At 49.0% G+C, this 288,358-nt stretch overlaps 1 protein-coding gene across 1 annotated transcript; it reads right to left on the minus strand.

Annotated features, from left to right (window-relative positions):
• Positions 1 to 4,927: 4,927 nt before the first annotated feature.
• LOC121274778 (serine/arginine repetitive matrix protein 1-like) lies at positions 4,928 to 213,977 on the minus strand. The gene is made up of 18 exons (XM_041182116.1): positions 213,797 to 213,977; positions 213,201 to 213,248; positions 172,354 to 172,498; positions 168,919 to 168,995; positions 168,661 to 168,825; positions 166,637 to 166,732; positions 25,543 to 25,644; positions 24,529 to 24,624; positions 21,326 to 21,427; positions 20,314 to 20,409; positions 17,366 to 17,467; positions 16,354 to 16,449; positions 13,521 to 13,622; positions 12,509 to 12,604; positions 9,561 to 9,662; positions 8,549 to 8,644; positions 6,744 to 6,829; positions 4,928 to 6,052 (listed from the first exon to the last, which is right to left on the minus strand). Exons 1-18 carry the CDS (start codon positions 213,975 to 213,977, stop codon positions 5,975 to 5,977), a joined length of 1,866 nt encoding a protein of 621 aa, XP_041038050.1. The 3' UTR covers positions 4,928 to 5,974.
• Positions 213,978 to 288,358: the final 74,381 nt, after the last annotated feature.

Here is a 288,358-nt window from a genome sequence, read left to right on the forward strand (position 1 = left end):
GCCTTGCAGTACCAAAGTATGTCTTCAAACTGTTGTGCCCATGACTTCACTTCTCTCTGGAAAAATATGTTGCTTTTAAATACTTTCAGCTACACAATGTTTATTAATATTCGCGATGCAGTAACCCACCAGCACAAGTTGTACTTCAAAAAGAATGTGTCAAAAGTACATTAATATTGCAGGAACACAAACAGCGGATTCCAATTCCATTGGAATAAGTAAACCAACCCTCAATCAACAGCTCAGATTAACGCTCTGCATTTCTGCAATATCTAATGTTGAACCATTTATAAAAAAAAAATAAAGTGTCCAGAACAAAGGCTCGACAAACATTCACATATTCAATATTTATCAAATTCCCATTTGCAATGCATCGTTAAATCAGACAGCTCGACATTAGTGGACGGTGCATTACAAATAAACCCTTGCTCTTTCTGCCAATCACATTATATCTATGCAATCCGTTTATAACACCTTCAGACAATAGGAATAAAAGATGCATCTTTATTCAATTCCTCTGAACTGGTCACAATGTTGAACCCCTCAATTAAATCTCCTTAACTTTCTCTGCTCATAATTCTGACCTGGGAGCAGAAGCAGAGTGACCTCTATGTGGATGTACATGAATCTGTCAGTGTGGCTGCATGGGTTGCGACAGTGGTGCATTCACCTTCCTGCAACCTGGGCTTTATGAGGAAGGGCAAAAAGTACGAAAGTAAGATAGAGATGTTAAACCTCCATGAGATGGTGTTGCGACCTCAGCTGCAGTCTCCTCTGATTCTACGGTTCAAGAAAATACCCCAGATGCTCCAACCTATCCACATTACTGTAATCACTTACCCGCAGTGCCATTTTAGCCTGTTTCCTCTGTACCCTCCACACATTCTTCACATTCTTCCTAAAGTACGTGGTGCATTATTCAGAACAATACTATACGTATGGCCAAACTGGTGTTTTGAATGGGTGCGGCATAACTTACTGAAGTTTGCCTCCATCCATCAAAGTGGTGATTCTGTCTATTTTGTGAACAGCTTTTGTTAACCCCGCCTGCCCCCTTGAATTATTGGCCATTGGCAGCTAAGTTCGCTGTGTTCCTCTAACTCCAATAAATTTGTGTTCAATAATCGCAGTATGGTAATTTCATCATTTGTTCTGTCCAGCCATACAACATAATACAGATCCACAATTGGTTATTTAAGGTAAAATAAATTGAATGTATCAATGGTTATAGTGACACCTTTGAAAATGGCAATAAGTTATCAACAAAACTTCTCTGCCTGCCTGATTTGTCCTTTTCCTGTTTATTTTCCTTCCTCGCAATTATATCAGTGACGACTGTGATCATTAATCGTGGAACCTGTGGTCTCTCCAAATGCGTAATTCACTTCCTGGTGGCTATGGCAACGGCGGATCTGCTGGTCATTATACTAACCTGATATTGAGGCATATTCCAACTGTTTATCGGGAACAGTTTCATTTCATCCTGTTCCTTCGTATCTTTTCGATCCATGCTCTCAGGCATTATACAGCCTTCGATTGTTAAGTCTGTTTCGCTGCCACATTCACATTTGACCGAGTTGCTATATTATAATTTTAATGATCTAAAAGGTGTACCTAGCTATATTTAATGAATTGTTTATATCCACCCCAGTTTTTGTACTGAACAGCTCCAAAACATGCCTGATGTTCCACTTCTGCATCCCCTCTTTACGCTAATCCGTCACTCTAAATCTGTCATATATCCCAGCTGGAACAGATAAATCGACTAATTGAGAGCGATGCAAGAATAATTGGATTGAAAGGGTTAACTGAATCTGTTTGTTCAGTGCCTGGAATTAATCTCAGCCTCCATGGATCCTTCCTGAAACTGTTCAGAAGGGAGTTGCCTCAATGTGTTAGCTCTATACCGTGAGTGCAAGCTTCACCCCTTACTAACAGGGATGTGCTGTTCCAAGAGAGGGGGAGACTACATCACAATCCTGAGAACAATAGGTTGGAATGTTCCTACAATGGATCAGGATGTGAAAACAATAGATTGAAATGTTACAACAATGGATCAGAATTTAAGAACAATTGATTGGAATGTTACAATAATGAGCAGGAATTTATTGGTGGTGCTTTAATAACTTTATACATATAATTGGATGGCACTGGAAAGTTGGACCTATTGCGCACTCTCGGTTATTCAGGCGGGTTACTATCTCAAACTCGCTATTATTGTTGTCCCTGCCTCAGTCTCACTGTAAATGACTATTAATTCTATGAACCATATTTAACTACCTTACTCCCCTCCATCAACATTAGAAGAGTTTCGAGTCTGCAAATAGTTTCATCCAATAAAGGTAAGCAAAGACTACAGGGTGATGAGTGTCATCGAATTCCACAATTTCAGTATGATATTTCATCTATTCTCTCTTCCAACATATAAAAGGCATTTCACTTTATTAGTCCATTTACAGCACTTGCAATAGGTCACATGATGCATCAACATCGTGGAACTTTTCAGCACCTTCAGGCAAACAATTTTTTAAAAAATTAATCCTCTTGCATAATTCCACTGTTTTCTCTGTTCTTTGCAGTAAACCTATTGACGATTGTGATCTTAACTCGGAGACATTGTGGCCTCTCCAAATGTGTCAGTCGCTACCTTGTGTCCATGGCAGCAGCAGATCTACTGGTCATTATTTTGGACCTGATATTGAGACACATTCCGATAGGTTATTGGGAATATTTTAATTTCCTGTGGGCCATGCGTGTTTGTAATATCCATGCCGTCCTCCTTTATGCAGCCATTGGCTGTTCTGTCTGGTACATCGTCTCTTTCACCTTTGATCGGTTTGTGGCCATTTGTTGCCAGAAGCTGGAAAGTAAATATTGCAGCGAGAAAACGGCGGCTGGAGTCCCGGGAACCGTGACTGTACTGAGCTTTTTAAATAATGTTTTCTGGTATTTTATGTTATCAGACTGGTATTTGCTGATGAACAGACCCTGGTTTTGTATTGTGACATTAGAGGTTCAGCTCTCTAAGGCCTGGGTAACTATAGAATTCCTCCATCACATTCTTATACCTTGTGTTCCATTTATCCTCATTCTGATGCTCAACGTTCTCACAGTCAGACACATTTTAGTGAAGAGCAGAGCCCGCAGGAGAGTCCGGACTCACAGAAGAGTGGAGAGTCCCAGAGACCCAGAGATGGGAAGTTGGAGGAAATGCATCATTTTGCTGTTTGCTATCTCGGCCAATTTCATCCTGTTGTGGGCGATGTTAATGGTGTATTGTATGTGGAGGAGGATTTTTTATATGATACCCTGTTCCCTATGGATGGATGACTATGTGCGGGAATTGGGCTTCATGGTGCAGCTCCTGAGTTGCTGCACAAACACTTGCATTTACGCCATGGCCCAGACAAAGTTCAGGGAGCATTTGAAGAATGTGCTGAAATATCCCTGTACTCCAATTTTTCGATGATTTCGATGATTTGAAGAAATAAATCACTGAGAGTTTCCACTACTTTACCATTTGATTTCTTTCCTCCAGCAGGGATGTGAGCTGCCTCTGTTGTTACAGAATGGGGATTGGTCCGGTCCCCAGGCTGTTGCCTAATGCTCTGGTCACAGAGGGGGCGCTGGAGCCTTTGACTATGGTTAAAGAGTTGGGGGGGGGGGGGGGTGCTCTGCTACGACAGGGAAAGTGAGGCTGGTGCTTTTGCTATGGTAACAGAGGAGGAATGGGGCCTGTCAATGTAGTGTCAGTGAGAGGTAGGGCCTGTCGCTGTGGAGGTAGAGCAGGACATTCCCTCTGGCTTGGTTGGCAGAGGGGCGAGCGGATTCTATGACTCTGGTAAAACAGTGGGGAGGGCGATCTGTCACTGGGGAAAGGGTCAAGCTAATATCCGTCTGCATGGCCACTGGAGGGGCCATGGCCTAATCTCAATCCTTGAGTCTGCTGTCTCACTCCATAGCTCTCTTATATTGGGGCCTAGATGCGGAGAAGGTGGTAAAATGCCACTGTCAGCCTGCAGGGAAATTAGGAACAGTAATAGGGAAAGCCATGCCAGGTAGATTGGGTGAGGCTGATTCTACTACAGGTTCCATGGGGAAGATTGAGTAAACCAGGGACATTGTGGGATGGGATGTGATACCATGTTCAACACTGGAGTGTTCTTATAAAAGTAAAGGTAACAATAATGTTTGTCCCATTCTCTGTTTGTGTTTTCAATATATTTTCTATTGACGAATACTCTGAGAGACAATGAGAAAATTATCTTGAAGACGTATTTAATGAAAATGTTTAACAAGATCCAATGTGTCGGTCAAACATTGCCAATGTGTTGCACAGGAATTACAGAGTACAGCAACGTTTATCTACTTCCATTCTGTACTGGATTAGAGCCTGATAACTGAAGCAAATGTGCACCTTGCTGTCTGAAATAATACCCAACTACCATCTCAAGACAATATCTCCAATGGAGAATGAGGAGAAAGTTCGTGCAAAGGGTCAGGTGGTCAACTAACAAATGCACCACCCGAGTGAACTTTCCATCCCTCTGCAAACTTCAATGCCTTTCAACATTGTTCAATATTCACACTTCATTGATATGTTTCCAGAGGCAGCCATGCAACAACTGAACCTCTCCAGGACAGGCTAAGAGCAGGGCCTGTAGAGGCAGGGGGGCGTCCAGCAGAGGTTGGGTTGTATCACTTTAATCACGAGACAGTGAAAGGATTTTAAGAAGAGGCTTTGACTCTGGGAGCTGGGAATGTGGAACCAACTCATCCCTCACACTCCCATGCCTTCCTGACACTGACACTCTCCACTCAGTGAGCAGCCCTCAAATAGAAATGGAGAGAAGAAAGGTGTCAGGTGATCCAACCATTCCAGTAAAAGATGAAAGAGCTTCCTAAAAGGTTCAGGTTAAGCGTTCAGAAATTTATTGTGCACACAACTCAAGCAACAGCAATTACACACAAAGTTTAAAATCAAACAGATTTCACATCAGACTGCTGTTATCAGTGATGTAAGCATGTTCTAGTTGTAAAATCAGTGTTCAGCCATTCAAACCCTTGTAATTGGAACACTGTTTGCAATCTTCCACTTTATTGATGCCTTTCGAGCTGAGATATTTCCTTGTCTGATTACCCATTAATTGAAGCCCAGCTTGCTGACCTGTGCAGTTTGTTTGGATTACCCTGTAGGGTCAATGAGTCATTTCGCAACATTTCTATTGATGGTCGTCAGTGAAAAATGTAAAAAAAAGAAATTCTTACTTTTCACTTCCTCATGAATATAATTCCGTGTAAGGAATCCACCTAGCATCAGTCTCTTATCTTAATTCAGCTGCTCCCCTAACATTTTCTTTCTGTCACACCAACATCATCGCAAATTTATACAGCAGACTAACCCAGCTATTGCCAAACGAAATTATCCTTAAATTCAATATAATCTTGACTTGTGAGCATATTTTTGGTTCTGCAAAGCCCAGCACCAAATTATTCCCCCATTCTACAGAAGCATTGATTAAATAGAGCATATCTTCCCAGTGGCTGTCCTGTAACAAGCATCTACCTGTGGTCCATGTGCCCATTCTCAGTGTTGACAGCTCCATGAAACTTTAGGGCTTTTACACATCTGGAGATCTTTAATCGAAAACCTTCATTAAACAGGAGATCACTTCCAGCCTGAAACGGGCCGGAACTGGTGGGCCAATCTGGCTTCAGGCTGGCCAGAGGTCACTGATCTAAAAGAGGGGCCGCATTCTATATTTAACTAAGCTTGAAGAACTCCCCCACTCTTGCAGTGTGGAGCTGAAGCAATAGGCGTATCAGAATCACACATGCCTAGTTGTGGACGATCACTTTGCTGACAGATTCATTGCATTAAAGACGCTGAAGGTAAAGCAGAGTAGTCATCGAGCGAGTTTGAAATGCACAAGGAGCTGGGATCACGGCGGCTCGGTGACACTCTCCATCTCTTTCACGGTTCTGGATGGTCCACACCTGAGCACTGAATGTCCTCGCGCTTCAACCCAATTAGACATTGATCCTTCTGGAGCTGCCGCAAACAGAAGAAATGATGGGTGAGTGACGCAATCAAGGGAGGGATTGGGCAAGATGACTGAATGTGAGAGCAGTGGATTGATCTTGAGAAATAGCTCACTTTTAAAAATTCATTCGTGGGATGTAGGCTTCCAGGTGGCTGTGTTCCCGTGTGTCTACTGCCCTTGTCCTTCCAGATGGTAGCGGCCGTGGGTTTGGAAAATGCTGTCTAAGGACCCTCGGTGAATTCATGCAGTGCATCATGTAGATTGTATGTACACTGCTGCTGTGTGTCAGTCGTGGAGGGAGTGAATGATTGTGGCTGGCGGGGTTGGGGGGCTATCAAAAGGGGCTGCTTTGTCCTGAACGGTGTCAAGCTTCTTGAGTGTTGTGGGAACTGCACTCACCTAGGCAAATGGGGAGAATTCCCTCACACTCCAGACAGATGCATTGTACATGGTGGACAGGCTTAGGGGTGGTCAGGAGGCATGTTGCTCGCCGCACGATTCCCAGCCTCTGAACTACTATTGTAGCTACAGTATTTCTTGGCGAGTCCAGTTTAGTTTCTGATCACTAGACGGTAGAATAACCAGAGTGGAAATTGGAACTGTTATCTGAGGAGGATGCTCCCGATCAGTGAATGAAGAGTTTGAAAGGGAGGATCTGTTTTTTGTCATGTTTGGCCTGAATGCAGTGCAGTCTCTCACCCGATCCATAATGATGTCCCTCGCTCTCTCTTCATTGAGCCCTCGTACTGAGGTGACCTTCACGCGAATCGTCTTGAAATCAGAATCTAACAGAACAGTCACAACATCAGCAGGTTAAACCTACCCTGAATTTCACAAAGGACCGATTGTGTGTTTAGAAAAATCACTTCCGTTTAAGATCAGCTTCCTCTAATCCAACTTATCATCCCCTCTCCTTTTTCCCTCTCCATATATCTCTTCATCTCACTCCATCTTATCACAATTCTCCGCTTTCCATATTAACATTTGGTATACTTACTCTTCAATGTCAGCCCCTTGTTACCTCTTCTTATATCATTTTCATCCCACGTTTACGTCTTGTCAGAGAGAATAAGAAAGGGACAGAGAGGGAGAGGCAGACAGAGAGATGAAGCCACAAGTGATACAGAGACTGAGATAGAAGCTCAGGAAATATTTACAAAGCTGCAGGCCGTGTCTCGAGTGATTTCACACAAAGCGAATACACTGTTTTGTTCTGTTTTAATTTGTTATGTGTCTGCATCGCGGGCAAGACCCGCATTTACGATCTACCCATAACAAACCTTGAGAAGCTGTTGGGCAGGCGCCTTCTTGAACCGCTGCAGTTCCTGTGCTGTCTCTTTTCTGTAGCGGCCATTACAACTGAATGGCTGCCTGGGCCATTTCGGAGGACAATTAGGAGTCCGGCACATTGCTCTGGAACTGGAGTCACATAGCATCCAGAGCTGGGAATGACGGCAGATTTCCTTCCCTAAAGGGATATTCCGGAAAGACAGGGGTTTGACAGCGATTCAAAATGATTAATCGGTGGAAGGAAGAGCTTTCTAAAAATATTTCTAATCCTGACATAGACAAAGTTTTGGTGTCTCAATAAATCAATGAATATGGGGAGCGGGCTGGAAAGTTCAGGTAAATCCCAAGATAAGCCACGATCGTAATGAATGGTGGATCAGGCTCCACGGGTCGAATGGTTTAGTTCTGCTCATATTACTTCTGATCTTTTATTCTGGACATCCTCACTTCCTATGTAACCTGATACCACTGCTTCACCACAGCGAATCATTCAGGACCATTACTCACCAAGGGATTCTCAGAAATCCTCAGCTGCAGAATCATCTACATTTCAACAGAGAAATAAATTTGCCGGGCCAAAACTGTCCAAATTCTGAGAGAAACAAGCAAAACAAAACCTTCAGCATGGAGCGGCGAACAGGAGTGAAAGAACAAGCGACAGACAACTGAAGTGAGCGATGAGAGACTGAAACACGTGTGAGAGTGAAGAGATGTGACTGGCAAATGGAGGAAGAGAGGAAGAGAGAAAAGGGGCTGGATTAGGCTAATTATAGAAAATACCCTCAATCACTAAATCCCAATGTGTTCACTCACTGCGTCCAACTCCCCTTATTTAATGCATCCCACTCCACACCCTGACTACATCCAACACCCCTCAGTCACTATATCCCACTCACCTCACTCATTGCGCCCCACTCCTCTCAGTCACTGCAACCCATTCCCTAAAGTCACTGCATCTAACGCCGCTCAGCCCATGTCCTACTCACATCAGCTACTACATACTTCACCCGCAGTCAACGCATCCAATTACTCACACTGACTACATCCCACTTCCCTCAGTCAATAAGTCCCACTTCCCCGCTGATTACATGCCGTTTCACTTTGTCACAGCACCCTACTCCCCTCAGTCAGCACACCCCAGACTCTTCAGTATCAGTTTGCAGCCATCACATTGTGTGAAAATTTTAAGTAGAATCTCCTCTCCAGACTGATACCTGATACTTCACATCCTTTTGGACTGGATGATTCAGGGAGAGAGGATTTTCGAGTCGACTGTCCCTCAGATTCCGGAGTTGGTGTTTTCCCTGGATCTGAAATGAGGAACGGAGACAAGGGAGATTGGAGAGCGCGTATCAGCTCAAGAGATCATGCAACTGGTAGCAAAGTTTAGAAAACGTTTCAATTCATAATTATATAATTTGGAACACGCAAATGTTAGTTTGCTCTGTCACTCCTGATTGTACCCCAGTCACTAACTCCCAGTCCCCTCAGTCACTGCGCCCCACTGACCCTACTCACTATATCCCTCTCCCTCCACTCATTACAGCCTTCTCTCCTCACTTGCTCTAACCAACTCCATTCAGTCATGACAACCCTCTCCCTTCAGTCACTAAATCTTAATCCACTCACTGACTACTTCCCACTCGCCTCACGGATTACTTTCCTCTCTCCTCACTCATTCCATCTCACTCCTCGCAGTCATTGCATCCCGCCTCTCAGTAATACCAACCCACAGCCCCCACTGAGTGCATCCCAACCCCGGAATCATTGCATCACGCTCCCCTCGGTCACTGCATCCCTTTCCTCTCCTTCACTACATAACTAATCCTGTCTCTCATTGCATGCCACTCCTCTAACTCACTACATCTCACTCCACTAATTCAATACATCTCAATCCGCTAAGTCACGAAATCACACTGCCCTCAGTCACTACATCTCACTCCCTTTAAGCACTAATTAGTACTCCCCTCAGTCACCACACTCCACTCTGCTAAGATATTAAACATCACTCCCTCAGTCAATGCAGTCTAGTTTAATGGAATATTACGTATATTTTTTCTCTGGCAATCTTTCAATCCAGTTTGCAAGAGATTGAATAATGTATTTGATTGAGAATGATTCCTGCCTTCACATTTACATGATCTGGCTCATTAATTGCCCTGATATATATATGAAAATCAAATTAAGTGAAGAAACCATTTTGAAACAACACCACTGTGCAGATACCTGAGTTTGAAGACTTTGATGATACAGAGGGAGAAATATCAATGGACTCTTTTATTTTCGATTGTTCCCTTGGTTCTGGAGTTAGGAACGTCCCTGGATCTGCTATAAAGGAGGAGGGAGAGGTGGGAGGGAGGAGTAGAGGGGGAAAAAGGAAAATTTCAACTGTTTGACATGAACTTCAGTAAATGTCACACAGCAAATATATTGAGGTTTAGGCTTGCTTAGCATTTCTGTACTTTTGTGATAAGAGAGTTCAACATGAATTTTGGTTTCAGTTTAAAAAGGTACTGGCATTTCTAATGAGCGTTTACAAATTATTAAATAAGCAATCACAAGATTAGTATAAAATAGTGCTATTGCCGTGCAACAGAGTGCCAGGCAGGCACCTATCTCTCACAGGCACACACGAAGGAATAAAGACAGCAGCTTGTGTGAGAAGCTGTGGAGCTCTGCTGGCTTTCAAGAATGTTGCCAAATGAATAGTGACTGATAGCTAGTCCCAAGCTAAAATTGGTTGAAAGTATCTGCCAGAGAGATTGGAACAAAGGCGACAGATAACCAGCCCCAAACTGAAGAAAATAGCACAAAATCTACAGGTGTGAAGCAGGAGAAAGTCTCAAGCAGGTCATCTTAATTAAGGTAAGAGTGAGAGGAAGAGAGACATGCAACATGCTTTAGATTTAAAGAGTCAAAACTTGCATAAAGCACATTTAAAGAGAGAGCCGATTGCAAGTGGCAAGCATGTGATATAAAGATGGGAAAATTCCAAATTAGGATTCCAGCGCTCAATCACTACATCCCACTCACTCAGTCGCTACATCCCATTCCCCTAAGTCCTTGCATCCTACTCCCCTCATTCACTACATCGCGCTCCCTTCACACAATAAATCCCACTCCTCTAACTCACTACATCCCACACTGCTCAGTGACAACATCCCAATCTGCTCAGTCACAAAACCCCACTCGTCTCAGTCACAACCTCATTCATTACATCTAACTTTCCTCAGGCAGTACAACCCAATCACCTCATTCATTACATCCCACTCATCTCAGTCAAAACATCCCACCCTTCTCAGTCACTAATTTCCACTCTCCTCAGTCAACATCCCACTCCCCTCAGTAATAACATCCCACACCCCTCAGTTACTATATCCCACACCCCTCAGTTACAACATCCCACTCCCCTCAGTTACAGCATCCCACTCCCCTCAGTTACAACATCCCACTCCCCTCAGTTACAACATCCCACTCCTCTCAGTTACAACATCCCACTCCCCTCAGTTACAACATCCCACTCCCATCAGTTACAACATCCTACTCCCCTCAGTTACAACATCCCACTCCCCTCAGTTACAATATCCCACACCCCTCAGTTACAAAATCCCATTCCCCTCAGTTACAACATCCCACACCCCTCAGTTACAACATCCCACTCCCCTCAGTTACAACATCCCACTCCCCTCAGTCATAACATCCCACTCCCCTCAGTCACAACATCCCACTCCCCTCAGTTACAACATCCCACACCCCTCAGTTACAGCATTCCACTCCTCTCAGATACAACATCCCACTCCCCTCAGTCATAACATCCCACTCATTTCAATCAAAACATCCCATCCTTCTCAGTCACTAATTTCCACTCTCCTCAGTCAACATCCCACTCCCCTTAGTCATAACATCACACTCCCCTCAGTTACAATATCCCACACCCCTCAGTTACAACATCCCACTCCCCTCAGTTACAACATCCCACTCCACTCAATTACAACATCCCACTCCCCTCAGTTACAATATCCCACTCCCCTCAGTTACAACATCCCACTCCACTCAGTTACAACATCCCACTCATCTCAGCTACAACATCCCACTCCCCTCAGTTACAACATCCCACTCCCCTCAGTTACAACTTCCCACTCCCCTCAGTTACTACATCCCACTCCCCTCAGTTACAATATCCCACTCCCCTCAGTTACAAAATCCCATTCCCCTCAGTTACAACATCCCACACCCCTCAGTTACAACATCCCACTCCCCTCAGTTACAACATCCCACTCCCCTCAGTTACAACATCCCACTCCCCTCAGTCACAACATCCCACTCCTCTCAGTTACAACATCCCACTCCTCTCAGTTATAACATCCCACACCCCTCAGTTACAACATCCCACACCCCTCAGTTACAACATTCCACTCCTCTCAGTTACAACATCCCACTCCCCTCAGTCATAACATCCCACTCCCCTCTGTCACAACATCCCACTCCCCTCAGTTACAACATTCCACACCCCTCACTTAAAACATCCCACACCCCTCTTTTACAACATCCCACTCCTCTCAGTTACAACATCCTACTCCCCTCAGTCATAACATCCCACTGCCCTCAGTTACAATATCCCACACCCCTCAGTTACAACATCCCACTCCCCTCAGTTACAACATCCCACTCCCCTCAGTTACAACATCCCACTCCCCTCAGTTACAACATCCCACTCCCCTCAGTTACAACATCCCACTCCCCTCAGTTACAATATGCCACACCCCTCAGTTACAACATCCCACTCCATCAGTTACAACATCCCACACCCCTCATTTACAATATCCCACTCCTCTCAGTTACAACATCCCACTCCCCTCATTCATTGTGCCCCACTCCTCTCAGTCACTGCAACCTGTTCCCTAAAGTCACTGCATCTAACGCCGCTCAGCCCATGTCCTACTCACATCAGCCACTACGTACTTCACCCGCAGTCAACGCATCCAATTACTCACACTGACTACATCCCACTTCCCTCAGTCAATAAGTCCCACTTCCCTGCTGATTACATGCCGTTTCACTTTGTCACAGCACCCTACTCCCCTCAGTCAGCACACCCCAGACTCTTCAGTATCAGTTTGCAGCCATCACATTGTGTGAAGATTTTAAGTAGAATCTCCTCTCCAGACTGATACCTGATACTTCACATCCTTTTGGACTGGATGATTCAGGGAGAGAGGATTTTCGAGTCGACTGTCCCTCAGATTCCGGAGTTGGTGTTTTCCCTGGATCTGAAAGAAGGAACGGAGACAAGGGAGATTGGAGAGCGGGTATCAGCCCAAGAGATCATGCAAATGGTAGCAAAGTTTAGAAAACGTTTCTATTCATAATTATATAATTTGGAACACGCAAATGTTAGTTTGCTCTGTCACTCCTGATTGTACCCCAGTCACTAACTCCCAGTCCCCTCAGTCACTGCGCCCCACTGACCCTACTCACTATATCCCTCTCCCTCCACTCATTACAGCCTTCTCTCCTCACTTGCTCTAACCAACGCCATTCAGTCATGACAACCCTCTCCCTTCAGTCACTAAATCTTAATCCACTCACTGACTACTTCCCACTCGCCTCACGGATTACTTTCCTCTCTCCTCACTCATTCCATCTCACTCCTCGCAGTCATTGCATCCCGCCTCTCAGTAATTCCAACCCACAGCCCCCACTGAGTGCATCCCAACCCCGGAATCATTGCATCACGCTCCCCTCGGTCACTGCATCCCACTCCTCTCCTTCACTACATAACTAATCCTGTCTCTCATTGCATGCCACTCCTCTAACTCACTACATCTCACTCCACTAATTCAATACATCTCAATCCGCTAAGTCACGAAATCACACTGCCCTCAGTCACTACATCTCACTCCCTTTAAGCACTAATTAGTACTCCCCTCAGTCACCACACTCCACTCTGCTAAGATATTCAACATCACTCCCTCAGTCAATGCAGTCTAGTTTAATGGAATATTACGTATATTTTTTCTCTGGCAATCTTTCAATCCAGTTTGCAAGAGATTGAATAATGTATTTGATTGAGAATGATTCCTGCCTTCACATTTACATGATCTGGCTCATTAATTGACCTGATATATATATGAAAATCAAATTAAGTGAAGAAACCATTTTGAAACAACACCACTGTGCAGATACCTGAGTTTGAAGACTTTGATAATACAGAGGGAGAAATATCAATGGACTCTTTTATTTTCGATTGTTCCCTTGGTTCTGGAGTTAGGAACGTCCCTGGATCTGCTATAAAGGAGGAGGGAGAGGTGGGAGGGAGGAGTAGAGGGGGAAAAAGGAAAATTTCAACTGTTTGACATGAACTTCAGTAAATGTCACACAGCAAATATATTGAGGTTTAGGCTTGCTTAGCATTTCTGTACTTTTGTGATAAGAGAGTTCAACATGAATTTTGGTTTCAGTTTAAAAAGGTACTGGCATTTCTAATGAGCATTTACAAATTATTAAATAAGCAATCACAAGATTAGTATAAAATAGTGCTATTGCCGTGCAACAGAGTGCCAGGCAGGCACCTATCTCTCACAGGCACACACGAAGGAATAAAGACAGCAGCTTGTGTGAGAAGCTGTGGAGCTCTGCTGGCTTTCAAGAATGTTGCCAAATGAATAGTGACAGATAGCTAGTCCCAAGCTAAAATTGGTTGAAAGTATCTGCCAGAGAGATTGGAACAAAGGCGACAGATAACCAGCCCCAAACTGAAGAAAATAGCACAAAATCTACAGGTTTGAAGCAGGAGAAAGTCTCAAGCAGGTCATCTTAATTAAGGTAAGAGTGAGAGGAAGAGAGACATGCAACATGCTTTAGATTTAAAGAGTCAAAACTTGCATAAAGCACATTTAAAGAGAGAGCCGATTGCAAGTGGCAAGCATGTGATATAAAGATGGGAAAATTCCAAATAAGGATTCCAGCGCTCAATCACTACATCCCACTCACTCAGTCGCTACATCCCATTCCCCTAAGTCCTTGCATCCTACTCCCCTCATTCACTACATCGCGCTCCCTTCACACAATAAATCCCACTCCTCTAACTCACTACATCCCACACCGCTCAGTGACAACATCCCAATCTGCTCAGTCACAAAACCCCACTCGTCTCAGTCACAACCTCATTCATTACATCTAACTTTCCTCAGGCAGTACAACCCAATCACCTCATTCATTACATCCCACTCATCTCAGTCAAAACATCCCACCCTTCTCAGTCACTAATTTCCACTCTCCTCAGTCAACATCCCACTCCCCTCAGTAATAACATCCCACACCCCTCAGTTACTATATCCCACACCCCTCAGTTACAACATCCCACTCCCCTCAGTTACAGCATCCCACTCCCCTCAGTTACAACATCCCACTCCCCTCAGTTACAACATCCCACTCCTCTCAGTTACAACATCCCACTCCCCTCAGTTACAACATCCCACTCCCATCAGTTACAACATCCTACTCCCCTCAGTTACAACATCCCACTCCCCTCAGTTACAATATCCCACACCCCTCAGTTACAAAATCCCATTCCCCTCAGTTACAACATCCCACACCCCTCAGTTACAACATCCCACTCCCCTCAGTTACAACATCCCACTCCCCTCAGTCATAACATCCCACTCCCCTCAGTCACAACATCCCACTCCCCTCAGTTACAACATCCCACACCCCTCAGTTACAGCATTCCACTCCTCTCAGATACAACATCCCACTCCCCTCAGTCATAACATCCCACTCATTTCAATCAAAACATCCCATCCTTCTCAGTCACTAATTTCCACTCTCCTCAGTCAACATCCCACTCCCCTTAGTCATAACATCACACTCCCCTCAGTTACAATATCCCACACCCCTCAGTTACAACATCCCACTCCCCTCAGTTACAACATCCCACTCCTCTCAATTACAACATCCCACTCCCCTCAGTTACAATATCCCACTCCCCTCAGTTACAACATCCCACTCCACTCAGTTACAACATCCCACTCACCTCAGCTACAACATCCCACTCCCCTCAGTTACAACATCCCACTCCCCTCAGTTACAACTTCCCACTCCCCTCAGTTACTACATCCCACTCCCCTCAGTTACAATATCCCACTCCCCTCAGTTACAAAATCCCATTCCCCTCAGTTACAACATCCCACACCCCTCAGTTACAACATCCCACTCCCCTCAGTTACAACATCCCACTCCCCTCAGTTACAACATCCCACTCCCCTCAGTCACAACATCCCACTCCTCTCAGTTACAACATCCCACTTCTCTCAGTTATAACATCCCACACCCCTCAGTTACAACATCCCACACCCCTCAGTTACAACATTCCACTCCTCTCAGTTAGAACATCCCACTCCCCTCAGTCATAACATCCCACTCCCCTCTGTCACAACATCCCACTCCCCTCTGTTACAACATTCCACACCCCTCACTTAAAACATCCCACACCCCTCAGTTACAACATCCCACTCCCCTCAGTTACAACATCCCACTCCCCTCAGTTACAACATCCCACTCCCCTCAGTTACAACATCCCACTCCCCTCAGTTACAATATGCCACACCCCTCAGTTACAACATCCCACTCCATCAGTTACAACATCCCACACCCCTCATTTACAATATCCCACTCCCCTCAGTTACAACATCCCACTCCCCTCATTCATTGTGCCCCACTCCTCTCAGTCACTGCAACCTGTTCCCTAAAGTCACTGCATCTAATGCCGCTCAGCCCATGTCCTACTCACATCAGCCACTACGTACTTCACCCGCAGTCAACGCATCCAATTACTCACACTGACTACATCCCACTTCCCTCAGTCAATAAGTCGCACTTCCCCGCTGATTACATGCCGTTTCACTTTGTCACAGCACCCTACTCCCCTCAGTCAGCACACCCCAGACTCTTCAGTATCAGTTTGCAGCCATCACATTGTGTGAAGATTTTAAGTAGAATCTCCTCTCCAGACTGATACCTGATACTTCACATCCTTTTGGACTGGATGATTCAGGGAGAGAGGATTTTCGAGTCGACTGTCCCTCAGATTCCGGAGTTGGTGTTTTCCCTGGATCTGAAATGAGGAAAGGAGACAAGGGAGATTGGAGAGCGGGTATCAGCCCAAGAGATCAGGCAAATGGTAGCAAAGTTTAGAAAATGTTTCTATTCATAATTATATAATTTGGAACACGCAAATGTTAGTTTGCTCTGTCACTCCTGATTGTACCCCAGTCACTAACTCCCAGTCCCCTCAGTCACTGCGCCCCACTGACCTTACTCACTATATCCCTCTCCCTTTACTCATTACAGCCTACTCTCCTCACTTGCTCTAACCAACGCCATTCAGTCATGACAACCCTCTCCCTTCAGTCACTAAATCTTAATCCACTCACTGACTACTTCCCACTCGCCTCACGGATTACTTTCCTCTCTCCTCACTCATTCCATCTCACTCCTCGCAGTCATTGCATCCCGCCTCTCAGTAATTCCAACCCACAGCCCCCACTGAGTGCATCCCAACCCCGGAATCATTGCATCACGCTCCCCTCGGTCACTGCATCCCACTCCTCTCCTTCACTACATAACTAATCCTGTCTCTCATTGCATGCCACTCCTCTAACTCACTACATCTCACTCCACTAATTCAATACATCTCAATCCGCTAAGTCACGAAATCACACTGCCCTCAGTCACTACATCTCACTCCCTTTAAGCACTAATTAGTACTCCCCTCAGTCACCACACTCCACTCTGCTAAGATATTAAACATCACTCCCTCAGTCAATGCAGTCTAGTTTAATGGAATATTACGTATATTTTTTCTCTGGCAATCTTTCAATCCAGTTTGCAAGAGATTGAATAATGTATTTGATTGAGAATGATTCCTGCCTTCACATTTACATGATCTGGCTCATTAATTGACCTGATATATATATGAAAATCAAATTAAGTGAAGAAACCATTTTGAAACAACACCACTGTGCAGATACCTGAGTTTGAAGACTTTGATGATACAGAGGGAGAAATATCAATGGACTCTTTTATTTTCGATTGTTCCCTTGGTTCTGGAGTTAGGAACGTCCCTGGATCTGCTATAAAGGAGGAGGGAGAGGTGGGAGGGAGGAGTAGAGGGGGAAAAAGGAAAATTTCAACTGTTTGACATGAACTTCAGTAAATGTCACACAGCAAATATATTGAGGTTTAGGCTTGCTTAGCATTTCTGTACTTTTGTGATAAGAGAGTTCAACATGAATTTTGGTTTCAGTTTAAAAAGGTACTGGCATTTCTAATGAGCGTTTACAAATTATTAAATAAGCAATCACAAGATTAGTATAAAATAGTGCTATTGCCGTGCAACAGAGTGCCAGGCAGGCACCTATCTCTCACAGGCACACACGAAGGAATAAAGACAGCAACTTGTGTGAGAAGCTGTGGAGCTCTGCTGGCTTTCAAGAATGTTGCCAAATGAATAGTCACAGATAGCTAGTCCCAAGCTAAAATTGGTTGAAAGTATCTGCCAGAGAGATTGGAACAAAGGCGACAGATAACCAGCCCCAAACTGAAGAAAATAGCACAAAATCTACAGGTTTGAAGCAGGAGAAAGTCTCAAGCAGGTCATCTTAATTAAGGTAAGAGTGAGAGGAAGAGAGACATGCAACATGCTTTAGATTTAAAGAGTCAAAACTTGCATAAAGCACATTTAAAGAGAGAGCCGATTGCAAGTGGCAAGCATGTGATATAAAGATGGGAAAATTCCAAATAAGGATTCCAGCGCTCAATCACTACATCCCACTCACTCAGTCGCTACATCCCATTCCCCTAAGTCCTTGCATCCTACTCCCCTCATTCACTACATCGCGCTCCCTTCACACAATAAATCCCACTCCTCTAACTCACTACATCCCACACCGCTCAGTGACAACATCCCAATCTGCTCAGTCACAAAACCCCACTCGTCTCAGTCACAACCTCATTCATTACATCTAACTTTCCTCAGGCAGTACAACCCAATCACCTCATTCATTACATCCCACTCATCTCAGTCAAAACATCCCACCCTTCTCAGTCACTAATTTCCACTCTCCTCAGTCAACATCCCACTCCCCTCAGTAATAACATCCCACACCCCTCAGTTACTATATCCCACACCCCTCAGTTACAACATCCCACTCCCCTCAGTTACAGCATCCCACTCCCCTCAGTTACAACATCCCACTCCCCTCAGTTACAACATCCCACTCCTCTCAGTTACAACATCCCACTCCCCTCAGTTACAACATCCCACTCCCATCAGTTACAACATCCTACTCCCCTCAGTTACAACATCCCACTCCCCTCAGTTACAATATCCCACACCCCTCAGTTACAAAATCCCATTCCCCTCAGTTACAACATCCCACACCCCTCAGTTACAACATCCCACTCCCCTCAGTTACAACATCCCACTCCCCTCAGTCATAACATCCCACTCCCCTCAGTCACAACATCCCACTCCCCTCAGTTACAACATCCCACACCCCTCAGTTACAGCATTCCACTCCTCTCAGATACAACATCCCACTCCCCTCAGTCATAACATCCCACTCATTTCAATCAAAACATCCCATCCTTCTCAGTCACTAATTTCCACTCTCCTCAGTCAACATCCCACTCCCCTTAGTCATAACATCACACTCCCCTCAGTTACAATATCCCACACCCCTCAGTTACAACATCCCACTCCCCTCAGTTACAACATCCCACTCCTCTCAATTACAACATCCCACTCCCCTCAGTTACAATATCCCACTCCCCTCAGTTACAACATCCCACTCCACTCAGTTACAACATCCCACTCATCTCAGCTACAACATCCCACTCCCCTCAGTTACAACATCCCACTCCCCTCAGTTACAACTTCCCACTCCCCTCAGTTACTACATCCCACTCCCCTCAGTTACAATATCCCACTCCCCTCAGTTACAAAATCCCATTCCCCTCAGTTACAACATCCCACACCCCTCAGTTACAACATCCCACTCCCCTCAGTTACAACATCCCACTCCCCTCAGTTACAACATGCCACTCCCCTCAGTCACAACATCCCACTCCTCTCAGTTACAACATCCCACTCCTCTCAGTTATAACATCCCACACCCCTCAGTTACAACATCCCACACCCCTCAGTTACAACATTCCACTCCTCTCAGTTACAACATCCCACTCCCCTCAGTCATAACATCCCACTCCCCTCTGTCACAACATCCCACTCCCCTCAGTTACAACATTCCACACCCCTCACTTAAAACATCCCACACCCCTCTTTTACAACATCCCACTCCTCTCAGTTACAACATCCCACTCCCCTCAGTCATAACATCCCACTGCCCTCAGTTACATTATCCCACACCCCTCAGTTACAACATCCCACTCCCCTCAGTTACAACATCCCACTCCCCTCAGTTACAACATCCCACTCCCCTCAGTTACAACATCCCACTCCCCTCAGTTACAACATCCCACTCCCCTCAGTTACAATATGCCACACCCCTCAGTTACAACATCCCACTCCATCAGTTACAACATCCCACACCCCTCATTTACAATATCCCACTCCCCTCAGTTACAACATCCCACTCCCCTCATTCATTGTGCCCCACTCCTCTCAGTCACTGCAACCTGTTCCCTAAAGTCACTGCATCTAACGCCGCTCAGCCCATGTCCTACTCACATCAGCCACTACGTACTTCACCCGCAGTCAACGCATCCAATTACTCACACTGACTACATCCCACTTCCCTCAGTCAATAAGTCGCACTTCCCCGCTGATTACATGCCGTTTCACTTTGTCACAGCACCCTACTCCCCTCAGTCAGCACACCCCAGACTCTTCAGTATCAGTTTGCAGCCATCACATTGTGTGAAGATTTTAAGTAGAATCTCCTCTCCAGACTGATACCTGATACTTCACATCCTTTTGGACTGGATGATTCAGGGAGAGAGGATTTTCGAGTCGACTGTCCCTCAGATTCCGGAGTTGGTGTTTTCCCTGGATCTGAAATGAGGAACGGAGACAAGGGAGATTGGAGAGCGGGTATCAGCTCAAGAGATCATGCAACTGGTAGCAAAGTTTAGAAAATGTTTCTATTCATAATTATATAATTTGGAACACGCAAATGTTAGTTTGCTCTGTCACTCCTGATTGTACCCCAGTCACTAACTCCCAGTCCCCTCAGTCACTGCGCCCCACTGACCTTACTCACTATATCCCTCTCCCTTTACTCATTACAGCCTTCTCTCCTCACTTGCTCTAACCAACTCCATTCAGTCATGACAACCCTCTCCCTTCAGTCACTAAATCTTAATCCACTCACTGACTACTTCCCACTCGCCTCACGGATTACTTTCCTCTCTCCTCACTCATTCCATCTCACTCCTCACAGTCATTGCATCCCGCCTCTCAGTAATTCCAACCCACAGCCCCCACTGAGTGCATCCCAACCCCGGAATCATTGCATCAAGCTCCCCTCGGTCACTGCATCCCTCTCCTCTCCTTCACTACATAACTAATCCTGTCTCTCATTGCATGCCACTCCTCTAACTCACTACATCTCACTCCACTAATTCAATACATCTCAATCCGCTAAGTCACGAAATCACACTGCCCTCAGTCACTACATCTCACTCCCTTTAAACACTAATTACTACTCCCCTCAGTCACCACACTCCACTCTGCTAAGATATTCAACATCACTCCCTCAGTCAATGCAGTCTAGTTTAATGGAATATTACGTATATTTTTTCTCTGGAAATCTTTCAATCCAGTTTGCAAGAGATTGAATAATGTATTTGATTGAGAATGATTCCTGCCTTCACATTTACATGATCTGGCTCATTAATTGCCCTGATATATATATGAAAATCAAATTAAGTGAAGAAACCATTTTGAAACAACACCACTGTGCAGATACCTGAGTTTGAAGACTTTGATGATACAGAGGGAGAAATATCAATGGACTCTTTTATTTTCGATTGTTCCCTTGGTTCTGGAGTTAGGAACGTCCCTGGATCTGCTATAAAGGAGGAGGGAGAGGTGGGAGGGAGGAGTAGAGGGGGAAAAAGGAAAATTTCAACTGTTTGACATGAACTTCAGTAAATGTCACACAGCAAATATATTGAGGTTTAGGCTTGCTTAGCATTTCTGTACTTTTGTGATAAGAGAGTTCAACATGAATTTTGGTTTCAGTTTAAAAAGGTACTGGCATTTCTAATGAGCGTTTACAAATTATTAAATAAGCAATCACAAGATTAGTATAAAATAGTGCTATTGCCGTGCAACAGAGTGCCAGGCAGGCACCTATCTCTCACAGGCACACACGAAGGAATAAAGACAGCAGCTTGTGTGAGAAGCTGTGGAGCTCTGCTGGCTTTCAAGAATGTTGCCAAATGAATAGTGACAGATAGCTAGTCCCAAGCTAAAATTGGTTGAAAGTATCCGCCAGAGAGATTGGAACAAAGGCGACAGATAACCAGCCCCAAACTGAAGAAAATAGCACAAAAATCTACAGGTATCAAGCAGGAGAAAGTCTCAAGCAGGTCATCTTAACTAAGGTAAGAGTGAGAGGAAGAGAGACATGCAACATGCTTTAGATTTAAAGAGTCAAAACCTGCATAAAGCACATTTAAAGAGAGAGCCGATTGCAAGTGGCAAGCATGTGATATAAAGATGGGAAAATTCCAAATTAGGATTCCAGCGCTCAATCACTACATCCCACTCACTCAGTCGCTACATCCCATACCCCTAAGTCCTTGCATCCTACTCCCCTCACTCACTACATCGCACTCCCTTCACACAATAAATCCCACTCCTCTAACTCACTACATCCCACACCACTCAGTGACAACATCCCAATCTGCTCAGTCACAAAACCCCACTCGCATCTGTCACTACCTCATTCATTACATCTATCTTTCCTCAGGCAGTACAACCCACTCACCTCATTCATTACATCCCACTCATCTCAGTCAAAACATCCCACCCTGCTCAGTCACTAATTTCCAATCTCCTCAGTCAACATCCCACTCCCCTCAGTCATAACATCCCACTCCCCTCAGTTACAATATCCCACACCCTTCAGTTACAACATCCCACTCCCTTCAGTTACAACATCCCACTCCTCTCAGTTACAACATCCCACGCCTCTCACTTACAACATCCCACTCCCCGCAGTTACAACATCCTACTCCCCTCAGTTACAACATCCCACTCCCCTCAGTCACAACATCCCACTCCCTTCAGTCACAAAATCCCACTCCTCTCAGTAACAATATCCCACTCCCCTCAGTTACAACACACCACTCCCCTCAGTTACAACATCCCACACCCCGCAGTTACAACATCCCAGACACCTCAGTTACAACATTCCACTCCTCTCAGTCACAACATCCCACTCCCCTCAGTTACAACATCCCACACCCCTCAGTTTCAACATCCCACTCCTCTCAGTTACAACATCCCACTCCCCTCAGTTACAACATCCCATTCCCCTCAGTTACAAGATCCCACTCCCCTCAGTTACAATATCCCACACCCCTCTGTTACAACATCCCACTCCCCTCAGTTACAACATCCCACTCCTCTCAGTTACAACATCCCAATCCCCGCAGTTACAACATCCCACTCCGCTCAGTTACAACATCCCACTTCCCTCAGTCACAACATCCCACTCCCCTCAGTCACAACATCCCACTCCTCTCAGTTACAACATCCCGCTCCCCTCAGTTACAACATCCCAATCCCCTCAGTCACAACATCCAACACCTCTCAGTTACAAAATCCCACTCCCCTCAATTTCAACATCCCACTCCCCTCAGTTACAACATCCCTAACCCCTCAGTCACAACATCCCTCTACTCTCTGTTACAACATCCCACACCCCTCAGTTACAACATCCCACACCACTCAGTTACAACATACCAGTCCTCTCAGTTACAAAATCCCACTCCCCTCAATTACAACATCCTATTCCACTCAGTTACAACATCCCTAACCCCTCAGTCACAACATCCCTCTCCTCTCAGTTACAACATCCCACTCCCCTCAGTTACAACATCCCACTCCTCTCAGTTACAACATCCCAATCCCCTCAGTTACCATTTCCCACTCCCCTCAGTCACAACATCCCACTCCCCTCAGTCACAACATCCCACTTTTCTCAGTTGCAACATCCCACTCCCCTCAGTTACAATATCCCACTCCCCTCGGTCACAACATCCCACTCCCTCAGTCATAACATCCCACTCCTCTCAGTTACAACATCCCACTCCCCTCAGTTACAACATCCCACTCCCCTCACTCACAACATCCCACTCCACTCAGTTACAACACACCACTCCCCTCAGTTACAACATCCCACACCCCTCAGTTACAACATCCCGCACACCTAAGCTTCAACAACCCACTCCCCTCAGTCATAACATCCCACTCCCCTCAATTACAACATCCCACTCCTCTCAGTTACAACATCCCACTCCCCTCAGTTACAACATCCCACTCCCCTCAGTTACAACATCCCACTCCCCTCAGTTACAACATCCCACTCCCCTCAGTTATTACATCCCACTCCCCTCAGTTACAATATGCCACTCCCCTCAGTTACAACATCCCACACCCCTCAGTTACAACATCCCGCACACCTAAGTTTCAACAACCCACTCCCCTCAGTCATAACATCCCACTCCCCTCAATTACAACATCCCACTCCCCTCAGTTACAACATCCCACTCCATCAGTTACAACATCCCACACCCCTCATTTACAATATCCCACTCCCCTCAGTTACAACATCCCACTCCCCTCATTCATTGTGCCCCACTCCTCTCAGTCACTGCAACCTGTTCCCTAAAGTCACTGCATCTAACGCCGCTCAGCCCATGTCCTACTCACATCAGCCACTACGTACTTCACCCGCAGTCAACGCATCCAATTACTCACACTGACTACATCCCACTTCCCTCAGTCAATAAGTCCCACTTCCCCGCTGATTACATGCCGTTTCACTTTGTCACAGCACCCTACTCCCCTCAGTCAGCACACCCCAGACTCTTCAGTATCAGTTTGCAGCCATCACATTGTGTGAAGATTTTAAGTAGAATCTCCTCTCCAGACTGATACCTGATACTTCACATCCTTTTGGACTGGATGATTCAGGGAGAGAGGATTTTCGAGTCGACTGTCCCTCAGATTCCGGAGTTGGTGTTTTCCCTGGATCTGAAATGAGGAACGGAGACAAGGGAGATTGGAGAGCGGGTATCAGCTCAAGAGATCAGGCAAATGGTAGCAAAGTTTAGAAAACGTTTCTATTCATAATTATATAATTTGGAACACGCAAATGTTAGTTTGCTCTGTCACTCCTGATTGTACCCCAGTCACTAACTCCCAGTCCCCTCAGTCACTGCGCCCCACTGACCTTACTCACTATATCCCTCTCCCTTTACTCATTACAGCCTACTCTCCTCACTTGCTCTAACCAACTCCATTCAGTCATGACAACCCTCTCCCTTCAGTCACTAAATCTTAATCCACTCACTGACTACTTCCCACTCGCCTCACGGATTACTTTCCTCTCTCCTCACTCATTCCATCTCACTCCTCACAGTCATTGCATCCCGCCTCTCAGTAATTCCAACCCACAGCCCCCACTGAGTGCATCCCAACCCCGGAATCATTGCATCAAGCTCCCCTCGGTCACTGCATCCCACTCCTCTCCTTCACTACATAACTAATCCTGTCTCTCATTGCATGCCACTCCTCTAACTCACTACATCTCACTCCACTAATTCAATACATCTCAATCCGCTAAGTCACGAAATCACACTGCCCTCAGTCACTACATCTCACTCCCTTTAAACACTAATTACTACTCCCCTCAGTCACCACACTCCACTCTGTTAAGATATTCAACATCACTCCCTCAGTCAATGCAGTCTAGTTTAATGGAATATTACGTATATTTTTTCTCTGGAAATCTTTCAATCCAGTTTGCAAGAGATTGAATAATGTATTTGATTGAGAATGATTCCTGCCTTCACATTTACATGATCTGGCTCATTAATTGCCCTGATATATATATATGAAAATCAAATTAAGTGAAGAAACCATTTTGAAACAACACCACTGTGCAGATACCTGAGTTTGAAGACTTTGATGATACAGAGGGAGAAATATCAATGGACTCTTTTATTTTCGATTGTTCCCTTGGTTCTGGAGTTAGGAACGTCCCTGGATCTGCTATAAAGGAGGAGGGAGAGGTGGGAGGGAGGAGTAGAGGGGGAAAAAGGAAAATTTCAACTGTTTGACATGAACTTCAGTAAATGTCACACAGCAAATATATTGAGGTTTAGGCTTGCTTAGCATTTCTGTACTTTTGTGATAAGAGAGTTCAACATGAATTTTGGTTTCAGTTTAAAAAGGTACTGGCATTTCTAATGAGCGTTTACAAATTATTAAATAAGCAATCACAAGATTAGTATAAAATAGTGCTATTGCCGTGCAACAGAGTGCCAGGCAGGCACCTATCTCTCACAGGCACACACGAAGGAATAAAGACAGCAGCTTGTGTGAGAAGCTGTGGAGCTCTGCTGGCTTTCAAGAATGTTGCCAAATGAATAGTGACAGATAGCTAGTCCCAAGCTAAAATTGGTTGAAAGTATCCGCCAGAGAGATTGGAACAAAGGCGACAGATAACCAGCCCCAAACTGAAGAAAATAGCACAAAAATCTACAGGTATCAAGCAGGAGAAAGTCTCAAGCAGGTCATCTTAACTAAGGTAAGAGTGAGAGGAAGAGAGACATGCAACATGCTTTAGATTTAAAGAGTCAAAACCTGCATAAAGCACATTTAAAGAGAGAGCCGATTGCAAGTGGCAAGCATGTGATATAAAGATGGGAAAATTCCAAATTAGGATTCCAGCGCTCAATCACTACATCCCACTCACTCAGTCGCTACATCCCATACCCCTAAGTCCTTGCATCCTACTCCCCTCACTCACTACATCGCACTCCCTTCACACAATAAATCCCACTCCTCTAACTCACTACATCCCACACCACTCAGTGACAACATCCCAATCTGCTCAGTCACAAAACCCCACTCGCATCTGTCACTACCTCATTCATTACATCTATCTTTCCTCAGGCAGTACAACCCACTCACCTCATTCATTACATCCCACTCATCTCAGTCAAAACATCCCACCCTGCTCAGTCACTAATTTCCAATCTCCTCAGTCAACATCCCACTCCCCTCAGTCATAACATCCCACTCCCTTCAGTTACAATATCCCACACCCTTCAGTTACAACATCCCACTCCCTTCAGTTACAACATCCCACTCCTCTCAGTTACAACATCCCACGCCTCTCACTTACAACATCCCACTCCCCGCAGTTACAACATCCTACTCCCCTCAGTTACAACATCCCACTCCCCTCAGTCACAACATCCCACTCCCTTCAGTCACAAAATCCCACTCCTCTCAGTAACAATATCCCACTCCCCTCAGTTACAACACACCACTCCCCTCAGTTACAACATCCCACACCCCTCAGTTACAACATCCCACACCCCGCAGTTACAACATCCCAGACACCTCAGTTACAACATTCCACTCCTCTCAGTCACAACATCCCACTCCCCTCAGTTACAACATCCCACACCCCTCAGTTTCAACATCCCACTCCTCTCAGTTACAACATCCCACTCCCCTCAGTTACAACATCCCATTCCCCTCAGTTACAAGATCCCACTCCCCTCAGTTACAATATCCCACACCCCTCTGTTACAACATCCCACTCCCCTCAGTTACAAGATCCCACTCCCCTCAGTTACAACATCCCACTCCTCTCAGTTACAACATCCCGCTCCCCTCAGTTACAACATCCCAATCCCCTCAGTCACAACATCCAACACCTCTCAGTTACAAAATCCCACTCCCCTCAATTTCAACATCCCACTCCCCTCAGTTACAACATCCCTAACCCCTCAGTCACAACATCCCTCTACTCTCTGTTACAACATCCCACACCCCTCAGTTACAACATCCCACACCACTCAGTTACAACATACCAGTCCACTCAGTTACAAAATCCCACTCCCCTCAGTTACAACATCCCACTCCCCTCAGTTACAACATCCCACTCCCCTCAGTTACAACATCCCACTCCCCTCAGTTACAATATCCCACACCCCTCTGTTACAACATCCCACTCCCCTCAGTTACAACATCCCACTCCTCTCAGTTACAACATCCCACTCCCCGCAGTTACAACATCCTACTCCCCTCAGTTACAACATCCCACTCCCCTCAGTCACAACATCCCACTCCCCTCAGTCACAAAATCCCACTCCTCTCAGTTACAACATCCCACTCCCCTCAGTTACAACACACGACTCCCCTCAGTTACAACATCCCACTCCTCTCAGTTACAACATCCCACTCCCCTCAGTTACAGCATCCCACTCCCCTCAGTTACAACACACCAATCCCCTCAGTTACAACATCCCACACCCCTCAGTTACAACATCCCACACCCCGCAGTTACAACATCCCACACCCCTCAGTTACAACATTCCACTCCTCTCAGTTACAACATCCCACTCCCCTCAGTCATAACATCCCACTCCCCTCAGTCACAACATCCCAGTCCCCTCAGTTACAACATCCCACACCCCTCAATTAAAACATCCCACTCCCCTCTGTCACAAAATCCCACTCCTCTCAGTTACAAAATCCCACTCCCCTCAGTTACAACACCCCACTCCCCTCAGTTACAACATCCCACACCCCTCAGTTAAAACGTCCCACACCCCTCAGTTACAACATACCACTCCTCTCAGTTACAACATCCCACACCCCTCAGTTACAACATCCCGCACACCTTGTTTCAACATCCCACTCCTCTCAGTTACAACATCCCAATCCCCTCAGTTACAACATCCCACTCCCGTCAGTCATAACATCCCACTCCCCTCAGTCACAACATCCCTCTCCCCTCAGTTACAACATCCCACTCCGCTCAGTTACAACATCCCACTTCTCTCAGTTACAACATCCCACTCCCCTCAATTACAACATCCCACTCCCCTCAGTTACAACATCCCACTCCCCTCAGATAAAACATCCCACTCCCCTCAGTCACAACAACCCACTCCTCTCAGTTATAACATCCCACTCCCCTCAGTTACAACATCCCACTCCTCTCAGTTACAACATCCCACTCACCTTAGTCATAACATCCCACTGCCCTCAGTTACAATATCCCACACCCCTCAGTTACAACATCCCACTCCTTTCAGTTACAACATCCCACTCCCCACAGTTACAACATCCCACTCCTCTCAGTTACAACATCCCACTCCCCTCACTCATAACATTCCACTCCCCTCAGTTACAATATCCCACACCCCTCAGTTACAACATCCCACTCCCCTCAGTCATAACATCACACTCACCTCAGTTATAACATCCCACTCCCCTCAGTTTCAACATCCCACTCCTCTCAGTTACAACATCCCACACCCCTCAGTTAAAACATCCCACTCCCATCTGTCACAAAATCCCACTCCTCTCAGTTACAACATCCCACTCCCCTCAGTTACAACACCCCACTCCCCTCAGTTACAACATCCCACACCCCTCAGTTAAAAAGTCCCACACCCCTCAGTTACAACATACCACTCCTCTCAGTTACAACATCCCACTGCCCTCAGTTACAGCAAAACCAATCCTTTCAGTTACAACATCCCACTCCCTTCAGTTACAACATCCCACTCCGCTCAGTTACAACATCCCACTTCCCTCAGTCACAACATCCCACTCCCCTCAGTCACAACATCCCACTCCTCTCAGTTACAACATCCCGCTCCCCTCAGTTACAACATCCCAATCCCCTCAGTCACAACATCCCACACCTCTCAGTTACAAAATCCCACTCCCCTCAATTTCAACATCCCACTCCCCTCAGTTACAACATCCCTAACCCCTCAGTCACAACATCCCTCTACTCTCTGTTACAACATCCCACACCCCTCAGTTACAACATCCCACACCACTCAGTTTGAACATACCAGTCCTCTCAGTTACAAAATCCCACTCCCCTCAATTACAACATCCTATTCCACTCAGTTACAACATCCCTAACCCCTCAGTCACAACATCCCTCTCCTCTCAGTTACAACATCCCACTCCCCTCAGTTACAACATCCCACTCCTCTCAGTTACAACATCCCAATCCCCTCAGTTACCATTTCCCACTCCCCTCCGTCACAACATCCCACTCCCCTCAGTCACAAAATCCCACTTTTCTCAGTTGCAACATCCCACTCGCCTCAGTTACAATATCCCACTCCCCTCGGTCACAACATCCCACTCCCTCAGTCATAACATCCCACTCCTCTCAGTTACAACATCCCACTCCCCTCAGTTACAACATCCCACTCCCCTCACTCACAACATCCCACTCCACTCAGTTATAAATTCCCACTCCCCTCAATTACAACATCGCACTGTTCTCAGTTACAACATCCCACTCCCCTCAGACACAGCATCCCACTCCTCTCAGTTACAACATCCCAATCCACTCAGTTACAACATCCCACTCCCCTCAATCACAACATCCCACTCCCCTCAGTCACAATATCCCACTTTTCTCAGTTACAACATCCCACTGGCCTCAGTTACAACATCCCACTTCCCTAAGTTACAATATCCCAGACCCCTATGTTAAAACATCCCACACCACTCTGTTACAACATCCCACTCCTCTAAGTTACAACATCCCACTCCCCTCAGTCATAACATCCCACTCCCCTCAGTTACAATATCCCACACCCCTAAGTTACAACTTCACACTTCTCTCAGTTATAACATCCCAAACCCCTCAGTTTTAACATCCCACTCCCCTCAGTTACAACATCCCACTCTCCTCAGTCACAACACCCCACTCCCCTCAGTCACAACATCCCACTCCTCTCAGTGACAACATCCCACTCCACTCAGTTACAAAACCCCACTCCCCTCAGTTATAACATCCCACACCCCTCAGTTAAAACATCCCACACCCCTCAGATACAACAGCCCACTCCTCTCAGTTACAGCATCCCACACGAGTCATATACAACAACCCACACCCCTCAGTTACAACATCCCACTCCTCTCAGTCACAACATCCCACTCCCCTCAGTCACAACATCCCGCTCCCCTCAGTCACAACATCCCACGCCTCTCAGTTACAACATCCCAATCCCCTCAGTTACAACATGCCACACCCCTCAGTTAAAACACCCCACACCCCTAAGTTACAACATCCCACACCACTCAGTTACAACATCCCACTCCCCTCAGTTACAACATCCCACTCCTCTCAGTTAAAACATCCCACTCCCCTCAGTTACAACATCCTACTCCTCTCAGTTACAACATCCCAAACCCCTCAGTAACAACATCGCACTCGCCTCAGTTACAACATCCCACTCCCCCAGTTACAACATCCCACTCCCCTCAGTTACAACATCCCACTCCCCTCAGTTACAATATCCCACACCCCTCAGTTACAAAATCCCACTGCCGTCAGTTACAACATCCCACACCACTCAGTTTCAACATCCCACTCCCCTCAGTTACAACATCCCACTCCCCTCAGTTACAACATCCCACTCCCCTCTGTCACAACATCCCACTCCTCTCAGTTACAACATCCCACTCCCCTCAGTTACAATATCCCACACCCCTCTGTTACAACATCCCACTCCCCTCAGTTACAACATCCCACGCCTCTCAGTTACAACATCCCAATCCCCTCAGTTACAACATGCCACACCCCTCAGTTAAAACACCCCACACCCCTAAGTTACAACATCCCACACCACTCAGTTACAACATCCCACTCCCCTCAGTTACAAGATCCCACTCCTCTCAGTTAAAACATCCCACTCCCCTCAGTTACAACATCCTACTCCTCTCAGTTACAACATCCCAAACCCCTCAGTAACAACATCGCACTCCCCTCAGTTACAACATCCCACTCCCCCAGTTACAACATCCCACTCCCCTCAGTTACAACATCCCACTCCCCTCAGTTACAATATCCCACACCCCTCAGTTACAAAATCCCACTGCCGTCAGTTACAACATCCCACACCACTCAGTTTCAACATCCCACTCCCCTCAGTTACAACATCCCACTCCCCTCAGTTACAACATCCCACTCCCCTCTGTCACAACATCCCACTCCTCTCAGTTACAACATCCCACTCCCCTCAGTTACAGCATCCCAATCCGATCAGTTACAACATCCCACTCCCCTCAGTTACAGCATCCCACTCCCCTCAGTTGCAACACCCCACGACCCTCAGTCACAACATCCCACTCCCCTCTGTCACAAAATGCCACTCCTCTCAGTTACAACATCCCACTCCCCTCAGTTACAACACCCCACTCCCCTCAGTTACAACATCCCACACCCCTCAGTTAAAACATCCCACACCCCTCAGTTACAACATACCACTCCCCTCAGTTACAACATCCCACACCCCTCAGTCACAACATCCCTCTCCTCTCAGTTACAACATCCCACTGCCCTCAGTTAGAACATCCCACACCCCTCAGTTACAACGTCCCACTCCTCTCAGTCACAACATCCCACACCTCTCAGTTACAAAATCCCACTCCCCTCAATTACAACATCGCACTCCCCTCAATTACAACATCCCTAACCCCTCAGTCACAACATCCCTCTCCTCTCAGTTACAACATCCCACTGCCCTCAGTTAGAACATCCCACACCCCTCAGTTACAACATCCCACTCCTCTCAGTTACAACATCCAAAACCCCTCATATACAACAACCCACAACCCTCAGTTACAACATCCCACTCCTCTCAGTCGCAAAAACCCACTCCCCTCAGTCACAACATCCCACTCCCCTCAGTCAGAACATCCCACACCTCTCAGTTATAACATCCCACTCCCCTCAGTTACAACATGCCACACCGCTCAGTTAAAACACCCCACACCCCTAAGTTACAACATCCCACACCACTCAGTTACGGCATCCCACTCCCCTCAGTTACAACATCCCACTCCTCCCAGTTAAAACATCCCACTCCCCACAGTTACAACATCCTACTCCTCTCAGTTACAACATCACACACCCCTCAGTAACAACATCCCACTCCCCTCAGTTACGACATGCCACACCCCATAGTCATAACATCCCACTGCCCTCAGTTACAATATCCCACACCCCTCAGTTACAACATCCCACTCCCCTCAGTTACAACATCCCACTCCTCTCAGTTACAACATCCCACTCCCCACAGTTACAACATCCCACTCCTATCAGTTACAACATCCCACTCCCCTCAGTTACAACATCCCACACCCCTCAGTTAATACATCGCAGTCCTCTCAGTTACAAAATCCAACTCCACTCAGTTACAACATCCAACTCCCCTCAGTTACAACATCCCACTCCTCTCAGTTACAACATCCCACTCCCCTCAGTCATAACATCCCACTCCCCTCAGTTACAATATCCCACACCCCTCAGTTACAACATCCCACTCCCCTCAGTCATAACATCACACTCACCTCAGTTATAACATCCCACTCCCCTCAGTCACAACATCCCAATCCTCTCAGTTACAACATCCCACTCCCCTCAGTTACAACAAAACCAATACTCTCAGTTACAACATCCCACTCCCCTCAGTTACAACATCCCACTCCGCTCAGTTACAACATCCCACTTCCCTCAGTCACAACATCCCACTCCCCTCAGTCACAACATACCACTCCTCTCAGTTACAACATCCCGCTCCCCTCAGTTTCAACATCCCACTCCCCTCAGTCACAACATCCCACACCTCTCAGTTACAAAATCCCTCTCCCCTCAATTAAAACATCCCACTCCCCTCAATTACAACATCCCTAACCCCTCAGTCACAACATCCCTCTCCTCTCAGTTACAACATCCCACTGCCCTCAGTTACAACATCCCACACCCCTCAGTTACAACAACCCACACCCCTCAGTTACAACATCCCACTCCTCTCAGTCGCAACATCCCACTCCCCTCAGTCAGAACATCCCACGGCTCTCATTTACAACATCCCACTCCCCTCAGTTACAACATGCCACACCCCTCAGTTAAAATACCCCACACCCCTAAGTTACAACATCCCACACCACTCAGTTACGACATCCCACTACCCTCAGTTACAACATCCCACTCATCTCAGTTAAAACATCCCACTCCCCTCAGTTACAACATCCTACTCCTCTCAGTTACAACCTCCCACACACCTCAGTAACAACATCCCACTCCCCTCAGTTACAACATGCCACACCCCTCAGTTAAAACACCCCACACCCCTAAGGTACAACATCCCACACCACTCAGTTACAACATCCCACTCCCCTCAGTTACAACATCCCACTCCCCTCAGTTAAAACATCCCACACCCCTCAGATACAACATCCCACTCCTCTCAGTTACAGCATCCCACACCCCTCATATAGAACAACTCACACCCCTCAGTTACAACATCCCACTCCTCTCAGTCACAACATCCCACTCCCCTCAGTCACAACATCCCACTCCCCTCAGTCAGAACATCCCACGCCTCTCAGTTACAACATCCCACTCCCCTCAGTTACAACATTCCACACCCCTCAGTTAAAACACCCCACACCCCTAAGTTACAACATCCCACACCACTCAGTTGCAACATCCCACTCCCCTCAGATACAACATCCCACTACGCTCAGTTAAAACATCCCACTCCACTCAGTTACAACATCCCACTCCCCTCAGTTACAACATCCCACTCCCCTCTGTCACAACATCCCACTCCTCTCAGTTACAACATCCCACTCCCCTCAGTTACAACATCCCACTCCTCTCAGTTACAACATCCCACTCCCCTCAGTTACAACATCCCACACCCCTCAGTTACAACATCCCGCACACCTAAGTTTCAACATCCCACTCCTCTCAGTTACAACATCCGAATCCCCTCAGTCACAACATCCCACTCCCCTCAGTTACAACATCCCACACCCCTCGGTTTCAACATCCCACACCCCTCAGTTTCAACATCCCACTCCTCTCAGTTACAACATCCCAATCCCCTCAGTTACAACATTCCACTCCCCTCATTTAGAACATCCCACTCCCCTCAGTTAAAACATCCCACTCCTCTCAGTCACAACATCCCAATCCTCTCAGTTACAACATCCCACTCCCTTCAGTTACAACATCCCACTCCCCTCAGTCACAACATGCCACTCCTCTCAGTTACAAAATCCCACTCCCCTCAGTTACAACAAAACCAATCCTCTCAGTTACAACATGGCACTCCCCACAGTTACAACATCCCACTCCGCTCAGATACAAGAACCCACTTCCCTCAGTCACAACATCCCACTCCCCTCAGTCACAACATACCACTCCTCTCAGTTACAACATCCCGCTCCCCTCAGTTTCAACATCCCACTCCCCTCAGTCACAACATCCCACACCTCTCAGTTACAAAATCCCACTCCCCTCAATTACAACATCCCACTCCCCTCAGTTACAACATTCCTAACCCCTCAGTTACAACATCCCTCTCCTCTCAGTTACAACATCCCACTCCCCTCAGTTACAACATCCCACTCCGATCAGTTACAACATCCCACTCACCTCAGTTACAACATCCCACTCCCCTCAGTTGCAACATCCCACGACCCTCAGTCACAACATCCCACTCGCCTCTGTCACAAAATCCCACTCCTCTCAGTTACAACATCTCACTCCCCTCAGTTACAACACCCCACTCCCCTCAGTTACAACATCCCACACCCCTCAGTTAAAACATCCCACACCCCTCAGTTATAACATACCACTCCCCTCAGTTACAACATCCCACACCCCTCAGTTACAAAATCCCGCACACCTAAGTTTCAGCATCCCACACCTCTCAGTTACAACATCCCAATCCCCTCAGTTACAACATCCCACTCCCCTCAGTCATAACATCCCACTCCCCACAGTCACAACATCCCACTCCCCTCAGTTACAACATCCCACACCCCTCAGTTTCAACATCCCACTCCTCTCAGTTACAACATCCCAATCCCCTCAGTTACAACATGCCACTCCCCTTAGTCATAACATCCCGCTGCCCTCAGTTACAATATCCCACACCCCTCAGTTACAACATTCCACTCCCCTCAGTTAAAACATCCCACTCCTCTCAGTTACAACATCCCAATCCCCTCACTTACAACATCCCACTCCCCTCATTTAGAACATCCCACTCCCCTCAGTTAAAACATCCCACTCCTCTCAGTCACAACATCCCAATCCTCTCAGTTACAACATCCCACTCCCCTCAGTTACAACATCCCACTCCTCTCCGTTACAACATCCCACTCCCCTTAGTCATAACATCCCACTGCCCTCAGTTACAATATCCCACACCCCTCAGTTACAACATCCCACTCCTCTCAGTTACAACATCCCACTCCTCTCAGTTACAACATCCCACTCCCCACAGTTACAACATCCCACTCCTCTCAGTTACAACATCCCACTCCCCTCAGTTACAACATCCCACACCCCTCAGTTACTACATCGCAGTCCTCTCAGTTACAACATCCCACTCCACTCAGTTACAACATCCAACTCCCCTCAGTTACAACATCCCACTCCTCTCAGTTACAACATCCCACTCCCCTCAGTCATAACATCAAACTCCCCTCAGTTACAATATCCCACACCCCTCAGTTACAACATCCCGCTCCCCTCAGTCATAACATCCCACTCCCCTCAGTTACAACATCCCACACCCCTCAGTTACTACATCGCAGTCCTCTCAGTTACAACATCCCACACCCCTCAGTCATAACATCCCACTCCCCTCAGTTACAATATCCCACACCCCTCAGTTACAACATCCCACTCCCCTCAGTCATAACATCACACTCACCTCAGTTATAACATCCCACTCCCCTCAGTCACAACATGCCACTCCTCTCAGTTACAAAATCCCACTCCCCTCAGTTACAACAAAACCAATCCTCTCAATTACAACATGGCACTCCCCTCAGTTACAACATCCCACTCCGCTCAGATACAAGAACCCACTTCCCTCAGTCACAACATCCCACTCCCCTCAGTCACAAAATACCACTCCTCTCAGTTACAACATCCGGCTCCCCTCAGTCATAACATCCCACTCCCCTCAGTTACAACATCCCACACCCCTCAGTTACTACATCGCAGACCTCTCAGTTACAACATCCCACACCCCTCAGTCATAACATCCCACTCCCCTCAGTCACAATATCCCACACCCCTCAGTTACAACATCCCACTCCCCTCAGTCATAACATCACACTCACCTCAGTTATAACATCCCACTCCCCTCAGTCACAACATGCCACTCCTTTCAGTTACAAAATCCCACTCCCCTCAGTTACAACAAAACCAATCCTCTCAGTTACAACATGGCACTCCCCTCAGTTACAACATCCCACTCCGCTCAGATACAAGAACCCACTTCCCTCAGTCACAACATCCCACTCCCCTCAGTCACAAAATACCACTCCTCTCAGTTACAACATCCCGCTCCCCTCAGTTTCAACATCCCACTCCCCTCAGTCACAACATCCCACACCTCTCAGTTACAAAATCCCACTCCCCTCAATTACAACATCCCACACCCCTCAGTTTCAACATCCCACTCCTCTCAGTTACAACATCCCAATCCCCTCAGTTACAACATGCCACTCCCCTTAGTCATAACATCCCGCTGCCCTCAGTTACAATATCCCACACCCCTCAGTTACAACATTCCACTCCCCTCAGTTAAAACATCCCACTCCTCTCAGTTACAACATCCCAATCCCCTCACTTACAACATCCCACTCCCCTCAGTTACAACATCCCACTCCCCTCAGTTACAACACCCCACTCCCCTCAGTTACAACATCCCACACCCCTCAGTTAAAACATCCCACACCCCTCAGTTATAACATACCACTCCCCTCAGTTACAACATCCCACACCCCTCAGTTACAACATCCCACTCCGATCAGTTACAACATCCCACTCACCTCAGTTACAACATCCCACTCCCCTCAGTTGCAACATCCCACGACCCTCAGTCACAACATCCCACTCGCCTCTGTCACAAAATCCCACTCCTCTCAGTTACAACATCCCACGCCCCTCAGTTACAACACCCCACTCCCCTCAGTTACAACATCCCACACCCCTCAGTTAAAACATCCCACACCCCTCAGTTATAACATACCACTCCCCTCAGTTACAACATCCCACACCCCTCAGTTACAAAATCCCGCACACCTAAGTTTCAGCATCCCACTCCCCTCACTTACAACATCCCACTCCACTCAGTTAGAACATCCCACTCCCCTCAGTTAAAACATCCCACTCCCCTCAGTCACAACATCCCAATCCTCTCAGTTACAACATCCCACTCCCCTCAGTTACAACATCCCACTCCTCTCAGTTACAACATCCCACTCCCCTTAGTCATAACATCCCACTGCCCTCAGTTACAATATCCCACACCCCTCAGTTACAACATCCCACTCCTCTCAGTTACAACATCCCGCTCCCCACAGTTACAACATCCCACTCCCCTCATTTACAACATCCCACACCCCTCAGTTACTACATCGCAGTCCTCTCAGTTACAAAATCCCACACCCCTCAGTCATAACATCCCACTCCCCTCAGTTACAATATCCCACACCCCTCAGTTACAACATCCCACTCCCCTCAGTCATAACATCACACTCACCTCAGTTATAACATCCCACTCCCCTCAGTCACAACATGCCACTCCTCTCAGTTACAAAATCCCACTCCCCTCAGTTACAACAAAACCAATCCTCTCAGTTACAACATGGCACTCCCCTCAGTTACAACATCCCACTCCGCTCAGATACAAGAACCCACTTCCCTCAGTCACAACATTCCACTCCGCTCAGTCACAACATACCACTCCTCTCAGTTACAACATCCCGCTCCCCTCAGTTTCAACATCCCACTCCCCTCAGTCACAACATCCCACACCTCTCAGTTAGAAAATCCCACTCCCCTCAATTACAACATCCCACTCCCCTCAGTTACAACATTCCTAACCCTTCAGTCACAACATCCCTCTCCTCTCAGTTACAACATCCCACTCCCCTCAGTTACAACATCCCACTCCGATCAGTTACAACATCCCACTCACCTCAGTTACAACATCCCACTCCCCTCAGTTGCAACATCCCACGTCCCTCAGTCACAACATCCCACTCGCCTCTGTCACAAAATCCCACTCCTCTCAGTTACAACATCCCACTCCCCTCAGTTACAACACCCCACTCCCCTCAGTTACAACATCCCACACCCCTCAGTTAAAACATCCCACACCCCTTTGTTATAACATACCACTCCCCTCAGTTACAACATCCCACACCCCTCAGTTACAAAATCCCGCACACCTAAGTTTCAGCATCCCACTCCGCTCAGTTACAACATCCCAATCCCCTCAGTTACAACATCCCACTCCCCTCAGTCATAACATCCCACTCCCCACAGTCACAACATCCCACTCCCCTCAGTTACAACATCCCACACCCCTCAGTTTCAACATCCCACTCCTCTCAGTTACAACATCCCAATCCCCTCAGTTACAGCATGCCACTCCCCTTAGTCATAACATCCCGCTGCCCTCAGTTACAATATCCCACACCCCTCAGTTACTACATTCCACTCCCCTCAGTTACAACATCCCACTCCTCTCAGTTACAACATCCCACTCCCCTCACTTACAACATCCCACTCCCCTCATTTAGAACATCCCACTCCCCTCAGTTAAAACATCCCACTCCTCTCAGTCACAACATCCCAATCCTCTCAGTTACAACATCCCACTCCCTTCAGTTACAACATCCCACTCCCCTCAATCACAACATGCCACTCCTCTCAGTTACAAAATCCAACTCCCCTCAGTTACAACAAAACCAATCCTCTCAGTTACAACATGGCACTCCCCACAGTTACAACATCCCACTCCGCTCAGATACAAGAACCCACTTCCCTCAGTCACAACATCCCACTCCCCTCAGTCACAACATACCACTCCTCTCAGTTACAACATCCCAATCCTCTCAGTTACAACATCCCACTCCCCTCAGTTACATCATCCCACTCCTCTCAGTTACAACATCCCACTCCCCTTAGTCATAACATCCCACTGCCCTCAGTTACAATATCCCACACCCCTCAGTTACAACATCCCACTCCTCTCAGTTACAACATCCCACTCCCCACAGTTACAACATCCCACTCCCCTCATTTACAACATCCCACACCCCTCAGTTACTACATCGCAGTCCTCTCAGTTACAAAATCCCACACCCCTCAGTCATAACATCCCACTCCCCTCAGTTACAATATCCCACTCCCCTCAGTTACAACATCCCACTCCCCTCAGTCATAACATCACACTCACCTCAGTTATAACATCCCACTCCCCTCAGTCACAACATGCCACTCCTCTCAGTTACAAAATCCCACTCCCCTCAGTTACAACAAAACCAATCCTCTCAGTTACAACATGGCACTCCCCTCAGTTACAACATCCCACTCCGCTCAGATACAAGAACCCACTTCCCTCAGTCACAACATTCCACTCCGCTCAGTCACAACATACCACTCCTCTCAGTTACAACATCCCGCTCCCCTCAGTTTCAACATCCCACTCCCCTCAGTCACAACATCCCACACCTCTCAGTTAGAAAATCCCACTCCCCTCAATTACAACATCCCACTCCCCTCAGTTACAACATTCCTAACCCCTCAGTCACAACAACCCTCTCCTCTCAGTTACAACATCCCACTCCCCTCAGTTACAACATCCCACTCCGATCAGTTACAACATCCCACTCACCTCAGTTACAACATCCCACTCCCCTCAGTTGCAACATCCCACGTCCCTCAGTCACAACATCCCACTCGCCTCTGTCACAAAATCCCACTCCTCTCAGTTACAACATCCCACTCCCCTCAGTTACAACACCCCACTCCCCTCAGTTACAACATCCCACACCCCTCAGTTAAAACATCCCACACCCCTCAGTTATAACATACCGCTCCCCTCAGTTACAACATCCCACACCCCTCAGTTACAAAATCCCGCACACCTAAGTTTCAGCATCCCACTCCTCTCAGTTACAACATCCCAATCCCCTCAGTTACAACATCCCACTCCCCTCAGTCATAACATCCCACTCCCCACAGTCACAACATCCCACTCCCCTCAGTTACAACATCCCACACCCCTCAGTTTCAACATCCCACTCCTCTCAGTTACAACATCCCAATCCCCTCAGTTACAACATGCCACTACCCTTAGTCATAACATCCCGCTGCCCTCAGTTACAATATCCCACACCCCTCAGTTACTACATTCCACTCCCCTCAGTTACAACATCCCACTCCTCTCAGTTACAACATCCCACTCCCCTCACTTACAACATCCCACTCCCCTCATTTAGAACATCCCACTCCCCTCAGTTAAAACATCCCACTCCTCTCAGTCACAACATCCCAATCCTCTCAGTTTCAACATCCCACTCCCTTCAGTTACAACATCCCACTCCCCTCAGTCACAACATGCCACTCCTCTCAGTTACAAAATCCCACTCCCCTCAGTTACAACAAAACCAATCCTCTCAGTTACAACATGGCACTCCCCACAGTTACAACATCCCACTCCGCTCAGATACAAGAACCCACTTCCCTCAGTCACAACATCCCACTCCCCTCAGTCACAACATACCACTCCTCTCAGTTACAACATCCCACTCCCCTCAGTCACAACATCCCACACCTCTCAGTTACAAAATCCCACTCCCCTCAATTACAACATCCCACTCCCCTCAGTTACAACATTCCTAACCCCTCAGTTACAACATCCCTCTCCTCTCAGTTACAACATCCCACTCCCCTCAGTTACAACATCCCACTCCGATCAGTTACAACATCCCACTCACCTCAGTCACAACATGCCACTCCTCTCAGTTACAAAATCCCACTCCCCTCAGTTACAACAAAACCAATCCTCTCAGTTACAACATGGCACTCCCCTCAGTTACAACATCCCACTCCGCTCAGATACAAGAACCCACTTCCCTCAGTCACAACATTCCACTCCGCTCAGTCACAACATACCACTCCTCTCAGTTACAACATCCCGCTCCCCTCAGTTTCAACATCCCACTCCCCTCAGTCACAACATCCCACACCTCTCAGTTAGAAAATCCCACTCCCCTCAATTACAACATCCCACTCCCCTCAGTTACAACATTCCTAACCCCTCAGTCACAACAACCCTCTCCTCTCAGTTACAACATCCCACTCCCCTCAGTTACAACATCCCACTCCGATCAGTTACAACATCCCACTCACCTCAGTTACAACATCCCACTCCCCTCAGTTGCAACATCCCACGTCCCTCAGTCACAACATCCCACTCGCCTCTGTCACAAAATCCCACTGCTCTCAGTTACAACATCCCACTCCCCTCAGTTACAACACCCCACTCCCCTCAGTTACAACATCCCACACCCCTCAGTTAAAACATCCCACACCCCTCAGTTATAACATACCACTCCCCTCAGTTACAACATCCCACACCCCTCAGTTACAAAATCCCGCACACCTAAGTTTCAGCATCCCACTCCTCTCAGTTACAACATCCCAATCCCCTCAGTTACAACATCCCACTCCCCTCAGTCATAACATCCCACTCCCCACAGTCACAACATCCCACTCCCCTCAGTTACAACATCCCACACCCCTCAGTTTCAACATCCCACTCCTCTCAGTTACAACATCCCAATCCCCTCAGTTACAACATGCCACTCCCCTTAGTCATAACATCCCGCTGCCCTCAGTTACAATATCTCACACCCCTCAGTTACTACATTCCACTCCCCTCAGTTACAACATCCCACTCCTCTCAGTTACAACATCCCACTCCCCTCACTTACAACATCCCACTCCCCTCATTTAGAACATCCCACTCCCCTCAGTTAAAACATCCCACTCCTCTCAGTCACAACATCCCAATCCTCTCAGTTTCAACATCCACTCCCTTCAGTTACAACATCCCACTCCCCTCAGTCACAACATGCCACTCCTCTCAGTTACAAAATCCCACTCCCCTCAGTTACAACAAAACCAATCCTCTCAGTTACAACATGGCACTCCCCACAGTTACAACATCCCACTCCGCTCAGATACAAGAACCCACTTCCCTCAGTCACAACATCCCACTCCCCTCAGTCACAACATACCACTCCTCTCAGTTACAACATCCCACTCCCCTCAGTCACAACATCCCACACCTCTCAGTTACAAAATCCCACTCCCCTCAATTACAACATCCCACTCCCCTCAGTTACAACATTCCTAACCCCTCAGTTACAACATCCCTCTCCTCTCAGTTACAACATCCCACTCCCCTCAGTTACAACATCCCACTCCGATCAGTTACAACATCCCACTCACCTCAGTTACAACATCCCACTCCCCTCAGTTGCAACATCCCACGCCCCTCAGTCACAACATCCCACTCGCCTCTGTCACAAAATCCCACTCCTCTCAGTTACAACATTCCACTCCCCTCAGTTACAACACCCCACTCCCCTCAGTTACAACATCCCACACCCCTCAGTTAAAACATCCCACACCCCTCAGTTATAACATACCACTCCCCTCAGTTACAACATCCCACACCCCTCAGTTACAAAATACCGCACACCTAAGTTTCAGCATCCCACTCCTCTCAGTTACTTCATCCCAATCCCCTCAGTTACAACATCCCACTCCCCTCAGTCATAACATCCCACTCCCCACAGTCACAACATCCCACTCCCCTCAGTTACAACATCCCACACCCCTCAGTTTCAACATCCCACTCCTCTCAGTTACAACATCCCAATCCCCTCAGTTACAACATGCCACTCCCCTTAGTCATAACATCCCGCTGCCCTCAGTTACAATATCCCACACCCCTCAGTTACAACATTCCACTCCCCTCAGTTACAACATCCCACTCTTCTCAGTTACAACATCCCAATCCCCTCACTTACAACATCCCACTCCCCACAGTTACAACATCCCACTCCTCTCAGTTACAACATCCCACACCCCTCAGTTACAACATTCCACTCCCCTCAGTTAAAACATCCCACTCCTCTCAGTCACAACATCCCAATCCCCTTAGTCATAACATCCCACTGCCCTCAGTTACAATATCCCACACCGCTCAGTTACAACATCCCACTCCTCTCAGTTGCAACATCCCACTCCTCTCAGTTACAACATCCCACTCCCCACAGTTACAACATCCCACTCCTCTCAGTTACAACATCCCACTCCCCTCAGTTACAACATCCCACACCCCTCAGTTACTACATCGCAGTCCTCTCAGTTACAACATCCCACTCCACTCAGTTACAACATCCAACAACCCTCAGTTACAACATCCCACTCCTCTCAGTTACAACATCCCACTCCCCTCAGTCATAACATCAAACTCCCCTCAGTTACAATATCCCACACCCCTCAGTTACAACATCCCGCTCCCCTCAGTCATAACATCCCACTCCCCTCAGTTACAACATCCCACACCCCTCAGTTACTACATCGCAGTCCTCTCAGTTACAACATCCCACACCCCTCAGTCATAACATCCCACTCCCCTCAGTTACAATATCCCACACCCCTCAGTTACAACATCCCACTCCCCTCAGTCATAACATCACACTCACCTCAGTTATAACATCCCACTCCCCTCAGTCACAACATGCCACTCCTCTCAGTTACAAAATCCCACTCCCCTCAGTTACAACAAAACCAATCCTCTCAGTTACAACATGGCACTCCCCTCAGTTACAACATCCCACTCCGCTCAGATACAAGAACCCACTTTCCTCAGTCACAACATCCCACTCCCCTCAGTCACAAAATACCACTCCTCTCAGTTACAACATCCCGCTCCCCTCAGTTTCAACATCCCACTCCCCTCAGTCACAACATCCCACACCTCTCAGTTAGAAAATCCCACTCCCCTCAATTACAACATCCCACTCCCCTCAGTTACAACATTCCTAACCCCTCAGTCACAACATCCCTCTCCTCTGAGTTACAACATCCCACTCCCCTCAGTTACAACATCCCACTCCGATCAGTTACAACATCCCACTCACCTCAGTTACAACATCCCACTCCCCTCAGTTGCAACATCCCACGTCCCTCAGTCACAACATCCCACTCGCCTCTGTCACAAAATCCCACTCCTCTCAGTTACAACACCCCACTCCCCTCAGTTACAACATCCCACACCCCTCAGTTAAAACATCCCACACCCCTCAGTTATAACATCCCACACCCCTCAGTTATAACATACCACTCCCCTCAGTTACAACATCCCACACCCCTCAGTTACAAAATCCCGCACACCTAAGTTTCAGCATCCCACTCCTCTCAGTTACAACATCCCAATCCCCTCAGTTACAACATCCCACTCCCCTCAGTCATAACATCCCACTCCCCACAGTCACAACATCCCACTCCCCTCACTTACAACATCCCACACCCCTCAGTTTCAACATCCCACTCCTCTCAGTTACAACATCCCAATCCCCTCAGTTACAGCATGCCACTCCCCTTAGTCATAACATCCCGCTGCCCTCAGTTACAATATCCCACACCCCTCAGTTACTACATTCCACTCCCCTCAGTTACAACATCCCACTCCTCTCAGTTACAACATCCCACTCCCCTCACTTACAACATCCCACTCCCCTCATTTAGAACATCCCACACCCCTCAGTTTCAACATCCCACTCCTCTCAGTTACAACATCCCACTCCCTTCAGTTACAACATCCCACTCCCCTCAGTCACAACATGCCACTCCTCTCAGTTACAAAATCCAACTCCCCTCAGTTACAACAAAACCAATCCTCTCAGTTACAACATGGCACTCCCCACAGTTACAACATCCCACTCCGTTCAGATACAAGAACCCACTTCCCTCAGTCACAACATCCCACTCCCCTCAGTCACAACATACCACTCCTCTCAGTTACAACATCCCAATCCTCTCAGTTACAACATCCCACTCCCCTCAGTTACAACATCCCACTCCTCTCAGTTACAACATCCCACTCCCCTTAGTCATAACATCCCACTGCCCTCAGTTACAATATCCCACACCCCTCAGTTACAACATCCCACTCCTCTCAGTTACAACATCCCACTCCCCACAGTTACAACATCCCACTCCCCTCATTTACAACATCCCACACCCCTCAGTTACTACATCGCAGTCCTCTCAGTTACAAAATCCCACACCCCTGAGTCATAACATCCCACTCCCCTCAGTTACAATATCCCACACCCCTCAGTTACAACATCCCACTCCCCTCAGTCATAACATCACACTCACCTCAGTTATAACATCCCACTCCCCTCAGTCACAACATGCCACTCCTCTCAGTTACAAAATCCCACTCCCCTCAGTTACAACAAAACCAATCCTCTCAGTTACAACATGGCATTCCCCTCAGTTACAACATCCCACTCCGCTCAGATACAAGAACCCACTTCCCTCAGTCACAACATTCCACTCCGCTCAGTCACAACATACCACTCCTCTCAGTTACAACATCCCGCTCCCCTCAGTTTCAACATCCCACTCCCCTCAGTCACAACATCCCACACCTCTCAGTTAGAAAATCCCACTCCCCTCAATTACAACATCCCACTCCCCTCAGTTACAACATTCCTAAACCCCTCAGTCACAACATCCCTCTCCTCTCAGTTACAACATCCCACTCCCCTCAGTTACAACATCCCACTCCGATCAGTTACAACATCCCACTCACCTCAGTTACAACATCCCACACCCCTCAGTTGCAACATCCCACGTCCCTCAGTCACAACATCCCACTCGCCTCTGTCACAAAATCCCACTCCTCTCAGTTACAACATCCCACTCCCCTCAGTTACAACACCCCACTCCCCTCAGTTACAACATCCCACACCCCTCAGTTAAAACATCCCACACCCCTCAGTTATAACATACCACTCCCCACAGTCACAACATCCCACTCCCCTCAGTTACAACATCCCACACCCCTCAGTTTCAACATCCCACTCCTCTCAGTTACAACATCCCAATCCCCTCAGTTACAACATGCCACTCCCCTTAGTCATAACATCCCGCTGCCCTCAGTTACAATATCCCACACCCCTCAGTTACTACATTCCACTCCCCTCAGTTACAACATCCCACTCCTCTCAGTTACAACATCCCACTCCCCTCACTTACAACATCCCGCTCCCCTCATTTAGAACATCCCACTCCCCTCAGTTAAAACATCCCACTCCTCTCAGTCACAACATCCCAATCCTCTCAGTTTCAACATCCCACTCCCTTCAGTTACAACATCCCACTCCCCTCAGTCACAACATGCCACTCCTCTCAGTTACAAAATCCCACTCCCCTCAGTTACAACAAAACCAATCCTCTCAGTTACAACATGGCACTCCCCACAGTTACAACATCCCACTCCGCTCAGATACAAGAACCCACTTCCCTCAGTCACAACATCCCACTCCCCTCAGTCACAACATACCACTCCTCTCAGTTACAACATCCCACTCCCCTCAGTCACAACATCCCACACCTCTCAGTTAGAAAATCCCACTCCCCTCAATTACAACATCCCACTCCCCTCAGTTACAACATTCCTAACCCCTCAGTTACAACATCCCTCTCCTCTCAGTTACAACATCCCACTCCCCTCAGTTACAACATCCCACTCCGATCAGTTACAACATCCCACTCACCTCAGTTACAACATCCCACTCCCCTCAGTTGCAACATCCCACGCCCCTCAGTCACAACATCCCACTCGCCTCTGTCACAAAATCCCACTCCTCTCAGTTACAACATCCCACTCCACTCAGTTACAACACCCCACTCCCCTCAGTTACAACATCCCACACCCCTCAGTTAAAACATCCCACACCCCTCAGTTATAACATACCACTCCCCTCAGTTACAACATCCCACACCCCTCAGTTACAAAATACCGCACACCTAAGTTTCAGCATCCCACTCCTCTCAGTTACAACATCCCAATCCCCTCAGTTACAACATCCCACTCCCCTCAGTCATAACATCCCACTCCCCACAGTCACAACATCCCACTCCCCTCAGTTACAACATCCCACACCCCTCAGTTTCAACATCCCACTCCTCTCAGTTACAACATCCCAATCCCCTCAGTTACAACATGCCACTCCCCTTAGTCATAACATCCCGCTGCCCTCAGTTACAATATCCCACACCCCTCAGTTACAACATTCCACTCCCCTCAGTTACAACATCCCACTCCTCTCAGTTACAACATCCCAATCCCCTCACTTACAACATCCCACTCCCCTCATTTAGAACATTCCACTCCCCTCAGTTAAAACATCCCACTCCTCTCAGTCACAACATCCCAATCCCCTTAGTCATAACATCCCACTGCCCTCAGTTACAATATCCCACACCCCTCAGTTACAACATCCCACTCCTCTCAGTTACAACATCCCACTCCTCTCAGTTACAACATCCCACTCCCCACAGTTACAACATCCCACTCCTCTCAGTTACAACATCCCACTCCCCTCAGTTACAACATCCCACACCCCTCAGTTACTACATCGCAGTCCTCTCAGTTACAACATCCCACTCCACTCAGTTACAACATCCCACTCCCCTCAGTCACAACATGCCACTCCTCTCAGTTACAAAATCCAACTCCCCTCAGTTACAACAAAACCAATCCTCTCAGTTACAACATGGCACTCCCCACAGTTACAACATCCCACTCCGCTCAGATACAAGAACCCACTTCCCTCAGTCACAACATCCCACTCCCCTCAGTCACAACATACCACTCCTCTCAGTTACAACATCCCAATCCTCTCAGTTACAACATCCCACTCCCCTCAGTTACAACATCCCACTCCTCTCAGTTACAACATCCCACTCCCCTTAGTCATAACATCCCACTGCCCTCAGTTACAATATCCCACACCCCTCAGTTACAACATCCCACTCCTCTCAGTTACAACATCCCACTCCCCACAGTTACAACATCCCACTCCCCTCATTTACAACATCCCACACCCCTCAGTTACTACATCGCAGTCCTCTCAGTTACAAAATCCCACACCCCTCAGTCATAACATCCCACTCCCCTCAGTTACAATATCCCACACCCCTCAGTTACAACATCCCACTCCCCTCAGTCATAACATCACACTCACCTCAGTTATAACATTCCACTCCCCTCAGTTACAACATCCCACTCCTCTCAGTTACAACATCCCACTCCCCTCACTTACAACATCCCGCTCCCCTCATTTAGAACATCCCACTCCCCTCAGTTAAAACATCCCACTCCTCTCAGTCACAACATCCCAATCCTCTCAGTTTCAACATCCCACTCCCTTCAGTTACAACATCCCACTCCCCTCAGTCACAACATGCCACTCCTCTCAGTTACAAAATCCCACTCCCCTCAGTTACAACAAAACCAATCCTCTCAGTTACAACATGGCACTCCCCACAGTTACAACATCCCACTCCGCTCAGATACAAGAACCCACTTCCCTCAGTCACAACATCCCACTCCCCTCAGTCACAACATACCACTCCTCTCAGTTACAACATCCCACTCCCCTCAGTCACAACATCCCACACCTCTCAGTTAGAAAATCCCACTCCCCTCAATTACAACATCCCACTCCCCTCAGTTACAACATCCCACTCCACTCAGTTACAACATCCCACTCCCCTCAGTCACAACATGCCACTCCTCTCAGTTACAAAATCCAACTCCCCTCAGTTACAACAAAACCAATCCTCTCAGTTACAACATGGCACTCCCCACAGTTACAACATCCCACTCCGCTCAGATACAAGAACCCACTTCCCTCAGTCACAACATCCCACTCCCCTCAGTCACAACATACCACTCCTCTCAGTTACAACATCCCAATCCTCTCAGTTACAACATCCCACTCCCCTCAGTTACAACATCCCACTCCTCTCAGTTACAACATCCCACTCCCCTTAGTCATAACATCCCACTGCCCTCAGTTACAATATCCCACACCCCTCAGTTACAACATCCCACTCCTCTCAGTTACAACATCCCACTCCCCACAGTTACAACATCCCACTCCCCTCATTTACAACATCCCACACCCCTCAGTTACTACATCGCAGTCCTCTCAGTTACAAAATCCCACACCCCTCAGTCATAACATCCCACTCCCCTCAGTTACAATATCCCACACCCCTCAGTTACAACATCCCACTCCCCTCAGTCATAACATCACACTCACCTCAGTTATAACATCCCACTCCCCTCAGTCACAACATGCCACTCCTCTCAGTTACAAAATCCCACTCCCCTCAGTTACAACAAAACCAATCCTCTCAGTTACAACATGGCACTCCCCTCAGTTACAACATCCCACTCCGCTCAGATACAAGAACCCACTTCCCTCAGTCACAACATTCCACTCCGCTCAGTCACAACATACCACTCCTCTCAGTTACAACATCCCGCTCCCCTCAGTTTCAACATCCCACTCCCCTCAGTCACAACATCCCACACCTCTCAGTTAGAAAATCCCACTCCCCTCAATTACAACATCCCACTCCCCTCAGTTACAACATTCCTAACCCCTCAGTCACAACATCCCTCTCCTCTCAGTTACAACATCCCACTCCCCTCAGTTACAACATCCCACTCCGATCAGTTACAACATCCCACTCACCTCAGTTACAACATCCCACTCCCCTCAGTTGCAACATCCCACGTCCCTCAGTCACAACATCCCACTCGCCTCTGTCACAAAATCCCACTCCTCTCAGTTACAACATCCCACTCCCCTCAGTTACAACACCCCACTCCCCTCAGTTACAACATCCCACACCCCTCAGTTAAAACATCCCACACCCCTCAGTTATAACATACCACTCCCCTCAGTTACAACATCCCACACCCCTCAGTTACAAAATCCCGCACACCTAAGTTTCAGCATCCCACTCCTCTCAGTTACAACATCCCAATCCCCTCAGTTACAACATCCCACTCCCCTCAGTCATAACATCCCACTCCCCACAGTCACAACATCCCACTCCCCTCAGTTACAACATCCCACACCCCTCAGTTTCAACATCCCACTCCTCTCAGTTACAACATCCCAATCCCCTCAGTTACAACATGCCACTCCCCTTAGTCATAACATCCCGCTGCCCTCAGTTACAATATCCCACACACCTCAGTTACTACATTCCACTCCCCTCAGTTACAACATCCCACTCCTCTCAGTTACAACATCCCACTCCCCTCACTTACAACATCCCGCTCCCCTCATTTAGAACATCCCACTCCCCTCAGTTAAAACATCCCACTCCTCTCAGTCACAACATCCCAATCCTCTCAGTTTCAACATCCCACTCCCTTCAGTTACAACATCCCACTCCCCTCAGTCACAACATGCCACTCCTCTCAGTTACAAAATCCCACTCCCCTCAGTTACAACAAAACCAATCCTCTCAGTTACAACATGGCACTCCCCACAGTTACAACATCCCACTCCGCTCAGATACAAGAACCCACTTCCCTCAGTCACAACATCCCACTCCCCTCAGTCACAACATACCACTCCTCTCAGTTACAACATCCCACTCCCCTCAGTCACAACATCCCACACCTCTCAGTTACAAAATCCCACTCCCCTCAATTACAACATCCCACTCCCCTCAGTTACAACATTCCTAACCCCTCAGTTACAACATCCCTCTCCTCTCAGTTACAACATCCCACTCCCCTCAGTTACAACATCCCACTCCGATCAGTTACAACATCCCACTCACCTCAGTTACAACATCCCACTCCCCTCAGTTGCAACATCCCACGCCCCTCAGTCACAACATCCCACTCGCCTCTGTCACAAAATCCCACTCCTCTCAGTTACAACATCCCACTCCCCTCAGTTACAACACCCCACTCCCCTCAGTTACAACATCCCACACCCCTCAGTTAAAACATCCCACACCCCTCAGTTATAACATACCACTCCCCTCAGTTACAACATCCCACACCCCTCAGTTACAAAATACCGCACACCTAAGTTTCAGCATCCCACTCCTCTCAGTTACTTCATCCCAATCCCCTCAGTTACAACATCCCACTCCCCTCAGTCATAACATCCCACTCCCCACAGTCACAACATCCCACTCCCCTCAGTTACAACATCCCACACCCCTCAGTTTCAACATCCCACTCCTCTCAGTTACAACATCCCAATCCCCTCAGTTACAACATGCCACTCCCCTTAGTCATAACATCCCGCTGCCCTCAGTTACAATATCCCACACCCCTCAGTTACAACATTCCACTCCCCTCAGTTACAACATCCCACGCCTCTCAGTTACAACATCCCAATCCCCTCACTTACAACATCCCACTCCCCTCATTTAGAACATTCCACTCCCCTCAGTTAAAACATCCCACTCCTCTCAGTCACAACATCCCAATCCCCTTAGTCATAACATCCCACTGCCCTCAGTTACAATATCCCACACCCCTCAGTTACAACATCCCACTCCTCTCAGTTACAACATCCCACTCCTCTCAGTTACAACATCCCACTCCCCACAGTTACAACATCCCACTTCTCTCAGTTACAACATCCCACTCCCCTCAGTTACAACATCCCACACCCCTCAGTTACTACATCGCAGTCCTCTCAGTTACAATATCCCACACCCCTCAGTTGCAACATCCCACGTCCCTCAGTCACAACATCCCACTCGCCTCTGTCACAAAATCCCACTCCTCTCAGTTACAACATCCCACTCCCCTCAGTTACAACACCCCACTCCCCTCAGTTACAACATCCCACACCCCTCAGTTAAAACATCCCACACCCCTCAGTTATAACATACCACTCCCCTCAGTTACAACATCCCACACCCCTCAGTTACAAAATCCCGCACACCTAAGTTTCAGCATCCCACTCCTCTCAGTCACAACATCCCAATACCCTTAGTCATAACATCCCACTGCCCTCAGTTACAATATCCCACACCCCTCAGTCACAACATGCCACTCCTCTCAGTTACAAAATCCCACTCCCCTCAGTTACAACAAAACCAATCCTCTCAGTTACAACGTGGCACTCCCCACAGTTACAACATCCCACTCCGCTCAGATACAAGAACCCACTTCCCTCAGTCACAACATCCCACTCCCCTCAGTCACAACATACCACTCCCCTCAGTTACAACAAAACCAATCCTCTCAGTTACAACATGGCACTCCCCACAGTTACAACATCCCACTCCGCTCAGATACAAGAACCCACTTCCCTCAGTCACAACATCCCACTCCCCTCAGTCACAACATCCCACTCCCCTCAGTCACAACATACCACTCCTCTCAGTTACAACATCCCACTCCCCTCAGTCACAACATCCCACACCTCTCAGTTAGAAAATCCCACTCCCCTCAATTACAACATCCCACTCCCCTCAGTTACAACATTCCTAACCCCTCAGTTACAACATCCCTCTCCTCTCAGTTACAACATCCCACTCCCCTCAGTTACAACATCCCACTCCGATCAGTTACAACATCCCACTCACCTCAGTTACAACATCCCACTCCCCTCAGTTGCAACATCCCACGCCCCTCAGTCACAACATCCCACTCGCCTCTGTCACAAAATCCCACTCCTCTCAGTTACAACATCCCACTCCCCTCAGTTACAACACCCCACTCCCCTCAGTTACAACATCCCACACCCCTCAGTTAAAACATCCCACACCCCTCAGTTATAACATACCACTCCCCTCAGTTACAACATCCCACACCCCTCAGTTACAAAATACCGCACACCTAAGTTTCAGCATCCCACTCCTCTCAGTTACAACATCCCAATCCCCTCAGTTACAACATCCCACTCCCCTCAGTCATAACATCCCACTCCCCACAGTCACAACATCCCACTCCCCTCAGTTACAACATCCCACACCCCTCAGTTTCAACATCCCACTCCTCTCAGTTACAACATCCCAATCCCCTCAGTTACAACATGCCACTCCCCTTAGTCATAACATCCCGCTGCCCTCAGTTACAATATCCCACACCCCTCAGTTACAACATTCCACTCCCCTCAGTTACAACATCCCACTCCTCTCAGTTACAACATCCCAATCCCCTCACTTACAACATCCCACTCCCCTCATTTAGAACATTCCACTCCCCTCAGTTAAAACATCCCACTCCTCTCAGTCACAACATCCCAATCCCCTTAGTCATAACATCCCACTGCCCTCAGTTACAATATCCCACACCCCTCAGTTACAACATCCCACTCCTCTCAGTTACAACATCCCACTCCTCTCAGTTACAACATCCCACTCCCCACAGTTACAACATCCCACTCCTCTCAGTTACAACATCCCACTCCCCTCAGTTACAACATCCCACACCCCTCAGTTACTACATCGCAGTCCTCTCAGTTACAACATCCCACTCCACTCAGTTACAACATCCCACTCCCCTCAGTCACAACATGCCACTCCTCTCAGTTACAAAATCCAACTCCCCTCAGTTACAACAAAACCAATCCTCTCAGTTACAACATGGCACTCCCCACAGTTACAACATCCCACTCCGCTCAGATACAAGAACCCACTTCCCTCAGTCACAACATCCCACTCCCCTCAGTCACAACATACCACTCCTCTCAGTTACAACATCCCAATCCTCTCAGTTACAACATCCCACTCCCCTCAGTTACAACATCCCACTCCTCTCAGTTACAACATCCCACTCCCCTTAGTCATAACATCCCACTGCCCTCAGTTACAATATCCCACACCCCTCAGTTACAACATCCCACTCCTCTCAGTTACAACATCCCACTCCCCACAGTTACAACATCCCACTCCCCTCATTTACAACATCCCACACCCCTCAGTTACTACATCGCAGTCCTCTCAGTTACAAAATCCCACACCCCTCAGTCATAACATCCCACTCCCCTCAGTTACAATATCCCACACCCCTCAGTTACAACATCCCACTCCCCTCAGTCATAACATCACACTCACCTCAGTTATAACATTCCACTCCCCTCAGTTACAACATCCCACTCCTCTCAGTTACAACATCCCACTCCCCTCACTTACAACATCCCGCTCCCCTCATTTAGAACATCCCACTCCCCTCAGTTAAAACATCCCACTCCTCTCAGTCACAACATCCCAATCCTCTCAGTTTCAACATCCCACTCCCTTCAGTTACAACATCCCACTCCCCTCAGTCACAACATGCCACTCCTCTCAGTTACAACATCCCACTCCCCTCAGTTACAACAAAACCAATCCTCTCAGTTACAACATGGCACTCCCCTCAGTTACAACATCCCACTCCGCTCAGATACAAGAACCCACTTCCCTCAGTCACAACATTCCACTCCGCTCAGTCACAACATACCACTCCTCTCAGTTACAACATCCCGCTCCCCTCAGTTTCAACATCCCACTCCCCTCAGTCACAACATCCCACACCTCTCAGTTAGAAAATCCCACTCCCCTCAATTACAACATCCCACTCCCCTCAGTTACAACATTCCTAACCCCTCAGTCACAACATCCCTCTCCTCTCAGTTACAACATCCCACTCCCCTCAGTTACAACATCCCACTCCGATCAGTTACAACATCCCACTCACCTCAGTTACAACATCCCACTCCCCTCAGTTGCAACATCCCACGTCCCTCAGTCACAACATCCCACTCGCCTCTGTCACAAAATCCCACTCCTCTCAGTTACAACATCCCACTCCCCTCAGTTACAACACCCCACTCCCCTCAGTTACAACATCCCACACCCCTCAGTTAAAACATCCCACACCCCTCAGTTATAACATACCACTCCCCTCAGTTACAACATCCCACACCCCTCAGTTACAAAATCCCGCACACCTAAGTTTCAGCATCCCACTCCTCTCAGTTACAACATCCCAATCCCCTCAGTTACAACATCCCACTCCCCTCAGTCATAACATCCCACTCCCCACAGTCACAACATCCCACTCCCCTCAGTTACAACATCCCACACCCCTCAGTTTCAACATCCCACTCCTCTCAGTTACAACATCCCAATCCCCTCAGTTACAACATGCCACTCCCCTTAGTCATAACATCCCGCTGCCCTCAGTTACAATATCCCACACACCTCAGTTACTACATTCCACTCCCCTCAGTTACAACATCCCACTCCTCTCAGTTACAACATCCCACTCCCCTCACTTACAACATCCCGCTCCCCTCATTTAGAACATCCCACTCCCCTCAGTTAAAACATCCCACTCCTCTCAGTCACAACATCCCAATCCTCTCAGTTTCAACATCCCACTCCCTTCAGTTACAACATCCCACTCCCCTCAGTCACAACATGCCACTCCTCTCAGTTACAAAATCCCACTCCCCTCAGTTACAACAAAACCAAGCCTCTCAGTTACAACATGGCACTCCCCACAGTTACAACATCCCACTCCGCTCAGATACAAGAACCCACTTCCCTCAGTCACAACATCCCACTCCCCTCAGTCACAACATACCACTCCTCTCAGTTACAACATCCCACTCCCCTCAGTCACAACATCCCACACCTCTCAGTTACAAAATCCCACTCCCCTCAATTACAACATCCCACTCCCCTCAGTTACAACATTCCTAACCCCTCAGTTACAACATCCCACTCCCCTCAGTTACAACATCCCACTCCGATCAGTTACAACATCCCACTCACCTCAGTTACAACATCCCACTCCCCTCAGTTGCAACATCCCACGCCCCTCAGTCACAACATCCCACTCGCCTCTGTCACAAAATCCCACTCCTCTCAGTTACAACATCCCACTCCCCTCAGTTACAACACCCCACTCCCCTCAGTTACAACATCCCACACCCCTCAGTTAAAACATCCCACACCCCTCAGTTATAACATACCACTCCCCTCAGTTACAACATCCCACACCCCTCAGTTACAAAATACCGCACACCTAAGTTTCAGCATCCCACTCCTCTCAGTTACTTCATCCCAATCCCCTCAGTTACAACATCCCACTCCCCTCAGTCATAACATCCCACTCCCCACAGTCACAACATCCCACTCCCCTCAGTTACAACATCCCACACCCCTCAGTTTCAACATCCCACTCCTCTCAGTTACAACATCCCAATCCCCTCAGTTACAACATGCCACTCCCCTTAGTCATAACATCCCGCTGCCCTCAGTTACAATATCCCACACCCCTCAGTTACAACATACCACTCCCCTCAGTTACAACATCCCACGCCTCTCAGTTACAACATCCCAATCCCCTCACTTACAACATCCCACTCCCCTCATTTAGAACATTCCACTCCCCTCAGTTAAAACATCCCACTCCTCTCAGTCACAACATCCCAATCCCCTTAGTCATAACATCCCACTGCCCTCAGTTACAATATCCCACACCCCTCAGTTACAACATCCCACTCCTCTCAGTTACAACATCCCACTCCTCTCAGTTACAACATCCCACTCCCCACAGTTACAACATCCCACTCCTCTCAGTTACAACATCCCACTCCCCTCAGTTACAACATCCCACACCCCTCAGTTACTACATCGCAGTCCTCTCAGTTACAACATCCCACTCCACTCAGTTACAACATCCCACTCCCCTCAGTCACAACATGCCACTCCTCTCAGTTACAAAATCCAACTCCCCTCAGTTACAACAAAACCAATCCTCTCAGTTACAACATGGCACTCCCCACAGTTACAACATCCCACTCCGCTCAGATACAAGAACCCACTTCCCTCAGTCACAACATCCCACTCCCCTCAGTCACAACATACCACTCCTCTCAGTTACAACATCCCAATCCTCTCAGTTACAACATCCCACTCCCCTCAGTTACAACATCCCACTCCTCTCAGTTACAACATCCCACTCCCCTTAGTCATAACATCCCACTGCCCTCAGTTACAATATCCCACACCCCTCAGTTACAACATCCCACTCCTCTCAGTTACAACATCCCACTCCCCACAGTTACAACATCCCACTCCCCTCATTTACAACATCCCACACCCCTCAGTTACTACATCGCAGTCCTCTCAGTTACAAAATCCCACACCCCTCAGTCATAACATCCCACTCCCCTCAGTTACAATATCCCACACCCCTCAGTTATAACATCCCACTCCCCTCAGTCATAACATCACACTCACCCAAGTTATAACATCCCACTCCCCTCAGTCACAACATGCCACTCCTCTCAGTTACAAAATCCCACTCCCCTCAGTTACAACAAAACCAATCCTCTCAGTTACAACATGGCACTCCCCTCAGTTACAACATCCCACTCCGCTCAGATACAAGAACCCACTTCCCTCAGTCACAACATTCCACTCCGCTCAGTCACAACATACCACTCCTCTCAGTTACAACATCCCGCTCCCCTCAGTTTCAACATCCCACTCCCCTCAGTCACAACATCCCACACCTCTCAGTTAGAAAATCCCGCTCCCCTCAATTACAACATCCCACTCCCCTCAGTTACAACATTCCTAACCCCTCAGTCACAACATCCCTCTCCTCTCAGTTACAACATCCCACTCCCCTCAGTTACAACATCCCACTCCGATCAGTTGCAACATCCCACTCACCTCAGTTACAACATCCCACTCCCCTCAGTTGCAACATCCCACGTCCCTCAGTCACAACATCCCACTCGCCTCTGTCACAAAATCCCACTCCTCTCAGTTACAACATCCCACTCCCCTCAGTTACAACACCCCACTCCCCTCAGTTACAACATCCCACACCCCTCAGTTAAAACATCCCACACCCCTCAGTTATAACATACCACTCCCCTCAGTTACAACATCCCACACCCCTCAGTTACATTTCCCGCACACCTAAGTTTCAGCATCCCACTCCTCTCAGTTACAACATCCCAATCCCCTCAGTTACAACATCCCACTCCCCTCAGTCATAACATCCCACTCCCCACAGTCACAACATCCCACTCCCCTCAGTTACAACATCCCACACCCCTCAGTTTCAACATCCCACTCCTCTCAGTTACAACATCCCAATCCCCTCAGTTACAACATGCCACTCCCCTTAGTCATAACATCCCGCTGCCCTCAGTTACAATATCCCACACCCCTCAGTTACTACATTCCACTCCCCTCAGTTACAACATCCCACTCCTCTCAGTTACAACATCCCACTCCCCTCACTTACAACATCCCGCTCCCCTCATTTAGAACATCCCACTCCCCTCAGTTAAAACATCTCACTCCTCTCAGTCACAACATCCCAATCCTCTCAGTTTCAACATCCCACTCCCTTCAGTTACAACATCCCACTCCCCTCAGTCACAACATGCCACTCCTCTCAGTTACAAAATCCCACTCCCCTCAGTTACAACAAAACCAATCCTCTCAGTTACAACATGGCACTCCCCACAGTTACAACATCCCACTCCGCTCAGATACAAGAACCCACTTCCCTCAGTCACAACATCCCACTCCCCTCAGTCACAACATACCACTCCTCTCAGTTACAACATCCCACTCCCCTCAGTCACAACATCCCACACCTCTCAGTTACAAAATCCCACTCCCCTCAATTACAACATCCCACTCCCCTCAGTTACAACATTCCTAACCCCTCAGTTACAACATCCCTCTCCTCTCAGTTACAACATCCCACTCCCCTCAGTTACAACATCCCACTCCGATCAGTTACAACATCCCACTCACCTCAGTTACAACATCCCACTCCCCTCAGTTGCAACATCCCACGCCCCTCAGTCACAACATCCCACTCGCCTCTGTCACAAAATCCCACTCCTCTCAGTTACAACATCCCACTCCCCTCAGTTACAACACCCCACTCCCCTCAGTTACAACATCCCACACCCCTCAGTTAAAACATCCCACACCCCTCAGTTATAACATACCACTCCCCTCAGTTACAACATCCCACACCCCTCAGTTACAAAATACCGCACACCTAAGTTTCAGCATCCCACTCCTCTCAGTTACTTCATCCCAATCCCCTCAGTTACAACATCCCACTCCCCTCAGTCATAACATCCCACTCCCCACAGTCACAACATCCCACTCCCCTCAGTTACAACATCCCACACCCCTCAGTTTCAACATCCCACTCCTCTCAGTTACAACATCCCAATCCCCTCAGTTACAACATGCCACTCCCCTTAGTCATAACATCCCGCTGCCCTCAGTTACAATATCCCACACCCCTCAGTTACAACATTCCACTCCCCTCAGTTACAACATCCCACGCCTCTCAGTTACAACATCCCAATCCCCTCACTTACAACATCCCACTCCCCTCATTTAGAACATTCCACTCCCCTCAGTTAAAACATCCCACTCCTCTCAGTCACAACATCCCAATCCCCTTAGTCATAACATCCCACTGCCCTCAGTTACAATATCCCACACCCCTCAGTTACAACATCCCACTCCTCTCAGTTACAACATCCCACTCCTCTCAGTTACAACATCCCACTCCCCACAGTTACAACATCCCACTCCTCTCAGTTACAACATCCCACTCCCCTCAGTTACAACATCCCACACCCCTCAGTTACTACATCGCAGTCCTCTCAGTTACAATATCCCACACCCCTCAGTCATAACATCAAACTCCCCTCAGTTACAATATCCCACACCCCTCAGTTACAACATCCCGCTCCCCTCAGTCATAACATCCCACTCCCCTCAGTTACAATATCCCACACCCCTCAGTTACAACATCCCACTCCCCTCAGTCATAACATCACACTCACCTCAGTTATAACATCCCACTCCCCTCAGTCACAACATGCCACTCCTCTCAGTTACAAAATCCAACTCCCCTCAGTTACAACAAAACCAATCCTCTCAGTTACAACATGGCACTCCCCTCAGTTACAACATCCCACTCCGCTCATATACAAGAACCCACTTTCCTCAGTCTCAACATCCCACTCCCCTCAGTCACAAAATACCACTCCTCTCAGTTACAACATCCCGCTCCCCTCAGTCATAACATCCCACTCCCCTCAGTTACAACATCCCACACCCCTCAGTTACTACATCGCAGTCCTCTCAGTTACAACGTCCCACACCTCTCAGTCATAACATCCCACTCCCCTCAGTTACAATATCCCACACCCTCAGTTACAACATCCCACTCCCCTCAGTCATAACATCACACTCTCCTCAGTTATAACATCCCACTCCCCTCAGTCACAACATGCCACTCCTCTCAGTTACAAAATCCCACTCCCCTCAGTTACAAAAAAACCAATCCTCTCAGTTACAACATGGCACTCCCCTCAGTTACAACATCCCACTCCGCTCAGATACAAGAACCCACTTCCCTCAGTCACAACATCCCACTCCCCTCAGTCACAAAATACCACTCCTCTCAGTTACAACATCCCGCTCCCCTCAGTTTCAACATCCCACTCCCCTCAGTCACAACATCCCACACCTCTCAGTTACAAAATCCCACTCCCCTCAATTACAACATCCCACTCCCCTCAGTTACAACATTCCTAACCCCTCAGTCACAACATCCCTCTCCTCTCAGTTACAACATCCCACTCCCCTCAGTTACAACATCCCACTCCGATCAGTTACAACATCCCACTCACCTCAGTTACAACATCCCACTCCCCTCAGTTGCAACATCCCACGACCCTCAGTCACAACATCCCACTCGCCTCTGTCACAAAATCCCACTCCTCTCAGTTACAACATCCCACTCCCCTCAGTTACAACACCCCACTCCCCTCAGTTACAACATCCCACACCCCTCAGTTAAAACATCCCACACCCCTCAGTTATAACATACCACTCCCCTCAGTTACAACATCCCACACCCCTCAGTTACAACATCCCACTCCGATCAGTTACAACATCCCACTCACCTCAGTTACAACATCCCACTCCCCTCAGTTGCAACATCCCACGACCCTCAGTCCCAAATCCCACTCGCCTCTGTCACAAAATCCCACTCCTCTCAGTTACAACATCCCACTCCCCTCAGTTACAACACCCCACTCCCCTCAGTTACAACATCCCACACCCCTCAGTTAAAACATCCCACACCCCTCAGTTATAACATACCACTCCTTTCAGTTACAACATCCCACACCCCTCAGTTACAAAATCCCGCACACCTAAGTTTCAGCATCCCACTCCTCTCAGTTACAACATCCCAATCCCCTCAGTTACAACATCCCACTCCCCTCAGTCATAACATCCCACTCCCCACAGTCACAACATCCCACTCCCCTCAGTTACAACATCCCACACCCCTCAGTTTCAACATCCCACTCCTCTCAGTTACAACATCCCAATCCCCTCAGTTACAACATGCCACTCCCCTTAGTCATAACATCCCGCTGCCCTCAGTTACAATATCCCACACCCCTCAGTTACAACATTCCACTCCCCTCAGTTACAACATCCCACTCCTCTCAGTTACAACATCCCACTCCCCTTAGTCATAACATCCCACTGCCCTCAGTTACAATATCCCACACCCCTCGGTTTCAACATCCCACTCTTCTCAGTTACAACATTCCACTCCCCTCAGTTACAACATCCCACTCCTCTCAGTTACAACATCCCACTCCCCTCACTTACAACATCCCACTCCACTCAGTTAGAACATCCCACTCCCCTCAGTTAAAACATCCCACTCCCCTCAGTCACAACATCCCAATCCTCTCAGTTACAACATCCCTCTCCCCTCAGTTACAACATCCCACTCCTCTCAGTTACAACATCCCACTCCCCTTAGTCATAACATCCCACTGCCCTCAGTTACAATATCCCACACCCCTCAGTTACAACATCCCACTCCTCTCAGTTACAACATCCCACTCCCCACAGTTACAACATCCCACTCCCCTCATTTACAACATCCCACACCCCTCAGTTACTACATCGCAGTCCTCTCAGTTACAAAATCCCACACCCCTCAGTCATAACATCCCACTCCTCTCAGTTACAATATCCCACACCCCTCAGTTACAACATCCCACTCCCCTCAGTCATAACATCACACTCACCTCAGTTATAACATCCCACTCCCCTCAGTCACAACATGCCACTCCTCTCAGTTACAAAATCCCACTCCCCTCAGTTACAACAAAACCAATCCTCTCAGTTACAACATGGCACTCTCCTCAGTTACAACATCCCACTCCGCTCAGATACAAGAAACCACTTCCCTCAGTCACAACATTCCACTCCGCTCAGTCACAACATACCACTCCTCTCAGTTACAACATCCCGCTCCCCTCAGTTTCAACATCCCACTCCCCTCAGTCACAACATCCCACACCTCTCAGTTAGAAAATCCCACTCCCCTCAATTACAACATCCCACTCCCCTCAGTTACAACATTCCTAACCCCTCAGTCACAACATCCCTCTCCTCTCAGTTACAACATCCCACTCCCCTCAGTTACAACATCCCACTCCGATCAGTTACAACATCCCACTCACCTCAGTTACAACATCCCACTCCCCTCAGTTGCAACATCCCACGTCCCTCAGTCACAACATCCCACTCGCCTCTGTCACAAAATCCCACTCCTCTCAGTTACAACATCCCACTCCCCTCAGTTACAACACCCCACTCCCCTCAGTTACAATATCCCACACCCCTCAGTTAAAACATCCCACACCCCTCAGTTATAACATACCACTCCCCTCAGTTACAACATCCCACACCCCTCAGTTACAAAATCCCGCACACCTAAGTTTCAGCATCCCACTCCTCTCAGTTACAACATCCCAATCACCTCAGTTACAACATCCCACTCCCCTCAGTCATAACATCCCACTCCCCACAGTCACAACATCCCACTCCCCTCAGTTACAACATCCCACACCCCTCAGTTTCAACATCCCACTCCTCTCAGTTACAACATCCCAATCCCCTCAGTTACAACATGCCACTCCCCTTAGTCATAACATCCCGCTGCCCTCAGTTACAATATCCCACACCCCTCAGTTACTACATTCCACTCCCCTCAGTTACAACATCCCACTCCTCTCAGTTACAACATCCCACTCCCCTCACTTACAACATCCCACTCCCCTCATTTAGAACATCCCACTCCCCTCAGTTAAAACATCCCACTCCTCTCAGTCACAACATCCCAATCCTCTCAGTTACAACATCCCACTCCCTTCAGTTACAACATCCCACTCCCCTCAGTCATAACATGCCACTCCTCTCAGTTACAAAATCCCACTCCCCTCAGTTACAACAAAACCAATACTCTCAGTTACAACATGGCACTCCCCACAGTTACAACATCCCACTCCGCTCAGATACAAGAACCCACTTCCCTCAGTCACAACATCCCACTCCCCTCAGTCACAACATACCACTCCTCTCAGTTACAACATCCCGCTCCCCTCAGTTTCAACATCCCACTCCCTTCAGTCACAACATCCCACACCTCTCAGTTACAAAATCCCACTCCCCTCAATTACAACATCCCACTCCCCTCAGTTACAACATTCCTAACCCCTCAGTTACAACATCCCTCTCCTCTCAGTTACAACATCCCACTCCCCTCAGTTACAACATCCCACTCCGATCAGTTACAACATCCCACTCACCTCAGTTACAACATCCCACTCCCCTCAGTTGCAACATCCCACGCCCCTCAGTCACAACATCCCACTCGCCTCTGTCACAAAATCCCACTCCTCTCAGTTACAACATCCCACTCCCCTCAGTTACAACACCCCACTCCCCTCAGTTACAACATCCCACACCCCTCAGTTAAAACATCCCACACCCCTTAGTTATAACATACCACTCCCCTCAGTTACAACATCCCACACCCCTCAGTTACAAAATCCCGCACATCTAAGTTTCAGCATCCCACTCCTCTCAGTTACAACATCCCAATCCCCTCAGTTACAACATCCCACTCCCCTCAGTCATAACATCCCACTCCCCACAGTCACAACATCCCACTCCCCTCAGTTACAACATCCCACACCCCTCAGTTTCAACATCCCACTCCTCTCAGTTACAACATCCCAATCCCCTCAGTTACAACATGCCACTCCCCTTAGTCATAACATCCCGCTGCCCTCAGTTACAATATCCCACACCCCTCAGTTACAACATTCCACTCCCCTCAGTTACAACATCCCACTCCTCTCAGTTACAACATCCCAATCCCCTCACTTACAACATCCCACTCCCCTCATTTAGAACATCCCACTCCCCTCAGTTAAAACATCCCACTCCTCTCAGTCACAACATCCCAATCCTCTCAGTTACAACATCCCACTCCCCTCAGTTACAACATCCCACTCCTCTCCGTTACAACATCCCACTCCCCTTAGTCATAACATCCCACTGCCCTCAGTTACAATATCCCACACCCTTCAGTTACAACATCCCACTCCTCTCAGGTACAACATCCCACTCCTCTCAGTTACAACATCCCACTCCCCACAGTTACAACATCCCACTCCTCTCAGTTACAACATCCCACTCCCCTCAGTTACAACATCCCACACCCCTCAGTTACTACATCGCAGTCCTCTCAGTTACAACATCCCAGTCCACTCAGTTACAACATCCAACTCCCCTCAGTTACAACATCCCACTCCTCTCAGTTACAACATCCCACTCCCCTCAGTCATAACATCAAACTCCCCTCAGTTACAATATCCCACACCCCTCAGTTACAACATCCCGCTCCCCTCAGTCATAACATCCCACTCCCCTCAGTTACAACAACCCACACCCCTCAGTTACTACATCGCAGTCCTCTCAGTTACAACATCCCACACCCCTCAGTCATAACATCCCACTCCCCTCAGTTACAATATCCCACACCCCTCAGTTACAACATCCCACTCCCCTCAGTCATAACATCACACTCACCTCAGTTATAACATCCCACTCCCCTCAGTCACAACATGCCACTCCTCTCAGTTACAAAATCCCACTCCCCTCAGTTACAACAAAACCAATCCTCTCAGTTACAACATGGCACTCCCCTCAGTTACAACATCCCACTCCGCTCAGATACAAGAACCCACTTCCCTCAGTCACAACATCCCACTCCCCTCAGTCACAAAATACCACTCCTCTCAGTTACAACATCCGGCTCCCCTCAGTCATAACATCCCACTCCCCTCAGTTACAACATCCCACACCCCTCAGTTACTACATCGCAGTCCTCTCAGTTACAACATCCCACTCCCCTCAGTCACAACATGCCACTCCTCTCAGTTACAAAATCCCACTCCCCTCAGTTACAACAAAACCAATCCTCTCAGTTACAACATGGCACTCCCCTCAGTTACAACATCCCACTCCGCTCAGATACAAGAACCCACTTCCCTCAGTCACAAAATACCACTCCTCTCAGTTACAACATCCCGCTCCCCTCAGTTTCAACATCCCACTCCCCTCAGTCACAACATCCCACACCTCTCAGTTACAAAATCCCACTCCCCTCAATTACAACATCCCACTCCCCTCAGTTACAACATTCCTAACCCCTCAGTCACAACATCCCTCTCCTCTCAGTTACAACATCCCACTCCCCTCAGTTACAACATCCCACTCCGATCAGTTACAACATCCCACTCACCTCAGTTACAACATCCCACTCCACTCAGTTGCAACATCCCACGACCCTCAGTCACAACATCCCACCCTCCTCTGTCACAAAATCCCACTCCTCTCAGTTACAACATCCCACTCCCCTCAGTTACAACACCCCACTCCCCTCAGTTACAACATCCCACACCCCTCAGTTAATACATCCCACACCCCTCAGTTATAACATACCGCTCCCCTCAGTTACAACATCCCACACTCCTCAGTTACAACATCCCACTCCGATCAGTTACAACATCCCACTCACCTCAGTTACAACATCCCACTCCCCTCAGTTGCAACATCCCACGACCCTCAGTCACAACATCCCACTCGCTTCTGTCACAAAATCCCACTCCTCTCAGTTACAACATCCCACTCCACTCAGTTACAACATCCAACAACCCTCAGTTACAACATCCCACTCCTCTCAGTTACAACATCCCACTCCCCTCAGTCATAACATCAAACTCCCCTCAGTTACAATATCCCACACCCCTCAGTTACAACATCCCGCTCCCCTCAGTCATAACATCCCACTCCCCTCAGTTACAACATCCCACACCCCTCAGTTACTACATCGCAGTCCTCTCAGTTACAACATCCCACACCCCTCAGTCATAACATCCCACTCCCCTCAGTTACAATATCCCACACCCCTCAGTTACAACATCCCACTCCCCTCAGTCATAACATCACACTCACCTCAGTTATAACATCCCACTCCCCTCAGTCACAACATGCCACTCCTCTCAGTTACAAAATCCAACTCCCCTCAGTTACAACAAAACCAATCCTCTCAGTTACAACATGGCACTCCCCTCAGTTACAACATCCCACACCGCTCAGATACAAGAACCCACTTTCCTCAGTCACAACATCCCACTCCCCTCAGTCACAAAATACCACTCCCCTCAGTTACAACATCCCACTCCGATCAGTTACAACATCCCACTCACCTCAGTTACAACATCCCACTCCCCTCAGTTGCAACATCCCACGACCCTCAGTCACAACATCCCACTCGCCTCTGTCACAAAATCCCACTCCTCTCAGTTACAACATCCCACTCCCCTCAGTTACAACACCCCACTCCCCTCAGTTACAACATCCCACACCCCTCAGTTAAAACATCCCACACCCCTCAGTTATAACATACCACTCCCCTCAGTTACAACATCCCACACCCCTCAGTTACAACATCCCACTCCGATCAGTTACAACATCCCACTCACCTCAGTTACAACATCCCACTCCCCTCAGTTGCAACATCCCACGACCCTCAGTCACAACATCCCACTCGCCTCTGTCACAAAATCCCACTCCTCTCAGTTACAACATCCCACTCCCCTCAGTTACAACACCCCACTCCCCTCAGTTACAACATCCCACACCCCTCAGTTAAAACATCCCACACCCCTCAGTTATAACATACCACTCCCCTCAGTTACAACATCCCACACCCCTCAGTTACAAAATCCCGCACACCTAAGTTTCAGCATCCCACTCCTCTCAGTTACAACATCCCAATCCCCTCAGTTACAACATCCCACTCCCCTCAGTCATAACATCCCAATCCCCACAGTCACAACATCCCACTCCCCTCAGTTACAACATCCCACACCCCTCAGTTTCAACATCCCACTCCTCTCAGTTACAACATCCCAATCCCCTCAGTCACAACATGCCACTCCCCTTAGTCATAACATCCCGCTGCCCTCTGTTACAATATCCCACACCCCTCAGTTACAACATTCCACTCCCCTCAGTTACAACATCCCGCTCCTCTCAGTTACAACATCCCAATCCCTTCATTTACAACATGCCACTCCCCTTAGTCATAACATCCCGCTGCCCTCAGTTACAATATCCCACACCCCTCAGTTACAACATCCCACTCCCCTCATTTAGAACATCCCACTCCCCTCAGTTAAAACATCCCACTCCTCTCAGTCACAACATCCCAATCCTCTCAGTTACAACATCCCACTCCCTTCAGTTACAACATCCGAATCCCCTCAGTTACAACATCCCACTCCCCTCAGTTACAACATCCCACACCCCTCAGTTACAACATCCCGCACACCTAAGTTTCAACATTCCACTCCTCTCAGTTACAACATCCGAATCCCCTCAGTCACAACATCCCACTCCCCTCAGTTACAACATCCCACACCCCTCGGTTTCAACATCCCACTCTTCTCAGTTACAACATTCCACTCCCCTCAGTTACAACATCCCACTCCTCTCAGTTACAACATCCCACTCCCCTCACTTACAACATCCCACTCCACTCAGTTAGAACATCCCACTCCCCTCAGTTAAAACATCCCACTCCCCTCAGTCACAACATCCCAATCCTCTCAGTTACAACATCCCACTCCCCTCAGTTACAACATCCCACTCCTCTCAGTTACAACATCCCACTCCCCTTAGTCATAACATCCCACTGCCCTCAGTTACAATATCCCACACCCCTCAGTTACAACATCCCACTCCTCTCAGTTACAACATCCCACTCCCCACAGTTACAACATCCCACTCCCCTCATTTACAACATCCCACTCCCCTCAATTACAACATCCCACTCCCCTCAGTTACAACATTCCTAACCCCTCAGTCACAACATCCCTCTCCTCTCAGTTACAACATCCCACTCCCCTCAGTTACAACATCCCACTCCGATCAGTTACAACATCCCACTCACCTTAGTTACAAGATCCCACTCCCCTCAGTTGCAACATCCCACGACCCTCAGTCACAACATCCCACTCGCCTCTGTCACAAAATCCCACTCCTCTCAGTTACAACATCCCACTCCCCTCAGTTACAACACCCCACTCCCCTCAGTTACAACATCCCACACCCCTCAGTTAAAACATCCCACACCCCTCAGTTATAACATACCACTCCCCTCAGTTACAACATCCCACACCCCTCAGTTACAAAATCCTGCACACCTAAGTTTCAGCATCCCACTCCTCTCTGTTACAACATCCCAATCCCCTCAGTTATAACATCCCACTCCCCTCAGTCATAACATCCCACTCCCCACAGTCACAACATCCCACTCCCCTCAGTTACAACATCCCACACCCCTCAGTTTCAACATCCCACTCCTCTCAGTTACAACATCCCAATCCCTTCATTTACAACATGCCACTCCCCTTAGTCATAACATCCCGCTGCCCTCAGTTACAATATCCCACACCCCTCAGTTACAACATTCCACTCCCCTCAGTTACAACATCCCACTCCTCTCAGTTACAACATCCCACTCCTCTCAGTTACAACATCCCACTCCTCTCAGTTACAACATCCCACTCCCCACAGTTACAACATCCCACTCCTCTCAGTTACAACATCCCACTCCCCTCAGTTACAACATCCCACACCCCTCAGTTACTACATCGCAGTCCTCTCAGTTACAACATCCCACTCCACTCAGTTACAACATCCAACTCCCCTCAGTTACAACATCCCACTCCTCTCAGTTACAACATCCCACTCGCCTCAGTCATAACATCAAACTCCCCTCAGTTACAATATCCCACACCCCTCAGTTACAACATCCCGCTCCCCTCAGTCATAACATCCCACTCCCCTCAGTTACAACATCCCACACCCCTCAGTTACTACATCGCAGTCCTCTCAGTTACAACATCCCACACCCCTCAGTCATAACATCCCACTCCCCTCAGTTACAATATCCCACACCCCTCAGTTACAACATCCCACTCCCCTCAGTCATAACATCACACTCAACTCAGTTATAACATCCCACTCCCCTCAGTCACTACATGCCACTCCTCTCAGTTACAAAATCCCACTCCCCTCAGTTACAACAAAACCAGTCCTCTCAGTTACAACATGGCACTCCCCTCAGTTACAACATCCCACTCCGCTCAGATACAAGAACCCACTTCCCTCAGTCACAACATCCCACTCCCCTCAGTCACAAAATACCACTCCTCTCAGTTACAACATCCCGCTCCCCTCAGTTTCAACATCCCACTCCCCTCAGTCACAACATCCCACACCTCTCAGTTACAAAATCCCACTCCCCTCAATTACAACATCCCACTCCCCTCAGTTACAACATTCCTAACCCCTCAGTCACAACATCCCTCTCCTCTCAGTTACAACATCCCACTCCCCTCAGTTACAACATCCCACTCCGATCAGTTACAACATCCCACTCACCTTAGTTACAAGATCCCACTCCCCTCAGTTGCAACATCCCACGACCCTCAGTCACAACATCCCACTCGCCTCTGTCACAAAATCCCACTCCTCTCAGTTACAACATCCCACTCCCCTCAGTTACAACACCCCACTCCCCTCAGTTACAACATCCCACACCCCTCAGTTAAAACATCCCACACCCCTCAGTTACAAAATCCTGCACACCTAAGTTTCAGCATCCCACTCCTCTCAGTTACAACATCCCAATCCCCTCAGTTATAACATCCCACTCCCCTCAGTCATAACATCCCACTCCCCACAGTCACAACATCCCACTCCCCTCAGTTACAACATCCCACACCCCTCAGTTTCTACATCCCACTCCTCTCAGTTACAACATCCCAATCCCTTCAGTTACAACATGCCACTCCCCTTAGTCATAACATCCCGCTGCCCTCAGTTACAATATCCCACACCCCTCAGTTACAACATTCCACTCCCCTCAGTTACAACATCCCACTCCTCTCAGTTACAACATCCCACTCCCCTCACTTACAACATCCCACTCCCCTCATTTAGAACATCCCACTCCCCTCAGTTAAAACATCCCACTCCTCTCAGTCACAACATCCCAATCCTCTCAGTTACAACATCCCACTCCCCTCAGTTACAACATCCCACTCCTCTTCGTTACAACATCCCACTCCCCTTAGTCATAACATCCCTCTGCCCTCAGTTACAATATCCCACACCCCTCAGTTACAACATCCCACTCCTCTCAGTTACAACATCCCACTCCTCTCAGTTACAACATCCCACTCCCCACAGTTACAACATCCCACTCCTCTCAGTTACAACATCCCACTCCCCTCAGTTACAACATCCCACACCCCTCAGTTACTACATCGCAGTCCTCTCAATTACAACATCCCACTCCACTCAGTTACAACATCCAACTCCCCTCAGTTACAACATCCCACTCCTCTCAGTTACAACATCCCACTCGCCTCAGTCATAACATCAAACTCCCCTCAGTTACAATATCCCACACCCCTCAGTTACAACATCCCGCTCCCCTCAGTCATAACATCCCACTCCCCTCAGTTACAACATCACACACCCCTCAGTTACTACATCGCAGTCCTCTCAGTTACAACATCCCACACCCCTCAGTCATAACATCCCACTCCCCTCAGTTACAATATCCCACACCCCTCAGTTACAACATCCCACTCCCCTCAGTCATAACATCACACTCAACTCAGTTATAACATCCCACTCCCCTCAGTCACAACATGCCACTCCTCTCAGTTACAAAATCCCACTCCCCTCAGTTACAACAAAACCAGTCCTCTCAGTTACAACATGGCACTCCCCTCAGTTACAACATCCCACTCCGCTCAGATACAAGAACCCACTTCCCTCAGTCACAACATCCCACTCCCCTCAGTCACAAAATACCACTCCTCTCAGTTACAACATCCCGCTCCCCTCAGTTTCAACATCCCACTCCCCTCAGTCACAACATCCCACACCTCTCAGTTACAAAATCCCACTCCCCTCAATTACAACATCCCACTCCCCTCAGTTACAACATTCCTAACCCCTCAGTCACAACATCCCTCTCCTCTCAGTTACAACATCCCACTCCCCTCAGTTACAACATCCCACTCCGATCAGTTACAACATCCCACTCACCTCAGTTACAACATCCCACTCCCCTCAGTTGCAACATCCCACGACCCTCAGTCACAACATCCCACTCGCCTCTGTCACAAAATCCCACTCCTCTCAGTTACAACATCCCACTCCCCTCAGTTACAACACCCCACTCCCCTCAGTTACAACATCCCACAACCCTCAGTTAAAACATCCCACACCCCTCAGTTATAACATACCTCCTCTCAGTTACAGCATCCCACTCCTGTCAGTCATAACATCCCCATCCCCTCAGTTAAAACACCCCACACCCCTAAGTTACAACATCCCACACCCCTCAGTTACAACATCCCACTCCTCTCAGTTACAACATCCCACACCCCTCCATTACAACATCCCAGTCCTCTCAGTTACAACATCCAACTCCCCTCAGTTACAATATCCCACACCGCTCAGTTACAATATCCCACTCCCATCAGTCATAACATCACACTCACCTCAGTTATAACATCCCACTCCCCTCAGTCACAACATCCCACTCCCCTCAGTTACAACATCCCACTGCCCTCAGTTACAACAAAACCAATCCTCTCAGTTACAACATCCCACTCCCCTCAGTTACAACATCCCACTCCGCTCAGTTACAACATCCCACTTCCCGCAGTCACAACATCCCACTCCCCTCAGTCACAACATCCCACTCCTCTCAGTTACAACATCCGGCTCCCCTCAGTTACAACATCCCACTCCACTCAGTCACAACATCCCACTCGTCTCAGTTACAAAATCCCACTCCCCTCAATTACAATATCCCACTCCCCTCAGTTACAACATCCCTAACCCCTCAGTCACAACATCCCTCTCCTCTCAGTTACAACATCCCACTCCCCTCAGTTACAAAATCCCTCTCCCCTAAGTTACAACCTACCAGTCCTTTCAGTTACAACATCCCAAACCCCTCAGTTACAACATCCCACACCCCTCAGTTACAACATCCCACTCCTCTCAGTCACAACATCCCACTCCCCTCAGTCACAACATCCCGCTTTTCTCAGTTACAACATCCCACTCCCCTCAGTTACAACATCCCACACCCCTCAGTTACAACATACCAGTCCTCTCAGTTATAAAATCCCCCTCCCCTCTATTACAACATCCCACTACCCTCAGTTACAACATCCCTAATCCCTCAGTCACAACATCCCTCTCCTCTCAGTTACAACATCCCACTCCCCTCAGTTACAACACCCCACTCCCCTCAGTTACAACATCCCACACCCCTCAGTTAAAACATCCCACACCCCTCAGTTATAACATACCACTCCCCTCAGTTACAACATCCCACACCCCTCAGTTACAAAATCCTGCACACCTAAGTTTCAGCATCCCACTCCTCTCAGTTACAACATCCCAATCCCCTCAGTTATAACATCCCACTCCCCTCAGTCATAACATCCCACTCCCCACAGTCACAAAATCCCACTCCCCTCAGTTACAACATCCCACACCCCTCAGTTTCAACATCCCACTCCTCTCAGTTACAACATCCCAATCCCCTCAGTTACAACATGCCACTCCCCTTAGTCATAACATCCCGCTGCCCTCAGTTACAATATCCCACACCCCTCAGTTACAACATTCCACTCCCCTCAGTTACAACATCCCACTCCTCTCAGTTACAACATCCCACTCCCCTCACTTACAACATCCCACTCCCCTCATTTAGAACATCCCACTCCCCTCAGTTAAAACATCCCACTCCTCTCAGTCACAACATCCCAATCCTCTCAGTTACAACATCCCACTCCCCTCAGTTACAACATCCCACTCCTCTCAGTTACAACATCCCACTCCCCTTAGTCATAACATCCCACTGCCCTCAGTTACAATATCCCACACCCCTCAGTTACAACATCCCACTCCTCTCATTTACAACATCCCACTCCACTCAGTTACAACATCCAACTCCCCTCAGTTACAACATCCCACTCCTCTCAGTTACAACATCCCACTCCCCTCAGTCATAACATCCCACTCCCCTCAGTTACAATATCCCACACCCCTCAGTTACAACATCCCGCTCCCCTCAGTCATAACATCAAACTCACCTCAGTTATAACATCCCACTCCCCTCAGTCACAACATCCCACTCCTCTCAGTTACAACATCCCACTCCCCTCAGTTACAACAAAACCAATCCTCTCAGTTACAACATCCCACTAACCTCAGTTACAACATCCCACTCCGCTCAGTTACAACATCCCACTTCCCTCAGTCACAACATCCCACTCCCCTCAGTCACAACATACCACTCCTCTCAGTTACAACATCCCGCTCCCCTCAGTTGCAACATCCCACTCCCCTCAGTCACAACATCCCACACCTCTCAGTTACAAAATCCCACTCCCCTCAATTACAACATCCCACACCCCTCAATTAAAACATCCCTAACCCCTCAGTCACAACATCCCTCTCCTCTCAGTTACAACATCCCACTCCTCTCAGTTACAACATCCCACTCCGCTCAGTTACAACAAAACCAATCCTCTCAGTTACAACATCCCACTCCCCTCAGTCATAACATCACACTCACCTCAGTTATAACATCCCTCTCCCCTCAGTCACAACATCCCACTCCTCTCAGTTACAACATCCCACTCCCCTCAGTTACAACAAAACCAATCCTCTCAGTTACAACATCCCACTCCCCTCAGTAACAACATCCCACTCCCCTCAATTACAACATCCCTAACCCCTCAGTCACAACATCCCTCTCCTCTCAGTTACAACATCCCACTGCCCTCAGTTACAACATCCCACTCCTCTCAGTCACAACATCCCACTCCCCTCAGTCACAACATCCCACTCCCCTCAGTCAGAACATCCCACGCCTCTCAGTTACAACATCCCACTCCCCTCAGTTACAACATGCCACACCCCTCAGTTAAAACACCCCACACCCCTAAGCTACAACATCCCACACCACTCAGTTACGACATCCAACTCCCCTCAGTTACAACATCCCACTCATCTCAGTTAAAACATCCCACTCCCCTCAGTTACAACATCCTACTCCTCTCAGTTACAACATCCCACACCCCTCAGTAACAACATCCCACTCCCCTCAGTTACAACATGCCACACCCCTCAGTTAAAACACCCCACACCCCTAAGTTACAACATCCCACACCACTCAGTTACAATTTCCCACTCCCCTCAGTTACAACATCCCACTCCCCTCAGTTAAAACATCCCACACCCCTCCGATACAACAACCCACTCCTCTCAGTTACAGCATCCCACACCCCTCATATAGAACAACCCACACCCCTCAGTTACAACATCCCACTCCTCTCAGTCACAACATCCCACTCCCCTCAGTCACAACATCCCACTCCCCTCAGTCAGAACATCCCACGCCTCTCAGTTACAACATCCCACTCCCCTCAGTTACAACATTCCACACCCCTCAGTTAAAACACCCCACACCCCTAAGTTACAACATCCCACACCACTCAGTTACAACATCCCTCTCCCCTCAGTTACAACATCCAACTCCCCTCAGTGACAACATACCACTCCTCTCAGTTACAACATCCCACTCCCCTCATTCATAACATCCCACTCCCCTCAGTTACAATATGCCAGACCCCTCAGTTACAACATCCCACTTCCCTCAGTCATAACATCCCGCTCACCTGAGTTTCAACATCCCACTCCCCTCAGTCACAACATCCCACTCCTCTCAGTTACAACATCCTACTCCCCTCAGTTACAACAAAACCAATCCTCTCATTTACAACATCCCACTCCCCTCAGTTACAACATCCCGCTTTTCTCAGTTAAAACACCCCACACACCTCAGTTACAACATCCCACACCACTCAGTTACAACATCCCACTCCCCTCAGTTACAACATCCCACTCCCCTCAGTTACAACATCCCATCACCCTCAGTTACAACATCCCACTCCCCTCAGTTACAGCATCCCACTCCCCTCAGTAACAACATCCCAGTCCTCTCAGTTACAACATCCCATTCCACTCAGTTACAACATCCAACTCCCCTCAGTGACAACATACCACTCCTCTCAGTTACAACATCCCACTCCCCTCATTTACAACATCCCACTCCCCTCAGTTACAACATCCCACTCTCCTCAGACACAGCATCCCACTCACCTCAGTCACAACATCCCACTCCCCTCAGTCACAACATCTCACTTTTCTCAGTTACAACATCCCACTGGCCTCAGTTATAACATTCCACTTCCCTCAGTTACAACATCCCAGACCCTTATGTTAAAACATCCCACACCCCTCTGTTACAACATCCCACTCCTCGCAGTTACAACATCCCACTACCCTCAGTCACAGCATCCCACTCCCCTCATTAACAACATCCCACTTTTTTCAGATTCAACATCCCACTCCTCTCAGTTACAACATCCCACACCCCTCACTTTCAACATCCCACTCCCCACTGTTACAACATGCCACACCCCTCAGTTAAAACACCCCACACACCTAAGTTACAACATCATACAAAACTCAGTTACAACATCCCAATCCCCTCAGTTACAACATCCCACTCCCCTCAGTTGCAACATCCCATACCCCTCAGTTACAACATCCCACTCCCCTCAGTTACAGCATCCCACTCCCCTCAGTTGCCACATCCCATACCCCTCAATTACAACATCCCACTCCTCTCAGTTACAACATCCCACACCCCTCAGTTACAACATCCCAGTCCTCTCAGTTACAACATCCCACTCTACTCAGTTACAACATCCAACTCCCCTCAGTTACAATATCCCACTCCTCTCAGTTACAACATCCCACTCCCCTCAGTCATAACATCCCACTCCCCTCAGTTACAATATCCCAGACCCCTCAGTTACCACATCCCACTTCCCTCAGTCATAACATCCCACTCACCTGAGTTTCAACATCCCACTCCCCTTAGTCACAACATCCCACTCCTCTCAGTTACAACATCCCACTCCCCTCAGTTACAACAAAACCAATCCTCTCAGTTACAACATCCCACTCCCCTCAGTTACAACTTCCCACTCCCCTCAGTTACAACATCCCACTTCCCTCAGTCACTACAACCCACTCCCCTCAGTCACAACATCCCACTTCTCTCAGTTACAACATCCCACTCCCCTCAGTTACAACATCCCACTCCCCTCAGTTGCCACATCCCATACCCCTCAATTACAACATCCCACTCCTCTCAGTTACAACATCCCACACCCCTCAGTTACAACATCCCAGTCCTCTCAGTTACAACATCCCACTCTACTCAGTTACAACATCCAACTCCCCTCAGTTACAATATCCCACTCCTCTCAGTTACAACATCCCACTCCCCTCAGTCATAACATCCCACTCCCCTCAGTTACAATATCCCAGACCCCTCAGTTACCACATCCCACTTCCCTCAGTCATAACATCCCACTCACCTGAGTTTCAACATCCCACTCCCCTTAGTCACAACATCCCACTCCTCTCAGTTACAACATCCCACTCCCCTCAGTTACAACAAAACCAATCCTCTCAGTTACAACATCCCACTCCCCTCAGTTACAACTTCCCACTCCCCTCAGTTACAACATCCCACTACCCTCAGTCACTACAACCCACTCCCCTCAGTCACAACATCCCACTACACTCAGTTACAACATCCCACTCCCCTCAGTTACAACATCCCACTCCCCTCAGTTACAACATCCCACTCCCCTCAGTTACAACTTCCCACTCCCCTCAGTTACAACATCCCACTTCCCTCAGTCACTACATCCCACTCCCCTCAGTCACAACATCCCACTCCTCTCAGTTTCAACATCCAACTCCACTCAGTTACAACATCCCACACCCCTCAGTTACAAAATCCCACTAATCTCAGTTAAGCATCCCACTCCCCTCAGTTACAACATCCCACTTCTCTCAGTTACAACATCCCACTCCTCTCAGTTTCAACATCCAACTCCACTCAGTTACAACATCCCACACCCCTCAGTTACAAAATCCCACTAATCTCAGTTACAGCACCCACACCCCTCAGTTACAACAACACACTCCACTAAGTTACAACATCCAACTCCCCTCAGTTACAACATCCCACTCCTCTCAGTTACAACATCCCACTCCCCTCAATAACAACATCCCACTTTTTTCAGATACAACATCCCACTCCTCTCAGTTACAACATCCGACACTCCTCAGTTACAACATCCCACTCCCCTCAGTTACAACATGCCACACCCCTCAGTTAAAACACCCCACACACCTAAGTTACAACATCCCACACCACTCAGTTACAACATCCCACTCCCCTCAGTTACAACATCCCACTCCCCTCAGTTACAACATCCCATTACCCTCAGTTACAACATCCAACTCCCCTCAGTTACAGCATCCCACCCCCCTCAGTTACCACATCCCATACCCCTCAGTTACAACATCCCACTCCTCTCAGTTACAACATCCCACACCCCTCAGTTACAACATCCCAGTCCTCTCAGTTACAACATCCCATTCCACTCAGTTACAACATCCAACTCCCCTCAGTTACAACATACCACTCCTCTCAGTTACAACATCCCACTCCCCTCATTCATAACATCCCACTCCCCTCAGTTACAACATCCCACTCCCCTCAGTTACAACTTCCCACTCCCCTCAGTTACAACATCCCACTTCCCTCAGTCACTACATCCCACTCCCCTCAGTCACAACATCACACTCCTCTCAGTTCCAACATCCAACTCCACTCAGTTACAACATCCCACACCCCTCAGTTACAAAATCCCACTAATCTCAGTTACAGCATCCCACACCCCTCAGTTACAACATCCCAGTCCTCTCAGTTACAACATCCCACTCCACTAAGTTAAACATCCAACTCCCCTCAGTTACAACATCCCACTCCTCTCGGTTACAACATCCCACTCCCCTCAGTTACAACATACCAGTCCTTTCAGTTGCAACATCCCACTCCCCTCATTAACAACATCCCACTTTTTTCAGATACAACATCCCACTCCTCTCAGTTACAACATCCCACACCCCTCAGTTACAACATCCCACTCCCCTCTGTTACAACATGCCACACCCCTCAGTTAAAACACCCCACACACCTAAGTTACAACATCCCACTCCCCTCAGTTACAACATCCCACTCCTCTCAGTTACAACATCCCACTCCCCTTAGTCACAACATCACACTCCTCTCAGTTCCAACATCCAACTCCACTCAGTTACAACATCCCACACCCCTCAGTTACAAAATCCCACTAATCTCAGTTACAGCATCCCACACCCCTCAGTTACAACATCCCAGTCCTCTCAGTTACAACATCCCACTCCACTAAGTTAAACATCCAACTCCCCTCAGTTACAACATCCCACTCCTCTCGGTTACAACATCCCACTCCCCTCAGTTACAACATACCAGTCCTTTCAGTTGCAACATCCCACTCCCCTCATTAACAACATCCCACTTTTTTCAGATACAACATCCCACTCCTCTCAGTTACAACATCCCACACCCCTCAGTTACAACATCCCACTCCCCTCTGTTACAACATGCCACACCCCTCAGTTAAAACACCCCACACACCTAAGTTACAACATCCCACTCCCCTCAGTTACAACATCCCACTCCTCTCAGTTACAACATCCCACTCCCCTTAGTCATAACTTCCCACTGCCCTCAGTTACAATATCCCACACCCCTCAGTTACAACATCCCACTCCTCTCAGTTACAACATCCCACTCCACTCAGTTACAACATCCAACTCCCCTCAGTTACAACATCCCACTCCTCTCAGTTACAACATCCCACTCCCCTCAGTCATAACATCCCACTCCCCTCAGTTACAATATCCCACACCCCTCAGTTACAACATCCCGCTCCCCTCAGTCATAACATCAAACTCACCTCAGTTATAACATCCCACTCCCCTCAGTCACAACATCCCACTCCTCTCAGTTACAACATCCCACTCCCCTCAGTTACAACAAAACCAATCCTCTCAGTTACAACATCCCACTAACCTCAGTTACAACATCCCACTCCGCTCAGTTACAACATCCCACTTCCCTCAGTCACAACATCCCACTCCCCTCAGTCACAACATACCACTCCTCTCAGTTACAACATCCCGCTCCCCTCAGTTGCAACATCCCACTCCCCTCAGTCACAACATCCCACACCTCTCAGTTACAAAATCCCACTCCCCTCAATTACAACATCCCACACCCCTCAATTAAAACATCCCTAACCCCTCAGTCACAACATCCCTCTCCTCTCAGTTACAACATCCCACTCCTCTCAGTTACAACATCCCACTCCGCTCAGTTACAACAAAACCAATCCTCTCAGTTACAACATCCCACTCCCCTCAGTCATAACATCACACTCACCTCAGTTATAACATCCCTCTCCCCTCAGTCACAACATCCCACTCCTCTCAGTTACAACATCCCACTCCCCTCAGTTACAACAAAACCAATCCTCTCAGTTACAACATCCCACTCCCCTCAGTAACAACATCCCACTCCCCTCAATTACAACATCCCTAACCCCTCAGTCACAACATCCCTCTCCTCTCAGTTACAACATCCCACTGCCCTCAGTTACAACATCCCACTCCTCTCAGTCACAACATCCCACTCCCCTCAGTCACAACATCCCACTCCCCTCAGTCAGAACATCCCACGCCTCTCAGTTACAACATCCCACTCCCCTCAGTTACAACATGCCACACCCCTCAGTTAAAACACCCCACACCCCTAAGCTACAACATCCCACACCACTCAGTTACGACATCCAACTCCCCTCAGTTACAACATCCCACTCATCTCAGTTAAAACATCCCACTCCCCTCAGTTACAACATCCTACTCCTCTCAGTTACAACATCCCACACCCTTCAGTAACAACATCCCACACCCCTCAGTAACAACATCCCACTCCCCTCAGTTACAACATGCCACACCCCTCAGTTAAAACACCCCACACCCCTAAGTTACAACATCCCACACCACTCAGTTACAATTTCCCACTCCCCTCAGTTACAACATCCCACTCCCCTCAGTTAAAACATCCCACACCCCTCCGATACAACAACCCACTCCTCTCAGTTACAGCATCCCACACCCCTCATATAGAACAACCCACACCCCTCAGTTACAACATCCCACTCCTCTCAGTCACAACATCCCACTCCCCTCAGTCACAACATCCCACTCCCCTCAGTCAGAACATCCCACGCCTCTCAGTTACAACATCCCACTCCCCTCAGTTACAACATTCCAGACCCCTCAGTTAAAACACCCCACACCCCTAAGTTACAACATCCCACACCACTCAGATACAACATCCCACTCCTCTCAGTTACAACATCCCACACCCCTCAGTTACAACATCCCACTCCCCTCTGTTACAACATGCCACACCCCTCAGTTAAAACACCCCACACACCTAAGTTACAACATCCCACACCACTCAGTTACAACATCCCACTCCCCTCAGTTACAACATCCCACTCCCCTCAGTTACAACATCCCATTACCCTCAGTTACAACATCCCACTCCCCTCAGTTACAGCATCCCACTCCCCTCAGTTACAACACCCCAGTCCTCTCAGTTACAACATCCCATTCCACTCAGTTACAATATCCAACTCCCCTCAGTGACAACATCCCACTCCCCTCATTCATAACATCCCACTCCCCTCAGTTACAATATGCCAGACCCCTCAGTTACAACATCCCACTTCCCTCAGTCATAACATCCCGCTCACCTGAGTTTCAACATCCCACTCCCCTCAGTCACAACATCCCACTCCTCTCAGTTACAACATCCTACTCCCCTCAGTTACAACAAAACCAATCCTCTCATTTACAACATCCCACTCCCCTCAGTTACAACATCGCACTCTCCTCAGACACAGCATCCCACTCCCCTCAGTCACAACATCCCACTCCCCTCAGTCACAACATCTCACTTTTCTCAGTTACAACATCCCACTGGCCTCAGTTATAACATCCCACTTCCCTCAGTTACAACATCCCAGACCCTTATGTTAAAACATCCCACACCCCTCTGTTACAACATCCCACTCCTCGCAGTTACAACATCCCACTCCCCTCAGTCATAACATCCCACTCCCCTCAGTTACAATATCCCACACCCCTAAGTTACAACATCGCACTTCTCTCAGTTATAACATCCTAAACCCCTCAGTTTTAACATCCCACTCCCCTCAGTTACAACATCACACTCCTCTCAGTTACAACATTCCAATCCCCTCAGTTACACCATCCCACTCCCCTCAGTCACAGCATCCCACTCCCCTCATTAACAACATCCCACTTTTTTCAGATTCAACATCCCACTCCTCTCAGTTACAACATCCCACACCCCTCACTTTCAACATCCCACTCCCCTCAGTTACAACATCCCACTCTCCTCAGACACAGCATCCCACTCACCTCAGTCACAACATCCCACTCCCCTCAGTCACAACATCTCACTTTTCTCAGTTACAACATCCCACTGGCCTCAGTTATAACATCCCACTTCCCTCAGTTACAACATCCCAGACCCTTATGTTAAAACATCCAACTCCACTCAGTTACAACATCCCACACCCCTCAGTTACAAAATCCCACTAATCTCAGTTAAGCATCCCACACCCCTCAGTTACAACATCCCACTTCTCTCAGTTACAACATCCCACTCCTCTCAGTTTCAACATCCAACTCCACTCAGTTACAACATCCCACACCCCTCAGTTACAAAATCCCACTAATCTCAGTTACAGCATCCCACACCCCTCAGTTACAACAACCCACTCCACTAAGTTACAACATCCAACTCCCCTCAGTTACAACATCCCACTCCTCTCAGTTACAACATCCCACTCCCCTCAATAACAACATCCCACTTTTTTCAGATACAACATCCCACTCCTCTCAGTTACAACATCCGACACTCCTCAGTTACAACATCCCACTCCCCTCAGTTACAACATGCCACACCCCTCAGTTAAAACACCCCACACACCTAAGTTACAACATCCCACACCACTCAGTTACAACATCCCACTCCCCTCAGTTACAACATCCCACTCCCCTCAGTTACAACATCCCATTACCCTCAGTTACAACATCCAACTCCCCTCAGTTACAGCATCCCACCCCCCTCAGTTACCACATCCCATACCCCTCAGTTACAACATCCCACTCCTCTCAGTTACAACATCCCACACCCCTCAGTTACAACATCCCAGTCCTCTCAGTTACAACATCCCATTCCACTCAGTTACAACATCCAACTCCCCTCAGTTACAACATACCACTCCTCTCAGTTACAACATCCCACTCCCCTCATTCATAACATCCCACTCCCCTCAGTTACAACATCCCACTCCCCTCAGTTACAACTTCCCACTCCCCTCAGTTACAACATCCCACTTCCCTCAGTCACTACATCCCACTCCCCTCAGTCACAACATCACACTCCTCTCAGTTCCAACATCCAACTCCACTCAGTTACAACATCCCACACCCCTCAGTTACAAAATCCCACTAATCTCAGTTACAGCATCCCACACCCCTCAGTTACAACATCCCAGTCCTCTCAGTTACAACATCCCACTCCACTAAGTTAAACATCCAACTCCCCTCAGTTACAACATCCCACTCCTCTCGGTTACAACATCCGACTCCCCTCAGTTACAACATACCAGTCCTTTCAGTTGCAACATCCCACTCCCCTCATTAACAACATCCCACTTTTTTCAGATACAACATCCCACTCCTCTCAGTTACAACATCCCACACCCCTCAGTTACAACATCCCACTCCCCTCTGTTACAACATGCCACACCCCTCAGTTAAAACACCCCACACACCTAAGTTACAACATCCCACACCACTCAGTTACAACATCCCACTCCCCTCAGTTACAACATCCCACTCCCCTCAGTTACAACATCCCATTACCCTCAGTTACAACATCCCACTCCCCTCACTTACAGCATCCCACTCCCCTCAGTTACAACACCCCAGTCCTCTCAGTTACAACATCCCATTCCACTCAGTTACAACATCCAACTCCCCTCAGTGACAACATACCACTCCTCTCAGTTACAACATCCCACTCCCCTCATTCATAACATCCCACTCCCCTCAGTTACAATATGCCAGACCCCTCAGTTACAACATCCCACTTCCCTCAGTCATAACATCCCGCTCACCTGAGTTTCAACATCCCACTCCCCTCAGTCACAACATCCCACTCCTCTCAGTTACAACATCCTACTCCCCTCAGTTACAACAAAAACAATCCTCTCATTTACAACATCCCACTCCCCTCAGTTACAACATCCCACTCTCCTCAGACACAGCATCCCACTCCCCTCAGTCACAACATCCCACTCCCCTCAGTCACAACATCTCACTTTTCTCAGTTACAACATCCCACTGGCCTCAGTTATAACATCCCACTTCGCTCAGTTACAACATCCCAGACCCTTATGTTAAAACATCCCACACCCCTCTGTTACAACATCCCACTCCTCGCAGTTACAACATCCCACTCCCCTCAGTCATAACATCCCACTCCCCTCAGTTACAATATCCCACACCCCTAAGTTACAACATCGCACTTCTCTCAGTTATAACATCCTAAACCCCTCAGTTTTAACATCCCACTCCCCTCAGTTACAACATCACACTCCTCTCAGTTACAACATTCCAATCCCCTCAGTTACACCATCCCACTCCCCTCAGTCACAGCATCCCACTCCCCTCATTAACAACATCCCACTTTTTTCAGATTCAACATCCCACTCCTCTCAGTTACAACATCCCACACCCCTCACTTTCAACATCCCACTCCCCTCTGTTACAACATGCCACACCCCTCAGTTAAAACACCCCACACACCTAAGTTACAACATCATACAAAACTCAGTTACAACATCCCAATCCCCTCAGTTACAACATCCCACTCCCCTCAGTTACAACATCCCATACCCCTCAGTTACAACATCCCACTCCCCTCAGTTACAGCATCCCACTCCCCTCAGTTGCCACATCCCATACCCCTCAATTACAACATCCCACTCCTCTCAGTTACAACATCCCACACCCCTCAGTTACAACATCCCAGTCCTCTCAGTTACAATATCCCACTCCTCTCAGTTACAACATCCCACTCCCCTCAGTCATAACATCCCACTCACCTGAGTTTCAACATCCCACTCCCCTTAGTCACAACATCCCACTCCTCTCAGTTACAACATCCCACTCCCCTCAGTTACAACAAAACCAATCCTCTCAGTTACAACATCCCACTCCCCTCAGTTACAACTTCCCACTCCCCTCAGTTACAACATCCCACTTCCCTCAGTCACTACAACCCACTCCCCTCAGTCACAACATCCCACTTCTCTCAGTTACAACATCCCACTCTCCTCAGTTACAACATCCCACTCCCCTCAGTTACAACATCCCACTCCCCTCAGTTACAACTTCCCACTCCCCTCAGTTACAACATCCCACTTCCCTCAGTCACTACAACCCACTCCCCTCAGTCACAACATCCCACTTCTCTCAGTTACAACATCCCACTCCCCTCAGTTACAACATCCCACTCCCCTCAGTTACAACATCCCACTCCCCTCAGTTACAACTTCCCACTCCCCTCAGTTACAACATCCCACTTCCCTCAGTCACTACATCCCACTCCCCTCAGTCACAACATCCCACTCCTCTCAGTTTCAACATCCAACTCCACTCAGTTACAACATCCCACACCCCTCAGTTACAAAATCCCACTAATCTCAGTTAAGCATCCCACACCCCTCAGTTACAACATCCCACTTCTCTCAGTTACAACATCCCACTCCTCTCAGTTTCAACATCCAACTCCACTCAGTTACAACATCCCACACCCCTCAGTTACAAAATCCCACTAATCTCAGTTACAGCACCCACACCCCTCAGTTACAACAACACACTCCACTAAGTTACAACATCCAACTCCCCTCAGTTACAACATCCCACTCCTCTCAGTTACAACATCCCACTCCCCTCAATAACAACATCCCACTTTTTTCAGATACAACATCCCACTCCTCTCAGTTACAACATCCGACACTCCTCAGTTACAACATCCCACTCCCCTCAGTTACAACATGCCACACCCCTCAGTTAAAACACCCCACACACCTAAGTTACAACATCCCACACCACTCAGTTACAACATCCCACTCCCCTCAGTTACAACATCCCACTCCCCTCAGTTACAACATCCCATTACCCTCAGTTACAACATCCAACTCCCCTCAGTTACAGCATCCCACCCCCCTCAGTTACCACATCCCATACCCCTCAGTTACAACATCCCACTCCTCTCAGTTACAACATCCCACACCCCTCAGTTACAACATCCCAGTCCTCTCAGTTACAACATCCCATTCCACTCAGTTACAACATCCAACTCCCCTCAGTTACAACATACCACTCCTCTCAGTTACAACATCCCACTCCCCTCATTCATAACATCCCACTCCCCTCAGTTACAACATCCCACTCCCCTCAGTTACAACTTCCCACTCCCCTCAGTTACAACATCCCACTTCCCTCAGTCACTACATCCCACTCCCCTCAGTCACAACATCACACTCCTCTCAGTTCCAACATCCAACTCCACTCAGTTACAACATCCCACACCCCTCAGTTACAAAATCCCACTAATCTCAGTTACAGCATCCCACACCCCTCAGTTACAACATCCCAGTCCTCTCAGTTACAACATCCCACTCCACTAAGTTAAACATCCAACTCCCCTCAGTTACAACATCCCACTCCTCTCGGTTACAACATCCCACTCCCCTCAGTTACAACATACCAGTCCTTTCAGTTGCAACATCCCACTCCCCTCATTAACAACATCCCACTTTTTTCAGATACAACATCCCACTCCTCTCAGTTACAACATCCCACACCCCTCAGTTACAACATCCCACTCCCCTCTGTTACAACATGCCACACCCCTCAGTTAAAACACCCCACACACCTAAGTTACAACATCCCACTCCCCTCAGTTACAACATCCCACTCCTCTCAGTTACAACATCCCACTCCCCTTAGTCACAACATCACACTCCTCTCAGTTCCAACATCCAACTCCACTCAGTTACAACATCCCACACCCCTCAGTTACAAAATCCCACTAATCTCAGTTACAGCATCCCACACCCCTCAGTTACAACATCCCAGTCCTCTCAGTTACAACATCCCACTCCACTAAGTTAAACATCCAACTCCCCTCAGTTACAACATCCCACTCCTCTCGGTTACAACATCCCACTCCCCTCAGTTACAACATACCAGTCCTTTCAGTTGCAACATCCCACTCCCCTCATTAACAACATCCCACTTTTTTCAGATACAACATCCCACTCCTCTCAGTTACAACATCCCACACCCCTCAGTTACAACATCCCACTCCCCTCTGTTACAACATGCCACACCCCTCAGTTAAAACACCCCACACACCTAAGTTACAACATCCCACTCCCCTCAGTTACAACATCCCACTCCTCTCAGTTACAACATCCCACTCCCCTTAGTCATAACTTCCCACTGCCCTCAGTTACAATATCCCACACCCCTCAGTTACAACATCCCACTCCTCTCAGTTACAACATCCCACTCCACTCAGTTACAACATCCAACTCCCCTCAGTTACAACATCCCACTCCTCTCAGTTACAACATCCCACTCCCCTCAGTCATAACATCCCACTCCCCTCAGTTACAATATCCCACACCCCTCAGTTACAACATCCCGCTCCCCTCAGTCATAACATCAAACTCACCTCAGTTATAACATCCCACTCCCCTCAGTCACAACATCCCACTCCTCTCAGTTACAACATCCCACTCCCCTCAGTTACAACAAAACCAATCCTCTCAGTTACAACATCCCACTAACCTCAGTTACAACATCCCACTCCGCTCAGTTACAACATCCCACTTCCCTCAGTCACAACATCCCACTCCCCTCAGTCACAACATACCACTCCTCTCAGTTACAACATCCCGCTCCCCTCAGTTGCAACATCCCACTCCCCTCAGTCACAACATCCCACACCTCTCAGTTACAAAATCCCACTCCCCTCAATTACAACATCCCACACCCCTCAATTAAAACATCCCTAACCCCTCAGTCACAACATCCCTCTCCTCTCAGTTACAACATCCCACTCCTCTCAGTTACAACATCCCACTCCGCTCAGTTACAACAAAACCAATCCTCTCAGTTACAACATCCCACTCCCCTCAGTCATAACATCACACTCACCTCAGTTATAACATCCCTCTCCCCTCAGTCACAACATCCCACTCCTCTCAGTTACAACATCCCACTCCCCTCAGTTACAACAAAACCAATCCTCTCAGTTACAACATCCCACTCCCCTCAGTAACAACATCCCACTCCCCTCAATTACAACATCCCTAACCCCTCAGTCACAACATCCCTCTCCTCTCAGTTACAACATCCCACTGCCCTCAGTTACAACATCCCACTCCTCTCAGTCACAACATCCCACTCCCCTCAGTCACAACATCCCACTCCCCTCAGTCAGAACATCCCACGCCTCTCAGTTACAACATCCCACTCCCCTCAGTTACAACATGCCACACCCCTCAGTTAAAACACCCCACACCCCTAAGCTACAACATCCCACACCACTCAGTTACGACATCCAACTCCCCTCAGTTACAACATCCCACTCATCTCAGTTAAAACATCCCACTCCCCTCAGTTACAACATCCTACTCCTCTCAGTTACAACATCCCACACCCTTCAGTAACAACATCCCACACCCCTCAGTAACAACATCCCACTCCCCTCAGTTACAACATGCCACACCCCTCAGTTAAAACACCCCACACCCCTAAGTTACAACATCCCACACCACTCAGTTACAATTTCCCACTCCCCTCAGTTACAACATCCCACTCCCCTCAGTTAAAACATCCCACACCCCTCCGATACAACAACCCACTCCTCTCAGTTACAGCATCCCACACCCCTCATATAGAACAACCCACACCCCTCAGTTACAACATCCCACTCCTCTCAGTCACAACATCCCACTCCCCTCAGTCACAACATCCCACTCCCCTCAGTCAGAACATCCCACGCCTCTCAGTTACAACATCCCACTCCCCTCAGTTACAACATTCCAGACCCCTCAGTTAAAACACCCCACACCCCTAAGTTACAACATCCCACACCACTCAGATACAACATCCCACTCCTCTCAGTTACAACATCCCACACCCCTCAGTTACAACATCCCACTCCCCTCTGTTACAACATGCCACACCCCTCAGTTAAAACACCCCACACACCTAAGTTACAACATCCCACACCACTCAGTTACAACATCCCACTCCCCTCAGTTACAACATCCCACTCCCCTCAGTTACAACATCCCATTACCCTCAGTTACAACATCCCACTCCCCTCAGTTACAGCATCCCACTCCCCTCAGTTACAACACCCCAGTCCTCTCAGTTACAACATCCCATTCCACTCAGTTACAATATCCAACTCCCCTCAGTGACAACATCCCACTCCCCTCATTCATAACATCCCACTCCCCTCAGTTACAATATGCCAGACCCCTCAGTTACAACATCCCACTTCCCTCAGTCATAACATCCCGCTCACCTGAGTTTCAACATCCCACTCCCCTCAGTCACAACATCCCACTCCTCTCAGTTACAACATCCTACTCCCCTCAGTTACAACAAAACCAATCCTCTCATTTACAACATCCCACTCCCCTCAGTTACAACATCGCACTCTCCTCAGACACAGCATCCCACTCCCCTCAGTCACAACATCCCACTCCCCTCAGTCACAACATCTCACTTTTCTCAGTTACAACATCCCACTGGCCTCAGTTATAACATCCCACTTCCCTCAGTTACAACATCCCAGACCCTTATGTTAAAACATCCCACACCCCTCTGTTACAACATCCCACTCCTCGCAGTTACAACATCCCACTCCCCTCAGTCATAACATCCCACTCCCCTCAGTTACAATATCCCACACCCCTAAGTTACAACATCGCACTTCTCTCAGTTATAACATCCTAAACCCCTCAGTTTTAACATCCCACTCCCCTCAGTTACAACATCACACTCCTCTCAGTTACAACATTCCAATCCCCTCAGTTACACCATCCCACTCCCCTCAGTCACAGCATCCCACTCCCCTCATTAACAACATCCCACTTTTTTCAGATTCAACATCCCACTCCTCTCAGTTACAACATCCCACACCCCTCACTTTCAACATCCCACTCCCCTCAGTTACAACATCCCACTCTCCTCAGACACAGCATCCCACTCACCTCAGTCACAACATCCCACTCCCCTCAGTCACAACATCTCACTTTTCTCAGTTACAACATCCCACTGGCCTCAGTTATAACATCCCACTTCCCTCAGTTACAACATCCCAGACCCTTATGTTAAAACATCCAACTCCACTCAGTTACAACATCCCACACCCCTCAGTTACAAAATCCCACTAATCTCAGTTAAGCATCCCACACCCCTCAGTTACAACATCCCACTTCTCTCAGTTACAACATCCCACTCCTCTCAGTTTCAACATCCAACTCCACTCAGTTACAACATCCCACACCCCTCAGTTACAAAATCCCACTAATCTCAGTTACAGCATCCCACACCCCTCAGTTACAACAACCCACTCCACTAAGTTACAACATCCAACTCCCCTCAGTTACAACATCCCACTCCTCTCAGTTACAACATCCCACTCCCCTCAATAACAACATCCCACTTTTTTCAGATACAACATCCCACTCCTCTCAGTTACAACATCCGACACTCCTCAGTTACAACATCCCACTCCCCTCAGTTACAACATGCCACACCCCTCAGTTAAAACACCCCACACACCTAAGTTACAACATCCCACACCACTCAGTTACAACATCCCACTCCCCTCAGTTACAACATCCCACTCCCCTCAGTTACAACATCCCATTACCCTCAGTTACAACATCCAACTCCCCTCAGTTACAGCATCCCACCCCCCTCAGTTACCACATCCCATACCCCTCAGTTACAACATCCCACTCCTCTCAGTTACAACATCCCACACCCCTCAGTTACAACATCCCAGTCCTCTCAGTTACAACATCCCATTCCACTCAGTTACAACATCCAACTCCCCTCAGTTACAACATACCACTCCTCTCAGTTACAACATCCCACTCCCCTCATTCATAACATCCCACTCCCCTCAGTTACAACATCCCACTCCCCTCAGTTACAACTTCCCACTCCCCTCAGTTACAACATCCCACTTCCCTCAGTCACTACATCCCACTCCCCTCAGTCACAACATCACACTCCTCTCAGTTCCAACATCCAACTCCACTCAGTTACAACATCCCACACCCCTCAGTTACAAAATCCCACTAATCTCAGTTACAGCATCCCACACCCCTCAGTTACAACATCCCAGTCCTCTCAGTTACAACATCCCACTCCACTAAGTTACAACATCCAACTCCCCTCAGTTACAACATCCCACTCCTCTCGGTTACAACATCCGACTCCCCTCAGTTACAACATACCAGTCCTTTCAGTTGCAACATCCCACTCCCCTCATTAACAACATCCCACTTTTTTCAGATACAACATCCCACTCCTCTCAGTTACAACATCCCACACCCCTCAGTTACAACATCCCACTCCCCTCTGTTACAACATCCCACTTTTCTCAGTTACAACATCCCACTCCCCTCAGTTACAACATCCCACTCCCCTCGGTCACAACATCCCACTCCCTCAGTCATAACATCCCACTCTTCTCAGTTTAAACATCCCACACCCCTCAGTTACAACATCCCACTACCCTTAGTCACAACATCCCACTCCACTCAGTTACGAATTCCCACTCCCCTCAATTACAAAATCCCACTGCTCTCAGTTACAACATCCCACTCTCCTCAGACACAACATCCCACTCCCCTCAGTCGCAACATCTCCCTTTTCTCAGTTACAACATCCCACTGGCGTCAGTTACAACATCCCACTTCCCTCAGTTAAACATCCCAGTGCCTTATGTTAAAACATCCCACACCCCTCTGTTACAACATACCACTCCTCTCAGTTACAACATCCCACTCCCCTCAGTCATAACATCCCACTCCCCTCAGTTACAATATCCCACACCCCTAAGTTACAACATCGCACTTCTCTCAGTTATAACATCCTAAACCCCTCAGTTTCAACATCCCACTCCCCTCAGTTACAACATCCCACTCTCCTCAGTCACAACATCCCACTCCCCTCAGTCACAACATCCCACTCCTCTCAGTGACAACATCCCACTCCACTCAGTTACAACATCCCACACCCCTCAGTTACAACATCCCACTAATCTCAGTTACAACATCCCACACCCCTCAGTTACAACATCCCACTTCCCTCAGTTAAACATCCCACTCCACTAAGTTACAACATCCCACTCCCCTCAGTTACAACATCCCTAACCGCTCAGTCACAACATCCCTCTCCACTCAGTTACAACATCCCACTCCTCTCAGTTACAACATCCCAATCCCCTCAGTTTCAACATCCAACTCCCCTCATTCATAACATCCCACTCCCCTCAGTTACAACATCCCACTCCTCTCAGTTACAACATCCTACTCCCCTCAGTTACAACAAAACCAATCCTCTCATTTACAACATCCCACTCCCCTCAGTTACAAATTCCCACTCACCTCAGTTACAACATCCCACTTCCCGCAGTCACTACAACCCACTCCCCTGAGTCACAGCATCCCACTCCTCTCAGTTACAACATCCCACTCCCCTCAGTTACAACATCCCACTCCCCTCAGTTACAACTTCCCACTCCCCTCAGTTACAACATCCCACTTCCCTCAGTCACTACATCCCACTCCCCTCAGACACAACATCCCACTCCTCTCAGTTTCAACATCCCACTCCCCTCAGTCACAACATCCCACTCCCCTCAGTCACAACATCCCACTTTTCTCAGTTACAACATCCCACTCCCCTCAGTTACAACATCCCACTCCCCTCGGTCACAACATCCCACTCCCTCAGTCATAACATCCCACTCCCCTCAGTTACAACATCCCACTCCCCTCGGTCACAACATCCCACTCCCTCAGTCATAACATCCCACTCTTCTCAGTTACAACATCCCACTCCCCTCAGTTACAACATCCCACTCCCCTCAGTCACAACATCCCACTCCACTCAGTTACGAATTCCCACTCCCCTCAATTACAAAATCCCACTGCTCTCAGTTACATCATCCCACTCTCCTCAGACACAGCATCCCAGTCCCCTCAGTCACAACATCCCACTCCCCTCAGTCACAACATCTCACTTTTCTCAGTTACAAGATCCCACTGGCCTCAGTTACAACATCCCACTCCACTCAGTTACAACATCCCACACCCCTCAGTTACAACATCCCACTAATCTCAGTTACAACATCCCACACCCCTCAGTTACAACATCCCAGTCCTGTCAGTTACAACATCCCACTCCACTAAGTTACAACATCCAGCTCCCCTCAGTTACAACATCCCACTCCTCTCAGTTACGACATCCCACTCCCCTCAGTCATAACATTCCACTCCCCTCAGTTACAATATCCCACAACCCACAGTTACAACATCCCACTCACCTCAGTTACAACATCCCTAACCCCTCAGTCACAACATCCCTCTCCACTCAGTTACAACATCCCACTCCTCTCAGTTACAACATCCCAATCCCCTCAGTTTCAACATCCAACTCCCCTCAGTCACAACATCCCACTCCCCTCATTAACCACATCCCACTTTTTTCAGATACAACATCCCACTCCTCTCAGTTACAACATCCCACAACCCTCACTTACAACATCCCACTCCCCTCTGTTACACCATGCCACACCCCTCAGTTAAAACACCCCACACACCACTCAGTTACAACATCCCACTCCTCTCAGTTACAACATCCCACTCCCCTCAGTTACAACATCCCATACTCCTCATTTACAACATCCCACTCCCCTCAGTCATAACATCCCACTCCCCTCAGTTACAACATCCCAATTCCCTCAGTCATAACATCCCACTCACCTGAGTTTCAACATCCCACTCCCCTCAGTCACAACATCCCACTCCTCTCAGACACAACATCCCACTCCCCTCAGTTACAACAAAACCAATCCGCTCAGTTACAATATCCCACTCCCCACAGTTACAACTTCCCACTTTCCTCAGTTACAACATCCCACTTCCCTCAGTCACTACATCCCACTCCCCTCAGTCACAACATCCCACTCCTCTCAGTTACAACATCCCGCTCCCCTCAGTTACAACATCCCACTCCTCTCAGTTACAACATCCCACTCCCCTCAGTTAAAACATCCCACTCCTCTCAGTCACAACATCCCACTCCTCTCAGTGACAACATACCACTCCCCTCAGTTACAACATTCAACTCCCCTCAGTCACAACATCCCACTCCTCTCAGTTAAAACATCCCAGTCCGCTCAGTTACAACACCCCACTCCCCTCAGTTACAACATCCCCCTCCTCTCAGATACAACATCCCACTCCCCTCAGTTTAACATTCCACACCCCTTAGTTACAACCTCCCACACCTCTGAGTTACAACATCCTACTCCACTCAGTTACAACATCCCACTTCATTCAGGTACAACATCCCACTCCTCGCAGTTATAACATCCCACTCCCCTCAGTTACAACACCCCACTCCCCTCAGTTGCAACATCCCCCTCCTATCAGATACAACATCCCACTCCCCTTAGTTACAACATCCCACACCCCTCAGTTACAACATCACACTCCTCTCAGTTACAACAACCCACTCCCCTCAGTCATAACATCCCTCTCCCCTCAGTTACAATGTCCCAAACCCCTCAGTTACAACATCCCACTCCCCTCAGTTACAACATCCCACTCCCCTCAGTTACAACATCCCACTCCTCTCAGTTACAACATCCCACTCTCCTCAGTCACAACATCCCACTCCCCTCAGTCACAACATCCCACTCCTCTCAGTTATAACATCCCACGCCCCTCAGTTACAACAGCCCTTTCCCCTCAGTTACATCATCCCACAAACATCAGATAAAGCAGCCCACACCCATCCGATACAACATCCCACTCCTCACAGTTACAGCATCCCTTACCCCTCATATACAACAACCCACACCCCTAAGTTACAAATCACACTCCTCACAGTCACAACATCACACTCCACTCAGTTACAACATCCCACTCCCCTCAGTTACAATATCCCACACCACTCAGTTACAACATCCCACTCCATCAGTTAAAACATCCCACACCCCTCATTATAACATCCCACTCCCCTCAGTTACAACATCCCACTCCCCTCAGTTACAACATCCCACTCCCCTCAATCACAACATCCCACTCCTCTCAGTTACAACATCCCACTCCACTTAGTTACAACATCCCAATCCCCTCAGTTACAACATCCCACTCCTCTCAGTTACAACATCCCACACCACTCAGTTACAACATCCCACTCCCCTCAGTTACAACATCCCCCTCCTCTCAGATACAACATCCCACTCCTCTCAGATACAACATCCCACACCCCTCAGTTACAACATCCCACACCCCTCAGTTACAACATCCCTCTCCTCTCAGTTAAAACATCCCACTCCACTCAGTTACAACATCCCAATCCCCTCAGTTACAACATCCCACTCCCCTCAGTTACAACATCCCACTCCTCTCAGTTCCAACATCCCTCTCCCCTCAGTTACATCATCCCACAAACATCAGTTAAAGCAGCCCACACCCTTCCGATGCAACATCCCACTCCTCTCAGTTAAAACATCCCTTACCCCTTATATACAACAACCCACACCCCTAAGTTACAAAATCCCACTCCTCACAGTCACAACATCCCACTCCCCTCAGTTACAACATCCCGCTCCTCTCAGTTACAACATCCCAATCCCCTCAGTTACAACATCACACACCTCTCAGTTACAAAATCCCACACCCCTCCGTTACAACATCCCACTCCTCTCAGTTACAACATCCCACTCGCCTCATTTACAACATCCCACTCCCCTCAGTTACAACATCCCAAACCCTCAGTTAAAACATCCCACACCCCTCAGTTACAACATCCCCCTCCTCTCAGATACAACATCCCACTCCTGTCAGTTACAGCATCCCACACCCCTCAGTTACAACATCCCACACCCCTCAGTTACAACATCCCACTCCTCTCAGTTACAATATCCCTCTCCACTCAGTTACAACATCCCACTCCCCTCAGTTTCAACATCACACTCCCCTCAGTCACAACATCCAACTCCCCTCAGTTACAAGATCCCACTCCTGTCAGTTACAACATCCCAATCCCCTCAGTCATAACTTACCACTCCCCTCAGTTACAATATCCGACACCCCTCAGTTACAACATCCCACTCCTCTCAGTTACAAGATCCCACTCCCCTCAGTCATAACATCCCATTCCCCTCATTTACATCATCCCACTCCCCTCAGTCACAACATCCAACTCCTCTCAGTTACAACATCCCACTCCCCTCAGTTACAACAAAACCACTCCTCTCAGTTACAACATCCCACTCCTCTCAGTTACAACATCCCTTTCACCTCAGTTATAACATCCCACTCCCCTCAGTCACAACATCCCACTCTCCTCAGTCACAACATCCCAATCCTCTCTGTTACAACACCCCACTCCCCTCAGTTACAACATCCCACACCCCTCAGTTGCAACATCCCACTCCCCTCAGTTACAATATCCCACTCCCCTCAGTTACAATATCCCACTCCCCTCAGTCACAACATCCCACACCCCTCAGTCACAACATCCCACTCCCCTCAGTCACAACATCCCACTCCTCTCAGTTACAACATCCCACTCCCCTAAGTTACAACATCTCACGCCCCTCAGTTACAACATCCCGCTCCTCTCAGTTACAACATCCCAATCCCCTCAGTTACAACATCAAACACCTCTCAGTTACAAAATCCCACACCCCTCCGTTACAACAACCCACTTCCCTCAGTTACAACATCCCACACCCCTCAGTCACTATATCCCTATCCTCTCAGTTACAACATCCCACTCCTATCAGTTACAAAATCCCACACCCCTCAGTTACAACATCCCACACCCCTCAGTTACAACATCCCTCTCCTCTCAGTTAAAACATCCCACTCCACTCAGTTACAACATCCCACTCCCCTCAGTTACAACATCCCACTCCCCTCAGTTACAACATCCCACTCCTCTCAGTTCCAACATCCCTCTCCCCTCAGTTACATCATCCCACAAACATCAGTTAAAGCAGCCCACATCCTTCCGATGCAACATCCCACTCCTCTCAGTTAAAACATCCCTTACCCCTTATATACAACAACCCACACCCCTAAGTTACAAAATCCCACTCCTCACAGTCACAACATCCCACTCCCCTCAGTTACAACATCCCGCTCCTCTCAGTTACAACATCGCAATCCCCTCAGTTACAACATCACACACCTCTCAGTTACAAAATCCAACACCCCTCCGTTACAACAACCCACTTCCCTCAGTTACAACATCCCACACCCCTCAGTCACTATATCCCAATCCTCTCAGTTACAACATCCCACTCCTCTCAGTTACAAAATCCCACACCCCTCAGTTACAACATCCCACACCCCTCAGTTACAACATCCCACTCCTCTCAGTTACAACATCCCACTCGCCTCATTTACAACATCCCACTCCTCTCAGTTACAAAATCCCACACCCCTCAGTTACAACATCCCACACCCCTCAGTTACAACATCCCCCTCCTCTCAGATACAACATCCCACTCCTGTCAGTTACAGCATCCCACACCCCTCAGTTACAACATCCCACACCCCTCAGTTACAACATCCCACTCCTCTCAGTTACAATATCCCTCTCCACTCAGTTACAACATCCCACTCCCCTCAGTTTCAACATCACACTCCCCTCAGTCACAACATCCAACTCCCCTCAGTTACAAGATCCCACTCCTGTCAGTTACAACATCCCAATCCCCTCAGTCATAACTTACCACTCCCCTCAGTTACAATATCCGACACCCCTCAGTTACAACATCCCACTCCTCTCAGTTACAAGATCCCACTCCCCTCAGTCACAACATCCAACTCCTCTCAGTTACAACATCCCACTCCCCTCAGTTACAACAAAACCACTTCTCTCAGTTACAACATCCCACTCCTCTCAGTTACAACATCCCATTCAGCTCAGTTATAACATCCCACTCCCCTCAGTCACAACATCCCACTCTCCTCAGTCACAACATCCCAATCCTCTCTGTTACAACACCCCACTCCCCTCAGTTACAACATCCCACACCCCTCAGTTGCAACATCCCACTCCCCTCAGTTACAATATCCCACTCCCCTCAGTTACAATATCCCACTCCCCTCAGTCACAACATCCCACACCCCTCAGTCACAACATCCCACTCCCCTCAGTCACAACATCCCACTCCTCTCAGTTACAACATCCCACTCCCCTAAGTTACAACATCTCACGCCCCTCAGTTACAACATCCCGCTCCTCTCAGTTACAACATCCCAATCCCCTCAGTTACAACATCAAACACCTCTCAGTTACAAAATCCCACACCCCTCCGTTACAACAACCCACTTCCCTCAGTTACAACATCCCACACCCCTCAGTCACTATATCCCTATCCTCTCAGTTACAACATCCCACTCCTATCAGTTACAAAATCCCACACCCCTCAGTTACAACATCCCACACCCCTCAGTTACAACATCCCACTCCTCTCAGTTACAACATCCCACTCACCTCATTTACAACATCCCACTCCCCTCAGTTACAGCATCCCAAACCCTCAGTTAAAACATCCCACACCCCTCAGTTACAACATCCCCCTCCTCTCAGATACAACATTCCACTCCTGTCAGTTACAGCATCCCACTCCTCTCAGTTACAATATCCCTCTCCACTCAGTTACAACATCCCACTCCCCTCAGTTTCAACATCACACTCCCCTCAGTCACAACATCCAACTCCCCTCAGTTACAAGATCCCACTCCTGTCAGTTACAACATCCCAATCCCCTCAGTCATAACTTACCACTCCCCTCAGTTACAATATCCGACACCCCTCAGTTACAACATCCCACCCCTCTCAGTTACAAGATCCCACTCCCCTCAGTCATAACATCCCATTCCCCTCATTTACATCATCCCACTCCCCTCAGTCACAACATCCAACTCCTCTCAGTTACAACATCCCACTCCCCTCAGTTACAACAAAACCACTTCTCTCAGTTACAACATCCCACTCCTCTCAGTTACAACATCCCATTCACCTCAGTTATAACATCCCACTCCCCTCAGTCACAACATCCCACTCCCCTCAGTCACAACATCCCACTCCTCTCAGTTACAACATCCCACTCCCCTAAGTTACAACATCTCACGCCCCTCAGTTACAACAACCCACACCCCTCAGTTAAAACGTCCCACACCCCTTAGGTATAACATCCCAATCCACTCAGTTACAACATCCCACGCCCCTCAGTCACAACATCCCACTCCCCTCAGTTACAACATCCCAATCCTCTCAGTTACAACATCCCACTCCCCTCAGTCACAACATCCCACTCCTCTCACTTACAACATCCCAATCCCCTCAGTTACAACATCCCACACCCCTCAGTTAAAACATCCCACACCCCTTAGGTACAACATCCCACTCCTCTCAGTTACAACATCCCACACCACTCAGTTACAACATCCCACTCCTCTCAGTTAAAACATCCCACTTCCCTCAGTTACAACATCCCACTCCCCTCAGTTACAACATCCCTCTCCTCTCACTTACAACATCCCACTCCCCTCATTTACAACATCCCACTCCCCTCAGTTACAACATCCCATACCCCTAAGTTAAAACATCCCACACCCCTCAGTTACAACATCCCCCTCCTCTCAGATACAGCATCCCACTCCTTCCAGTTACAACATCCCACACCCCTCAGTTACGACATCCCACACCCCTCAGGTACAACATCCCACTCCTCTCTGTTACAACATCCCACTCCTCTCAGTTCCAACATCCCACTCCTCTCAGTTACAACATCCCACTCCCCTCAGTTACAACATCCCACTCCCCTCCGTTACAACATTCCACTCTTCTCAGTTACAACATCTCACTCCCCTCAGTTGCAATATCACACACGCCTCATTTACAACATCCCACTCCCCTCAGTCATAACATCCCACTCACCTGAGTTTCAACATCCCACTCCCCTCAGTCACAACATCCCACTCCTCTCAGACACAACATCCCACTCCCCTCAGTTACAACAAAACCAATCCGCTCAGTTACAATATCCCACTCCCCTCAGTTACAACTTCCCACTTTCCTCAGTTACAATATCCCACTTCCCTCAGTCACTACATCCCACTCCCCTCAGTCACAACATCCCACTCCTCTCAGTTACAACATCCCGCTCCCCTCAGTTACAACATCCCACTCCTCTCAGTTACAACATCCCACTCCCCTCAGTTAAAACATCCCACTCCTCTCAGTCACAACATCCCACTCCTCTCAGTGACAACATACCACTCCCCTCAGTTACAACATTCAACTCCCCTCAGTAACAACATCCCACTCCTCTCAGTTAAAACATCCCAGTCCGCTCAGTTACAACACCCCACTCCCCTCAGTTACAACATCCCCCTCCTCTCAGATACAACATCCCACTCCCCTCAGTTTAACATTCCACACCCCTTAGTTACAACCTCCCACACCTCTGAGTTACAACATCCTACTCCACTCAGTTACAACATCCCACTTCATTCAGGTACAACATCCCACTCCTCGCAGTTATAACATCCCACTCCCCTCAGTTACAACACCCCACTCCCCTCAGTTGCAACATCCCCCTCCTATCAGATACAACATCCCACTCCCCTTAGTTACAACATCCCACACCCCTCAGTTACAACATCACACTCCTCTCAGTTACAACAACCCACTCCCCTCAGTCATAACATCCCTCTCCCCTCAGTTACAATGTCCCAAACCCCTCAGTTACAACATCCCACTCCCCTCAGTTACAACATCCCACTCCCCTCAGTTACAACATCCCACTCCTCTCAGTTACAACATCCCACTCTCCTCAGTCACAACATCCCACTCCCCTCAGTCACAACATCCCACTCCTCTCAGTTATAACATCCCACTCCCCTCAGTTACAACAGCCCTTTCCCCTCAGTTACATCATCCCACAAACATCAGATAAAGCAGCCCACACCCATCCGATACAACATCCCACTCCTCACAGTTACAGCATCCCTTACCCCTCATATACAACAACCCACACCCCTAAGTTACAAATCACACTCCTCACAGTCACAACATCCCAATCCTCTCTGTTACAACACCCCACTCCCCTCAGTTACAACATCCCACACCCCTCAGTTGCAACATCCCACTCCCCTCAGTTACAATATCCCACTCCCCTCAGTTACAATATCCCACTCCCCTCAGTCACAACATCCCACACCCCTCAGTCACAACATCCCACTCCCCTCAGTCACAACTTCCCACTCCTCTCAGTTACAACATGCCACTCCCCTAAGTTACAACATCTCACGCCCCTCAGTTACAACATCCCGCTCCTCTCAGTTACAACATCCCAATCCCCTCAGTTACAACATCAAACACCTCTCAGTTACAAAATCCCACACCCCTCCGTTACAACATCCCACTTCCCTCAGTTACAACATCCCACACCCCTCAGTCACTATATCCCTATCCTCTCAGTTACAACATCCCACTCCTCTCAGTTACAAAATCCCACACCCCTCAGTTACAACATCCCACACCCCTCAGTTACAACATCCCACACCCCTCAGTTGCAACATCCCACTCCCCTCAGTTACAATATCCCACTCCCCTCAGTTACAATATCCCACTCCCCTCAGTCACAACATCCCACACCCCTCAGTCACAACATCCCACTCCCCTCAGTCACAACTTCCCACTCCTCTCAGTTACAACATGCCACTCCCCTAAGTTACAACATCTCACGCCCCTCAGTTACAACATCCCGCTCCTCTCAGTTACAACATCCCAATCCCCTCAGTTACAACATCAAACACCTCTCAGTTACAAAATCCCACACCCCTCCGTTACAACAACCCACTTCCCTCAGTTACAACATCCCACACCCCTCAGTCACTATATCCCTATCCTCTCAGTTACAACATCCCACTCCTCTCAGTTACAAAATCCCACACCCCTCAGTTACAACATCCCACACCCCTCAGTTACAACATCCCACTCCTCTCAGTTACAACATCCCACTCGCCTCATTTACAACATCCCACTCCCCTCAGTTACAACATCCCAAACCCTCAGTTAAAACATCCCACACCCCTCAGTTACAACATCAACCTCCTCTCAGATACAACATCCCACTCCTGTCAGTTACAGCATCCCACTCCTCTCAGTTACAATATCCCTCTCCACTCAGTTACAACATCCCACTCCCCTCAGTTTCAACATCACACTCCCCTCAGTCACAACATCCAACTCCCCTCAGTTACAAGATCCCACTCCTGTCAGTTACAACATCCCAATCCCCTCAGTCATAACTTACCACTCCCCTCAGTTACAATATCCGACACCCCTCAGTTACAACATCCCACTCCTCTCAGTTACAAGATCCCACTCCCCTCAGTCATAACATCCCATTCCCCTCATTTACATCATCCCACTCCCCTCAGTCACAACATCCAACTCCTCTCAGTTACAACATCCCACTCCCCTCAGTTACAACAAAACCACTTCTCTCAGTTACAACATCCCACTCCTCTCAGTTACAACATCCCATTCACCTCAGTTATAACATCCCACTCCCCTCAGTCACAACATCCCACTCTCCTCAGTCACAACATCCCAATCCTCTCTGTTACAACACCCCACTCCCCTCAGTTACAACATCCCACACCCCTCAGTTGCAACATCCCACTCCCCTCAGTTACAATATCCCACTCCCCTCAGTTACAATATCCCACTCCCCTCAGTCACAACATCCCACACCCCTCAGTCACAACATCCCACTCCCCTCAGTCACAACATCCCACTCCTCTCAGTTACAACATCCCACTCCCCTAAGTTACAACATCTCACGCCCCTCAGTTACAACAACCCACACCCCTCAGTTAAAACATCCCACACCCCTTAGGTATAACATCCCACTCCACTCAGTTACAACATCCCACGCCCCTCAGTCACAACATCCCACTCCCCTCAGTTACAACATCCCAATCCTCTCAGTTACAACATCCCACTCCCCTCAGTCACAACATCCCACTCCTCTCACTTACAACATCCCAATCCCCTCAGTTACAACATCCCACACCCCTCAGTTAAAACATCCCACACCCCATAGGTACAACATCCCACTCCTCTCAGTTACGACATCCCACACCACTCAGTTACAACATCCCACTCCTCTCAGTTAAAACATCCCACTTCCCTCAGTTACAACATCCCACTCCCCTCAGTCACAACATCCCTCTCCTCTCACTTACAACATCTCACTCCCCTCATTTACAACATCCCACTCCCCTCAGTTACAACATCCCATACCCCTAAGTTAAAACATCCCACACCCCTCAGTTACAACATCCCCCTCCTCTCAGATACAGCATCCCACTCCTTCCAGTTACAACATCCCACACCCCTCAGTTACGACATCCCACACCCCTCAGGTACAACATCCCACTCCTCTCTGTTACAACATCCCACTCCTCTCAGTTCCAACATCCCACTCCTCTCAGTTACAACATCCCACTCCCCTCAGTTACAACATCCCACTCCCCTCCGTTACAACATTCCACTCTTCTCAGTTACAACATCTCACTCCCCTCAGTTGCAATATCACACACGCCTCAGTTACAAAATCCCACTCCCCTCATTTTCAACATCCCAAACCACTCAGTTACCACATCCCACACAACTCAGTTACAACATCGCACTACATCTGTTAAAACATCCCACACACCCCAGTTACAACATCCAACTCCTCTCAGTTACAACATCACAATCCACTCAGTCACAACATCCCACTCCTCTCAATTAAAACATCCCACTCGCCTCATTTACAACATCCCACTCCCCTCAGTTACAACATCCCAAACCCTCAGTTAAAACAACCCACACCCCTCAGTTACAACATCCCCCTCCTCTCAGATACAACATCCCACTTCTCTCAGTTACAGCATCCCACACCCCTCAGTTACAACATCCCACACCCCTCAGTTACAACATCCCACTCCCCTCAGTTACAATATCCCACTCCTCTCAGTTAAAACATCCCAGTCCCCTCAGTTACAACAACACACTCCCCTCAGTTACAACATTCAACTCCCCTCAGTCACAACATCCCACTCCTCTCAGTTAAAACATCCCAGTCTCCTCAGTTACAACACCCCACTCCCCTCAGTTACAACATCCCCCTCCTCTCAGATACAACATCCCACTCCCCTCAGTTTAACATCCCACACCCCTCAGTTACAACATCCCAAACCTCTGAGTTTCAACATCCCACTCCACTCAGTTACAACATCCCACTTCCTTCAGTTACAACATCCCACTCCTCGCAGTTATAACATTCCACTCCCCTCAGTTACAACACCCCACTCCCCTCAGTTACAACATCCCCCTCCTATCAGATACAACATCCCACTCCCCTCAGTTACAACATCCCACACCCCTCAGTTACAACATCACACTCCTCTCAGTTACAACAACCCACTCCCCTCAGTTACAATATCCCACTCCCCTCAGTCACAACATCCCACACCCCTCAGTCACAACATCCCACTCCCCTCAGTCACAACATCCCACTCCTCTCAGTTACAACATCCCAATCCCCTAAGTTACAACATCTCACGCCCCTCAGTTACAACAACCCACACCCCTCAATTAAAACATCCCACACCCCTTAGGTACAACATTCCACTCCTCTCAGTTACAACATCCCACTCCCCTCAGTTACAACATCCCACTCCTCTCAGTTAAAACATCCCACTCACCTCAGTTACAACATCACACTCCACTCAGTTACAACATCCCACTCCCCTCAATTATAACATCCCACTCCCCTCAGTCAATACATCCCACTCCCCACAGTCACAACATCACACTCCTCTCAGTTACAACATCCCACTCCCCTCAGTTACAACACCCCACTCCCCTCAGATACAACATCCCACACCCCTCAGTTAAAACAGCCCACACCCCTCAGTTAAAACATCCCACACCCCTTAGGTATAACATCCCACTCCACTCAGTTACAACATCCCACGCCCCTCAGTCACAACATCCCACTCCACTCAGTTACAACATCCCACTCCCCTCAGTTACAACATCCCACTCCCCTCAGTTACAACATCCCACTCCCCTCAGTTACCACATCCCACACAACTCAGTTACAACATCGCACTACATCTGTTAAAACATCCCACACCCCCCAGTTACAACATCCAACTCCTCTCAGTTACAACATCACAATCCACTCAGTTATAACATCCCACTCCCCTCAGTCACAACATCCCACTCCTCTCAGTTAAAACATCCCACTCGCCTCATTTACAACATCCCACTCCCCTCAGTTACAACATCCCAGACCCTCAGTTAAAACATCCCACTCCCCTCAGTTACAACACCCCACTCCTATCAGATACAACATCCCACTCCCCTCAGTTACAACATCCCACACCCCTCAGTTACAACATCACACTCCTCTCAGTTACAACAACCCACTCCCCTCAGTCATAACATCCCTCTCCCCTCAGTTACAATGTCCCAAACCCCTCAGTTACAACATCCCACTCCCCTCAGTTACAACATCCCACTCCCCTCAGTTACAACATCCCACTCCTCTCAGTTACAACATCCCACTCTCCTCAGTCACAACATCCCACTCCCCTCAGTCACAACATCCCACTCCTCTCAGTTATAACATCCCACTCCCCTCAGTTACAACAGCCCTTTCCCCTCATTTACATCATCCCACAAACATCAGATACAACATCCCACTCCTCACAGTTACAGCATCCCTTACCCCTCATATACGACAACCCACACCCCTAAGTTACAAATCCCACTCCTCACAGTCACAACATCCCACTCCTCTCAGTTACAACAACACACTCCCCTCAGTCATAACATCCCACTCCCCTCAGTTACAATATCCCACACCACTCAGTTACAACATCCCACTCCATCAGTTAAAACATCCCACAACCCTCATTATAACATCCCACTCCCCTCAGTTACAACATCCCACTCCCCTCAATCACAACATCCCACTCCCCTCAGTTACAACATCCCACTCCCCTCAGTTACAACATCCCACTCCTCTTAGTTACAACATCCCAATCCCCTCAGTTACAACATCCCACTCCTCTCAGTTACAACATCCCACACCACTCAGTTACAACATCCCACTCCCCTCAGTTACAACATCGCACTCCTCTCATTTAAAACATGCCACTCCCCTCAGTTACAACATTCCACTCCCATCAGATAAAACATCCCAATCCAATCAGGTACAACAGCCCACTCCCCTCACTCACAACATCCCACACCCCTCAGTTACACCAACCCACATCCCTCAGTTACAACATCCCACTCCTCTCAGTTACAACATCCCACTCCCCTCAGTCATAACATCCCACTCCCCTCAGTTACAATATCCCACTCCCCTAAGTTGCAACATCCCACACCCCTCAGTTAGAACATCCCACACCCCTTAGTTACAACATCCCACTCCTCTCAGTTACAAAATCGCAGACCACTAAGTTACAACATCCCACTCCCCTCAGTCACAACATCCCACTCCTCTCAGTTACAACATCCCTCTCGTCTCATTTACAACATCCCACTCCCCTCAGTTACAACATCCCAAACCCTCAGTTAAAACGTTCCACACCCCTCAGTTACAACATCCCCCTCCTCTCAGATACAACATCCCACTCCTCTCAGATACAACATCCCACACCCCTCAGTTACAACATCCCACACCCCTCAGTTACAACATCCCTCTCCTCTCAGTTAAAACATCCCACTCCACTCAGTTACAACATCCCACTCTCCTCAGTTACAACATCCCACTCCCCTCAGTTACAACATCCCACTCCTCTCAGTTTCAACATCCCACTCCCCTCAGTTACATCATCCCACAAACATCAGTTAAAGCAGCCCAAACCCATCCGATGCAACATCCCACTCCTCTCAGTTACAACATCCCTTACCCCTCATATACAACAACCCACACCCTTAAGTTACAAAATCCCGCTCCTCACAGTCACAACATCCCACTCAACTCAGTTACAACATCCTGCTCCTCTCAGTTACAACATCCCACTCCTCTCAGTTACAACATCCCACTCCACTCAGTTACAACCACCCACTCCCCTCAGTTACAACATCCCACTACCCTTAGTTTCAACATCCCACTCCACTCAGTTACAACATCCCACTCCCCTCAGTTACCACATCCCACACAACTCAGTTACAACATCGCACTACATCTGTTAAAACATGCCACACCCCCCAGTTACAACATCCAACTCCTCTCAGTTACAACATCACAATCCACTCAGTTATAACATCCCACTCCCCTCAGTCACAACATCCCACTCCTCTCAGTTAAAACATCCCACTCGCCTCATTTACAACATCTCACTCCCCTCAGTTACAACATCCCAAACCCTCAGTTAAAACATCCCACACCCCTCAGTTACAACATCCCCCTCCTCTCAGATACAACATCCCACTCCTCTCAGTTACAGCATCCCACACCCCTCAGTTACAACATCCCACACCCCTCAGTTACAACATCCCACTCCCCTCAGTTACAATATCCCACTCCTCTCAGTTAAAACATCCCAGTCCCCTCAGTTACAACAACCCACTCCCCTCAGTTACAACATTCAACTCCCCTCAGTCACAACATCCCACTCCTCTCAGTTAAAACATCACAGTCTCCTCAGTTACAACACCCCACTCCCCTCAGTTACAACATCCCCCTCCTCTCAGATACAACATCCCACTCCCCTCAGTTTAACATCCCACACCCCTCAGTTACAACATCCCACACCTCTGAGTTACAACATCCCACTCCACTCAGTTACAAGATCCCACTTCCTTCAGTTACAACATCCCACTCCTCGCAGTTATAACATCCCACTCCCCTCAGTTACAACACCCCACTCCCATTCAGTTACAACATCCCCCTCCTATCAGATACAACATCCCACTCCCCTCAGTTACAACATCACACACCCCTCAGTTACAACATCACACTCCTCTCAGTTACAACAACCCACTCCCCTCAGTCATAACATCCCTCTCCCCTCAGTTACAATGTCCCAAACCCCTCAGTTACAACATCCCACTCCCCTCAGTTACAACATCCCAATCCCCTCAGTCACAACATCCCACTCCTCTCAGTTATAACATCCCACTCCCCTCAGTTACAACAGCCCTTTCCCCTCAGTTACATCATCCCACAAACATCAGATAAAGCAGCCCACACCCATCCGATACAACATCCCACTCCTCACAGTTACAGCATCCCTTACCCCTCATATACAACAACCCACACCCCTAAGTTACAAATCCCACTCCTCACAGTCACAACATCCCACTCCTCTCAGTTACAACAACCCACTCCCCTCAGTCATAACATCCCACTCCCCTCAGTTATAATATCCCACACCACTCAGTTACAACATCCCACTCCATCAGTTAAAACATCCCACAACCCTCATTATAACATCCCACTCCCCTCAGTTACAACATCCCACTCCCCTCAGTTACAACATCCCACTCCCCTCAATCACAACATCCCACTCCCCTCAGTTACAACATCCCACTCCCCTCAGTTACAACATCCCACTCCTCTTAGTTACAACATCCCAATCCCCTCAGTTACAACATCCCACTCCTCTCAGTTACAACATCCCACACCACTCAGTTACAACATCCCACTCCCCTCAGTTACAACATCGCACTCCTCTCATTTAAAACATGCCACTCCCCTCAGTTACAACATTCCACTCCCATCAGATAAAACATCCCAATCCAATCAGGTACAAAAGCCCACTCCCCTCACTCACAACATCCCACACCCCTCAGTTACAACAACCCACTTCCCTCAGTTACAACATCCCACTCCTCTCAGTTACAACATCCCACTCCCCTCAGTCATAACATCCCACTCCCCTCAGTTACAATATCCCACTCCCCTAAGTTGCAACATCCCACACCCCTTAGTTACAACATCCCACTCCCCTCAGTTACAACATCCCACTCCCCTCAGTCACAACATCCCACTCCTCCCAGTTACAACATCCCTCTCGTCTCATTTACAACATCCCACTCCCCTCAGTTACAACATCCCAAACCCTCAGTTAAAACGTCCCACACCCCTCAGTTACAACATCCCCCTCCTCTCAGATACAACATCCCACTCCTCTCAGATACAACATCCCACACCCCTCAGTTACAACACCCCACACCCCTCAGTTACAACATCCCTCTCCTCTCAGTTAAAACATCCCACTCCACTCAGTTACAACATCCCACTCTCCTCAGTTACAACATCCCACTCCCCTCAGTTACAACATCCCACTCCTCTCAGTTTCAACATCCCACTCCCCTCAGTTACATCATCCCACAAACATCAGTTAAAGCAGCCCACACCCATCCGATGCAACATCCCACTCCTCTCAGTTACAACATCCCTTACCCCTCATATACAACAACCCACACCCCTAAGTTACAAAATCCCACTCCTCACAGTCACAACATCCCACTCCCCTCAGTTACAACATCCCGCTCCTCTCAGATACAACATCCCACTCCTCTCAGTTACAACATCCCACTCCCCTCAGTTACATCATCCCACAAACATCAGTTAAAGCAGCCCACACCCAAACGATACAACATCCCACTCCTCTCAGTTACAGCATCCCTTACCCCTCAGTCACAACATCCCACTCCACTCAGTTATAACATCCCACTCCCCTCAGATACAACATCCCACTCCTCTCATTTAAAACATCCCACTCCCCTCAGTTACAACTTTCCACTCCCCTCAGATAAAACATCCCAATCCAATCAGGTACAACATCCCACTCCCCTCAGTCACAACATCCCACACCCCTCAGTTACAACAACCCACTACCCTCAGTTACAACATCCCACTCCTCTCAGTTAGAACATCCCACACCCCTTAGTTACAACATCCCACTCCTCTCAGTTACAACAGCGCAGACCACTAAGTTACAACATCCCACTCCCCTCAGTTACAACATCCCACTCCTCTCAGTTAAAACATCCCACTCCCCTCAGTTACAACATCCCACTCCCCTCAGTCACAACATCCCACTCCTCTCAGTTACAACATCCCACTCGCCTCATTTACAACATCCCACTCCCCTCAGTTACAACATCCCAAACACTTCGTTAAAACATCCCACACCCCTCAGTTACAACATCCCCCTCCTCTCAGATGCAACATCCCACTCCTCTCAGTTACAACATCCCACACCCCTCAGTTACAACATCCCACACCCCTCAGTTACAACATCCCTCTCTTCTCCGTTAAAACATCCCACTCCACTCAGTTACAACATCCCACTCCCCTCAGTTACAACATCCCACTCCCCTCAGTCACAACATCCCACTCCTCTCAGTCTCAACATCCCACTCCCTTCAGTTACAACACCCCACTCCCCTCAGTTATAACATCCCACTCCTCTCAGTTACAACATCCCACACGCCTCAGTTACAACATCCCACACCCCCCAGTTACAACATCCAACTCCTCTCAGTTACAACATCACAATCGCCTCAGTTATAACTTCCCACTCCCCTCATTCACACAATCCCACTCCCCTCAGTCTCAACATCCCACTCCTCACAGTGCAACATCCCACACCCCTCAGTAAAACATCACACACACCTCAGTTACAACATCCCTCTCCTCTCTGTTACAAAATCCCACTCCCCTCAGTCATAACATCCCTCTCCCCTCAGTTACAATATCCCACACCCCTAAGTTACAACATCCCACTCCACTCAGTTAAAACATCCCTCTCCTCTCAGTTACAACATCCCACTCCCCTCAGTTACAACATCCAACTCACCTCAGTTTCAACATCCCACTCCCCTCAGTTACAACATCCCACTGCGCTCAGTTACAACATCCCACTCCTCTCAGTTACAACATCCCACTCCCGTCAGTTACAACATCCCACTCCCCTCAGTTACAACATCCCACTCCCCTCCGTCACAACATCCCACTCCCCTCTGTCACAACATCCCACTCGCCTCAGTCACAACATCCCACTCCTCTCAGTTAAAATATCCCACTCCCCTCAGTTACAACACCACACTCCCCTCAGTTACAACATCCCACACCCCTCAGTTACAACATCCCACTCCTCTCAGATACAACATCCCACACCCCTCAGTTACAACATCCCACTCCTCTCAGTTACAACATCCCACTTCACTCAGTTACAACATCACACTCCCCTCAGTCACAACATCCAACTCCCCTCAGTTACAAGATCCCACTCCTGTCAGTTACAACATCCCAATCCCCTCAGTCATAACTTACCACTCCCCTCAGTTACAATATCCGACACCCCTCAGTTACAACATCCCACGACTGTCAGTTACAACATCCCAATACCCTCAGACATAACTTCCCACTCCCCTCAGTTACAATATCCGACACCCGTCAGTTACAACGTCCCACTTCTCTCAGTTACAACATACCACTCCCCTCAGCCATAACATCCCATTCCCCTCATTTACATCATCCCACTCCCCTCAGTCACAACATCCAACTCCTCTCAGTTACAACATTCCACTCCCCTGAGTTACAACAAAACCACTCCTCTCAGTTACAACATCCCACTCCTCTCAGTTACGACATCCCACTCACCTCAGTTACAACATCCCAAACCCTCAGTTAAAACGTCCCACACCCCTCAGTTACAACATCCCCCTCCTCTCAGATACAACATCCCACTCCTCTCAGATACAACATCCCACACCCCTCAGTTACAACACCCCACACCCCTCAGTTACAACATCCCTCTCCTCTCAGTTAAAACATCCCACTCCACTCATTTACAACATCCCACTCCTCTCAGTTTCAACATCCCACTCCCCTCAGTTACAACATCCCACTCCTCTCAGTTTCAACATCCCACTCCCCTCAGTTACATCATCCCACAAACATCAGTTAAAGCAGCCCACACCCATCCGATGCAACATCCCACTCCTCTCAGTTACAACATCCCTTACCCCTCATATACAACAACCCACACCCCTAAGTTACAAAATCCCACTCCTCACAGTCACAACATCCCACTCCCCTCAGTTACAACATCCCGCTCCTCTCAGATACAACATCCCACACCCCTCAGTTACAACACCCCACACCCCTCAGTTACAACATCCCTCTCCTCTCAGTTAAAACATCCCACTCCTCTCAGTTTCAACATCCCACTCCCCTCAGTTACATCATCCCACAAACATCAGTTAAAGCAGCCCACACCCATCCGATGCAACATCCCACTCCTCTCAGTTACAACAACCCTTACCCCTCATATACAACAACCCACACCCCTAAGTTACAAAATCCCACTCCTCACAGTCACAACATCCCACTCCCCTCAGTTACAACATCCCGCTCCTCTCAGTTACAACATCCCACTCCTCTCAGTTACAACATCCCACTCCCCTCAGTTACATCATCCCACAAACATCAGTTAAAGCAGCCCACACCCAAACGATACAACATCCCACTCCTCTCAGTTACAGCATCCCTTACCCCTCAGTCACAACATCCCACTCCACTCAGTTATAACATCCCACTCCCCTCAGATACAACATCCCACTCCTCTCATTTAAAACATCCCACTCCCCTCAGTTACAACTTTCCACTCCCCTCAGATAAAACATCCCAATCCAATCAGGTACAACATCCCACTCCCCTCAGTCACAACATCCCACACCCCTCAGTTACAACAACCCACTTCCCTCAGTTACAACATCCCACTCCTCTCAGTTAGAACATCCCACACCCCTTAGTTACAACATCCCACTCCTCTCAGTTACAACAGCGCAGACCACTAAGTTACAACATCCCACTCCCCTCAGTTACAACATCCCACTCCTCTCAGTTAAAACATCCCACTCCCCTCAGTTACAACATCCCACTCCCCTCAGTCACAACATCCCACTCCTCTCAGTTACAACATCCCACTCGCCTCATTTACAACATCCCACTCCCCTCAGTTACAACATCCCAAACACTTCGTTAAAACATCCCACACCCCTCAGTTACAACATCCCCCTCCTCTCAGATGCAACATCCCACTCCTCTCAGTTACAACATCCCACACCCCTCAGTTACAACATCCCACACGCCTCAGTTACAACATCCCACACCCCCCAGTTACAACATCCAACTCCTCTCAGTTACAACATCACAATCGCCTCAGTTATAACTTCCCACTCCCCTCATTCACACAATCCCACTCCCCTCAGTCTCAACATCCCACTCCTCACAGTGCAACATCCCACACCCCTCAGTAAAACATCACACACACCTCAGTTACAACATCCCTCTCCTCTCTGTTACAAAATCCCACTCCCCTCAGTCATAACATCCCTCTCCCCTCAGTTACAATATCCCACACCCCTAAGTTACAACATCCCACTCCACTCAGTTAAAACATCCCTCTCCTCTCAGTTACAACATCCCACTCCCCTCAGTTACAACATCCAACTCACCTCAGTTTCAACATCCCACTCCCCTCAGTTACAACATCCCACTGCGCTCAGTTACAACATCCCACGACTGTCAGTTACAACATCCCAATACCCTCAGTCATAACTTCCCACTCCCCTCAGTTACAATATCCGACACCCGTCAGTTACAACGTCCCACTTCTCTCAGTTACAACATACCACTCCCCTCAGCCATAACATCCCATTCCCCTCATTTACATCATCCCACTCCCCTCAGTCACAACATCCAACTCCTCTCAGTTACAACATCCCACTCCCCTCAGTTACAACAAAACCACTCCTCTCAGTTACAACATCCCACTCCTCTCAGTTACGACATCCCACTCACCTCAGTTATTACATCCCACTCCCGTCAGTCACAACATCCCACTCCCCTCAGTCACAACATCCCAATCCTCTCTGTTACAACACCCCACTCCCCTCAGTTACAACATCCCACACCCCTCAGTTACAACATCCCACTCCCCTCAGTCACAACATCCCACAACCCTCAGTTACAACATCCCACTCCTCTCAGTCACAACATTCCACTCCTCTCAGTTACAACATCCCACACCCCTCAGTTACAACATCCCACACCCCTCAGTTACAACATCCCACTCCTCTCAGTTACAACATCCCAATTCACTCAGTTACAACATCACACTCCCCTCAGTCACAACATCCAACTCCCCTCAGTTACAACATCCCACTACTGTCAGTTACAACATCGCAATACCCTCAGTCATAACTTCCCACTCCCCTCAGTTACAATATCCGACAACCCTCAGTTACAACATCCCACTTCTCTCAGTTACAACATTCCACTCTCCTCAGTCATAACATTCCATTCCCCTCATTTACATCATCCCACTCCCCTCAGTCACAACATACAACTCCTCTCAGTTACAACATCCCACTCCCCTCAGTTACAGCAAAACCACTCCTCTCAGTTACAACATCCCACTCCTCTCAGTTACATCATCCCACTCACCTCAGTTATTACATCCCACTCCCCTCAGTCACAACATCCCACTCCCCTCAGTCACAACATCCCAATCCTCTCTGTTACAACACCCCACTCCCCTCAGTTACAACATCCCACACCCCTCAGTTACAACATCCCACTCCCCTCAGTCACAACATCCCACTTCTCTCAGTTACAACATCCCACTCCCCTCAGTTAAAACAGCACACACCCCTCAGTTAAAACATCCCACCCCCATTAGGTACAACATCCTACTCCACTCAGTTACAACATCCCACTCCGCTCAGTCACAACATCCCACTCCCCTCAGTCACAACATCCCACTCCCCTCAGTTACAACATCCCACTCCCCTCAATTACAACTGCCCACTCCCCTCAGTTACATCATCCCAAAAACATCAGTTAAAGCAGCCCACACCCATCCGATACAACATCCCACTCCTCTCAGTTACAGCATCCCTTACCGCTCATATACAACAACGCACACCCCTAAGTTACAAAATCCCACTCCTCACAGTCACAACATCCCACTCCCCTCAGTTACAACATCCCACTCCCCTCAGTTACAACATCACACTCCGATCAGTTACAACATCCCAGTTTCCTCAGTTACAATATCCCACTCCTCTTAGTTACAACATCCCAATCCCCTCAGTTACAACATCCCACTACTCTCAGTTACAACAGCGCAGACCACTAAGTTACAACATCCCACTCCCCTCAGTTACAACATCCCACTCCTCTCAGTTAAAACATCCCACTCCCCTCAGTTACAACATCCCACTCCCCTCAGTCACAACATCCCACTCCTCTCAGTTACAACATCCCACTCGCCTCATTTACAACATCCCACTGCCCTCAGTTACAACATCCCAAACCCTCAGTTAAAACATCCCACACCCCTCAGTTACAACATCCCCCTCCTCTCAGATACAACATCCCACTCCTCTCAGTTACAACATCCCACACCCCTCAGTTACAACATCCCACACCCCTCAGTTACAACATCCCACTCCTCTCAGTTACAACATCCCACTTCACTCAGTTACAACACCACACTCCACTCAGTCACAACATCCAACTCCCCTCAATTACAACATCCCACTACTGTCAGTTACAACATCCCAATATCCTCAGTCATAACTTCCCACTCCCCTCAGTTACAATATCCGACAACCCTCAGTTACAACATCCCACTTCTCTCAGTTACAACATCCCACTCCCCTCAGCCATAACATCCCATTCCCCTCATTTACATCATCCCACTCCCCTCAGTCACAACATCCAACTCCTCTCAGTTACAACATCCCACTCCCCTCAGTTACAACAAAACCACTCCTCTCAGTTACAACATCCCACTCCTCTCAGTTACAACATCCCACTCACCTCAGTTATTACATCCCACTCCCCTCAGTCACAACATCCCACTCCCCTCAGTCACAACATCCCAATCCTCTCTGTTACAACACCCCACTCCGCTCAGTCACAACATCCCACTTCTCTCAGTTACAACATCCCACTCCCCTCAGTCACAACATCCCACTTCTCTCAGTTACAACATCCCACTCCCCTCAGTTACAACACCCCACTCCGCTCAGTTACAACATCCCCCACCCCTCAGTTAAAACAGCCCACACCCCTCAGTTAAAACATCCCACCCCCGTTAGGAACAACATCCTACTCCACTCAGTTACAACATCCCACTCCCCTCAGTCACAACATCCCACTCCCCTCAGTCTCAACATCCCACTCCCCTCGGTTACAACATCCCACTCCCCTGAATTACAACAGCCAACTCCCCTCAGTTACATCATCCCACAAACATCAGTTAAAGCAGGCCACACCCATCCGATACAACATCCCACTCCTCTCAGTTACAGCATCCCTTACCCCTCATATACAACAACCCACACCCCTAAGTTACAAAATCCCACTCCTCACAGTCACAACATCTCACTCCCCTCAGTTACAACAGCCCACTCCCCTCAGTTACAACATCCCACTCCACTCAGTTACAACATCCCACTCCCCTCAGTCATAACATCCCACTCCCCTCAGTCATAACATCCCATCCCCTCAGTTACAACATCCCACTCCCCTCAGTCAGCAACATCCAACTCCTCTCAGTTACAACATCCCACTCCCCTCAGTTACAACAATCCACTCCTCTCAGTTACAACATCCCACTCCCCTCAGTTACAACATCCCACTTCTCTCAGTTAATACATCCCACTCCACTCAGTAACAACATCCCACTCCCCTCAGTCACAACATCCCACTAGTCTCAGTTACAACATCCCACACCCCTCAGTTACAACATCCCACACCCCTCAGTTACAACATCCCACTCCTCTCAGTTAAAACATCCCACTCCACTCAGTTATAACATCTCACTCCCCTCAGTTACAACATCCCACTCCGCTCAGTTACAACATCCCACTCCCGTCAGCTAAAACAGCCCACACCCCTCAGTTACAACATCCCACTCCCATTAGTACAACATCCCACTCCCCTCAGTCACAACATCCCACTCCTCACAGTCACAACATCCCACTGCCCTCAGTGACAACATCCCAAACCTCTCTGTTACAACACCCCACTCCCCTCAGTTACAACATCCCACACCCCTCAGTTACAACATCCCACTCCTCTCAGTTACAACATCCCACTCCTCTCAGTTACAACACCCCACTCCTCTCAGTTACAACATCCCACTTCACTCAGTTAAAACATCACACTCACCTCAGTCACAACATCCAACTCCCCTCAGTTACAACATCCCACTCCTGTCAGTTACAACATCCCAATCCCCTCAGTCATAACTTCCCACTCCCCTCAGTTACATTATCCGACACCCCTCAGTTACAACATCCCACTCCTCTCCGTTACAACATCCCACTCCCCTCAGTCATAACATCCCATTCCCCTCATTTACGTCATCCTACTCCCCTCAGTCACAACATCCAACTTCTCTCAGTTACAACATCCCACTCCCCTGAGTTACAACAAAACCACTCCTCTCAGTTACAGCATCCCACTCCTCTCAGTTACAACATCCCACTCACCTCAGTTATTACATCCCACTCCCCTCAGTCACAACATCCCACTCCCCTCAGTCACAACATCCCTATCCTCTCTGTTACAACACCCCACTCCCCTCAGTTACAACATCCCACACCCCTCAGTTACAACATCCCACTCCACTCATTCACAACATCCCACTTCTCTCAGTTACAACATCTCACTCCCCTCAGTAACAACACCCCACTCCGCTCAGTTACAACATCCCACACCCGTCAGTTAAAACAGCCCACACCCCTCAGTTAAAACATCCCACACCCATTAGGTACAACATCCCACACCCCTCAGTTAAAACAGCCCACACCCCTCAGTTAAAACATCCCACACCCATTAGGTACAACATCCCACTCCACTCAGTTACAACATCCCATCCCACTGAGTCACAACATCCCACACCCCTTAGGTACAACATCCCACTCCTCTCAGTTACAACATCCCACTCCACTCAGTTACAACATCCCACTCCCCTCAGGTACAACATCGCAGACCACTAAGTCACAACATCCCACTAGTCTCAGTTACAACATCCCACTCGCCTCATTTACAACATCAAACTCCCCTCAGTTACAACATCCCAAACCCTCAGTTAAAATATCCCACACCACTCAGTTACAACATCCCCCTCTTCTCAGATACAACATCCCACTCCTCTCAGTTACAACATCCCACACCCCTCAGTTACAACATCCCACACCCCTCAGTCACAACATCCCTCTCCTCTCAGTTAAAACATCCCACTCCACTCAGTTACAACATCCCACTCCCCTCAGTTACAACATCCCACTCCCCTCAGACACAACATCCCACTCCTCTCAGTTACAACATCCCACTCCCTTCAGTTACAACACCCCACTCCGCTCAGTTATAACATCCCACTCCTCTCAGTTACAACATCCCACACGCCTCAGTTACAACATCCCACACCCCCCAGTTACAACATCCAACTCCTCTCAGTTACAACATCACAATCCCCTCAGTTATAACATCCCACTCCACTCAGTCATACAATCCCACTCCCCTCACTCACAACATCCCACTCCTCACAGTTACAACATCCCACACCCCCCAGTTACAACATCCAACTCCTCTCAGTTACAACATCACAATCCCCTCAGTTATAACATCCCACTCCCCTCAGTCACACAATCCCACTCCCCTCAGTTATAACATCCCAATCCTCTCAGTTACAACATCCCACACGCCTCAGTTACAACATCCCACACCCCCGAGTTACAACATCCAACTCCTCTCAGTTACAACATCACAATCCCCTCAGTTATAACATCCCACTCCCCTCAGTCATACAATCCCACTCCCCTCACTCACAACATCCCAATCCTCACAGTTACAACATCCCACACCCCCCAGTTACAACATCCAAGTCCCAACATCCAACATCCCACTCCCCTCAGTTACAACATCCCACTCCACTCAGTTACAACATCCCACTCCCCTCAGTCATAACATCCCACTCCCCTCAGTTACAATATCACACACCCCTAAGTTACAACATCCCACACCCCTCAGTTAGAACATCCCACACCCCTTAGTTACAACATCCCACTCCTCTCAGTTACAACATCGCAGACAACTAAGTTACAACATCCCACTCCCCTCAGTTACAACATCCCACTTCTCTCAGTTAATACATCCCACTCCACTCAGTTACAACATCCCACTCCCCTCAATCACCACATCCCACTAGTCTCAGTTACAACATCCCAAACCCTCAGTTAAAATATCCCACACCACTCAGTTACAACATCCCCCTCTTCTCAGATACAACATCCCACTCCTCTCAGTTACAACATCCCACACCCCTCAGTTACAACATCCCACACCCCTCAGTTACAACATCCCTCTCCTCTCAGTTAAAACGTCCCACTCCACTCAGTTAGAACATCCCACTCCCCTCAGTTACAACATCCCACTCCCCTCAGTCACAACATCCCACTCCTCACAGTCACAACATCCCACTGCCCTCAGTGACAACATCCCAAACCTCTCTGTTACAACACCCCACTCCCCTCAGTTACAACATCCCACACCCCTCAGTTACAACATCCCACTCCTCTCAGTTACAACATCCCACTCCTCTCAGTTACAACACCCCACTCCTCTCAGTTACAACATCCCACTTCACTCAGTTACAACATCACACTCACCTCAGTCACAACATCCAACTCCCCTCAGTTACAACATCCCACTCCTGTCAGTTACAACATCCCAATCCCCTCAGTCATAACTTCCCACTCCCCTCAGTTACATTATCCGACACCCCTCAGTTACAACATCCCACTCCTCTCCGTTACAACATCCCACTCCCCTCAGTCATAACATCCCATTCCCCTCATTTACGTCATCCTACTCCCCTCAGTCACAACATCCAACTTCTCTCAGTTTCAACATCCCACTCCCCTCAGTTACAACAAAACCACTCCTCTCAGTTACAGCATCCCACTCCTCTCAGTTACAACATCCCACTCACCTCAGTTATTACATCCCACTCCCCTCAGTCACAACATCCCACTCCCCTCAGTCACAACATCCCTATCCTCTCTGTTACAACACCCCACTCCCCTCAGTTACAACATCCCACACCCCTCAGTTACAACATCCCACTCCACTCATTCACAACATCCCACTTCTCTCAGTTACAACATCTCACTCCCCTCAGTAACAACACCCCACTCCGCTCAGTTACAACATCCCACACCCGTCAGTTAAAACAGCCCACACCCCTCAGTTAAAACATCCCACACCCATTAGGTACAACATCCCACACCCCTCAGTTAAAACAGCCCACACCCCTCAGTTAAAACATCCCACACCCATTAGGTACAACATCCCACTCCACTCAGTTACAACATCCCATCCCACTGAGTCACAACATCCCACACCCCTTAGGTACAACATCCCATTCCTCTCAGTTACAACATCCCACTCCACTCAGTTACAACATCCCACTCCCCTCAGGTACAACATCGCAGACCACTAAGTCACAACATCCCACTAGTCTCAGTTACAACATCCCACTCGCCTCATTTACAACATCAAACTCCCCTCAGTTACAACATCCCAAACCCTCAGTTAAAATATCCCACACCACTCAGTTACAACATCCCCCTCTTCTCAGATACAACATCCCACTCCTCTCAGTTACAACATCCCACACCCCTCAGTTACAACATCCCACACCCCTCAGTCACAACATCCCTCTCCTCTCAGTTAAAACATCCCACTCCACTCAGTTACAACATCCCACTCCCCTCAGTTACAACATCCCACTCCCCTCAGACACAACATCCCACTCCTCTCAGTTACAACATCCCACTCCCTTCAGTTACAACACCCCACTCCGCTCAGTTATAACATCCCACTCCTCTCAGTTACAACATCCCACACGCCTCAGTTACAACATCCCACACCCCCCAGTTACAACATCCAACTCCTCTCAGTTACAACATCACAATCCCCTCAGTTATAACATCCCACTCCACTCAGTCATACAATCCCACTCCCCTCACTCACAACATCCCACTCCTCACAGTTACAACATCCCACACCCCCCAGTTACAACATCCAACTCCTCTCAGTTACAACATCACAATCCCCTCAGTTATAACATCCCACTCCCCTCAGTCACACAATCCCACTCCCCTCAGTTATAACATCCCAATCCTCTCAGTTACAACATCCCACACGCCTCAGTTACAACATCCCACACCCCCGAGTTACAACATCCAACTCCTCTCAGTTACAACATCACAATCCCCTCAGTTATAACATCCCACTCCCCTCAGTCATACAATCCCACTCCCCTCACTCACAACATCCCAATCCTCACAGTTACAACATCCCACACCCCCCAGTTACAACATCCAAGTCCCAACATCCAACATCCCACTCCCCTCAGTTACAACATCCCACTCCACTCAGTTACAACATCCCACTCCCCTCAGTCATAACATCCCACTCCCCTCAGTTACAATATCACACACCCCTAAGTTACAACATCCCACACCCCTCAGTTAGAACATCCCACACCCCTTAGTTACAACATCCCACTCCTCTCAGTTACAACATCGCAGACAACTAAGTTACAACATCCCACTCCCCTCAGTTACAACATCCCACTTCTCTCAGTTAATACATCCCACTCCACTCAGTTACAACATCCCACTCCCCTCAATCACCACATCCCACTAGTCTCAGTTACAACATCCCAAACCCTCAGTTAAAATATCCCACACCACTCAGTTACAACATCCCCCTCTTCTCAGATACAACATCCCACTCCTCTCAGTTACAACATCCCACACCCCTCAGTTACAACATCCCACACCCCTCAGTTACAACATCCCTCTCCTCTCAGTTAAAACGTCCCACTCCACTCAGTTACAACATCCCACTCCCCTCAGTTACAACATCCCACTCCCCTCAGTCACAACATCCCACTCCTCACAGTCACAACATCCCACTGCCCTCAGTGACAACATCCCAAACCTCTCTGTTACAACACCCCACTCCCCTCAGTTACAACATCCCACACCCCTCAGTTACAACATCCCACTCCTCTCAGTTACAACATCCCACTCCTCTCAGTTACAACACCCCACTCCTCTCAGTTACAACATCCCACTTCACTCAGTTACAACATCACACTCACCTCAGTCACAACATCCAACTCCCCTCAGTTACAACATCCCACTCCTGTCAGTTACAACATCCCAATCCCCTCAGTCATAACTTCCCACTCCCCTCAGTTACATTATCCGACACCCCTCAGTTACAACATCCCACTCCTCTCCGTTACAACATCCCACTCCCCTCAGTCATAACATCCCATTCCCCTCATTTACGTCATCCTACTCCCCTCAGTCACAACATCCAACTTCTCTCAGTTACAACATCCCACTCCCCTCAGTTACAACAAAACCACTCCTCTCAGTTACAGCATCCCACTCCTCTCAGTTACAACATCCCACTCACCTCAGTTATTACATCCCACTCCCCTCAGTCACAACATCCAACTCCTCTCAGTTACAACATCCCAATCCTCTCTGTTACAACATCCCACTCCCCTCAGTTACAACATCCCACACCCCTCAGTTACAACATCCCACTTCTCTCAGTTACAACATCCCACTCCTCTCAGTTACAACACCCCACTCCTCTCAGTTACAACTTCCCACTTCACTCAGTTACAACATCACACTCCCCTCAGTCACAACATCCAACTCCCCTCAGTTACAACATCCCACTCCTGTCAGTTACAAGATCCCAATCCCCTCAGTCATAACTTCCCACTCCCCTCAGTTACAATATCCGACACCCCTCAGTTACAACATCCCACTCCTCTCCGTTACAGCATCCCACTCCCCTCAGTCATAACATCCCATTCCCCTCATTTACATCATCCTACTCCCCTCAGTCACAACATCCAACTCCTCTCAGTAACAACACCCCACTCCGCTCAGTTACAACATCCCACACCCCTCAGTTAAAACAGCCCACACCCCTCAGTTAAAACATCCCACACCCATTAGGTACAACATCCCACACCCCTCAGTTAAAACAGCCCACACCCCTCAGTTAAAACATCCCACACCCATTAGGTACAACATCCCACTCCACTCAGTTACAACATCCCATCCCCCTGAGTCACAACATCCCACTCCTCTCAGTTACAACATCCCACACCAGTCAGTTACAACATCCCACTCCCCTCAGTTACAACATCCCACTCCTCTCAGTTAAAACATCCCACTCCCCTCAGTTACAACATCACACTCCACTCAGTTACAACATCCCACTCCCCTCAGTTACAACATCCCACTCCCCTCAGTCACAACGTCCCACTCCCCACATTACAACATCACAGTCCTCTCAGTTACAACATCCCACTCCCCTCCGTTACAACACCCCAATCCCCTCAGTTACAACTTCCCACAGCCCTCAGTTGCAACATCCCACTCCCCTCAGTTAAAACATCCCACACCCCTCAGTTACAACATCCCAATCCCCTCAGTTACAACATCCCACTCCCCTCAGTTATAACATCCCACTCCCCTCAGTTACAACATCCCACTTCTCTCAGTTACAACATCACACTCCCCTCAGTTAAAACATCCCTATCCCCTCAGTTACAACATCCCACTCCCCTCAGTTACAATATCCGACACCCCTCAGTTACAACATCCCACTCCTCTCAGTTACAACATCCCAATCCCCTCAGTCATAACATCCCATTCCCCTCATTTACATCATCCTACTCCCCTCAGTCACAACATCCCATTCCTCTCAGTTACAACATCCCACTCACCTCAGTTATTACATCCCACTCCACTCAGTCACAACATCCCAATCCTCTCTGTTACAACGCCCCACTCCCCTCAGTTACAACATCCCACACCCCTCAGTTACAACATCCCACTCCCCTCAGTCACAACATCCCACTTCTCTCAGTTACAACATCCCACTCCCCTCAGTTACAACACCCCACTCCGCTCAGTTACAACATCCCACACCCCTCAGTTAAAACAGCCCACATCCCTCAGTTAAAACTTCCCACACCCATTAGGTACAACATCCCACACCCCTCAGTTAAAACAGCCCACAACCCTCAGTTAAAACATCCCACACCCATTAGGTACAACATCCCACTCCACTCAGTTACAACATCCCAACCCCCTGAGTCACAACATCCCACAACCCTTAGGTACAACATCCCACTCCTCTCAGTTACAACATCCCTCTCCTCTCAGTCACAACATCCCACTTCTCTCAGTTACAACATCCCACTCCCCTCAGTTACAACACCCCACTCCGCTCAGTTACAACTTCCACACCCCTCAGTTAAAACAGCGCACACCCCTCAGTTAAAACATCCCACACCCATTAGGTACAACATCCCACACCCCTCAGTTAAAACAGCCCACACCCCTCAGTTAAAACTTCCCACACCCATTAGGTACAACATCCCACTCCACTCAGTTACAACATCCCATCCCCCAGAGTCACAACATCCCACAACACTTAGGTACAACATCCCACTCCTCTCAGTTACAACATCCCACTCCTCTCAGTTAAAACATCCCACTCCCCTCAGTTACAACATCCCACACCCCTCAGTTAAAACATCCCTCACCCCTTAGGTACAACATCCCATACCCCTCAGTTTAAACATCCCACACCCCTCAGTTACAACATCCCCCTCCTCCCAGATACAACATCCCACTCCTCTCAGTTACAACATCCCACACCCCTCAGTTACAACATCCCACACCCCTCAGTTACAACATCCCACACCCCTCAGTTACAACATCCCACTCCCCTCAGTTACAACATCCCCCTCCTCTCAGATACAACATCCCACTCCTCACAGTTACAACATCCCACACCCCTCAGTTACAACATCCCACACCCCTCAGTTACAACATCCCACTCCTCTCTGTTACAACATCCCACTCCTTCAGTTCCAACATCCCACTCCCCTCAGTTACAACATCCCAAACCCCTCAGTCACACCATCCCACTTCTGTCAGTTTAAACATCCCACTCCCCTCAGTTACAACACCCCACTCCGCTCAGTTACAACATCCCACACCCCTCAGTTAAAACAGCCCACACCCCTCAGTTAAAACATCCCACACCCATTAGGTACAACATCCCACACCCCTCAGTTAAAACAGCCCACACCCCTCAGTTAAAACATCCCACACCCATTAGGTACAACATCCCACTCCACTCAGTTACAACATCCCATCCCCCTGAGTCACAACATCCCACAACCCTTAGGTACAACATCCCACTCCTCTCAGTTACAACATCCCACACCACTCAGTTACGACATCCCACTCCCCTCAGTTACAACATCCCACTAGTCTCAGTTAAAACATCCCACTCCCCTCAGTTACAACATCCCACACCCCTCAGTTAAAACATCCCACACCCCTTAGGTACAACATCCCAGACCCCTCAGTTAAAACATCCCACACCCCTCAGTTACAACATCCCCCTCCTCTCAGATACAACATCCCACTCCTCTCAGTTACAACATCCCACACCCCTCAGTTACAACATCCCACACCCCTCAGTTACAACATCCCCCTCCTCTCAGATACAACATCCCACTCCTCACAGTTACAACATCCCACACCCCTCAGTTACAACATCCCACACCCCTCAGTTACAACATCCCACTCCTCTCTGTTACAACATCCCACTCCTTCAGTTCCAACATCCCACTCCCCTCAGTTACAACATCCGACTCCTCTCAGTTACAACATCCCACTCCCCTCAGTTACAACATCCCACTCCCCTCAGTTACAACATTCCACTCTTCTCAGTTACAACATCCCACTCCTCTCAGTTGCAATATCACACACGCCTCAGTTACAAAATCCCACTCCCCTCAGTTTCAACATCCCAAACCACTCAGTCACAACATCCCACACCCATCAGTCACAACATCCCACTCCCCTCAGATATAACATCCCACTCCCCTCATTTACAACACCCCACTCCCCTCAGTTACAACATCCCACACCCCTCAGTTAAAATATCCCACGCCCCTCAGTTACAACATCCCACTCCTCTCAGTGACAACATCCCACACCCCTCAGTTACAACATCCCACACCCCTCAGTTTCCAAATCCCACTCCTCTCAGTTACAACATCCCACTCCCCGCAGTTACAACATCCCACAGCCCTCAGTTAAAACATCCCACACCCCTCAGTTAAAACATCCCACTACTCTCAGTTACAGCATCACACTCCTCTCAGTCATAACATCCCAGTCCCCTTAGTTACAATATCCCAGACCCTTCAGTCAATTCATCCCACTCCCCTCAGTTACAACATCCCACTCCTCTCAGTTACAACATCCCACTCCCCTCAGTTACAACATCCCTCTCCCCTCAGTTACAACATCGCACTCCCCTCTGATAAAACATCCCACTCCTCTCATTTACAACATCCCACTCCTCTCAGTTACAACATCCCACTCCCCTCAGTGGCAACATCCCACTCCCCTCAGTTTAAGCATCCCACACCCCTCAGTTACAACTTCACATTCCCCTCTGTTACAACAGCCCACTCCCCTCTGATACAACATCCCACTCCTCTCAGTTACAATATCCCACTCCCTTCAGTTACAACATCCCACTCCCCTCAATTACAAAATCCCACTCCGCTCATTCACAACATCATACTCCTCTCAGTTACAACATCCCACTCCCTCAGTTGCAACATCCCACTCCCCTCAGTTAAAACATCCCACACCCCTCAGTTACAACATCCCAATCCCCTCAGTTACAACATCCCACTCCCCTCAGTTATAACATCCCTCTCCCCTCAGTTACAACATCCCACTTCTCTCAGTTACAACATCACACTCCCCTCAGTTAAAACATCCCTATCCCCTCAGTTTCAACATCCCACTCCCCTCAGTTGCAATATCCCACACCCCTCAGTTACATAATCCCACTCCCCTCAGTTACAACATCCCACACCCGTCAGTTACAACATCCCACTCCCCTCAGTTACAACATCCCACTCCCCTCAGTTACAACATCCCACTCCCCTCAGTTACAACATCCCACTCCCCTCAGTTACAACATCCCACACCTCTCAGTTAAAACATTCCACTTCCTCAGATACAACCTCCCACTCCCCTCATTTACAACATCCCACTCCCCTCAGTTACAACATCCCATTCCCCTCAGTCACAACATCCCACTCCCCTCAGTCACGACATCCCACTCCCCTCAGTCACAACATCCCACTCCGCTCAGTTACAACATCCCACTGTCCTCAGTTACAACATCCCACACCCCTCAGTTAAAACATCCCACTCCCCTCAGTAACAACATCCCACACCCCTCAGTTAAAACATCCCACACCCCTCAGATACAAAATCCCACTCCTCTCAGTTACAACAACCCACACCACTCAGTTACAACATCCCACACCCCTCAGTTAAAACATCCCAAACCCCTCAGATACAACCTCCCACTCCACTCAGTTACAACAAGCAACACCCCTCCGTTACAACATCCCACTCCTCTCAGTGACAACATCCCACTCTCCTCAGTTACAACATCCCACACCCCTCAGTTAAAACATCCCACACCCCTCAGTTACAACATCCCACTCCTCTCAGTTACAACATCCCCCTCCTCTCAGTTATAACATCCCACTCCTCTCAGTTACAACATCTCACTCCCCTCGGTCACAACATTCCACTCCGCTGAGTTACAACATTCCACTCCCCTCAGTTAAAACATCCCACTCCCCTCAGTTACAACATCCCACACCACTCAGTTACAACATCCCACACCCCTCAGTTGCAACATCCCACTCCTCTCAGTTTTAACATCCCACTCCCCTCGGTCACAACATTTAATTCCGCTGAGTTACAACATTCCACTCCCCTCAGTTAAAACATCCCACTCCCCTCAGTTAAAACATCCCACACCCCTCAGTTACAACATTCCACTCCCCTCAGTTAAAACATCCCACACCCCTCAGTTACAAAATCCCACTCCTCTCAGGTACAACAGCCCACACCACTCAGTTACAACATCCCACTCCCCTCAGTTACAACATCCCACTCCTCTCAGTTGCAACATCCCACTCCCCTCAGTAACAACATCCCACTCCCCTCAGTCACAACATCCCACACCTCTCAGTTACAACATCCCACTCCCCTCAGTTATAACATCCCACTCTCCTCAGTTACAACATCCCACACCCCTCAGTTAAAACATCCCACAGCCCTCAGTTACAACATCCCCCTCTTTTCAGTTACAACATGACACTCCTCTCAGTTACAACATCCCGCACCCCTCAGTTACAACATCCCAAACCCCTCAGTTAGAACATCCCACTCCTCTCCGTTACAACGTTCCACTCCACTCATTTACAACATCCCACTCCCCTCAGTTAAAACATCCCACTCCTCCCAGTTATAACATCCCACTCCCCTCAGTTACAAGATCCCACTCCCCTCAGTTACATAATCCCACTCCCCTCAGTTACAACATCCACACCCGTCAGTTAAACATCCCACTCCCCTCAGTTACAACATCCCACTCCCCTCAGTTACAACATCCCACTCCCCTCAGTTACAACATCCCACTCACCTCAGTCACAACATCCCACTCCCCTCAGTGTCAACATCCCACTCCCCTCAGTTACAACATCCCACACCCCTCATTTAAAACATCCCACACCCCTCAGTTACAACATCCCACTCCCCTCAGTTACAACATCCCACACCCCTCAGTTACAACATCCCAGACCCCTCAGTTACCAAATCCCACGCCTCTCAGTTACAATTTCCCACTCCCCTCAGTAACAACATCCCACTCTTCTCAGTCACAACATCCCACTCCCCTTAGTTGCAACATACCACTCCCCTCAGTTACAACATCCCACTCCCCTCAGTCACAACATCCCACTCCCCTCAGTCACAACATCCCACTCCTCTCAGTTACAACATCCAACTCCCCTCAGTTACAACACCCCACTCCCCTCAGTTATAGCATCCCACACCCCTCAGTTAAAACATCCCACACCCCTCTGTTACAACATCCTACTCCTCTCAGTTACAACATTTCACAGCTCTCATATGCAACATCCCACTCCCCTCAGTCACAACATACAATCCTCTGAGTTACAACATCCCGCTCCCCTCAGTTACAACACCCCACTCCCCTCAGTTACATGATCCCACACCCCTCAGTTAAAACATCCCACACCCCTCAGTTACAACATCCCACTTCTCTCAGTTACAACATCCCACAGCCCTCATATGCAACATCCCACTCCCCTCAGTTACAACTCCCAACTCCCCTCAGTTACAGCATCCCACACCCCTCATTTAAAACATCCCACACCCATGAGTTACAACCTCCCACTCCTCTCAGTTACAACATCCCACAGCCCTCATATACAACATCCCACACCCCTCAGTTACAACATTCCACTCCTCACAGTTAGAACATCGCACACCACTCAGTTACAACATCAAACTCCCCTCAGTTACAACATCCCACTCCTCTCAGTGAAAACATCCCAATCTCCTCAGTTACAACATCCCACTCCCCTCAGTTACAACATCCCACTCCTCTCAGTTAAAACATCCCAAAACCCTCAGTTACAACATCCCACTCCCCTCAGTGACAACATCCCACTCCCCTCACTCACAAGATCCCATTTTTCTCAGTTTAAACATCCCACTCCCCTCAGTTACAACATCCGACTTCCCTCAGTTACAACATCCCAGATCCCTCAGTTAAAACATCCCACTCCCCTCAGATACAACATCCCACTCCTCTCAGTTACAACATCTCACACCCCTCAGTTACAACATCCCACTCCCCTCAGTCACAACATCCCACTCCCCACAGTCACAACATCCCACTTCTCTCAGTTACAACATCCCACTCCCCTCAGTTACAACACCCCACTCCGCGCAGTTACAACATCCGACACCCCTCAGTTAAAACAGCCCACACCCCTCAGTTAAAACATCCCACACCCCTTAGGTACAACATCCCACTCCCCTCAGTCACAACATCCCACTCCCCTCAGTCACAACATCCCACTCCCCTCAGTTACAACATCCCACTCCCCTCAGTTACAACATCCCACAGCCCTCAGTTAAAACATCCGACACCCCTCAGTTAAAACAGCCCACACCCCTCAGTTAAAACATCCCACACCCCTTAGGTACAACATCCCACTCCCCTCAGTCACAACATCCCACTCCCCTCAGTCACAACATCCCACTCCCCTCAGTTTCAACATCCCACTCCCCTCAGTTACAACATCCCACAGCCCTCAGTTAAAACATCCCACACCCCTCAGTTACAACATCCCACTCCTCACAGTTACAACATCCCACACCACTCAGTTACAACATCAAACTCCCCTCAGTTACAACATCCCACTCCTCTCAGTTAAAACATCCCACTCTCCTCAGTTACAACATCCCACTCCCCTCAGTTACAACATCCCAATCCTCTCAGTTACAACATCCCAATACCCTCAGTTTCAACATCCCACTCCCATCAGTGACAACATCCCACTCCCCTCACTCACAACATCCCATTTTTTCTCAGTTACAACATCCCACAGTCCTCAGTTACAACATCCGACTTCCCTCAGTTACAACATCCCAGATCCCTCAGTTAAAACATCCCACGCCCCTCAGTTACAAATTCCCACTCCATTCAGATACAACATCCCACACACCTCAGTTACAACATCCCACTCCCCTCAGTAACAGCATCCCACTCCCCTCAGTCTCAACATTCCACTTCTCTCAGTTACAACATCCCACTCCCCTCAGTTACAACACCCCACTCCCCTCAGTTACAACATACCACACCCCTCAGTTAAAACAGCCCACACCCCTCAGTTAAAACATCCCACACCCCTTAGGTACAACATCCAACACCTCTCAGTTACAACATCCCACTCCCCTCAGTCACAACATCCCACTCCCCTCTGTCACAACATCCCACTCCTCTCAGTTACAACATCCCACTCCCCTAAGTTGCAACATCCCACGCCCCTCAGTTACAACATCCCACACCCCTTAATGAAAACATCCCACACCCCTTAGGTACAACATCCCACTCCTCTCAGTTACAACATCCCACACCACTCAGTTACAACATCCCACTCCCCTCAGTTACAACATCCCACTCCTCTCAGTTAAAACATCCCATTCCCCTCAGTTACAACATCCCACTCCCCTCAGTCATAACATCCCACTCTCCTCAGTCGCAAAAACCCACTTCTCTCAGTTACAACATCCCACTCCCCTCAGTTACAACACACCACTCCCCTCAGTTACAACATCCCACACCCCTCAGTTAAAACAGCCCACACCCCTCAGTAAAAACATCCCACACCCCTCAGGTACAACATCCCACTCCTCTCAGTTACAACATCCCACACCCCTCAGTCACAACATCCAACTCCCCTCAGTCACAACATCCCACTCCCCTCAGTCACAACATCCCACTCCTCTCAGTTACAACATCCCACTCCCCTAAGTTACAACATCCCACGCCCCTCAGTCACATCATCCCACTACCCTCAGTCACAACATCTCACTCCCCTCAGTTTAAACATCCCACACCCCTCAGTTACAACATCCCCCTCCGCCCAGATACAACTTCCCACTCCTCTCAGTTACAACATCCCACACCCCTCAGTTACAACATCCCACACCCCTTAGTTACAACATCCCCCTCCTCTCAGATACAACATCCCACTCCTCACAGTTACAACATCACACACCCCTCAGTTACAACATCCCACACCCCTCAGTTACAACATCCCACTCCTCTCTGTTACAACATCCCACTCCTTCAGTTCCAACATCCCACTCCCCTCAGTTACAACATCCCAAACCCCTCAGTCACACCATCCCACTTCTGTCAGTTACAACATCCCACTCCCCTCAGTTACAACACCCCACTCCGCTCAGTTACAACATCCCACACCCCTCAGTTAAAACAGCCCACACCCCTCAGTTAAAACATCCCACACCCATTAGGTACAACATCCCACACCCCTCAGTTAAAACAGCCCACACCCCTCAGTTAAAACATCCCACACCCATTAGGTACAACATCCCACTCCACTCAGTTACAACATCCCATCCCCCTGAGTCACAACATCCCACAACCCTTAGGTACAACATCCCACTCCTCTCAGTTACAACATCCCACACCACTCAGTTACGACATCCCACTCCCCTCAGTTACAACATCCCACTAGTCTCAGTTAAAACATCCCACTCCCCTCAGTTACAACATCCCACACCCCTCAGTTAAAACATCCCACACCCCTTAGGTACAACATCCCATACCCCTCAGTTAAAACATCCCACACCCCTCAGTTACAACATCCCCCTCCTCTCAGATACAACATCCCACTCCTCTCAGTTACAACATCCCACACCCCTCAGTTACAACATCCCACACCCCTCAGTTACAACATCCCCCTCCTCTCAGATACAACATCCCACACCTCACAGTTACAACATCCCACACCCCTCAGTTACAACATCCCACACCCCTCAGTTACAACATCCCACTCCTCTCTGTTACAACATCCCACTCCTTCAGTTCCAACATCCCACTCCCCTCAGTTACAACATCCGACTCCTCTCAGTTACAACATCCCACTCCCCTCAGTTACAACATCCCACTCCCCTCAGTTACAACATTCCACTCTTCTCAGTTACAACATCCCACTCCTCTCAGTTGCAATATCACACACGCCTCAGTTACAAAATCCCACTCCCCTCAGTTTCAACATCCCAAACCACTCAGTCACAACATCCCACACCCATCAGTCACAACATCCCACTCCCCTCAGATATAACATCCCACACCCATTAGGTACAACATCCCACACCCCTCAGTTAAAACAGCCCACACCCCTCAGTTAAAACATCCCACACCCATTAGGTACAACATCCCACTCCACTCAGTTACAACATCCCATCCCCCTGAGTCACAACATCCCACAACCCTTAGGTACAACATCCCACTCCTCTCAGTTACAACATCCCACACCACTCAGTTACGACATCCCACTCCCCTCAGTTACAACATCCCACTAGTCTCAGTTAAAACATCCCACTCCCCTCAGTTACAACATCCCACACCCCTCAGTTAAAACATCCCACACCCCTTAGGTACAACATCCCATACCCCTCAGTTAAAACATCCCACACCCCTCAGTTACAACATCCCCCTCCTCTCAGATACAACATCCCACACCTCTCAGTTACAACATCCCACACCCCTCAGTTACAACATCCCACACCCCTCAGTTACAACATCCCACTCCTCACAGTTACAACATCCCACACCCCTCAGTTACAACATCCCACACCCCTCAGTTACAACATCCCACTCCTCTCTGTTACAACATCCCACTCCTTCAGTTCCAACATCCCACTCCCCTCAGTTACAACATCCGACTCCTCTCAGTTACAACATCCCACTCCCCTCAGTTACAACATCCCACTCCCCTCAGTTACAACATTCCACTCATCTCAGTTACAACATCCCACTCCTCTCAGTTGCAATATCACACACGCCTCAGTTACAAAATCCCACTCCCCTCAGTTTCAACATCCCAAACCACTCAGTCACAACATCCCACACCCATCAGTCACAACATCCCACTCCCCTCAGATATAACATCCCACTCCCCTCATTTACAACACCCCACTCCCCTCAGTTACAACATCCCACACCCCTCAGTTAAAATATCCCACGCCCCTCAGTTACAACATCCCACTCCTCTCAGTGACAACATCCCACACCCCTCAGTTACAACATCCCACACCCCTCAGTTTCCAAATCCCACTCCTCTCAGTTACAACATCCCACTCCCCGCAGTTACAACATCCCACAGCCCTCAGTTAAAACATCCCACACCCCTCAGTTACAACATCCCACTACTCTCAGTTACAGCATCACACTCCTCTCAGTCATAACATCCCAGTCCCCTTAGTTACAATATCCCAGACCCTTCAGTCAATTCATCCCACTCCCCTCAGTTACAACATCCCACTCCTCTCAGTTACAACATCCCACTCCCCTCAGTTACAACATCCCTCTCCCCTCAGTTACAACATCGCACTCCCCTCTGATAAAACATCCCACTCCTCTCATTTACAACATCCCACTCCTCTCAGTTACAACATCCCACTCCCCTCAGTGGCAACATCCCACTCCCCTCAGTTTAAGCATCCCACACCCCTCAGTTACAACTTCACATTCCCCTCTGTTACAACAGCCCACTCCCCTCTGATACAACATCCCACTCCTCTCAGTTACAATATCCCACTCCCTACAGTTACAACATCCCACTCCCCTCAATTACAAAATCCCACTCCGCTCATTCACAACATCATACTCCTCTCAGTTACAACATCCCACTCCCTCAGTTGCAACATCCCACTCCCCTCAGTTAAAACATCCCACACCCCTCAGTTACAACATCCCAATCCCCTCAGTTACAACATCCCACTCCCCTCAGTTATAACATCCCACTCCCCTCAGTTACAACATCCCACTTCTCTCAGTTACAACATCACACTCCCCTCAGTTAAAACATCCCTATCCCCTCAGTTACAACATCCCACTCCCCTCAGTTACAATATCCGACACCCCTCAGTTACAACATCCCACTCCTCTCAGTTACAACATCCCAATCCCCTCAGTCATAACATCCCATTCCCCTCATTTACATCATCCTACTCCCCTCAGTCACAACATCCCATTCCTCTCAGTTACAACATCCCACTCACCTCAGTTATTACATCCCACTCCACTCAGTCACAACATCCCAATCCTCTCTGTTACAACGCCCCACTCCCCTCAGTTACAACATCCCACACCCCTCAGTTACAACATCCCACTCCCCTCAGTCACAACATCCCACTTCTCTCAGTTACAACATCCCACTCCCCTCAGTTACAACACCCCACTCCGCTCAGTTACAACATCCCACACCCCTCAGTTAAAACAGCCCACACCCCTCAGTTAAAACTTCCCACACCCATTAGGTACAACATCCCACACCCCTCAGTTAAAACAGCCCACACCCCTCAGTTAAAACATCCCACACCCATTAGGTACAACATCCCACTCAACTCAGTTACAACATCCCATCCCCCTGAGTAACAACATCCCACAACCCTTAGGTACAACATCCCACTCCTCTCAGTTACAACATCCCACTCCTCTCAGTTAAAACATCCCACTCCCCTCAGTTACAACATCCCACACCCCTCAGTTAAAACATCCCTCACCCCTTAGGTACAACATCCCATACCCCTCAGTACCACTCCACTCAGTTACAACATCCCATCCCCCTGAGTCACAACATCCCACAACACTTAGGTACAACATCCCACTCCTCTCAGTTACAACATCCCACTCCTCTCAGTTAAAACATTCCACTCCCCTCAGTTACAACATCCCACACCCCTCAGTTAAAACATCCCTCACCCCTTAGGTACAACATCCCATACCCCTCAGTTTAAACATCCCACACCCCTCAGTTACAACATCCCCCTCCTCCCAGATACAACATCCCACTCCTCTCAGTTACAACATCCCACACCCCTCAGTTACAACATCCCACACCCCTCAGTTACAACATCCCACACCCCTCAGTTACAACATCCCACTCCCCTCAGTTACAACATCCCCCTCCTCTCAGATACAACATCCCACTCCTCACAGTTACAACATCCCACACCCCTCAGTTACAACATCCCACACCCCTCAGTTACAACATCCCACTCCTCTCTGTTACAACATCCCACTCCTTCAGTTCCAACATCCCACTCCCCTCAGTTACAACATCCCAAACCCCTCAGTCACACCATCCCACTTCTGTCAGTTACAACATCCCACTCCCCTCAGTTACAACACCCCACTCCGCTCAGTTACAACATCCCACACCCCTCAGTTAAAACAGCCCACACCCCTCAGTTAAAACATCCCACACCCATTAGGTACAACATCCCACACCCCTCAGTTAAAACAGCCCACACCCCTCAGTTAAAACATCCCACACCCATTAGGTACAACATCCCACTCCACTCAGTTACAACATCCCATCCCCCTGAGTCACAACATCCCACAACCCTTAGGTACAACATCCCACTCCTCTCAGTTACAACATCCCACACCACTCAGTTACAACATCCCACTAGTCTCAGTTAAAACATCCCACTCCCCTCAGTTACAACATCCCACACCCCTCAGTTAAAACATCCCACACCCCTTAGGTACAACATCCCATACCCCTCAGTTAAAACATCCCACACCCCTCAGTTACAACATCCCCCTCCTCTCAGATACAACATCCCACTCCTCTCAGTTACAACATCCCACACCCCTCAGTTACAACATCCCACACCCCTCAGTTACAACATCCCCCTCCTCTCAGATACAACATCCCACTCCTCACAGTTACAACATCCCACACCCCTCAGTTACAACATCCCACACCCCTCAGTTACAACATCCCACTCCTCTCTGTTACAACATCCCACTCCTTCAGTTCCAACATCCCACTCCCCTCAGTTACAACATCCGACTCCTCTCAGTTACAACATCCCACTCCCCTCAGTTACAACATCCCACTCCCCTCAGTTACAACATTCCACTCTTCTCAGTTACAACATCCCACTCCTCTCAGTTGCAATATCACACACGCCTCAGTTACAAAATCCCACTCCCCTCAGTTTCAACATCCCAAACCACTCAGTCACAACATCCCACACCCATCAGTCACAACATCCCACTCCCCTCAGATATAACATCCCACTCCCCTCATTTACAACACCCCACTCCCCTCAGTTACAACATCCCACACCCCTCAGTTAAAATATCCCACGCCCCTCAGTTACAACATCCCACTCCTCTCAGTGACAACATCCCACACCCCTCAGTTACAACATCCCACACCCCTCAGTTTCCAAATCCCACTCCTCTCAGTTACAACATCCCACTCCCCGCAGTTACAACATCCCACAGCCCTCAGTTAAAACATCCCACACCCCTCAGTTACAACATCCCACTACTCTCAGTTACAGCATCACACTCCTCTCAGTCATAACATCCCAGTCCCCTTAGTTACAATATCCCAGACCCTTCAGTCAATTCATCCCACTCCCCTCAGTTACAACATCCCACTCCTCTCAGTTACAACATCCCACTCCCCTCAGTTACAACATCCCTCTCCCCTCAGTTACAACATCGCACTCCCCTCTGATAAAACATCCCACTCCTCTCATTTACAACATCCCACTCCTCTCAGTTACAACATCCCACTCCCCTCAGTGGCAACATCCCACTCCCCTCAGTTTAAGCATCCCACACCCCTCAGTTACAACATCACAATCCCCTCAGTAACAACAGCCCACTCCCCTCTGATACAACATCCCACTCCTCTCAGTTACAATATCCCACTCCCTACAGTTACAACATCCCACTCCCCTCAATTACAAAATCCCACTCCGCTCATTCACAACATCATACTCCTCTCAGTTACAACATCCCACTCCCTCAGTTGCAACATCCCACTCCCCTCAGTTAAAACATCCCACACCCCTCAGTTACAACATCCCAATCCCCTCAGTTACAACATCCCACTCCCCTCAGTTATAACATCCCACTCCCCTCAGTTACAACATCCCACTTCTCTCAGTTACAACATCACACTCCCCTCAGTTAAAACATCCCTATCCCCTCAGTTTCAACATCCCACTCCCCTCAGTTGCAATATCCCACACCCCTCAGTTACATAATCCCACTCCCCTCAGTTACAACATCCCACACCCGTCAGTTACAACATCCCACTCCCCTCAGTTACAACATCCCACTCCCCTCAGTTACAACATCCCACTCCCCTCAGTTACAACATCCCACTCCCCTCAGTTACAACATCCCACACCTCTCAGTTAAAACATTCCACTTCCTCAGATACAACCTCCCACTCCCCTCATTTACAACATCCCACTCCCCTCAGTTACAACATCCCACTCCCCTCAGTCACAACATCCCACTCCCCTCAGTCACGACATCCCACTCCCCTCAGTCACAACATCCCACTCCGCTCAGTTACAACATCCCACTGTCCTCAGTTACAACATCCCACACCCCTCAGTTAAAACATCCCACTCCCCTCAGTAACAATATCCCACACCCCTCAGTTAAAACATCCCACACCCCTCAGATACAAATTCCCACTCCTCTCAGTTACAACAACCCACACCACTCAGTTACAACATCCCGCACCCCTCAGTTAAAACATCCCAAACCCCTCAGATACAACCTCCCACTCCACTCAGTTACAACAGGCAACACCCCTCCGTTACAACATCCCACTCCTCTCAGTGACAACATCCCACTCTCCTCAGTTACAACATCCCACACCCCTCAGTTAAAACATCCCACACCCCTCAGTTACAACATCCCACTCCTCTCAGTTACAACATCCCCCTCCTCTCAGTTATAACATCCCACTCCTCTCAGTTACAACATCTCACTCCCCTCGGTCACAACATTCCACTCCGCTGAGTTACAACATTCCACTCCCCTCAGTTAAAACATCCCACTCCCCTCAGTTACAACATCCCACACCACTCAGTTACAACATCCCACACCCCTCAGTTGCAACATCCCACTCCTCTCAGTTTTAACATCCCACTCCCCTCGGTCACAACATTTAATTCCGCTGAGTTACAACATTCCACTCCCCTCAGTTAAAACATCCCACTCCCCTCAGTTAAAACATCCCACACCCCTCAGTTACAACATTCCACTCCCCTCAGTTAAAACATCCCACACCCCTCAGTTACAAAATCCCACTCCTCTCAGGTACAACAGCCCACACCACTCAGTTACAACATCCCACTCCCCTCAGTTACAACATCCCACTCCTCTCAGTTGCAACATCCCACTCCCCTCAGTAACAACATCCCACTCCCCTCAGTCACAACATCCCACACCTCTCAGTTACAACATCCCACTCCCCTCAGTTATAACATCCCACTCTCCTCAGTTACAACATCCCACACCCCTCAGTTAAAACATCCCACAGCCCTCAGTTACAACATCCCCCTCTTTTCAGTTACAACATGACACTCCTCTCAGTTACAACATCCCGCACCCCTCAGTTACAACATCCCAAACCCCTCAGTTAGAACATCCCACTCCTCTCCGTTACAACGTTCCACTCCACTCATTTACAACATCCCACTCCCCTCAGTTAAAACATCCCACTCCTCCCAGTTATAACATCCCACTCCCCTCAGTTACAAGATCCCACTCACCTCAGTTACATAATCCCACTCCCCTCAGTTACAACATCCACACCCGTCAGTTATAACATCCCACTCCCCTCAGTTACAACATCCCACTCCCCTCAGTTACAACATCCCACTCCCCTCAGTTACAACATCCCACTCACCTCAGTCACAACATCCCACTCCCCTCAGTGTCAACATCCAACTCCCCTCAGTTACAACATCCCACACCCCTCATTTAAAACATCCCACACCCCTCAGTTACAACATCCCACTCCCCTCAGTTACAACATCCCACACCCCTCAGTTACAACATCCCAGACCCCTCAGTTACCAAATCCCACGCCTCTCAGTTACAACATCCCACTCCCCTCAGTAACAACATCCCACTCTTCTCAGTCACAACATCCCACTCCCCTTAGTTGCAACATACCACTCCCCTCAGTTACAACATCCCACTCCCCTCAGTCACAACATCCCACTCCCCTCAGTCACAACATCCCACTCCTCTCAGTTACAACATCCAACTCCCCTCAGTTACAACACCCCACTCCCCTCAGTTATAGCATCCCACACCCCTCAGTTAAAACATCCCACACCCCTCTGTTACAACATCCTACTCCTCTCAGTTACAACATTTCACAGCTCTCATATGCAACATCCCACTCCCCTCAATCACAACATACAATCCTCTCAGTTACAACATCCCGCTCCCCTCAGTTACAACACCCCACTCCCCTCAGTTACATGATCCCACACCCCTCAGTTAAAACATCCCACACCCCTCAGTTACAACATCCCACTTCTCTCAGTTACAACATCCCACAGCCCTCATATGCAACATCCCACTCCCCTCAGTTACAACTCCCAACTCCCCTCAGTTACAGCATCCCACACCCCTCATTTAAAACATCCCACGCCCATGAGTTACAACCTCCCACTCCTCTCAGTTACAACATCCCACAGCCCTCATATACAACATCCCACACCCCTCAGTTACAACATCCCACTCCTCTCAGTGAAAACATCCCAATCTCCTCAGTTACAACATCCCACTCCCCTCAGTTACAACATCCCACTCCTCTCAGTTAAAACATCCCAAAACCCTCAGTTACAACATCCCACTCCCCTCAGTGACAACATCCCACTCCCCTCACTCACAAGATCCCATTTTTCTCAGTTTAAACATCCCACTCCCCTCAGTTACAACATCCGACTTCCCTCAGTTACAACATCCCAGATCCCTCAGTTAAAACATCCCACTCCCCTCAGATACAACATCCCACTCCTCTCAGTTACAACATCTCACACCCCTCAGTTACAACATCCCACTCCCCTCAGTCACAACATCCCACTCCCCACAGTCACAACATCCCACTTCTCTCAGTTACAACATCCCACTCCCCTCAGTTACAACACCCCACTCCGCGCAGTTACAACATCCGACACCCCTCAGTTTAAACAGCCCACACCCCTCAGTTAAAACATCCCACACCCCTTAGGTACAACATCCCACTCCCCTCAGTCACAACATCCCACTCCCCTCAGTCATAACATCCCACTCCCCTCAGTTACAACATCCCACAACCCTCAGTTACAACATCCCACAGCCCTCAGTTAAAACATCCCACACCCCTCAGTTACAACATCCCACTCCTCACAGTTACAACATCCCACACCACTCAGTTACAACATCAAACTCCCCTCAGTTACAACATCCCACTCCTCTCAGTTAAAACATCCCACTCTCCTCAGTTACAACATCCCACTCCCCTCAGTTACAACATCCCAATCCTCTCAGTTACAACATCCCAATACCCTCAGTTTCAACATCCCACTCCCATCAGTGACAACATCCCACTCCCCTCACTCACAACATCCCATTTTTTCTCAGTTACAACATCCCACACCCCTCAGTTACAACATCCGACTTCCCTCAGTTACAACATCCCAGATCCCTCAGTTAAAACATCCCACGCCCCTCAGTTACAAATTCCCACTCCATTCAGATACAACATCCCACACACCTCAGTTACAACATCCCACTCCCCTCAGTAACAGCATCCCACTCCCCTCAGTCTCAACATTCCACTTCTCTCAGTTACAACATCCCACTCCCCTCAGTTACAACACCCCACTCCCCTCAGTTACAACATACCACACCCCTCAGTTAAAACAGCCCACACCCCTCAGTTAAAACATCCCACACCCCTTAGGTACAACATCCCACTCCTCTCAGTTACAACATCCCACTCCCCTCAGTCACAACATCCCACTCCCCTCAGTCACAACATCCCACTCCTCTCAGTTACAACATCCCACTCCCCTAAGTTGCAACATCCCACGCCCCTCAGTTACAACATCCCACACCCCTCAATGAAAACATCCCACACCCCTTAGGTACAACATCCCACTCCTCTCAGTTACAACATCCCACACCACTCAGTTACAACATCCCACTCCCCTCAGTTACAACATCCCACTCCTCTCAGTTAAAACATCCCATTCCCCTCAGTTACAACATCCCACTCCCCTCAGTCATAACATCCCACTCCCCTCAGTCGCAAAAACCCACTTCTCTCAGTTACAACATCCCACTCCCCTCATTTACAACACACCACTCCCCTCAGTTACAACATCCCACACCCCTCAGTTAAAACAGCCCACACCCCTCAGTAAAAACATCCCACACCCCTCAGGTACAACATCCCACTCCCCTCAGTTACAACATCCCACTCCCCTCAGTTACAACATCCCACTCCCCTCAGTTACAACATCCCACACCTCTCAGTTAAAACATTCCACTTCCTCAGATACAACCTCCCACTCCCCTCATTTACAACATCCCACTCCCCTCAGTTACAACATCCCACTCCCCTCAGTCACAACATCCCACTCCCCTCAGTCACGACATCCCACTCCCCTCAGTCACAACATCCCACTCCGCTCAGTTACAACATCCCACTGTCCTCAGTTACAACATCCCACACCCCTCAGTTAAAACATCCCACTCCCCTCAGTAACAATATCCCACACCCCTCAGTTAAAACATCCCACACCCCTCAGATACAAATTCCCACTCCTCTCAGTTACAACAACCCACACCACTCAGTTACAACATCCCGCACCCCTCAGTTAAAACATCCCAAACCCCTCAGATACAACCTCCCACTCCACTCAGTTCCAACAGGCAACACCCCTCCGTTACAACATCCCACTCCTCTCAGTGACAACATCCCACTCTCCTCAGTTACAACATCCCACACCCCTCAGTTAAAACATCCCACACCCCTCAGTTACAACATCCCACTCCTCTCAGTTACAACATCCCCCTCCTCTCAGTTATAACATCCCACTCCTCTCAGTTACAACATCTCACTCCCCTCGGTCACAACATTCCACTCCGCTGAGTTACAACATTCCACTCCCCTCAGTTAAAACATCCCACTCCCCTCAGTTACAACATCCCACACCACTCAGTTACAACATCCCACACCCCTCAGTTGCAACATCCCACTCCTCTCAGTTTTAACATCCCACTCCCCTCGGTCACAACATTTAATTCCGCTGAGTTACAACATTCCACTCCCCTCAGTTAAAACATCCCACTCCCCTCAGTTTAAACGTCCCACACCCCTCAGTTACAACATTCCACTCCCCTCAGTTAAAACATCCCACACCCCTCAGTTACAAAATCCCACTCCTCTCAGGTACAACAGCCCACACCACTCAGTTACAACATCCCACTCCCCTCAGTTACAACATCCCACTCCTCTCAGTTGCAACATCCCACTCCCCTCAGTAACAACATCCCACTCCCCTCAGTCACAACATCCCACACCTCTCAGTTACAACATCCCACTCCCCTCAGTTATAACATCCCACTCTCCTCAGTTACAACATCCCACACCCCTCAGTTAAAACATCCCACAGCCCTCAGTTACAACATCCCCCTCTTTTCAGTTACAACATGACACTCCTCTCAGTTACAACATCCCGCACCCCTCAGTTACAACATCCCAAACCCCTCAGTTAGAACATCCCACTCCTCTCCGTTACAACGTTCCACTCCACTCATTTACAACATCCCACTCCCCTCAGTTAAAACATCCCACTCCTCCCAGTTATAACATCCCACACCCCTCAGTTACAAGATCCCACTCACCTCAGTTACATAATCCCACTCCCCTCAGTTACAACATCCACACCCGTCAGTTATAACATCCCACTCCCCTCAGTTACAACATCCCACTCCCCTCAGTTACAACATCCCACTCCCCTCAGTTACAACATCCCACTCACCTCAGTCACAACATCCCACTCCCCTCAGTGTCAACATCCAACTCCCCTCAGTTACAACATCCCACACCCCTCATTTAAAACATCCCACACCCCTCAGTTACAACATCCCACTCCCCTCAGTTACAACATCCCACACCCCTCAGTTACAACATCCCAGACCCCTCAGTTACCAAATCCCACGCCTCTCAGTTACAACATCCCACTCCCCTCAGTAACAACATCCCACTCTTCTCAGTCACAACATCCCACTCCCCTTAGTTGCAACATACCACTCCCCTCAGTTACAACATCCCACTCCCCTCAGTCACAACATCCCACTCCCCTCAGTCACAACATCCCACTCCTCTCAGTTACAACATCCAACTCCCCTCAGTTATAACACCCCACTCCCCTCAGTTATAGCATCCCACACCCCTCAGTTAAAACATCCCACACCCCTCTGTTACAACATCCTACTCCTCTCAGTTACAACATTTCACAGCTCTCATATGCAACATCCCACTCCCCTCAATCACAACATACAATCCTCTCAGTTACAACATCCCGCTCCCCTCAGTTACAACACCCCACTCCCCTCAGTTACATGATCCCACACCCCTCAGTTAAAACATCCCACACCCCTCAGTTACAACATCCCACTTCTCTCAGTTACAACATCCCACAGCCCTCATATGCAACATCCCACTCCCCTCAGTTACAACTCCCAACTCCCCTCAGTTACAGCATCCCACACCCCTCATTTAAAACATCCCACGCCCATGAGTTACAACCTCCCACTCCTCTCAGTTACAACATCCCACAGCCCTCATATACAACATCCCACACCCCTCAGTTACAACATCCCACTCCTCTCAGTGAAAACATCCCAATCTCCTCAGTTACAACATCCCACTCCCCTCAGTTACAACATCCCACTCCTCTCAGTTAAAACATCCCAAAACCCTCAGTTACAACATCCCACTCCCCTCAGTGACAACATCCCACTCCCCTCACTCACAAGATCCCATTTTTCTCAGTTTAAACATCCCACTCCCCTCAGTTACAACATCCGACTTCCCTCAGTTACAACATCCCAGATCCCTCAGTTAAAACATCCCACTCCCCTCAGATACAACATCCCACTCCTCTCAGTTACAACATCTCACACCCCTCAGTTACAACATCCCACTCCCCTCAGTCACAACATCCCACTCCCCACAGTCACAACATCCCACTTCTCTCAGTTACAACATCCCACTCCCCTCAGTTACAACACCCCACTCCGCGCAGTTACAACATCCGACACCCCTCAGTTTAAACAGCCCACACCCCTCAGTTAAAACATCCCACACCCCTTAGGTACAACATCCCACTCCCCTCAGTCACAACATCCCACTCCCCTCAGTCATAACATCCCACTCCCCTCAGTTACAACATCCCACAACCCTCAGTTACAACATCCCACAGCCCTCAGTTAAAACATCCCACACCCCTCAGTTACAACATCCCACTCCTCACAGTTACAACATCCCACACCACTCAGTTACAACATCAAACTCCCCTCAGTTACAACATCCCACTCCTCTCAGTTAAAACATCCCACTCTCCTCAGTTACAACATCCCACTCCCCTCAGTTACAACATCCCAATCCTCTCAGTTACAACATCCCAATACCCTCAGTTTCAACATCCCACTCCCATCAGTGACAACATCCCACTCCCCTCACTCACAACATCCCATTTTTTCTCAGTTACAACATCCCACACCCCTCAGTTACAACATCCGACTTCCCTCAGTTACAACATCCCAGATCCCTCAGTTAAAACATCCCACGCCCCTCAGTTACAAATTCCCACTCCATTCAGATACAACATCCCACACACCTCAGTTACAACATCCCACTCCCCTCAGTAACAGCATCCCACTCCCCTCAGTCTCAACATTCCACTTCTCTCAGTTACAACATCCCACTCCCCTCAGTTACAACACCCCACTCCCCTCAGTTACAACATACCACACCCCTCAGTTAAAACAGCCCACACCCCTCAGTTAAAACATCCCACACCCCTTAGGTACAACATCCCACTCCTCTCAGTTACAACATCCCACTCCCCTCAGTCACAACATCCCACTCCCCTCAGTCACAACATCCCACTCCTCTCAGTTACAACATCCCACTCCCTAAGTTGCAACATCCCACGCCCCTCAGTTACAACATCCCACACCCCTCAATGAAAACATCCCACACCCCTTAGGTACAACATCCCACTCCTCTCAGTTACAACATCCCACACCACTCAGTTACAACATCCCACTCCCCTCAGTTACAACATCCCACTCCTCTCAGTTAAAACATCCCATTCCCCTCAGTTACAACATCCCACTCCCCTCAGTCATAACATCCCACTCCCCTCAGTCGCAAAAACCCACTTCTCTCAGTTACAACATCCCACTCCCCTCATTTACAACACACCACTCCCCTCAGTTACAACATCCCACACCCCTCAGTTAAAACAGCCCACACCCCTCAGTAAAAACATCCCACACCCCTCAGGTACAACATCCCACTCCCCTCAGTTACAACATCCCACTCCCCTCAGTTACAACATCCCACTCCCCTCAGTTACAACATCCCACACCTCTCAGTTAAAACATTCCACTTCCTCAGATACAACCTCCCACTCCCCTCATTTACAACATCCCACTCCCCTCAGTTACAACATCCCACTCCCCTCAGTCACAACATCCCACTCCCCTCAGTCACGACATCCCACTCCCCTCAGTCACAACATCCCACTCCGCTCAGTTACAACATCCCACTGTCCTCAGTTACAACATCCCACACCCCTCAGTTAAAACATCCCACTCCCCTCAGTAACAATATCCCACACCCCTCAGTTAAAACATCCCACACCCCTCAGATACAAATTCCCACTCCTCTCAGTTACAACAACCCACACCACTCAGTTACAACATCCCGCACCCCTCAGTTAAAACATCCCAAACCCCTCAGATACAACCTCCCACTCCACTCAGTTCCAACAGGCAACACCCCTCCGTTACAACATCCCACTCCTCTCAGTGACAACATCCCACTCTCCTCAGTTACAACATCCCACACCCCTCAGTTAAAACATCCCACACCCCTCAGTTACAACATCCCACTCCTCTCAGTTACAACATCCCCCTCCTCTCAGTTATAACATCCCACTCCTCTCAGTTACAACATCTCACTCCCCTCGGTCACAACATTCCACTCCGCTGAGTTACAACATTCCACTCCCCTCAGTTAAAACATCCCACTCCCCTCAGTTACAACATCCCACACCACTCAGTTACAACATCCCACACCCCTCAGTTGCAACATCCCACTCCTCTCAGTTTTAACATCCCACTCCCCTCGGTCACAACATTTAATTCCGCTGAGTTACAACATTCCACTCCCCTCAGTTAAAACATCCCACTCCCCTCAGTTTAAACGTCCCACACCCCTCAGTTACAACATTCCACTCCCCTCAGTTAAAACATCCCACACCCCTCAGTTACAAAATCCCACTCCTCTCAGGTACAACAGCCCACACCACTCAGTTACAACATCCCACTCCCCTCAGTTACAACATCCCACTCCTCTCAGTTGCAACATCCCACTCCCCTCAGTAACAACATCCCACTCCCCTCAGTCACAACATCCCACACCTCTCAGTTACAACATCCCACTCCCCTCAGTTATAACATCCCACTCTCCTCAGTTACAACATCCCACACCCCTCAGTTAAAACATCCCACAGCCCTCAGTTACAACATCCCCCTCTTTTCAGTTACAACATGACACTCCTCTCAGTTACAACATCCCGCACCCCTCAGTTACAACATCCCAAACCCCTCAGTTAGAACATCCCACTCCTCTCCGTTACAACGTTCCACTCCACTCATTTACAACATCCCACTCCCCTCAGTTAAAACATCCCACTCCTCCCAGTTATAACATCCCACACCCCTCAGTTACAAGATCCCACTCACCTCAGTTACATAATCCCACTCCCCTCAGTTACAACATCCACACCCGTCAGTTATAACATCCCACTCCCCTCAGTTACAACATCCCACTCCCCTCAGTTACAACATCCCACTCCCCTCAGTTACAACATCCCACTCACCTCAGTCACAACATCCCACTCCCCTCAGTGTCAACATCCAACTCCCCTCAGTTACAACATCCCACACCCCTCATTTAAAACATCCCACACCCCTCAGTTACAACATCCCACTCCCCTCAGTTACAACATCCCACACCCCTCAGTTACAACATCCCAGACCCCTCAGTTACCAAATCCCACGCCTCTCAGTTACAACATCCCACTCCCCTCAGTAACAACATCCCACTCTTCTCAGTCACAACATCCCACTCCCCTTAGTTGCAACATACCACTCCCCTCAGTTACAACATCCCACTCCCCTCAGTCACAACATCCCACTCCCCTCAGTCACAACATCCCACTCCTCTCAGTTACAACATCCAACTCCCCTCAGTTACAACACCCCACTCCCCTCAGTTATAGCATCCCACACCCCTCAGTTAAAACATCCCACACCCCTCAGTTACAACATCCTACTCCTCTCAGTTACAACATTTCACAGCTCTCATATGCAACATCCCACTCCCCTCAATCACAACATACAATCCTCTCAGTTACAACATCCCGCTCCCCTCAGTTACAACACCCCACTCCCCTCAGTTACATGATCCCACACCCCTCAGTTAAAACATCCCACACCCCTCAGTTACAACATCCCACTTCTCTCAGTTACAACATCCCACAGCCCTCATATGCAACATCCCACTCCCCTCAGTTACAACTACCAACTCCCCTCAGTTACAACATCCCACACCCCTCATTTAAAACATCCCACACCCATCAGTTACAACATCCCACTCCTCTCAGTTACAACATCCCACAGCCCTCATATACAACATCCCACACCCCTCAGTTACAACATCCCACTCCTCTCAGTGAAAACATCCCAATCTCCTCAGTTACAACATCCCACTCCCCTCAGTTACAACATCCCACTCCCCTCAGTGACAACATCCCACTCCCCTCACTCACAAGATCCCATTTTTCTCAGTTTAAACATCCCACTCCCCTCAGTTACAACATCCGACTTCCCTCAGTTACAACATCCCAGATCCCTCAGTTAAAACATCCCACTCCCCTCAGATACAACATCCCACTCCTCTCAGTTACAACATCTCACACCCCTCAGTTACAACATCCCACTCCCCTCAGTCACAACATCCCACTCCCCACAGTCACAACATCCCACTTCTCTCAGTTACAACATCCCACTCCCCTCAGTTACAACACCCCACTCCGCGCAGTTACAACATCCGACACCCCTCAGTTTAAACAGCCCACACCCCTCAGTTAAAACATCCCACACCCCTTAGGTACAACATCCCACTCCCCTCAGTCACAACATCCCACTCCCCTCAGTCACAACATCCCACTCCCCTCAGTTACAACATCCCACAACCCTCAGTTACAACATCCCACAGCCCTCAGTTAAAACATCCCACACCCCTCAGTTACAACATCCCACTCCTCACAGTTACAACATCCCACACCACTCAGTTACAACATCAAACTCCCCTCAGTTACAACATCCCACTCCTCTCAGTTAAAACATCCCACTCTCCTCAGTTACAACATCCCACTCCCCTCAGTTACAACATCCCAATCCTCTCAGTTACAACATCCCAATACCCTCAGTTTCAACATCCCACTCCCATCAGTGACAACATCCCACTCCCCTCACTCACAACATCCCATTTTTTCTCAGTTACAACATCCCACACCCCTCAGTTACAACATCCGACTTCCCTCAGTTACAACATCCCAGATCCCTCAGTTAAAACATCCCACGCCCCTCAGTTACAAATTCCCACTCCATTCAGATACAACATCCCACACACCTCAGTTACAACATCCCACTCCCCTCAGTAAAAGCATCCCACTCCCCTCAGTCTCAACATTCCACTTCTCTCAGTTACAACATCCCACTCCCCTCAGTTACAACACCGTCTCCCCTCAGTTACAACATACCACACCCCTCAGTTAAAACAGCCCACACCCCTCAGTTAAAACATCCCACACCCCTTAGGTACAACATCCCACTCCTCTCAGTTACAACATCCCACTCCCCTCAGTCACAACATCCCACTCCCCTCAGTCACAACATCCCACTCCTCTCAGTTACAACATCCCACTCCCCTAAGTTGCAACATCCCACGCCCCTCAGTTACAACATCCCACACCCCTCAATGAAAACATCCCACACCCCTTAGGTACAACATCCCACTCCTCTCAGTTACAACATCCCACACCACTCAGTTACAACATCCCACTCCCCTCAGTTACAACATCCCACTCCTCTCAGTTAAAACATCCCATTCCCCTCAGTTACAACATCCCACTCCCCTCAGTCATAACATCCCACTCCCCTCAGTCGCAAAAACCCACTTCTCTCAGTTACAACATCCCACTCCCCTCATTTACAACACACCACTCCCCTCAGTTACAACATCCCACACCCCTCAGTTAAAACAGCCCACACCCCTCAGTAAAAACATCCCACACCCCTCAGGTACAACATCCCACTCCTCTCAGTTACAACATCCCACACCCCTCAGTCACAACATCCAACTCCCCTCAGTCACAACATCCCACTCCCCTCAGTCACAACATCCCACTCCTCTCAGTTACAACATCCCACTCCCCTAAGTTACAACATCCCACGCCCCTCAGTCACATCATCCCACTACCCTCAGTCACAACATCTCACTCCACTCAGTCACAACATCCCACTCCTCTCAGTTACAACATCCCACTCCCCTAATTTACAACATCCCACGCCCCTCAGTTACAACATCCCACACCCCTCAATTAAAACATCCCAATCCTCTCAGTTACAACATCCCACACCACTCAGGTACAACATCCCACTCCCCTCAGTTACAACTTCCCACACCTCTCAGTTAAAACATCCCACTCCCCTCAGTTACAACCTCCCACTCCCCTCAGTTACAACATCCCACTCCCCTCAGTTACAACATCCCACTCCCCTCAGTCACAACATCCCACTCCCCTCAGTCACGACATCCCACTCCACTCAGTCACAACATCCCACTCCTCTCAGTTACAACATCCCACTCCTCTCAGTTACAACATCCCACTCCCCTCAGTTACAACATCCCACACCCCTCAGTTACAACATCCCACTCCTCTCAGTTACAACATCCCACTCCTCTCAGTTAAAACATCCCACTCCCCTCAGTTACAACATCCCACTCCACTCAGTTACAACATCCCACTCCCCTCAATTACAACATCCCATTCCCCTCAGTCACAACATCCCACTCGTCTCAGTCACAACATCCGATTCCCGTCAGTCACAACATCCCACTCCTCTCAGTTACAACATCCCACTCCCCTCAGTTACAACATCCCGCTCCCCTCAGTTACAACAGCCCACACCCTTCAGTTAAAACATCCCGCACCCCTTAGGTACAACATCCCACTTCTCTCAGTTACAACATCCCACACCACTCAGTCACAACATCCCACTCCTCTCAGTTACAACATCCCACTCCCCTCAGTTACAAAACACCACTCCCCTCAGTTACAACATCCCGCACCCCTCAGTTAAAACATCCCACACCACTCAGATACAACCTCCCACTCCTTTCAGTTACAACAACCCACACCCCACCGTTACAACATCCCACTCCCCTCAGTCACAACATCCCACTATCCTCAGTTACAACATCCCACACCCCTCAGTTAAAACATCCCACTCCCCTCAGTTACAACATCCCACACCCCTCAGTTAAAACATCCCACACCCCTCAGTTACAACATCCCACAACCCTCAGTTACAACATCCCACACCCCTCAGTTAAAACATCCCACACCCCTCAGTTACAACATCCCACTCCTCTCAGTTATAACATCCCACAGCCAACATATACAACATCCCACACCCCTCAGTTACAACATCCCACTCCTCACAGTTACAACATCCCGCACCACTCAGTTACAACATCAAACTCCCCTCAGTTACAACATCCCACTCCTCTCAGTTAAAACATCCCAATCTCCTCAGTTACAACATCCCACTCCCCTCAGTTACAACATCCCACTCCTCTCAGTTACATTTTCCCAAAACTCTCAGTTACAACATCCCACTCCCCTCAGTGACCACATCCCACTCCCCTCACTCACAAGATCCCATTTTTCTCAGTTACAACATCCCATACCCCTCATTTACAACATCCGACTTCCCTCAGTTACAACATCCCAGATCCCTCAGTTAAAACATCCCACTCCCCTCAGTTACAACATCCCACTCCTCTCAGTTACAACATCCCACACCCCTCAGTTACAACATCCCACTCCCCTCAGTCACAACATCCCACTCCCCTCAGTCACAACATCCCACTTCTCTCAGGTACAACATCCCACTCCCCTCAGTTACAACACCCCACTCCGCTCAGTTACAACAACCCACACCCCTCAGTTAAAACATCCCACACCCCTAAGGTACAACATCCCACTCCTCTCAGTTACAACATCCCACTCCTCTCAGTTACAACATCCATCACCCCTCAGTTACAACATCCAACACCCCTCAGTTACCAAATTCCACTCCTCTCAGTTACAACATCCCAATCCCCTCAGTCACAACATCCCACTCCACTCAGTCACAACATCCCACTCTCCTCAGTCACATCATCCCACTTTTCTCAGTTACAACATCCCACTCCCCTCAGTTACAACATCCCACTCCCCGCATTTGCAACATCCCACACCCCTCAGTTAAATCATCCCACTCCCCTCAGTTACAACATCCCACTCCTCTCAGTTACAACATCCCACTCCCCTCAGTCATTACATCCCAGTCCCCTCAGTTACAATATCCCACACCCCTCCGTCATATCATCCCACTCCCCTAAGGTACAACATCCCACTCCTCTCAGTTACAACATCCCACTCCCCTCAGTTACAACATCCCTCTCCCCTCAGTTACAACATCCCACTCCCCTCTGATACAACATCGCACTCCTCTCAGTTAAAACATTACACTCCCCTCAGTTACAACATCCCACTCCCCTCAGTTACAACATCCCACTCCCCTCAGTTACAACATCCCACTCCCCTTATTCTCAACATCCCACTCCCCTCATTCACAACATCCCACTCCTCTCAGTTACAACATCCCACTCCCCTCAGTTGCAACATCCCACACGCCTCAGTTACAACATCCCACTCCCCTCAGTTACAACATCCCACTCCCCTCATTTACAACACCCCACTCCCCTCAGTTACAACATCCCACTCACCTCAGTTACAACATCCCACTCCTCTCAGTTACAACATCCCACTCCCCTCAGTTAAAACATCCCTCTCCCCTCTGTTACAACATCCCACTCCCCTCAGTTACAACATCCCACTCCCCTCAGTTGCAATATCCCACACCCCTCAGTTACAACATCCCACTCCTCTCAGTCACGACATCCCACTCCTCTCAGTTACAACATCCCACTCCCCTAAGTTGCAACATCCCACGCCCCTCAGTTACAACATCCCACGCCCCTCAATGAAAACATCCCACACCCCTTAGGTACAACATCCCACTCCTCTCAGTTACAACATCCCACACCACTCAGTTACAACATCCCACTCCCCTCAGTTACAACATCCCACTCCTCTCAGTTAAAACATCCCATTCCCCTCAGTTACATCATCCCACTCCCCTCAGTCACAACATCCCACTCCCCTCAGTCGCAAAAACCCACTTCTCTCAGTGACAACATCCCACTCCCCTCAGTTACAACACACCACTCCCCTCAGTTACAACATCCCACACCCCTCAGGTACAACATCCCACTCCTCTCAGTTACAACATCCCACACCCCTCAGTCACAACATCCAACTCCCCTCAGTCACAACATCCCACTCCCCTCAGTCACAACATCCCACTCCTCTCAGTTACAACATCCCACTCCCCTAAGTTACAACATCCCACGCCCCTCAGTCACATCATCCCACACCCCTCAGTCACAACATCTCACTCCACTCAGGCACAACATCCCACTCCTCTCAGTTACAACATCCCACTCCCCTAATTTACAACATCCCACGCCCCTCAGTTACAACATCCCACACCCCTCAATTAAAACATCCCACACCCCTGAGTTACAACATCCCAATCCTCTCAGTTACAACATCCCACACCACTCAGGTACAACATCCCACTCCCCTCAGTTACAACATCCCACACCTCTCAGTTAAAACATCCCACTCCCCTCAGTTACAACCTCCCACTCCCCTCAGTTACAACATCCCACTCCCCTCAGTTACAACATCCCACTCCCCTCAGTCACAACATCCCACTCCTCTCAGTCACGACATCCCACTCCCCTCAGTCACAACATCCCACTCCTCTCAGTTACAACATCCCACTCCTCTCAGTTACAACATCCCACTCCCCTCAGTTACAACATCCCACACCCCTCAGTTACAACATCCCACTCCTCTCAGTTACAACATCCCACTCCTCTCAGTTAAAACATCCCACTCCCCTCAGTTACAACATCCCACTCGACTCAGTTACAACATCCCACTCCCCTCAGTTACAACATCCCTCTCCCCTCAGTCACAACATCCCACTCGTCTCAGTCACAACATCCCATTCCCGTCAGTCACAACATCCCACTCCTCTCAGTTACAACATCCCACTCCCCTCAGTTACAACATCCCTCTCCCCTCAGTTACAACATCCCACACCCTTCAGTTAAAACATCCCGCACCCCTTAGGTACAACATCCCACTTCTCTCAGTTACAACATCCCACTCCCCTCAGTTACAAAACACCACTCCCCTCAGTTACAACATCCCGCACCCCTCAGTTAAAACATCCCACACCACTCAGATACAACCTCCCACTCCTTTCAGTTACAACAACCCACACCCCACCGTTACAACATCCCACTCCCCTCAGTCACAACATCCCACTCTCCTCAGTTACAACATCCCACACCCCTCAGTTAAAACATCCCACTCCCCTCAGTTACAACATCCCACACCCCTCAGTTAAAACATCCCACACCCCTCAGTTACAACATCCCACAACCCTCAGTTACAACATCCCACACCCCTCAGTTAAAACATCCCACACCCCTCAGTTACAACATCCCACTCCTCTCAGTTATAACATCCCACAGCCAACATATACAACATCCCACACCCCTCAGTTACAACATCCCACTCCTCACAGTTACAACATCCCGCACCACTCAGTTACAACATCAAACTCCCCTCAGTTACAACATCCCACTCCTCTCAGTTAAAACATCCCAATCTCCTCAGTTACAACATCCCACTCCCCTCAGTTACAACATCCCACTCCTCTCAGTTAAAACATCCCAAAACTCTCAGTTACAACATCCCACTCCCCTCAGTGACCACATCCCACTCCCCTCACTCACAAGATCCCATTTTTCTCAGTTACAACATCCCATACCCCTCAGTTACAACATCCGACTTCCCTCAGTTACAACATCCCAGATCCCTCAGTTAAAACATCCCACTCCCCTCAGTTACAACATCCCACTCCTCTCAGTTACAACATCCCACACCCCTCAGTTACAACATTCCACTTCCCTCAGTCACAACATCCCACTCCCCTCAGTCACAACATCCCACTTCTCTCAGGTACAACATCCCACTCCCCTCAGTTACAACACCCCACTCCGCTCAGTTACAACAACCCACAACCCTCAGTTAAAACATCCCACACCCCTAAGGTACAACATCCCACTCCTCTCAGTTACAACATCCCACTCCTCTCAGTTACAACATCCATCACCCCTCAGTTACAACATCCCACACCCCTCAGTTACCAAATTCCACTCCTCTCAGTTACAACATCCCAATCTCCTCAGTCACAACATCCCACTCCACTCAGTCACAACATCCCACTCTCCTCAGTCACATCATCCCACTTTTCTCAGTTACAACATCCCACTCCCCTCAGTTACAACATCCCACTCCCCGCATTTGCAACATCCCACGCCCCTCAGTTAAATCATCCCACACCCCTCAGTTACAACATCCCACTCCTCTCAGTTACAACATCCCACTCCCCTCAGTCATTACATCCCAGTCCCCTCAGTTACAATATCCCACACCCCTCCGTCATATCATCCCACTCCCCTAAGGTACAACATCCCACTCCTCTCAGTTACAACATCCCACTCCCCTCAGTTACAACATCCCTCTCCCCTCAGTTACAACATCCCACTCCCCTCTGATACAACATCGCACTCCTCTCAGTTAAAACATCACACTCCCCTCAGTTACAACATCCCACTCCCCTCAGTTACAGCATCCCACTCCCCTCAGTTACAACATCCCACTCCCCTTATTCTCAACATCCCACTCCCCTCATTCACAACATCCCACTCCTCTCAGTTACAACATCCCACTCCCCTCAGTTGCAACATCCCACAAGCCTCAGTTACAACATCCCACTCCCCTCAGTTACAACATCCCACTCCCCTCATTTACAACACCCCACTCCCCTCAGTTACAACATCCCACTCACCTCAGTTACAACATCCCACTCCTCTCAGTTACAACATCCCACTCCCCTCAGTTAAAACATCCCTCTCCCCTCTGTTACAACATCCCACTCACCTCAGTCACAACATCCCACTCCCCTCAGTTACAACATCCCACACCCATCAGTTACAACATCCCACTCCCCTCAGTTACAACATCCCACTCCCCTCAGTTACAACATCCCACTCACCTTAGTCACAACATCCCACTCCCCTCAGTTACAACATCCCACTCTACTCAGTTACAACACCCCACTCCCCTCAGTTACAACATCCCAAACCCCTCAGTTAAAACATCCCACACCCCTCAGTTACAACATCCCGCTCCCCTCAGTTACAACATCCCACACCCGTCAGTTACAAAATCCCAGACCCCTCAGTTACCAAATCCCAAGCCTGTCAGTTACAACATCCCAATCTCCTCAGTTACAACATCCCCCTCCCCTCAGTCACAACATCCCACTCCTCTCAGTTTCAACATCCCACTCCCCTCAGTTACAACATCCCACTCTTCTCAGTCACAACATCCCACTCCCCTTAGTTGCAACATCCCACTCCCCTCGGTTACAACATCCCACTCCCCTCAGTCACAGCATCCCACTCCTCTCAGTTACAACATCCCACTCCCCTCAGTTACAACACTCCACTCCCCTCAGTTACAGCATCCCACACCCCTCAGTTAAAACATCCCACACCCCTCAGTTACAACATCCCACTCTTCTCAGTTACAACATCCCACAGCCCTCATATGCAACATCCCACACCCCTCAGTTACATCATCCCAATCCTCTAGTTTTCAACATCCCACTCCCCTCAGTTACAACATCCCACTCCTCTCAGTTACAACATCCCACTCCCTTCAGTTTAAACATCCCACTCCCCTCAGTTACAACATCTCACTCCCGTCAGTCACAACATCCCACTCCCCTCCGTCACAACATCCCACTCCTCTCAGTTACAACATCCCACTCCCCTCAGTTACAACTCCCCTCTCCCCTCAGTTTCAGCATCCCACACCCCTCAATTAAAACATCCCACACCCCTCAGTTACAACATCCCACTCCTCTCAGTTACAACATCCCACAGCCCTCATATACAACATCCCACACCCCTCAGTTACAACATCCCATTCCCTCAGTTACAACATCCCACTCCCCTCAGTTAAAACATCCCACACCCCTCAGTTAAAACATTCCACACCCCTCAGTTTAAACATCCTTTCCCCTCAGTTTAAACATCCCACACCCCTCAGTTACAACATCCCACTCCCCTCAGTTACAACATCCCACACCCCTCAGTTAAAACATCCCACACCCCTCAGTTACAACATCCCACTCCTCTCAGTTACAACATCCCACTCCTCTCAGTTACAACATCCCGCACCCCTCAGTTACAACATCCCCCACCCCTCAGTTACAAATCCCACTCCTCTCAGTTACAACATCCCACTCCCCTCAGTTACAACATCCCACTCCCCTCAGTTACAACATTCCACTCCTCTCAGTTACAACATGCCACTCCTCTCAGTTAGAACACCCCACTCCCCTCACACACTATATCCTTCGCCCCTCAGTCGCTAAATCCCATTCCCCTCACTGAATCCATCCCAATCCGAATAGTCACTATATCCCAAGTCACTCATTCCCATTCCACTCAATCAGCTGATCCCACTCCCCTCAGTTACTGCATCCCTGCTCCCTCAGTAATTTGATCCTCACTCCACTCTGTAATTGTGTCCCAATCCCCTCAGTCCTTACGTCCCATTCCAATCAGTCACTAGATACCAATCCTCTCAGTGACTGGATCGACCTGCGTTCAGTCAGTACATCTTCCTCCGTTCATTCACAAAATCCTGCTCCCCTCTGTCACCACACCCCACTCTGCTCAGAGGATACACCCAACTCCCACAGTCACCACATCCTACTTTAATGAAAAATTGAAAACCATTGCCCACTCAGACTACATCATATTCGCTCTGTTAGATATAGAATATACTCTTCGACTGCATCCTCCTCAAGTGAAAAAAGTGAAGGATCAGTTTAGAATCAACCCCACCCGTGCAGATACCTGTGATTGAAGTCTGCCCTGAAATAGAGGCTGAAATACCAACTAATTCACTTGTCGATTCTTCCTCGGGTTCCTGAGTTGGGGAAGTCCCAGGATCTGCAGTAAAGGAGGAGGGCGATGAGAGAAGGAGGAGTGTGGAGACCTGGAAATTTTAACCATTCAACATGAAGCTTCAGTGACCGTCACCCATTTTAGCAAATAGAGATAGCTTTAGTAGATTATAGTGGTATTTCTATGTGTTAGGAGTTGATATCAGTTTTAAAGTTTAAGTTTCATTTGTTTTTCTGTATTTGAGTGTCAGGAAAGCTTAAGTTGAGTTTCAGTTTCACTTTAAAATGGCGCTCGCATTCCTAGTGAAGTCTTATGACTTACGAAGCTAAGCAAACACAAGAGCCGGCAGAAACAGTGCTATTGCCTCGCAACAGTCGCCCAGAGACGAAGGTCACTCCCGCAGGCAAAAACAGAAGCAGAAATGCATCAGATTCTTTGGGAGCCATTTGCCAAGAGGAAGTCACATAAATGGGGAAGATAGTTAATTCCAAGCTAAAATTGGATGAAAGTAGCGGCAAGAGAAACTGGTGCAGAGGGAACAGGCAAACAATCCAAAGCTAATGAGAAGACCCCAACATCCAGGGCAGTGGAACCAAAGGAATTGTCAATCAGACCTTCTGGGTGAAGGAAGGGCACAAACCGAGAATGGGTCCTATTAATGAAGTTAAAGGTGAGGGGCAGAGCGAAAGTCTCCAACTTCAGATTTAAAGAGACAAAAGCAGCAGAAATCAGTTTTAAAGCCAGAAGAGCTGGCAAGAGGCAAGAATGACTGAAAAGGTGTCTCAATGTCTAACTCTTTGCTAGGACATGTAAAGTTCCTGCACTGTTATAGCTGATTCGATGAGAGAGAACACATGGAAGACAGCTTGGATGCATGTGGCGGCTCAGGGGAGAATAGCATCAGAAAGATAACTTGGAATCCGTAGGTGAAACATTGTGGAAGGCGACTGAGAGAAAGCGTCAGTTTGTGAGAAGATTCCAAGTTGAGCTCTTGGATAGTGCAGAATGGAATTCTTCATATGAAAGACAGAGTGTGGTTTGATGGGGAAGTGTGGTGTGAAAGGTGTCTGGGAGGAGTTGATGAGAGATCCATAGCATCTAGTTGAGGTGGCATCTGTCACTGGATGCCAGGATGTAGTTAAAATGATCACAGGGTGTCATAATTTTACATGGACTATGAACATACGGTGAAAATTAGAGCTTGGGATAGCTTTGTACCTTGTGGTATCCTTACAAATTATAATATGTATAAATATATATGTATACATATATGTATATATATATTTATATATATATTATATTGGTGTTTGTGTGTATATTTATATTGTATATATATATATATATTATATATATATATAAATAAACATGTTATTATTGCGCTAAAAGTTCATCAGTTCACCCGTGTGACTCTGCTCAAAATCACACAGACTTCAGTTACTGCATCCCACACCGTCAGCAAGATATAGGGTAAATCTCTTGGTCTGAGTCATTGTTGACTCCCAATGAATGAAGGATCAGCTTAGATAGAACGCCACAGAGCAGATACCTGAGGCTGGAGACACAGCTGAGATAGAGGATAGTCTCTCAATGGATCTCTGGTACATTGACAACTAAGGAACCTGAGAAACAATATCCCTCGATATGGAATAAAGGGTGAGAGAAATGGGAGAACTTGGGGATCCCCTTAAACAGCTCAACCTTATTCGGCAGAACTGTCCAGAGAACGTCACGCAGCTGTGTTTATAACACGTGTATCAATCTGACGAATCTCCCGTGTGTCAAGACAGAGTGTGAACTAAGTAGAGGCTACAAAGTCAAGTACATTCGACTTCCCAAACTGACTCATTGCGAATCTTCACAGACTCAGCATCCTCATACCTTCAGTCACTACGTCCCACACCCCTCAGTCAATACATCCCACTGTCCTCAGTTACAGCATTCCACTCCATTCAGTTACTACATCCCACTCTCTTCAGTCAAAGCATCCCACTCGCCTCAATCACTTCATCCCGCTACCCTCAGTCCCGACATCCCACTATCCTCAATCACTACATCCCAATCCCCTCAGTTACTGCATCCATGTTACCTCAGAATACGTCAGAATACATTTGGGCATTAATGGAGCTTCCATCAGCCACTACAACTCATTAATTCTAGTTGCGAAGGAAATGGGACATTTGCAGATTGACCAGTAGAGTTGGCGATAATGGGAGAGAGACGCAGAGAAGTGTAAAAAGGAACGACATAGAGAAAACCAGAGATTGATAGATGCAGAGAGAGACAGAGTCAGAGATAAAAGCACTGGGTAGTCAAAGAGAGAGAAAGAGCACTTCAGATGAAAATAAAATCTAAAATAGTCAATTACAATAGGTATATTTTTTTAGAAATGTCTTTACTGTGGATCTGAAATCTGGTGATAACTTAGAACTTGCTCCCAGATTGGTTGACGTCAGTGACAGTTCAAGAAGAGGTATATAAACACATGAGTGAAAATGAAACAGATGAATAGGGCTGGTAGTTGGAGGATGCAAAATGGTCGTGTGCAGAATGACCCCCAGAGTGGACCAATTGGTCAGAGTGGCCTGTTCCTGTGGTGTAAATCGCACTCCATCAGTTCCAGCACAGTGTCAGTATTCAACTCTCCTGTTATAATGTGCTAACCCTGTGCCGATCGTTAGTGGGGAACACATGGAGTGCACGTATAACTTCCACAGATACTTACAGATCGATCATAAGACCTGATGGTCCTCCCTCTCCTGAAGGGATAATTCAGAGGAAGACTGGAGATGGGGAATGACAATTTTTCGTCGGAGAATGCTTGCACTATTGAGAATGCATGCCTCTCGGGGAGTGAAAATTTCAGGAGGATTTTTGGGTAAAGAATGTTATTGATTTAATCCCTCAAGACAGACACCCGAGGTCAAAGGCGCGGTACGTTTAGAAGGTGGTTTCCCAGTGGATTTTCCAGTTGTTGGATCTTCAGGTTTCTGAATTGTGGAAGACTCTGGATATGTAGTAAATGAATATAAACAGACGTCAGTGCAGGAATGATAGAGAACCTGAACAGTACATTTTACTGTCCAGTAAAACGCAGCTGCCAATCTAAGTCTGAAACATTCGGCTGAGTGATAGCACCTAACTGCCCCGATTCATAAATATGTCCACCCAGAGTCACATAATTCCAGCACATCAGTCTCTACATACCATTCCCCGTGCTCAATAATACCACTCCCCTCAGACAAAACAACAATCTGGCCTCAGTCAATGCACCCCATCCCGTCATCCACTGTAGCTCATTACATTCAATAAAAATCTCCCAATTTCCACAGTCTCAACTTCCCACTCCCCTCAAACATTCCAACCCACCTCCCCATATAAGAAGATTTCGGAAAGCATATGTGCGAAGATATTCTGGAGCATATACACCCCAGACTGACACCTATTATTTCAGATCCTGTTGGGCTAGATGATGCAGGGACAGTGGATTCTCTAATCGAAAATTCCTCAGATTTGCTGTTGTCCCTGGAACTGCAATGAAGTAAGGAGACACGGGAGATTGCAAAGTGCACATCACCTCAAGAGAGCATTTACTTGTTAATAATGTTTGGAACATGATTCATTTCATTACTTATACTCTATCACTCCAGGCTATACCCCGATTACTAAAAAACACTCTCAGCAGTCACTGCATCCCACTCCTCGCAAAAACTGCTTCCTGATCCCCTCAGGCATTGCATCTCAATCCCCTCAATTCGACATCACACTCCCCTCAGTCACTACATCCCACTGCCCTCAGTCACTACAACCCACTGCCCTCAGTCACTACATCCCAATCACATCAGTAGCTGCATCCCAACTCCCCTCACTCACTACCTCCCATGCCCGTCAGTTACTGCATCCCACTCCGCTCAGTCAATGCATCCCACTCCCCTCAGTCCCTACATCCCACACCACTCCATCACTAATCTCACTCCCATAAGTCACTAAGTCACACTCTGCTCAGTCACTGCATCCTAGCCCCTTCAGTCACTACCTCCCATGCACCTCCGTCACAACATCCCACTCCCCTTAGTCATGACATTCCACTTCCCTCGATCAGGAGATCCCACTCACCTCAATCACGATATTCTACTTTCCTCAATCACCACATAACTCTCCCCTCAAACACGTCTTCCCACTCCCTGCAATCACGAAATCCCACTCCCCTCAATGACGACATCCCATTCACTTAAGCGGCTATATTCTACTCCCATCAGTCACTAGGTCCGCCTCCCCTCAGTCAGGACATTCCATTCCGCTCGGTCACGACATCCTACTCCCCTCATTCACGACATACCACTCCCCTCATTCACAAAATCCTAGTCCCCTCAGGCATGACATCCCACTCTTCTCATTCACTATATCCCATTATTCTCAGTCATTACATTATTCTCCCATCATTCACTGCATCCCCATTCCCTCGGACACTGCATCACTCTCCCGTCAGTCACTGCATCCCATATCATTTACTCACTGCACCTCTGTACCCTCAGTCACTGTATTCAACTCCCCACGCCCATTGCATCAGATACTCTTCAGTCACTCCATCCCGCTGCTCTCAGGCCCTACATTCCAGTTCCTTCATGGTGAGACTTCAGAGATCAAATATGTGCAAATTTCCTGTAGAATATGCCCTCCACACTGATACCTGCTGGTTCAGATGCTGTTGGGCTGGATGTTGCAGTGAAAATGTGTTCACGAGTCGACTGTTCCTCAGATTTCTGATTTTGTGTTATCCCTTGGTCTGCAATGAGGTAAGGTGACATGGGAGATTGCAGATCACCTCAAGAGAGGCTTTACTTGGTAGGAACGTTAAGAAAGTGATGCACATTATTTTTTCCTCTGTCTGAATCACGCCAATGTCAGTCTGACGCCTGGCTATAACCCAGTGACTGAAACCATTCTCCTCAGACAGTTCACCCCGCTCCCCGCAGCCACTGCATCCCAGTCCCCACTGTCACTGCTTCACTCTCCCCTACGTCACTGCATCCCACTGCTTTAAATATAAACAGAGGTCAGCGCTTGAGTGACAGAATACTTAAACAGTTCATACTAATGTTCAATAAGTCACAGATGCCAATCTAAGTGTGAACCAGTCTGCTCGGCAACAGTGCCACACTGCCCTGACTCATAAATACGGTTACCAACAGTCCCAGAATTCCAGCACGTCAGTTTCTACATCTCTCCCCGCTTTCAATAATCCTACTGTCCTCAGACAATACAGCACACTGGCCTCATTCAATGCAGCCCAATATACTAATCCACTGATATTCATTCCTCTCAGTAAAAACCTGCCAATCCACTCATCACTGCATACCACTCCCCACAGTAATGCATTCTGCCCCACCGCCCCTCAATCGTGGCATCCCACTCTCCGCAGTTCCTGCATCTTACTTCCCTCAGTCACTACATTCCAGTCCAGTCAGTCACAGCATCCAACACCCATCAGTCACTGCATCACGCACCCCTCAGTCCTTGCATCTTACTTCCTCAGTCATTACATCCAACTCGTCTAAGTCACTGCAACCCACTCCCCTCAGTCAGCACCTCACGCTTCCCTCAGCCACTGCATCTTACTCTCCTCAGTCACTGCATCCCACACCCCTCAGTCCCTGCATCTTACTTCCTTCAGTCGCTGCATTCCATTCCACACAGTCCCAGCATTCAAATCCACTCAGTCACTGCATTCTACACACACCAGTCATTGCATCCCGCTCCCTCAGTCGCTGCATTCCACTCCCCTCACTCAGTGCATCCCACACCCCTCAGTCATTTCTTCCCTCCCCTCTCCTCAGTCAATACATCCCCCTCCCCTTAGTAACTTCATGAAACTCCCCTCAGTCAGTGCCTCCTACAATCCTCAGTCGCTGCTTCCATCTCCCCTCAGTCACTGCCTCCTTCTGACTACAGCCACAGCATCACACTCCCCTCAGTTACTGCATCACACTTCCCTCAGTCACTGCCTCCTTCTGACTACAGCCACAGCATCCCACACCCCTCAGTCCCTGCATCTTACTTCCTTCAGTCGCTGCATTCCACTCCACACAGTCCCAGCATTCAAATCCACTCAGTCACTGCATTCTACACCCACCAGTCATTGCATCCCACTCCCCTAAGTCACTGCATCCCACTCCCCTCATTCAGTGCATCCCGCTCCCTCAGTCGCTGCATTCCACTCCCATCACTCAGTGCATCCCACACCCCTCAGTCATTTCTTCCCTCCCCTCTCCTCAGTCAATACCTCCCCCTCCCCTTAGTAACTTCATGAAACTCCCCTCAGTCAGTGCCTCCTACAATCCTCAGTCGCTGCTTCCATCTCCCCTCAGTCACTGCCACCTTCTGACTACAGCCACAGCATCACACTCCCCTCAGTTACTGCATCACACTCCCCTCAGTCACTGCATCTCACTCCCCTCCGTCACTGCATCACACTCCACTCTATCACTGCATCACAATACCTTCAGCCACTGCATCCCACTCGCCCCAATCACTGCATCCCACTCTGCTCCATCACTTCATCACAATCCCTTCAGTCATTGCATCCCACTCCCCTCAATCACTGCATCCCAGTCCCCTAAGATAATTAACAGAAGTGAGCACATGAGTGACCGTAAACCTGAAGAGTGTTTTCCGTTCAGTAAAACACCGATGCCAATCTAAGGAAGAAACAGCCGTCTCAGCGACAGCACCACATTGCACCCATTCATAAACATGACCACCAAGATTCACAGAATTCCATCACACCACTCTCTACATCCCACCCCTTGCGTTCAATAATCCCACTCCGCTCAGAAAATACAACACAATGGCCACAGCCTAAGCACCACAATCCACTCAGCTCAGTAAATACATTCCAAACCCCTCAGTCACTGCATCCTACTCCCTGCATCACACTCAAGGAAACAAATCCATCCCACACCATCAGCCATTAATCCAAATCCCCTCATTGATTGCAAACCACTTCTCTCACTACTTGCATCACACTCCCCTAAACAAGTCCATCCCACTCCATCAGCCACTGCATCCAGGTCCCCTAATTCATGGCATCCCACTCGATTAGTCATTGCATTCCACTACCCTCATTCACTGCGTCCATGTCCCCTCATTTCAGGCATCACACTCCCCTCAGTCACTACATCCAACTCCCCCCAGTCACTGCATCCCACGCCTCCTATTCACTGCATCCCAATCTCCATGGTCACTGCATCAGACACAGTTCAGTCACTGCATCCCACATCCCTCAGCCACTACATTCCAGTTCGTTCAGTGTGAGATTTCAGAGATCAAACGTGTGAGGATGTTCTGTAGACTTTTCCCGCCAGACTAATACCTGATATTTCCGATTCTGTTGGGCTCGATGATGCAGTGACATCGTATTCACGAGTCGACTGTTCCTCAGGTTTCAGAGTTGGTATTGTACCTGGATCTGAAATGAAGTAAGGAGACATGGGAGATTGCAGACTGCAGCACACCTCAAGAGAGCATGTACTTGTTTATTATGTTAAGAACATGATTCTATTCATTACTTATTCCCTGTCACTCATGGCTATACCCAAATTACTACTCCTCTCAGCCAATGCATCCCACTCCCTGCAGCCAATGCATCCCACTTCCGTCAGCGAATGCAGCCAACTCCCCTGAATAATTGCATCCCACTCCCCGCAGTCACTACATCCTGCTCCGTTCAGGCACTGCATCTCAATCCCTTCAATCACGACATCCTACTCCCCTCAATGACGACATCCCACTCTCATTAGTCACTACATCTCACCCTCCCTCAGTCACTACATCCCTCTCAGCCCGACGAAAAATGTGCATGGCTGCACCACCTGGGGAACTTGCAGTGCAGGGCTGCAAGTTAGAGCTAGTGAACAGAGGGCCACTTTTTGCAGAACTTGCTGCCGTGAGGCAGTCATGTTTTTAAGCCCCATCCACTTTAAGGCGCCTGGGTGAAGGTTATTGATTAAGGTGTGATGTGGGGTGGGTTGTTTGAATGGGGTGGGTTGGGATTGAAGGTGTCTCAGCTCAGTGTGGAGGTTTGCGTGGGAATGGGGTTTGGATGGGCAGTACGGGTGTCCTGTGAGGGGCGCAGTGGTCAGTGGTTCTCAAGACAAGTAGGTGGGGTGGGTGCGTGGGTTATCCTGAAGATCGGGGTGATTGGCATGCATCTTGGGGGACTGTAGTCAAGAGATGTGGAGGTTAGCCATGCGTGTTGGGAGGTCACGGTGAGATGATATAGCCACGGAGGTAAGGTAACTCTGGATTACTCGAGTATGTGTGAGAGTAATCAGGTGTAGGGGGCTTGCACCGTAATCAGGGGTTTTGTTGATGGTCAGGCTTGGAGGGTAGTCAGAGCCTGGGGAGGTGGTCGGGAGAGAGCAGTTGGGGATTGGGGAGGTGATCCAGAGGTCAGTAGGTTATCATAGCACATCCAGGGTCAGGGTGGTGGAGGAGACGTCTAGCGGTAAGCGAACTGAGCACCTTTCCTGGTTCATTATTCAACTACGAGAGTCAAAACGATCGAAATTCCTCTACTTAAATCGCATAATTGGATAGTTCCTGGTGCTGCGTATTTGTCCAGCATAATTTCAAACTTCCTGTGCAATTTCCATGCAGCCTTCAGGTGGTAACTTACACGGGCTTCCCCAGTGAATCTTTCTGGGGAATCTCCCGGGAGGGAGGCCGCCCACCTGCCGGAGAAAGAATATTCTGGGGGATTTTATCAGAGAGATTTGCTTCGAGTCCCAGCAATGGGTAACAGCCCATCATAATATTAATCCTCACGGGCAAATTCGGTGCATGTGTCTGCTTCGGAAATTCCACAGGACTCTCACACATTTCCAAATTTGCAACCAAAGTCACACGGTTCTGAGTCAAGAAAATTCAGGCTCTTATGTGGTGCCCAAACTCTTGATGGACATGTACCTCCAAGAACCTGGACCACAGTTCACCACCACAGCCGCAATAATATTCCTACGAGGCCCACAACCATCAAACTACTCTCTACTCCTCCAATTCCGGATCCACAACACTGATAAGTGTGTGTTCAGATGACTGGGATCTAAGCATTGTTATTCCCTCCATAAACCAATCTGCCTCTTCCCTCCTTCCCCACACCCCCCTCACATTCTAAAACCTATCACGTGATCAAACGATGGGCTGTTTGTTGACCGCAATGGCAATAGAGTCTGAGTCGGTTCCCTATAGTTTTGGTGAAAAGTTTAGTTTATTTTTCAGGTCATTATTCCTTGTGGTTCTTGCAGCAATGAGGAGCAGGCGGAACATTATTATTTATGTGAGTGACCTGGCACATCCAGAGTCACCCTCCTGGGTCATTTATAAACAGCAATGTACCTGTGCAATAAGCAGCATTACAGCCTGGCACCGGCTTCAGCTCATAAACGAAGTCACTGCTGCAGTTTTTAATCTTTATCTCTCGGGTCCAGAAGCATCGATTTTCACCCGAGGTAAAACAAACTGTCCTGGTTACTTCCCCCTCTCCCACGGTGGGATGTGAACCTGAAATTACGTTTATAAATATTGAAGGATGTATCCAATGTGAACAGCGTAGGACAGTGAATGTAAATCTGATATTATAAAGTCAGAACACACCATTTAACCAGCCTGAAGAACTTGTGGAACAGTAACCGAATGGGATGAGAGTGTCTGGAATCTTCAATCCACCAGAACTGAAACATCAATTAGAGAATCATAGGTTTAAGGAATGCACAGCTCAGAATGAGGCCACTAGTTCCATCATGTCACAAATAAGCTGTTTGAAAGATCTGTCCAATTAATCCAAGTCTCCTTCTGTTCTACCTCATTGAGCTGAAAATCTCCCATCCCAGGATTAAGACAGACAGGGAGCGAAATGCAAACCTGCTAAATGGGAAGCAAGCTGCACATGTGCAGTGTAAGTAATTAGGGGGCTCATAAGTAGAGAGAGCTGAGAGTGACAGGGAGAAGTCCCTGAGGGGGAGGGGACAGGGAGAGTTCCTCAAGGGAGGGGGAACAGGGAGAGTACAACAAGGGAGCACAGGGAGAGGTCCCGGAGGGAATGGTGACAGGGATTGGTCCCCGAGGGAGAGGATAAAGCGAGAATTCAATGAGGAAGCGGGGACAGAGACAGGACCCCGAGAGGGAGGGGAAAGGGTGAGGTCCTCGATGCAGATGAGACAGGGAGAGATTCCCGATGAAGAGGGGACGAGGAGATGACCCCGAAGGAGCGAGGATAAGACGAGGTCCCCGTGGGAGAGGGGGCGGTGAGAGTTCCCATAGGGAGTGGGGACGTGGAGAGGTCCCCATGGGAGAGGGGAAAGGGAGAGGTCTACAATGGAGAGGGAATGGGGAGAGGTAAATGGGGGAGAGGAAAAGTGGACAGGTACCGGAGGGGGTTTGGGAATGTTTTCGGTGCCCGATGGTGAGGGAACATAGAGAGGTCTCTGAGGGAGAGTTGACACGAGTGTTGCCAGATTGAGAAGGCAGAGGGAGAGGTCCCCGTGGGAAGGAAACAGGGAGAAGTCACTGTGGGGATGGGCAGATTGAGGTCCTCGATGGAGAGAGAAAAGGCAGTGGGGCATGCAGATGTTCCCAATGGAGAGGCTATGGGGAGAGCTCCCCGAGGAGGAGGAGACAGAGATAGGTTCCAAAGCGAGAGGGAACAGGGCAAAGTCCCTGAGAGAGAGACAGGGTGCGTGAGAGCTGCCCGAGGGAGAGGGAACAGCGAGAGTTCCCAGACAGTCAGGGGAGATGGAGAGTTCCTTGGGAGATTGGGGACAGGGAGATGCATTCGCAGCAGAGGAATCTGGGAGAGGTGCCTGAGGGAGAGGGAAAGGGGAAAAGTCCCCGAGGTAGTGGGGACAGGGGGATATTCCATGGAAGAGGGGACTAGGAAACGTCCCCAGAGGAGAGGGGGTGGGGAGAGGTGCCTGACGGAGTGGAGACAGGGTGAGGTCCCAGAGGGAGTGTGTACAGGGAGACGTCGCCATGGGAGAGCGGACGGGGAGAGTTTCACGTGGGAGTTGGGACGGGGAGAGGTCCTCGAGGGAGGCGGGACTGGGAGAGTTCACCAAGGGAGATGCGAGTGGGACTGGTCATCGAGGGACAGGGGACAAGGAGAGGACCCCATGGGGTGGGGATGGGAAGAGGTCCCTGCAGGAGAGGGTGTGAGATCAGATTTCTGAATTAAAGGGGATGGGGAGATGTCTTTGAGGTAGAGGGGTCCCCGAGGGAGAGGGGATGGGGAGAATTCCTGTATGTACTGGGGACAGGAAGAGGCCCCTGAAGGAGAGGGTGAGGGATCAGGTTTCCAAAGTAAAGGGGATGGGGAAATTTCCTCGATGTAGATGGGTCCCCGAGGGAGAGGTGTCCCGACGGTGAGTGGCCTAGATGGCCTCGCCGATGTCGAGAGGCAGCTTGAGGAGATGGAGTGTTCCCAATCAGAGAGGCGACAGGGTCACGGACACCTCGAGGACCCTAGATTATAACGAGATTCAAATAATCATTGTACTTGTTTTTTACATCAATGACTTTTAATCTCTATCTCCTGTTCCACGATTCTTTTTGCAATGTTAACAATCCCCCCTTTTGTAGTCTATTCAATCCCTACATGCACTTGAACACATCTGCTAAACTTCACCATTCCCATTCTCTGCCCGAGCGAGAAAAATGCGTGTTTCTCCCTCCCCCAATCCCATATCCCTTCCACGGCACACCCAGCCCCCAATCCCTCCCCCTCACCCATCCAAAGCCTGGAGCCATTCTGTTGAAACCTCTCTATTCCCTGACCAATGCCTTGACTCCATTATTAAAGTGTGGTGTCAGTAATCGATACATTACCTGAGATGAAGCCTAGCCCGAGGTTTTTAAAAAAATATTTTGAGAAGTGGGAATCGTTGACCAGTATTTATTGCCGATCCCTAATTGCTCTTAAGAATGTGGTGGTGAGCCACCTGCTTGAATCGCTGCTTCCCATGTCAGGTAGGTACACCCATAGTGCTGTTAGGGAGTGAGTTCTAGGGCATTGCCCCAGCGACTGTGAAGGAACGGCTGCTATATTTCCAAGTCATAATGTTGAGTGACTTGGAGGGAAACGTCCAGAAGGCGGTTTTCCCATGTGTCTGCTGCCCTTGTCCTTCTAGGTGTCCGAGGCCGTGCATTTGGATGGTGCCGTCTAAGGTGCCTTGGTGAAATTCCGCAGTACAGCTTCTAGTTAGTCACACTGCTGCCACTGCCGGATAATGGTGGAAAGAGTGAATGGTTACATTGCTGGATGAGGTGTCAATCAAGCGAGGCTGGTTTGTCCTGGATGGACTTGATTTTCTCGAGTTGTTGCAGATGCACTAATCCAGGCAAGTGGAGGTTATTCCATCACACTCCTGATTTGTGCCTATTAGATGTGGGCCAATGCGTTGTGGACTGACATTGTGCAGTTTGGAGGGGACTTAGTGGGCAGTTAATCAGTTAGCTTATAGTGGGGGAACTGAACGATAGTAAAGCCTGTGGGTGACAAGGGAAGAAGTATAGATTCTGTCTTTTTCATGATGGTAATTGCCTGGCGTTTGTGTGGTGCGAATGCTACTGTCCACTTATGGGGTGTTTGTGGCACAGTGATATTATCACTAAACGAGAGACCCATTCAGGCAGGCTCATGTACTCAGGACACATGCTCAAGTCCAACCACGGCAGCTGTCAAATTAAATGCAAGGAATCCAACTGGAATATGAAGCTAGTCATAGTAACTGTGCGATCGTGAAGCCATCAAGCATTGCCGGAACAATTCATCTGGTTCACCTTTGGGAAAGAAATCTGCCGTGCTTACCTGGACTGGCCTACACGTGACTCCAGACCTACAGCAATGTGCTTGAGTCGGAAAGGTCCGAGTAATCCGCTCAGTTGTATCAAACCGCTATCTACAAAAGGCAATTTATTTGCTTTTTTCTCTTTCCCAGTGACATTACTGACGATCTGTGCCTGTATCTATTTTCTGCTATTGCACTCACTTTCATATGTTTGCCCAGTTTATCAGAATGCATCACTGCACATTACCTTTTAAATTGGTACCATCCTTCCTGAAGTTTGTCATCACACATCCAATGGCCAGTGCACTCAGTCCATTTACAATAGATGCTCCTCCAGGCCTGGTCCAGGATGGTGTGATTTGCACAGGGGTCAGTGAGTGCTGAATCTGCGACTGAGAGACAAAATATGATTCACGTTAATATAAAACATAGTTGAAGTTATACAGCGAATTAACTGTAAATCCAAAGCAGCAATAACCTGATTTTCACTCTCCCCCGCTTGAAAATTTAGCAAATTCATCCTGGAATCTTTCCTACTTCTCTGAACCAGGTGTCCGTCTGTCTCCCAGCTCAACCTCCCCATCTCACTCACTGCTCACAGACAGTATTCCCTTTTCTAGATTACCCATTCATACTCAGTTAACAGAAGGTAACAATAGCCTCAGCATCAACTCAACCAAAAAGAAACGCTGCAAATATTTACTGAAAGATATCATTGATTATTGCATTCCCCAGGTGAACACTGAGTACAGTCGCTGAGGGACACTCGATGGTCAGTGAGAGATTCCCTGGGCTATCTCAGTCCCCAGGTGAAAACTGAGTACAGATAGTGAGCGACACTCGATGGTCAATGAGGTCTCTCTCAGCCCTCAGGAGAAATTAGATTCTGAAACAGATTCTGTTATATGTGCTTCATCTCAAAGATATACAATAACCGTGGAATAAACTAATACTGAATTCATAAATAGATTGGGTACTTGCTGTAAAAAGTATTTTAGTAATGCTTTAGACAAAGTAAATAATATATTTAGTGATATAAATGTTGAAAGAAGGGAATATAAAGTTAAAAACTCAGATCACGATGGAAACATAGCTTCTTGTTAAGGGGAAATGTAAACAAACACATATGTAACTGACGATTCAAATGCACAGATTGACAAATATTAGAATTATAATAAAAGCTACACCTAAATAGAAGCAATGCAGCCATATAACAATGACTTTTACATTAAATATCAGCCTATGTTTTTTTTTAAATGACAGTGTTTTGCACTGGTTAGCCAAGAGTGTAGTGACTCTTGCCCTACCTGATACATATCAATGAGCCCGTATGTACAGGGCAGATTCTCAAATACTAGTGGACATTGCGACACTTGAATGCTTTATGATATCTAAGAAGGATAGTGCAGAAAATGCTTGTCCAGCTGGAGGCCCCCTGGCCAGATTACAGGCTTCGTCTCCTCTGGGGCTCGGTGCACCAAACATCTTGGACATTCAAATGTCTCAGATGTAATCAATGCAATGCAGCTGCTCATCCATTCACAGACTGGCTCTTCCATGCATTTGTTCACCAGTGAGAATATCAGCAGCAAATGCATGGTGAAACAAGTCTTTCATTGGATGAGGGATAAATAGAGGAAATATGAGATTTCAAAGTATGGTCCGGCACTAGGAGTAGAAGACAGGGATGTGCGGCCGGAGCAGGGGAGGGGGTAGAGCGCAGACCCGTGTGGCAGAAGGGGGCAGCGTGATGTCAGGGGATAGAGGGGGTTAGAGAGATGGGCCGGCGGGGGAGAGAGCAGGGCCTGGGGTATAGATAGCAGGGCCCAAGGGTTGACAGAGTCGGGCAGGAGGACAGAGCTAATACATTATCCCAATACCGTGAGCTCCTATCTTGTGCAATAACTTTTTATGTGCCTCCTCATCGAATGCCTTCTGACATCCAAGTACACATCAGCCAGTTCCCCTTTATCAGCTCTGCTTGTTATATCCTCAAAAAATTCTGGCAAATTTGTCAAACATGGTTTCCCTTTCACAAAACCATGTTGATTCTGTTTGCTTGAACTCAAGCGTTTCTAAACGTCCTGATATTTCTTCTAAATAATGGACTCTAGTATCTTCCTGAGGACATTTGTCCGGCTGAGTGACCAACAGTTTCCTGCTATTTGTCTCCCTCCCTTCTTGAACAGAGGTGTGAAATTAGCAGTTTTCAAATCCGCTGGTAAAATCCCAGAATCCAGTGAGTTCTGGAATATTTAGGCCAAAGCCTCCACTATCTCTGCAGCCACTTCCAATAAAACCATTGGATGCAGGCCATCAAGTAATGGGAACTTGTCTACCTTTAGTCCCAATAGCGTGTCAAGTACTTTGTCGCTAGCAATTGAGACTGCTAGAAGGGCAGGGATGGTGAAGGTTTGAATGGCACCAGGGGAATTGAGACACTCGGGGGGAGGGAGTGGGAGTGGGGGATGGTACTGTCGGGGTTAGGCATTATAATTTGCGGCAGGGAGTAGAGCATGGTGTCCCAGGGTAATGAGGGTGAGGCCCAGGTAGGGGGCAGAGTGGGGCCAGGCCAGACAGGGCGGACCTCGGGGCAGTGATCAGGGCTGGGGCTACTGAGTTATGCCCTGGGAGTGGAAAGCGTGGGCCGAGGGGGAGAGATCGGGGCCGGGGGTAGAGAATGAGGCCTGGGAGGGAAGGAGGGAGGGTGGAGGTAGAGTGGGGCAGGGCGTTGGATGGAGCGAGCAGTCCACGGAGGGAAGAGAATGCAGAGCCGTGGGACTAGAGAAATCGGGGTTGCTGGGAGAGAGAACCGTGCTATCAGAGTGCGCAGTGACAGTGGAGGAGAGTGTGGAGCTGGGGTGAGGGAGAGAATGGCCAGGGAGCTAGACAGAAAGGTCTGGTCTCGAGCTTGGTACATGGGTGTAGTAAGATGGTGGCTGAGGTGTAGAGAGCGGATTAAGGAGGATATATTGTGGCCAATGCTAGAGAGCAGAGCTGGAGGGTAGTTAGCGTGGCAAGCAGTAGATTTTGGGGCCAGGGGTTTGAGGGCAAGTTTGGGTGGACAGTGCAGATCTGGGGAGATGGAGCATGAATGGGAAGAGACAGCGGGGCTGAGGGGGAGAGTGGAGCCAGCGGGACACAGAACAGACACAGTGGCGTGTGATTGGAACTCACGGGACATGACATCGGGTCCCCAAATGCGCAAGAGAGGGATCCTGGACCCGCATTAGCAGGGCACCGGGGGCCCAAGAACAGGGCTGGGTAGACAGAACAGGCCAGCGAGAAGACAGCAGGTCCGGCATGATAAGGAGCATACCCAGGATCAGAGAGCATCGGACTGAGTGGTTTAGAACGAGGCCAGGGTAAGAGGTCGAAGACAGGTGGAGAGACTGGAAAAATAGCTAGAGAGCAGTGCCAGGGCACGGACTCTGGGGCCAACTGGGAGATGAGGTTTGGGGTTAGAGAGCATCAGCCGTCAATTGAAAACAGTTCCGGGAAGAGAGTTTGTGGTGTTAGTGGTGAGCAAGCAGGGTGGGGGTTTAGAGAGCTGGCTGCGGAGTTGAGATTGTGTCCTTCAAGAGGGCGGGGCTTGGTATAGAGAATGATGCCAGGGATAGACAGTGCAGACAGGGATAGAGAGTGGTGCCAGGGATAGAGAGTGGGGCCAGGTATAGAGGATGGGGCCGGGAATGGACATTGGATCCTGGAAAAGAGAGTGGGTCCGGGGATAGACAGTAGGGCCAGTGTAGAGTGTGGAGCCGGGTATAGAGAGTTGGGCCGGGGATAAAGAGTGGGACCGGGTGAAGAGAATGGGACCAGGTATCGAGAGTCGAGCCATAGATAGAGAATTGGGCCGGGTATAGTGAGTGGAGCCAGGTATAGAGATTGGGGATGGGGCTAATGAGTGGTACCAGGGATTGCGTGCTGGACTGGTAATAGAGAGCGGGGCTGGATATCAAGCGTGAGGCCCGTGGTAGAGTGTGAAGCCGTGGAAAGACAGTGGGGCTGGTGATAGAGATTGGTGCTGCACATAGAGAGTAGAACCGGGGTAGAATGCAGGCCAAGTGAAAGAGAACGTAGATGTCAAGTGAGTGCGGCTGGGGATAGAGAGTTGGCCGGGGATAGAGAGTGTGTCTGGGGATAGAATTTGGGGTCGGCTCTAGAGAGTAGGTCTGGGGTACAGTGTGCAGCAGGGGATAGAGGTTGCGGCCAGGGATTGATAGTGGGGCCGTGGTAAGAGCGTGGGTCTAGAGTTAGAGTGTGGTACCTGGAATTGGGAGTGGTGGCGGGGATAGAGAGTGGGGCCTGGGATGAAGAGTGAGGAAGGGGGTAAAATGTGGAGCCAGGGATAGAGATTGCAGCTGGGGATAGCGCGTTAGAACGGGATAAGGAGCAGGTCCCTCAAATGAGTGTGGCCGGGGAAAGAGAGCGGAGCCAAGGATAGAGAGTGGGGCCATGGATAAAGGCTGTGGATGGCTATAAAGATTAGGGGTGGGGATAGACTGTGCAGCCAGGGATAGAGTGTAGGTGTGGGAATAGCGAGCTGTGCTGGGTGGTTAGAGAGTGGGTTCATGGTTCAAGAGTGGAGCTAGGGTTAGAGAGTGGGTCGGGGATAGAGAGTGGATCGAGTATAGTGAGTGGAGCCGGGTATAGAGAGTGGTCCGAGGGATTAGAGAGTGGTGCTGGGTATGGAATCTAGGACAGGGGATAGAGAGTGGTACCCAGTGGATAGAGAGTGGGGACAGGTATTGAGTATGATGCCAGGGGTACTGTGTGGTGCCGGGGATAGGGAGTGCAGCAAGGGGTACAGAGCGGGGCTGTGGACAGTGAGTGGGGCTGGTTATAGAAAGTCGATCCTGGGATAGAGAGTGTGTTCTCGGAATGAGAGTGGGGCAAATATAATGAGTGGAGTCGAGTATGGAGAGAGGGGTTGGGGGACAAAGAGTGGAGCTGGGTATAGAGTGTGGTGTCTGTTATGGGTTGTATGACCGAAGATAGAGAGCTGAGTCGGAGGGTTAAAGAGTGGGGCCAGGGTTAGAAAAGCTGTCGGGGGGTAGTGCATAGTTCCGGGGATAGAGAGAGTGACAGGGGTTAGAGAGTGGGGCTGTGGATAGAGAGTAGGGCTGGGTATAGAGGGTGGGACGAGGTATAGACAGAGAGGCTGGGGAAGAATGTGGGGCCGGGGATAGAGTGTGGGTCCAGGGATAGAGACAGGGACTGTAGAGAGTGTGGGGCCGTGAAAAGAGTTTGGGGCTGTCTATAGAGTTTCGGGCCGGGGATAGGGAGTGGAGCCACGGATTGAGAGTCGGTCCGGTGATAGAGAGTAGAGCCAGGGAAAGGAATTGGGGCCTGGAAAGTGAGTGTGTCATGGGATAGAGAGTGGGGCCAGGGACAGAATGTGATGCCGGGTTTAGAGAGTAGTGGGGCCACTGACAGTTTGGGGCCTTGATTAGAGTGGAGCCAGGTATAGATTGGAGATGGGTATGCACAGCCGGTCCAGGGAAAGATTGTAGAGCTGTGGATACTGATTGGGCCCGGTGATATAGAGGGGGGTAGTGTGTAGAGAATTGGGCCTGGGCTAGAGAGTGGGCCGCGTATAGAAAGTGGCCCGGGAATAGAGAATAGGTCCGTCTAAAGAGATTAGGGCCTGGGAAGAAGAGTTGTGCCAGGGATAATGAGTGGGGCTGTGGGTAGAGGCTGGAGCCCAGGGCAGAGTTTGTAGCACGGTATAGAAAGCGGTGCTGGTTATAGAGACTAGTGCTGGGGATGCAGAAAGAGGCCAGGGATATAGATTGGGCCGGGGGTAGAGGGTGGTGCTGGGGATAGATAGTGCGGGCTGTGATAGAGTTTGAGCCGGGTATAGCAGTCCGTGGGCTGTGTGTGGTGCTAGGGGTTGAGAGTGTGGCAGGAGTTAAAGTGTGGGGCTGTGGATATAGAATGTGGGTGGTTATAATGAGTAGGGCCGGGGGTAGAAAGCAGGGTCGGGGATAGAGAGCGGGGCCGTCGAGAGTGTGGGGTCAGGTTGAGAGAATGGACCCATGGATAGTGAGTGGAGCCACGGATAGAGAATGGGGCCTAGGATAGAGTGTGGAGCCGGGAATACAGAGTGCAGCCAAGGATAGAGAGCGGGGCTGGGGATAGAGAGTAGGTCCTGGGACAACGACTTGTTCTGGGGATAGAGAGTTGATCGATGATCGTGATTGGAGCTGGGTAAAGACAGTGGGGCCTGGGGGTTAGAGAGTGGGGTTAAGGGATACAGATTGCAGGCGGAGATAGAGAGCTGGGCCGAGTATAGAATGTGGGCCGGGTATAGAGAGAGACCGCGGGAGTAGAATGTGGTTCCGGGGATAGAGAGTGGGGCCGTGTATATAGAGTGGGGCTGGGTATAGTGCGTAGGTCCAGAGGTAGAGTGCAGGGCCAGGAGTAGAGAATGGGGCCATGTATAGAGATTAGGGATGGGGATAGAGGTTTGGGACGGCCAGAAAGTAGGACAGGGGACAGACAGTGGAGCCGTGGATTGAGAGTCGGTCCGGTGATACAGAGTAGAGCCACGGAGAGGGATTGGGGCAGGGAAATCGAGTGGGTCCAGGGATTGAGAGCAGGGCTGGGGTTGAAAAGTGGGGCCTGGTATAAAGAGTTGGTCCGAAGGTAGAGAGTGTGCTCAGGGATAGAGCGTGTGCCCATCTATAGAGATTAGGGGCGCGGATTGAGGGTTGGGGTGGCCAGAGTGTAGGGCAGGTGTCAGACAGTGGAGTCGCAGATTGAAAGGTGATAGAGAGTGCAGCCACGGATAAGGATTGGGGCTGTAAAAGCAAGTGGGTCCAGGGATTGAACGTGGGGCAGGGGATAGAAATTGAGGCCTGGTATAGAGACCAGGGCCCGGAAAGAGTGCGTGGCCACCAAGAGAGTGGGGCCGGGAATAGAGAGAGGTGATAGATTGGATCTGGGTGTACAGAGTAGGGAATGGGATCGAGAATAGGGCCGGGGCTACTAATGAAGGCTGGGGAGAGAGAGCGGCATCGGGGGTGAAGAGTTGGGCACGGGCAAGAGAGTGGGGACAGGGATAGAGATTGGACCCAGGGATAGAAAATGCGGCCGTCTATAGAGATTAGGGCCGGGGATGGAGAGTGGGGTCAGCTATACAGAGTAGGGCAGGGATATAGAGAGGAGCCAGGGATAGAGAGTGGGGCCGGGGGTAGTGAATGTGGCCAGACATAGAAAGCATGGACGTTCAGAAAGTGGAGCCGGGAATAGAGAGTGGAGCCCAGGATAGATTATGCAGCCGGGGATAGAGAACAAGGCCAGGTATAGAGAGTGGTGAGGGAATAGAGAACGGTGCCAGGGATTGGAGTTGGGCCGGGGGTAGAGGGTGTGGCCGGGGATAGATAGTGTAGCAGGGGATAGGCAGTGGGTCCGGGTATATTGAGTGGTACTGGGTAAAGGGAGTATGTCGGGGGTAAGAGACTGAAGCTGGTATAGAGAGTGGTGCCGGCTATTGAGTCTTGGGCTGGTGATTGGCAGCTGTGCCAGGGGGTTAGAGACAGGGGCTGGTTATAGGGAATGAGCAGGTGGGTAGAGAGTGGTACTGGAGATAGCGAGTGGGGCAGGGGGTAGCGAGTGCTGCTGGGCAAAAAGGGTGGGGCCAGGTACAGAGATAAGGTCCGGGGGTAGGGAGTGGCTCATGAGAAAGGCAGCTGCGGCGTTGAGAGAGCAGGGCCGGATATAGAGAGAGGAGCCGATGAAAGAGTTTGGGGACTTGGATTTAGAGTGGGGCCAGGTCTACAGAAGAGGACCAGGCTAGATATTGGGGCCAGGATAGAGATTGGGGCCATGCATAGAGAGTGGGGCGTAGGATAGAGAGTGGGGCTGGGGATAGAGTTTGGGGCTCGGTATAGAGGGTGGCCAAGAATAGAGAGTGGGGCCGGGTACAGTGAGTATGGATGGGGGTAGAGAGCAGGGCAAGGTATAGAGAGCATGGTGGTCGAAGGTGTGGGGACGGGTTGAGATTGTGGGACCAGGGATAGTGACTGCAGCCGGGGATAGAGAATGGAGCTGGGATAGAGAGTGTGCGGGGATAGACATTGGAGCAGAGTATAGAGATTTGGGCTGGGCTTAGAGAGTTGAGACAGGGATAGAGGTTTGGGCCATGCATGGAGAGTGGGGGGCGGGGATAGAGAGTGGGGCCAGGGATAATGAGTGCTGTCGGGTTTGAATAGTAAATCTGGGCATAGAGTGTTGGGCTGTGCATACAGAGTAGGGCTGGACATAGATATTGGAGCCAGGGATAGGGAATGGGGCCGGGGATTGATTGGGGCCATGGATAAAGAGAGGGGACAGGTATAGAGATTTGGGCTGGTGTTAAAGTGTGGAGCTGGGGATAGAGATTGGGACAGGGTATAGTAAGTGGAGCTGGGTTTAGAGAGTGGGGTCGGAGGCTTAGACAGGGGAGCTGGTTATAGAGATTTGGCAGCCTATATAAAGTTGGGCTAAGGATAGAGAGCACGGCCGGGGCATTAGAGAGTGGGTCCAGGGATAGTGATTGGAGCCGGGGATAGATAGCAGGGCCTTGTATAATGAGTGGGACAGGGTATAGAGAGTGAGGCTGGGGTTAGTGTGTGGGCTTGCAGAAAGAGAGTGGGGCCGAGGATTCAGATAGAGGCCAGAGATAGAAACTTGGGCCGCGGATTGAGAGTGAGACCGGGGATCGAGAGAGGGGTCGCTGATAGAGAGTGGGGTCAGTATAGTGAGTGGGGACGGGTGTAGACAGCGGGGCCCGGTGAAGAGAGCAGTGCCGGGGATAAAAAGTGGAGCCAGGGATATAGGTTGGGCCGGGGGTAGAGGGTGTGATTGGGGATAGAAGGTCAGGGTGGTGATAGAGTGTGGGTTCGGGTATAGAGAGTGGTGCAGGGGCTGGGCAGTGGGGCCGGAGATTGAGAGTGGGGCTGGATAATTAGAGTAGTGAAGGGGATAGAGATGGGCCGGGAATAGAGAGTGGGTCCGGGGATAGAGATTAGGGCTGGGGATAGAGAGTGGGTCCGGGGATAGATATTGTAGCAGGAGATAGGCAGTGGGGCCGAGTATGTTTAGCAGAGTCGGGTAAAAGGAGTGGAGCTGTGGGTAAGATTGCGGAGCTGGATATAGGGAATGGTGCCACCTATAGAGTGTTGGGCCGGAGGTAGGCAGCTGTGCCGGGTGGTTAGAGAGTGGGGGCGGTTATAAGGAGTGACGAGGCAGGCAGAGAGTGGTGCTGGGGATAGAGAGTAGGACTGGTGATAGAGAGTAGTGCAGGGGGTACAGATTGCTGCTGGGGATAAAGAGTGTGGCTACGTATAGTTATTAGGACCGCGGGTAGGGGGCGGTTCAAGAAATAGGGAGCTGCGGCGTTGACAGAGCGGGGCCGGGGATAGAGAGAGGAGCCGGGACTTGGATTTAGAGTGGGGCCGGGTCTACAGAATTGGGCCAAGGTAGAGATTGGGGCCAGGGATAGAGATTGGGGCAATGCATAGAGAGTTGGGCCAGAGATGGAAAGTGGGGCCAGGGATCGAGTTGGGGGCCGGGTATAGCTTTTGGCCGAGAATAGAGATTGTGTCCGAGAATAGTGAGTAGCGATGGGGGTAGAGAGCAGGGCAAGGTATTGAGAGCAGGGTTGTCGAACCTGTGGTGACGGGGTGAGATTGTAGATCCAGGGATAGTGAATGCAGCCGTGGATAGAGAAAGGGACCAGGGATAGAGAGTGAGCGGGGATAGATATTGGAGCAGGGTATAGAGATTTGTGCCAGGCATAGAGAGTGGAGACAGGGATAGAGTGTCGGGCTGGGTACAGAGAGTGGGGCCGGGGATAGAGAGTGGAGACAGGGATAGAGTGTCGGGCTGGGTACAGAGAGTGGGGCCGGGGATAGAGAGTGAGCGGGGATAGATATTGGAGCAGGGTATAGAGATTTGGGCCTGGCATAGAGAGTGGAGACAGGGATAGAGTGTCGGGCTGGGTACAGAGAGTGGGCCGGGGATAGAGAGTGAGCGGGGATAGATATTGGAGCAGGGTATAGAGATTTAGGCTGGGCATAGAGAGTGGAGAAAGTGATAGACTGTCGGGCTGGGTACAGAGAGTGGGGCCGGGGATAGAGAGTGAGCGGGGATAGATATTGGAGCAGGGTATAGAGATTTGGGCCAGGCAGAGAGAGTGGAGACAGGGATAGAGTGTCGGGCTGGGTACAGAGAGGGGGCCGGGGATAGAGAGTGGAGACAGGGATAGAGTGTCGGGCTGGGTACAGAGAGGGGGCCGGGGATAGAGAGTGGAGACAGGGATAGAGTGTCGGGCTGGGTACAGAGAGGGGGCCGGGGATAGAGAGTGGAGACAGGGATAGAGTGTCGGGCTGGGTACAGAGAGTGGGGCCGGGGATAGAGAGTGGAGACAGGGATAGAGTGTCGGGCTGGGTACAGAGAGTGGGGCCAGGGATAAAGATTGCTGCCGGGTTTCGAGAGTGATTCTGTGCAGAGAGTCGGGCCGTGTATAAAGATTAGGGCCGGGCATAGATATTGGAGCCAGGGTTAGGGAATGGGATCAGGGATAGAGAGGGGCCATGGATAGAGAGAGTGAATGGATATAGAGATTTGGGCCGGGGGTAATGCGTGGAACTGGGGATAGAGATTGGAGCAGGGTATAGAGATTTGTGCCAGGCATAGAGAGTGGAGACAGGGATAGAGTGTCGGGCTGGGTACAGAGAGGGGGCCGGGGATAGAGAGTGGAGACAGGGATAGAGTGTCGGGCTGGGTACAGAGAGGGGGCCGGGGATAGAGAGTGGAGACAGGGATAGAGTGTCGGGCTGGGTACAGAGAGGGGGCCGGGGATAGAGAGTGGAGACAGGGATAGAGTGTCGGGCTGGGTACAGAGAGTGGGGCCGGGGATAGAGAGTGGAGACAGGGATAGAGTGTCGGGCTGGGTACAGAGAGTGGGGCCGGGGATAAAGATTGCTGCCGGGTTTCGAGAGTGATTCTGTGCAGAGAGTCGGGCCGTGTATAAAGATTAGGGCCGGGCATAGATATTGGAGCCAGGGATAGGGAATCGGGCCGAGGATAGAGAGGGGCCATGGATAGAGAGAGTGAATGGATATAGAGATTTAGGCCGGGGGTAATGCGTGGAGCTGGGGATAGAGATTGGGGCAGGGTATAGAGTGTTGGGCCAGGGATAAAGGGCGGGTCCAGGGTGTGATAGATTAGTGCCAGGGATAGAGATTGGAGCCGGGGATAGACAGCAGGTCCGCGTATAATGAGTAGGAGAGGGTATAGAGATTGAGGCCGGGGTTAGAATATGGGGGCGGGGATAGAGAGTGGGGCCGGGATTGAGAGAGAGAGGCTGGGGATGGAGAGTGGAGCCAGGGATAGAGATTGGGGCCGGGGATAGAGAGCAGTTCCGCGTATAATGAATAGGAGAGGGTATGGACAGTGAGGCTGGGGTTAGAATATAGGGCTGCGAATAGACAGTGGGGCCGGAGTTGAGAGAGAGAGAGGCCGGGGATGGAGAGTGGGGCCGGGGATACAGATTGGGGCCAGGGATATGGGTTGGTGCCGGGCGTAGAGTGTGAGGCTGGGTATAGAGAGTGGTGCAGGGGCTGTGCAGTGTGGCCGGGGATAGAGCGTGGGTCCAGGCATAGAGAGTGGAGCCAGCGATAGAGAATCGGGCCGAGAATAGTGAGTGGAGCTGGGAATGGAGAGTAGGGACAGGGTTAAATGAGTGGAGCTGTGTGTAGAGAGTGGTGTCTGCTATAGTGTATTGGGCTGGTGATAGACAGCGGTGCCGGTGGTATTAGAGAGTTGGGCCGGTTATAGGGAGTGAGTCCACGGGTAGAGAGTGGGGCCAGGTATACAGAGTAGGGTCCAGGGTAGAGAGCGATTCAGAGATAGGGAGCTGGGACATCGAGAGAGCAGGGCAGGGGATAGAGAGCGGATCCGGTGAATGAGTGTGTGGACTAGGATAGAGAGTGGGGCCGACTCTACAGAATAGGGCTGGGGTAGAGATTGGGGCCATGGATAGTGAGTTGGACAATGCGTAGAGAGTGGGGCAGGGGTAGAGAGTGGAGCCGGGGATAGCGTTTGGGGCCAGGGATAGAGTGTGGCCAAGAAAAGAGACTGGGGCCGGGTATATTGTGAGTTTATTCTGATAATAATAAAAAGGATATTGTGAGTTTAGTTAAAAAGAAAAGGGAAGCATCCGTAAGGGCTAGAAGGCTGGGAACAGATAAAGCTTGTGGAGAATGCAAAGAAATTAGAAAGAATCTTAATCAATTCAGGACGGCTAAAAGGGGTCATGAAAAGTCACTGGCAGCCAGGATTAAGGAAAATCCCAAGGCATTTTTTACATATGTAAAAAAGCAAGAAGATAGACAATTAGAGGTTCCACCCACTCAGGGAAAGAGATGGGAATCTGTGTGTGGAGTGAGAAGAAATGAGAGAGATACGAAATTAATACTTCTCATCAGTATTCACTAAAGAGAACGACTTAGCGGTCGATTTGTCTAGGGAAGAATATTTAGATAGCCTGGATCACTTTGAGATCAAGAAAGAGGAGGTGTTAGGCGTCTTGAAGAATATTAAGGTGGATAGGTCCCCAGGACCAGATGGTATCTACCCCAGAGTACTAAGGGAGGCAAGGTAGGAGCTTGCTGGGGCCTGGACATAAATCTTTGTATCCTCACTGGCTATGGGTGTTGTCCCAGAGGACTGGAGAAGGACCAATATAGTTCAATTGTTTAAGAAGGGTAGCAGGGATAATCCAGGAAACTACAGAATGGTGAGGCTTGGCCTAAATAGCCAAGTGGTTATGGTACTGGGCTTGTAACTCCAAGATCAAGAGTTCAAATCTCCCAATGGCAAACTATGAAACAACGTAACTTCATCTGAAAGAGATGGAAACGGGTTTGTACTAAAAAGAGTTACAGGCTCGTGAGCCTTAGGTCAGTGGTAGGGAAATTATTCGTGACAGGATTTCCTACCATTTGGAAGCAAAAGGGTGTTGTAGTGAGAGGCAGCATGGTTTTGTGAAGGGGAGGTCGTGTCTATCCAAGTTGATCGATTTTTTCGAGGTAGTGACAAAGATGATCGACAATGGACGGGCAGTGGATGTTAAATACATGGATTTCACTAAGGCCTTTGACAAGGTCCCTCATGGCAAACTGGTAGAGAAGGTATAGTCGCAGGGGATCAGAAGTGATCTGGTAGGATGGATACCGAATTGCCTTGGTCATAGAAGACAGAGGGTCGAAATGGAAGGGTGCTTTTCTGAATTGAGAGCTGTGGCTAGTGGAGTTCGGTAGGGATCATTGCTGGGACCTTTGCTGTTTGTGGTATAAGTAAATGATCCGGAGGAAAATGTAACTGGGCAGATGACAGTAAGGTTGGTGGAGTTGCAGATAGTCAACAGGATTGACAAAGCATACAACAGGATATAGATCGCTGGGAGACTTTGGCAGAGAAATGGCAGATGGAGTTTAATCCGGACGAATGTGAGATACTGCATTTTGGAAGGTGTAATATAGGCAGGAATTATATGGTAAGTGGCAGAACCCTTAGGTCTATCGATGAGCCGAGGGATCTGGGTGTACAGGTCCACAGGTCACTGAAAGTGGAAACGCAGGTGGATAAGTTAGTCAGAAAGGCATATGGCATATGTGCCTTCATTGGTGGGGTATTGAGTACAAAAGCTGGGAAGTTATGCTGCAGCTGTACAGAACCTTTGTTAGGACACACTTGGAATATTGCTTGTAATTTTGGTCAGCACAATCCCAGAAGGATGTGGAGGCGTTGGAGAGGGTGTAGAGGATGTTTACCAGGATGCTGCCTGGTCTGCAGGTTATTAGCTATAACGAGAGGTTGGGGAAACTCTGATTGTTCTCACTAGAGCAACGGAGATTGAGGGGCGACTTGACAGAAGTTTGCACAATTATGAGTTGCATGGAAAGAGTAGATAGTCAGAAGATTTTTCCCTGGGTGGAAGAATCATTTACTGGGGACATAGATTTAAGGTGAGAGGAAAAAACCATAAAGGAGATGTGTGGGGCAAGTTTTTTATATAGAGGGTAGTGAGTGTCTGGAATTCGTTGCCAGAGGAGGTGTTGGAAGCAGGTCCGATAGTGGTGTTTAAGAGGCAGCTTGACAAATACATGAACGGAATGGGAATAGAGGAATATGGAAACCGGAAGAGCAAAATGGTTTAGTTGACATAAAATATGATCGGCACAGGCTTGGAAGGCTAAAGGGCCTGTTCTTGTGCTGTAGTTTTCTTTGTTCTTTGTTCTTTATAGAGAGTAGGGCTGGAGCTAGAGGTCAGGGCCTGGGAGAGAGAGTGGGACCAGGGATAGAGACTGGGGCCTGGGATAGTGAATGGGGCCGAGTATAGAGAGTATAGCCGATGAGAGAGTCGGGCCGGGGATAGAAAGTGGAGCCCGGCATTGAACGTGCAACGGGGATAGAGAGAGTGGGGCCGGGTAAACATAGCAGAAACGGGGATAGACAGTGGGGCCAGCGATATAGGTTGGACCGGGGGTAGAGGGTGTGCCCAGGGATAGAAAGTGGGGGCTGTGATAGAGTGTGGTGCTGGGTATACAGAGTGGTGCAGGGAGTGGGCAGTGGGGCCGGGGATTGAGAGTGGGGCTGGATAATTAGAGTAGTGAAGGGGATAGAGATGGGCTGGGAATAGAGAGTAGGGCCGGGGATGGAAAGTAGTGCCGGGGATATAGTGTTGGGCTGTGTATAGAGAGTAGGGCCGGGGATAGAAATTAGCACCGGGGATCGAGATAGTGTCCAGGGATAGAGAATGGGGCTTGTTTTAGAGATTGGCGCCGAACATAGTGAGTGGAACCGAGTAAAGAGAGTGGGGGCGGGGGATATTAGAGCGGTGCTTTGTATGGAGAATGGTGCCGGCTATACAGTGTTAGGCCGGCGATAAACAGCGGGGCATAGGGGCTTAGAGACAGAGGCCAGTTATAGGGAGTGAGGTCACGGGTAGAGAGTGGTGTTGGGGATAGAGAGGGGGCAAGGGGTAAAGAGTGCTGCAAGGGACATAGAGTGAGGCCAGGTACAGAGAGTATGATCGGGGGTAGAGAGTGGTCCGGAGATATGGAGCTGGGGCGTCGAGAGAGCTGGGCCGATGATAAAGAGTGGATCCAGTGAGTGTGTGGCCTTCATTAGAGAGTCGGTCCGCGTCGAAAGAATAGGGCCGGGACAGAGATCGGGGCCAGGGATAAAGAGTGGGGACTTGAATAAAGAGTGGGGCCGGGGACAGAGTTTGGAGTCGGAGTATGTTGGGAACATGGATAGAGAGTGGGGCCGGGTATAGAGAGTAGGGTTGGGGGTAGAGGGCTAGGCTGGTTATAGAGAGCTGGGTGGTCGAGGGTGAGGGGATGGGGTAACATTGTGGAACAGGGGATAGTGAGTGCAGCCGTGGGTAGAGGAAGTGGCCGGGGATAGAGAGTGAGCAGGGATAGATACTGGAGCAGGGTATAGTGATTTGGGGCCGGGCATAGAGAGTGGAGACAGGGATAGAGCGTCGGACCGGGTAAAGAGAGTGGGGTGGGGATAATGAGGGGGGCAGGGTATAGAGAGTGCGGCCGAGTATAGTGAGTGAAGCCGTGAAAAGAGAGTGGGGGAGGGGTGTAAGAGAGTCGAGCTCGGTATAGAGACTAGTGCTGGCTGTACAGTGTTGGCCCAGCGATAGACTGCGGTGCTGGTGTTTAGAGATTGGGGTCAGTTATAGGGAGTGAGGACACAGGTAGAGAGTGGTGCTGGGGATATAGAGTGAGGCAGGAGGTAAAGAGTGGTGCCATGGATAAAGAGTGGGGCCAGATATAGAGAGTAGGGATGGGCGTAGATTGCATGGCCGGGTATAGAGAGCGGTGCTATTGAGGGTGTGGGGAAGGGGTTATACTGTGGAACCAGGGATAGTGAGTACCGCCGTGGATAGAAAAAGCGGCCGGGGATAGAGAGTGAGTGGGGATAGACACTGGAGCAGAGTATAGAGATTCGGGCCAGGCAGAGAGACTAGAGACAAGGATAAAGTGTCGAGCCGGGTACAGAGAGGGGGCCAGGGATAGAGAGTGCTGCCAGGCTTCGAGGCAGAGGCACTGGGGCCGTGTATAGAGAGTAAGGCCACGGAAGGATATTGGAGCCTGGGATAGGGAATGGGGCCGGGGATAGAGTCGGGCTATAGGTAGAGAGAGGGGAGGGGTATAGAGATTTCAGCCGGGGTTACAGTGTGGAGCTGTGGAAAGAGTTTGTGGCAGGGTATAAGGAGTGGCATTGGGTAAAGAGTGCGGTTGCAGGTATAGAGTGTAGTGCCTGGGATAGAGAGTGGGGCCAGGGCTTAGAGAGTAGGGTCTGGCATGGGAGAGAGTAGGAGAGTGATAGTCTGTGAGAAAGATATGGATGCTGAATATGAGAGAGTGAGAGTGGGCGACTGAGATGGCAGGGGGTGGGGGGGAGGGCATTGTGAGTGAAAAATGGGGATATGAGTGAGAGAGAAGGAGAGTATGAACTTGAGAGAGCGTGAGACCGTGAATGTGAGAGAGGGGGAGACTAAATGCGAGGGAGAGGGATACTGTGAATATGACGGAGAGGACACTGTGAATGTGAGAGTGGAGAGACTGTGAATGTGAGGGAGGGGGAGATGGTAAATGAGAGGGAGGGGGAGATGCTCATTATGAGGGAGGGGGAGACTGTGAATGTGAGAGAGGGAAGCTGGATGTGAAAGAGAGGGAGATTGGATGTGTGTGTGCGAGAGAGCGAGAGAGACCGAATTTGTGAATGTGCGTGTGAGCGAGGTGGAGATGTGAATATTTGTGTGAGACAGCCTCCGCCTCCCTCTCTAGGGTTAGGGTTAGGGTTAGGGTTAGGGTTAGGGTTAGGGTTAGGGTTAGGGTTAGGGTTAGGGTTAGACAGCGCGAGGGTGAGAGGGAGACAGCACGATGGAGACAGCGCGAGGGAGAGAGGGAGACAACGCGAGGGAGAGAGGGAGGCAGCGCGAGGGAGAGAGGGAGGCAGCGCGAGGGAGAGAGGGAGACAGCGCGATGGAGCGAGCTGGGGAACGTGCGTGAGATGAGATTCTGCATATGAGAGAGAAAGGGATATTGAGTGAGTGGGAGGGACTGAGTATGAGAGAGGGGGAGAGTGGGACTAAGTGAGGGAGAGTTGGAGACTGAGTGAGAGAGAAATGGTTACTGAGGGAGTGAGAGAGGAAAACTGTGAATATGATCGAGATTGAGCCTCTGAATATGAAAGGGAGGGAGACTGAATATTAATAACAGAGGGAGACAGAGTATGTGAATGAGAGAGAGAGGGGTAGACTGTGTATGGGAGGTGTAGGCTGTGAAAGCGTGAGAAAGGAAAATGAGTGAGAGAGTGCGACTGTGAAATTGAGATAGAGAGAGATTGAGTGGTAGAGAGTGTGAGATAGAGACTGTGAGTGAGCGAGAAGGGACTGTGGTAGAGACCGACGGACACTGTAAATGTGTGTGTGTGAGAGAGAGAGGGACACAGGAGAGAGTCTGAGACAGGGGAAGACTGAGAGGTGGAGACTGTGCATGAGAGAAGGAGGCAGTGAGTGTGTAAGAGGAAGACTGAGTGAGAGAGGGAGGCGGAGGCTGTTAGCGAGAGAGACAAACTGTGAGTGAGTGTGAGGGAGACATTAGGTAAGAGAAAGGGAGATTGTGAGAGGGAGAGAGACTGTGAATGTGTGTGAGAGAGGGAAACAGTGAATGTATGTGAGAGAGAGAGAGAGACTGATAATGGATGAAAGAGAGAGTGGGACTGTGATCGAGAGGGACTGAATGTGGAGGGAGAGGGAGAGTGAGATTGAGTTAGAGTGCGGCAGAGACTGTGAATATGACAGAGAGGGCGGGTAAGTGAGAGAGGGAGACAATGAATGTGAGAGAGAGAATGAGACTCTGAATGTTAGAGAGAGGGAGACTGTATGCGAAAGAAGGAGACTGTAAATGAAAGTGGGAGGCTGTGAATGTGCGGGAGTAGGAGACTGTAAGTGAATGAGTGAGATTGTAAACGTGTGAGAGAGACAGGGTAACTGAGAGAGGCGGAGAATCCGACTGAGTGATAGGGACATTGAGTGAGAAAAAGGGACGTTGAATGTGAGAGAGAAGACTCTGAATGAGAGACAGAAAGGGAGACTGTGCCTGTGAGAAAGGGAAAGGCGACTGAGTGAGTGAAAGGTGAATTAGCGTAAGAGGGAGGATATGAAGTTCACATGGAGTGAACGAGAGACTGAGTGAGAGAGGGAGTGTGAGATGCCGACTATGAGTGTAAGAGAAGAGGCTGTCGGTTAGAGAGAGATGGAGATCGTGAATGTGTGTGTGTGAAAGAGAGAGAAACTGAGAGAGAGTCAGAGATAGGGGGAGATTGAGAGGTGGAGACTGAGATTTAGAGAAGGAGCCAGTGAGTCTGAGTGAGAGAGAAGACTAAGTGAGAGAGAGAGAGCAGACTGTGTGAGAGAGAAAGGGAGCCAGTAGGTGAGAGAGAGGGAGATTGTGAGAAAGGGAGACAAGGATTGTGAATGTGTGAGAGAGGAGACAGTGAATGTGTGTGAGAGAAAGTGGGCCTGAGTGACAGAGAGGGACTGAATTTGAGTGAGAGTTGTAGTGAGACGGAGTGAGAGGGAGATGGAAACTGAGAATATGATGGAGGGGGGGAGACTGAGTGAGAAAGAGAGACAATGAATGTGAGAGGGAGAAGGAGAATCTGAATGTGAGAGAGAAGAAGTCTGTAAGCGAAAGAGGGAGACTGTAAGTGAAAGATGGAGACTGTGAATTTGAGAGAGGGAGAGACCGTGAATATGAGAGAGAGGGAGACAATGAAAATGAGAAAGGTAAGGAGACTGAATTTGTCAGAGAGAGGAATAATGCAAATTTGGGATTGAGACTGAATCTGTTTGAGGGAGAGGGAAACTAGGAGAGAGACGGAGTATGCGAGTGAGAGAGATAGAAGCTTTGAGTGAGAAAGGAGAACATTGAATCTGAGAGAGAGAACAAGACTGAATGAGAGAGAGGGAGACTGTCCATGTGCGAGAGGGAAATGGAGACTGAGTGAGAGAGGGAGTGAATGAGTAAGGGTGGTAGACAGAATAGGTGAGAGAGGGAGAGCGAGACTGAGTGAGTGAGATGGAGACTGTGAGAGGGAGAGGTAGACAATGAATGTGTGTGAGAGGAACTGTTACTGAAAGAGGACTGCTATGAACAAGGGAGAGTGGGAGACTACGATTGTGGGAGAGAGGAAGACTGAACGTGACAGAGAGGGGGTCTGTGAATTTGAGAGAGAGGGAGACTGAATGCGACAGAGAGGGAGATTGTGAATGAAAGAGAGAGAGTGAGAGGGAGACTCAGCAAGGGGGAGGCAAGGGAACAGATTGCAGGGGCTTTGATCCTAATTTTTAATCCCTCTCTGTCCACGGGAGAGTTGTCAGAGGACTAGAGAACAGCTCATGTGTTTGCCCTGTTTAAGAAGCGTTGTCGTGATAAGCCAGGGAACGACAGACCAGTGCATCTCCTGTCAGTGGTAGGGAAACTATTGGAGAAAGTCCTGAAGCAGAGCATATATCTCCAGTGGAGAGGCAATGTTTTATCAGGGATAGTTAGCATGGCTTTCTTAGAGGGAGGTAATGCTTAACACATGTGATTGATTTTTTGAGCTGACCAGGTGTGTTGATAAGGGTCGTATACCTAATATAGTTTACATTGATTTCAGCAAAGACTTTGACAATGTCCCACATTCGCGGTACATAAAATGCACAGGGGATACGGGTAATTTGAAAAGGTGTATTAAAAATTGGCTTAATTGTAGCAGGCAGAGTCTGACGACAGAAAGATGCTTCAGTGACTGGAAGCCATTGTCATGGGGTATCACAAGGATATGTGCTCGTTCACCTACAAATGTTAATTTGTATAAAGCACATAGATAACTATGGGGAGATAGGATTAGTAAGTTTGTGGATGACACAAAAATTGGCCAGGTAATTACCAGTGAGATTTAGTGTCTTGGGCTGCAGGAAGGTATTGACGGGATGGCCAAATGGGCAGATAAGTGGCAGATGGAATTTTTCCCAGAAAATTGTGAGGTGATACACTTTGGAAGGATTAATTTGACAAGGAAATATTCAATGAACATCATGACACTAGGAAGTTCTGAGGAACAACGTTTCCTTGGCGTCTGTGTCCATTGATCTCTATAGGCAGAGGGACATTTTGGTGGGCTGGTGAAAAAGGCATATGAGACAATTGTCTTTATCAATCAAGGCATTGGTTACAAAATGTAGGGTGGTCATCTTGGAGTTGTATAGAACATTGCTGAGGCCACAGCTGGAGTTCTTTGTGGAGTTATGGTCGCCACAATATAGGAACGATGAGATTACACTGGAGGGGATGCAGAGGAGCTTAACCAGGATGTTGCCGGGGATGAAACATTTAAATTATGACGAGAAGTTGGATAGATTTATACTGTTTTCGTTGGAGCAGAAAAGACTGAGGGGCGATCTGATCGAGGTGTACAAGATTATGGGGGACTTGGGCAGTGTGGATAGGGAGCAGCTGTTCCCCTTAGTTGAAGGGTCATTCAGAGCACGGCCTATTCTCAAGGAGAGGGGCAGGAGTTTTAGGGGTATGTGAGGAAAAATAATACCCAGAGTGCAGTGACGCCCTGGAATGCACTGCCTGGGAGGGTGGTGGAGGCCCGCTGCCTCACATGCTTTAAAAAGTAACTAGATGAGCACGTCATAACATTCAATGTTATGGGCCAAGTGCTGGTAAATAGTATTAGTTAGGTGGTTTTGTTGTTTCTTACGTGTCAGTGCAGTCTCGACCGGCCAAAGGCCCTCTTCTGCATTGTGTTTCTGTGATCCTGTGGTGAAGAGAGATTCAGACTGCACTTGAGAAAAGGAGAGGGCTGGACTGACAGAGAGAGAGAGATGAGGAAACTGTCAGTGAGAGATTGAGATTATGCGTGAGATAGAGAGGGATACTGTGAACGTGAGTGGGAGAGGGAGAGCCTGCGTGAGAGAGATAGACCATATGTGAAAGATATGCAGGGAAAATGATTGTGAGAGAGAGGGGGGAGGCTGTGAAAGTGAGAGAGCGGGAGACAATGAGTAAGAGTGGGAGAGGGATAATGCGAATGTGTGTCAGAGAGGAAGAAGATGAGTGAGAGAGAGATGGAGAATGATTTCCAGAGAAAGGAGAATGAGTGATAAAGAGAGACTGCCAAAATGAGATAGATAGAGACTTAATGAGAGAGAGTGCGAGAAGCAGAATTTGAGTGAGAGAGAGATGGAGACTGTGATTGTGAGAAATGGAAAGAGAGGGAGACTGAGAGAGAAAGTGTCTGAGACATGGGGGAGACTGAGAGATGGAGTCTGTGAATAAGAGAGCGAGGTTGAGTGAGGGAGAGAGATGGATACTGCGAGTGAGGGAGAGGGATACTGTGAGTGAGAGACAAGAAGACTGAGAATGTGAGAGAGAGGGAGAGTTTGAATGTGAGAGAGCAGAATGTTGGAGAAATTGAGACGGTGAAAGTGAGTGAGAGAGAGGGAGATTGAGTGAGAGAGAGAGTAGGAGGCTGAGTAAGAGGGAAGGACTGAATGTGAGAGCGGGAGAGATTGAGACCCAGTGAGAGAGAGAGAGATGGAGGCTTCAAATGAGAGAGTGAGAGAGGGAGACTGAGAGAGATAGAAGTGTGGGAGGGAGGGAAACAGTGAGTGAAAGATCCGGAAAATAAGTGAGAGAGAGAGCGAGACTCTGAATATGAGTGAAAGCGGGAGATTCTGATTGATTCAGGAATACTGAATGTGCCAGAGAGAGATTGGAGACAATGAATGTGAGGGGGGGTGGGGGAGTCTATGAATGTTTGAATGTCTGAATGTGAATGAGATTCTGAGTGAGAAATGGGGACTGTGAATGAGGGGGAGAGGGGGACTAAGAGTGAGAGAGGGAGACAATGAGTATTTGAGAGATGGAGACATTGTATATGTGAGAGAGGGGGAGACTGAGTGAAAGAGGGACACTGCGAATATGGGAAAAGGGGGACTGAATGTTAGAGTTAGGGGGTTATGAATGTGAAAGAGAGGGAGGCTGTGAACGTGAGAGGGAGGGAGGCCGTGAATATGAAGGAGACCGAAACTGAATGTGTGGGAGCGGGAGACTATGAATGTGAGAGGGAGGGAGACTGGGATTGAGATTGGGAGACGGTAAGTGTGTTATTGAAGCAGAGTGAGAGAGAGAGGGAGACTGTGAGAGAAGGATAGTACATACGTGAGAGAAAGAGGGAGAGAGACTGTGACAGAGCGGCGGACAATGCATGTGATTTTGGGAGGGAGGCTGTGAATGTGGGAGATAGAGAGGGAGAGAATGAATTTGTGTGAGTGAGGGAGAATGTGAACGTGAGGGAGAGAACTGAGTGAGAAGGGAGAGTCTGCTGGAGGGAGGGAAACTGAATGTGCTATACAGCGAGAGACTGAGCTGTGAATGAGAGAGAGAGAGAGAGTGTGAGATGGACACTGATTGAGAGAGGGAGAGTCTCACTGAGAGAGGGAAACTTAATTTGCTGGAGAGTAAGAGCGAAATTGTGAGTGAGAGAAAGAAGGCAACAATGAATTTGTGAGAGAGAGGGAGACTGGATGTGAGAGAGAAGGAGATATTGAAAATGAGAGTTGGTGACTAATTTGAAGAGAGTGATACTGAATGCGATAGAAATAGGTAATTTGTTAATGGTTGTGAGAGAGTGGTGGACTGTAAATGTGAGAGAGAGACTGAATTGAGAGCGGGGACAGTGAATATTTTAGAGAGGGAGACTGAACGTGAGGGACAGAGAGATACTGAATGTGTGTGTGGGTGTCTGAGAGAGAAAGAGAAGGAGGGAGACTGAGGGGGACTGAGTGAGAGAGAGAGGGACTGAATATGAGAAAGGGAGAGTGAGGCTGAGCGAGAGAGATATGGAGGCAGCGAATAAGAGAGAAAGGGGAGACTGAGTGAGAGAGGGAGAGTCAGTGTGAGAGACGGTGAGTGAATGTGAAAGACAGAGAGAGAGATGGATGCTGTTAACGTGAGAGAGAGAAAAGGAGAGAGACTGAGTGAGAGAGCGCGATAATGTCAATGTGTGAGAGAGGAAGATAGTGAGTGAGACAGATGGGGACTGGGAACGTGAGAGAGGAGAGGCTGAGTAAGAGAAGGAAACTGCAAATGTGAGAGAGACTGTATGAGAGATAGAGAGATTGTGAATATGAGTGACAGGCAGGAGACTGTGAGTGTGTGAGAGATGGAGGCTCAAATTGAGAGAGTGGTGAATGTTAGTAAGAGAGAGATGGATGCTGTGAATGTGAAAAAGAGAAATAGAGTGAGTGTGGGAGAGACAGTCAGAGACAGGGGTGACAGAAATGAAAAGGTTAATGAGAGGGAGGCTGTGAGTGTCTGAGGGAGAGGGAGGCTGTGAGTGTGTGAGGGAGAGGGAGGCTGTGAGTGAGAGAGAGAGAGAGAGATGTAGGCTGTGAGTGTGTGTGAGAGGGGGATACTCTGAGTGGGAGAGAGGGAGACTTTTAATGTGGGAGAGAAGCAGACGGTGACAGTGAGCGAGAGAGGGAGATGAAAGTGAGATAGAGAGAGAGTGAGACTGAGTGAGAAGAAGGCACTAAATGGGAGAGAGGGGGACAGTGATACTCATTGAGAGAGAGATGGATGCTGAATCTGAGAGAGTGAGAGTGGGCGTCTGAAAGAAGGAGGGCATTATGAGTAAGACTGGTGGTATGAGTGAGAGAGGGAGAATATTAACTTGAGAAATTGAGACTGTGAATGTGAGCGAAAGGAAGACTTTGAAAGTGAGCGAGAGTGAGACTGTGAATGTGAGGGAGATGGAGACTGTGAATGTGCGGGAGGGGGAGACTGAGAACGTGAGGGAGGGGGGGACAGTCAATGTGAGGGAGAGGGAGACTGTGAATGTGAGGGAGGGGGAGAACGTGAATGTGAGGGAGGGGGAGACAGTGAATATGAGGGAGGGGGAGACTGTGAATGTGAGGGAGGGGGAGACAGTGAATATGAGGGAGAGGGAGACTGTGAATGTGAGGGAGAGGGAGACTGTGAATATGAGGGAGAGGGAGACTGTGAATGTGAAAGAGAGGGAGACTGTGAATATGAGGGAGAGGGAGACTGTGAATGTGAGGGAGGGGGAGAGTATGAAAGTGAGGGAGGGGGAGACTGTGAAAGGGAGGGAGGGGGAGACTGTGAATGTGAGGGAGACTGTGAATGTGAGGGAGGGGGAGAGTGTGAATGTGAGGGAGGGGGAGACTGTCAATGTGAGGGAGAATGAGACTGTGAATGTGAGGGAGGGGGAGACTGTGAATGTGAGGGAGAGGGAGACTGTGAATGTGAGGGAGAGGGAGAATGTGAATATGAGGGAGAGGGAGACTGTGAATGTGAGGGAGGGGGAGAGTGTGAATGTGAGGGAGGGGGAGACTGTGAAAGTGAGGGAGGGGGAGACCGTGAATGTGAGGGAGACTGTGAATGTGAGGGAGGGGGAGACTATGAATGTGAAGGAGGGAGAGACTGTGAATGTGAGGAAGGGAGAGACTGTGAATGTGAGGGAGGGAGAGACTGTGAATGTGAGGGAGGGAGAGACTGTGAATGTGAGGGAGAGGGAGACTGTGAATGTGAGGGAGGGAGAGACTGTGAATGTGAGGGAGAGGGAGACTGTGAATGTGAGGGAGAGGGAGACCATGAATGTGAGGGAGGGGGAGACTGTCAATGTGAGGGAGGGGGAGACTGTGAATGTGAGGGAAGGGGAGACTGTGAATGTGAGGGAGGAGGACACTGTGAATGAGAGGGAGGGAGAGACTGTGAATGTGAGGGAGAAAGAGACTGTGAATGTGAGGGAGACTGTGAATGTGAGGGAGGGTTAGACTGTGAATGTGAGGGAGGGGGAGACTGTGAATGTGAGGGAGAGTGAGACTGTGAAAGTGAGGGAGAGTGAGACTGTGAATGTGAAGGAGGGAGAGACTGTGAATGTGAGGGAGACTGCGAATGTGAGGGAGGGGGAGACTGTGAATGTGAGGGAGGCGGAGACTGTGAATGTGAGGGAGAGTGAGACTGTGAATGTGAGGGAGGGGGAGACTGTGAATGTGAGGGAGGGTGAGACTGTGAATGTGAGGGAGGGAGAGACTGTGAATGTGAGAGTGGGTGAGACTGTGAATGTGAGGGAGAGGGAGACTGTGAATGTGAGCGAGGGGGAGACTGTGAATGTGAGGGAGGGGGAGACTGTGAATGTGAGTTAGGGAGAGACTGTGAATGTGAGGGAGGGGGAGACTGTGAATGTGAGGGAGAGTGAGACTGTGAATGTGAGGGAGCGGGAGACCGTGAATGTGAGGGAGAGGGAGACTGTGAATGTGAGGGAGACTGTGAATGTGAAGGAGGGGGAGACCGTGAATGTGAGGGAGGGAGAGACTGTGAATGTGAGGGAGGGAGAGACTGTGAATGTGAGGGAGGGGGAGAGTGTGAATGTGAGGGAGGGGGAGACTGTGAAAGTGAGGGAGGGGGAGACCGTGAATGTGAGGGAGACTGTGAATGTGAGGGAGGGGGAGACTATGAATGTGAAGGAGGGAGAGACTGTGAATGTGAGGGAGGGAGAGACTGTGAATGTGAGGGAGGGAGAGACTGTGAATGTGAGGGAGAGGGAGAATGTGAATGTGAGGGAGGGAGAGACTGTGAATGTGAGGGAGAGGGAGACTGCGAATGTGAGGGAGAGGGAGACCATGAATGTGAGGGAGGGGGAGACTGTCAATGTGAGGGAGGGCGAGACTGTGAATGTGAGGGAAGGGGAGACTGTGAATGTGAGGGAGGAGGACACTGTGAATGAGAGGGAGGGAGAGACTGTGAATGTGAGGGAGAGAGAGACTGTGAATGTGAGGGAGACTGTGAATGTGAGGGAGGGTTAGACTGTGAATGTGAGGGAGGGGGAGACTGTGAATGTGAGGGAGAGTGAGACTGTGAAAGTGAGGGAGAGTGAGACTGTGAATGTGAAGGAGGGAGAGACTGTGAATGTGAGGGAGACTGCGAATGTGAGGGAGGGGGAGACTGTGAATGTGAGGGAGGCGGAGACTGTGAATGTGAGGGAGAGTGAGACTGTGAATGTGAGGGAGGGGGAGACTGTGAATGTGAGGGAGGGTGAGACTGTGAATGTGAGGGAGGGAGAGACTGTGAATGTGAGATTGGGTGAGACTGTGAATGTGAGGGAGAGGGAGACTGGGAATGTGAGCGAGGGGGAGACTGTGAATGTGAGGGAGGGGGAGACTGTGAATGTGAGTTAGGGAGAGAAAGTGAATGTGAGGGAGGGGGAGACTGTGAATGTGAGGGAGAGGGAGACTGTGAATGTGAGGGAGACTGTGAATGTGAAGGAGGGGGAGACCGTGAATGTGAGGGAGGGAGAGACTGTGAATGTGAGGGAGGGAGAGACTGTGAATGTGAGGGAGAGGGAGAGACTGTGAATGTGAGGGAGAGAGAGACGGCGAATGTGAGGGAGGGGGAGACTGTGAATGTGGGGGAGGGAGAGACTGTGAATGTGAGGGAGAAGGAGACTGTGAATGTGAGGGAGGGAGAGACTGTGAATGTGAGGGAGATGGAGACTGTCAATGTGAGGGAGGGATAGACTGTGAATGTGAGGGAGGGAGAGACGGTGAATGTGAGGGAGGGAGAGACTGTGAATGTGAGGGAGACTGTGAATGTGAGGGAGGGAGAGACTGTGAATGTGTCTGAGGGAGACTGTGAATGTGAGAAGGGAGAGACTGTGAATGTGAGGGAGGGAGAGTCTTTGAATGTGAGGGAGGGAGAGTGTGAATGTGAGAGAGGGAGACTGTGAATGTGAGGGAGGGAGAGACTGTGAATGTGAGGGAGGTAAAGACTGTGAATGTGAATGTGAGGAGAGGGAGACTGTGAATGTGAGGGAGAGGGAGACTGTGAAAGTGAGGGAGGGAGAGACGGTGAATGTGAGGGAGTGAGAGTCTGTTAACGTGAGGGAGGGGGAGACTGTGAATGTGAGGGAGACTGTGAATGTGAGGGAGAGGGAGACTGTGAAAGTGAGGGAGGGGGAGACTGTGAATGTGAGGGAGGGAGAGACTGTCAATGTGAGGGAGGGAGAGACTGTTAACGTGAGGGAGAGGGACACTGTCAATGTGAGGGAGAGGGAGACTGTGAATGTGAGGGAGAGGGAGAGTGTGAATGTGACGGAGGGAGAGACTGTGAATGTGAGGGAGGGAGAGACTGTGAATGTGAGGGAGAGGGAGACTGTGAATGTGAGGGAGAGGGAGAGTGTGAATGTGACGGAGGGAGAGACTGTGAATGTGAGGGAGGGAGAGACTGTGAATGTGAGGGAGAGGGAGACTGTGAATGTGAGGGAGGGAGAGACTGTGAATGTGAGGGAGGGAGAGACTGTCAATGTGAGGGAGGGAGACTGTGAATGTGAGGGAGAGGGAAACTGTGAATGTGAGGGAGAGGGAGACTGTGAATGTGAGGGAGGGGGAGACTGTGAATGTGAGGGAGGGGGAGACGGTCAATGTTAGGGAGGGGGAGACTGTGAATGTGACGGAGGGGGATATTGTGATTGAGAGGGAGGGAGAGACTGTGAATGTGAGGGAGAAAGAGACTGTGAATGTGAGGGAGACTGTGAATGTGAGGGAGGAGGAGACTGTGAATGTGAGGCAGGGGGAGACTGAATGTGAGGGAGAGTGAGACTGTGAATGTGAGGCAGGGGGAGACTGTGAATGTGAGAGAGAATGTGAATGTGAGGGAGGGGGAGGCTGTGAATATGAGGGAGGGGGAGACTGTGAATGTGAGGGAGAGTGAGACTGTGAATGTAAGGGAGGTGGAGACTGTGAATGTGAGGGAGGGAGAGACTGTGAATGTGAGGGAGGGAGAGACTGTGAATGTGAGGGAGGGGGAGACTGTGAGTGTGAGCGAGAGGGATATTGTGAATGTGAGGGAGAGGGAGACTGTCAATGTGAGGGAGGGGGAGACCGTGAATGTGAGGGAGAGGGAGAGTGTTAATGTGAGCGAGTGGGAGACTATGAATGTGAGGGAGGGAGAGACCGTGAATGTTTGGGAGGGGGAGACTGTGAATGTGAGGGAGGGGGAGACTGTGAATGTGAGGGAGGGGGTGACTGTGAATGCGAGGGAGAGTGAGACTGTGAATGTGAGGGAGGGAGAGACTGTGAATGTGAGCGAGGGGGAGACTGTGAATGTGAGGGAGGGGGAGACTGTGAATGTGAGGGAGGGAGAGACTGTGAATGTGAGGGAGAGGGAGACTGTGAATGTGAGGGAGAGTGAGACTGTGAATGTGAGGGAGCGGGAGACCGTGAACGTGAGGGAGAGGGAGACTGTGAATGTGAGGGAGACTTTGAATGTGAAGGAGGGGGAGACCGTGAATGTGAGGGAGGGAGAGACCGTGAATGTGAGGGAGGGAGAGACTGTGAATGTGAGGGAGAGGGAGAGACTGTGAATGTGAGGGAGAGGGAGATGACGAATGTGAGGGAGGGGGAGACTGTGAATGTGGGGGAGGGAGAGACTGTGAATGTGAGGGAGACTGTGAATGTGAGGGAGGGAGAGACTGTGAATGTCTCTGAGGGAGACTGTGAATGTGAGAGAAGGAGAGACTGTGAATGTGAGGGAGGGAGAGTCTTTGAATGTGAGGGAGGGAGACTGTGAATGTGAGAGAGGGATAGACTGTGAATGTGAGGGAGGGAGAGACTGTGAATGTGAGGGAGGTAGAGACTGTGAATGTGAATGTGAGGAGAGGGAGACTGTGAATGTGAGGGAGAGGGAGACTGTGAATGTGAGGGAGGGAGAGTCGGTGAATGTGAGGGAGGGAGAGTCTGTTAATGTGAGGGAGGGGGAGACTGTGAATGTGAGGGAGAGGGAGACTGTGAATGTGAGGGAGAGGGAGACTGTGAAAGTGAGGGAGGGGGAGACTGTGAATGTGAGGGAGGGAGAGACTGTCAATGTGAGGGAGGGAGAGACTGTTAACGTGAGGGAGAGGGACACTGTGAATGTGAGGGAGAGGGAGACTGTGAACGTGAGGGTGGGCGAGACTGTGAATGTGAGGGAGGAAGAGACTGTGAGCGTGAGGGAGAGAGAGACTGTGAATGTGAGGGAGAGGGAGAGTGTGAATGTGAGGGAGTGAGAGACTGTGAATGTGAGGGAGGGAGAGACTGTGAATGTGAGGGAGAGGGAGACTGTGAATGTGAGGGAGGGAGAGACTGTCAATGTGAGGGAGGGAGAGACTGTCAATATGAGGGAGGGAGACTGTGAATGTGAGGGAGAGGGAGACTGTGAATGTGAGGGAGAGGGAGACTGTGAATGTGAGGGAGGGGGAGACTCTGAATGTGAGGGAGGGGGAGACTGTGAATGTGAGGGATGGGGAGACTGTCAATGTTAGGGAGGGGGAGACTGTGAATGTGAGGGAGGGGGAGATTGTGATTGAGAGGGAGGGAGAGACTGTGAATGTGAAGGAGAAAGAGACTGTGAATGTGAGGGAGACTGTGAATGTGAGGGAGGGGGAGACTGTGAATGTGAGGCAGGGGGAGATTGTGAATGTGAGTCAGAGTGTGACTGTGAATGTGAGGGAGGGGGAGACTGTGAATGTGACGGAGGGGGATATTGTGATTGAGAGGGAGGGAGAGACTGTGAATGTGAGGGAGAAAGAGACTGTGAATGTGAGGGAGACTGTGAATGTGAGGGAGGAGGAGACTGTGAATGTGAGGCAGGGGGAGACTGTGAATGTGAGGGAGAGTGAGACTGTGAATGTGAGGCAGGGGGAGACTGTGAATGTGAGGGAAAGAGAGACTGTGAATGTGAGAGAGAATGTGAATGTGAGGGAGGGGGAGGCTGTGAATATGAGGGAGGGGGAGACTGTGAATGTGAGGGAGAGTGAGACTGTGAATGTGAGGGAGGTGGACACTGTGAATGTGAGGGAGGGAGAGACTGTGAATGTGAGGGAGGGAGAGACTGTGAATGTGAGGGAGGGGGAGACTGTGAGTGTGAGCGAGAGGGATATTGTGAATGTGAGGGAGAGGGAGACTGTCAATGTGAGGGAGGGGGAGACCGTGAATGTGAGGGAGAGGGAGAGTGTTAATGTGAGCGAGTGGGAGACTATGAATGTGAGGGAGGGAGAGACCGTGAATGTTTGGGAGGGGGAGACTGCGAATGTGAGGGAGGGGGAGACTGTGAATGTGAGGGAGGGGGTGACTGTGAATGTGAGGGAGGGGTAGACTGTGAATGTGAGGGAGAGTGAGACTGTGAATGTGAGGGAGGGAGAGACTGTGAATGTGAGCGAGGGGGAGACTGTGAATGTGAGGGAGGGGGACACTGTGAATGTGAGGGAGGGAGAGACTGTGAATGTGAGGGAGAGGAAGACTGTGAATGTGAGGGAGAGTGAGACTGTGAATGTGAGGGAGCGGGAGACCGTGAATGTGAGGGAGAGGGAGACTGTGAATGTGAGGGAGGGAGAGACTGTGAATGTGAGGGAGGGAGAGACTTTGATTGTGAAGGAGGGGGAGACCGTGAATGTGAGGGAGGGAGAGACCGTGAATGTGAGGGAGGGAGAGACTGTGAATGTGAGGGAGAGGGAGAGACTGTGAATGTGAGGGAGAGGGAGACGACGAATGTGAGGGAGGGGGAGACTGTGAATGTGGGGGAGGGAGAGACTGTGAATGTGAGGGAGACTGTGAATGTGAGGGAGGGAGAGACTGTGAATGTCTCTGAGGGAGACTGTGAATGTGAGAGAAGGAGAGACTGTGAATGTGAGGGAGGGAGAGTCTTTGAATGTGAGGGAGGGAGACTGTGAATGTGAGAGAGGGATAGACTGTGAATGTGAGGGAGGGAGAGACTGTGAATGTGAGGGAGGTAGAGACTGTGAATGTGAATGTGAGGAGAGGGAGACTGTGAATGTGAGGGAGAGGGAGACTGTGAATGTGAGGGAGAGGGAGACTGTGAATGTGAGGGAGAGGGAGACTGTGAAAGTGAGGGAGGGGGAGACTGTGAATGTGAGGGAGGAAGAGACTGTGAGCGTGAGGGAGAGAGAGACTGTGAATGTGAGGGAGAGGGAGAGTGTGAATGTGAGGGAGTGAGAGACTGTGAATGTGAGGGAGGGAGAGACTGTGAATGTGAGGGAGAGGGAGACTGTGAATGTGAGGGAGGGAGAGACTGTCAATGTGAGGGAGGGAGAGACTGTCAATGTGAGGGAGGGAGACTGTGAATGTGAGGGAGAGGGAGACTGTGAATGTGAGGGAGAGGGAGACTGTGAATGTGAGGGAGGGGGAGACTCTGAATGTGAGGGAGGGGGAGACTGTGAATGTGAGGGATGGGGAGACTGTCAATGTTAGGGAGGGGGAGACTGTGAATGTGAGGGAGGGGGAGATTGTGATTGAGAGGGAGGGAGAGACTGTGAATGTGAAGGAAAAAGAGACTGTGAATGTGAGGGAGACTGTGAATGTGAGGGAGGGGGAGACTGTGAATGTGAGGCAGGGGGAGATTGTGAATGTGAGTCAGAGTGTGACTGTGAATGTGAGGGAGGGGGAGACTGTGAATGTGAGGGAGGGAGAGACTGTGAATGTGAGAGAGACTGTGAATGTGAGGGAGGGGGAGGCTGTGAATGTGAGGGAGGTGGAGACTGTGAATATGAGGGAGAGTGAGACTGTGAATGTGAGGGAGGGGGAGACTGTGAATGTGATGGATGGAGAGGCTGTGAATGTGAGGGAGGGAGAGACTGTGAATGTGAGAGTGGGTGAGACTGTGAATGTGAGGGATGGGTGACTGTGAATGTGAGCGAGAGGGATATTGTGAATATGAGGGAGAGGGAGACTGTCAATGTGAGGGAGGGGGAGACCGTGAATGTGAGGGAGAGGGAGAGTGTGAATGTGAGGGAGGGGGAGACTATGAATGTGAGGGAGGGAGACACCGTTAATGTGAGGGAGGGGGAGACTGTGAATGTGAGGGAGGGGGAGACTGTGAATGTGAGGGATGGGGAGACTGTGAATGTGAGGGAGGGGGAGACTGTGAATGTGAGGGAGAGGGAGACCGTGAATGTGAGGGAGAGGGAGACTGTGAATGTGAGGGAGGGAGAGACTGTGAATGTGAGGGAGACTGTGAATGTGAGGGAGGGGGAGACTGTGAATGTGAGGGAGGGGGAGACTGTGAATGTGAGGGAGAGTGTGACTGTGAATGTGAGGGAGGGGGAGACTGTGAATGTGAGGGAGGGAGAGACTGTGAATGTGAGGGATGGGGAGACTGTGAATGTGAGGGAGGGGGAGACTGTGAATGTGAGGGAGGGGGAGACTGTGAATGTGAGGGATGGGGAGACTGTGAATGTGAGGGAGGGGGAGACTGTGAATGTGAGGGAGAGGGAGACCGTGAATGTGAGGGAGAGGGAGACTGTGAATGTGAGGGAGGGAGAGACTGTGAATGTGAGGGAGACTGTGAATGTGAGGGAGGGGGAGACTGTGAATGTGAGGGAGGGGGAGACTGTGAATGTGAGGGAGAGTGTGACTGTGAATGTGAGGGAGGGGGAGACTGTGAATGTGAGGGAGGGAGAGACTGTGAATGTGAGAGAGACTGTGAATGTGAGGGAGGGGGAGGCTGTGAATGTGAGGGAGGGGGAGACTGTGAATGTCAGGGAGAGTGAGACTGTGAATGTGAGGGAGGGGGAGACTGTGAATGTGAGGGAGCGAGAGACTATGAATGTGAGAGTGGTTGAGACTGTGAATGTGAGGGAGAGGTAGACTGTGAATGTGAGGGATGGGGAGACTGTGAATGTGAGCGAGAGGGATATTGTGAATGTGAGGGATATGGAGAATGTGAATGTGAGGGAGGGGGAGACTGTGAATGTGAGGGAGGGGGAGACTGTGAGTGTGAGCGAGAGGGATATTGTGAATGTGAGGGAAAGGGAGACTGTCAATGTGAGGGAGGGGGAGACCGTGAATGTGAGGGAGAGGGAGACTGTGAATGTGAGGGAGGGGGAGACTATGAATGTGAGGGAGGGAGAGACCATTAATGTGAGGGAGGGGGAGAATGTGAATGTAAGGGAGGGGGAGATTGTGAATGTGAGGGAGGGGGAGACTGTGAAAGTGAGGGAGGGGGAGACTGTGAATGTGAGGGAGAGTGAGACTGTCAATGTGAGGGAGGGAGAGACTGTGAATGTGAGGGAGGGGGAGACTGCGAATGTGAGGGAGGGAGAGACTGTGAATGTGAGGGAGGGAGAGACTGTGAATGTGAGGGAGAGGGAGACTGTGAATGTGAGGGAGAGGGAGACTGTGAATGTGAGGGAGACTGTGAATGTGAAGGAGGGGGAGACTGTGAATATGAGGGAGGGAGAGACCGTGAATGTGAGGGAGGGAGAGACTGTGAATGTGAGGGAGAGGGAGAGACTGTGAATGTGAGGGAGACACTGTGAATGTGAGGGAGAGGGAGACTGCGAATGTGAGGGAGGGGGTGACTGTGAATGTGAGGGAGGGAGAGACTGTGAATGTGAGGGAGAAGGAGACTGTGAATGTGAGGGAGGGAGAGACTGTCAATGTGAGGGAGAGGGAGACTGTGAATGTGAGGGAGAGGGAGACTGTGAATGTGAGGGAGGGAGAGACGGTGAATGTGAGGGAGGGAGAGACTGTGAATGTGAGGGAGACTGTGAATGTGAGGGAGGGTTAGACTGTGATTGTGTCTGAGGGAGACTGTGAATGTGAGGGAGGGAGAGTCTTTGAATGTGAGGGAGGGAGACTGTGAATGTGAGGGAGGGATAGACTGTGATTGTGAGGGAGGGAGAGACTGTGAATGTGAGGGAGGTAGAGACTGTGAATGTGAGGGAGAGGGAGACTGTGAATGTGAGGGAGAGGGAGACTGTGAATGTGAGGGAGGGAGAGACGGTGAATGTGAGGGAGAGGGAGACTGTGAATGTGAGGGAGGAGGAGACTGTGAATGTGAGGGAGGGAGAGACTGTGAATGTGAGGGAGGGAGAGACTGTTAACATAAGGGTGCGGGAGACTGTGAATGTGAGGGACACTGTGAATGTCAGGGAGAGGGAGACTGTGAAAGTGAGGGAGGGGGAGACTGTGAATGTGAGGGAGGGAGAGACTGTCAATGTGAGGGAGGGAGAGACTGTTAACGTGAGGGAGAGGGAGACTGTGAATGTGAGGGAGGGCGAGACTGTGAATGTGAGGGAGGAAGAGACTGTGAGCGTGAGGGAGAGGGAGACTGTGAATGTGAGGGAGGGGGAGACTGTGAATGTGAGGGAGGGGGAGACTGTGAATGTGAGGGAGGGGGAGACTGTGAATGTGAGGGAGGGTGAGACAGTGAATGTGAAGGAGGGGAAGACTCTGAATATGAGGGCGGGAGAGAGTGTGAATGTGAGGGAGGGAGAAACTGTGAATATGAGGGAGTGGGAGACTGTAATGTGAGGGATGGAGAGACGGTGAATGTGAGGGAGGGAGAGACTGTGAATGTGAGGGAGAGGGAGTGACTGTGAATGTGAGGGAGAGACTGTGAAAGTTAGGGAGGGGGAGACTGTGAATGTGAGGGAGGGAGAGAATGTGAATGTGAGGGAGGGAGAGACTGTGAATGTGAGGGAGGGAGAGACCATGAATGTGAGGGAGGGAGAGACTGTGAATGTGCGGGAGCCTGTGAATGTGAGGGAGGGCGAACTGTGAATGTTAGGGAGGGAGAGACTGTGAATGTGAGGGAGAGACTGTGAAAGTTAGGGAGGGGGAGACTGTGAATGTGAGGGAGGGAGAGAATGTGAATGTGAGGGAGGGAGAGACTGTGAATGTGAGGGAGGGAGAGACCATGAATGTGAGGGAGGGAGAGACTGTGAATGTGCGGGAGCCTGTGAATGTGAGGGAGGGCGAACTGTGAATGTTAGGGAGGGAGAGACTGTGAGTGTGAGAGAGGGAGAATGTGAATGTGAGGGAGGGGGAGACTGTGAATGTGAGGGAGGTTGAGACTGTGAATGTGAGGGAGAGTGAGACTGTGAATGTGAGGGAGGGAGAGACTGTAAATGTGAGGGAGGGAGACTGTGAATGTGAGAGAGGGAGAGACTGTGAATGTGAGGGAGAGTGAGACTGTGAATGTGAGGGAGGGAGTCTGTGAATGTGAGAGAGGGATAGACTGTGAATGTGAGGGAGGTAGAGACTGTGAATGTGAGGGAGAGTGAAACTGTGAATGTGAGGGAGGGCGAGACTGTGAATGTGAGGGTGGGGGAAAATGTGAATGTGAGGGAGGGAGAATGTGATTGTGAGGGAGGGAGAATGTGAATGTGAGGGAGGGAGAGACTGTGAATGTGAGGGAGGGAGAGACTGTGAATGTGCGGGAGCCTGTGAATGTGAGGGAGGGCGAACTGTGAATGTTAGGGAGGGAGAGACTGTGAATATGAGAGAGGGAGAATGTGAATGTGAGGGAGGGGGAGACTGTGAATGTGAGGGAGGTTGAGACTGTGAATGTGAGGGAGAGGGAGACTGTGAATGTGAGGGAGGGAGAGACTGTAAATGTGAGGGAGGGAGACTGTGAATGTGAGAGAGGGAGAGACTGTGAATGTGAGGGAGGGAGAGACTGTGAATGTGAGGGAGGGAGACTGTGAATGTGAGAGAGGGATAGACTGTGAATGTGAGGGAGGGAGAGACTGTGAATGTGAGGGAGGTAGAGACTGTGAATGTGAGGGAGAGGGAGACTGTGAATGTGTGGGAGAGGGAGTCTGTGAATGTGAGGGAGGGAGAGACGGTGAATGTGAGGGATTGGGAGACTGTGAATGTGAGGGAGGAGTAGACTGTGAATGTGAGGGAGGGCGAGAATGTGAATGTGAGGGAGAGGTAGACTCTGAATGTGAGGGAGGAGGAGACTGTGAATGTGAGGGAGGGAGAGACTGTGAATGTGAGGGAGGGAGAGAATGTGAATTTGAGGGAGAGGGAGACTGTGAATGTGAGGGAGGTAGAGACTATGAATGTGTGGGAGAGGGAGACTGTGAATGTGAGGGAGAGGGAGACTGTGAATGTGAGGGATCGAGAGACTCTGAATGTGAGCGAGGGAGAGACTGTGAATGTGAGGGAGATTGTGAATGTGAGGGAGGGGGAGACTGTGAATGTGAGGGAAGGAGGGACTATGAATGTGAGGGAGGGGGAGACTGTGAATGTGAGGGAGGGGGAGACTAAGAATATGAAATAAAGAGAAGGAGGCTGCGAATGTCTTAGAGATAGAGGGAGACTAAGTTTTATAGTGAGATAATGACTAGTGAGGGAGAGGGAAACTGTGAATGTGAGCGAGGGGGAGATGGTGAATGTGAGGCAGAGGGACACTGTGAATGTGTGATAGAGGGAGATGATGAATTTGAGATAGTGAGAAGGATACTTTGAATGTGAGAGGGAGGGAAACAGAATGTGATAGAGAGGGAGGCAGAATGTGAGAGAGAGAGAAACGGAGACTAAGTGAGAGAGAGAGACTAAGTAAAAGAGAAGGAGAATGTGAATGGGAGAGGGAGACTGTTAATGTGAGAGAGAGGGGGACATTGAAGGTGATATAGAGGGAGGCAGTGAACGTGAGAGAGAGGGAGACTGTGAATGTGAGAGAGAGAGAAAGACAGAAAGAGAAGTGAGAAAGAGAGAGGGAGAGACTTTTAATGTGTGAGAGAGAGGGAGACAATGAATGTGGGAGAGACGGAGATCGTGAAAGTGAGAGAGAAGGAGAGTGAACACGAGAAAGAGAGACGGTAATAGAGTGAGGGAGGGACTGGATTTGAGAGAGCGGGACTGAGACTCAGTGCGAGAGAGATGGATGCTGCATATGAGCGAGTAAGAGTTGGCGACTGAGAGAGGGGGGGCGAAATTGTGGGTGAGAGATTGGGGCTATGACTGAGATAGAGAGAGAGGGGGACTGTGATTGTGAGTGATAGAGGGAGGTTCTGAGTGAGAGAGATCAAATGAATGTGAGAGTGAGAAGAATACGTGAGTGAGAGCATGATGGAGATTTGAACGTGAGAGAGAGGGAGACTGTAAGTGAAGTAGGGAGATGATGAATGTGGGAGAGAGGGAGACTGTGAATTTGTGAATGAGAGAGAGAGGGGTAGAATGTGAATTGGAGAGATAGAGACTGTGAATGAGGGGGACAATGAATGTAAGGGGTAGTGGAAGACTCAATGAGATAGATTGGAAGACTGTGCATGTGAGAGAGGATGAGGGAAGCTGTGTGAGAGAGGGAGAGTCTGTGTGAGAGAGGGAGACTGAATGTGTGAGAGAGGGAGAGAGAGACTGTGAGTGTGAGAGGGACAGAATGAATGTGAGAGAGATGGGGAGACTGTTAATATGAAAGAGAGATATGGAGACTGGGTGAGAGAGGGAGAGTCTGAGAGAGAAAGATGCGACTGAGTGTGTGAGAGAGAGCGCCATTGAGTGAGCTAGACGTGGAGGTTGATTGAAAAAGAGATGGAGACTATGAATGCGAGTAAGAGAAGGAGAGTCTGAGTGAGAGAGAGAGGGATAATGTGAATGTGAGAGACAAGAAGAGGGTGAGTGAGAGATAGATGGAGACTGTGAATGTGAGAGAAATGTAGACTGTGAATTTGAGAGAGAGTTGGAGACAATGACTGTGAGAGATGGGGGAGGATTTGAATGTGTGAGAAAGAGAGAAGGACTGTCAGTGACAAGAAGGGGGATAATTTGAATATAAGAGAGAATAAGACGGTGAGTAAGAGAAGAGAGAAGACTGTGAATGTGTGTGAGAGAGAGAGAGACTTTGAATTTATCAGAGAGAGAGAGAGAGAAGGAAACTGAAAGAGATGGATATTGCGAATGAGAGAGATCGGGACTTTGTGTGAGCGAGATGGACAATGAATGTGAGAGATAGCGGAATGCTGAACGGGAAAGAGTGGGAGACGGTGCATGTGACAGAGGGAGAGGGAAACTGTGAGAGATAGGGAGAGTCTGAGTGAGAGAGGGTGACTGAATGTATGTGAGAGAGAGCGAGGCTGTGAATGAGAGAGAGAGAGAGAGAGACTGTGAATATATGTGAGAGGAAGGCAATGAAAATGAGAAAGGGAGACTGAGAGAGAGAGGTGATGAGCGTGAGTGAGAAAAAGGACAAGGGATTGAATGTGGGAGATTGAGGTGCAGGGTGTGACTGTGGGAGAATGATGTGCAGAATATGTGTGTGTGAGAGAGAGGTGCAGAATGTGTGTGTGAGAGAGAGTGAGGTGTAGGGTGTGAGTGTGGGAGAGTGAGGTGTAGAGCATGAGTGTGAGAGAATGAGCAGCAGAGTGGGAGTGTGCTTGAGAGAGGTAGGGTGGTGTGATTGTGAGAGAGGGAGGAAGAGTGAGAGGGAGAGAGAGAGAGTGGGGTTTAGACTGTGAGTGAGAGATTGGGACTTTGAGTGAGAGAGAGATGGAGAATGAGTGAGAGAGGGAGGTGTGAGTGAGAGAGTAAGGTTGAATTTGAGAGAGAGAGAGAGACTATGAAGGAGAGGGATGGAGACTGTGAGTGAGAGAGAGGAGAATGTGAATGAGAGTGTGGTGCAGGGTGTGAATGTGTGAGAGTGTGATGCAGTTTGAATTTGTGTGAGAGATCGGGCAGTGTGATTGTGATGAAAATGGACAAACCAGAGTGTGCGTAAAAGGGCAATGGAGAGAGTGAGCATGTGAGAGAGAGGAGGAGACTGTGAGTGAGAGAGGTGCAGAGTGTGAATGTGAGAAAGTGAAGTGCAGAATGTGCGTGAGAGAGTGATGTTCAGAGTGTCTCTGTGTGAAAGAGTAAAGTGCAGGGTTTGATTGTGAGAGAGTGAGTTACAGATTGAGAGTGTATTTGAGAGAGAGGGGGCAGTGTGATTGTAAGAGAGGGAGAAAGAGAGAGAGAGAGAGAGAGCGATAGCGTGTGCAAAAGAGCGAGGGGAGAGAGAAAGGAGGAGATTTTGTCTATGAGTGAGCAAGGGGGGTGTGAATAAATGTATCAAAGAAAAAGGAGGAGATGGAGATAGAGGGAGAGAGAGGGGGAGAGTGTGAGTGTTTGTGGCAATGTGAGCGGAGAGTTTGAGGGGGTGAGTGTGACCGAGGAAGAGAGTGAGTGTGTCTGAGAGCGGGGATGAGTGTGAGAGAGAGTGGGAGGGACTTTGAGAGAGAGAGGACGTGAATGTGAATGAGTATGGCAGAGAGTGGGGGAGAGAGACTGTGTGAGAGAGGGGGAGAGTGTGAGTGCGTGGGAGTGAGAGACAGGGAGGGTGTCACTTTGTGTGAAAAAATACACGAGTATGTGTGTGTGTTTGACAAGGAGAGGGGAAGATTGTGAGTGTCAGGGAGAGAGATGGGGTTAGTGTGAGTATATGTGATTGAGAGGGAGGAAGTGTGAGTGTGTGTGACAGAGAGAGGAGGGAGTCTGATTGTGTGTTACAGTGAGAGACGGAGAATGTCAGTGTGTGTGACAAAGAGAGGGGAGGAAGCTGATTGTGTGAGAAAGAGGGAGAGAGTCTAAGTGTGTGTGAAAGAGGGGGAGAATGTGAGTATTTTTGACAGAGAGAAGGAACGAGTGTAATTGTGTGTGATAGAGGGAGGGAGAGAGTGTGAATGTGGGGTCTGTGGAGGCATTGGAGAGTGCGTGGAAAAGATTCACAGAAATGGTCACAGTTATGAGTTATTTCAGTTCCATCGATAGCTTGGAGAAGATGGGCCTGGTTAACTTGGAGCAGAGAAGGCTGAGAGGAGATTTGATCGAGGTGTTCAAAATCCTGAGGGCCTGGTAAGAGAGTCGATCAAGAGAAACTGTTCCCACTGAGTGAAGGAGCGATAACAACAAAGAGGCAGACTTAAGGGGAACAGGAAAAGAAGCGATGGAGACATGAAGTGCAGCAATATCTCTCTTTCCTTGTATCTTCATTGTGAATTATTTTTAGCACCTGTATTAGGGCCTTCCGAGATTTGATTGTGGTTAACTTGGAAATCAGGCTGGAGGTGAGGATGCACATTTATTAGCAATCAGATGTGGGGTAAATTTTAAATCTAAGTTTTGATTGTGTGCATGAGCAATTGGGATATGAGAATTTTAAAATTAACTTCATGATTGAACCTCTCCAATCAGGTTGGAGCATTCAAGAAGAGGAGGCATCCATTCAGCCCCCTCGAGTTTATTCCAGCATTCAGCTGATCTGTGAAATAACTCAATCTATCAGCCTTGGTCCCATATCCTTTCAGATCGTTGGGGAATATAAGCATGCCAATACCGAATTATAATTTCACCATCTATTGCATTTAACAGCAGAGAGATTCAGTCTTCGACTATATCGATATGTAGACGTGTTTGTTAATTTCACTCAAGAAACTATGATTCTAATTTTTAGATCACGCCTCCTCACCATCCACATCCGGACTCTCGGAAACAGATTTGGTCCACCTGATATCCTCAGGAGAGCTTTCTAATTTTGAACAAATCAGCCCCACCAACATTTAAAAGGGGACAACATTCTTACTTTGTCTAAAATCTCCTAATAATTTAACCCTTGGCATCCAGGATTCGTCTTTTTAAATCTACATGACACTCCCTCCGAGGTCAATCTATCCTTCCTCAGGTTTGGTGCACAGAGCTGTTCACAGTTACTCCGTGTATGGTGTGACCAAAGCTTTATCAACCTGACACATGGAGTCTACACACACGTCGGCCATTAGAACAGATATAAAGGTGAGCACCCCGTTAGGCTTTTAGATTAATGTGTTAACCCGTTAAAAACATGTCATAATCTGTGTGAAGTATCCCCAAGTCACTCTGTGGATTGTATCATTTGTGGATTGTAACTCATTAGAAAGATCGTTGTTTTAACCTTTTGAGTCCAGACTGTAAGAGCTTCCATGAGGCTACAATCCAGCCCAATTGACACACTGTTGTCCATTCTGTGAGCAATATCTCTTAATAATTTTATATTCCGTGTACATTGCTAACAATGGCATCTGTTCTTGAGTCCCAGGTACAGCAGTGGAACCACCCTCAATAATATCACAAATTAAGTTTCGCTCTGTAACAATTTTATGTGAACATGGAGGAGATTGATCACAAAGTAAATAACTTACTCAGGAAACCGGGAATCAGTAGCAGAGTCCACATCACTGGGTGATATTCTGGAAAGGAAAACAAAGGACTAGCATTAGGGGGAGTAAATGGAATAGGGAAAATGAGGGCAATTTAATTAAGTAGTGAGGCAGTGGATTGGTGGTTTATAGTGGGTGAACCGTAACCTCATTGGTACCCTAACATATAGAGTTCAACCCCAAACCAAAACCAGAGAATGCTGGAAATGCTCAGCAGGTCTAATATCATTTGTGGAGAAGTAAAAAAGCGTTAGCGTTTCGAGACCATATGGCTCTTCTTCAGCTCGTTCTTACATGTCCTGAACCAACACCAATTGCTTGGCTCCAATGCTTCCCTTTTTCCTTGTTCAATTGTCTCAATGGTTTAATGTCGATGACTTACTGACCGGCCGACTCTCTTCTCCAGCTCCTCCTTCATGGCCTCCTGTATAGACAACCTGCTAATATTCGAACACAATTCCATTACTGAGCCCTGTTCGCGGACAGGACAAGCAGCAGACACACCCCACCGAGCTTACACCCAGAAAGTGACAAATTCCTGAACGTATTCAAAGGCCCTTTCACAGCTAACTACATACCAGAGTATTCAAATGCTCTGTGAGATGCAGTGGGGGTCCTTTTCACCTGCGTTGTCCTCACTCTCAGGTACAATATGCTGTGCCTGGTGTCAGACTCTTTAATAATACATCCAGCACTGCCCATCCCACTGAGGTAACGTGACCACTGTCTGTGCTGTTTGGCTGAAACATTATCATTCATCCGGGATATAAATTGTGGAATTCATGCAAATTCAGGTTTCCTTATAATGAAATGAGTTGTGAAAACAAGGAAACTTCTACCTGATATTTGGAACAGTTTTTTTGCCCCTTTGTCATAACATAACCTGCCTCTCGTTGCCAATCCTGGAGACTGTAGGAGGACTGAAATTGTCTCTGGGTCTGAAAATTTAATGGTCAATGTTGTGTAATGTTCCAGGCATATATTTGCATTTTTCTTGGGATGTGGGCATCGCTGGGTAGGCCAGCTTTTATTGCCCGACGCTAATTTCCGCTTGAGAAGGTCTTGGGAGCCACCTTGTAGAACCACAGTCGTCCATGTGTTCTAGGTCCAACCACAGTGCTGTTCCAGAGGATGTTCCAGGATTTTCACGCAGCTTCAAATACGGAATGGCCAACGTAATTTCATGTCAGTTTGGTTAGTGGTTTTGAAGGGAAATTCCAGGCGGTTGTCTTCCCATGCAGCTGATGCCCTTGACCGTCTAGATGCGAGCGGCTGTGGGTATGGAAGGTGCTGTCAGAGGACCCTTGCCGAGTTGCTGTTTGGGATTTTAATGGAGATAGTTTTAGAAAGAGAAGATTCACTCTGTCAATCCCACCAGCAAACTGTTATTGACTTTTACTGATCCAGGATATTTGTTCATAGATTTGCTTTTAAATTGAAATTCACAGACCCCAGGGTTGCAATTTGAAGTTACACTATCTGGATTGATTTTCCATCTTACTCACAAACCCTCCCATTGGCCATCGCCTGGTCCCCAATAATCTTAATCAATCCCCATCCTTACCAAGTTTACAATCGATACCAGTGACTTAATGAGTTACAGCGTGTTTTGGATCCAATCTTGGTAACCGCACCAAGCTGGATAGAAATTGTCCTCACCTGCAGCTGTCCCTCGATTCGAGGGTGATGCCTCCTCGGGGTCGCCATTTCTGTTGTGGGTCTTCATGTGGATGAAGAGGCAGAATCTCCAGCCGCAGGGCGTCGAACACGTAGGGCTGAACGTCCCACCAAGTCGGGGGATCCGGAGAGCAGCATTCGCTTCCTTTCCTTCTCTTCTCTGCGGCCTCTCTGCCTCATCGTGAAGACATGGAGACTCAAAGGGTGATGCAGAATGACGGACACTTTCTCGCCATTTTCACCGCCTGGCAGCGAGCTGCTACCAGTCATTAACGTTGATGCTGCCAGACTTCGAGGAGAGTTTCCAAGTGTTGCACTCGACCATTGGCCATTGCAGAAATGAGAAACCGGGACCTTGCAGTATAAGACACGTTTCGACCAACTGGACGCAGTGTCCAGTCGATTTATGTCGATTTTGCGAGAGTTTTGCATTCACTGCCTGCACCACGGACACACAGGTGCAGCAGTGTGCACCATCTACAAGATGCAATGCAGCAACTCTCAAAGGCTCCTTCGATACCAACTTTGAAACACACGACCTCTAACGTCTAGAAGGGAAAGGGCAACAGAAATGTCGGAAAACCACCACCTGGAATTTCCCCTCCAAGCCACACTAGTTCCTGACTTGGAAATCTATCCGACGTTCCTTCACCATCATTGGTTCAAGTCCATGGAGTTCTCTCCCTAACAGCACTGTGGGAGTACCTAAACCACATGGACTCCCACCGTTCATGAAGGCAGCTCACCACCAAATTGCCAAGGGGCAATTAGGATTTGGCAATAAATGCTGGATCAGCTGCGAATCCCACATCTCCTGAATGAATATTAAAAATGTGGAGAGAGTAGCATTGTACCCAGGGGGCAGCGAGAGAGGAGAACTCATTTCAGTGTGGATCCCAGGAAGGTGCAGTGTCCTTCGAAGAACAGCTGTCAGCACGAGGGGTGGGGGCGGTTAAGATTGTCATCCGCTTCTTACAGATTGGGTGTCCAATTGAATGCGTGACTCCTGTCGGGTTTCGTTGCTACGTATACTTCCCAACTTGTCTCCCTTTATTAACTATTGGATAAGTTTGAGTTAATTGAACAAGTTGGTTGATGAGACTTTGGTTGTTTGCTAAGTGTATTGTTGTTTAATTTGCTTCTGTTCAATAAACCTCAGTATTAGTTCCGAATTCAGTGTCTAAGACTCTGCTGATGTTTCTGTCTCTGTCGAAATAAATCAGTTTGTATGGTTAATTAACGTTCCATGAATTAGTCTTTTCAATGCTGAATAAATTCAGTTATAAGTTCATCAAAGCAAACAACCCTTTTTAAAAGTACAGAGTGAGATTAATCCACTCCTGCTCCAGTGCCTGATGTTCTTCACTGGCCGGTAGATTGGGCTAACTTCAGGGTGCAGGGCAGATTTTCAGCTCACCCCTCCCCCCCCAACCCCCACCCCCCACCCCCCACCCCTCCCCCACCCCATCCCAACTCTGGGACCATTGTCAATAATGAGAATGCGTGATGCAGACAGGTACTGTGCTGAGCATATTTGAATGCTGCATACCATGTATCAAAGGTAAGGAAAGGTCAACCTACATATATTTATTTTTGAGCTTACTGTGTTTGACAGCGGCTGTCCACAGCAGAGGTGGAGATACGATCTCTCAGAAACAACACATCCAGGAACATGTGCAAACAGGAGCAAGCGAAATGAGAACAGTTTGAGATATGAGAGGAGGTGATGGTAATACTTTCATTTAGCCCTATTCCAGTATTCAATATGCTTTCAAAACACAGACCCATCAATCTATGCTTGACATTCCCAACTGACACACCAAGTATATTTCCACTGACTTGTTTGTGAATGTGTGATTCCTGATATTAACCGTGAATGGCCCAAATCCAAATTTAAGGTTATGTCCCTCAGGAGCAGACCACATAGTGATCTCAAAACTTGGCTAACAGATTAATACTGCATGATAGAATTGCTGCCAGTGCAGCTCCCCCTCAGTAGTGACCCACTGACATTGCAGAGCTCCCTCAATACTGACTTCCTGACAGTACGGTTTCCCTCAAGGCTGATTATCCATCAGTGCAGCACTCAGTCACAAATGACTCGCTGACAGTGCGGGGCTCCTTCAGTACTGCCCCTCTGAGAGTGCGGGTTATCCGTCAGTAATCTCCCTCTGAGAGTGCAAAACTCCCTCAACACTGACCCTCCAACAGGGCAGCGCTCCCTCAGCACTGAAACTCCGACATAGCGGCACACCCTCTCTACTGACCCTCCAACAGTGTGGCACTCCCTCAGTACTGACTGGCTGTCAGGGCTGCAGTTTCTCATTGCGACACCCCTGACAGTCCAGCACTACCTAATTACTGTTCATCTGACAATGCAGCAATCCCTCAACATTAAAACGTCCGACAGTGTGGCACTCCATCAGTACTTACCACCTGACAGAGCGACACTCCTTAAGCTCTGACAATCCGACAGTGCAGCACTCACTCAGTACTGACCCCCAGACCGTGCGGCGCTGCCTCGGAAATGAACCCCCAAAAGTGTGACATTCCCTCATCACTGACCCTCTGACAGTGCGGTACTCCCTCAGTGCAGAACCCCTGACAGTGCAGCAGTCCCTTCCTGCCGAACACCTGATAGTGCTGTACTACATCAGTATTGACTTTCTGGAAGTGCGGCACTCCCTCAGGACTGAACCTCCAACAGTGCAGCACATCATCAGTACTGACCCTTCAACAGTTATCCATTCCTTCATTACAGAGGCTGCAAATGTGCAGCGCACCTTCAGTATGGAACCTCCGACAGCTTGGTGCTCCCTCAGTACTGACCTTCTGATAGTGCAGAACTCCCTCAGCACTGATCCTCCGACATGGCACACTGCCTCAGAATTGACCACCTGGCAGGGAGACTCTCCATCAGAACTGACCTTCCGATGGTCCGGCATTCGCTCAGTACTTTCTCTCTGACAGTTTGCCACTTCCTCAAACCTGGCACTTCGACAGAGCGACACTCCCTTAGTACTGACACTCTGACAGTGCGTTACTCCCTCAATGCTGACCCTCTGACAATGCGTTTCTCCCTCATACTCACCCTGCAACAGTGCAGTACTCCATCAGTCCTGACACTCCAACAGTGCTGCACTTCTTCAGAAATGACCCTCGAGCAGTGCAGCACTACCTCACTACATACCATGCAACAGGGTGGCACATCCTCAGTACTGATCCTCTGAAAGGTTGGACCTCTCTCAGTGCTGACACTCCGATTGCGGCGCTGCATCAGCCAAAGGAGCTGCATCAGTCCTGACCCTCCAACATGACGACATCTGACTCACAAACAATCACATTGTCTTTCGCATGGCCTCCAATAATCTTTAAATATCCCCGTTCTGACCAAATTTACAATCAATTTCAATGGCCTAATGTGGGGATGGAGCTGTCTGTGTCCAAGCTTGGTCACAGCACCTTGCTGGACTGTAAAGTTTCCTCACCTTCGTCTGTCCCTCGATTCACTGATGTTGTCTCCTCGGTGTGGCCATTTCCTGTTTTGGGTCTTCATGTGGATGAACAGGTCGAGTGTCGTGCTGCAGAGTTTCACAGTCAAGGGGCAGGACGTACCACAACGTATTTCATTTCGGAGCGTAGGATTTGGTCCTGTCCTTCCCTTCCCTTCAGCCGCTTTGCATCATCATTAAGACATGGCTACTCAAAGAGTGCTGCAGAATGATTGAGACGTTGTCAACATTTTTAACAACAGGAAGCAAGCTTCTCCCAGTCATTAGCGTCAATGCTACCAAACTTCGCATCCAGTTTTAAAGTGTTCCCCTGGAATAATGGCCATTGAAGAGTTGAGAAAATAAGACCTGGTGGCGAGACACATTTTTCCACCATCTGGAAACACTTTCTAGTGCACGGAATTCGTTTTGCGAGAGTTTTGCCTGAAAGCTCGTGCAGGCATTTTCGAGAAGCACGCGAGTGATTGTGTGACAGCTTCTCCCAGTAAATCCGGCGGAGCTACTTCTGGTGGACATTTCTCTACCCCGATAATCAAATCACCATAAAGTTGTGAGGAGGACACAAAGAAAGAGAAAGAGGTAGCGGCAGTTTGAGTGAGCAGGCAATAGCGTGGCAGGTCGAGTATGATGTGCGGAAACGTTGCATTATCCACTTTGGCAGGGAGAGTAGAAGAACAGAATACTTAACAAACAGTGACGTCACTTTTATATTTGTTGTTCAGAGGAATATTGGAATGCTTGTCAAGGACACATAACAAGTTAGCACACGGTTGCATTGGGAAGTGAAATGATGTGTTTTTACTTCACACGAGAAGGGAGTCTTCCTGCAATTTTGCAAAGTTTGTGTCAGTCAAAATTGAGTTCAGGAGATCAGCCACCATTGTATCAATTGGTGAAGCACGCTTTATGGCCCAAATGGCCTAATCCGGCTGCTATTGTTAGGAGGTCTCAGCTGCCATAAGACGGTTTCAGTCCTCTGACCTGAGTTACCTGAGTTAGGATATCTTTGACTTAGATGAGGTGTGGAAAATGGGCTCTCGATCGGTTCCCAGGATGAGAGGGTTGTCCATTCATCAGTGAGCTGGAATAAATTGGGGCTCTGAAGTTCAAACACAAGTAGTTTATCTCATTGTATCTTCTCAGTTTCTCATGTAGATATATAGGTAGATGCAGAGGGATTACATCCCGAGTGGAGACTCCGGGACTGTCTGTTTGGTTGGAGTTGGGGGGGTGGGTTGGAATGTGGGTAGATAACCGTAAAATAAAATCAGTAAAACCTGGGAATAAGAAAACTGGTCTGAACCGGCCTAGTACGCCTTCCAATAAGACCATAAGAGCATAAGGTATAGGATCAGCAATTAGGCCATTCGGCCCACCGAGTGTGTTCCGACAATCAATCATGGGTTGATACGTTTCTCACCACCATTCTCCCACCTTCAACCCGTAACATTTAATCCCCTTACCAATCAAACTCCTATCTATCTCGGTTTTAAATACACCTTATGACCTGGCCTCCAATGGAACACCAAAAAACCTGGGAAGTAAGAGTATGGTTCTGGCTATTTTTTTTCCTTCTTGCTAATTAGGAAAAAGGCATCAGCCTTTTCAGGATTCTGGAGGAATTTCTTTGCAGTTTAAGTCAACATGAGCAATTAGCTGGAACCAATGACGTTTGCCAAGGAAGCATGAGTGGCCAATAAGCCATTTGGAATGCCATGTCCGAAGGTGCTGTGTCAACACTCTGGGGTGTGAAAAACTGAAATGTCTCGGTTTGGACCCAAAGTGAAGGGAAACCTGGTCAGACCCTTGGCGTGAAATGGGACAATCCTGTCAGGGAGGAGATAGAGTGCATGGCACAAGACACGGAGGGAATTACAGAGGATAATTCCTGTCACTGCAGAACAAGAGAGAATCCAACCATCGCCCTTTGCCGGTCAGTGACTTTACTTTCACTGAATCCCCCACTATCAACAACCTGGGGGTTACCTTTGCCCAGAAACTGAACTGGACTAGCCAGAATAATTCTGTGGTTACAAAATCAGACCACAGCCTGCTAATAACCCGACGAATAAATCACCTCCGGACTCTCCATAGCCTCTCCACTATGTACATGGCACAAGTCAGGCTTGAAAAGGAATACTCAGCGTTTCCCTGTTGGAGTGCACCTCCCACAACGCTCAAAGTGCTTGAGACTGTCGTGGACAAAGCAGCCCTGCTTGATTGGTATCACATGAATAAATACTCACTCCCTCCACCTCCGACACAAAGTAGCAGCTCTGTGTACCATCTACAGGATGCACTGCAGCAACTCTCCAAGGCTATATCAATAGCACCATTTAAAGCAACGACCCCTATCATCTAGTAGGGCAAGGGCAGCAGACACCTGGAAGTTCCGCTCGAATACGCAATGGTCCTGACTTGGAAACCTATCGGCTGTTCCTTCACCATTACTGGTACACAAAATGCAGCTCCCTCCCTAACAGCACTGTGGGTGTACCTGAACCTCATGGACTGCCGCCATTCAACAAGGCAGCTCACTACCAACTTCTCAAGGGGCAATTAGGAATTGGTAATAAATGTTGGCTCACCCTGGGAATCCCACATCCCATGAATTAATAGAACAATGTGGAGAGTGTGGCATTGTGCCCAGGGGGCAGAGGGAGGAGAATTCATTTCAGTGTGGATCCCATGGAGGTTCAGTGTCCTACGGTGAAAAGCTGTCAGCGCAGAGGGTGGAGTAGCGGTTACAATTCTCATCCACTTCTTACCGTCTAAACATCCATTTGAAAGTGTGACTATGGTATGGCACTTTTGTTACATATACTTTCCACTGTGCCACTCCTTATAAATTATTGGTTAAGATTTAGTATATTGAACAAATTGTTTGATTAGACTTTGGCATTTTGATAAGTGCTTTGCTGTTTGATTTTGCTTCTGTTCAATAAATGTCAGTATTATTTCCGAATTCAGTGTCTAAGACATTCTGATGTTTCGGTCTCTGTCAAACTAAAGCCGTTTGAAGGGTTAATTCAGGTTGTACTAATTAGTATGTTCAATGCTAAATAAACTCAAATCTAATTTCATCAAACCGAACAACTCTTCTTAAATTTACATGGTGAGATTAAACTCCTCCTGCTCCTATGTCTAATGTTCTTCAATGGCCGATTCATTGGGCTAACTCAAGGGTGCAGGGTAGATTTTCAGCGCACCCCAACGCACAGTATGGAGCCATTGTCAATCCTGAGGTTGTTTGATAGAGACAGGCTCTGTGCTGAGCAGAATTGAATGCTGCACCTCATGTGTCAGAAACATAGAAAGGTCAGCCTATATCTATATAATTGTGAAGTTACTTTGTTTGACAGTGACTGTTCAGAGCAGAGGTGGAGATAAGATCTCTCTGAAACCACACATACAGGAACATTTGCAACCAGGAGCAAGCGAACAGAGAGCTGTTTGAAATATGAGAGGTGGAGATGGTAATACTTTCCTTGAGCCTTGTTCCATTATTCACAGGATCCAAAGCACATCCGTAGTCTTACAGCAGTTACCCATCTTGCATGCAGAACAGTTTATCAACTTTCATTACAGAGACCCATCAATGTATGCCTTGACATTCCCAATTGACAGGCCAAACCTCTTTCCACTGACTTGTGGGTGATTGTATGACTCTTGATATTAACTGTGAAAGCTCAAATCCAATTTTAAGGTTATGTCCCTCTGGAGCAGACCACTAACTGGTCTCAATAGTTGGCCAACATCTTATTACTGCATGTTAGAATTGCTGTCAGTGCAGCTTCCCCTCAGTGGTGACCCGCCGACACTGCAGAGATCTCTCCGTACTGCCCCTCCAAGAGTGTGTCGTTGCCTCAATACTGATTTCCTGTCAGTGCAGTACTCCCTCAGGAATGATCATCCATCAATGCAGCACTCATTCACAAATGACCCGCGTTTTATGCGGGGCTCCCTCAGTACCCCCACTCCGAGAGTGTGGTGCTCCCTTAGTAATGTCCTTCCGATAATGAGGCACTCCCTCAACACTGACCCTCCGAGACAGCGGCACTCCTTCAGTACTGACCATCTGACAGCACGGCACTCCCTCAGTACTGACTCTCCGTCAGGGTGGCACTTCCTCAGTGTGGCCCTTCTGACAGTACAGCACTGCATAATTACTGTTCCTCTGACAGAGCGACACTCCCTCAGCTCTGACTCTATGACAGTGCAGAAAACGCTCAGTACTGAAAACGGACATTGCAGCGCTCTCTCGGAAATGACCCTCCGACAGCGTGACATTCCCTCAGCACTGACCCTCTGACAGTGCGACGCTCCATCAAAACATATCCGCCGATCGTGCGGCATTGCATCAACACTCCCTCCATGCCGAACACCTAACAGTGCTGTGTTCCATCAGTACTAACTTTCAGAAAGTGCGGTATTGCCTAAGGACTGAGCCTCCCACAGTGCAGCACATCATCAGTACTGACCCTCCAACAGTGTTGCACTACTTCATTAGAGTGCCTGCGACAATGCAGCGTACCCTCAGTACGGACCCTCCGACAGCTCGGGGCTACCTCAGTACTGACCTACTGACAGTGCAGCACTCCCTCAGTATGATCCTCTGACAGAATTGACCCTCTGAAAGTGCGACTCGCCATCAGAACTGTACATCCGATGATTCGGCATTAGTTCAGTACTTACACCATGACAGTGTGCCACTTCCACAGACCTGACCCTCCAACAGAGCAACATTCCCTTAGTATTTACATTCTAATTTTAGGGTGCTCCCTCGCTACTGACCCTCTGACATTGCGCTGCCCACTCAATACACACCATCCAACAGTGCAGTAGCCCATTGCTACTGACCTTCCAGCAGCACTGCAATCCTTCAGAAATGACCGTCAAACACTGCAGCACTACCTCACTATATACCATGCAACAGTTTGGCACATCCTCAGTTTTGACCATTGGACAGCTTGGCCGTCTCTCAGCGCTGATGCTCCGACAGTCGGCACTCCCTCAGCACTGATCCTCCAACATTGCAACATCTCACTCACAAAAATTCCCATTGTCTTGTGCCTGCCCCGTAATAGTCTTCACCATTCCCCATTCTCAGCAAATTTACAATTTATGTCAATGACGTAATGAGGGCTTGGAGTCTTATGTCTCCAAGCTTGGTCACAGCACCAAGCTGGCCTGCAAATTGTCCACACCATCGGCTGTCCCTCGATTCGGTGATGATGTATCATCGGTGTGGCCACTTCCTGCTGTGGGTGTTCATGTGGATGAACAGGCCGAGACTCGTGCCACAGAGCTTCAGAGACATGGCTCAGGACGTCCCACCAGGTAACGCGGTCCGGAGAGCAGGATTTGCTTCCTTCCCTTCCATTCTATGTGGCCACTCTGCCTCATCATTAAGACGTGAAACTCAAAACGTGATGCATAATGCTTCATATGTGGTCAACATTTTTACCAACTGGCAGCAAGCTCCTCCCAGTCATCACTGTCGATGGTTCCAAAATTCGAGGCGAGTTTCAAAGTGTTCCCCCCGAACATTGGACATTGGAGAGATGAGAAAACAGGACCTGGCAGCGAGACACAGTTTTCCACCACCCCGACCTACTCTCCAGTCCATGGAAGTCGTTGTTGCGAGAGTTTTGCCCATATATTCGTGCAGGCTTTTTCGAGAAGCAGAAGATCGTTTGTATGACAGTCCTCCCAGTCAATACGACAGAGCCACTGCTGGTGGAAATGTCACTATCTCGCTTATCAGCATCACCGTAAAGCTGTGAGGACGACACAGAGAACTGGAAAGAGGTAGCGCAGTTTGAGTTAGCATGAAATATTGTGGCAGGTCGAGTATAATGTGGGAAAATGTACGATTATCCAATTTGGCAGGGAGAATTGAAGAACAGATTACTAAGCAAACAGTGAGGGCATATTTAATGTTGGTGCTGGGAGGGATTTTGCAATGCTTGTCCAGTACACAGTACAAGTTAGCACACGGTTGCATTGGGAAGTGATTTGACGTGCTTGTACTTCACAAGTGAAGGGAATCTTGCTGTAATTTTACAAGATGTGAGTGAGTCAAAATGGAGCTCAGACCTCAGTCAGATCGGCCACAATTGTACCGAATGGCGCAGCAGCCCTTAGGGTCAGAATTGCCGACTCCGGCTCCTATTGCTTAGGAGTTCCCAGCTGCAGTAAGACGGTTTCATTCATCTAACCTGGGGTGGGATACGTTTAACTTAGATGAGGTGTGGCAAATGTTCACTCGATAGGTTCCCAGTTGAGACGCTTGTCCGTTCATCAGTGAGCTGGAACAAAGTGGGTCTCTGCAGTACAAATAAAAAGTGTGTAACCCAATGAAGCTTATCTATTTCTGACACAGATACATAGGTAGATGCAGAGGGATTACACCCCGACTGGAGACTCCAGAAATTAACGGTGGATGGAGGCAAGGATTTGGGCGCATACCTGAGAAATTAAAACAGTAAAGCTGGCATTACGAATCTTGGTTTGAACCAGTCTATTATGCCTTTCAATGGAACACCAATAAATCAGGAAGTAAGAGTATGGGTCCGGACTCTTTTTTTTTTTCCTTCTGGCTAATGAGAAAAAAACGGGATCAGCCATGATATACAGGAGTTAGTAGGAATTGCTTTGCAGGTGAAGGCAACGTAAACAATCAGCTGGAACCAAAGACGTGAGCCAAGGCAGCAACAGTGACCAATGAGCCATTTGGATCACCATGGCCGAAGGTGGTGCGTCAACACTCTGGGGTGTGAATCACTGAAAAGTCTCGATTTGGACGAAAAGCGAATCGAAACCAGTTCAGACCCTCGGGGTCAAAGGAGACATATCTTTCAGGGAGGAGGTGAAAGGTGTGGCACCGAGCCGGGGAGTGAGGGGGGGTGGGGGGGGGTGGGGGGACAGACTGAGGAGGATTACTGTCACCGTCTAACAAGAGGGAATCCAACCATCGCCCTTTGCTTATTACTGAATCCAACACTAGCAACAGGCTGGGGGCAACCATGGCCCAGACACTGAGCTGGATAGCAAGATAAAAAATATGGCTAAAAGAACAGGCCAGAGACTGGCAATGCCCCGACGAATAAATCACCCCCTGACTCCCAAAAGCCTGTTTTCCATCTACAAGGCACGACTCTGGAGCATGATGGAATACTCACTGCTTTCCTCAGGATTGCACCTACCACTACACTCAAAAATCTTGAGACCTTCCGGGACAAATCAGCCCTGCTTGATTAGCACCACATCAAATAACATTCACTCCCTCCACCTCTGACACAGTGTAACAGCAGTGTGTACCATCTACTGAATGTACTGAAGCAACTCACCATGTCTCCTTCAATAGCATCTACCAAACTCACGAACCATACCATCGAGATGGGCAAGGGCAGCAGAAAAATTGGAACAACACCACAAGGAAATTCCTCTGGAAGCCACTCACCATTCTTACTTGGAAATATATTGGCCGTTCCTTCAACATCACTGGGTCAACATAATGGAACTCCCTCCCGCACAGTACTGTGGGTGTACCTGCATCACATGGACTCCAGCCTTTCAAGGAGGCAGCTCATAACCGCCTCCCAAACGGGCAATAAGAGATGGGAAATACGTGCTGGCCCACCTAACGAATCCCAGAACCCCTGAATGAATATTAAAAAGATAGTGGGTGTAGCTCTTGGCCCAGGGGTCAGGCAGTGGAGATTTCCTGAGAGTGTGGATTCCAGGAAGGTGCAGTGTCCTTTGATCAACAGCCGCCAGCGTGGGGGACCGGGACTCGGTTAAGATTGTCATCCACTCCTTAAAGATTGGGGGGTACATTTGAAAGCGAGACGATTGCAGGGTGTTGTTGATATGTATACTTTCCATTGTGTCTCCTCTTATTAACAATTGGATCAGTCTGTGTTGATTGAACAAATTCATGGATGAGCCTTTGATTGTTTGATCACTGCATTGCTGTTTAATTTTGCATATGTTCAATAAACGTCAGTATTATTCATTAATGCAGTGCCTTAGACTCTGCATGATAGTTCTATCTCTTTCCAACTAAAACAGGTTTGAAGGATTAATTCCGGTTCCAGTGATTAGCCAGATCACTGTTAAATTAATTCCAGTCTAAGTTTATACAAACAAACAACCCTTTTTAAACGCAAAGTGTGAGATTAATATCCTCCTGTTCCTATTTGTTAGGTTCTGCAAAGGCAGGTTCAGTGAGCTAATCCAATTTCCAGGGTTGATCTTCAGCTTCCGAGATCCACATTGTGGGGCCATTGTTAATAATGAGGTCGTGCGATGGAGACAGGCTCTGTGTGGCGCACATTTGAATGAAGCACACCGGTTATCTGGTACAAGGAAATGTCAGCCGATAAATATTCGTGATGTTGCTGTGTTTGTCAGTTACTGCTCACAAGAGGGTTGGAGATAAAATCTCTCAGAAACCACACATCCAGGAACATGTGCAAACAGGAGAAAGGGAACAGAGAGCTTTTTTAAATATGAGAACAGAAGAAGGTAATGAACCCACTTAGATTGGTTACAGTATTCAGGGATCTACCACACATCTGTGTTATCACAAAGGTAAACCAGCTTGCACTCAGAACTTTTAATGTTCATACGTAAAAAAGACCCATTAATTTATATTTTGGCCTTCCAAATTGACACACTTAACATCTTTCCACTGACTTGTGTATGTTTCTCTGATTCCTGATATTAACCATCAATGGCCCAAATCCAATTTTACGGTGATATCCCCTAACTGCTCTCAATACTTGGCCAACATATTATTGCTGCATGTTAGAATTGCTGCCAGTGCAGCACCAGTAGTGACCCACCAACATTGCAGAGCTCCTTCAGTACTGTTGATTCAAGACTGTGGCGTTCCCTTAGTAGTGACTTTGTGACAGTGCGGTACACCGTCAGTAGTGATCATACGTCAGTGGCGCACTCAGTCACAAATATCCAGCGGATAGTGCGGGGCTCTCTCAGTGCTGCCACTCCGACAGTGCAGGGCTCCCTCAGTAATTTCCCTCCGAGAGTGTGGCACTCGCTCAACACTGACCCTCCGAGGCAGCGGCACTCCCTCAGTACTGAATATGTGAGAGGGTGGCACTAAATCAGTATTGACCCTCCGACAACACTGACCCTTAGGACTGACCGTCCGAGAGGGCAACACTCCCTCAGCACAGAAACTCAGGCAGAGCAGCTTTCCCTTTGTGCAGACCATCCAACAGCGTGGCACTCCCTCAGTACTGACTCTCCGTCAGGGCAGCACTTCCTAATTATTGTTCTTCTGACAGAGTGACACTGTATCATGTCTGACACTCTCTGACAGTGCAGCAAACGTTCAATATTGACCCTCCGACACTGTGGCGATCCCTCAGAAATGAACATCCGACAGTGTGACATTCCCTCATCACTGACCCTCTGAAAGTGCGACACTCCATCAGAACATAGCCTCCGACCGTGCATAATTCCATCAACAACTAGCCTCTGACAGTGCGGTACTCACTCCGTACCAACCAACTGACAGTGCTGTACTCCATCAGTACTGACTTTCAGAAAGTGCGGTAGTTCCTCAGGGCTGACCCTCCGACAATGCAGCACATCATCAGTACTGACCCTCCATTATTGCTGCTGTCCTTCACTACAGAGCCTGCGACAGAGAAGAGCTTCCTTAGTACAGTCCCTCCAACAGCTGCACGCATCCTCAGTACTGACCTTCTGACATCGCAGCACTCCCTCATTGCTGATCCTTTGACAGGGAACACTGCCTCAGAATTGACTCGCTGAAAGTGCGACTGTCCATCAGAACTTAACATCCGACAGTCCGGCATTCGCTCAGTACTTAACCCCTGACAGTGTGTCAATTCCAGAGACCTGACTGTCCAACAGAGCAACTATCACTTAGTACTGAGATTCTGACAGTGGAGTACTCCCTCACTACTGACCCTCTGACAATGCTCTGCCCCCTCATATGTGACCCCCCAACAGTGCAGTACTCCATCAGTACTGACCCCCCTACAGCGCTGCACTCCTTCAGAAATGACGTTTAAACAGCGCAGCACTACATCACTACATACCATGCAACAGTGTGGTACATCCTCAGTTCTGACTCTCCGTCAGTTTGGCCCTCTCTCAGTGCTGATGTTCCAACTTTGTGGCGCTCCCTCAGCACTGACCCTCCGACATTGTGACATCTCACTCACAAAACTTCCCATTATTGTTCGCCTGGCCCACAATAATCATCACCAATCCTGATTCTCACAACATTTACAGTCTATGTCAACGACCTAATGAGGGGATGGAGTCTTCTGTGTCCAACCTTGCTCACAGCACCAAGCTGGGCAATAAATTTTCCTCACCTTCGGCTCTCCCTCCATTCGATAATGATGTCTCTTAGGCGTGGCCACTCCCAGTTATGGGTCCGCATGTGGATGAACAGGCCGAGGCTCGTGCCACAGAGCTTCAGATACATGGGGCAGGACGTCCCACCAGGCAGTATGGACTGGAGAGCTGGATTTGCTTCCTTTCCTTCCCTTCTCTGCGCTCGCTCTGCCTCATCATTAAGACTTGGCTAGTCAAAACGTGATGCAGAATGATTGACACGCTGTCAGCATTTTGACCAACTGGCAGCAAGCTACTCCCTTTCATTAGCGTCGGTGCTACCAAATATCGAGTCCAGTTTCAAAGTGTTCCCCTGGAACACTGGCCATTGAAGAGATGAGAAAACTGGACCTGGCGGCCATACACACTTTTCCACCACCCAGGCACACTTTCCAATCAATGGAAGTCGTTTTTGCGAGAGTTTTGCCTGAATGCTCGTGCAGGTATTTTCGAGAAGGACACGATCGTTTTTGTGACAGTCCTCCCAGTGAATATGCCGGAGCCAATGCTGGTGAAAATGTCTCTACCCCGCTTATCTGCATCACCATAAAGCTGTGAGGAGGACACAAATAACTGGAAAGTGGTAGAAGCAGGTTGAGTGAGCAGGCAATATTGTGGCAGGTCGAGTATAACGTGGGGAAAAGTACGATTATCCGCTTTGGCAAGGAGAATTGAAGAGCATAATACTGAACAAACAATGAGGACATTTGTAATGTTGGTGCTGGGAGGGATATTAGAATGTTTGTCCAGGAAACAGCACACGGTTGCTTTGGGAAGTGATTAGACATGTTCGTACTTCACAAGAGAAGGGAGTCTTGCTGCAATTTTACAAGATTAGAGTCAGTTGAAATGGAGTTCAGGCCTCAGTCAGATTGGCCACAATTGTATCAAATGGCGAAGCCGGCTTTTGGGTCTGAATTGGCTACTCCGTCTCTTATTTCTTATGAGTTCTCAGCTGCAGTAAGATGGTTTCAGTCATCTGACCAGAGGTAAGATATGTTTGACTTAGATGAGGCGTGGCAAATGTTCACTCGATCGGTTCCCAGGATGAGAGGCTTGTCCATTCATCCGTGACCTGGAACGAATTGGGGCTCTGAAGTACAAACAAAACAAGGTTATCTCATGGAAGCTTCTCAGTTTCTGATGCAGATACAAAGTTACATACAGAGGGAATACATCCCGATTGGAGACTCCAGAAATGGATAGAGGTTGGGGGCAGGGATTTGGGCACATACCCGGAAGATTAAAGCCGTAGATCCTGGAATTAAGAATAATAGTTTGGGCCAGTCTATTATGCCTTTCATTGGAACACCATTTAACCTGGGAAGTAAGTTTATGGGTCCGGGCATTTTTTTTCCTTCTGGCTAATGATGAAAAAGGGATCAGCCATGGAATACAGGAGTTTGGAGGAATTTATTTGCAATTGAAGACAACGTGAGCAATCAGCTGGAACCAATGACGTGAGCCAAGGCAGCATGAGTCACCAATAAGCCATTTGGAACGACATGGACGAGGGTGGTGTGTCAACGCTCTGGGGAGTGAAACAAAGAAATGGCTAGATTTGGACCAAAAGCGAAAGCAAACCTCTTCACATCCTCAAAGTCAAGGGGACATCCCTTGTCATGGACGAGATGGAGAGTGTGGCACCGCATCCGGGGGGAACAGACTGAGGAGAATTCCTTTCACTGTTTAACGAGAAAGAATCCAAACATCGCCCTTTTCTGCTCAGTGGCATTATCATCGCTGAATTCCCCTCTATCAGCAAGCTCGGGGCTACCATTGCCGAGAAACTAAACTGGGCTAGCCAGATAAATTCTGTGGCTACAAGAACCGCCCAGGGCCTGGCACTGCATCGACGAATAATTCACCTCCTGACCCCACAAAGCCTGTCGACGATATACAAGGCACAAGTCAGGAGTGTGATGGAATACTCTACGCTTTCCTGGAGGACTGCACCTCCCACAACACTCAAAAGGTTGAGGCCATCCAGAACAAATCAGCCCTGCTTGATTGGCATCATAGCAACAAATATTCTCTCCATCAACCACCGACACAAATTAGCAGCACTACAGCAAATCACCAAAGCTCATTCGATAGCACCTACAAAAAGCACGTCCTCTACCATCGAGAAGAGCAAGGAAAGCAGACAAAGTGGAACAAAACCACCAGGATATTCCCTTCCAATCCACTCACCATTCTTACTTGGAAATATATCGGACGTTGCTTCACCATCACCGTGTCAACTTAGTGGAACTCCCTCCCTAACAGTACTGTGAGTGTACCTGCACCACATGGGCTCCAGACTTTCAGAGAGGCAGCTCAGCACCACCTTCTCACTGGGCAATTATAGATGGAAAATAAATGCTGGCCCGAACAGCGTGTCCCACAACCCCTGAATGAATATTAAAAAGCAAGTGGCTGTGGCATTATACCCAGGCGACCAACAGAGGAGAATTCCTGAGATTGTGTCCTTTGGTGAACAGCTGTCAGCGTGGGGGGGCGGCCAAACGGCTAAGATTATCATCCGCTTCTTACAGATTGGGGGGACATTTTATAGTGTGACGCCTGCAGGGTGATGTCGATTCGTGTACGTTCCAGTGTGGCTCCCCTTATTAACAATTGGATCAGTCTGAGTTGATTGAACAAATTCATGGATGAGTCTTTGATTGTTTGATTTGTGCATTGTTGTTTGATTTTGCATATGCTCAATAACCGTCAGTATTATTCGTTAATTCAGTGCCTTAGACTCTTCATGATGGTTCTATCTCTGTCGAATTACAGCAGTTTCAAAGGGTTAATTCAGGTACCAGTGATGAGCCTGTTCACTGTTAAATTACTTCAAGTCTAAGTTTCTATAAACAAACAGGCCTTTTTAAAGTTAAAGTGTGAGATTAACCTCCTTCTGTTCCCATTTCCCATGTTCTTCAATAGCGGGTTCAGTGAGCCATCCCCAGGGTTCAGGGTAGTTTATCACCTTCCCCCCACCCACATTTTGGCTCATTGTCAATAATGAGATTCTGTGATGGAGACAGGCTCTGTGCGGATCAGATTTGAATTATTCATGCCGTGTATCAGGAACAAGGAAAGGTTTGCCAATAAATATGGTTGATGTTGTTGTGTTTGATAGCGACTGCTCACAGGAGATGTGGAGATAAGATCTCTTAGAAACCACACATCCAGGAACATGTTCAAACAGGACAAAGGGAACAGAGAGCTGTTTGTGATATAAAAACAGGAGAAGGTTATACACCCCCTTAACTTTGTTCAAGTATTCAAGGGGTCCAAAACACATCTGTACTATTACAACGGTGACCCAGCTTGCACCCAGAACCTTTCATATTCTGATGTAAAAAGGAACCATTATTCTTTGTCTTGACCATCCACATTGACACACCGAACATCTTTCCACTAATTTGTGTGTGATTCTATGATTCCTGACTTTAACCCTTAATGGCCCAAAACTAAACTTAGAATTATGTCCCTCAGGAGCAGATTATTCAGTGATTTCAATAGATAGCCAATAGATTATTGGCGCAAGTTAGAATTGCTGCCAGCGCAACTTCCCATCAGCAACTTCCCCGCTGACAGTGCAGCTCTACCACAGTACAGTCCCTCAGTAAAGTCCGTCCGAAAGTGTGACAATCCTACAGTGCTGACTCTCTGACAGTTCAGTACTCTCTCAATCCTGTTCCTCCGACAGTGCGGCGCTCCCACAGTACTGCCCATCCAACAGCGCCGTCCTCCCTCAGTGCTCTCCCTAACACAGAGCAGCACTCCCTCTGTAATGTCCCTCTGATACTGCAGCAGTCCCTTTGTCATGACAATCTGACTTCAAGCACTCCCTCAATAGTGACCCTCCAACAGTGCGGCTCTGCCTCAGTTCTGGCCCTTCCTAAGTTATGGCACTCCCTCCGTACTGGCCATCTGAGAGTGTGGCCCTCCGTCCATACTGATCCTCCAACGGTATTGATCGCCATCAGTCCAGAGCCTCCAACAGCGCTACACTCCCTCAGTACTACCCTGCAAGAGCTAGGCATTCACTGTGATTATGGCAGCAATCCCCTACTAAAGACCCTGCAAGAGTACGGCACACCTTCAGTACTGACATCAGGAGGCTCGGCGTACACTCATTAATGACCCTCCGACAGTGGAGCACTCCCACTCTATTAACCCTCCAATCCTGCTGCAGTCGTTCAGCACTAATCATCCGACAGTGCAGCACTCCCTTAATACTGAACCTCAATGAAAGCTTAATGCTTTCAGTACTGACTCTCCAACTGTGCTGCACTCTTCAGTACTGTCTCTCTTACAGTGAGGCAAATTTTCAGTGCTGACCTTCAGAAAGCCAGGCACTCCCTCAGTATCGACACTCGAAGAGTGTGGCAGATCCCCAGAAAAGACACTTAGACAGCTAGGCGCTCCCTCTGTCCTGACCCTGAGACAATACACCACTCCCTCTGTACTGACCCTCAGACAGTACACCGCTCCCTCTGTACTGACCCTCAGACAGTACACCACTCCCTCTGTCCTGACCCTCAGACAGTACACCGCTCCCTCTGTACTGACCCTCAGACAGTACACCGCTCCCTCTGTCCTGACCCTCAGACAGTACACCGCTTCCTCTGTCCTGACCCTCAGACAGTACACCGCTCCCTCTGTACTGACCCTCAGACAGTACACCGCTCCCTCTGTACTGACCCTCAGACAGTACACCGCTCCCTCTGTACTGACCCTCAGACAGTACACCGCTCCCTCTGTACTGACCCTCAGACAGTACACCGCTCCCTCTGTCCTGACCCTCAGACAGTACACCGCTCCCTCTGTCCTGACCCTCAGACAGTACACCGCTCCCTCTGTACTGACCCTCAGACAGTACACCGCTCCCTCTGTACTGACCCACAGACAGTACACCGCTCCCTCTGTACTGACCCTCAGACAGTACACCGCTCCCTCTGTACTGACCCTCAGACAGTACACTGCTCCCTCTGTACTGACCCTCAGACAGTACACCGCTCCCTCTGTACTGACCCTCAGACAGTACACCGCTCCCTCTGTACTGACCCTCAGACAGTACACCGCTCCCTCTGTACTGACCCTCAGACAGTACACCGCTCCCTCTGTCCTGACCCTCAGACAGTACACCGCTCCCTCTGTACTGACCCTCAGACAGTACACCGCTCCCTCTGTCCTGACTCTCAGACAGTACACCGCTCCCTCTGTCCTGACCCTCAGACAGTACACCACTCCCTCTGTACTGACCCTCAGACAGTACACCGCTCCCTCTGTCCTGACCCTCAGACAGTACACCGCTCCCTCTGTCCTGACCCTCAGACAGTACACCACTCCCTCTGTACTGACCCTCAGACAGTACACCGCTCCCTCTGTACTGACCCTCAGACAGTACACCGCTCCCTCTGTACTGACCCTCAGACAGTACACCGCTCCCTCTGTCCTGACCCTCAGACAGTACACCGCTCCCTCTGTACTGACCCTCAGACAGTACACCGCTCCCTCTGTACTGACCCTCAGACAGTACACCGCTCCCTCTGTACTGACCCTCAGACAGTACACCACTCCCTCTGTCCTGACCCTCAGACAGTACACCGCTCCCTCTGTCCTGACCCTCAGACAGTACACCGCTCCCTCTGTCCTGACTCTCAGACAGTACACCGCTCCCTCTGTACTGACCCTCAGACAGTACACCACTCCCTCTGTCCTGACCCTCAGACAGTACACCGCTCCCTCTGTACTGACCCTCAGACAGTACACCGCTCCCTCTGTACTGACCCTCAGACAGTACACCGCTCCCTCTGTACTGACCCTCAGACAGTACACCGCTCCCTCTGTCCTGACCCTCAGACAGTACACCGCTCCCTCTGTCCTGACACTCAGACAGTACACCGCTCCCTCTGTACTGACCCTCAGACAGTACACCGCTCCCTCTGTACTGACCCTCAGACAGTACACCGCTCCCTCTGTGCTGACCCTCAGACAGTACACTGCTCCCTCTGTACTGACCCTCAGACAGTACAGCTCTCCCTCTGTCCTGACCCTCAGGCAGTACACCTCTCCCTCTGTCCTGACCCTCAGACAGTACACCGCTCCCTCTGTACTGACCCTCAGACAGTACACCGCTCCCTCTGTCCTGACCCTCAGACAGTACACCGCTCCCTCTGTACTGACCCTCAGACAGTACACCGCTCCCTCTGTCCTGACCCTCAGACAGTACACCGCTCCCTCTGTACTGACCCTCAGACAGTACACCACTCCCTCTGTACTGACCCTCAGACAGTACACCGCTCCCTCTGTACTGACCCTCAGACAGTACACCGCTCCCTCTGTACTGACCCTCAGACAGTACACCGCTCCCTCTGTACTGACCCTCAGACAGTACACCGCTCCCTCTGTCCTGACCCTCAGACAGTACACCGCTCCCTCTGTCCTGACCCTCAGACAGTACACCGCTCCCTCTGTACTGACCCTCAGACAGTACACCGCTCCCTCTGTACTGACCCTCAGACAGTACACCGCTCCCTCTGTACTGACCCTCAGACAGTACACCGCTCCCTCTGTACTGACCCTCAGACAGTACACCGCTCCCTCTGTACTGACCCTCAGACAGTACACTGCTCCCTCTGTACTGACCCTCAGACAGTACACCGCTCCCTCTGTCCTGACCCTCAGACAGTACACCGCTCCCTCTGTACTGACCCTCAGACAGTACACCGCTCCCTCTGTACTGACCCTCAGACAGTACACCGCTCCCTCTGTACTGACCCTCAGACAGTACACCGCTCCCTCTGTCCTGACCCTCAGACAGTACACCGCTCCCTCTGTCCTGACCCTCAGACAGTACACCGCTCCCTCTGTCCTGACCCTCAGACAGTACTCCACTCCCTCTGTACCGACCCTCAGACAGTACACCGCTCCCTCTGTACTGACACTCAGACAGTACACCGCTCCCTCTGTACTGACCCTCAGACAGTACACCGCTCCCTCTGTCCTGACCCTCAGACAGTACACCGCTCCCTCTGTACTGACCCTCAGACAGTACACCGCTCCCTCTGTACTGACCCTCAGACAGTACACCGCTCCCTCTGTCCTGACCCTCAGACAGTACACCGCTCCCTCTGTACTGACCCTCAGACAGTACACCGCTCCCTCTGTCCTGACCCTCAGACAGTACACCGCTCCCTCTGTCCTGACCCTCAGACAGTACACCGCTCCCTCTGTCCTGACCCTCAGACAGTACACCGCTCCCTCTGTCCTGACCCTCAGACAGTACAACGCTCCCTCTGTACTGACCCTCAGACAGTACACCGCTCCCTCTGTACTGACCCTCAGACAGTACACCGCTCCCTCTGTCCTGACCCTCAGACAGTACACCGCTCCCTCTGTACTGACCCTCAGACAGTACACCGCTCCCTCTGTCCTGACCCTCAGACAGTACACCGCTCCCTCTGTCCTGACCCTCAGACAGTACACCGCTCCCTCTGTCCTGACCCTCAGACAGTACACCACTCCCTCTGTCCTGACCCTCAGACAGTACACCACTCCCTCTGTACTGTCCCTCAGACAGTACACCGATCCCTCTGTACTGACCCTCAGACAGTACACCGCTCCCTCTGTACTGACACTCAGACAGTACACCGCTCCCTCTGTCCTGACCCTCAGACAGTACACCGCTCCCTCTGTACTGACCCTCAGACAGTACACCGCTCTGTCTGTACTGACCCTCAGACAGTACACCGCTCCCTCTGTCCTGACCCTCAGACAGTACACCGCTCCCTCTGTCCTGACCCTCAGACAGTACACCGCTCCCTCTGTACAGACCCTCAGACAGTACACCGCTCCCTCTGTACTGACCCTCAGACAGTACACCGCTCCCTCTGTACTGACCCTCAGACAGTACACCACTCCCTCTGTACTGACCCTCAGACAGTACACCGCTCCCTCTGTACTGACCCTCAGACAGTACACCGCTCCCTCTGTCCTGACCCTCAGACAGTACACCGCTCCCTCTGTACTGACCCTCAGACAGTACACCGCTCCCTCTGTACTGACCCTCAGACAGTACACCGCTCCCTCTGTACTGACCCTCAGACAGTACACCGCTCCCTCTGTACTGACCCTCAGACAGTACACTGCTCCCTCTGTACTGACCCTCAGACAGTACACCGCTCCCTCTGTCCTGACCCTCAGACAGTACACCGCTCCCTCTGTACTGACCCTCAGACAGTACACCGCTCCCTCTGTCCTGACCCTCAGACAGTACACCGCTCCCTCTGTACTGACCCTCAGACAGTACACCGCTCCCTCTGTACTGACCCTCAGACAGTACACCGCTCCCTCTGTACTGACCCTCAGACAGTACACCGCTCCCTCTGTACTGACCCTCAGACAGTACACCGCTCCCTCTGTACTGACCCTCAGACAGTACACCGCTCCCTCTGTACTGACCCTCAGACAGTACACCGCTCCCTCTGTCCTGACCCTCAGACAGTACACCGCTCCCTCTGTCCTGACCCTCAGACAGTACACCGCTCCCTCTGTACTGACCCTCAGACAGTACGCCGCTCCCTCTGTACTGACCCTCAGACAGTACACCGCTCCCTCTGTACTGACCCTCAGACAGTACACCGCTCCCTCTGTACTGACCCTCAGACAGTACACCGCTCCCTCTGTACTGACCCTCAGACAGTACACCGCTCCCTCTGTCCTGACCCTCAGACAGTACACCGCTCCCTCTGTACTGACCCTCAGACAGTACACCGCTCCCTCTGTCCTGACCCTCAGACAGTACACCGCTCCCTCTGTACTGACCCTCAGACAGTACACCGCTCCCTCTGTACTGACCCTCAGACAGTACACCGCTCCCTCTGTCCTGACCCTCAGACAGTACACCACTCCCTCTGTACTGACCCTCAGACAGTACACCGCTCCCTCTGTCCTGACCCTCAGACAGTACACCGCTCCCTCTGTACTGACCCTCAGACAGTACACCGCTCCCTCTGTCCTGACCCTCAGACAGTACACCGCTCCCTCTGTCCTGACCCTCAGACAGTACACGCCTCCCTCTGTCCTGACCCTCAGACAGTACACCGCTCCCTCTGTCCTGACCCTCAGACAGTACACCGCTCCCTCTGTCCTGACCCTCAGACAGTACACCGCTCCCTCTGTACTGACCCTCAGACAGTACACCGCTCCCTCTGTCCTGACCCTCAGACAGTACACCGCTCCCTCTGTACTGACCCTCAGACAGTACACCGCTCCCTCTGTACTGACCCTCAGACAGTACACAGCTCCCTCTGTACTGACCCTCAGACAGTACACCGCTCCCTCTGTACTGACCCTCAGACAGTACACCGCTCCCTCTGTACTGACCCTCAGACAGTACACCGCTCCCTCTGTCCTGACCCTCAGACAGTACACCGCTCCCTCTGTACTGACCCTCAGACAGTACACCGCTCCCTCTGTACTGACCCTCAGACAGTACACCGCTCCCTCTGTCCTGACCCTCAGACAGTACACCGCTCCCTCTGTACTGACCCTCAGACAGTACACCGCTCCCTCTGTACTGACCCTCAGACAGTACAGCACTCCCTCTGTCCTGACCCTCAGACAGTACACCGCTCCCTCTGTCCTGACCCTCAGACAGTACAGCGCTCCCTCTGTACTGACCCTCAGACAGTACACCGCTCCCTCTGTCCTGACCCTCAGACAGTACACCGCTCCCTCTGTCCTGACCCTCAGACAGTACACCACTCCCTCTGTACTGACCCTCAGACAGTACACCGCTCCCTCTGTCCTGACCCTCAGACAGTACACCGCTCCCTCTGTCCTGACCCTCAGACAGTACACCGCTCCCTCTGTACTGACCCTCAGACAGTACACCGCTCCCTCTGTACTGACCCTCAGACAGTACACCGCTCCCTCTGTCCTGACCCTCAGACAGTACACCGCTCCCTCTGTACTGACCCTCAGACAGTACACCGCTCCCTCTGTACTGACCCTCAGACAGTACACCGCTCCCTCTGTACTGACCCTCAGACAGTACACTGCTCCCTCTGTACTGACCCTCAGACAGTACACCGCTCCCTCTGTCCTGACCCTCAGACAGTACACTGCTCCCTCTGTACTGACCCTCAGACAGTACAGCGCTAACTCTGTACTGACCCTCAGACAGTACACCGCTCCCTCTGTACTGACCCTCAGACAGTACACCGCTCCCTCTGTACTGACCCTCAGACAGTACACCGCTCCCTCTGTACTGACCCTCAGACAGTACACCGCTCCCTCTGTACTGACCCTCAGACAGTACAACGCTCCCTCTGTCCTGACCCTCAGACAGTACACCGCTCCCTCTGTCCTGACCCTCAGACAGTACACCGCTCCCTCTGTACTGACCCTCAGACAGTACACCGCTCCCTCTGTACTGACCCTCAGACAGTACACCGCTCCTTCTGTCCTGACCCTCAGACAGTACACCGATCCCTCTGTACTGACCCTCAGACAGTACACCGCTCCCTCTGTACTGACCCTCAGACAGTACACCACTCCCTCTGTCCTGACCCTCAGACAGTACACCGCTCCCTCTGTACTGACCCTCAGACAGTACACCGCTCCCTCTGTACTGACCCTCAGACAGTACACCGCTCCCTCTGTCCTGACCCTCAGACAGTACACCGCTCCCTCTGTACTGACACTCAAACAGTACACCGATCCCTCTGTCCTGACCCTCAGACAGTACACCGCTCCCTCTGTACTGACCCTCAGACAGTACACCGCTCCCTCTGTACTGACCCTCAGACAGTACACCGCTCCCTCTGTACTGACCCTCAGACAGTACACTGCTCCCTCTGTCCTGACCCTCAGACAGTACACCGCTCCCTCTGTACTGACCCTCAGACAGTACACCGCTCCCTCTGTACTGACCCTCAGACAGTACACCGCTCCCTCTGTACTGACCCTCAGACAGTACACCGCTCCCTCTGTACTGACCCTCAGACAGTACACCGCTCCCTCTGTCCTGACCCTCAGACAGTACACCGCTCCCTCTGTCCTGACCCTCAGACAGTACACCGCTCCCTCTGTACTGACCCTCAGACAGTACACCGCTCCCTCTGTACTGACCCTCAGACAGTTCAGCGCTCCCTCTGTACTGACCCTGAGACAGTACACCACTCCCTCTGTACTGACCCTCAGACAGTACACCGCTCCCTCTGTCCTGACCCTCAGACAGTACACCGCTCCCTCTGTCCTGACCCTCAGACAGTACACCGCTCCCTCTGTACTGACCCTCAGACAGTACACCGCTCCCTCTGTACTCACCTCAGACAGTACACCGCTCCCTCTGTACTGACCCTCAGACAGTACACCGCTCCCTCTGTCCTGACACTCAGACAGTACAGCGCTCCCTCTGTCCTGACCCTCAGACAGTACACCGCTCCCTCTGTCCTGACCCTCAGACAGTACACCGCTCCCTCTGTACTGACCCTCAGACAGTACACCGCTCCCTCTGTACTGACCCTCAGACAGTACACCGCTCCCTCTGTACTGACCCTCAGACAGTACACCGCTCCCTCTGTACTGACCCTCAGACAGTACACCACTCCCTCTGTACTGACCCTCAGACAGTACACCGCTCCCTCTGTACTGACCCTCAGACAGTACACCGCTCCCTCTGTACTGACCCTCAGACAGTACACCACTCCCTCTGTACTGACCCTCAGACAGTACACCGCTCCCTCTGTACTGACCCTCAGACAGTACACCGCTCCCTCTGTACTGACCCTCAGACAGTACACCGCTCCCTCTGTACTGACCCTCAGACAGTACGACAATCCCTCAGTACTGACCCTCAGTCAGTACACCGCTCCCTCTGTACTGACCCTCAGACAGTACACCGCTCCCTCTGTACTGACCCTCAGACAGTACACCGCTCCCTCTGTACTGACCCTCAGACAGTACACTGCTCCCTCTGTACTGACACTCAGACAGTACACCGCTCCCTCTGTCCTGACCCTCAGACAGTACACCGCTCCCTCTGTCCTGACCCTCAGACAGTACACCGCTCCCTCTGTCCTGACACTCAGACAGTACACCGCTCCCTCTGTACTGACCCTCAGACAGTACACCGCTCCCTCTGTACTGACCCTCAGACAGTACACCGCTCCCTCTGTCCTGACACTCAGACAGTACACCGCACCCTCTGTACTGACCCTCAGACAGTACACCGCTCCATCTGTCCTGACCCTCAGACAGTACACCGCTCCCTCTGTCCTGACCCTCAGACAGTACACCGCTCCCTCTGTCCTGACACTCAGACAGTACACCGCTCCCTCTGTCCTGACCCTCAGACAGTACACCGCTCCCTCTGTACTGACCCTCAGACAGTACACCGCTCCCTCTGTACTGACCCTCAGACAGTACACCGCTCCCTCTGTCCTGACCCTCAGACAGTACACCGCTCCCTCTGTACTGACCCTCAGACAGTACACCGCTCCCTCTGTACTGACCCTCAGACAGTACACCGCTCCCTCTGTCCTGACACTCAGACAGTACACCGCTCCCTCTGTACTGACCCTCAGACAGTACACCGCTCCCTCTGTCCTGACCCTCAGACAGTACACCGCTCCCTCTGTCCTGACCCTCAGACAGTACACCGCTCCCTCTGTACTGACCCTCAGACAGTACACCGCTCCCTCTGTACTGACCCTCAGACAGTACACCGCTCCCTCTGTCCTGACCCTCAGACAGTACACCGCTCCCTCTGTACTGACCCTCAGACAGTACACCGCTCCCTCTGTACTGACCCTCAGACAGTACACTGCTCCCTCTGTCCTGACCCTCAGACAGTACACCGCTCCCTCTGTCCTGACCCTCAGACAGTACACCACTCCCTCTGTACTGACCCTCAGACAGTACACCACTCCCTCTGTACTGACTCTCAGACAGTACACCACTCCCTCTGTACTGACACTCAGACAGTACACCGGTCCCTCTGTACTGACCCTCAGACAGTACAACGCTCCCTCTGTACTGACCCTCAGACAGTACACCGCTCCCTCTGTACTGACCCTCAGACAGTACACCGCTCCCTCTGTCCTGACCCTCAGACAGTACACCGCTCCCTCTGTACTGACCCTCAGACAGTACACCGCTCCCTCTGTCCTGACACTCAGACAGTACACCGCTCCCTCTGTACTGACCCTCAGACAGTACACCGCTCCCTCTGTACTGACCCTCAGACAGTACACCGCTCCCTCTGTACTGACCCTCAGACAGTACACCGCTCCCTCTGTACTGACCCTCAGACAGTACACCGCTCCCTCTGTACTGACCCTCAGACAGTACACCACTCCCTCTGTCCTGACCCTCAGACAGTACACCTCTCCCTCTGTCCTGTCCCTCAGACAGTACACCGCTCCCTCTGTCCTGACCCTCAGACAGTACACCGCTCCCTCTGTCCTGACCCTCAGACAGTACACCGCTCCCTCTGTACTGACCCTCAGACAGTACACCGCTCCCTCTGTACTGACCCTCAGACAGTACACCGCTCCCTCTGTACTGACCCTCAGACAGTAAACCGCTCCCTCTGTACTGACCCTCAGACAGTACACCGCTCCCTCTGTACTGACCCGCAGACAGTACACCGCTCCCTCTGTCCTGACCCTCAGACAGTACACCACTCCCTCTGTACTGACCCTCAGACAGTACACCGCTCCCTCTGTACTGACCCTCAGACAGTACACCGCTCCCTCTGTACTGACCCTCAGACAGTACACCGCTCCCTCTGTACTGACCCTCAGACAGTACACCGCTCCCTCTGTACTGACCCTCAGACAGTAAACCGCTCCCTCTGTCCTGACCCTCAGACAGTACACCACTCCCTCTGTACTGACCCTCAGACTGTACACCACTCCCTCTGTACTGACTCTCAGACAGTACACCACTCCCTCTGTACTGACCCTCAGACAGTACACCGCTCCCTCTGTACTGACCCTCAGACAGTACACCGCTCCCTCTGTACTGACCCTCAGACAGTACACCGCTCCCTCTGTCCTGACCCTCAGACAGTACACCGCTCCCGCTGTCCTGACCCTCAGACAGTACACCGCTCCCTCTGTACTGACCCTCAGACAGTACACCGCTCCCTCTGTACTGACCCTCAGACAGTACACCGCTCCCTCTGTACTGACCCTCAGACAGTACACCGCTCCCTCTGTCCTGACCCTCAGACAGTACACCGCTCCCTCTGTCCTGTCCCTCAGACAGTACACCGCTCCCTCTGTACTGACCCTCAGACAGTACACCGCTCCCTCTGTCCTGACCCTCAGACAGTACACCGCTCCCTCTGTACTGACCCTCAGACAGTACACCGCTCCCTCTGTACTGACCCTCAGACAGTACACCGCTCCTTCTGTCCTGACCCTCAGACAGTACACCGATCCCTCTGTACTGACCCTCAGACAGTACACCGCTCCCTCTGTACTGACCCTCAGACTGTACACCACTCCCTCTGTCCTGACCCTCAGACAGTACACCGCTCCCTCTGTACTGACCCTCAGACAGTACACCGCTCCCTCTGTACTGACCCTCAGACAGTACACCGCTCCCTCTGTACTGACCCTCAGACAGTACACCGCTCCCTCTGTACTGACCCTCAGACAGTACACCGCTCCCTCTGTACTGACGCTCAGACAGTACTCTGCTCCCTCTGTACTGACCCTCAGACAGTACACCGCTCCCTCTGTACTGACCCTCAGACAGTACACCGCTCCCTCTGTCCTGACCCTCAGACAGTACACCGCTCCCTCTGTACTGACCCTCAGACAGTACACCGCTCCCTCTGTCCTGACCCTCAGACAGTACACCGCTCCCTCTGTCCTGACCCTCAGACAGTACACCGCTCCCTCTGTCCTGACCCTCAGACAGTACACCGCTCCCTCTGTACTGACCCTCAGACAGTACACTGCTCCCTCTGTACTGACCCTCAGACAGTACACCGCTCCCTCTGTACTGACACTCAGACAGTACACCGCTCCCTCTGTACTGACCCTCAGACAGTACAGCGCTCCCTCTGTCCTGACCCTCAGACAGTACACCGCTCCCTCTGTCCTGCCCCTCAGACATTAAACCGCTCCCTCTGTCCTGACCCTCAGACAGTACACCGCTCCCTCTGTACTGACCCTCAGACAGTACAACGATCCCTCTGTACTGACCCTCAGACAGTACACCGCTCCCTCTGTACTGACCCTCAGACAGTACACCGCTCCCTCTGTCCTGACCTTCAGACAGTACAGCGCTCCCTCTGTACTGACCCTCAGACAGTACTCAGCTCCCTCTGTACTGACCCTCAGACAGTACACCGCTCCCTCTGTACTGACCCTCAGACAGTACACCGCTCCCTCTGTACTGACCCTCAGACAGTACACCGCTCCCTCTGTACTAACCCTCAGACAGTACACTGCTCCCTCTGTCCTGACCCTCAGACAGTACAGCACTCCCTCTGTACTGACCCTCAGACAGTACACCGCTCCCTCTGTCCTGACCCTCAGACAGTACACCGCTCCCTCTGTACTGACCCTCAGACAGTACACTGCTCCCTCTGTCCTGACCCTCAGACAGTACACCGCTCCCTCTGTACTGACCCTCAGACAGTACACTGCTCCCTCTGTCCTGACCCTCAGACAGTACACCGCTCCCTCTGTACTGGCCCTCAGACAGTACACCACTCCCTCTGTACTGTCCCTCAGACAGTACACCGCTCCCTCTGTACTGACCCTCAGACAGTACACCGCTCCCTCTGTACTGACCCTCAGACAGTACACCGCTCCCTCTGTACTGACCCTCAGACAGTACACCGCTCCCTCTGTACTGACCCTCAGACAGTACACCGCTCCCTCTGTCCTGACCCTCAGACAGTACACCACTCCCTCTGTCCTGACCCTCAGACAGTACACCGCTCCCTCTGTACTGACCCTCAGACAGTACACCGCTCCCTCTGTACTGACCCTCAGACAGTACACCGCTCCCTCTGTACTGACACTCAGACAGTACACCGCTCCCTCTGTACTGACCCTCAGACAGTACAGCGCTCCCTCTGTCCTGACCCTCAGACAGTACACCGCTCCCTCTGTCCTGCCCCTCAGACATTAAACCGCTCCCTCTGTCCTGACCCTCAGACAGTACACCGCTCCCTCTGTACTGACCCTCAGACAGTACAACGATCCCTCTGTACTGACCCTCAGACAGTACACCGCTCCCTCTGTACTGACCCTCAGACAGTACACCGCTCCCTCTGTCCTGACCTTCAGACAGTACAGCGCTCCCTCTGTACTGACCCTCAGACAGTACACAGCTCCCTCTGTACTGACCCTCAGACAGTACACCGCTCCCTCTGTACTGACCCTCAGACAGTACACCGCTCCCTCTGTACTGACCCTCAGACAGTACACCGCTCCCTCTGTACTGACCCTCAGACAGTACACTGCTCCCTCTGTCCTGACCCTCAGACAGTACACCGCTCCCTCTGTACTGACCCTCAGACAGTACACCGCTCCCTCTGTACTGACCCTCAGACAGTACACCGCTCCCTCTGTCCTGACCCTCAGACAGTACACCGCTCCCTCTGTACTGACACTCAGACAGTACACCAATCCCTCTGTACTGACCCTCAGGCAGTACAGCACTCCCTCTGTACTGACCCTCAGACAGTACACCGCTCCCTCTGTCCTGACCCTCAGACATTGCACCGCTCCCTCTGTACTGACCCTCAGACAGTACACCGCTCCCTCTGTCCTGACCCTCAGACAGTACACCGCTCCCTCTGTCCTGACCCTCAGACAGTACACCGCACCCTCTGTACTGACCCTCAGACAGTACACTGCTCCCTCTGTCCTGACCCTCAGACAGTACACCGCTCCCTCTGTACTGACCCTCAGACAGTACACTGCTCCCTCTGTCCTGACCCTCAGACAGTACACCGCTCCCTCTGTACTGGCCCTCAGACAGTACACCACTCCCTCTGTACTGTCCCTCAGACAGTACACCGCTCCCTCTGTACTGACCCTCAGACAGTACACTGCTCCCTCTGTACTGACCCTCAGACAGTACACCGCTCCCTCTGTACTGACCCTCAGACAGTACACCGCTCCCTCTGTACTGACGCTCAGACAGTACTCTGCTCCCTCTGTACTGACCCTCAGACAGTACACCGCTCCCTCTGTACTGACCCTCAGACAGTACACCGCTCCCTCTGTCCTGACCCTCAGACAGTACACCGCTCCCTCTGTACTGACCCTCAGACAGTACACCGCTCCCTCTGTCCTGACCCTCAGACAGTACACCGCTCCCTCTGTCCTGACCCTCAGACAGTACACCGCTCCCTCTGTCCTGACCCTCAGACAGTACACCGCTCCCTCTGTACTGACCCTCAGACAGTACACTGCTCCCTCTGTACTGACCCTCAGACAGTACACCGCTCCCTCTGTACTGACCCTCAGACAGTACACCGCTCCCTCTGTACTGACCCTCAGACAGTACAGCGCTCCCTCTGTCCTGACCCTCAGACAGTACACCGCTCCCTCTGTCCTGCCCCTCAGACATTAAACCGCTCCCTCTGTCCTGACCCTCAGACAGTACACCGCTCCCTCTGTACTGACCCTCAGACAGTACAACGATCCCTCTGTACTGACCCTCAGACAGTACACCGCTCCCTCTGTACTGACCCTCAGACAGTACACCGCTCCCTCTGTCCTGACCTTCAGACAGTACAGCGCTCCCTCTGTACTGACCCTCAGACAGTACACAGCTCCCTCTGTACTGACCCTCAGACAGTACACCGCTCCCTCTGTACTGACCCTCAGACTGTACACTGCTCCCTCTGTACTGACCCTCAGACAGTACACCGCTCCCTCTGTACTGACCCTCAGACAGTACACTGCTCCCTCTGTCCTGACCCTCAGACAGTACACCGCTCCCTCTGTACTGACCCTCAGACAGTACACCGCTCCCTCTGTCCTGACCCTCAGACAGTACACCGCACCCTCTGTACTGACCCTCAGACAGTACACTGCTCCCTCTGTCCTGACCCTCAGACAGTACACCGCTCCCTCTGTACTGACCCTCAGACAGTACACTGCTCCCTCTGTCCTGACCCTCAGACAGTACACCGCTCCCTCTGTACTGGCCCTCAGACAGTACACCACTCCCTCTGTATTGTCCCTCAGACAGTACACCGCTCCCTCTGTACTGACCCTCAGACAGTACACCGCTCCCTCTGTACTGACCCTCAGACAGTACACCGCTCCCTCTGTACTGACCCTCAGACAGTACACCGCTCCCTCTGTACTGACCCTCAGACAGTACACCGCTCCCTCTGTCCTGACCCTCAGACAGTACACCACTCCCTCTGTCCTGACCCTCAGACAGTACACCGCTCCCTCTGTACTGACCCTCAGACAGTACACCGCTCCCTCTGTACTGACCCTCAGACAGTACACCGCTCCCTCTGTACTGACCCTCAGACAGTACACTGCTCCCTCTGTCCTGACCCTCAGACAGTACACCGCTCCCTCTGTACTGACCCTCAGACAGTACACCGCTCCCTCTGTCCTGTCCCTCAGACAGTACACCGCTCCCTCTGTACTGACCCTCAGACAGTACACCGCTCCCTCTGTACTGACCCACAGACAGTACAGCGCTCCCTCTGTCCTGACCCTCAGACAGTACACCGCTCCCTCTGTCCTGCCCCTCAGACATTAAACCGCTCCCTCTGTCCTGACCCTCAGACAGTACACCGCTCCCTCTGTACTGACCCTCAGACAGTACAACGATCCCTCTGTACTGACCCTCAGACAGTACACCGCTCCCTCTGTACTGACCCTCAGACAGTACACCGCTCCCTCTGTCCTGACCTTCAGACAGTACAGCGCTCCCTCTGTACTGACCCTCAGACAGTACACAGCTCCCTCTGTACTGACCCTCAGACAGTACACCGCTCCCTCTGTACTGACCCTCAGACAGTACACCGCTCCCTCTGTACTGACCCTCAGACAGTACAGCGCTCCCTCTGTACTTACCCTCAGACAGTAAACTGCTCCCTCTGTCCTGACCCTCAGACAGTACACCGCTCCCTCTGTACTGACCCTCAGACAGTACACCGCTCCCTCTGTCCTGACCCTCAGACAGTACACCGCACCCTCTGTACTGACCCTCAGACAGTACACCGCTCCCTCTGTCCTGACCCTCAGACAGTACACCGCTCCCTCTGTACTGACCCTCAGACAGTACACTGCTCCCTCTGTCCTGACCCTCAGACAGTACACCGCTCCCTCTGTACTGGCCCTCAGACAGTACACCACTCCCTCTGTACTGTCCCTCAGACAGTACACCGCTCCCTCTGTACTGACCCTCAGACAGTACACCGCTCCCTCTGTACTGACCCTCAGACAGTACACCGCTCCCTCTGTACTGACCCTCAGACAGTACAGCGCACCCTCTGTACTGACCCTCAGACAGTACACCGCACCCTCTGTCCTGACCCTCAGACAGTACACCACTCCCTCATTCCTGACCCTCAGACAGTACACCGCTCCCTCTGTACTGACCCTCAGACAGTACACCGCTCCCTCTGTACTGACCCTCAGACAGTACACCGCTCCCTCTGTACTGACCCTCAGACAGTACACTGCTCCCTCTGTCCTGACCCTCAGACAGTACACCGCTCCCTCTGTACTGACCCTCAGACAGTACACCGCTCCCTCTGTCCTGTCCCTCAGACAGTACACCGCTCCCTCTGTACTGACCCTCAGACAGTACAGCGCTCCCTCTGTACTGACTCTCAGACAGTACACCGCTCCCTCTGTACTGACCCTCAGACAGTACAGCACTCCCTCTGTCCTGACCCTCAGAGAGTACACCGCTCCCTCTGTACTGACCCTCAGACAGTACACCGCTCCCTCTGTACTGACCCTCAGACAGTACACCACTCCATCTGTACTGACTCTCAGACAGTACACCTCTCCCTCTGTACTGACCCTCAGACAGTACACCGCTCCCTCTGTACTGACCCTCAGACAGTACACCGCTCCCTCTGTACTGACCCTCAGACAGTACACCGCTCCCTCTGTCCTGACTCTCAGACAGTACACCGCTCCGTCTGTACTGACCCTCAGACAGTACACCTCTCCCTCTGTACTGACCCTCAGACAGTACACCGCTCCCTCTGTACTGACCCTCAGACAGTACGCCGCTCCCTCTGTACTGACCCTCAGACAGTACACCGCTCCCTCTGTCCTGACCCTCAGACAGTACACCGCTCCCTCTGTCCTGACCCTCAGACAGTACACCGCTCCCTCTGTACTGACCCTCAGACAGTACACCGCTCCCTCTCTCCTGACCCTCAGACAGTACACCACTACCTCTGTACTGACCCTCAGACAGTACACCGCTCCCTCTGTCCTGACCCTCAGACAGTACACCGCTCTCTCTGTACTGACCCTCAGACAGTACACCGCTCCCTCTGTCCTGTCCCTCACACATTAAACCGCTCCCTCTGTCCTGACCCTCAGACAGTACACCGCACCCTCTGTCCTGACCCTCAGACAGTACGCCGCTCCCTCTGTCCTGACCCTCAGACAGTACACCGCTCCCTCTGTACTGACCCTCAGACAGTACAACGATCCCTCTGTACTGACCCTCAGACAGTACACCGCTCCCTCTGTACTGACCCTCAGACAGTACACCGCTCCCTCTGTCCTGACCTTCAGACAGTACAGCGCTCCCTCTGTACTGACCCTCAGACAGTACACAGCTCCCTCTGTACTGACCCTCAGACAGTACACCGCTCCCTCTGTACTGACCCTCAGACAGTACACCGCTCCCTCTGTACTGACCCTCAGACAGTACACCGCTCCCTCTGTACTGACCCTCAGACAGTACACTGCTCCCTCTGTCCTGACCCTCAGACAGTACACCGCTCCCTCTGTACTGACCCTCAGACAGTACACCGCTCCCTCTGTCCTGACCCTCAGACAGTACACCGCACCCTCTGTACTGACCCTCAGACAGTACACCGCTCCCTCTGTCCTTACCCTCAGACAGTACACCGCTCCCTCTGTACTGACCCTCAGACAGTGCACTGCTCCCTCTGTCCTGACCCTCAGACAGTACACCGCTCCCTCTGTACTGACCCTCAGACAGTACACCACTCCCTCTGTACTGTCCCTCAGACAGTACACCGCTCCCTCTGTACTGACCCTCAGACAGTACACCGCTCCCTCTGTACTGACCCTCAGACAGTACACCGCTCCCTCTGTACTGACCCTCAGACAGTACACCGCTCCCTCTGTACTGACCATCAGACAGTACACCGCTCCCTCAGTCCTGACCCTCAGACACTACACCACTCCCTCTGTTCTGACCCTCAGACAGTACACCGCTCCCTCTGTACTGACCCTCAGACAGTACACCGCTCCCTCTGTACTGACCCTCAGACAGTACACCGCTCCCTCTGTACTGACCCTCAGACAGTACACTGCTCCCTCTGTCCTGACCCTCAGACAGTACACCGCTCCCTCTGTACTGACCCTCAGACAGTACACCGCTCCCTCTGTCCTGTCCCTCAGACAGTACACCGCTCCCTCTGTACTGACCCTCAGACAGTACACCGCTCCCTCTGTACTGACTCTCAGACAGTACACCGCTCCCTCTGTACTGACCCCCAGACAGTACAGCACTCCCTCTGTCCTGACCCTCAGAGAGTACACCGCTCCCTCTGTACTGACCCTCAGACAGTACACCGCTCCCTCTGTATTGTCCCTCAGACAGTACACCACTCCATCTGTACTGACCCTCAGACAGTACACCGCTCCCTCTGTACTGACCCTCAGACAGTACACCGCTACCTCTGTACTGACCCTCAGACAGTACACAGCTCCCTCTGTACTGACCCTCAGACAGTACACCGCTCCCTCTGTCCTGACTCTCAGACAGTACACCGCTCCCTCTGTACTGACCCTCAGACAGTACACCGCTCCCTCTGTACTGACCCTCAGACAGTACACCGCTCCCTCTGTACTGACCCTCAGACAGTACGCCGCTCCCTCTGTACTGACCCTCAGACAGTACACCGCTCCCTCTGTCCTGACCCTCAGACAGTACACCGCTCCCTCTGTCCTGACCCTCAGACAGTACACCGCTCCCTCTGTACTGACCCTCAGACAGTACACCGCTCCCTCTCTCCTGACCCTCAGACAGTACACCTCTCCCTCTGTACTGACCCTCAGACAGTACACCGCTCCCTCTGTCCTGACCCTCAGACAGTACACCGCTCTCTCTGTACTGACCCTCAGACAGTACACCGCTCCCTCTGTCCTGTCCCTCACACATTAAACCGCTCCCTCTGTCCTGACCCTCAGACAGTACACCGCACCCTCTGTCCTGACCCTCAGACAGTACGCCGCTCCCTCTGTCCTGACCCTCAGACAGTACACCGCTCCCTCTGTACTGACCCTCAGACAGTACACCGCTCCCTTTGTCCTGACCCTCAGACAGTACACCGCTCCCTCTGTACTGACCCTCAGACAGTACGCCGCTCCCTCTGTACTGACCCTCAGAGAGTACACCGCTACCTCTGTCCTGACCCTCAGACAGTACGCCGCTCCCTTTGTACTGACCCTCAGACAGTACGCCGCTCCCTTTGTACTGACCCACAGACAGTACACCGCTCCCTTTGTCCTGACCCTCAGACAGTACACCGCTCCCTCTGTACTGACCCTCAGACAGTACACCACTCCCTCTGTACTGACCCTCAGACAGTACACCGCTCCCTCTGTACTGACACTCAGACAGTACACCACTCCCTCTGTACTGACCCTCAGACAGTACATCGCTCCCTCTGTACTGACCCTCAGACAGTACACCGCTCCCTCTGTCCTGACCCTCAGACAGTACACCGCTCCCTCTGTACTGACCCTCAGACAGTACACCGCTCCCTCTGTACTGACCCTCAGACAGTACACCGCTCTCTCTGTCCTGACCCTCAGACAGTACACCGCTCCCTTTGTACTGACCCTCAGACAGTACACAGTTCCCTCTGTACTGACACTCAGACAGTACACCGCTCCCTCTGTACTGACCCTCAGACAGTACTCCGCTCCCTCTGTACTGACCTTCAGACAGTACACCGCTCCCTCTGTACAGACCCTCAGACAGTACACCACTCCCTCTGTACTGACCCTCAGACAGTACACCGCTCCCTCTGTCCTGACCCTCAGACAGTACACCGCTCCCTCTGTCCTGATGCTCAGACAGTACACCGCTCCCTCTGTACTGACCCTCAGACAGTACACCACTCCCTCTGTACTGACCCTCAGACAGTACACCGCTCCCTCTGTCCTGACACTCAGACAGTACACCGCTCCCTCTCTACTGACCTTCAGACAGTACACCGCTCCCTCCGTCCTGACCCTCAGACAGTACACCGCTCCCTCTGTCCTGACCCTCAGACAGTACACCGCTCCCTCTGTACTTACCCTCAGACAGTACACCTATCCCTTTGTACTTACCCTCAGACAGTACGCTGCTCCCTCTGTACTGACTATCCGCCAGGATTGCACGCCCTCAGTATGGCAATGCCTCATTATTGACCCTCCTACAGTGTGGTGCTTCCATAGTACTGACCCTGAAACACTACAGAACGACATTTCTACTGATGCTCTGACTGTGTGGCACTCCCTTAGTACGGACACTATGAAAGTTCAGCACTCCCACAGCACTGACCCTCCGACAGTCTGGCACTCCCTCATTACTGACCCTCCAAAAGCGCGGCAATCCCTCAGTACTGAGCCTCTGAGACTGTGGCACTCTATCAGTACCGACCCTCTGGCAGCCTGACACACCCTCGGTACTGACCCTTTGACCGTGTGGCACTCCCCCAGTACTGACCCTATGAAAGTTCAGCACTCCCTTAGCACCTCCAACAGTCTGGCACTCCCTCATTACTGACCCTCCGTCAGTGTGGTTCTCCCTCTCTACTGAACATCCGAGAGTGCTGCAGTCCCTCCGTCCTGCACCTCTGAGATTGCGGCCCACCTTTCAATAATTGGAGAGTTATATGTTTTGGATAAGTATCTATGGAGTCGCTATGTTGCAGAGAGCATTCACACCAGCAATTATATTTCACAACGATTGATCATGTTGTGTTTAATATTTGATCAGAATAAGCAGTTTACACATCTCAAAATTGACAATTCATTCAGAGATGAGGAAAAATATTTTATCTAATAGCGTCGTGAGTCTCTGGGACTCTCTTCCTCTAAAGGTGGTTGAAACAGAGTCTTTGAATATTTAGAAGGGCAAGCGAGATATGATCTCGACGAACAAGGGGTTGAAAGCTTATCTGTGGGGAGGCGGATATGCGGGGTTGAGGTTACCATCAGATCAGCCCTGATCTTATTGAAGGGCAGAGGAGGATCGAAGGGCAGACTGTCCTTCCCCTGTCCCTCATTTCTATTTTCATAGGTATAGGTTATAATCAATTTCAACAAATATTATCAATAAATACATAAAAATATTAATTGATTATGAGTTATTAAATTCAATTATTAACTAAATCAGCATAATATGTGTAACTGGCCTAAAATATTAATTAATTAAAAAAATGTATTATCAATTAATTATGGATTTCAGTAGTATATTTTCTGTCGTTTTTCAAATTATCAATATCAATTATGAATTAAAACGTCTAATTATGAATAATAAATTAAACATCGGATAATCGATTAATTTCTAAATTATATTTGAACTCATTGGTCTAATTATTAATCAATTACAATAATATATTATGCATGAAAAATCCAATTATTAATTAATCTAATTCCATCTCCAGTATATCTACTGATGAATTAATATCAGTGCCTCACTGTCCGAGGGTCAGTACGGTGGTAACGCCGCACTGTTGGAGGTTCATTACTGGGGGAGATCTACACTGCTAGAGAGTTATTCCTGAGGGAGTGTCGCACTTTGGAGGGTCATTACTGAGTGAGTGCCACACTGTTGTAGGGTATGTACTTGGGGTGTTGGAGTGTCATTGCTGAAGGAGAACCGCACTGATGGAGGGTCTGTACTTAGAGAGCGGTGCACTGTCAGAGTGTTAGTTCTGTGGGAGCGCAGCACTGTCATGGGGTCAATACTGAAGGAGAGCTGCACTGTCAGAGTGTCAGCGATTGTGGCATGGAGGAATAATCTGTTGCCCATCTACTGATGTCACTGAGTTGTCTGCTCCTGAGGGACATAACCTAAAAATTAGATTTGGGCCATTCAGTTTTAATGTCAGGAATCATACAATCACACACAAGTCAGTGGAAATCTGTTTGGTGCGTCAAGTGTGAATGTCAAAGCATACAATGTTGGGTCGGTGGCAGATAAGGATATTGAAAGTTCTGTGTGCCAGCTAGTCACTGTTGTAATAATAAAAATGTGCTGTAGTCCCTCTAAATAGTGGAACAATGCTAAGGGATTGTATTACCTTCTCCTGTTTTCATAATGCAAACATTTCTCTGTTCCCTTGTTCCTGCTTGTACATATTCCTGGATATGTGGTTTCTGAGAGATCTTATTTCCATATCTCTTGTAAACAGGCGCTGTCAAAAACTGTAACCTCACAAATAATTATGGCATGACATTTTCAAGTTCCTGATACATGGTGTGCAGCATTCAAAACTGCTCGGCACAGTATTTGTTTCCATCACGCAATCACAGGATTGATAATGGCCCCGTAGTGTGGATGGGGGGAGTTGAAAACTACAGTGCACCTGGAGTTAGCTCACTGAACTGGCCTTTGAATAACATTAGAAATGGGCGATGGAAGAGCTTAATTTCATCATATACGTTTAAAAATGACTATTTGTTGTGTTATAAACTTCGACTTAAGTTAATTTAGACATGAATAGCCTCATCACTGGAACCTGAATTGACCCTTCAAACTGATTTACTTTAGCAGAGACAGATCCATCAGGCAGAGCCTCAGACACTGAAATCGGAAATAACACTGATGTTGACTGAACAGACGCCCAAGCTGTAAGAAGCAGATGACAACCTCAACCACAGCACACGCCCTCCGGCCCACCCCACGCTGACAGCTGTACACCAAAATACACTGCGCCTCTTTGGGATCCTCACTGACAGGAATTCTCCTCTCTGTGTCCCCGGGCTCAAGTGTCACACTCACCACCTTTTTCTAACACATTCGTGGGATTAGGGATTCGCTGGCTGGGCCAGCATTTATTGTCCATCCCTAATTGTCCAATTTGAAGGTGTGTGTGTGCGGCCTTCATGAACGGCTTCAGTCACTTTGGTAAAGGTACACCCACAGTGCTGTGAGGGATAGAGGTCTAGGATTTTGATGCAGCGATAGTGAAGGAGATGATGATATAACTCAAAGTCAGGATGATGTGTGGCTTGGAGGGGAACTTCCAGGTGCTGGTCTACCCATGTATCTGCTGTACATGCCCTTCTAGATGTTAGAGGCCATGGGTTTGGAAGGTCCTGTCTCAGGACGTTAGGTGATTTGCTGCACTGAATTTTGTCGATGATACACACTGCTGCTACTGTGTTTCGGCTTTGCAGGGAGTGAATGTCTGTGGATGTGATGTCAGCAAAGCGAGGCTGCATTGCAGTGGACGGTGTCGAGATTATTTGGTATTGTGGGAGTTGCACTCATCCAGGCAGGTGGACAATATTCCATCACACTCCTGACTTGGGCCTTGTCGTTGGTGGACAGGTTTTGGGGAGTTATGAGGCGAGTTACTTGCTGCAGAATTCCCAGCCTTTAACCTGCCCTTGTCGACAACGTATTTATTTGGCTAGTCCAGTTCAGTTTGTGCTCAATGGTAAACTCCATGATGTAGATATTGGGGGATTCAGTGATGTTGTTGCCCTTGAACCACAAGCACCGATGGTACGATTCTCCCTTCTTGGAGATGGCCATTGCCTGACACTTGTGTGACGTGAATGTTATATGCCACTTGTCAGTCCAAGCCCGGATATTATCCAGGTCTTGCTGCATTTGGACACGGACTGCTTCAGTATCTGAGGAGTCACGAATTGTGCTGAACATTGTGCATTCATCAGTGAACATCTCCACTTCTGAGCTTATGATGCAAGGAAGGTCATTGTCGCAGTAGCTGAATATGGTTGGACCGAGGACACTAACCTGAGGAACTACGGTGGTGATGTTATCTCTACCATGGAATCCGCGCTGATGGGAATTCACCTCTCCCTAACCCCCCGGGCCCACTGCCAGACTCGCCATCTCCAACCTGAGAGGAATGTCCCCTCTAACCCCGAGGGTCTGAACGCTTATCCCTTCACTTCTTGTCCACATCGAGATGTTTCTCTGTTTCACAGCCAAGAAAATCATCACACCACCTCCTGCCATGACTTTTCAAATGGCTCATTGGTCACTCGTGCAGCCAGGGCCATCGTCATTGGTTGCAGCTAATTGCTCACGTTGCGTTTAATTCCAGGCAAAGGGTCGCTTCCAGATGCATTCCTTATTTTTCATAACATGTGACTATCCCATGCGTTAGGCCAATAAATAAAATTTCAATGCAGTGTTTTCCGGGAGAGTAGATTCCTTTCTCAGATCTTCTGTGGCCGTATTTTCCTTTACTTCTCAGACCCCAGTCTTTCAAAGAGAGAACTTCGATGCATCAGAAGCATTTTGGAGAAGGTTCACCAGGTTCACCAAGAACGGGCAGTTTGCCTAATGAGGAAAGATCGGGCAGGCTAGGCTGTTATACGCTGGAGGTTAGAAGAATAAGAGGCTCTTAATCTTGAGATTCTGAGAAATCTAGGATTCTAAGGGGGTCTGGAAAGCCAGGATATATAATGGATGATTCTCTGTGTGAGGGGAACTAAAATGAGGCTTTTCACTGTTTACAATAAAGAGGGTCGCCCAGTGGAGACAGAGATAAGAAGAGGTACTTTCTCTCAGAGTGTCATGAGTCTTTGGAACTATCTTCCTCAAAAGGTGGCGGGAGAAGAGACTTTGAGTATTTTGATGGCCGAGCTAGAGAGATACTTTGTGAACAAAGGGTTGAAAGTTTTTCGGCCGGGGTGGGAGTTGGGGGGGAGGGGGTAGGGCGATTGGGGTCGTGAATGTAGTGCTGCGGTCACAAACAGATCAGCCATGATCTTATTGAAGAAGGAAGCAGGATCAAGGGGCCGAGTGGCCCACTCCTGCTTCTAATTTTCATGGTCGTATGTCATCCTTGCTTAGGAACTTTAATGGCAATATACAGAAATCTGACTTTTATTGACTATTTGATGATTGTAAAATTATCCCTCAAGTCCAGGGTAATTCAGCGACAACTTTCCAATAGTGTTGATCATCAGTGAGGAGTTCATGTGGAGTAAGCTTGTTGAGCAAGGTTTGCAATGCTAACATGGCTTCTCTCTGCTCACGTTCGTAGCAAAATGGCCAAGCCTAGCAAACCTAATCAATCCCACTACAATTAAAGTGAGCTCCATTCCCGTGAAACTGCTCTGCTGTCGGAGAGGAGAGATAGTGGCAGAGTGGGGGTGTCATTGGTTGTGCGATCCAGAGGCTTAGGAGAATGTTGTGGGAACATGGGTTGAATTCACCCCATGGAATTCCGAATTAATTCATAAACCTGGAATTCTCTTTTATTCATTTACGGGATCTGAGTTTGGGGGGATGGGAGGAGAAAGACTGGAGTGATGGTGAGTTACGTGGCTATGGGAAGTGTGGGAGGGGGAGACCGGGGACCCCAGGAGAGAACTCAGGCCCTGGAGGTTGCGGGGGGTGGGAGGGGGGTTGGGGCAAGTGCGGTGTCGGGTGTGGAGCAGCGGGGCCCGCGGGAAGAGTGAAGAGTGGAAGGTACTGGCTAAATTAACCTGGACTTGATAGATAATTCAACAATCATCAAGGGGAATGACACACTGTGTGAATTGGCATATGAGAGAGAGTGTGTGTGAGAGCAAGGGTGTGTGTGAGATCAAGAGCGGAGTTGTTCTTCAATTCTACCTGCCAAAGTGGATACTATCACATTTGTCCACATTATACTCACCCTGCTGCCACATTGCTTGCTCAGTTAAGTTGCCTTTATCACTTTCCAGTTCTTTGTGTCCTCCTCACAGCTTTACCATGATGCCAATGAAGGTGAAAGAGAAATTTCCACCAGCAGTGACACCACCGTATACACTGGGAGGACTCACGAACTGAGGTGCGCGTCCATCCTGAAGCTGGCTGCACGAAACATAACTAAAAAACTCACAGAATCCCTGTCAGCGGACTGGACACTGTGTCTGGATGATGGAAACGTGAGAAACAGAATTACCTGGAAAAACTCAGCAGGTCTGGCAGCATCAGCGGAGAAGAAAAGATTTGACATTTCGAGTCCTCATGACCCTTCAACAGAACAGACCTGCTGAGTTTTTCCAGGTAATTCTGTTTTTGTTTTGGATTTCTAGAATCTGCAGTTTTTTGTTTTTATCTCTCACGGTCATGTCCTGTTTTTCAACTCCCTAATGGCCAGCATTCCACGGAAACACTTTGAATCACTCCCTGAAGTGTGGCAGCATCGATGGTAATGACGGGGAGGAGCTCGCTGTCAATGGGTCAAAATGGTGACAATGTGTCCATCACTCTGCATCACGCTTTGAGTCACCGTCGCTTAATGATGAGGCAGAGTGGCTGCAGGGAAGAGAATTAAAGGAAGCAAATCCTGCTCTCTGGATCCCAATACCTGGTGGGAAGTCCTGCCCCCTGTGTCCGAAGCTCTGTGGTTTGAGAGTCGGCCTATTCATCTACATGAAGACCCAGGGCATGGTGTGGTCACCCCGAGGAGACATCATCCTCGAAGTGAGGGGCAGCCAAAATGAGGCCAATTTACTACCGAGCTTGGTGATGTGACCAAGCTTGGGCACAGAACACCCCGTCCCCTCATTATGTCACTGGTATAGATTGAAAATTTTGTGAGAATGGGGATAGATGACGACTATTGGGGGCCAGGCGATGGACACCGCGGTGTTTGGGAGTGAGATAGAAAATCAACACGTCACATGGCAACTAATCCATGGAGTGTGGCTTCAAGTTGCACCCGTGGGGTTTGAGTATTTAAATTTAAAAGCAAGTCTGTATACAAACAGCCTAGGTCAGTGACAGCTACTGACAGATTGTGAATGTTGGAGGGATTCATATAGTGAATAATCTCTCCCTCACGTGAACTTATTCAGTCTGGACTCAAAACGGAAAAATCAGTGATCTTTCTAATTAGTGAAATTCCCTAAGTTTTGGAGGTGCAAAGAGGCTTGGGGATCCTTTACACAGATTATGGCATGTCTTTAAAAGGTTCGTAAAATAATCCAAAAGCCTAATAGGATGCTGACCTTTCTACCTGTTCTAATGGACGGCAAGTTTGTAGACATCATGTGTCGGATTCATAAAGCCCTGGTCGGGCTACACATGGAGCAACTGTGAGCAGGTCTGTGCACGACACCTTAGGAAGGATAGATTGACCTCAGAGGGAGTGTAGGTTTACCACTATGAAACCTCCATTCCAAAGGTTAAATTATTAAGAAATTTTAGGCAAACTGAGTTTTTTGCCCCTTTTAAGAAGGGGGGCTGTATTTATCCAACTTTTCAATCTATCATGGGGTAGGGGCCAGATGGATAAAATCTATTTGCGAGAGCCCAGATGTGGAGATGGGGCTGGGGGGGCGTGATATAAAATTTAGAGTCACAGTTTCTTGAACGAAATTTGCAAACATTTCTACATATTAAGTAACTAGAGCTTTGCATATCTCTTTTGTAAAAGGCAATGAATGCTTAACACCGAATTCTGAGATTGGTACATTTCATTATCCAAAGGTCTGAAAGGATACGGGGCAAAGGCTGATGTGTTGCATTATGTCACAAATCAGCCATAATATCACTAAATGCTGCAATAAACTCGAGGAGCTGAATGGGCGCCTCCTCTTCCTGTATTCTGAAACTTGATTGGAGAGGTTCAACTATGAGGTGTATTTCAAAATTCTCACATCGTTATTACTCGTAGTCACAATCACAAATCTTATTTAAATATACCCCAAGCCTGATTGCTTTAACATGTGTACCCTGCACAGTGTGATCTCCAAATTACCGACAATAACATCTCTGAAAGCCTGATTAAGACTGATAAGTATGGCAAGGAAGAACCCAGAACGGAGAGATTTTAATGTACCTGAAAATGCTGACCTGACTGGGGTCTATATCTCTTTTGAAGGTTGAAGACTGAGGGGCAATCCGATAGCGACGTATAAGGTTGTGACGGTCTCTGATTAGTTTGACATACAGAAGATGTCTTCACTTGCGGGAGGGGCAAAAATCAGGGATCATAAATCTCAGATAGTCACCAGTAAATGCAAATGGGATTTCAGGAAGCATCCTTGCAACAGGATAACTTTGAGAAAGTGGAACTTGATAACAGGAAGTGGAGTGGCGAGTAACATAGATGGATTTAAATGAAGCTGGTTAAACACACGATGGAGAAATGAATAGGAAAATACGTTAATGGGCTGAGATGAAGAAGGGCTGGGAGGAGGCTAATTTGGAGAACAAACAACGACGTAGGGAAAATCCACAGAATTGCCTGTTTCTCTGCTATGAATCTTATATAATTCAATGCATTATTAATTTGTACTGGGCAGCCATATTTTTTTTTATTCTGCTCCAATGTTTTATATTCATCAGGTACTCTGAAATCATGGAATTACATAATTGTTACAGTGCATAAGGATGCCATTCGACCAATTGTGTCAGCACAGTTTCTCCCAATGGGCAGTAGAACTAGTACCATTCCCCGCCTCCGCTCTCCACGTGACCCTGCACATTCTTTGTGTTCAGATAACAATATAATTCCCTTTTGAATGCTTCCATTGAAACTCCCTCCACCACACTCCCAGACATTGCAATCGACATCCGAACCATTCACTGTGTAAAACAGTTTCTCCTCATGTCGCCATCATTTCTTTTCCCATTATCCTTAAATACGTGTCCCTGTCGTTCTCGCTCCTTCCCCCAGTGGGAACAGTTCCTCTCTATACACAGTCTCCAGACCCCTCATGGTTTTGAACACCGCTATCAAATCTCCTCCCAACAATCTCCTGGCCAAGGAAGACTGCTCCAGCTTCTCCAAAAAATCTCCGTAACGGCAGTTCCTTACCCCAGGAAGCATTCATGTGTACCTTTTCTGCAATATTTGCAATGCCTTCACATCCTTCTTCAAGTGTGCAGACAAGGACTGGATCCAGTGCTCCAGCTGATGCTGAAATGGTATCTTATACAAGTTGAACATAACCTCCTTGCTCCTGTACACAGCCCATATTAAGAAAGCCTGAGATACTGTGTGCTTTGTTCGGCACTACCCCATCCTTTCCTACTACATTCAATAACACATGTACATATACACCCAGTTCTCTCTGCTCCTGCATCATGTTTGTAATAAACCCCTTGTTTCTCCCCATGTTCTTCCTACCAAAATGAATCGTTTCACATTTCTCCGTCTTGTAATTTATCTGCCTCCTGTCCACTCACTTCAACGATTTGTCTACACTTCACTGTCCTCTTCACAGTTCACAATGCTTCCAGCTTTTGTAATTTCCACAAATATTTGGAATTGTGCCCTGTATACACTTGCTCATTAATATATATCAGCAAGAACAAGGGTCACAACACTGACTGTTAATGCGTGTATATCACGGTTACTTATGCAAAAAGTCTGATTTTTAATTTATTAAAAATATCATTGCGACATTTCTATATGTCCATTCAGATCCTATCTTTAGCTTTGTCATAATTTCAGCATTTTAATCGTGAATATATTATTCAATTTGTCTTATGTGTTATTAAATTAATACTTATATCAACTATCCAATTTATCAATTCAGTATTAATTTATACAACATTGAGTGTTTAGGTTTCATGATAAGCAGTCACAAGAGAAAATTATTCCGAATCTGATTTCACCTGCGGACAGAGATACCGCAGGATATCTCTCACTGATCATTGATTGTCCATCACCATCTGTACTCAGTGTTCACCTGGGGTCTGAGATAGCACAGGATATCTCTCACTGCTCATCGAGTACCGCTCACCCTCTGCACTCAGTGTTCACCAGCGGACTGAGATAGCACAGGATATCTCTCACTGACCTATCGAGTGTCCCTCACCATCTGTACTCAGTGTTCACCTGCGGATTGAGATAACACAGGATATCTCTCACTGACCATCGACTATCCCTCACCCTCTGTACTCAGGGTTTACCCGGGATGAGGCAGCGCAGGGTATGTCTCACTGATTACTTGCAGCGATTCTGTTAGTTTGAGGTGATGCTGAGGTTGTTGCTATGTTATGTTAACTGAGTAGAAATGGTTAATTTAGAATTGGAAATTCTGTTTGGGGAGAAGTTAGTTGGAGAGGGAGGTTGAGCTGTGTGACAGATGGACTCAAGCTTGAATTTGCAACTATTTCAAGCAGGAGGCAGAGAAACTGAGGTTATTGCTGCTTTGGGCGTTACAATGAATTCGCTATGTAAATTTAACTTTGTTTTATATTAACGTGAAACACATTTTGTCTCTCAGTCATGTACTCGGCACTCACAAACTGGTGTGTGAATCACACAGTCCGGGACCAGGCTTGGCAGAGCTTCGATTGTCCTGGGACTGTGTGCCCTGGCAATTGGAAGTGTGATAACAAAATTCAGGAAGGATGGTACCAGTTGAAAAGGAAATGCACAGGGACACGTTCTGATAAACTAGACAAAGTGAGAAGGGTGGTAGTGTAGACACATGTACCACAGAGAGTTGGAGGTCGTCAGTGATATCAGTGGGGACGTAGAGATCAAAGGCAGATGAAATATCATTTTGTGGATACCGGTTTGAGACAACTGAGCATGTTGCACGGCCATTTCAGATTCGAGTACATTGCTGTGGGTTTGCGGTCACGTGTTGGCCAGTCCAGGTAAGGACGGCATGTTTCCTTCCCAAAAATGAACCACGTGAATTGCCCTGATAATGATCGATGGATTCACGTTCGCAGTTACTGAGACTGGCCTTATATTCCACATTTACTCAGTGCATTTAATTTAACAGCTGCAGTGGTTGTGCGTGAGCCTGTGTCTGCAGGCCATGAACCTGGCAAACTGGATCACTGCTTTACTGACATTAGCACTATGCCACAGCCTTCCCATAGGTGGACAGTAACATTCGCACCACACAGTATCCAGGAAATGATTGTAACCAACAAGAGAGAAGCTAAGCTTCCACCCCACCCCCGACACCCAAAGGCAGTAACATCGTTCAATCTTCCACTATACACTAACTGACTAACTTCCCCCACTAATCCCCTCCTGGCTCCCCAAAGCCTGCCCACAATGCATCTTTCCACATCTACAAGGCACTCGTCAAGAGTGTGTTGGAATAATATCCAATTGCCTGGATAATTGCAGCTCCAACAACTCAAAAAGATCAACGATTTCCAGGACAAAGCAACCAGGCTGGATTGTCACCTCATCCAACACCTTAAACGCTCACGCCCTCCTCCGCAGAAGCACAGTGGCAGCAGTTTGCACCATCTAAAAGATGCACTATAGAAACTCAGCAAGGCTCCTTAGATATAGGACCTTCCAAATCCACGACCGCTACCACCAAGAAGAAAAAAGGCAGTTGATACTTCAGAAAACCACCACTTGGTATTTCCCCACTAAGTCACTCACCATCCTGACTTGGAAATATATCGGCCGTTCCCTCGCTGCCGCTGGGTCAAATTTGAAACGCCCTCTCTAACAGCACTGTGGGTGAACATAAACTACCTGGACTGCAGCTGTTCAAGAAGGCAGCTCACCACCAAATACTGAAGGGCAACTAGGGATGGGAAATAAAAGCTGGCCCAGCCAACGATACCCACATCTCGAAATAATGTTTAAAAATCTGGGACTAGCCGTCATCTGAACTAATGTGTCCGATTCCTGACCCCACATTTTAATAAGGGCGTCAAGAACTTGAACAGGGAACAGAGCAAATTCACCAGAACCGTTCCAAGTGTTGGATGGGGAGGGTTCCAGCTACAGGGGGAGAAACACGGATTGTTCTCCATCGGTCAGAAAATGAGAATGGAGAGGTTTAGCAGAGCTGTTCAAATACATGAAGGGTGTGAATAGGATAAAAAAGCAGAGACTGCTTATACTGGAATAAGCGTTGGAAATCAAGAGACACAGATTGAAAGTCATTGGTATGAAAGACAAGTACAATTTGAAGCTCACCATGCCCCCTCTCCCTCCGAAATCTCTCGCAGTCTACTATAGGTCCCATCAACAAATCCTCTCGCCCTTTCCCAACTCCCCGCAAAACCCCCCAATGTCCCCTTTCCCTGGGTGTCCTCTCCCCATCTCCTCATCTTGTCCTCAATTGTTACAAATTCCTGTCTGCTCTGCCTCGGCGACTTATCACTCACCCCACTCACTTGATGGATTCTCACAGCCCCGTCTTCCTCGGGGACCTCTCCTTGCCCTCCCCCCCTCCCACCCACCATTAGGAGACCCTCGCTATGCCCACACTGTCAGGGACTTCACCCTTCCCGTTCTCCCCGGTTGACCTCTCCCTGTGCCCTCTCCCTGGTAGACCTCTCTGTGTCCCTTCTCCCTCTAGGCCCTTTCAATCCCCTCTCGGTCATGGCCAACTCCCTGCCATCTCTGCCAGGTGCATGACCCCAAGTCCACAATCCTAGGTTATCCTCTCGCTTCCCACTCTCACTTCGAGCTCTCTCCCTGCCCTCTGTCCCACCGGGACCTCTCCGTGCACTCACACCCCCCAGGACCTCTCCTTGACCCCCTCCCTCATTTTCCTCTCCTAGCCAACTCTACCAGGGAGAACTCTCCCTGCCTCCTCACCGAAGGGAGTCAGTGCCTTTCCCATTACCATCACGAAGCTCTCCATTACCTCTTTCTCTCAGGGTGCTCTCCATTTCCCTCTCTCTCTGGGCGCTCTCCCTTTACCCCCTCTCTCGGGGAGCTCTCCCGTGAAAACCTCTCTCGGGCTGTTCTCCCTTTCCCCTTTCCCCCCGGGAGCTCTCCATTTCCCTCTCTCTCTGCCAGGTCTCTCCCTTTACCCCCTCTCTCGGGGTGCTTTCCCTTTCTCCTCTCCCTAGGGGTGATCTCCATTTCCCTTTCTCTCTGATGTCTCTCCCTTTCCCCCTGGTCTCGGGGCACTCTCCCGTTAACAACTCTCTCGGGGAGCTCTCCATTTCCCCCTCTCTCTGATTTCTCTCACATTCCCCCCTCCCTCGGGGAGCTCTCCCTTTCCCCCCTCCATGTCCTTTCACCATATCGGTTCTTCAAGTGTGACAACCCAATGTCTCCTCTCCATCAAAGACCTCTCCTTGTTCCATCTCCCTCATGTACCACTCCTTCTCTCCTCTACCTCGGGGAGCACTTCCTGCACACTCACTGTCGGCGCCCTCCCCCTGTCATCTCTCCCTGCCAGTTCTCCAAGGCCAACCGACCCCAGAACACTCTACCGGGAGGATAGCACCCAGTACCCTCTCCAAGTGAGAACTCTTGCTTTCCACTCTCCCAGTGGGAACTCACACTTTCCCCACTCCAAGAGGGAACTTTCCCTCTCCCATCACCACAGGGGACCTCAACTTATCGCCTCACGCCCTGTCACATTTGCCCGTCCCCTCTACCTCAGGGGCCTCTCCCTGCCCTCTCTCACTCGTGGACCACAGCATGTCCCATCTCCATCAGGGGCTTCTCCATCTCCCTTCTCCTTCGGGGACCTCTCCTTGTCCCTTCTCCCTCGTGCAGCTCTCCCTGTCCCCTTTCCAAATCGCCTCCCCATGTCCCCATCTCCATGCGGGACCTCCTGCTGTCTTGTCTCCCTTGGGGACAAGTCCCTGTCCCTCACTCACTGTCTACTTTCCATGCCTCCTCTCTCTTGGGTTCCTCTCCTTGTCCCATCTCCCTCAGGGTGCACTTCCCATTCCTCTCCATGGCCTATCTCGCTCGGGGACCGCGCGCCACCACATTTTCAGCAGAACTACAGTGATTTCCAATAGTCACTGCTGCTTGTGTCTATCAGAAAACCTGCTCCAAACGGGGCTCTCTGAGGTAGAGGAAGGCTCTGTCCAGCAGGTATATACAATTCAAAGTGAGGGACAATGCCCGAGGAACTGTGGGGGATGCATGCCGTGACTATGGGGAGAGGGTTATAGTGATTGTTTAAAGTGGGGTCTCATGACTGTGGGCAGCCTGATTTAGTGACTGTGGGGAGAGGGATGTAGTGACTGAAGGGAGTAGGAAGTGTTTAATGAGGGGAGTGGGAGGCTTTGTCTGAGTGTAGTCGGTTATACTTACTATGGAGGGTAACAATTAGTGCCTGAGGAGAGTGGGGTGTAGTAACTGAGGAGTCTGGGGTGCAAGGAATGAGTGGAGTGGAAGGTACTGACTGAGGGGAATGGGAGTTATTGGCTGAGGGGAGTAGGAGTTAGTGACTGAGACGATTGGGATGTAATGGATGACGGGGAGGGATGTAATTACTGAGAAGAGTGGGATGTAGTGACTGAGAGGAGTGTGCCATACTGACGGCGGGGAGTGGGATGTAGTGACTGAGGTGATTTAGATATAGTGACTGAGGGGAGTGGGATGCATGTACTGAGGGGATTGAGATGTAATGATTGAGTTCAGTTGATGTTGTGAATGAGGGGAGTGGGGCGTTGTGATTCAGGGAAGTGGCATATTGTGACTAAAGGGATTGGGTTGTAGATTTTGTGATGCTTCGCACTGAGTGAATTTGTGAAGTAGGATGAGTTGATTGGATTTGTAGTCTTTAGGTACTTAGTGCATATTCAGCGGTGACAGATCAGAGACTAATTGGAAAGATAGAAGTGATAGAAACACAGTCATCTGGCGTTCTCTATACACTTACACCGAATAATGTCAAGCAGTTTGCGGTGATCGCCACAACACCCCTTTTCCCATACCCTTTATTCCATATCCAGGGACATCGACAACTCAGGAGCACGGTGAAGAATCCACAAAGAATCAACTGAGAAACCATCCTCTATCTTAGCGATGTCTCCAGCCTCAGATATCCGCTCTGTGGGATTTATTCTGAACTCATTCTTCTCTCTGTGTAATTCTACAATTACACAGCCCTGGAGAGTTACACTGTATCCTACTGACACTGTCGTGGGGGGGTGGGGGTATACTTTGTGAGGGTAGTAAAATGTAATAACGCAGGGAATCTCGTGGTGGCGAAAGGGGAAAGTGGTTGAGTGTAGTGGAATGGTATGACTGAGGGGAGTGGGATGCAATGACTGAATTCTGTGTGATTTAGCAATCGAGTGGCGTAGAATTCAGGAGCCAACACATGCCTTTAGTAATGACGGGAGTGATTGGGATGTAGTGTACGAGAAAGTGGGATTCCATGGGTGCTGCGTTTGAGAGTCTGAGGCTTCTTCAGTTACAGCACAAGTTGCAGAGATAGAAATGAAGAGCATTCGATTAATATCAGTGAAATACAGACTGCTGTGTCTTAGGATCCCTGCTGAGGTTTCCCCTGCACAAGCCTACTCCCAGGGAGGAAAACAGGTTGATAAATCCTAAATTTTAATTTGTTATTTTTCGATACTGAACAGAATGACAGGAGGCAACTGACGAACTTTTAGTAATCGAATAAAATGTTTATTTGCATGAAAGGATGAATTGTATTACAATACTCCTTCACACACAATTGTACAATTATATATATATATATATAATATATATATATTTGTAAAGATATCACAAGTTACGAAGTAACCGTATACCTTAATGTTCAGAATAAGTAGACAGTCTATGCAAAACTGTGGGACCCTATAGTCACGCACAACAACCCTGAAACCACGCGAAAAAGCCAGCTCAGCCAAATGCGATGGATCTTCATCAACTCTTTCCACAAGCTTGTCACAGCAGGAGTCAACCGGCCTCACCAAACTCTGTACTTCACATGAGCATTTGCATTTTCCACGCTCTATGGGCTCAGCTTGGAATCTTCTCCCAAACTGACGATTTCTTTCAGACACCTTCGTCAAGGGGACACCTCCAGGGTTTAGAAATCTCCATCTTCTGTCCCTCTTTCCTGAGCTACAACATGAATCCAACCTGTCATCTATGCATTCTCTCACCGACTCAGCCGACAACAGTACCATTAATTCACGTGCCCCAGCAAATAGTTGCAGATCTTTAGGCATGTTTTCAGACATTCCTGCCTCTTGTAAGCTGTTCTCGCTTTAAATATGTTTCTTGGAGCTTATGTCATTTTAAGGCTGAAATTTGCATCTTTTTTCTATGCCCCTCACTTTTAATTTATTTCAAAGGGCCTTTCCCAGCTTCCTGCCTTTCCTCTGAGAGGAAGGTCTGTTTGAGACTTTCTCCTGTTCCGAACCCCTGGATTTTGCGACCTCCTCTTTAGCTTGGAACTAGTTATCTGTCACCTTTTCACCATGCTCTCTGGCAACTACTTTAAATCAAATTTGGCTTTTGACTAGGTATCTGCCCCTCTTAGCTGGCTTCTGCTTGACAACTGTTTTCCAAACTAGCTAAACTCCAACAGCTTCCCAAACAAACTCATGCCTGTCTTCCTCTGTGCAACAGGGAGAGGGACCTGCCTGTCAGGACCCACTTTGATACGTAACAGCACAATTTTCTCTACTTTTGTGTTTGCGTAACATGCCAAATCGTAAACTCGCATAGGAATACAAGCACTTGTTCAAAGTGATACTAAAACTGAATTTGACCTTTCTTAAGCAAAAATACAGAAATAGAAGTCACACTTGAAATTGCAAAATGAAACTCATTCTTAACACCTGCACATACCATTATAACCTACTTAAACTCTTCCTATTCCTTAACATGTGTGACGTTCAATGAAGCTCTGTGTCAAACAAGTGAAGTTGACAGTTGTCCCCAAATTTCATTCTCATCTCCCTCTTCCTTTATCACAGATCGAGGGATCTCCACAAATAAGGAACGCGAGGAGCAATCAACTAAAGAATTGATCGATATTTCACCCTCTATTTCAGCACAGTCTTAAAGCACAGTTATCTGCACGGTAAGGTAGATTTAAAAGGGACTCATCACTGAATTTGACTCCAACTGGAACCAATAGAAGATATTAATCTATATGCAACAGAGGTTATGTGATATAGTGACTGAGTAGAGTGACAGGTGATGAGTTATTAAACTAGAATGTGTGGGTTGAAGCGAGTGTTTTGTAACATCTGAGTAGAGTGGGAAGTAGTGACAGGGGGAGAGTGATGTCATGACTGAGAAGAGAGGGATACTATGTCTGAGGGTATTGGAATGTCGTGACTTGGGAGAGTGAGACGTAATGCCTGAGAGGAGTGGGATGTCGTGAGTTAGGGCAGTGGGATGTCATTACTTGGGAGCTGGAATGCAGCAACTCAGCAGAGAGGAATGCAGTGAAAGAGGGGAGAAGAATTTAGTGAGTGAGGGTGCTGAGAGTTTGTGACTGATGTACAGTCAGTAGTGACAAAGCAGAGTGACATTGCTGGGCTTCACAAGCTATGAAAGAATAAATAATTTCTAAAATTTGCTATCAATTAAATGATCTCTTGCATTGATCCACAATCTGCACCCTCTCTGTTGAAATGTAGATAATTCTGCAGCTAAGGATTTCTGACGAATTCCTTGTTGAATCGTGGTCCAGACTGATTCGCTGTGGCAATCAATGATATCCGGTTAGCCAGTTAGTGATGTTGTGCATAACACACTACCACTACCATCTAGAAGGACAAGGGCAGAAGATGCCTGGAAGCCCACATCCCATGAATGAACAAAGAACTGAGATATTTCTCATTATCAATCCATCCCTCACATATGCAGTCATCCTGCCCAATCGCTCCCTTGATTGTATCACTCATCCGTCAGTGCTTCTGTTTGCAGCAGCTCCAGAAGGATCATTGTCTAATCGGCTTGAAGCGTGAGGACATTCAGTGCTCAGGTGTGGACCATCAAGAACCATGAAAGAGCTGGAGAGTGTCACCGAGCAGCCGTGATCCCAGCTCCTTGTGCAATTCAAACTCTCTCGATGACAACTCTGCTTTACCTTCAGCGTCTTTAATGCAATGCATCTGTCAGCAAAGTGATCAACAACAATTGCCAATGTTTGATTCAGCTCCACACTTAAAGAGTGGGGCCGTTAGTCATCCATGCTTTGCTAAATAGAATATGAGGTCGCTCTTTTAAATCAGTGACCTATGGTCAGACTGAAGGCAGACTGACGCTCCAGCTCCGGACCACTTCAGGAATGACAACATCTCCTGGTTAATGAAGGTTTTGATTAAAGATCTCCCATTGTTTACAGATGCTAAAATTTCAAGGAACTGTTAACACTGAGAACGGGCACAGGAACTACAGATAGTCCCTTGTCGAAGGTCAGCGTCCGGGAATGTATCATGTTTTTAATCAATGTTTCTGTCGAATCAGGGGTTAATTTGATGCTGGACTTTGCAGAATAAAAACTAAACTCACAAGCCAAGGTTTTATTGGACATGAGTAATTTCTTGTGACAAGAGCTATGTTAGATCTGCTGTATGATATAAGTTCATGTTGCTGTGACAGAAAGTAAATTTAAGGGGAGCAGCTGGAATTACTGAAGTTACTGCTGTGAGGCAGATTGAATGACATTTTTCTGACACGAAATTTTATTTCTGAGGAAGTGAAAAATTAGTTCTTTATCATTTGCACTGGCGATCATCAACAGAAATGTTGTGAAATGATCCACTTACTCTACAGGGTAAAGCTGTCAAACTGTGCAGGTCAGCAACTAGGGATTACATTGATGGACAATCAGACAAGGAAATCTCTCAGTTAAAAAGGCATCAATAAATTGGCAGAATTCAAGATGCATTCCAAGTACAAGGGTTTGAGTGTTTGAATAATGAGTTTACAACTGGAACAAGGTTGAGTCTGTGATCATCTGCCCTAAAAGGAAATCTGATTGTTTGTAAACTTTGTGTGCTATTGTTATTGCTTGAACGTTGTGCTCAAAAAAATTCTGAATGATTAACCTGAACGTTTCAAGAGCCTCCTTCATTTTTCTGTGATGGCTAGGTCATTTGAAACCTTTCTCTCTCTCTCTCTCTCTCATTATCTCCCTCATTATCTCTCTCTCTGTCTCTCACTCTCTGTCTCTCACTCTCTCTCTCTCCCTCTCTCTCTGTAAGCGCTTCTCACTGAGTGGTGAGGGGAAGCATCAGATGGGATGGGAGCGTGAGTGTTGAGTTCATTACATAATCGTGCTTCTGGGGTCCAAGCCTCTTCACAAACCCTTTTCACTGTCTTGAGATTAAAGATACTCAATCTCAAGCTCTGCTGGCAGCTCATCGCCACTTCAGGCGCTGCCCTTTGCCAGTCTCAGAGAAGTTAATTTACTGCATGGCTGCATCTGGAAACAGGTTGATGAAGTGAGAATATTGATCAATGTTGTAAGAGATTGAAGTTTGCAGCGGGCTGCACTGTACGCTCGGGTCGTGAATTCGCCCTTTTACCAGATGACACTGTGGATGAATTATTTCCTCATTCCCCGTTGGAGATATTGGCTGGAAAGTGTAGCTGTGGATTATTTCAGACTGCAATGTGGACATTCGAATCAGTTATCATACTCTAATCGCAATTCAGAATGGAAGTATATAAACTTCGCTCTACCCTGTGACCCTCGGCAACACGTTGTCAATGTTTAACTGAAATGTTGGATCTTGCTAAAAAATATTATTAAATATGTCTCCAAGATATTGTTGTTATTTTCACACATGATTCTTTGTCCAGAAAAAATACGTAGCAAACACAAAAAATAAATGGGAGAGAACGCATGTTCCCTTCTTAACAGCCTTTATTCACATTCTGTTCGTGCTGGCCCAGAAATGAAGAGCTCTGCAATTTATTCCAATTTTTCAGCTCTTGGTCTGCACTGCTGTAGGTTATGGTGATACAGAGCGAGACCAGCTGAGTTGGAATGCAAATACACTACCTCCACTCTGTGGTAGTCACTAACTTCAAATACGCTCCACAAAATTGTCAAGGACAGATATTCTTTCATAAATCAGTGGTGGAATATAGTGTGGGAATGGTAAGTGAAGCTGCTCTGCAGAGGGAATGGTTCTTGTTGGTGGCAAATTTAGAAGCTGAAGTTTATTTCTGAAGAGGTTCCCAGAGCCCCGAACATCTGAACTGGGGCCATTGGGAAGAGAGACAGTTCATGCTGCTGTTCCCATCCTGTCCGCCAGAGGCCGCTGTCAATCCCCTCCGGACCTCCTGCTCCACCGGCTCTTCCTCTTAGGGTCACCTCTTACTCACCTCCGCGCCGGGTCGCTGCTCTTTGTCCAACTGAGCCAGCTTTGTCCCGTTTCAATGAAAAAGGACTTTCCCAGCGCGGGGGATTGTGGGAAAAGGAGTCGCCTTTGCTCCAGAAACATCGGAGACTTCATATTGCCGCCTGCACGGGGAGGAATGAAAGACATAAATGTGAGCACGAGGAGGACATTGGGTCCTTCGAGCCTGTCAACCCTTCAATAAGATCATGGATTGTTTTAAAACTTCACTTATACACTCTCTCTCCCTCACACTCTCAGAAAGACAGCCCAAACAAACACACAGAAACACACACACACAGATACACGGGACCCTGGTTAATGCTCTGTGGACCAGCGTTCCAATCGCACTGCAGCATGTTGAAAATTGAATTCACTAAAAACCTGTTGCTAAATGACTGATGATGACCTTGAAACCATGGTCGATTGCCTTAATAATTCCACTGGTTCACTAGTACCCTTTATGGAAAAAAAAAATCTTCCATCCTTTCCTGTCTGGGATACATGTGGCTTTTGGTCGTCAGCAACATGGTGGTTCACTCATAAATACCCTTGAAATGGCCCTTCAAGCCACACAGTCTCAAAAGATTGAAACTGGACTGAGCAGATGGAATCGGCCTAGGAAATTACAAAGGTAAACTCAGCCCTGCCAATCCTCCAAAGTCCTCCTCATTAGAATCTGGGGGTTTGTGCCAAATTTGGCGAGCTGGCTCACAAACTAATCAAGAAACATATTAATAAGAAATAATACCGTATACGCAATGTCACATACACCACCATCGCTGCACCCTTTCGAGTAATATCTAGAACAAAGGAAGACGGTTGTGGTTGATGGCAGTCAGTCATCTCAGCACCAGGACATCACTTCAGTTGTTTCATGGGTTACTGTCCTGGGCCCAACCAACTTCAGCTGCTTCGCCAATGAGAAACTTCTTCAAATCTTTTCACGGATTGAAGAATTCGAATAAAGGGATATCTCAGCACATTTGTCAACTGCTCCTTGTACTTACTCTAGGTCACGACATAAATCCCAGCGTTTGTGCAGCAACTGAGGAGGTGCAGCTTGAAACCCAATTCCGTCACAATTTAATCTATCTCAACTTGCATATTCCACAAGAACGATATTCAGCCTCAGATAGAAACAATATTAACATTCCCCACAACAGGATGAAACGAGATAACGAGCAGTAAAAAGATGGATTCCCTCCTACATTCCATCTCTGGATTTCTGGCACTATCCCCATTGCCCTGAGCTCTGAGTCCCCTTGCGGGGACTGCTGTTCAATACAATGTGTCTGACGGGGAGAACATTCAGCAGCAGAATCTGGATAAATGGGACACAGGGGGTGAGAATGTAATGGAGAAATTGAATCGTTAGCCAGGCCCGAGAGAGCTGAAAAGCATATGTTGCACCACAATAACCATGGGGCGTTCCCAATAAATACTAACCTGTGAGCATCAAATAGCAGGTGATGTTCTTTAAACAGCTCAGCGCGGTCACTGTTCCCAGAACTACTGCTGCCGTTTTCTCGGCACAATATTTATTTTTCAGATTTTGGTGTCAAATAATGACAAATCGATAAAAGGTGAAAGTGACGGTGAACCAGACAGAACAGCCAGTGGCGGAATATAGGGGGACGGCATGGACACTACATACACGGAGAGACTACAGGATATTTAACCCTTCCTCAAGAACGATCGTAATGTGTCTCAATATCAGGATGAGGATAACGACCAGTAGTTCCGGCCACCAGGTAGCGAGAGGCACATTTGAAAACAACACACTTTCCTCGAGGACGATGACCATTGACAATAAATTAAACATGTGGAAGAACGATATGCATGGAAGTTAGCTTGGGAGAAAAGTGACCAGTTAGATTGAGCACAACTTGAAATGTTACATCCTGTTCCGCTCCCCTGAGCTGTGTGAATATGATTGTGCCTGAAAAAACAAAGGGGAAGTCGGTGATGACATGGATGGCAGGAGAGCATTAAGGGCAAAAGGATGCAAATTAATTGTTGAATTGAAATTTACTCCTAACCGTGGAGAGCTTTCCCCGCCTGATTTACAATCTCTTGACCCCCTGCACCCTCCCAGATCTAAGCAAGCGACTCCTCCCTCCCTACTATACCAAAGGTAACAGTGAGCTGTCACAATGCTGGTCACTCATCTGTGGGTTTTGGGTTTGACAGGCTTTTTTTTTTTCCAGCTGGTAACCCTCCTTCCACTGCCCTTCTCCGTTATCCGTCCCAGGACAGGCTACCAAAGCTCTGAAGATTGCTTATGGGATCCCCCACATTATGAATTTGGACAGAGGGTACGAAATGCAGAGTTTTACAATACATCTACGGAAAGCATGAATTCGATCCCGTCCTGTGCATTGTGTCCAACACTGGACACCATACATTCAGAAAGATGTAATGGTTTTGGAAGAGTATAGGCGTTATTTAAGATAGCGGTTGCAGTAATGTGGCATACCTGGTTAGACTGGACAAGCTGAGTTGAAGAAAGAATTGGAAGTCAAGAACGAGAGCTTTAAAGTGGATTTCTCTCCGACTGCAACTAATCCCGGCAACAAAGGATCTCAGAGGTTGTAGGCCGCCTGGATAAACCTTTTATATGAGCAGATAGGGGACCTGGTGAGGATGGATCAGGAGTGGGGTTTGTGATCAGAATTGCACAGAATGACTGTTGTCTTCCCAAAATGTGGGCGAAATGAACATTAACAAAGTTAGTCATGTTTCACAAGTTAATGCCTGAATGGAAAGACTTACCAGGGACACCAGTTATAGCCAGGATCGATTGTAACCGGCTTGAATAACCAAAAGTACCCATATGATGCGCCAGTATAAATTATACGATCAGCTCCAGCAGAAAGTAAGTTAAGTGCCACAGTGAAGCTCCTGCTCATTGTTGTAACATTTCAATCTATTGTTGTCAGATTCAGGCCCATTGTTGGAAGATTCCAGTCTATTACTCTCAGATTGTGAACCATTGTGGTAACATTCCAATCCATTGTGCTCAGATTATTATCTCTCCTTTCCCTCCCTCTAAGGCCGATGACCCCGATTTGTGGCGGATGGAATGCTCCTGATGTTATTGTGGGAAACCGTTTTGTAAAGAGCCGATTATAAATATAAGTCGGCAACGTTTCAGAGGCACAAATAAAATCCATGGAAATTAATTACAGCCATTGAACAGACAGGTTCTTTTAACCGTTTTCATTCCAACACTCCTTGGTCAGAACACAGATGACTGAGGCTTGTTGAGGGAAGAGATAATAGTCATAGCGGAGACACTGTACATAATTCTTCATTCTCCCTTGTGTATGGGAGTGATGCTGAAGGACTAGAAACTTGTAAAAACTCCACCCTGTTTTATAAAAAGGACAAACTCTCTAACTGCAGCCAAACTGTCAAATGAGGCTGGTGGTTCAGTTCCCAGAAGAGATGATGGAGGGCAAAACCTGTGACCGTTCTAAAAAAACACATGTATCGGTCCATGTAACATAAGGGAAGTGGGAATCTTAATATAAAAGAATACATTTCTGATAAATTAGATCGAGGCCTCTTACTGAATATCTGAATAGGTTGACGATGATAGTCGGTCCCTTGTTACACAGATGGTGTTTCCAAAGATGTGCGATCAGGCACCATTAAATAGACATGTTATGGAAAAGGAAACGCATGGGATATAGAGGTAATGGCATAGTGGATGTGACATTGACCCAGAGACAGGAAAGGGTGATCAGGAATGTTTTATTCATTCACAGGGTGTGAGCTTCACTGGCTGGGCCCTCATAAATTGCCCATTCATAATTGCCACTTGAGAAGATGATGGAGAGCTGCCTTCTTGAACCGTCGATGACCAAACGGTGTAGGCAGACCCGCAGTGCGGATTAGAATGGAGTTCCTGGTTTTGAAGCAGCAAAAGCGATGGAAATGCTCCGTATGTTCGAGTCAAGATGGTGAGTGACCTGGAGGAGGACATCCAGGTGGTGGTGTTCCCATCTGTCTGCAGCCCTTGTCCTTATTGATGGTAGAGTTTGTGCGCTTGGAAGGAGCTGTTTAAGATGCCATGTCGAATTCCTGCAGTGCATCTTGTAGATGGTAAACACACTGCTGCTAGTGTCTGTTGGTGGTGGAGGGAGTGAATGTCTGTGGATGGGGTGCCAACCAAGTGCTTTGACCTGGACGGGGTCGAGTTCCTGAGTTTTGTGGGAGCTGTTTGAATGCGTGTTCATAACTCGTTTAATTTTGCACATAACTAATTGTTTACAGTTAGTGTTTAATTGTGTACATAATCGCAGATTTAAGTTTGCTTGTATGTGTGAATAGCCACGTGTCTATTGATTGTGTTCATGTGCGAACATAATCACATGTTTACTGTTTGTGTACATCTGTGTACATAACCACTTTTTTTTTATTCTGTGCGTGTGCGCGTACATAACCAGGTACGTATTGTTTGTCAGCATGTGTCTACATAGCCACTTGTTTATTTCTTGTGTGCATGTATGTACGTAACCAGTTGTTTGCCATTTGTGGATATGTGTGTGCTTAACTACATGTTTACTGTCCGTATGCATGCGTGTCTATAACCACTTGATTATTGTTCGTTTGCATATGTGCACATGCATGCATGTTTACTGTTTCTCTGTGTGAGTGTACATAACCTCTTTTTTATTGTTTGTGTTTATGTGCATACATAATCACATGGCTACTGTTTGTGTGTATGTGTGTACATGAACACCTGTTTACTCCTTGTGTGTATGTGTGTACATTGCCACATGTTTAATGTTTATATGCGTGTTGTGCATAACCACTTGTTTTTTGTTTCTGTGTATGTGCGTATAAAACCACTTGTTTATTTTAGGTTTGTGTGTACATAAAAACGTGGTTATAATTTCTATGTATATGTGTATACAAAAACATTTGTTTACTGTTTGTTTCTGTGCAAATGACACTTGTTTTCTCAGCGATCTTGGCGTTCTGGTGACAGTTTTACATGTCAAATATTAGCTCAATCCTGGATGGCGTCGAGTTCTCCCTCCATATGGACATGGACTGCTTCAGTACCTATGGAGTTGCCAATGGTGCTGAACATTGTGCAATCATAAGCGAGCATCTTCACCTCTGACCTTATGATGGACGGAAGGTCACTGATGAAACAGGCGAATATGGTCAAGCCGAGGGCACTGCCCTGAGCAATTCCTGAAATGATGTCCTGGAACTGAGATGATTGACCACAAACAACCACAACAAACTTCCCTTGTGCTTGGTATGTCTCCAACCAGCAGAGAATTTTCCCTCTGATTCCCCTTGACTCAGTTTTTCTTGGGCTCCGTGATGCCACACTCGGTCGAATGCTACCTTGCTATCAAGGGCAGACAATCACTCCACACCTCGGGAGGTCAGCCCTTTTTTCGATGTTTGAATCAAGGTAGTAGTGTGATCAGGAGTTGAATGACATTGTCGGAACATAAACTGGGCATCAATGAGCAGGTTACTGCTAAGCAAGTGCCAAATGATAGCACTGTTGATGATCCCTTCTATTACTTTAATATTGTAGGCTGAGGGGGCGATAATGGGCTGGTTTGGACTTGCCTTGTTTTTTGTGTACAGGACATAGCTGCACAATGGTCCACATTGTTCCTTAGGTGCCAGTGTTGTAGCTGTAATGGAACAGCTTGGCTGAGGCGGAGGAAGGCCTGAAGGACTAGTCTTCAGTACTATTGCCGGAACATTGTAAAGGGCCCAGAGCCTTTGCAGTATCCAAAGCCTTCAGCCGTTCCCGTGACATCACGGGGAGTGCATCGAATTGGCTGAACACAGGCATCTATGATGCTGCATCGCTCCAGAGAAGGCCGGGATGGATCAGAGCGGAGGCGGGGCCAGTTAATCCCATGCCAGAGCGGAAGTCAAGGCGGCGCCTGTTGCTTCATTATCAGAGAGGGGGCCGGGACATTTTTCTGCATTGCCAGAGAGAGGGCGTGGCCTGTTGCTTGATTGCCAGAAAGATGGCGAAGTCAGTTGATTCATTTTCGAGTCGGCACCGACAGCTGCCTTTATGATGTCACGGTTGGGCGGGGCCTGTCGCTCCGGTGACAGAGTAGGGTGACTATGGGGAGACTGCTCATCTTTTGAAGCAGAGAGCACAAGCCCCTCTCGACCACATGGTTCACAAGTGGCCCCTCCAAATGGAAACTGGAAAGCTGTCCGAACTGAAAATGAGCAGGTAGGGGCTGATATCACAGGGACATGGGGAGAGTGGTGATATCTCAGGTAACCGTGGGTATGGGGAGATATTCCAACTACACCAAATGGGAGGTACCTGTGTCCACCAGTGAGAAGGGATATATACTATACCTGCTACACTGCAGGGGGTGGGGGGGATGGGGTGGTAACACCCAGTACACTGGGACAGAGTGTGAGATAGAACAGCTACAAGCATTGTTACTGATAGACTAGATAGACCAGAGTAGGATGTGATCTACAAGGCATTCTGGGAGAAGCGGATATTGCAGGTGCTTTTTGGAAAGAGAGAGAAATGTCATCAGCAGTGATGGAGCGGTGTGATATACAAGGTGCACGAGGGGAGTCATTTACTCCATACACCGGGTGGGGTGGAGGCAGGCAGGAGGGGGGGCGGGCGGTTTCTGTTTATTTATTAGACTGTGGATGGGAGGATGAGACGTCGGGTAAGCTGAGGCAGGGGAGAATGTACCAGCAACAGCGGGCCAGGAATTCATATACCGTGTGCACTGCGGAGGGGATTAATATACCTGCTACACTGGGGGAGATCGGAAGATTTACCAGGTACAGCATGGATGAAGCGGGGAGAATATGCATGTTTTCACGGGTGTGGGTATTGATGAGTTTTTTGGGGGGACGATAATTTATAAGTGCCTGTGCTGGTTTGAAGCTCTGTCTTTGTTTCAAACGTTGTAATAGTTTCAGGGTCTGTTTCAGGCTCACTGTTTAAATTAGGAACAGAGCCTGTTACAGTTTCAGGTTCTGAATTAGTTACACACCTGCCGTTCATATCGGGGTTTAGACTGGATTAAGCCAATTGCTTGTTCTGGTTTCAATAGCTCTATTAGAAACATGATCTGTAATAGATTCAGTGACTGAGGGAGGCAAAGATCGTGCAAGAGAGATAAACAGATAAAGACAAGGCTAATGTGTGTTTGAGACAGAAGGAGATTGATTGAGACATACATAATGTGTGTGAGAGAGATAGAGATATGGACAGTGTTTGTGTGGGACAAAGAAAGAGATTCAGAGAGGCATGGTGGAGAGAGGGAGAGAGAGATACAGAAAGTGAAATAGAGTCAGAGAGACCGATGCAGCTTGAGAAAACCAAACAGACACAGTCAGACAGCACAGGAAAGAAATCAAGAAGAAAAACTCAGGCAGTGAAAACATGTTTATAAGAATAAGTCAGAGAGAGAGGAAAATAACAGTATGGGAGAGAGACAGATAGAGAAGTGACAGGAATCAGAAAAAAGAGTGACAGAGTGAACAAGAGATGATACAGAGGAGAAGAAGGGAGCCAAGGAAAGAAAGGGAGAGAAATTGAAATTACCTGTTAAAAACAGAGACAGCAAACGAGAGTGAGAGAGAAAGACTGAGAGAGGGACAGACAGATCGACAAAAAATTATAGAGTGAGACAGAGAAAGGTTAACAATCCCAGAGAGTCAAGGTGAGATATCAGACATTGAGAAAGATGGAGGAAGAAAGAGATGGGTGAGAAGTGGAGCATAAAATTGGAAGAGAGGCAGCGAGCGACAGAGGCAGAGAAAGAGAAAGGGTCTTATCATCTTCAGGCAATTGTATTGCTGCTCAGTTAATTCTGCTCTTGATTCAGTACCGTGCAAAGAAGATCAGCCTCAAGCACAAAGAAACTGTTCAACACAATGGTAATCATGACATAAGGTCCCTGATCTCTCTGAGGCCTCTAGCCTGCGATGGCCTCCATTGGCACAAACTCATAGAATCATACAGCGCAGAAGGGGCAACATGGTCATCCTGTCTGTAGTACGTCAATGGTCCCCAGCTGTATTTATTCGTTTCATGGCCCCTGCTGGTCTCAGCGTTTAATATTAGCTTTCAAGTCTTCTGTTGCTTTCAGTGTTTTTAGGAGTTTAGTGGTCTGTATTTTACCTAGGGTAATTATAATTTCAGGGCCCATAATCATTTTTGGAGTGGAAATAGTTTCAGGCACTGTCTTTATTTCAGGGGCAATATTAGTTTCACCATCATCACAGTCTCGGGTGTTTCATTAGGGCCAAAGCCTGTATTACACTCTGTGTGATACACTTATTAGGTTTCTGCAGTAGTTTCAGGGTCTATATTAGTTCCAGGTCCAGTACAGGTTTCAGGCCCTGTATGAGATTCAGAACCTGTAATAGTATCTGGTCCTCTAGTAGTTTTGGGACCTGTATGAGTTTCAGAGCCTGTAATAGTATCTGGTCCTCTAGTAGTTTTAGGGCCTGTATGAGTTTCAGAGCCTGCAATTTATCTGGGTGTTTATGCGTTTCAGGGCTTGTATGAGTTTCAGAGCCTATAATAATATCTAGGCCTGTATTGTTTCAGGGCCTTTGTGAGTTTGAGAACCTGAAATAATTCCTGGGCCTGTATTCATTTCAGGGTTCCATGAGTTTCAGAGCCTATAATAGAATATGTGCCTGCATTAATTCCAGAGCCTGTATCAGTTTTAGAGCATGCAATAGTGTCTAGGCCTGCATGAGATTCAGAGCTTGAAACAGTTTCAGGATCTGTATTAGTTTCAGTATCTGCTTTAGTTTCAGGGTGTGTGAAAGTTTCAGGGACTGTATTGGTTTCAGCAGCTGTATTAGTCTCAGGGCCTGTATAGTTTCAGGGTCGGCATTAGTTTCAAGGTTTGTGAAAGTTTCAGGGACTGTATTGGTTTCAGGATTTGCATTAGCTTCAGGGACTGTATTAGTTTCAGGACTAGCTTTAGTTTCAGGGTTTGTAACAGTTTCAGGGACTGTATTGTTTCAGGATCGGCATTAGTTTCAGAATCTTTATTATTTTCAGTGTCTGTATTAGTTTCAGGACATCTTTAAATTTCACTGCCTATATTGGCTTCATGGTCTGTTTTAGTTTCAGGATCTGTATTAGTTTCAGGGTCTTTATGAGCTTCAGGCCCTGAATGAGATATGGAACCGTTAAGACTACCAGAACCTGTCATAGTCTTAGGGGCTTCATTTGTTTCAGACCCTGGTATAAACACTCTGCTCCAATAATCTTATATTGTGTCTGTATTCGTTTCAGGGACTCTGTTGAGTTCAGGACCTATATTAGTTTGAAAGCATATATGAGTTTCAGAGCCAGCAATAGTTTCTGGGTGTGTATTAGACTCAGTGACTTCATTAATTGGTGAGTGTGTTAGTTTGCGCTCTTGCATCCATCAGCGCACAACCCATGGTCAGCCTCTGTCTCAACGAAACTGTTCCCAACAACTGGAAACATGATATACGGACACAATGCCATCTATTGGAACACCCTCATAGAATCAGACAGTTCAGCAGGAGGTCATTTGGCCCATAGTTCCTGTTACCAATCTTTGTAAGAAATATATAATCAATCCATCTCTCTCCGCCACCACCAAGCCCCCTCTGTTAGCTGAGCAAATATCCACTGTCTAACCACATACAATTATATTGTGAAGGTCACTTATGTATCTGCCTCCCCCAGCATTTCAGGCAGCTTATTGCAAATTTATTTGCCCCAAAATATCTTGAGCCCCTCTCTGTTTGTTTGTCAATCACTTTAAACATTTGTCTGCTGGTTACTGACCCATATTACAGGATCACCAGTTTCACACTGTTTACTCCAAAATATCCCATCATGATTTCAAATGTCTCTATTAATCCTCCTCTATTCCTGATCTGCTCAAAGGAAAACAATTCCAGCTTATCCAGTCTCTCCATGCAACTCAAATCCCTCATCCCTCTTCCAATTCCAGTAATATTCTTCTGGCCCCGTTCGAAGACCCTTAACATCCTTTCTGAAATGTGCTCCCCAGAATTAGAAATAATACTGCAGCTAAGGCTTCACCAACGCTTATATGTTAAGACATTTTTTTTGCTCTGACTTTCTAACTTTTTGTAAACTCTGATTCGGTTTATCAATAAAAAATATGTTGTTATTTTAATACTCTATCACATGCAACTACTTCATTATGTACACCTTAACTCTTTATTGAACAGCTCATATATGTGCCCGGTTTTAAACTTTGCACAACTCTCTTTATACTTTTCCAGCAAAAAACCCTCGTACATCTCAGCCGGACCGGATGAATCTACCACTTTAGTGCAGTGCAAGAAGCACTGGATTGAAATGGTTAACTGAACCTGTTTATTCAGTGGCTGGAATTAATGTCATGGGCCCTATGGATCTTAATTACATCACTGGGTGCTTCCCAGTGCTGTTGAAAAGGGCGTCTCTTCAAGTTGCTACATCATAGTGTTAGCGGGAGCTTCAGCTTGCTGCTAACATGAACTTGCAGCTTCAAAAGAGGGACAGACTATAATAGAATATCTGGACAATAGATTGGGATGTTACAATAGTGACTCAGACCCCGAGAGCAATAGATTGACATATTCCAACATTGGATCATAATCTGAGAATAACAGATTGGAATGCTGCAACAATGGATTAGAAACTGAGAACAATACATTGGAATGTTGCAACAATGGATCAGAATCTGAGAACAATAAATATCAGTGTTGTAGCAATGGATCAGAATCTGACAACAATAGATTGGAATGTTGGAACAATGGGCAGGAGTTTCAGCGATGCACTTTATATGCTTTCTGTAGAAAATGATTGGTTGGATTTGAATGAAAGGTTCTATTTTGTCATTTTGACTATCCAAGCTGGATATTATCCCATCCGCGCCATTTTTGGTGTCCCTGCTAAGTTTCAGACTATTTTTTTTTATAAACCATTCTTAACAATATTAATTTTCTTGATCTATCTAATTTGGGATGACCAAAGCCATTGTCCTCAGTTCCAGTCACTTTTTCTGCTCCCTATCCATTGATTCCTTAATGCCTCACTGGTTGATATTCTAGGCTGTGCCAGTCTGTTTTCCAGCCTCTGAGGTTTCTATGAACTTGAGCTAGTTTTCTTCCTCAATTTTCAAACCATTACTAATCCTGCGATATCACTGTCCCCACCTCTGCATCTGCCCATCTGCTGCCAAAAGGATGGAACTCAAAAACTCATTGTGACCTTTTTTGCAGCATTGAAATATTAGATGCCTGATTCCTGTGCTCCAGTTGAAACGGATACAATGGCCCCCAGACCCTGTATCACAGAAGGATACAGTAGTGTTCTCTCTCTTCTTCCACTCCGTTTATAATTATACCATTATACTGTTTTGTCTCTCCTCATAAAAACCTATTCCTGCACACATCTGCCATGCCAAGAAATCACAGGACAGGCTATAGTAATTATTATCTGTCCACACATCAACCTCTTTTCACCAGACCTCCACTTCATTCCTCTCCTTACCATCTGTCTGAGAATGCAACAATTCATTCACAGCCTTGGCCTCACATTCCAGCCTGAATTCTTAACCACATCTTCAAGCCATCACTCATACTCCCTATTTGCACCTGCATTTCAACGCCTGCAAATGCCTCTGCCTCTGCTCACCTGTTGCTGGTATTCTCCTTCCTGCCTTTGTTACTTCACAGGCACAATAATTCCAAAACACTCAGAGCTGGTCTCGTGCACTCTACCCTCCGGAAACACAGGGCAATCTGGAATCCTGCAGTTCTTGTCTAAACTTGCACCATATTAAGATCCCCAATCACACCGGTGTCACTGAACTGCATTGGCTTCATGTCAATCAAGAACTTGATTTTAAAATTCTCATCCCTCATCGGCTTTGCCCATTCGGTTCATCACCCCACCCCCCCAACACCCAGCAACACTTCCCACCCCTCCAAAGCCATTACTGTAGTATTCTGTAAACTCAAATCCCTCCAGAATATCTGCACACATTTAATTATATCCTCCTGATTATCCCCGATTTTAATCACTGCATCACTGGTGGGCGTATCTGCAGTGCCCAAGAGTCGAAGCTCTTGAATTCCATCTCGAAGCTCCGCAAAATCCCAAACTCTCTTTTGGCCAACAGAACACACATTGTACCTCACTCTCTGATCAAAAATTTGGTCATGTGAGCTATTATCTCCCTATCCATCTCTGTGTCATGCTTTGATTTATGTTGCTGCTGTGATGCTCCTCCAGATGGTTGATTAAATTGATGGAATTGTGTAAATGTAGGCTGATGCTGTTCTAATGCTCCAGGCACCAGGCTCTACCTATGGAAATAGAGTTCCTAGTACTGGTCGGTCACCCTTCATTGTGGATCGTTATGGGTCCGTTAGGAGAACCTCTGAGGCAGAAACTCGGGCTGCTTGACCCAATCACAGATTATTGGCTTTCGAATAACACAGCAACTAATGCTGGCAAGAATGGGGGTCCCTATCCATTGCAGAGACCGGGGTAAGGAGGGAAGCACCGGCAGGAGGAATATCCATCTGAAAGGCAACTAGCCATATACAATCACGATGTTTGATATTAAGGGCAATGAACGAACATTGTGGTAATTTGTGTAATCTGGAAGATGCTGAAAGGGAGAATTGATGATTCATTTGAACTGCGAGGGTTAAGAGACCATGCAGCTGTTTAAGTTAGCCAGAGAAGGATTAGGGTCAAAATTGTGTTGGATTATTTCTGTACCATTTTATTATCATTTCATCTCTCCTGCCCTCCAACATGGTGCAGACATTCACTTAGCTCCTTCAGGTACAATTCTATCAATACATCATTGGATACTGTAACACATTTGAAAATCTCAACCACTGCTCAATAAAATTGATTCCACTCCTCTATGCGTGATGTATAATTTCTATGTTTGTTTTCCTTACGCACAGTTTACTTACTGACGGTTGTGATAATTTCTCGGGGAAAGTGTGGTCTCTCCAAATGTGTAACGTCCTACCTGTTGGCAATGGCAATGGCAGATGAACTCGTCATTATCTTCGACCTGATATTGATACATATTCCAATTTTTTTGATAAACTGTTTAATTTCTTGGTTTCTATACCCTGTTGCAATATCCATACTGCCCTGCTTTATGCCGCCACTGTCTGGTTCACCTTTGCCCAGTCACTTTCACCATTGATCGCTTTGTGGCCATTTGTTGCCCAAAGCTGAATATTAAACATTGCACAGAGAAAACGGCAGCAATTGTTCTGGCGACAGTGACTGCGGTGATCAGTCTGAAAAATATTTTCTGGTATTTTTTCTTATCCGGCACGTATTTGCTGATTAACGTTCCCTGATTTTGTTCTGTATCAATTGAACTTCGCGCCTCTGAACAACTGGGAATAATTGAGCTTATTTACCACATTCTAACACCAGGTATCCCATTTGTCCTGATTCTGCTGCTCAATGTTCTCACGGTCAGACACATGTTAGTGAAGAGCAGAGCCCGTAGGAGGCTCCGGGCTCACAGCAGTGGGGAGAGTCCCAGAGATGCAGAGATGGAGAATCGGAGGAAATCCACTATTTTCCCATTCATGATCTCAGTAAATTTCATGCTGTTGTGGGCAATGTTACTGTTTTATTCAATATGGGGCCGTATGTGGTACATGGGGATTCAGACCATAATCATAGAGGAATTTGTGCAGGAATTGGGCTTCATGATGCAGCTCCTGAGTTGCTGCACAAACACTAGGATTTACGCTGCGACCCAGACTAAGTTCAGGGAGCAGTTGAAGCAGGTGCTGAAATATCCCTTTACACGAATTGCCCAGTTAACTCAATGAAGCAGAGATCGGAATCACTGACACTTTCAGTGTTTTCTCCTCTGAATTCACTTTTACAGCGGTGGTGGAATCAGACACTTTGGCGATGGTGGAAGGGTCAGAAGACTAAATGGAGGATTCTGCCCCGCCCTCTCCTCCCCTCGGCAGTTGTAGAATGAACATGCGGGCAGGAGACTGGGCAAGAGATGACACTGGGAGGACGAGAGGGTGAATCAGGAGGTCATGAGGGGATGAGAGCGGCCTCTAGCGGACACGAAAGGAAAGAGCAGCATGAGCTTTTCTACTTCCCAAAGGCTCCATTTCAGGTGTTCGAGTCTCTTGGAACCTGTTCAAACATAAACTTCAACTTCTAAATTCACCACTAATAAGAGTCATTCCCTCTGCAGACAAGCGTCACTCTACATTCCCACACTTTATTCCATCTTTTTCACCGCAACTGTGCTCTCAGATAATTTACACACTGATATATTCACAGCAAAAGCTAATCATGGGTCATATATATTTAATATTTTTTGGGTCAGACAATAGTCAAATCATCAATTACAGTTCCAACCTGTGCTATGAAGATTTCTATATATTGTCAAATTTCAGAATAAAACCTACACGAATTTTAAACTTTGCTTGTGTTACTTTTCTAATTTACTCCCCAGTTGACTCGAGTCAGATTGATATCATCAATCTTTGTTCTCTGCCTGATTATGAGTGCTGTGTGGTGTATGAATGAATGTGTGTGTGTGCGAGTGTATGTGTGTGTATGAGAGTATGTGTGCCTGTGTGTATGAGTGTGTGTGATTATGCGTTGCTGTTTCTATGTCGGATTGTGGTTGCGTGTGTCAGTGTACGCGACTGTATCTTTGCGAGTGAGTGTGAGTCTGTGTTTGTGAGAGTATGTATGTGTTTATACTTGTGGGTGATTGTGTTCGTCTGTCCATGTATGCAAGTGTGTGTGTGCTAGTGTTTGTGAGACTGCTTTTGTGTGTATATGAATATGCCTGAGTGTGTGTGAGGGTGTCTGTGAGGGTGTTATTAACACAGAGGCTGCTCTCTCTATAATTGCCCTTTATACTTCCACCTGCCTCTCTCTATTCCATTCTCTCTCCTTTTCTCTTTCTCGCTCTCATCCTTCCTGTTCCTTCTTGCTTTGTCTCCAAAAGTCAATGCCACTAACGCTGTGTGTTACCTCATGTCCGATCCGTTTCTGAATGCCGCGTTTTACACCTGATTAATTGCTTTATCCTGGTGCTGCCTTTGAACCATCCCTTTGGTCCTGCGAAACAATTCCCGGTGTTACTTTGTTGAATGATCAGTCGTTTTGAAAATAACAACTTTCATGATCCTAAAAAAAAATCCAATTTGCCAGCCTGCTTCTGTAAGACAAAATTCACCCTTTATTTCATGTTATTTCAAGAACCAATGTACAATAACATCTAGTGTAACGATACAGAAGCAGGCTTTTCATTGAACATCTCACAGAATTCCTGAAGTGTACATTAAGCTATCACTGTCTTGTACCACACAATTCACATGAGGTGTTGGAGACCGGCTATACTGGGCGTGGGATTATATCATTTTATCTGCCAACAAGAAGGTGAAGGCTGAGACTTCCCGTGCATTTGTCAGGATGCAGGATTCACAATGACAATGAGGAGAGGAATAGCAAATGAAGAACCTCTCAATACATCAAGGTGCTACGTGTGACTATGCACAGAATATCATGTTGGTGAAAGTTCACTACCATGGCAGCAGCCACGAAAACTCCACTGTGAAGCCGTCCACCATTTTCGGGCTTCTACGGAAATGAAGGCTGCCCCTCGAGAGATGGCTAAAAGGTCTAAACACAACAACATTCTAAGCCGCAATCGTCCAATTGAAAATAACATTTGTATCAAATATTTTTTTCGTAAGCAGCGAGAATCCGGGTCGTTTAAACAGAAATACCGGGAGCATTTCAAGAAGAGAGACCTCGGGCACTTTAAATAGAGAGACTCGGGCAGTTTAAACAGAGAGACCTGGGGCATTTTAAACAGAGAGACTCGGGCACTTTAAACAGAGAGATTCGGGCAGTTTAAACAGAGAGACCTCGGGCATTTTAAACAGATAGACCTGGGGCAATTTAAACAGAGACACTCGGGCACTTTAAACAGAGAGACTCGGGCAATTTAAACAGAAAGACCTCGAGCATTTTAAACAGATAGACCTGGGGCATTTTAAACAGAGAGACTCGGGCACTTTAAA

The sequence above is a fragment of the Carcharodon carcharias genome, assembly GCF_017639515.1.
Source record: "Carcharodon carcharias isolate sCarCar2 chromosome 38 unlocalized genomic scaffold, sCarCar2.pri SUPER_38_unloc_15, whole genome shotgun sequence".
NCBI classification, from domain to species: Eukaryota; Metazoa; Chordata; class Chondrichthyes; order Lamniformes; family Lamnidae; genus Carcharodon; species Carcharodon carcharias.

What these genes read in the sequence shown, in the direction of transcription:
- LOC121274778 (XM_041182116.1), bottom strand. Translation starts at nt 213,977, where the DNA reads ATGAATGATAATGTTTCAGCCAAACAGCACAGACAGTGGTCACGTTAC. An exon ending in GGATGGTACCAATTTAAAAG is followed by an intron (nt 168,996 to 172,353) that starts GTAATGTGCAGT and finishes TTGATGTTTCAG; the next exon opens with TTCTGGTGGATTGAAGATTC. An exon ending in AAAAGGATGTGAAGTATCAG is followed by an intron (nt 6,830 to 8,548) that starts GTATCAGTCTGG and finishes CTGTTCTGTTAG; the next exon opens with ATTCTGATTTCAAGACGATT.